The 288,358-nt window shown below is 43.8% G+C and overlaps 2 protein-coding genes across 12 annotated transcripts in view; both read left to right on the top strand.

The window, feature by feature from the left end:
- tdrd9 (tudor domain containing 9) overlaps nucleotides 1-66,644 on the top strand; it is a 173,002-nt gene extending 106,358 nt beyond the window's left edge. For 2 of the 10 annotated variants that reach the window (XM_070879277.1, XM_070879280.1), the window contains 23 exons: nucleotides 126-223; nucleotides 594-725; nucleotides 919-1,081; nucleotides 1,204-1,267; nucleotides 4,161-4,224; nucleotides 4,917-4,961; nucleotides 8,499-8,552; nucleotides 16,966-17,082; nucleotides 17,533-17,640; nucleotides 22,328-22,428; nucleotides 25,495-25,668; nucleotides 26,987-27,104; nucleotides 27,996-28,205; nucleotides 36,226-36,315; nucleotides 39,727-39,984; nucleotides 50,663-50,824; nucleotides 50,913-50,983; nucleotides 53,391-53,500; nucleotides 61,122-61,218; nucleotides 61,598-61,736; nucleotides 62,962-63,074; nucleotides 64,542-64,614; nucleotides 65,968-66,644. In XM_070879277.1, coding sequence (XP_070735378.1) covers nucleotides 126-223; nucleotides 594-725; nucleotides 919-1,081; nucleotides 1,204-1,267; nucleotides 4,161-4,224; nucleotides 4,917-4,961; nucleotides 8,499-8,552; nucleotides 16,966-17,082; nucleotides 17,533-17,640; nucleotides 22,328-22,428; nucleotides 25,495-25,668; nucleotides 26,987-27,104; nucleotides 27,996-28,205; nucleotides 36,226-36,315; nucleotides 39,727-39,984; nucleotides 50,663-50,824; nucleotides 50,913-50,983; nucleotides 53,391-53,500; nucleotides 61,122-61,218; nucleotides 61,598-61,736; nucleotides 62,962-63,074; nucleotides 64,542-64,614; nucleotides 65,968-66,057 — 2,651 coding nt within the window. In that variant the 3' untranslated portion in view covers nucleotides 66,058-66,644. The other 8 variants (XM_070879278.1, XM_070879281.1, XM_070879282.1 and 5 more) reach the window with 8 other exon arrangements.
- Nucleotides 66,645-132,620: 65,976 nt separating this feature from the next.
- On the top strand, nucleotides 132,621-258,748 carry aspg (asparaginase homolog (S. cerevisiae)). Of its 2 annotated transcripts, XM_070879275.1 has the most exons (16): nucleotides 132,621-132,907; nucleotides 145,137-145,266; nucleotides 147,008-147,116; nucleotides 148,897-149,022; nucleotides 178,783-178,866; nucleotides 178,978-179,104; nucleotides 203,609-203,721; nucleotides 205,714-205,899; nucleotides 207,660-207,773; nucleotides 219,738-219,857; nucleotides 220,144-220,239; nucleotides 228,748-228,911; nucleotides 237,466-237,552; nucleotides 248,929-249,028; nucleotides 249,258-249,323; nucleotides 255,885-258,748. In XM_070879275.1, exons 1-16 carry the CDS (start codon nucleotides 132,631-132,633, stop codon nucleotides 255,909-255,911), a joined length of 1,926 nt encoding a protein of 641 aa, XP_070735376.1. In that variant the 5' UTR covers nucleotides 132,621-132,630; the 3' UTR covers nucleotides 255,912-258,748. The 2 variants fall into 2 exon arrangements, with proteins under 2 accessions (XP_070735376.1, XP_070735377.1); XM_070879276.1 differs by lacking the exon at nucleotides 249,258-249,323.
- Nucleotides 258,749-288,358: the final 29,610 nt, after the last annotated feature.

Below are 288,358 nucleotides of genomic sequence, written 5' to 3'. Positions count from 1 at the left end.
TGTGCCTCGTGTTGATTTGCTGTAGTGTGTAAGGACACAACAGCTATAATGCAATATTAGATTTTGAAAAGAGAAATTGCTTCATTCTCATTTTTCAAGCAAGTTGTCATTTACACCTTAAATAGGACGTGCTGGTCGTGTTTCAAAAGGATACTGTTATCGATTAGTGACGTATGATTTCTGGACACACTGCATCCCTGATCATGCAGTACCAGAGATGCAGGTAAAAGCTTCTTTTCCAAGAAAAACACATTGTCCTGCATATCTGCTTTCACTTTAAAATGGGACTGACAAGTGTTCTTGCTTTATTCAGTTATTAAACACTAAGTAGTATTGGCTTATTTAACACATATTAAATGCTCATTTTTTAGAAAAAATATTTTGAAATTTTACATTATGACTCCAGTATTGTCGCATGAAATGCATTAGGTGCCTGTCAGAAGCAGTGTGTAAATTTCTGTAATTACACATCCATTACAAAAGGCTCTACAAATTTTTTTGCAGTTAGATGATTTTTCATTTAAGTTATAAGGTACATATAGGTAATGAGAAAAAAACCCATAAACATTTGTGTTTCTCTGTAAATTTCTTAGCGCTGCCCATTGGGCAATAGTGTACTGAAAGTCAAATTACTGGATATGGGAGAACCAAGAGCTTTGTTGGCTTCTGCCTTATCTCCACCAAATCTGCGAGACATTGAACGCACAGTCCTGCTACTGAAAGAGGCAAGTAGCTCATCAGTCCCTGAATACTGACCTATTATAGTGAATCTTTTCACTTAATGCCAAAAATCTAATATAAAGGATTTGTTTTGTGCAGTAGTTTTTTTAAAAATCAGAAAATAGTCACGATACTTACAGTGTTTCCTTCACTGGTGAAAAACACTAATATGGCTGTTTTGTCTTTTTATTTATAAAGGTGGGAGCACTTTCTATTGAAACGAAAGGAGTAGAAAACCCGTATGATGGAGATATGACATTCTTGGGAAAAGTATTGGCATGTTTGCCTGTGGATCTCCAATTAGGAAAACTTGTAGTTTTAGGACATGTGTTTGGGTGTTTAGAGGAGTGCCTAATTATCGGTAAGAATGTAGAAATACAGATGGAGTATTACATTTGCTAAACTATAATCTAAAATCCAAGGAACAAAACTTTGACCGACTTTCTGAAACTGATTTTAATAAACTGCAACTTTCCTTTCCAGCTGCTGCTCTTTCACTGAAAAACTTTTTTGCAATGCCTTTCAAGCAGCACCTTGAAGGATACCGGTAAATTTGAATTTCTTTTAGGGTGGGGGTTAGGAATGGAAGAGGAAAAGGGATCGGGAGAGAAAAGGGTGCTAAACTATTAGAATGTTCCTCCACCCTCGCCTCCAAGTGCGAGAAGCTCATGAACTTCTTTGTCTCTAAGACTGGGATGATCCGTTCAGTTGCCTCTGCTGCTTCCCCCTCTCTCTTCTCTTTCCCCCGCCCCCCCCCCCCAGCCCACCGGGCCAAACTTCCTCTAAAGTTCCCCCCTACCCTAGCCCTGAACTCACATCTTTCTCTAGTTTCTCTCCTATCTCCTGTGAGCTTATCTTGTCCACGGACCCAGCCCCTCTAAATTGCTGGCCACCCAACTTCCATTCTTGGCTGATATTGTTAATGGTTCTCTCTTCTAAGGTACTGTCCCTTTACTTTCAAACACCATCACCCCTCTCAAAAAAAAATACAGCCTTTGACCCCCCTCTGTTCTTGCAAACTACTCTCCCACCTCCAACCTCATTTGTTCTCATTTGTTTTGTCACCTCTCAAATTCAACCCTATCTTTCCCAGAACTCCATGTTTGAATCCCTCCAATCAAATTTCTACCCATGCCACAGTACTGAAACGGCTCTTACCAAAGTCAGAAATTACATCCTATGTGACTGTGACAAAGGTAAACTATCCCTTCTTGTCTTTTTCGACCTGTCCGCAGTCTTTGACATTGTTGACCACCCCATCCTCCTCGAACGCCTCTCCACCGTCGTCCAGCTGGGTGGGATTGCACGTGTCTGGTTCCGTCCTTATTTATCCAGTCGTAGTCAGAGAATCGCCTGCAATGGATTCTCTTCCCGCTCCCGCACTGTTATCCCAAGTGTCCCCCAAGGCTCTATCCTTGACCTTTCACCTATTTTTCATCTATATGCTGTCTCCCAGCGACATCATCCGAAAAGACAGTCCGGTTTCACATGTATGCTGATCTCTCTCGACCCCTACACTGTCTCCTCACTGCTTGCCCACCATCCAGCACTGGATGAGCAGAAATATCCTACCATCTAAATATTGGGAAGACTGAAGCCATTGTCTTTGGTCCCCACCACCGACTCCATCCCTCTCCCTGGCTGAGCCAGTCTGTTCACAATCTTAGTGTCGTATTCTGGCCACATATCCGTGCCATCACTAAGACCACCTATTTCTACCTCAGTACATCGCCCGGCTCCGCTCCTGCCTCAGCTCATCTGCTGAAACCCACAACCATGCCATTATTATCTCTAGACTTGACTATTCCAATGCACTCCTGGCCAGACTCTCATCTTTCACCCTCCATAAACTTAAGGTCATCCAAAACTCTGCTGCCTGTATCCTAACTTGCATCTGTTCACCCATCACCTCCTGTGTTCGTTGACCTACATTGGCTCCTACATTAAGCAACGCTCGATTTTAAAATACTCATTCGTGTTTTCCACCCTTCTCTATCTCTGCAACCTCCTCCAGCCTTACAACCCTGAGATATCTGCACTCAATTCTGGCCTCTTGCGCATCCCGATTTTAGTTGCTTCACCATTGCCGCCCGTGCCTTCAGCTGCCTCGGCCCTAAGCTCTGGAATTCCCTCTCTAAATCTCTCTGCCTCTGTACCTCTCTTTCCTCCTTTTAAGATGCTCCTTAAAACCTACCTCTTTGTCTGCCCTAATATCTCCTTACGTGGCTCGTCGTCAATTTTTGTTTGCTAATGCTCCTGTGAGGCTCTTTGGAACATTTTATTACATTAAAGGTGCTATATAAATGCAAATTGTTCATAAAGGAAGGATCACAAAAAAAATAGAAGCAAATTTGGAATGTAACTGCACTGTTGAACTAATGGGTAGCACAGAATCAGCCATGATCTTATTGAATGGCGGAGCAGGCTCGAGGGGCCAAATGGCCTTCTGCTCCTATTTCTTATGTTCTTATGTAGAATGGTGGGATACAGGTTTGCAGCAATAATTACCCACCCTGCACAATAAGTTACTAATGCTAGTTGAGAGGGGTGGGGAAAGATAAGAAAATAATAAGAATTAGAATCTCTCTGGCTTTTACAGGGGGTAATTAGATAAGACTGTACACCCTAGAATGAGTGAGGAGAGGATTTTTCTTTGTTCAAAAATATTTTGTGCAAAACAAGTTTTTTTTTTGTGAATTTTGTGCTCATCTCGGTTAAAGCTCTGTTCCAACAATGTACCTCAGTGAGAACTCCTTATTCCACTATTTTTTCCATTTCCATTAATTGGACCATGTCATTTTATATAATACTTTCTCTCTCTCGCTCTCTCTCGCTCTCTCTCGCTCTCTCTCGCTCTCTCCCCCTCCCTCCCTCCCTATCCCCTCTCTCCTCCCTCGTTGATAGAACAAAAACAAAAGTCGACAATAGGTGTGTATTCTCTCTCTGACACACACAGCTTCTTTATTTTAAAACAAAACTGTTAAATTTGCCTCAAGATTTTGAATTTGTTCTCTAGCATTTATTCTAATTATTTTGAAAAGATTTTGAGCAGAAACTGAAGAAAATAGATTCTGCAGTTTAGCTGGCTAATACTGATGGATCCTGGGAAATTAGGTACACTGCGCCTGTTCAGTCTGCACAATCCACATTCACCTCTGGGCAAAAATAATTAACTTCAAGCCCGGGCTTTTGGGATATTTTGAAGCCTTCAGGTAAAACTTTAACAAAGTTTAGGGTTAGGGTTATAAAATGTGGATCTAGGAATTTACAATTAGGGGGGAAAAAACACACACAATGTGACCAACACATGCTAACAGGAAGTCAAGTGGTGCAGACAGAATGCATACAGATGTAAATCTAATATGACTGTGTGTAAATGTGCATATCTGAATGTCTTAGATTAGATCATTGTGTTTTAATTGTAATTTGTGTTTGTGTAGGAATAAAATGGAGTATTCAGATGGAACATTAAGTGATTGCATTGCACTTGTGAATGCATTCAAGGTAATAAAATAACCACTCACAAAATTACGTCTGCAAACTTGCACTGTTTATTACATAAGTCATGTAATAAGATAAAACATTACTTCCCTGCCATATCAAATTTAGAAATTGCTTTCACCCACTCTAATACTTTCAACGGTCAATTAACCCCTTAAGATCTATACTTCATATTATCCATCTCAATGTAATAGTGAGCACAGCTGAATTGTTTGAGAAAAATACACCATGAAAAGTTAGGAACTTAATTTTGGTAGCCTTGTAACTCAGAATTTGAGGCATACAGATTAAGAAAATCCCAGGTTCGAGTTATCTGATTTCAGCTGGGGCACTTCCACTGGGCAGAAGGTTGGTTCAAGCTCACTCTCCTAATTGCTATTCAGATTTTCTGCAGGAAGTGCACATACGTAGATATAAAGAGAGAATAGCATTGGCCTCGATGGTTATTCCCTCCCCTTCTCCTGAAGTCGAATAGCCTGTTGACTCAACATCAAGGTTCAGACATAAATAATGACCACTTTGGTGAAGCAGCCACCCCTCGATCGTGCCATTCTCCCGTGCCTTCTAATGGTCTTGATTACTCAGCCAACTACGATCATTCCTTCTGAATCCAGCTTCTGTGTTCTATACCTTTTGAGTATCATAAGATTAAGTTGCAAATGATTTATTAACCTTTTTATGAATTTTTGTCATAGGCTTGGCGTACTTGCAGAGAACAAGGACAGCTGAGATTTCCCAGGGTTAGTGCACGTTGCAGTCTTTATTTTTTTAACTTAGCATTCCAGTATTTTGCAACCATTTATCATGTTGTTTCATTTTCAAAATCAGTTTTTCTTAGCAAGCTGAAACATATTCATGCATTACATTTAATCTTATGAATTATAATAAGACTGACACTACATTGATATTGTACTAGATTCACTGACTAATGAAATGGAGCACTTCAAAAATGAAATTATATTTGATCAAGATGGAAAACTTTTAAAGTTAGAATTAGGTTGGCACACTGTCCTTTTATTCAGGTTTTTAATCAAACACAGACTGATGGGATAAAGTGACAAATGCAGGTAACAGTTGTACCACATAAGCACCAGGCAATGATTATCTCCAGCAGTTAAAGTACCAACTACCTCCCCGTGACCTTCAATGCCATCACCACAGTCAAGTCCCTCACAATCAAGAGTTTGACCAAGAATATCAACACTGGGTATTCTGTGATAAGGGGCTTGCTCATCTGATCCCTGAAATCCTTCTACTATCTAAAAGGCTCAAGTCAAGATGGAATGTGATGGAATACTTGCCATTCACCTGGATGGATGCGGCTGCACTAAAATGCAAGAAACATAGAAAATAGGTGCAGGAGTAGGCCATTCGGCCCTTCAAGCCTGCACCACCATTCAATGAGTTCATGGCTGAACATGCAACTTCCGTACCCCATTCCTGCTTTCTTGCCATACCCCTTGATCCCCCTAGTAGTAAGGACTACATTTAACTCCTTTTTGAATATATTTAGTGAATTGGCCTCAACAACTTTCTGTGGTAGAGAATTCCACAAGTTCACCACTCTCTGGGTGAAGAAGTTTCTCCTCATCTCGGTCCTAAATGGCTTCCCCCTTATCCTTAGACTGTGTCCCCTGGTTCTGGACTTCCCCAACATTGGGAACATTCTTCCTGCATCTAACCTGTCCAAACCCGTCAGAATTTTAAACGTTTCTATGAGATCCCCTCTCATTCTTCTGCATTCCAGTGAATACAAGCCCAGTTGATCCAGTCTTTCTTGATATGTCAGTCCCACCATTCCGGGAATCAGTCTGGTGAACCTTCGCTGCACTCCCTCATTAGCAAGAATGCCCTTCCTCAAGTTAGGAGACCAAAACTGTACACAATACTCCAGGTGTGGCCTCACCAAGGCCCTGTACAACTGCAGTAACACCTCCCTGCCCCTGTACTCAAATCCCCTCGCTATGAAGGCCAACATGCCATTTGCTTTCTTAACCGCCTGCTGTACCTGCATGCCAACCTTCAATGACTGATGTACCATGACACCCAGGTCTCATTGCACCCCCCCTTTTCCTAATCTGTCACCATTCAGATGATAGTCTGTCTCTCTTTTTACCACCAAAGTGGATAACCTCACATTTATCCACATTATACTTCATCTGCCATGCATTTGCCCACTCACTTAACCTATCCAAGTCACTCTGCAGCCTCATAGCATCCTCCTCGCAGCTCACACTGCCATCCAACTTAATGTCATCTGCAAATTTGGAGATACTACATTTAATCCCCTCGTCTAAATCATTAATGTGCAATGTAAACAGCTGGGGCCCCAGCACAGAACCTTGCGGTACCCCACCAGTCACTGCCTGCCATTCTGAAAAGTACCCATTTACTCCTACTCTTTGCTTCCTGTCTGACAACCAGTTCTCAAACCACGTCAGCACACTGCCCCCAATCCCATGTGCTTTAACACTTTGCACATTAATCTCTTGCATGGGACCTTGTCGAAAGCCTTCTGAAAGTCCAAATACACCACATCAATTGGTTCTCCCTTGTCCACTCTACGAGAAACATTCTCAAAAAATTCCAGAAGATTTGTCAAGCATGATTTCCCTTTCACAAATCCATGCTGACTTGGACCTATCATATTACCTATTTCCAAATGCGCTGCTATGACATCCTTAATAATTGATTCCATCATTTTACCCACTATCGATGTCAGGCTGACCGGTCTATAATTCCCTGTTTTCTCTCGCTCCTTTTTTAAAAAGTGAGGTTACATTGGCTACTCTCCACTCCATAGGAACTGATCCAGAGTCTATGGAATGTTGGAAAATGACTTGTCAATGCATCTGCTATTTCCAAGTACTCTGGGATGCAGACCATCAGGCCCTGGGGATTTATCGGCCTTCAATCCCATCAATTTCCCCGACTAATAAGGATTTCCCTCAGTTCCTCCTTACTAGACCTTCTGACCCCTTTTATTTCCTTAGTGAATACTGAACCAAAGTACTTGTTCAATTGGTCTGCCATAGAAGCTCAACACCGACGAGGCTAGAGCATTCTGTTTTATCGGTGCATCTGCTACGAGACAAATATCGATCACTCCACCACCAGTATACGTTGACTGCAGTATGTGCTATCTACAGGATGCACTGCAGCAGCACACCAAGCTTTCATCCTCTACCCACAGCCCTGCGATCTTTCCCACAGACGGATGAGCAGAAAGATCATGGCATTACAGTCACCTCCAAGTTTCCCTCCAAGTCACAAACCATCCTGATTTGGACATCCTTCATCCATGTTCAACCAAAATTCTGGAATTTCCTATTTGACATTACGATGGGAGCACCATCAGTGCATGGACAACGGAGGTTGAAAAGGCCTACCATCAGAATTTTCATTCCTGCAAGCAATCCAAATCAGAGGAGATTTCTTTGTAGTCTACTAGTCATCTATCCACTCGCAATTGAAGGTGCATGGATGGGGAAGGGAGTCATGGAAAGCCAAATGGAGATTGGAGGAGTACAGAATTTTAACAAAACAGTAGCCTAAAAATAAGTATGTGTAAAACACAACTTGGAGTTGCACGGACTTAATTGCTCTTGTTCTGTTCTAATGTACATTGATGGCAACTGGTCAATTTCTGTTATATTTTAATATGTTTGTAAAATTTAAGCAGAGATATTGTTTTAAAGTGTACTTAATTCATTAATATTGACACTGCAGTGAATTTGTTTGTGATATTCAATACCACTTAGTCTTGTGGAAGTGGTTTAAAGGTAGACCAGGACATGCTGTTTTCATTGCTACATTGTGCACTTTGATTTGTGAGGAGAAAAAGAGCTATACAGTCAATGGCTATTGAAGGTAGGTTGATGGTCTTCTCCTTCAATCATATAGTTTGTCCCCAGCTTAATTAATAATGGTATACCCACATATCCATAATTGTAAGACTGTCTGATTTTCTTGGGCTGCATTTGTTATGTGGAGTCTGTGAAATCAGGATGACCCCATGAAATTTAGCAACATCTCTTAAAAGTAATTGTAGAACATTATAAAATTCCTTGAATTTCATAGGATCCGTCCAACTTTGCAGCTCCATACAACAGATGCAATTTATAAAAAAAGTGTATAGCCCTATTAACCTGACTTTAACTTTTGACATTTTTGATTCTTATTCATAATCCAATGTTTTGATGTTTTACGACTCACTATTAAATTATGACTTTATAAACTCATATGAACATATTCTAACTGTTGTTGATATGACGCAGGCTGAGTTAGAATGGGGAAAATCAAATTACATCCAGATAAAAAGAATAAAAGAGGTGAGTTTATTGTTATGGACTATTAAATTACAATAAACAGAGTTAATATGTAGTGGTTTACTAATTATTTGGTAGCTCTAATCTTCCATTCAGAGAGCCAGACTTGTTTCCAATATCAAAGGGCCATTCATACCTCTCCTCCTCAGTTGCCAATTTCCTTAACTCACTGAAAGGGTATTGGAGTGCTTTACAACAACAATATGCTCCTTTTCGGGAAGAAAATAGTAGCAGAACTAGCACTGAAGTTAATGTTGTGTCACCTTGTCTGTGGGCCATTTCTTTCTGCAATTCTGGTATTGCGGCGATGGGTGGAAGGAATGGATATCTAATTATGGGAATTAGAAAAAAGAAAAGGGATTTGTCTTGTCTTTCTGTGTAGTTGTCTGAATTGAGGAGAAGCAGGGGAAGGGTTGTGTGGCCCCAGTAAGGGGAGGAGAGGTGTTCTAACAAGAATGGAAGTGGTGTGACCCACAGGTGGAGTATCTTCACCCAGGTAGGCAAAGCACCTGGGCAGCAGAACACTCTTAATGCTGCAAAAGTCTTCTAGGGATCTCATCTGTCCTGGGAAAATTGCTTTATGGATAACTAACATCCTTACATTCAATTTCCTGATACAATGGTAACGTTTGTAGTATTAATAAAATAATACACACTCATCATTTAATTAAGAATTGATTGGAGAGTAACTATGTTCATAAGTGCAGTTTAAAACAAATCTTCCAACTTTTTCTCTCGTCTTGGATGGAGTACTTTGGGCCTATACACATTGAAGTTCAGAAGAATGAGAGGTAATCTTATGGAAACATATAAGATAATGAGGGGGCTCGACAAGGTGGATGCAGAGAGGATATTTCCACTCATGGGGAAACGAAAACGAGGGGACATAATCTCAGAATAAGGGGCTGCCCATTTAAAACTGAAATGAGGAATTTCTTCTGAGGGTTGTAAATCTATGGAATTCTCAGTCCCAGAGAGCTGTGGAGGCTGGGTCATTGAATATATTTTAAGGCGGAGATAGACAGATTTTTGAGCGAGAAGGGAATAAAGGGTTATGGGGAGCGGACAGGGAAGTGCAGCTGAGTCCATGATCAGATCAGCCGTGATCTTATTAAATGGCGGAGCAGGCTCAAGGGGCCAAATGGCCTACCCCTGCTCCTATTTCTTATGTTCTTATCTGTTGAAGGCAATGTATGTGGTAGTTTCATTTGCAATCCTTTGATGCCTTGTCAAGTGGCCAGTCTTCATAAATGAGCTTGGATAGCATCCCCCTATTCAAACATGGTGAGGGGCTCAATTTATCATCATCGTAAGTGGTCCCTCGAACGAGGATGACTTGCTTCCACATGGGTTCACAGATGTTTCAATGAAGGACCCGATATTCCAGTTCTGAGCTCCAATTGACGGGGTAGAAGATGCCTGTGCATGGATTTTTTTAACGTGTGGTGACCGTTACACATCAGCCACCACACATGCTTGACAGAGCGAGGCCTTTATCCAGTCGCAAGGATCAACCAGGACGACTGGAGACCTGCTCTGCTGCATGGACCTAGTGCGCACACACATCACAGTGTGGGCTGGGCCCTCGGTTCTTCTGGGCCCCGTGCCCTCATTTGCCACACCTCCGCCATGATCTCTCGCTGCTCCTTCGCCACAGACATTTGCCGCAATCTCTCACCACTGCTCCATCACGATCTCTTGATGCACCTCCACCACAAACATTCACTGCACTTCATATTCCTTATATACTGACCAATTGTCCACCCGCCAATCACAGCAGCAAACCCCGCACCCACTCACAGAGCCAGAGATTAATGGCCAAATTTAATTGCCTTTATTAACCAAGGCATAGAATACACGAGCAGGGAAGATATGCTTGAACTGTATAAAACACTGGTTAGGCCACAGCTGGAGTACTGCGTGCAGTTCTGGTCACTGCATTACAAAAGGACATAAGAACATAAGAAATAGGAACAGGAGTAGGCCATACGGCTCCTCGATCTTGCTCCGCCATTCAATAAGATCATGGCTGATCTGATCATGGACTCTGCTCCACTTCCCTGCCCACTCCCTATAACCCCTTATCCCCTTATCGTTTAAGAAACAGTCTATTTCTGTCTTAAATTTATTCAATGTCCCAGCTTCCACAGCTCTCTGATGTGATTGCACTGGAGAGGGTATAGAGGAGATTTACGAGGATATTGCCGGGAGTAGTGAATCTTAGCTATGAGGACAGATTGAAAAGGTTGGGTTTGTTTTCCTTGCAACAGAAGAGGCAGAGGGGAGAATTCATTGAGGTGTATAAAATTGAGGGCCTAGATACAGTGGATAGAAAGGGCCATTTCCCTTAGCAGAGTGGTCAACAACTAGGGGAATAAATTTAAAGTAATTGGTCGAAGGTTTAGAGGGGATTTGAGGGGAAATTTCTTCACGCAGGAGGTTGTGGGGGTCTGGAACTCACTGCCTGAAAGGGTGATGGAGGCAGAAACCCTCACCACATTTAAAAAGTACTTGGATATGCACTTAAAGTGCCGTAACCTACAGGGTTATGGACCGAGAGCTGGAAAGTGGGATTAGGCTGGCTAGCCTCTTGTTGGTCGCCACGGACATGATGGGCCGAAATGGCCTCCTTCCGTGCTGTAAACTTCTATGATTTTATGATTTCTAGTCCAGTAACATAACCACTGTACTACCGTCCACTGCTGAAGAGCCAGTCAGCACAATTACAGTCAAGCTAGATCTCATGCTCAGCCAATACCTGGATGATAAGAACCTCATTTACTAGTTTTTAGACCACACATTATTCATTTGATAATGCAATCCAAACTAAGTGGCACAGGGTGCTTACAAACACATTTTACACATTCCAGGTGAAGATCAAACAAGTATTTAGTGCAGTAAAGGAATATAATAATTGTAGTTGCTGCCAAAAAAAGTTTCTACTGTAAGTGAGGAGATTGTTGAGTATTGAGTTTGGCACTGATGTGTAAACCAGTGATGGAAATGAAAAAGAAATAAGTAAGCAAGGCAAGCTCGCATAAGCCTGCAGGGAATAAGGCGAAGAAAACGAAACAAAATCCTTTTTTTAAAAAAAACTTTGAGACAGAAATGGGCATCGCTGTCAAAGTGAAATTAGCAATAAAAAATTCTTCCAGTATTGTAATGAGGGTTGTCAAAGAATTGAGATCCTTTATGGATGCTAACAAGGTTTAAAGGGAGCATGAACTAAAACCAGTAACAGTACTAAATGATTACTTCCTAGTACTATTCACTAGAGAAGACTCTAGTAGGCAGTTCCACAAAACCTCTGCATGGACCTGCTAGATAGGTGGAAAGTGCTCAAAACCTCCAGGGATGGTGTGAAATCTACAATGTTCTGAATGTTCATAACAGAAGAATGATCTCGGGGTTTTAGTAGATAACAACAACAACTTATATGCATATAGCGCCTTTAATGCAGGCAGGCTACTAAAACCATCAGCACAATGTTTCCAAACTCTTATTTAAAAAATGCAAGTAACATAAAATGTAGCAAGGGGCATACCATATAAATATGGAGAGGCTGTTTTGAAACAGAATTTGCCCTTGATGAAACCATATCTGAAGTACTGAGTACAATTTTCGTCTTCCTATTACAAAAAGGATGTTCAATTATTTGAAGGGGTGCAGAGAATGGCTACATGGCTGATCTCAGAACATAAGCGAACGATATACGAGGAAATATTGACTACCCTAGGTCTTTCTCTCGAAAAGAGAAGACTGAGGGGGAATGTGATAGACGTGTTTAAGATAATGAAAGGTTTATTAGACAAATTAGATCCAAATTATCTTTTCTGCCATGTACAAAATTTAAGCACGAGGTCACATTTTACAAACTAAGAACAACAAAATAAAATAGGGAATACTGAGAGTGGCAAGTATATGGAACAGATTAGCGGCACGGGTGGTGGAACAAGAAACCATAATGGATTTCAAGAAGGAACTAAGACAGGTTCTTATTAACAATAGGATTCAGAGCTATTAGATATGCACGAAGGGAATTCTATGGATAGGTGGTCTCGATGGAACAGGGGCCTTCTGCTTGAAACTGTTACTAAGTTGTTATAATGAGTGAGAAAGTCAACAAATACAGAGAGATTCTACTGGATGGAAAGGCGAAAGTAGTAAAGGGTACCTATTTTCAAGAAAGGTGATGAGACAAATTCATTAGCTTTACACTGGTAGCTGATAAAATAATGGAATCGACCATTAGGAACAAAGTTACTGGAGGATCTATAGGAAAATAACTTAGTTAATGGCAGTGAAACCATAGATCCTGCCTCACTACTCTCCTTGACTTTTTTGAGGAAGTGACATCCCAGAAAGTCTTTGATAAAATTCTACGTGAAAGGCTGCTACATAAACTTAAAGCAGCAGGTATCCTACGTAAAACACAAAGATGGATAAGGAACCAGCTTAGAGAGAAGGGGCATTGGGTACCAGATAGGGAGTGATGACAGACTAGGAAGATGCTGAGTAGGGTTCATCAGGGATCAGTGCTGGGGCCCCTAATTTTTCTGATCTAGATAAATTATATGGATTCAGCATTGCACAATAGATTGGTCAAGTAACTAAAAGGTCTTGCACATTGGAAGAAGAAATGGAGGATGTATTTAATATTAGTATCGAACGAGCTAGTGGAGAAGCTGAAAGGGATCATGGAGTGATGGGGAACTTAAAATTAACCATGCTAAGAGTGGCAATTAATAACCAGAATGCTGGCCTATAAAATTAAATCGGTACATTTGTAATTTGGGTGCTCCAGTGAGGCTGTAACTTGGGACTGAACACAGAATTCATCACTGAGGCACAAGCAAAACATGGAGGCATGGAAACTGCATTAAAGGTCACAAGACTGCTCCCTCGTATCAGAAGACTGGGTTATAAAGAATGATTAGAAATACTTGGACTCCATAGTCACCTCCTTTCAAGACTGAATATGAAACATAGAAAGATAGAAACATAGAAAATAGGTGCAGGAGCAGGCCATTCAGCCCTTCTAGCCTGCACCGCCATTCAATGAGTTCATGGCTGAACATGAAACTTCAGTACCCCCTTCCTGCTTTCTCGCCATAACCCTTGATCCCCCGAGTAGTAAGGACTTCATCTAACTCCCTTTTGAATATATTTAGTGAATTGGCCTCAACTACTTTCTGTGGTAGAGAATTCCACAGGTTCACCACTCTCTGGGTGAAGAAGTTTCTCCTCATCTCGGTCCTAAATGGCTTACCCTTTATCCTCAGACTGTGACCCCTGGTTCTGGACTTCCCCAACATTGGGAACATTCTTCCTGCATCTAACCTGTCTAAACCCGTCAGAATTTTAAACGTTGCCATGAGGTCCCCTCTCATTCTTCTGAACTCCAGTGAATACAAGCCCAGTTGATCCAGTCTTTCTTGATAGGTCAGTCCCACCATCCCGGGAATCAGTCTGGTGAATCTTCGCTGCACTCCCTCAATAGCAAGAATGTCCTTCCTCAAGTTAGGAGACCAAAACTGTACATAATACTCCAGGTGTGGCCTCACCAATGCCCTGTACAACTGCAGCAACACCTCCCTGCCCCTGTACTCAAATCCCCTCGCTATGAAGGCCAACATTCCATTTGCTTTCTTAACCGCCTGCTGTACCTGCATGCCAACCTTCAATGACTGATGTATCATGACACCCAGGTCTCGTTGCACTTTCCCTTTTCCTAATCTGTCACCATTCAGATAATAGTCTGTGTCTCCGTTTTTACCACCAAAGTGGATAACCTCACATTTATCCACATTATACTTCATCTGCCATGCATTTGCCCACTCACCTAACCTATCCAAGTCACTCTGCAGCCTAATAGCATCCTCCTCGCAGCTCACACTGCCACCCAACTTAGTGTCATCCGCAAATTTGGAGATACTGCATTTAATCCCCTCGTCTAAATCATTAATGTACAATGTAAACAGCTGGGGCCCCAGCACAGAACCTTGCAGCACCCCACTAGTCACTGCCTGCCATTCTGAAAAGTACCCGTTTACTCCTATTCTTTGCTTCCTGTCTGACAACCAGTTCTCAATCCACGTCAGCACACTACCCCCAATCCCATGTGCTTTAACTTTGCACATTAATCTCTTGTGTGGGACCTTGTCGAAAGCCTTCTGAAAGTCCAAATATACCACATCAACTGGTTCTCCTTTGTCCACTTTACTGGAAACATCCTCAAAAAATTCCAGAAGATTTGTCAAGCATGATTTCCCTTTCACAAATCCATGCTGACTTGGACCTATCATGTCACCATTTTCCAAATGCGCTGCTATGACATCCTTAATAATTGATTCCATCATTTTACCCACTACTGAGGTCAGGCTGACCGGTCTATAATTCCCTGTTTTCTCTCTCCCTTTTTTAAAAAGTGGGGTTACATTGGCTACCCTCCACTCGATAGGAACTGATCCAGAGTCAATGGAATGTTGGAAAATGACTGTCAATGCATCCGCTATTTCCAAGGCCACCTCCTTAAGTACTCTGGGATGCAGTCCATCAGGCCCTGGGGATTTATCGGCCTTCAATCCCATCAATTTCCCCAACACAATTTCACGACTAATAAAGATTTCCCTCAGTTCCCCCTCCTTATTAGACCCTCTGACCCCTTTTATATCGGAAGGTTGTTTGTATCCTCCTTAGTGAATACCGAACCAAAGTACTTGTTCAATTTGTCTGCCATTTCTTTGTTCCCCGTTATGACTTCCCCTGATTCTGACTGCAGGGGACCTACGTTTGTCTTTACTAACCTTTTTCTCTTTAAATACCTATAGAAACTTTTGCAATCCGCCTTAATGTTCCCTGCAAGCTTCTTCTCGTACTCCATTTTCCCTGCCCTAATCAAACCCTTTGTCCTCCTCTGCTGAGTTCTAAATTTCTCCCAGTCCCTGGGTTCGATGCTATTTCTGGCCAATTTGTATGCCACTTCCTTGGCTTTAATACTATCCCTGATTTCCCTAGATAGCCACGGTTGAGCCAACTTCCCTTTTTTATTTTTACGCCAGACAGGAATGTACAATTGTTGTAATTCATCCATGCGGTCTCTAAATGTCTGCCATTGCCCATCCACAGTCAACCCCCTAAGTATCATTCGCCAATCTATCCTAGCCAATTCACGCCTCATACCTTCAAAGTTACCCTTCTTTAAGTTCTGGACCATGGTCTCTGAATTAACTGTTTCATTCTCCATCCTAATGCAGAATTCCACCATATTATGGTCACTCTTCCCCAAGGGGCCTCGCACAATGAGATTGCTAATTAATCCTCTCTCATTACACAACACCCAGTCTACAATGGCCTCCCCCCTAGTTGGTTCCTCGACATATTGGTCTAGAAAACCATCCCTTATGCACGCCAGGAAATCCTCCTCCACCGTATTGCTTCCAGTTTGGCTAGCCCAATCTATGTGCATATTAAAGTCACCCATTATAACTGCTACACCTTTATTGCATGCACCCCGAATTTCCTGTTTGATACCCTCCCCAACATCACTACTACTGTTTGGAGGTCTGTACACAACTCCCACTAACGTTTTTTGCCCTTTGGTGTTCTGCAGCTCTACCCATATAGATTCCACATCATCCAAGCTATTGTCTTTCCTAACTATTGCATTAATCTCCTCTTTAACCAGCAATGCTACCCAACCTCCTTTTCCTTTTATTCTATCCTTCCTGAATGTTGAATACCCCTGGATGTTGAGTTCCCAGCCCTGATCATCCTGGAGCCACGTCTCCGTAATCCCAATCACATCATATTTGTTAACATCTATTTGCACAGTTAATTCATCCACCTTATTGCGGATACTCCTTGCATTAAGACACAAAGCCTTCAGGCTTGTTTTTTTAACACCCTTTGTCCTTTTAGAATTTTGCTGTACAGTGGCCCTTTTTGTTCTTTGCCTTGGGTTTCTCTGCCCTCCACTTTTCCTCATCTCCTTTCTGTCTTTTGCTTTTGCCTCCTTTTTGTTTCCCTCTGTCTCCCTGCATTGGTTCCCATCCCCCTGCCATATTAGTTTAAATCCTCCCCAACAGCACTAGTAAACACTCCCCCTAGGACATTGATTCCGGTCCTGCCCAGGTGCAGACCGTCCGGTTTGTACTGGTCCCACCTCCCCCAGAACCGGTCCCAATATGGACCTAATAAGAGATATAAAACAGTGATTAATACTGGAAATGCTCTTTCAGATAAGGAAATAGAGGCAAAAACCTGTGGCAGTTAGATAGTTTGGGAAAGATGGGGTGCGGGGAAGAGAGAGGTCATGAGTTTCAATAGAAGAATTAACTACATGAGCTAAATGCCCCCCATATCTTTGTAACATGAATTCATCTAAGTGTTTTTGACTTTTTCATGTGCATTTTAGGTAGCACAGTTGTACGAGGAGCTGAAAGAACGCGTACAATATTTTAATATGTATATTGATCACCCCCATGGGTGTACAAATGAAGAGTATGTGCACAAGCAGAGGTTCATTCTGCAGGTACTGCTTATTTTGAGAATGTTTATGTACAAAATAGTTTTCAGTCGTCTACCTTACCTACCAATTAATAAATCTTAATCCCAGTTTCTATCACTAACTGTACAGCCTGATCTGCTGTGTGTACCTATGATCCAACTTAGGTGGCCCTGGCTCCTCCCTGCTTCTTTGCATTACTGGCCTTGTAAGGAGCGGACAGCAATTCTGCTCCTTACAAGACCCAGTGGGAACTTCCTGCATAGGCCGGATCCTGGCATATCTGGAGTGGAGAAGGGTCTCGAAATTTCAACTCCCTTTGTGTTTTAATGCACTGACGTGGCCTTTTGTGTCTCTGTTTTTGTACACTCAACATTTCTATTTCTATCTGCCCAAGTACATTTGACATGTTTAAAGAACTATAGGGTGAGCTGCAGCTTGTGCTGTGTTTATATTGTAATGTAACTCTTTCCACAGGTTGTGCTGGCTGGAGCCTTTTATCCCAATTATTTCACATTTGGTCCAGCCTCTGAAGAAGTTGCTGTGAAAGACCTGGCTCGGAAAGATTCCAAAACTACAGTAGTGGTATGCAGCTGTTGCTTTGGGATAATTTGCTTGTAATTCCACTTAAATCGATTTTTTTTATAACTTCACTGACATATTTTCTAGAGAATGCTGAGAAAAAGTTTTATTCGCAAGCTTTTAAATATAAATGCCTCTATGTGGAGGATACGCTTCAGTAATTATCCATTCAGTTTTTTTTTTAAAAAGAGTTTTGATTTCAGTGGTGACTAACTCCATATTGATTCAAGAAATATCCTGATTTGAAATAAAAATAGATCATCAACCTGATGTGTTAACTCTGTTTCTCTCTCCACAGATGCTGCCTGACCTACTGAGTATGTCCAGCATTTTCTGTTTTTATTTCAGATTTCCAGCATCCGTTTCGCTTTTGGAATATCCTGAATTGCTTGGACTGAACTCTAATCACTCATGTCTTATTTTTCTTAGTAGCATGGAAATACTTTTTTTTAAAAATCTGTTCCACATTTTGCAATGGAATGCAAAAACCTTTACTCAGTGTCAATATTTCACTCTGAATTGTGAAACTAATTTGGAAAGGATTAAAAATAATTGCTTCAACTAGAACCCTGTAATGAAATTTAGCATTTTCAGCAGCTTCACACTCCACTGTAAACATTGGATTTCATCCTAATTATGTTGTGTATTTTTGTTTCAAAAATGATTTGCGACAGTGGTGAGAAGGCACTTGACTATTGTCATGAATTTTGTAGTTTATGGATCAGTAATTCTAATAAGCTTTTATCTTTGTACTAATGAATTTGAACAGTTATTTATCTGTCTCCTGTCATAATTATATACATATATTGCGTGTAGGGGATATCAGAACTGGTATACTTCACAATTGCACAGTCCTGTGATGATCATGATGAAAATGGGATAAAAGGACCAGAATTAACGACATTTATTTTCTCTCTTGTAGGAATTGAAATTTATTGTATTGTAAGAGAAAAGACCAAAGGGATTATTTTGGTGAAAGGGTGAAAACAAGCGCTAAATGGGTGTTGTGCTAATAAGACACACCTGTTTTGAAAGACTGGTTTTAGCATGCAATTTTGGTCCTAATTGCTGATAACCATGATTTGAAATTGCCTAGAAGTGCTAAACTGACATCTGCAGGTTTAGCACTTAAATGCTCCTTAAAACATACCTCTTTGGTCACCTGTGCTAATTTCTACTTGTGCAGCTTGGTGTCAAATTTTTAATCTCATAATACTCTTGTGAAGCGCCTTGGGATGTTTCACTACGTTAAAGGTGCTACATAAATAGAATTTGTTGTTGATTGGACGCAATTTTTGAGGAGCAGTATATGTGGGCTCCACTCAACCATTTCCACTGAAAATGTGGAGTGTGCTGGCAGGTTTCCGGATGGCTCAGACCGAGTGAGAGGGCACACAGCCCTGATGGTGGAAATCCAGAGGAGGGGTGATGTCTGGTACCCGCAGGGTGAGGAGGAGTTCACCTCTCCCCTCCTGTACGCTTCTCCTGCAGCAGCTGATGCTGCTCTGCCTGGCCTCATGACCTCCTCCCATTTCTCTTACCGACCAAGGGGGACTCCTAGCAAGATCCCCATGACTAAGCACTTCCTTTCTCCTGGTGACTCCTATAAAGTTTCCAATAAGTACGTTCTTTTTAGGTGAAGTCTCTTTTATCACTACTGTGGCCAATACTAGCTCTGAGCTTTTCAATTCTGCTCTTCTTACGCAGAGATTAGACTATTCTATCTACTCTCTCCCACTGTGTTGAATTCAAAATGCATTTCATCATCTCTCATAGAATTTTACAGCACAGTAGGAGACCATTGGGCCCATTGCATATCTTGGCTTTCAGAGAGCTATCCACTTAGTCCCTTTCCCCGTACTTTAAAAAAAAAAGTATATACATTTTTATATATTTTTCGCACATTCATCCACTTCTTTATTTTCATAACTATTATGCATTCTTCTTCCACTACACCTCGTCTAACTCATTAGGTTGGAATTTACGGTCGGAGGCATACCTCCGGAGTACGCCTCCAATCCGATTTATTTTAAAAAAAATCCAAACCTACCTGCTGGTTCCTGGGCTTCAGAGACTCCGAAAATGTATTAGCATGGATAGAGAATTGGCTGCCGAACAGAAAGCAGAGAGTCGGGATAAATGGGTCCTTTTCGGGTTGGAAATCGGTGTGCCACAAGGATTGGTGCTGGGACCACAACTGTTTACAATATACATAGATGACCTGGAAGAGGGGACAGAGTGTAGTGTAACAAAATTTGCAGATGACACAAAGATTTGTGGGAAAGCGGGTTGTGTAGAGGACACAGAGAGGCTGCAAAGAGATTTGGATAGGTTAAGCGAATGGGCTAAGGTTTGGCAGATGGAATACAATGTCGGAAAGTGTGAGATCATCCACCTTGGAGAAAAAAAACAGTAAAAGGAATATTATTTGAATGGGGAGAAATTACAACATGCTGAGGTGCAGGGGGTCCTTGTGCATGAAACTCTTTTGAGTTTATCTGTGAAAACATAAAAAACATTAAACGGTGCCACCCGACCTGGGTGACACTCCAGACATTTACAAGGCCCATTTTTTTTTTCCCCTTTTTTGTGTTTTTTTTTGTGTTTTTTCTTTTTTTTTTGTTTTTTTTTTTGGGCACTAAAATCACAATTTTTCCCCAGTGCCCCCTATAAAAGGGAAGGGGACACTAAAAGCACCGGCAATTAAAACAAATTAACTTTAAAACGTAAAATCAAATTAAAATTTGGTTGCCGGGCGTGATGATGCACTCCAGTCCCTCCGGTGCCCACCTCTCGCGGAAGGCCGCGAGCGTACCGGTGGATCCTTGTGCATGAATCCCAAAAAGTTAGTTTGCAGGTGCAGCAGGTAATCAGGAAGGTGAATGGAATGTTGGCCTTCATTGCGAGAGGGATGGAGTACAAAAGCAGGGAGGTCCTGCTGCAACTGTACAGGGTATTGGTGAGGCCGCACCTGGAGTACTGCGTGCAGTTTTGGTCACTTTACTTAAGGAAGGAGGGGTACAGAGACGATTCACTAGGCTGATTCCGGAGATGAGGGGGTTACCTTATGATGATAAATTGAGTAGACTGGCTCTTTACTCGTTGGAGTTCAGAAGGATGAGGGGTGATCTTATAGAAACATTTAAAATAATGAAAGGGATAGACAAGATAGAGGCAGAGAGGTTGTTTCCACTGGTCGGGGAGACTAGAACTAGGGGGCACAGCCTCAAAATACGGGGGAGCCAATTTAAAACCGAGTTGAGAAGGAATTTCTTCTCCCAGAGGGTTGTGAATCTGTGGAATTCTCTGCCCAAGGAAGTAGTTGAGGCTAGCTCATTGAATGTATTCAAGTCACAGATATAGATTTTTAACCAATAAGGGAATTGAGGGTTACGGGAAGCAGGCGGGTAAGTGGAGCTGAGTCCATGGCCAGATCAGCCATGATCTTGTTGAATGGCGGAGCAGGCTCGAGGGGCTAGATGGCCTACTCCTGTTCCTAATTGTTATGTTCTTATGGGTCCTGGGCCTGCAGGTGTACGCCTGCGTAAAGGCCCAGGGATGCAGGCAGTTCGGAAGCGTCCCTGGAATCATGTGGGCCAGGTCCTCCTAACAGAATAAAAGATTTCTCATGCTTATGGGCATTCCATTTATCAACAGAATCCCCACAAGCATATGAGGAATCGCCAAATAATTAAGTAATGTACACACCTGGAATAAAAATAAATGTTCCCATTTTCAAATTTAATTAAAAGTCCCTTTAACATTTACAATAAAAATTACATTTTTTGAAAAATAATTTTAAGCTTTTTAAATCGGGCCAAAATTTACAGGAATTAATTAAAAAAAATTTAATTTTTAATTTTAAGGCTTTTTATTAACCCTTATGCTAGTGAAACAGACCCTATGCCTGCTTTTACCAGGCGTAAGGATTTTGTGGCATTTGCTGGGCAGTATTTGGGCAAATAGCCCAACTCTGCGCCAGCGTGATTTTTGGGTCAGTTCGTATGATCGGTCAAGGTGAACCACTTGACAGATCGCAAGTTCTGGGTTTATGCACATGCGCAGCGCAGGCGGAAACCCGGAATTTGCGGGGCCTTTTGTGCTGTCGTTACGCCATCATTGGCTCTGTACAATCTGTGCCATTCTTTCCTCGGATGTCAAAACTGCAGAACTCTTTACTTCTGTCTTTTTCCTTTCTCTCATAATCTTCAGGCTTTTAAAATCCAAGTTTGACCACACTTGTAACTTCCTGATTCACCTTGCCCCATCCTATGGGAATTGGCATTTACTCCTTTTCTTTGTAAAAGGAACATTGTGCTGTTAAGAAATGGAACCTCTCTGGCACAGCTGGTTAATTGAGATTAGATGTGTTTCCTAGTCTGCTGAGTTAGTTGATTTCAGCCAGGACTACGATAGGTTGCTGCAATCAACCTCATTGCTCTTGGGTTAGGGAGTGGTAAATTACCTGGGTTGCCTGTTCCTTATCTCTATCTCACAATCTCTCCTAGAAATGAGTAAAATGTACCAAAACTTTCCAAATTCCATTTACTATAAAGAGAAATAAGTGTGTGTTTAAAGTGTTTGCCTCAACTAAGAATTAAACCTCCTGTTGCATTCTAAAATGAGCACCATAGCCACCATGCTATCCATTCTGTTTGTTAAACCAAATTCTGATGTCCTTATGTTATAGGTGAGGAATGTCCCACCTTATGGATTTCTGTACTACAAACAGCTGCAGTCCCTGTTCAGGCAGTGTGGTCAAGTCAAAGCTATTTCATTTGACGGATCAAGGTAAGTTGCCTTAGGTCTGCTGATAACTTCATTAATGTGTTTAATATGAGCTTCATCTCAGCAATTTGAGTAGTTTCTAAGTTTCATTTCAATTATGTCAATGCATAGATTGTTTTCTCGCTTAACCAAAATCTTAGGAAGAATTTGTAAATAAACTTGTACCAAGAAAACTGTAAAATCAAATTACAGAAAGGGGTCCAGATGAAGGATAAACATACAAGGGACAGTGCGATGCAAGATAAAATTTACAATTTCACTTTTAATCTCAGCAAGAAAATGTCAGTGTTTGTTAAATATATAACTGCAATATTATTATAGAATTTGTTATTTGCCATATCTTAGTTTATATGGTACTGGAGGAGATCCTCACTCGTTAAAATAACCTGCCACTACGTTATCACCAGATGAAATCAGCAGCAAAGGTTTTTATCTCCATTTACCTCATACTGAATTGATGGAAAAAATTGAGCTGTTTATTGAGATCTGTTATTTGTATTGCTGTATTCTGAATGGACTCTTAATGGGATAGATATTCAGACTGTTATGTCTCAAATTCAATGTACCTGGCCATTTTGATCAAATATTATCTGATCCTTTAAGCAGAATGGTCCTGTCGATATCAAGAAATTCTGGTATTGATATTGAGAACTTGGCACCAGGGATGCTCTGGCACTGAGCTATTCCAGGAACATGCCAGCATCGATTGGTGTCCAGCTGAGACAAAATGCACTGTATCCCTTTGAGAATGAAACACTAATCAGCAGTGTGGAGTTGTCTTAGCACAGGAGTTCAATAAAAAAAATCTTTGGACACCTCCCGAAGCGTGTCGCTGAGGCCTCCGTGGTACTGGGTGCCTTTCAACCTTCACACCTATGGAATTACCACAAATAGAACGTGAAACTAAATGGAAATGCCTATTTAAGGAGGGGACTAAGATCCTCAAAATGAGGGAAAATAGCTCCAAAGAAAACACATTTTCTGAGGAGGTATTTCTTTTGACATCTTGGTATCTTCAAAATGTGCTCAATCAAATTTGCAACACTTTGGGATCCACAAGACCAGAAGAGAATGTAACGTTAATTTCTTTTGCTCTAGGATTCAAAATACTAAAGCTTATCAGGCAGCTGAAAAAAGTTTTCATGTCATATGTACAGTTCCCTCGGATCATAATGCATACCAAGAGATCAAAAGGGATAGGCATTAATTCTGGTAGCCTTCAAATGCCTTTAATATAGTTCTCTGAACTGCTTTCCTTACTGAAGAATGTTAGTTCTCCTTTGTCAAGGCAAGGATGACTTTACATTCAGAGCCCTTGCAGCATTAACCTGATTTGTATTTTGGATAGCACATATTAAAAACCAGGGGCTCACAAAAGTTGCTGCACATTATCCTTAGCAAGAGATGTTTGTTTACAAGTGAGAAATGCTTGTTTCATGATGTCAGGGCCATTGAGAAGGCTATAGTACTCAGGAAATCAGAGCTATGTTATTTGAAAAGCCTGGAAAATTTGAATGAAATACCAATTTAGACAGACTGCCCTTGATATCAAGGCAGCATTTGACCGAATGTGACATCAAAGAGCCCTAGTAAAATTAAAGTCAGTGGGAATTGGGCAAAACTCACTACTGGCTGGAGTCATAGCTAGCACAAAGGAAGATGGTTGTGGTTGTTGGATACCAATCATCTCAGCCCCAAGACATCGCTGCAAGAATTCCTCAGGGCAATGGTCCAGGCCCAACCATTTTCAACTGCTTCATTAACAACCTTCCTTCCATCATGAGGTCAGAAGTGGGGATGTTCGCTGATTGCACAGTTTTCAGTTCCATTCGCAACTCCTCAGATAATTAAGCAGTCTGTGTCCATATGCAGCAAGGCCTGGGCGATGCTTGGGCTGATAAATGGCAAGTAGCATTCACATCACACAAATGCCAGGCAATGACTGTCTCCAAAAAGTGAGAGTCTAACCACCACCCCATGACATTCAGTGGCATTACCATCGCCAAATCCCCCACCATCAACATCCCGGGGGGTCACCACTGACCAGAAACTGGACCAGTCACATAAATACTGTGGCAATAAGAGCAGGTCAGAGGTTGGGTATTCTGCGGCGAGTGTCTCACCTCCTGACTTCCCAAAACCTTTCCACCATCTACAAGGCATAAGTCAAGAGTGTGATGGAATACTCTCCACTTAGCTGGATGAGTGCAGCTCCAACAACACTCGAAGCTCAACATCATCCAGGACAAAGCAGTTTGCTTGATTGACACCCCATTCATCACCTGAAACATCCACTCCCCCCACCACTGCTGCACTGTGCCTGCAATATGTAGCATCTACAAGATGCACTGCAGCAACTCACCAAAGCTTCTTCGGCAGCATCTCCCAAACCCACGCCCTCTACCACCTAGAAGAACAAGGGCAGCAAGCACATGGGAATAACATCACCTGCAAATTCACCTCCAAGTTACAAACCATCCTGACTTGGAAATATATCACCGTTCCTTCATTGTCGTTGGACCAAAATCGTGGAACTCCTTCCTTAACAACACAGTTGGGAGTATCTTCACCACAAGGACTGCAGCGGTTCGTGAAGGTGGCTCATCACCACCTTCTCAAGGGAAGTTAGGGATGGGCAGTAAATGCTGGCTTTGCCAGCGACAACCACATCCCAGGAACTAATTTAAAAGAGATTACATGAAAGTGTGTTTAGATGCAGAGCAACAAGATGGCCCATGGTTTCAAAATTTAAGGAAGTGCATTGGAAATAGTCAAAATGCAGCATATTGGTATAACTGTAGCTGACTTGGAATGTGACACATATAGTGAGAATATATGTAATGTGACAAGAAATAACTTGCTATAGGCAAATACATTTTTTACTCGAACTGCTGGCTAAGGACAGACTATTTGAACTATGTTTGGAGATTGATCTCAAAACTAGATGAACAGTGCAGACTTTTCAAACAAAGGCTAGAGAAATTAAATATTTTTTTGAAAATGATCATTTGTCAATTTATAAATCCCTATTTTGGCATTTAACAAAATATTTTTCTTTATCAAAAATAGGGGCTTTGTTGAATTTGTGCAAAATCCAATAAAAAGAACAGGTATCCACCCTGCAGTGTTAATGGCACTGAAGATGGCCCAGCAACATATTCCCTTACAATTAAATGTTCATCCCGTGGAGGAGATTGAAGCTTTGATTCAAGGACAACCTAGTAGAAGCTTACGAAGCCCAAGGTAATATCTTATTTAGGTGGTATGATAATGAGTTGCGTACATTTCTGTCACAAGCTTTGCAAATAAAACTATTGGAGAATATGTACTGTACGTGGTAAAATGGAATTGGCAGCATTTGTGGGAAATTCTGACATCTTGCTTGAATAGAGGATGAACCTGTACACAGGTGCTCCTCTGTTATGTTATTGCAACATTTAGCCTCTTGTAAGTCTGTGTCATGATCAGGACATGCAACTGTGTGTGAATTTGCAGAGTACTGGACCACCTGTAGCATTATCTTGGCAGAGAACTCATTGTGTTCAAATGTCTTGACTGGGAATCGTGGTAGTTGGGACCACTGAGGGCAGGGCAGACATTTTATTTGGAGCAGAGGTCGCCATAACTAGTGAGTGGAAGACACTTTCTTTTTTGAAAAGGCAGAAGCACCATCAGGTAAGTAGTAACAGGAGAAGCCATAAACCAGATCACTGAGAATGATAAGATTTTTTTACAACTTTAGAGCTGCAAATGTCTGCTGTAAGGCATGAGAGGGCTATGCACAGCAGTCAGGATACTTGGGGGAGAAACAGCAATGGGACAAATCAGCAGCCAAGTGGAAGAGGCCTGGAACTCCGTGGCACGTTTGGAAAATTCCCATTTTTAATGTTTATATGGACAGTTTACATTAGAAATATTGACAAAAGTATTACTCAAAAACCATGACGACAGGAAACAAGATTTGTGGACAGCATTACCATTTGGAAGATTGTTAATCGTGTTCTACAAAAACAAAGTGGTCGTCGACTCAGAACACATGGGGTTCTGCCTGAAAATTTTCTTGAATGGGTGAATCTTCTGAAGTTGCCTTACATAGTGTGTGTGTATATGTATATTTATTCTTTATTGGGATATGGGCATTGCTTGCAAAGCTGGCATTTATTGCCCATACCTAGTTGCTTTTGAGAAGGTGGTGGGCCTCCTTGAATCACTGGTATTAGGTTTTGATGCAACTGAATGGCTTACTAGGCCACTTCAGGAGGCAGTAAAGAGTGAACCAAGTTGTTCTGGGACTGTAGTTAAACTTGGGCCAGACCGGTAAATACAGCAGGTTTCCTTCTCTGAAGCCATTACCGAATCAGTTGGGTTTTAGTCCAAATTGGAAGAACAATGACTTAGTATTGGAAATTAAGTGACCATGTTAACTAGTTTTGGCACCATTTTTATCGTTTGTTTTTGGAATGTGTGCACCAATAGCATTGCTGTATATATTGTACATATCGAGTTGCCCTGAAGACATTAAGAGCCCATCACAATGTAACTGGTTACCTCATCGATGCAGGTTGTGCGTGGACTATCAAAATTGGACTGTTCAGCTGATGCCTGAAGAAAAGTCAAGAGGTCCTTTGGAATTGCCTTGTGATCCTGTTCCACATTTTTTCACCATGAATGTCACTGAGGTAATGCAAAAATCTGAACATAAAAGGAATGGTTGAGGCAGAGATCATTGCTTCTCTCAAGGGAAAATTAATCATATTGAATCATAGAAATTTACAGATGTGAAGGAGGCCATTCGACCCATTGTGTCTGTGCCGACCGACAAAGAGCTATCCAGCCTAATCCCATTTTCCAGCTCTTAGTCCGTTGCCTTGTAGGTTACAGCGTTTCAGGTCCAAGTACTTTTTAAAGGCTATGTGGGTTTCTGCCTCTACCATCCTTTCAGGCAGAGTTCCAGACCCTTACCACCCTCTGCATGAAAAAACTTCTCCTCAAATCCCCTTTAAACCACCTCCACTTTGTTCAAATCTATGCCGTCTGGTTATTGACCCCTCTGTCAAGGGAAATAGATCCTGCCTATCCACTCTATCTAGGCCCCTCCTAATTTTATACATCTCCATTAGGCCTCCTCTATTCCAAAGGTTAAATATTTGAAGCAGATAAAGATAGAAGGCTATGGGGAGAATATGAGGCAGTAAGATTAATTTTGGATTGCTCTAGCAAAGAACTAACAGACATGATGGGCTGGCTGGCCTTCTGTGCTGTAAATGATTATGGTTCTAGCTTGCAACAGTATGGCATGATTTTACTATACAGTTCCAGCATGAAATGTGTACTGATCTTTTTTTGCAATAAAGCAGACTCCTTGATGACATTGCTTAGAAAAATTACAATTCACCAGCGTTTTGCCAACTAGTAGAAAGTTAAAACTCTGTCGCAATTTGCAAGTGTTAGGCTTGAATATAATGTCTTGTAATTGTAATTGCAAATACAATGTTTGACTTGATGTCAGTTGTCTGTTAATACTGTTTGTTAAGATATTAATGAATGATTCAAATATTTTTTACATTCAGGTTGTTGAAGTCGGACACTTTTGGGGTTACAGAACAGATGGGGAAAGCTTGCATACTCTAAGCAAACTGATGACTCAAATTAATGAGCTGAAATTGACACCACTCACTGTGGAACCATGTCCTGATTTTTGCCTTGCACCATTCACAGATTGTAGTGAAACCCATTATTACAGAGCTAAAGTTTTGCAAGTCTCTGGTGATTCTGCTGAGGTGAGAATTTAACTTTTGAAATCATCGTATCTTTCTCTCTTTCCCCATGAAATATTAATTTAATAGCATCAGTGGATATTAGCTTGGCTTGGGTGGTAGCACTCTCATGTCCAAGTCAGAAGGCTGTGGGTTCAGTCCCACTTTGAACTTGATACATAATCTATGCTGATACGGCTGAGCAATGTTGAGGAAGCACTGCATAACTGAAGGTGTCATTGATTGATTGACGATCACAAGTTAACAATACTCGATTGATCCCTTGGTGAGAGGGTTGTCCTATGAGAGATTGAGTAGATTGGGCCTATACTCTGGGGTTTAGAAGAATGAGCAGGGATCTCATTGAAACATGTAAGTTTCTGAGGGGAATTGACCAGGTAGATGCTAAGAGGTTGTTTCCCCTGGCTGCAGAGTCTAGAACTAGGGGTCATAGTCTCAGGATAAAGAGTTGGCCATTTAAGACTGAGATGTGGCGGAATTTCTTCACTCTGGGTTGTGAATCTTTGGAATTCTCTACCCCAAATGGCTGTGGATGCTGAGTCATTCAATATATTCAAGGCTGAGATTGATAGATTTTTGGACTCGTGGAGAATCAAGGGATTTGGGGATTGGGCAGGAAAGTGGAGTTGGGGTCGAAGATCAGCTATGATATTGCATGGCGAAGCAGGCTCGAAGTGACATATGGCCTACTCCTGCTCCTAATTCCTACGTGCTTATGTAAACATCTTGATTACTTTCCCAATGGAAAGGTGACCTCAATTGGAGGAGCCCCGCCCATTCTGTCTGGCAGGCTTTCCAAGCATCCAGTGTGTCATGGATGGTTCAATGTGTCAACCATAATATTCTAACTGCAGCCTAACTGGTTATTCATACAATGACCAAAGCGTGAGCGGCAGGAGAGAGTGCAGAAAAAGCGTAGCAGAGCCTGTGCATGGAGAGCAGCGTGCTGGAGCTGGAGCCGGGGGGTCTGGGGTACAGTGTCAGTATTCTATGGACAAATATGCAAGCTGCTCCAAGATCAATGCGCTACCTACACTGCGATCTCGGGGAGAGAGGGCCTGAGGGAGGGGATCAGTAGGAATATACGTGTGTGCTTGGCCCATGCAGCAGAGCCTGGTCTCCAATCGTCTTGGTTCCCCTTGCCATTGGACCAAGACCTTGCTTTGTCAAGTCCGTGTGGTAGCTGGTGTGCATCGGCCACCCCACGTTAAAAGAATTCACGCACTGGCATCTTCCACCGTTTAAAATGAAGTTCAGGACCTGGCCCGCATTGGTCTCATCAGTCACCTTAGAACTCATTTTAGTGTGGAAGCAAGTCATCTTCAACTTCGGGGGGCTGCCTAATAGAAGAATACATGTCACCTTTACGAATGTATATTTGGTAACTTCATGTATCATTTTTTTTGTGGTATGCCTGATGCTTTAAAATAATTGAGTGACATTTGTTGATTTTTTGCATAAAACGCAGGTCATTGCTGTAGTCCAAGCTTTCTTAGGCAATTTATATATTTTATTTTGGTTTGTTCTTTTTCATTTCCTCCCTATTTCTGGACTGATGACATTGCAGAATGGTTTCAGGCATTGGCAGTGAGAAAGTCACTGAATTCAGTGAATGTATCTAAAGGTGACAGCATACTCACAACTCTGAAAATAAATGAAATTGCTAGTGGCTTATGGAAGTCATTCTTGATTCCAAAGTGATGAATACTCATCCCACTTTCTTTCCCTTACCCGATTATTCTTCTTTTTGTCTTTTATTTTGCTGCAAGGCAGCCTCCTTCATATGGGGCAACAGGAGAGTTTGAGAAGTAGGCATTTCCATAGCTGCTTTGCGCTCTGATTTCCTGCTCGAGGTGTGCTTGTAGTGGAGCAAAGTCACATTTCATTATTTTGTTCTTAGCAGTGTCCAGGGTTCAGGGGCATGCTCATGTCTGCTACCTGCACGAAGCATTCGCAACAAAATAGATGAATTCGTAGCACAGCTAGAAATAAATGGGTTTGATTTCAAAGCCATTACAGAGAAATGGTTGCAGAGTGACCAAGGTTGGGAACTAAATATTCCAGGATATTTAACTTTTAGAAGCGACAGGCAGAATGGAAAGGAGGGGGAATAGCTTTGGTAATAAAGGAGGCGATAAAGACAGTAGATTGAAAGAATCTTGGTCGGAAAAAACAAATATAGAAACCGTTTGGGTGAAGCTAAGAAACCACAAGGGGCAAAAGACACTAGTTTTGGGCAGCGTAAAAATCAAGAAATTAGAGATGCATGTAACCGGGGTAATACAGTAATCATGGGGACTTTAACTTTCATATAGACTGGGCAAACCAAATTTGCAGTAATAAGAAGAACATAAGAACATAAATAGGAACAGGAGTAGGCCATACGGCCCCTTGAGCCTGCTCCGCCATTCAATAAGATCATGGCTGATCTGATCATGGACTCTGCTCCACTTCCCTCCCCGCTTCCCATAACCCCTTATCCCCTTATCGTTTAAGAAACTGTATTTCTGTCTTAAATTTATTCAATGTCCCAGCTTCCACAGATTTACAACCCTCAGAAGAAATTTCTCTTCATCTGTTTTAAATGGGCAGCCCCTTATTCTAAGATTATGCCCTCTAGTTCTAGTCTCCCCCATCAGTGGAAACATCCTCTCTACATCCACCTTGTCAAGCCCCCTCATAATCTTATACGTTTCTATGATCACCTCTCATTCTTCTAAATTCCAATGAGTAGAGGCCCAACCTACTCAACCTTTCCTCTTAAGTCAACCCCCTCATCTCTGGAATCAATCTAGTGAATCTTCTCTGAACTGCCTCCAAAGCAAGTATATCCTTTCGTAAATATGGAAACCAAAACTGCATGCAGTATTCCAGGTGTGGCCTCACCAATACCCTGTATAGCTGTAGCAAGACTTCCCTGCTCTTATATTCCATCCCCTTTACAATAAAGGCCAAGGGCTAGACTTTCCACTTCACATCGCCCATCTAAGGCCCATCTATGGCCCAAAATGGACCTCTATCGCCCATTTTGAGCAAAAAGTGGAAACTAGGCCCAAAATATCGCCGGAAAAATAGGCCCCCAAGTTTCCACTTTGATCGCTGAGATGATCGCCCACACAAGGCCCATCCCAAGTTTCAGCACAGCATGCACTTCGCTGGGCCAATGCAAGGCCCAAAAGAGTGCTCAAAATTAGTTGCTTTTTCAGGGCCTTAGAGAGGGAAATGGGCACTACGGACGCCATTTTTAGCCTCTGAGGAAGGGTGGAGAATTGTTCCGAGTTATTTAGAGAGTAAAATTGATGCAAATTGTACTCAGAAATTTGGGACAGGGAATATAAATAGGTATTATCACTTTATTTATGCATATATTGGAATTATTTATTAAATAGCTTTTACATAGTGAAGTTATTTACTATTCCTTGGGGAAACAGAATAAACAAACAAATCTGCATGAAGAATTGTACGTTGTAAAACTTATCTAAGTAAGAGAGAAGGTTCAAAAGTTGTAGAATTTTTTTTTTTAATTAACAAAGAACTAATGAACAACACCCTCCCTCCAACCCCCCCATCCCCCGCACCAACCTACCCTTCCCTCAAAATCCCCAAAACGTTACAAGAAGAAATGAACATTTTACAGAACGAGTGACCATTTCAGTCGTGCCAACGAGTGACCATTTCAGTCGTGCCAACGAGTGACCATTTCAGAAAGAATGGAAAGGGAACAGTTAAGTAATGATAAGTGAACAAGTGAACATTTAACTTTATGCTGGGTTGCGTAAAATTTAGTTATGTTTAAATGTAACCCAATAACATTGCAGATTCCAGTTACTATTTTAGATCATTAAATAATACATAAATATAAATTTTAACTACTCTCGCAGCTGCCAGTAGGCTGTTCCACCGTTTGCGGCACTGGTCCGGTATGCGCGTTTCATTGGAGGCTGATGTGACTACGTTGGCTATTTCGGACCATTTCCTTCGATATGCACGGGGTGGAGGTTTTCCCTGCCCACTACCCCGTGTCAGATCTTCCCACCTGGAGCTGACAGCATTTACGAGGGCCTCATTTGCCTCTTCGCTGAAGGGTTTGGTCCTTCTCTTTCCTGCACCTCCCTCCATTCTTTAAATTTATCTGTAATTTGGATAAGACTTTCTGACCTTCCTTTCTCCTCTCTCTCTCTCGCTCTCTCTCTCTCTCTCTCTCTCTCTCTCTCTCTCTCGCGCTCTCTCTCTCTCTCTCTCTCTCTCTCTCTCTCTCCTAGACCCACCCAGAGTTTCTGAGCCTGTGTGAAGACCCTTGACCTCTCAAAATGCGGGAAGAAGCATCAACCTGGAAAAAAAAATCAACCTGCACATGCGCAGTAATGCGTTGCTAGGGAAGCTTTTTTTTTTCATTCACTTCCGTTTTCTTTGGGCGATCAGGAGATCGCCAAGAAATGACATCGCCCATTTGACATCGTTGAGCTAAGGCCGAGTGGAAAATCACAACAACAAAAAAATGGGCTTTGAGCCGGCGATCAGCACGGGCGATAGGTCCCGCATCGCTGGAACAAGGCCCATTTTTTTCGGCCTTAGCCTGAAAGTGGAAAGTCTAGCCCCAAGATTCCATTGGCCTTCCTGATCACTTGTCGTACCTGCATACTATCCTTTTGTGTTCCACGCACAAGTACCCCCTGGTCCCGCTGTACTGCAGCACTTTGCAATCTTTCTCCATTTAAATAATAACTTTCTCTTTGATTTTTTTTCTGCCAAAGTGCATAACCTCACACTTTCCAACATTATACTCCATCTGCCAAATTTTTGCCCACTCACTTAGCCTGTCTATGTCCTTTTGCTGATTTTTTTTTTGTGTCCTCACACATTGCTTTTCCTCCCATCTTTGTATCATCAACAAACTTGGCTACGTTACACTCAGTCCCTTCTTCCAAGTCGTTAATATAGATTATAAATAGTTGCCGGTCCCAGCACTGATCCCTGCAGCACCCCACTAGTTACTGGTTGCCAACCAGAGAATGAACCATTTACACCGACTCTCTGTTTTCTGTTAGTTAGCCAGTCCTCTATCCATGCTAATATATTACCCCAACCCCGTGAACTTTTATCTTGTGCAGTAGCCTTAGGGGTTATAGAGAGTGGGCAGAGAAGTGGACCTCGAGTCCATGATCGGGTCAGCCCTGATCGTATTAAATGGTGGAGCAGGCTCGAAGGGCCGTATGGCCTTCTCCTGCTCCTATTTCTTACGCTTTTATGTGGCGCCCTGTCAAATGTCTTCTGGAAGTCCAAATACACCACATCCACTGGTTCCCCTTTATCCACCCTGTTCGTTACATCCTCAAAGAACTGCAGCAAATTTGTCAAACATGACTTCCCCTTCATAAATCCATGCTGACTCTGCCTAACCGAATTTTGCTTTTCCAAATGTCCTGCTACTGCTGCTTTAATAATGGACTTCAACATTTTCCCAATCACAGATGTTAGGCTAACTGGTCTATAGTTTCCTGCTTTTTGTCTGCCTCCTTTTTAAAATAGGAAATGCAGAGGAAGAGTTCATCGAATGCATTCGATAGCTTTCTAGCTCAGTATGTCAAGAAACCTACTAGGGAATTGTTTATTTTAGATCTAGTATTGTGCAATGAAACGGGGTTCATTAATAACCTTATAGTTAAGGAGCCTCTGGGGAGTAGTGATCATAATATGATAGAATTTTATTTTGATTTTTGCAGTGATTTAGTTAAGGCCAAAACTAGGGTCCTAAATCTGAACAATGTAAACTACGTAGGTGTGAGGTGCGAGTTGGCTAAGGTAGGTTGTGAAATATGACAGTAAAAAAGCAATGGTAAATATTTAAAGAAATAATTCATAATTCATAATTCATAACGAATATACGTTCCCTTAAGGAATAAACACACCACGGGGAAAAAAGATCCACCCATGGCTAACGAGAAATTAAAGATAGTATTGGATTAAAGGAAGAGGCCTATAATGTTATCAGAGTACTAAGCCTGAGGATTGAGGATTTTTGGAATTCAGCAAAGGACCAGGAAATTGATAAAGAAAGGGAAATTGGCAAATTAGAGCAAACTAGCGAGAGACATAAAAAACGACTGTAAATGCTTCTATAGGTATGTAAAAAGGAAATGATTAGCAAAAGTAAGAACCAACAACATCTTGTATTTATATAGTGCCTTTATCGCAGTGAAATGTCCCAAGGCGCTTTGCAGGAATATTATGAGACAAAAAATTTGATACCAAGCCACATAAGGAGAAATTAGGACGGGTGACCAAAAGTTTGGTCGAAGAGATAGGTTTTAAGGAGTGTCTTGAAAGAGAATAGCGAGGCGGAGATTTTTAGGCAGAGAACTCCAGAGTTTGGGGCCTAGGCAACAGAAGGCATGGCCACCAATGGTTGAGCGATTAGAATCAGGGATGCTCAAGAGGGCAGTATTAGAGGAGTGCAGACATCTCGGCGATTTCTGGGGCTGGAGGAGATTACAGGGATAGGGAGGAAGATGTCATGGAGGATTTGAAAACCAGGATATGTTGCTTAACCGGTCGTCCGTATAGGTCAGCGAGCACAGGGGTGATGGGTGAGTGGGACTTGGTGCAATTTAGGACACGGGCAGCCGAGTTTTTGATCACCAGTTTACGTAGGGTAGAATGTGGGAGGTAACAAAAGCGTGGATGAGGGCTTCAGCAGCGGATGAGCTGAGACAAGGGCGGAGACAGGCGATGTTACGGAGGTGGAAATAGACGGTCTTAGTTATGCTGCGGATATGTGATCGAAAGCTCATTTCAGGGTCAAATATGACACCAAGATTGCAAACAGACTTGATTCAGCCTCAGACAGAAGTTGGGGAGAAGGATTGAGTCAGTGGCTAGGGAATGTCGCCGAGAGCATGCAGAAACCAAGCGCAGGCAGCGGAAGGAGCATGCGGCAAACCAGTCCCGCCCACCATTTCCTTCAACGATTGTCTGTCTCACCTGTGACCGAGACTGTAATTCCCGTATTGGACTGTTCAGTCACCTAAGATCTCACTTTTAGAGTGGAAGTAAATCTTCCTCGATTTCGAGGGACTGCCTATGATGATGAGGGAATGGAGTTTGTGGCGGGGACCGAAAACAATGGCTTCGGTCTTTCCAATATTCAGTTGGAGAAGATGTCTGCTCATCCAGAACTGGACAAGCAGTCTGACAGTTTAGAGACCGAGGAGGAGCGAGAGAAGTTGTAGTAAATAAGATTGAGCTGGGTGTCATCAGTGTACATGTGGAAACTGATGCTGTGTTTTTGGATGATGTCGCTAAGGGGCAACATGTAAATTAGAAATGGGAGAGGTCCAAGGATAGATTAATAGATAGATGGACCAGGGGTTAAAGCCTCAGACTAAGGGGTCAGCCATTTGGACTGAGATTTGGAAAAATTTCTTCACTGAGGGTGGTAATTGTTTGGAATTCTCTCCCGTAGAGGGCTGTGGATACTCAGTCGTTGAGTATATTCAAGCAGAGCTGGATAGATTTTTGGATATCAAGGGATAGTGCAGGAAAGTGGAGTTGAGGTAGTAGATCAGCTTGATTTTATTGAATGGCGGAGCAGGCTTGAAGGGCCTACTCCTGCTGCTATTTCTTATGGTCTTATTGGTTTTGCATTTTAAAATAATTACTATAAATATTGTAGCATATTCTTTATAGATATAGAAAATGAAATGTACCTATTTCAGATGATTAGGTAAGAGCAATTCTCACTTTTTAACAACTTCTTAACCTAGCCTTCAGTAAACATTTACAGACCAAGAATTGTTTAATACGTTGATGAACATTGTTAGCTAATAAAACTCATTCATTCACAGCAAGTGGAATTGTGTGACAAATCGTTCTGGGACTCCAGCCCATCTCATTGGTTGGAAGGTGGATGTTCTGCTGCCTGATGCCCAACTGAGTCACTTTAAACCATTTTCCCAGTTAAGCAGTCACAATGTGTACTTTTTTGCAATACAGTATAACTCATGTTTTTATAAATATTTTACAGGTATTCTTTGTGGATTATGGAAATACAGCAAGAGTTACTCCAGATCTCTTACGGAATATTCCCCACAATCTTCTGGAGCTGCCTTTTCAGGTATAAGTGCCACAATAGGTTAATTTAATGTATTTTTTTGTTGAGAAAGTAATTGAAACTAAGCTAGGATTACAACTAAGCTATCTACTGTTCCTTTTATATAAATTTATGTTTCATCTTAATAAGTGGCTCATATTTAACTAAGATTGTTCAGTTATTTTGAAGAAGGTTTTAAATTTCATCCTAAATTCACAACAGAAAAGTATAGATGGAAGCTGAGTTTCCCTCCAAGTCACACACCATCCTGACATGGAACTTTATCGCTGATCTTTCATTGCTGGGTCAAAATCCTTAAACTCCCTACCTTACAGCACTGTGGGAGTACATGGACTGCAGCGATTCAAGAAAGTGGCTCACAAACACCTTCTCAAGGGCAGTTACGGATGGGCAATAAATGCTGGCTTTGCCAGCGACGTCACATCCTGTGAATGAATTTTTTTTAAATTGGAGAATGTGTGTCCAACGATGAACAACAACAACTTGCATTTATATAGTAACGTAGTGAAATGTCCCAAGGCGCTGCAGAGGAGTGACTATCAAGCAAAATTTGGCACCGAGCCATGTAGAGACACATTAGGACAAGAGACCAAAAGCTTGGTCAAAGAGGTAGGTTTTAAGGAGTGTGTAAAGGAGGAGCGAGAGGTTTAGGGAGGGAACTCCAGAGCTTGGGGCCTAGACAACTGAAGGCACAGCTGCCAATGATGGAGCGAAGAAAATCGAGGATGCACGAGAGGCCAGAATTGGAGGAGCACAGATATCCTGGGGGTTGGGGGGGATGGGGGATTAGAGATGGGGAGGGCAAGGCTATGGAGGGATTTGAAAACAAGGATGCGAATTTTAAATTCGAGGCAATGCAGTACCAGGAGTCAATGTAGATCAACAAGCACAAGGCTGATGTGTTAACGGAACTTGGTGCGAGTTAGGATACGGACAGCTGAGTTTTGGGTGAGCTCCAGTTAACAGGAGGGTGCAAAGTGGGAGACTGGCCTAGAAAGCATTGGACTCGTTGAGTCTGAAGGGAATAGGCATGGATGAGGGTTTAAGCAGCAGATGAACAGGATGCTGATTCTCATTTCAGTACAAACGTTTACCCACAGCCGTCATTAGTTAAATGTCTAATTGTTCGGGCATATGAATGTTGGGTAAATCCCCTTAATTGTGAAGTGGTTTATGTTTTATGTCGATCATAGACAACAGTGCTGAATTGGCAAATCCTTTTAAGAATAAACGCTGTGAATTAATGCTTAATTTCTCTTCACGTAATAAATGTGGAGATAAAACATTCAGAATTATTCTAAGCAAGCGTATAGGGAAGGCATGATCTGCTCATGGTAAACCAACACAAATGTAAATGTTTATCTGCAAAATTAGTTTGATACTGTTTGAGAAAAAGTTGCAATTTTTTTTAAAGCTGAGTGATCCCCAATGGCTCAATGGGTTTATCCAGTGAGCCGCTGATCAATACCAACCAAATTCAACCCTCAATCTGCTGATTTGGTTGTCATTTGCTGGGTGGTAAAGGGTGTTAAAGTTGGAAACGGGGGTTGGGCAAGTAAGCCAGGGTTCCTACATCATTTCCAGCATCCACTTCTGGACTTGCATATTTTGGAGAGAATTGTTTGGAAGGTGGTGGAGGAGGGCTAAAGGAGATGCTGGGGTCAAATAGGGCTGCGTCATCGCCCCAACCCTCTTAATCTTTCTCGCCGCCATGCTCCACTTCAGTCAACAAGCTTTCCGCTGGAGTGGAACTAAACTACAGAACCAGTGGGAACCTGTTCAACCTGCGCTGTCTCCAGGCCAGATCCAAGACCACCTAACCTCTGTCGTCGAGCTACAGTACGCGGACGACGCCTGTGTCTGCGCACATACTGAGGCTGCACTCCAGGACATAGTTGACGTATTTACTGAGGCGTACGAAAGCATGGGCCTTACACTAAACATCCGTAAGACAAAGGTCCTCCACCAGCCTATCCTCACCGCACAGCACTGCGCCCCAGTCATCAAGATCCACGGCGCGGCCCTGGACAACGTGGACCACTTCCCATATCTCAGGAACCTCCTATCAACAAGGGCAGGCATCGATGATGAGATCCAACACCACCTCCAGTACAGCCTTCGGCCGCCTGAGGAAAAGAGTGTTTGAAGACCAGGCCCTCAAAACTGCCACCAAGCTCATGATCTACAGGGCTGTAGTAATACCTGCCCTCCTGTATGGCTCAGAGATATGGACCATGTACAGTAGACACTTCAGGTTGCTGGAGAAATATCACCAACGATGTCTCCGCAAGATCCTACAAATCCCCTGGGAGGACAGATGCACCAACATCAGCGTCCTCATTCAGGCTAACATCCCCAGCATTGAAGCACTGACCACACTCTATCAGCTCTGCTGGACAGGCCACATCGTCCGCATGCCAGACACAAGACTCCCAAAGCTCGGAGATCCTTCACGGCAAACGAGCCAAAGGTGGGCAGCAGAAACACTACAAGGACACCCTCAAAGCCTCCCTGATATAAAGTGCAACATCCCCACTGACACCTGGGAGTCCCTGGTTCAAGACTGCCCTAAGTGGAGGAAGTGCATCCAAGAGGGCGCTGAGCACCTCCAGTCTCAACGCCGAGAGCATGCAGAAATCAAGCGCAGGCAGCAAAAAAAGCATGCGGCAAACCAGTCCCACCCACCCTTTCCCTCAATGACTTATCTGTCCCACCTGTGAGTCTGTGGCTCTCATATTGGACTGTTCAGCCATCAAAGAACTCACTTTAGAGTGGAAGCAAGTCTTCTTCGACTTCGAGGGACTGCCGATGATGATGACTGTTAGCTTTACTGTTTTTTCTAGTTTCCTTCTATACATAATATCAGTTTATGGTAACTTGTTTGGGGCTTGTTGTTACATGGCTTATTTTGTTTGTAATTAAATGGAGACAAAATAATGTTAAAATATTGCCAAAGCAACTGAAGGATGCTTCAATATGAGGCCCCGCAACGAATGTAACTGATTTTTAAAAAAAACTTTTTTTTTAAAGTCTCCACTTACAATTTCCCCGGTGACTGTTGGTTTCAGAAACCAACCTCAGTCATTTCCAGCCTCAGTCTCAGAAATCCCAGCTTCTTGATGTTTCCAAGCCAGGGATCCCTCTATTCAATCCTGATTATTTTTAACTTTGTTTGCGACCTTCTAATGGTTTTCTTTTCTTTTCAAAGGGAATTTTGTGACAGTTTCCTAACAGTTTTCTTAAATTAGAAACCAGCTTTCACGTATTTTGTGTAGTGATATGACTGATCAAGTTACTAACTTGTTCTGTCACATCACCTGTAAAATGATGCTAGGAGTTTATTATATTACAAATTATATTCTGTAGTGGTAGAGACCTTGTATTCTAATAACAGGAGACTGATTTTCTGTTCAGGCCCTTCAGTGCCAAATTTGCAACATGCGTCCTTCTGCATATTCTCTGATATCTGGAGATCAGTGGAGTGCCAAAGCAAGGAGAAGATTCAGCTTCCTGGTGAAAAACTGTGTGCTGCTTGTGAAAGTTTTCTCCATTGTGCACAACATGCTGCGTGTAGATCTTAGCATACAGACTTCAAAAGTCGACAGTAATGTGCGAGAAATCCTCATTAGTGAAGGTTTTGCTGAACCGGCTGAGGAGACGTATGAATCAAAGGTTTGGCGATTGCAAGTTGGCTATAAAGTAATGTACAAAGTGACACAATTCCAATTTAACAATAGGTGGGTTTGGGTTTAACTTCATGCCACTGGACTGAAAGCCTCATTTATTGACTTGTAAAGCGCTTATGTACAATTGGATTCTTAAATGTGGAATGGGGGAGAGAATGTCTGATGCAATAGAGGCACTCTGAGGTACATTGTTGGGGAAGAGGAGAGGCATCTATTATTTTTTATATTTATGTAAATATTTTTTTAATATAAATATAGTTTGGAAATGTTTAGTGGTTACTGGGGAGAAAGTTTATATTTGGGGCGGTAGCGACCACCGGTCATCTCAAAGCGCTTTACAGCCAATTAAGTACTTTTGGAGTGTCGTCACTGTCGTAATATGGTAAATGTAAGAAGGGTTGCGATTTGAAATAAATAGAAATGGAGAGAAATAAAAAATAGAAATACTAGAAATGCTCAGCAGGTCAGGCAGCATCTGGAAAGAGAAACAGAATTAAAGTTTCAGGTCGATGACCTTTCACGTAGACTTGGTATTAAATACAAAAGAATGGAAAAAAGAGTTCAGCCTAAACAGACAGCGAGCCAGGAGGAGTGAAAAGAGAGCAGGGCTGAAGTATAATGAGAATACAGAGCTAAAATGGAGCGGCAAACCAGACTCCCCACCCCCCTTTCCTTCAACCACTGTCTGCCCCACCTGTTACAAAGACTGTAATTCCTGCATTGGACTGTACAGCCACCTGAGAACTCACTTTTTAAAAAAAAGAGTGGGGCAAGTCTTCCTCGATTTCAAGGGACTGCCTATGATGATGATGATGATGATGATGCACTGCATTGTGTCACATTAATGCTGCTGCTGTACAGTTCATTCTCTGCAAATCAGTTTTCAGTCTAGGCAAATGTCTTTGATTTTATTAGCTTATTTACCCAACCGATTTGCTCTTTGAATTTCTTAATTTTAAACAGTGCCAAACAGTTATTGCATCTTTTTGTTCCTTTCCATCCTTTCTGTTCTATTACATATATTTCAGTCCCCTCTCATTTTAACAACTAATCCAATTTGTAGAGTTAACCCCACTGTGTTCTGGTCCCACTCTCTCTCCACTCTTGGCATATTCTCTCTCTGCTTCGGCCTCTGCTCTCTTCATTTCTCCGAGCACCCTCTGCCTCCTTAGGCCGTGCTCTTTCTTGCATTCCTCTTTGTCGGTCAACTGTAAATAGGTCACTGGCCAGGAGATCATTAAGATAGGTTGAGTAGATCATTAAGATAGGCTGGGTGCTGACTGACGAGTTGAAACCAGTTTGTGTCTGAACAGAGTAAAGACTTTTAAAATGGGAATTTGGAGAGAGTGGGAATTGGGTGCAGAGGAGGAAATAGGTGCTAAGTAAATTAACTTATTAACAAAAGCTAAGTGCCCGTTACTACGTCATATTTTAACAATTATATGCCAGATTCAGAGGCTACTAGATTTGTTTTTAAAACAAACATGGGAGCAGGAGCAGGCCATTCAGCTCCTAAACCTGTTCCGTCATTCAATTAAATCATGGGCGATCTGCCCTTAATTCCAATTTACTGCCTTTGCTCCATATCCCTTGATACTCTTGCCTAACAAAAATCTATCGGTCTCCGCTTTGGAAATTTCAGTTGACCCAGCATCCATAGCCTTTTGATGGAAAAAGTTCAGGATGAAGAGGAATTTCTTCTCTGAGGGTTGTAAATCTGTGGAATTCTCTGCCCAGAGAGCGGTGGAGGCTGGGTCATTGAACATATTTAAGGTGGAGATCGACAGATTTTTGAGCGATAAGGGTGTGGGGCATGGGCAGGGAAGTGGAGCTGAGCCCAAAATCAGGTAAGCCATGATCTATTGAATAGCGGAGCAGGCTCGAGGGGCCAAATGGCGTACTCCTGCTCCTATTTCTTATGTTATGATTTCCATCAGCCTTTGTACATAGGAACAGGAGTAGGCCATTCAGCCCCTCGAACCTGCTCTGCCATTCAGTGAGATAGAAACATAGAAAATAGGTGCAGGAGCAGGCCATTCGGCCCTTCGAGCCTGCACCGCCATGCAATATGATCATGGCTGATCATGCAACTTCAGTACCCCACTCCATCTTTCTCTCCTTACCCCCGATCCCTTTAGCCATAAGGGCCACATCTAATTCCTTCTTGAATATATCCAACGAACTGGACTCCACAACTTTTTGTGGTAGAGAATTCCACAGGTTCACCACTCTCTGTGAAAAAGTTTCTCCTCATCTCGGTCCTATATGGCTTACCCCTTATCTCTAGACTGTGACCCTTGGTTCTGGACTTCCCAAACATCGGGAACATTCTTCCTGCATCTAACCTGTCCAGTCCCGTCATAGTTTTATATGTTTCTATGAGATCCCCTCTCATTCTTCTAAATTCCAGTGAGTATAAGCCGAGCCGATCCAGTCTTTCTTCATACGCCAGTCCTGCCATCCCGGGAATCGGTCTAGTGAACCTTCGCTGCACTCCCTCAATAGCAAGAACGTCCTTCCTCAGATTTGGAGACCAAAACTGCACACAATACTCCAAGGTGTGGTCTCACCAAGGCCCTGTACAACTGCAGTAAGACCTCCCTGCTCCGATCCTCAAATCCTCTCGCTATGAAAGCCAGCATGCCATTTGTTTTCTTTACTGCCTGCTGTACCTGCATGCCTAATGGCTAATCTGCGACTTAACTCCATATAGCCGCTGTTGGCCTATATCCCTTAATATCTTTGGATAACAGAAAGCTATCAATCTCCGATTTAAAATTAACAATTGATCTAGCCTCAATTGACATTTGTGGAAGAAATTTCCAAACTTCTACAACCCTATGGGCTAGAAATTGACCAGTCTTGCACCCATTTTGTCAGTGATATTTTGCCTTTTTTGACAGTAAAAGGTACTCCCCATAATTGGCCAAAGTTGTGTGCCGGCGATTTTGAAATATCACTGAAAAGCGGACTGCTGTCATGCAACACCCCAAAAAAATGAACGCTTAAAATTAGCCGTTTGCGCACCCATAGTTAGGGGGGGGAAAACGTTCAAGAAAAGCCTGCATTGTAGCCCAAAAACAGCGGTAAGTATGAAGACCTGCAAAAAAAGTAAGTTAAAAATTTTTATTTTTAAATTATTTTTCAACGAGTTGCTAGATAAGTGTGAATATTTTGTGCGTTTTAAAAATTTTGTTTTTGGCAGTTTTTTTTTGTATTTTCCCTCCTCCCAGGGCCTATCTTTTAGTGGTAATTGGTCTCGGGCTAAAGTTGGCTCGGACTGCGGTTTCTACCGCGAAACCTCGTAACGCCGATTTTTGCCATCGGGCGCATTTTGTTGACCATTTTACCCCTTTATATAATAGCGGTATTTTTGGCAAAAAATAGCGGTATTTTTTGAAAAAAATGACGATATCGCCAAAAGTTCAATTTCTAGCCTTTGGTGTATAGAAGTGTTTCCTAGTTTCACTCATGACAGATCTGGCTCTAATTTTTAGATTACGTCCCCATGTCCTATAATCCCCAACCATTGGAAGTTGTTTCTCTCTATCTACCCTATCTGTTCCCCTTAATATCTTGAAAACTTCGTTAAGATCACCCTTTAACTTTCTAAATTCAAGGCAATACTACCCTAATTTGTGTAATCTCTCCTCGTAACTTAACCCTTGAAGTCTGGATATGATCCTGGTAAACCTACGCTGCACTCCCTCCCAAGGTCAATATATCCTACCTAAGGTGTGGTGTCCAGAACTGCTCACAGTACTCCAGGTGTGATCTAACCAGGGTTTTGTATAGCTGCAGCATAACTTCTATCCACTTGTATTCTAGACCTCTAAATATAAAGACCAGCATCCCATTAGCCCTTTTTGATTAATTTCTGTACTTGTTCATGTAATCTTAATCATTTATGTATTTTGGACCCCCAAGTCTCCTTGGACTGCCACTGTTTTTAGCCTTTCACCATTTAAAAATACATTGTTCTATCCTTTTTAGGTCCAAAGTGGATGACCGAACATTTACCTACATTGAAATCCATTTGCCACAGTTTTGCCCATTCACTTAATCTATCGATATCCCTTTATAATTTTATGCTTCTATCTACACTGCCTACAATGCCAACTATCTTTGTGCCATCGGCAAATTTGGATGTATGACTTTCTATGTCATCATCTAAGTTGTTAATAAATACTGTGAATAGTTGAGGCCCCAACACAGACTATTGCAGGACACCACTAGTCACCTCCTGCCAATTTGAATACAGGTGCAGCGCCCCAAATCCGGGACCGAGGCCGTTCCGGATTTTGCGTTTTGCCAGATTTTGGAACGTCTTTCTGACGTCACGAATCCGAAAATACCTGAGCGCAGGTTCGGGTATTTCTGGATTTCGGAACGTCAGCAGGGGGGTATTCGCTGGGCGATGAGGTGGTCGGCCAGAGCCCAGCCGCCGGAGACGTGTTTGGGCGGGCCCAGCCGTCGGGGAGGAGTTCGGACGGGGCCACCGCCGTCGGGGAGGAGTTCAGGCGGGCCCCGCCACCGGGGAGGGGTTCGGACGGGGTCCTGCCGCCACCGGGGAGGAGTTCAGGCGGGCCCCGCCACCGGGGAGGGGTTCGGACGGGGTCCCGCCGCCGCAGGGGAGGAGTGCAGGTGGGCCAGCGAGGCCCGAAGTCGGGCGGCGGCGAGGCGAGGGATGGTGAGGCGATGCCCAAGGTCGGTCGGTGGGTCCGGATTCAGGAACATTTTACGGATTCCGGACGACCCTGCCACCACTCGGTTCAGATTCCGGAACTCTGGATTTTGGACGCTCAACCTGTACCTACTCTTTGCCTCCTGCTGGTCAGCTAATTTCCTAACCAGGTCAATAATTTGCCCTCAATTCTGTGGGCTTCTGCCTTAGTTAGCAGTCTCTTATGTGGGACTTATCAAATGCCTTCTGGAAGTCCATATAAATAACATCCATTGACATTCCCCTGTACACTACTTGAATCACCTCTTCAAAAAATTTAATCAGGTTTGTCAGGCATGGCCTACCTTTCACAAATCGTTCCTTCTCTCTGATCAACTGAAAATTTGCAAGGTGTTCAGTCAGTCTATCCTTAATTATAGACTAGCAATTTCCCGACAACAGATGTTGGCTAACTGGTCTATAATTCTCCGGTTTCCTACTCTCCATTTTTAAACAGGGGACTGATGTGTGTAATTTTCCAATCTAAAGGAATGATTTCTGAATCTAGAGAACTTTGGAAGATTATAGTTTGCCCATCTGCAATGTGCTCACCTACTTCCTTTAACACCCTGGGACGGAAACCATCTGGTCCTGGGGATTTGTCACTCTTTAGTGCCATTGTTTTGTTCATTATGTTATTTTACTTTAATTTTATTGAGTCCCTGTCCCTGATTTAATAGTTTCCAGCATGCTATCCTCTTCCTCTAATATAAATACTGACGCAAAGTCATTATTCAACATGTCCGCCATTTCCTTATTATCGTTGATAATATCGCTGCTTTCAGTTTTTAAGGGGCGAACATTGCTCCTGACACTCTTTTATCCTAATATTGTTTAAAAAAAATTGTTGATTTTGATATCCCTTGCAAGTTTTTTTTCACACAGCCTTTTTGTTGCTCTGTTTTGTGACCCTTTGCTGTTTGTAGCTTTCCCATTCGCCAGGATCTGTGCTATTTTTTGCGTTTTGTATCTTTTTTATGCTGTCCCGTATCTCTCTTTTTGTCCATGGGTGTTTTTTTTTTTGGACAAGTAGAGCTCTTGCCCCTCAGGGGTATAAACTGGTTCTGTATCACCTTAAATTCTTTTTTGCACATCTTCCACTGATCTTCTGTCATTTTATGCATTAACAGATTTGCCCACTTAACTGTGGTCAGTCTCTGTCTTATCCCTTTGAAGTCAGCCTTACCCAAATCAAGAATCTTAGCTGTTTCGCGTTTTTCCCTTTCAAACGCTACATTGAACTTAATCATGTTATGATCGCTATTGGATAAATGTTCACACATAGTTAGGCTGTTAACTAAATCTGGCTCATTAGAAATAAAGAAAGACTTGCCTTTCATGAACACTGGATATCCCAGAGCGCTTTACAGCCAATGAAGTAATTTTGAAGAGTGTTGCCACTGTTGTAATGTAGGAAATTACTCATTACTAAATGTAATATGGTATGCCCCCTTGTTGCCTCAAGGACATATTGTTGTCAAAAATTATCCTGGACACACACAAGAAATTCATTACCTTTCTGACAGGTGCTAGTCTATCACAATCTATATGAAAGTTAAAATCCCCCATTAAAACCACTCTGTCTTTGCTACATGCTTGTCTAATCTCTATATTTATACAATCTAGCACTTCACAGCTGCTACCAGGGGGCCTATACACAACTCCCACTACAGTCTTAAATCCTTTCCTATTTCTTAATTCTACCCATAAAGTCTTCACTGCCTGCTTATCTCTATATCTTCTCATCTTTGAAGTGATTTCATCCTAAATCACTGAGGCTACTCCTCCCACTCTGCTATTTTTCCTATCTTTCCTCTAGATCTTATAACCCGTTATATTTAGTTCCCAGTCCTGACCGTCTTGCAGTCATGTCTCAGTAATGGCTGCCATGTCATACCCTCCAATTTGAATTTGCGGCTGCAGTTCATTCAATTTATTCCTTCTACTCCGTGCATTTGTATAAAGAACTCTATTTAGGCCACACACACTAGCCTGTCCTTCGGCTCCAATGTTTTTAATCACTTGTTTCTTATTTCTCTCTCCTGGTTTAATCACTTTACATCTTTTAGTTTTCCTTCTACATATAGTGACTAGAGCACAATTTCTGATTGTTACTCTACTTTTTTCCCTTTCATTTGTTTCTGAACTACTATTTGTACTACAAGTTCCACCTGGCACCCCCCCTCCCCCCCATTGACTAGTTTAAAGTCCATGTGACCGCCATATTTATTCTTTCTGCTAGAACCCTGGCTCCAGACTGGTTCAGGTGGAACCCATCCCAATGGTACAAATCCTTCCTGTCCCAATACTGGTGCCAGTGTCCCATGAAATGGAACCCCTCTTTTGCACGCCACTTCTTTAGCCACGTGTTCGCTTCCCTAATCAGCTTATCCCTACACCAATTTACACATGGCTCAGGTAATAATCCAGAGATTATATCCCTTGAGGTCCTGTTCTTTTATTTAGCTCCTAGTTCCTGGTACTGCCCAAACAGGACCTATTGCCCATTCTCCCCTATGTTATTGGTCCTAAGATGGACCATAACAACTGGATCCTCCCCCTCCCTCTCCAGTATCCTTTCAAGCCAGTTCAAGATGTTACCCTGGCAGCAGATAGGCAACATACCATGCGGTATGTTGTCTGAAAAAGTGCTTCTTAATTTTACTCCTGAATGACCCAGCTCTGATTTTAAGATTGTGTCCCTTGCTCTTGATTCCCTCATCCGAGAAATTCGTTTTTTCGTATCTACCCTATCAAATCCTTTTAACATTTTAAACACCTCGATCAGATCACCCTCGATCTCTTATACTCAAGGGAATACAACATTCCTGCTTTACAGCAGTGACTACATTTCAAAACAGGCAGGCTAAGAGAGTGGGCAAAAATTTGGCAGATGCAGTATAATGTGGGAAAGTGTGAGGTTATCCACATTGGCAGAAAAAATAAAAAAGAAAATTATTATTTAAATGGAGAAAAATGACAAAATGTTGCAGTACAGAGGGACCTGGGGGTCCTTGTGCATGAAACACAAAAAGTTAGTGTGTTGGTACAGCAAGTAATCAGGAAGGCAAATGGAATGTTGGCCTTTATTGCAAGGAGTATGGAGTATAAAAGCAGAGATGTCCTACTACAACTGTACAGGGTATTGGTGAGGCCACACCTCGAGTACTGCGTACAGTTTTGGTCTCCTTATTTAAGGAGGGATATTCTTGCATTGGAGGCAATTCAGAGAAGGTTCACTAGGTTGATTCCTGAGATGAGAGAGTTGACATGAAGAAAGGTTAAGCAGGTTGGGCCTATACTTGTTAAAGTTCAGAAGAATGAGAGGTGATCTTCTTGAAACATATAAGATTATGAGGGGGCTTGACAAGCTACATGCAGAGAGGATGTTTCCACTAATCGGGGAACTTAGAACTAGGGAGCATAGTTTCAGAATAAGGGGTCGCCCATTCAAAACTAAGATGAGAAGGAATTTCTTCTCTGAGGGTTGTAAATCTGGAATTCTCTGCCCTAGAGAGCTGTGAAGGCTGGGTCATTGAATATGTTCAAGGCGGCGATAGATCTTTGAGCGATAAGGGAGTAAAGGGTTATGGGGAGTGGGCAGGGAAGTGCAGCTGAGCACATGATCAGATCAGCCATGATTTTATTGGATGGTGGAGCAGGCTCGAGGGGGCAAATAGCCTACTCCTGCTCCAATTTTTTTATAAGTACTTCATTGGCTCTAAAGCGCTTTGAGACTTCCGGTGGTTGTGAAAGGCGCTATATAAATGTAAGTCTCTCGGGCTCTCTCTCGGTCGCTCGCTCGCTCTCTCTCTCTCTCTCTCTCTCTCGGTCGCTCGCTCTCTCTCTCTCTCTTTCTCGGTCGCTCGCTCTCTCTCTCTCTCTCTCTCTCTGTCGCTCGCTCGCTCTCTCTCTCTGTCGCTCTCTCTCTCTGTCGCTCGCTCGCTCTCTCTCTCGGTCGCTCGCTCGCTCTCTCTCTCGGTCGCTCGCTCGCTCTCTCTCTCGGTCGCTCGCTCTCTCTCTCTCTCTCTCTCTCTCGGCCCGCCCTCTCGCGCGCTCTCTCTCTCTCTCTCTCTCTCTCGGCCCGCCCTCTTTCTCTCGGCCCTCTCGCTCTCTCTCTCTCTCTCTCTCTCGGCCCGCTCTCTCTCTCTCTCTCTGGCTCTCTCTCTCTCTCTCTCTCTCTCTCTCTCTCTCTCGGCCCGCCCTCTCGCTCTCTGGCTCTCTCTCTCTCTCTCTCTCTCTCTCGGCCCGCCCTCTCGCTCTCTCTCTCTCTCTCTCTCTCGGCCCGCCCTCTCGCTCTCTCTCTCTCTCTCTCTCTCGGCCCGCCCTCTCGCTCTCTCTCTCTCTCTCTCTCGGCCCGCCCTCTCGCTCTCTCTCTCTCTCTCTCTCGGCCCGCCCTCTCGCTCTCTCTCTCTCTCTCTCGGCCCGCCCTCTCGCTCTCTCTCTCTCTCTCTCGGCCCGCCCTCTCGCTCTCTCTCTCTCTCTCTCGGCCCGCCCTCTCGCTCTCTCTCTCTCTCTCTCGGCCCGCCCTCTCGCTCTCGCTCTCTCTCTCTCGGCCCGCCCTCTCGCTCTCTCTCTCTCGGCCCGCCCTCTCGCTCTCTCTCTCTCGGCCCGCCCTCTCGCGCTCTCTCTCTCTCTCGGCCCGCCCTCTCCCTCTCCCTCGCTCTCGCTCTCGCTCTCGCTCTCGCTCTCGCTCTCGCTCTCGCTCTCGCTCTCGCTCTCTCTCTCTCGGCCCGCCCTCTCGCTCTCTCTCTCTCTCTCGGCGCTCTCTCTCGCTCTCTCGGCCCGCCCTCTCGCGCTCTCTCTCTCTCTCGGCCCGCCCTCTCCCTCTCTCTCTCTCTCCCTCCCTCCCTCCCTCCCTCCCTCTCTCTCTCTCTCTCTCTCTCTCTCTCTCTCGCTCTCTCTCGCGCTCTCTCTCTCTCTCTCTCTCGGCCCGCCCTCTCTCTCTCTCTCTCTCTCTCTCTCTCTCTCTCTCTCTCTCTCTCTCTCTCTCTCTCTCTCCCCCTCTCTCTCTCTCTTTCTCTCTCTCTCTCTCTCTTTCGGCCCGCCCTCTCTCTCTCCTCTCTCTCTCTGTCTCTGTCTCTCTCTCTCTCTCTCTCGGCTCTCTCTCTCTCTGCTCGCTCTCTCCCAGTGTGCCCAACTACCCGCAATCACTCATTTTTACCACCCTTCACTTACCATCACCAACACCACATTAGATCGATTCCTTTTATAAAATAACGTATCATTCAAATTTACTTAAACAATGAAACAGCAGATCCACTATTTTAACAACAATTAGATTTTCTGCCGTTAAATGGGCAAAGCTCCACCTTATAAAAGTAATCCATTATGTTACATGATAAATGGTATATTGCCCAATTTCTAAGCAGTGCCACAGGAGAGCTCCTGGTAGTACAAATACATTTTGCCCTTCATTATTCTGCTTAGAGTTGCTTTGTGTTCCTTTGAACTCTCAAACTATGCAATGATTTTCATCAGTTAGTTAAAAAATTGACTAACTGAATAATTTCCTCTTGGCTGTGCACATTTCCTTTGCTGCCAGTTTTCTCTTGTAAAGGCACTGATGCCTCTGATAGCTTGCCCAAGAGTTTTATGTGCTGGACAGGTGTGCAAGGAGCAGGCAGGCAGGGCACCACCCCAACAGCCAAGCCCCATTTTGTTTACACGCAAATACTTCCAGCTGGAGTTGCTTTTCCCTTCATTAATATAAGGGCGCTGAGGCTAGTTGTAGTGGCCCAACCGTCCGTCCTCTTGGCTGAGATCAGCTAACTTAGCACAGAATCAAGCGTGGGATATTCCTGGTTTGTACAGATCAGCATATAAACGAACAGATCGTTTAAGGTGAAAAATGCCTGCTGTGTAAGTGCAGCAGACCTCCACTGAGTGGAATAATGTAACTCTTTCCCTGCATTTTAACATCAATGTATTTTACAACTAGATAAGCCATGAGCACCTGAAGACCATGTTACAGTTTCCTCTCCAGAAAAAGTTGGACTTAAATCAGCAAACCATATGGTCCCAGAAGGAAGAAGACTGGAAGATGATTCAAACATTAGTTAAAAATTTCACCTCGTCGAAGCTGGGTTTTCCAAATTCTAAGGTAAAATAATTGCCACTTTATTGGAAGCAGTTATTTAAATTATAGAAAGTTCTAGTTAATAACTGGATTGTCTTTTAATGTCCCCCAGGTCCATTTGCATGGTCCCTTTAACCCATATGAGACCAAGTTTTATAGCATGACTACAATGTCTAGGTTCAGGTATGGAAAAAATAATAATTCCAGTGTATAAAATGTACTGCTATATAACTGAAATGTTAATGTTTTGCATTCAGGGAATATAATTTTTAAAGTAGATATTTTAATAAGCTATTTACATACTGAAGAATTTCACTTTATGCTCTGTGCAAATTAACCTCAAAGACATTGGCATTGACTATGCAGTCCCATCACTGCATTAGAAAGACCACTATTCAATGTGCACAAGTAGTGTGCGATTTTATGAGGTGAATTTATTTTAATAACAAAACAACTTGTATTTTATATAGTGCCTTTAACATAGTAAAACGTCCCAAGGTGCTTCACAGGAGTGTTATAAAACAAAATTTGACTGAGCCACATAAGGTGATTTTAGAGCAGATGACGAAAAGTTTGGTCAAAGGGATAGGTTTTAAGAAGTGTTTCGAAGAAGTATAGAGAGGCGGAGAGGTTTAGGAAGGGAATTCCAGAGCTTCGGGCCTTGGTAACTGGAGGCACGGCCATCAGTGGTAGAGCGATTGACATCAGGGATGCTCCAGAGGCCAGAATTAGAGGAGCACAGATATCTCGTAGGGTTGTGGGGCTGAAGGAGATTTGAGATAGGGAGGGGCGAGGCCATGGAGGGATTTAAAAACAAGGATGAGAATTTTAATATCAAGGCATTGCTTAACCAATGCAGGTCACCGAGCACTGGGGTGATGGGTGAACGGGACTTGATGCAAGTTAGGACACTGACAGCAGAGTTTTGGATGACCAAGTTTAGGGTAGAAAATGGGAGGCGTGCCAGGAGTGTGTTGGAAGAGTCCAATCTAGAGGCAACAAAGGCATGGATGAGGGTTTCAGCAGCAGATGAGAGCTGAGGCAGGGACGGAGTTGGGCAATGCTCCGGAGGTGGAAATAGGCGGTCTTAGTGATGGCACAGGTATGTGGTTGGAAGCTCATCTCGATATCAAATATGGCACCAAGGTTGCACACTGTGGTTCAGGCTCAGACATTTCCATATGCTCCTTGTGCAGAATGGCTGATGAGAAAAGAGCACACTTCGGGTTGTAGGGCAGAATACTTGGGGTGTCAGCGGCTGTTGCTTGTAAGTAAAGCTTAAGTATATTTTCCAATATTTTTCCTTAAAGCACTTGTGTAAAGCTGCAAAAAGGGGTGAAGCGGGAGTGCTTTTTTTGAGGAGGAGACCACTCTGGAAGTGCTACTCCAGGAGCTGCTGTAAAGAAGGGTTGCTCTCCCTATTTTTGAGGACCAATTTCTGATGAGGGCCCCAGCTGGAAATGCCTGTGTGGAGACAGCAGAGTGGGTCAGTGTGATCTTCCACATCAGATCATGGAAGGAGATGGCAAAGAAATTTTCTCAAATCATGAATTTTGCCATGGTTGACATTTTGCTGAACTGCTGGGAGATGTCCTGATGAATGTCAGCCGCGGCTCAGTGGGTAGCATTCTCCTCCGAGTCAGAAGATTGTGGTTTCAAGTCCCACTCCAGAGACCTGAGCACAAAATCTTGGCTGACACTCCAGTTCAATACTGAGGGAGTGCTGCACTGTTGGAGGTGCCAGCTTTTGGATGAGACATTAAACTGATGCACCGTGTGCTGACTCAAATTGATGTAAAAATCCCATGCACTATATTGAAGAGCAGGGGGGTTCTCCTCGGTATCCTGGCCAATATTTGTTTATCCCTTAACCAATACAGGTACAATGTCCCGAATCCGGAATTCCAAAAACCGGACATTTTTTTTTAGAAAAGCGTATTGCAGATGGAGTCATCTGATGTGCGATCGGTCCGAGCCTTGCCAAATGACCCTCGACCCCGACCCATGTGTGACCCGACCTGACTCGCGTGCTTCCCCCCCCCGACCCGATCTGCACTGTTTTAATGTCTGATCCAAAATCCATAAAAATACAAAAACCGGCACGGCCTCGGCCCCAGCCCCAAGTTTGCCGGATTCGGGATGTTTTACCTGTATCACCAAAACAGATTATCTGGTCATTATCACATTGCTATTTGTGGGAGGGACCTTGCTGTGCGCAAATTGGCTGCCGCGCATCCTACATTACAACAGTGACTGCACTTCAAGGTATTTGATTGACTATAAAGTGCTTTTTTGATGTCCTGAGGTTGTGAAGACGGTATATAAGATGCAAGTATTTTTCTTTATCTCTTTTTCTCTTTTTTGATAACAGCTAATGATAACATTCCCCTGTCTGAAATTGATAATGGGGTCTTTGAGCAGTGCCTGTTTTAAATGAAAGCTTTTAAATGAAGTGCATTCCCAGTGTTGCTTGAGAACTTGACTCTGGAGTTTGGGTATGCTTGTATGCACTTTTTAGGGAGAGAATGCATTTTTTTATACAACTAACTTAATTCTTCCAAACACGGTTTCATTTTTAATTTTGCTCCAGGAACGTTTGGATTGAGAAGGAAAGTATAAATTCAGTAGCTCTGAATAATGCTCCTGAAGATATTCACCAGAGGGTGTTGGTTGGTGCATCCGTGTCAGTAAATACATCAGGTACTTCAGACAAGGAATCATTTAATGGTTTTGAATGTAATCCAAACTAAATGCATTTTATTGTCCTGGCCCATATATTAAGTAACTCTCTATAATAAATAGATTGGAAAATTACTTCCTGCAAATGGAACCCCCCTCCTCCATATTGAGGATGTTTAAAAAATAGCTAAATGGCCCAAATTACAAATGATGTAAATCAAACTGACAGTGTATAAGAACATATAAATTTCAGCATGCAAGGAGACCATTCAGGCCATCATACCTGTGCTGCTGCTAGCTCCGTATCAGAGCTGTCAACTCTAATTATCGTAGAATGCCAATTAGCGGCTATGTTTTTTCTTACATTAACCAAATATTAATGGAACTTTTAAAAATGTAGATTGGAATTTTATTACACTCTTGATGTCGTTCGATAATGTTTGTGGCATATGAGAGAAAATTGCAGGTTGCTGCCACTGCATTCATAATAGAGCAGGATGCAATGCATATTAAGGTAGCACGTTAACTTTGTGCTCATGCCGTACTTGGTTCACTGCTGATGTGGCCAGTACTAAAAGTTACACCAGTGTATTACCATAACCAGTTCTGAGGAAAGGTGATCAACCTGAAACGTTAACTCTGTTTCTTTCTCCACAGATGCGGCCTGACCTGAGTATTTCCAGCATTTTCTGTTTTTATTTCAGATTTCCAGCATCGGCAGTATTTTGCTTTTGTATTACCATTTTTATTGGTTTGGTGAGGTTAACAGTCAATCTTCAGGATATTTTTCTAACTTGCCCATTTATAGCAACCTATTTAGTGTCAGCTGTGGCTCAGTGGATAGCACTCTCGCTTCTTGGTCAGAAGGTTATGTGTTCAAGTCCCACTCCAGGGACTTGAACACAAAAATCTAGGCTGACACTACACTAAGGGAGTGCTGCACTGTCAGAGGTGCTGTCTTTCGGATGAGATGTTAAACCAAGGCCCTGTCTGCTCTCTCGGGTGGATGTAAAAGATCCCATGGCACTATTTTGAAGAAGAGCAAGGTCGTTATACCTGGTGCCCTGGCTAATATATATCCCTCAATCAACATCATAAAAATAAATTATCTAGTCATTCACATTGCTGTTTGTGGGGGGTTGCTGGGCGCAAATTGGCTGCCGCATTTGGCTACATTTCAAAGTAGTTCATTGGCTGTAAAGCGCCTTGGGATAATCCGGTGGTCATGAAAGGCACTGTACAATTTACTAAAGAAAGACAGATTTGCATTTACAAAGAGCTGCAGTACAGAGAGACCTGGGGGTCCTTGTGCATGAAACACAAAAAGTTAGTATGCGGGTACAACAAGTTATCAGGAAGGCAAATGGAATGATTCACTAGGTTGATTCCGGAGATGAGGGAGTTGACTTATGAGGGTAGGTTGGGCCTATACTCATTGGACTTCAGAAGTATGAGAGGTGATCTTATTGAAACATATAAGATAACGAGGGGGCTCGACAAGGTGGATGCAGAGAGGATATTTCCACATAGGGGAAACTAAAACTAGGGGACATAGTCTTAGAATAAGGGGCTGCACATTTAAAACTGAGATGAGGAGAAATTTCTTCTGAGGGTTGTAAATCTTTGGAATTCTCTGCCCCAGAGAGCTGTGGAGGCTGGGTCATTCAATATATTTAAGGTGGAGCAGACAGGGAAGTGGAGCTGAATCCATAATCAGATAAGCCATGATCTTGTTGAATGGCAGAACAAGCTCGAGGGGTCAAATGGTCTACTCCTCCTATTTATTATGTTCGAAGACCTCTGCCAGTGCTGCTTTGAAGCCAGCCACCAGAGGGAGCAAAAGAGTTGCCTTGGCATGGTTCTTTTATCTCTCCTAAGATATTCTAAGTGAAATTAGTCCTTTTTAAAAAAAAAAACTATTGATTGCCCTTTTTATCACCTGATAGCTAAGGCTCTGCAGAAACTTACTTAAATGTTCATCTGTTAGCACACATTTTCATTGCTGAGTAAAATTAGTATTTAGCGCTATTCTCTGCTATGGCATTAAGCATCTGTACATTTGTGCTGTTAGCAATATTTTGGCTAGAATGTCAGCAAGTTCCTGTGACAGTGGGCCCTCTGGTGGTAAGACTTGTATTAATTTCAAACGGAAGTAAATTTATTAGCTACCAACCTTTTGGATAGAATCCTTTACTTTCAATTAAAAAAACACATTTTTGATCTTTCATTATCCACTTTATCATTAACATTGTTAATTTCACAAAGGCAGTTCTTCTTGGGATCCCTGCTGGTTATAGCAGTATTACCTAAAACTCTACTCCAACAACAACTTGCACTTTTGTATAAGCATCTTTTACCGTAGTAAAATGTCCTAATGTGCTTCACAGGAGCATTATCAAACAAAATTTGATGCCAAGCCACCTAAGGAGATATTGGGATAGGTGAGCAAAAGTTTGGTTAAAAGATAGATTTTAAGGAGTATCTTAAAGGAGGAGAGAGAGGCACAGAGGCTTAGGGAGAGAATTCCAGAAATTAGGGCCTCGGCAGCTGAAGGTACTGTAAGGGGTGGTGTCAATGGGGTCAGCTTGCCTTCCCTGACCCAGAGCGGTTGCGAGTCGCTCCCACTCCATGGTTCTCAAGCCTGGATTTATTAATCAGGGTGTGATAAAGTACAGCAGACAACTGTTTTGTACAAAGAAATGTATGGTTTTTATTCAAGAAGAATGAATACACCTTTTATTAATTTGAGAAAACTTATCACTTTAGATGAGAGAAAACTTATCACTCTAATGGGGAATCCTTTACTCAAACACAGCAGTACAACACCTCCCACCTCCCAATTCCCCCTATCTAACTAGGTTAGGCTCTGGGGCTTCAGGGACTATGCTCACCAATCCTTCCTTGACAGTCGGTAATGGGTCATGGTTTCGGGGTGCATTGGATTTTGTCGATTCTGCTAGCCATACCCCGAATGTAGGAGAGGACTTCTTGCTGAGTGTTCCTCAGTTGGGTGGTGTCCGCTGATGCGGTACGGTGCGTATTGGATTTATGGGGTAAGTATCCACTTTCTTCCTTCAGCAGTAGGTTTTAAAGTTCTTTTAGGTAATGTTGTACCCGTTGGGAGCTCGGGGATAACTTGTAGAGTGGAAACAGCTTGCGAATCTTCGGGTTTTCGTCGAGTTGACTTCGGTTTGGAAATCGTTGGTTGCGGTGGCTCAATATTACCAATTTAGTTACTGGTAATATCTTGGTGGTTGCTTCGTGAGCCTCTTGCTGCTGCGACGTGCTTGGTGTCCTGATCGTTTGCAATGCTGCCTTGGTTGATGTTCTGAAGAACCAGGTTAACGAAGCTGGTGTGCTGGTCTTGAAGTCTGCCAGGTCTGAAGCATACGAAGCTGGTGTAGAAGCCAAGTGCAGTCCTGGCTGTAAAAACAGGCCTTAATTATACTTTGAGACTTCCTTGTCTGTCCCCAAATTGACCTTGGTTCTTTGTTTAGGTTTTGCAGCCCAGCTAACTGAAACTTGATTAAGTTTTAATCTAGCATTGATAGACTTTTGAGTTGATGAGCTCTTGTCCATTGTGATAGCACTGTGTTTTGCTTCCGGAAGTCTGGCCTGAGCCAGATATTTCGATGCCTGTTGAAAAAGTGTTGGAATATGTACATGACATTTGGTTCCTCTGGGCGGGGTGGATAATGTTTCTTCCATGGTCGATTGTTTAAATGCTAATGTTTTCTCGGGGCAGGTTTCGGGGGTAAACAGTTCCCAGACAATTTGACTAGCTCCAATGTCCAAACTGGCCTTTTAGAGATTGACCCCACACCTTTTCTTGCAGATCCAATATTCACCTTTTAAAAAAAAAAAAAAATCCCAAACTTGGTTAAAACTCACACTGGGGGCGGGGCGGGGGGGGGGGGGGGGGGGTGGGGTGGTTGGTTCTCCCATGAATTTTGCAACTCGCTGCCAATAGTACAGCTGCCAATAGTATACCACTATATTAAAGTTTATACCAGATATCACAGCTAAGCCTTGTTATATATTAATCAAATATTTTTAGATTTACTCAGATTTGTGCAAGTTGAAATACTGCTTATAATCTACAAGCATGAATGGAATTCAAATCTGAGATAAAAGCCCACATGAGGAAGTACTTCTTAGCTATCCATTTTTAAATACTTAATGAGCTACCACAGGCAGATTGTCCCCTTCGTCCAATAATGTAATGATTTGACTTGTAAAACGCTGTGTTCTTTTGAATTGCCATTGGCAATGCATTCATTTCATGTGTTTTGCATCATTTATAATCACTTAAATGCGGTTAAGTAGAATTGATGAGTTTTAACCTATTTGATGCTGCTCATGGTTAGTTGGGTGGAGGAGAAAACGTAAGAAATAGGAACAGGAGTAGGCCATTTGGCCCCTTGATCCTGCTCCACCATTTATTAAGATCCTGGCTGATCTGATCTTGGGCTCAGCTCTACTTTCCTGCCTGCTCCCCATAACCCTTCAATCCCTTATCGTTCAAAAATCTGTCTACACCTTAAATATATTCAATGACCCAGCCTCCACACCTCTCTGGGCTAGAGAATTCCACAGACTTACGACCCTCAGAGAAGAAATTTCTCCATCTCCGTTCTAAATGGGCGACCACTTATTCTTAAACTATGTCCCCTAGTTCTAGATTCCCCCACGAATGGTAACATCCTCTCTGCATGTTTCAATAAGATCACCTCTCATTCTTCTAAACTCCAATGAGTATAGGCCCAACCTGCTCAACCTACCTTCATAAGTCAACCCCTTCATCTCAGGAATCAACCTAGCGAACCTTCTCTGAACTATCTCCAATGCAAGTATATCCCTCCTTAAATAAGGAGACCAAAATGGTATGCAGTAGTCTAGGTGTAGCCGCACCAAAACCCTGTACAGTTGTAGCAGGACTTCTCTGCTTTTATACTCCATCCCCTTGCAATAAAGGCCAACATTCCATTTGCCTTCCTGATTATTTGCTGTACCAGCATACTAACTCTTTGTGTTTCATGCACAAGGACCCCCAGGTCCCTCTGTACTCCAGCATTTTGTAATTTTTCTCCATTTAAATAATAATTTGCTTTTTTATTTTTCCTGCCAAAGTGGATAACCTCACACTTTCCCAAATTATATGCCATCTGCCAAATGTTTGCCCACTCACTTGGCCTGTCTATGTCCCTTTGTGGATTCTTTGTGTCCTCCTCACAACTTGCTTTCCCACCCATCTTTGTATCATCAGCAAACTTGGCTACATTATACTCTGTTCCTTCATCCTAGTTATTAATATAGATTGTAAATAGTTGAGGGCCCAGCACCGATCCCTGTGGCACCCCACTAGTTACCATTTGCCAACCGGAAAATGACCCATTTATCCCGACTCTGTTTTCTGTTAGTCCTCTCTGCTAATATATTACCCCCAACCCCGTGAGCTCTTAACTTGTGCCAGAACCTTTTATGTGGCACCTTATCAAATGCCTTCTGGAAATCCAAATACACCACATCCACTGGTTCCCCCTTATCCACCCTGCTCGTTACATCCTCAAAAAACTCCAGCAAATTTGTCAAACATGATTTCCCTTTCATAAAACCATGCTGACTCTGCTTGACTGTATTATGCTTTTCCAAATGTCCTGCTACTGCTTCCTTAATAATGGAATATTTTCCCAACGTTAGATGTTAGGCTAACTGGTCTATAGTTTCCTGCTTTCTGTCTGCCTGAATCTAATGGCCTGCATCCAGTGAATGTGACTGATACAAAATATTTGTTCAAAGTCTCTGCCATTTCCCTGAGGCCAGGGAACAAGTAAAGAGCAGGGCAGGTAGCAGCAATGGTTGAAGGAGAGACCAGGAATGGGTGAAGATTGAGACAGATGTTGTCATGTATTTCACCATCTTGCAATGACTATAAGTATGTAACTGTAACTCATGCATACTGTATCTGTACCCTTGTAATGCACAACCTGACCACAGGGAGTGAACTCCTCACCTGGGCTTCCAGGTATAAAAGGGGAGGTCCCACCCAGGATCAGCACTCTTCAGTCCTGGAAATAAAGTGAAGGTCACAGAGTGACCGTATCTGATATAGCCATGTCTCGTGTGAGTTTGTAACAAGGTGTAGAGACGCTACAGGTGTCAAGGAGGAAAGTTTGACAAATCAAGCTAGGATGTTACCGTGCTACCTCTGGATCAAGTAAGATAACAGGCAAATATCCTTAGGCAGTCTCTCTTAAGCAGTCCCTCGGAGTCGAGGATGACTTGCTTCCATACTTAAAAAATTAGTTCTCAGGTGACTGAAGAGTCCAATGCAGGACCTGCAGTCTCTGTCACAGGTGGGGCAGACGGTGGTTGAAGGAACGGATGGATGGGGTGCTTAGGTTGCCGCGCGCACCTTCTGCTGTCTGCACTTGGCTTCAGCTTGCTCTTGGCGAAGAGATTCGGTATTCAGCATCTTCCCGGGTGCTTTTTCTCCACTTTGAGCGGCCTTGGGCCAGGAATTCCCAGATGTTGGTGGGGATGTTGCACTTTTTCAAGGAGGCTTTGAGGGTGTACTTGAAGCGTTTCCCCCTGCCCACCTGGGGCTCGCTTGCCGTGTTGAAGCTCCGAGTGGAGCGCTTGTTTTGGGAGTCTCGTGTCAGGCATGCTACCTCTGGATCAAGCAAGATAACAGGCAATGCTATGGCAGCATTACCTATTGATTGATTTCAATGCAGTTGGGGGGGCAAGATAACATTACCAACTCAAGGATTTTAATATGTAGCATGACTCAGACTTCATGATACTCTTTAATGTTTTGCATATGACATGCACTCCCTGTCCACATAGCCTTACTTCGTATTTCATCATTTTTGAGTCAGCCTGCAGCCTTGGCTGATTGACTGCACAAGGTATCCTCCTCCCACCCACCGCCTGTTGGTCTGCAGCACTGGCTGAATCCTTTAAAGACCACTTGAAAATGCAGCCAGCAATGATCCATGGCTCCCTTCGTCACCCAACTCCGCACTCACCATGGAAAATGTGGACTGTGCCCTCGGCAGCCCTCAGCACCTTGCAAGCCACACCCTCCCATCTAAGGGACAACAAAGATTGAAGACAAACCAAAGTGTGACTAAAATAAAGCGGATGTTCCTCCCACCATGCTATTAAACTAAGGGGCTGCCTTTGTTATTGACCATTGTTGTCCGATTATTGATGTCACTTCTTTGGACCCAGTTTTTGCACCAAGTTAAGTTTGAGGTGAAAATTGCACCCACCACACCTCTTACCATTACCAGGGTAATATTCCCCCTTCCCACATTGTCCAAATGGACAAGTTGGCCAAAAATCTGTGCTGATGCTGATTTCTGTCTAACTTTTTACAGCAATCCAAGGAAAGAATTGAATTGTTTCAGTCAGCTAAATTGGAACTGGAGCCTGAAAAATGGTGTACTGTACCACCACCTTCTCAAGCCATTTTTGTTTGTATTTTTATAGCTGTCATTTTCTGTAATGTTTTATGAAGAAAAATGGTGTATTTACGTATTTGTAGTAATGGCAATGAAATAAAAAAAACACCAATATATTTCAGAATGCTAACATTTAACAAATTTGCCTATTTTATCAATATCTGATTTTGCAGGTTCAACTATAATTGTGAGGGAAACTACTTTGATGCCAAATATCCATGGACTTCCAGCTCTCATCTGTATGATATTTGCTCCAGTCATGGAACTGAGGTACATGTGAAAATGCGCAAGAGAATAACAATATTAAACCTCACTATTTCTCTCGAGTTTCTTTTCAGTCACCTGACATCATCCATTCTTCCTTCAACCAGAATAGTGAACTGGGCCACTTCTCTGATGCCACAATCAGTGGTTTTGATGACTGGCTAAGTGAAGATGTACTTTTTTTGGCATTATAAGTATTAAAGTTATACTCTTAAGATTACTGTTGTGCTCTTCAGCAGCCACAATGAAGTATGTGAGAGTAGCATAGTGGTTATAATTGGGGGGTGGGGGGGGGGGGGGGGGTTTGGCTGCAGTGTTTTGGAAATTAACTTTTTTGCTTTTCCTTGCCTATTTTGACCATTTAAGTCATGTTTTGTGTCTGTAGGACTGACAGACTGAGAAAATGTTACACTGGTGCTCTGTGTGGCTTAGGTTGGAATCCAATAACCAGTGCCCCTCTGTTGGAAGAGCATGATCTGGAAGTTGTATTTGATGTGCATTTTGATGTAGGTGACATTTTGGAGGTAATGTAGCATTACTTTCTGATCTGCTCAGAACGATGTTCTCCACCTGAATGTTGATTAAATTTTGTTAATTGGAGGCCAGACATTTGCCGACTGGATACACCCTCCATTTTAATTAACATTATATTAATAGCCAGTAGTGTAGTTAAACTGTAGATGGTGCAAATATTTGAAATTTCCATACATTTGTTTTAGGGCCTTGGTAGACATTTAGCAATTCAATTGTGCTGCTGGAACTATAGAGGATAATTGTAATTTAGTGATACAAACAACAGCCATATAGATATCAAAGATACTGGAGAGTTTGTTAGTGACACTTTACGATTCCAAAAATTAAGTGTTTAATTCACTCCATAGTATTTGATATATAAGTCACTTTTTTTTAAATAAAAAAAAAACCTCAAGTATGTTGGACATATCTACACAAGGGAGAAGTCCTATGTTTAGATGAAAAGCTACAGATGCTGATGATAGATGATCCAGAGGTGTAAATTGTAATTTTATCTTTTGGCAATGGTTCCATGTATCGTTTAATAAATTAATGCTGGCCATAGAAAAGGGAGAACTTATTTTTAATGCATATATAAGTAATGCGACGCACACAGTGCCTTGAGGTGCGTTTTTCATTAATTCCGTTCAGTAGTGTATAATGGTGCATTGTGGTGCTGAAAAAACTATTTGCTAATTTGCATTGATTTCTGGCATTCAAAAATTCTGGAGGGGCATTGAGAAGGAAATAGAATTTATGACCGCACAAACGCTAAGGCTATTTCTTCCTGTTGTAGAAAGGTGACTTTAAAAAAGCAAGTGTTTTCTTATTTAATTAAAGTACTATATGTCCTCCGACCTCATGAAAAATGTATAAGGATTGTTTGCTGCCAAGGCTGAACTCTACACTGAAGCCACAAGTGAACTGTGCTCCAAAAACCAGTTTGGAATGAGTCAGATAGGCACAGTCATCTTGATATGTGGCAGAGCTGTTGGGTTATTAAAGTAAACATTCTTGGGTTAAATACTTTACTTAAAATATTTTTTTTGTTCTTCAAAAGAAGCAGGCAGCTACTCCTTTAACAAGATTCATATCTCTTAGAGTTACTGATAAATATACTTGTCAAACTTCTTCGGTGTTTTTCTAAAGTTTGTATTTTGGAAGAATAGACTGAAATTTTATCCAACTTTTATTCTGAAAATGCTAAGAAGTGATGCTACAACTCGTGTCCTCTAGATAAATCTGCTGCGGAGCTCTATAAACAAGTTAGTTTGTGATGGACTACTGCATTCGGGAAACCTTGAGAAAATACGTAAACTACAAGATGAAGCTCGCCAGAGACTATTGGAGTAAGGGCGGTGGAAATGCTGTTATTTTATGTGCTGGTACAACCCAGGTAGCCTCTTGCTAATGCAGTGTGAAGACAAGAAGGTGACCTGTTTTAGGACTGAGCATTTGCAAACTGGATAAAATGTTTGAATCACATTGTTGAGAGAGTTCAAGTTTAACTCCTGTACATTATAACCAAAAATTCAAAAAACTGAAAATTTGTATCACAGATGAAATACTTTGAAAGCAGTCTACTAGTACAGCATGTAACCGAATTCTTAACAACATGCTCACTGTTTAGAAGTAACATCCAAGATTAAAGATGCATTTTACAGCTAATAACATACATTTTACCTTTTCTCTACATCAACTCAGTTGCACCACTTGCGAATCATCGGGGGAAGAGAAAGGGAACAGAGGGTGAGGAGAGGGGTAACGGGAGAAAACGGAATGGAATTTGGAGAGAGATGGGCTGGATTAGGTGAGGTGAGAGAAGGCAGGATGGGGTGTAGGAGAGGAGACTGTGAAAGGCAGGTGGAACAGAAGAATTGAATAAGAGGAAGGGCTAAATGAGGGAGGCAATAGGTGGAGGAGGAGGATTGATAATTGCTTTCTGTATTGGGTTGGGGGGAAGGTCGGGGGCAGGTTGATCGGTATGCAATTTCTCTTTTAGCGGGAAGGGGTGTGACACACTGTTCTGCTTTCAGTAAGAGTTGGTGCACTAGAATGCTTTCTCTCCCTAAGAGGTAACAGATTCAGTCACATTCATAACCTAGCTCTGGTGCAGTGTATATAATCCTTTGGTTGGTTGACTTTTTGAAATATGTTTCCTGATTCTTTGTTGAGGGCAACGATTTTCTTCTTGCGACATCACCGGTTGAGTTTTCTACTTTCCGGAGAAACATTTGCTTCAGTGTTTGATCACTGATCATTTTGGCTTCAGTGAATTCAGGAAGATTGCCTCGTACAGTTTTGCTTTGAGTTGTTAACCTGTGGAATTCTCCACCGCAGAGAGTAGTTGATGCCAGTTCATTGGATATATTCAAGAGGGAGTTACATATGGCCCTTACGGCTAAACGGATCAAAGAGTATGGAGAGAAAGCGGGAAAGGGGTACTGAGGTGAATGATCAGCCATCATCTTATTGAATGGTGGTGCAGGCTCGAAGGGCCGAATGGCCTACTCCTGCACCTATTTTCTATGTTTCTGAAAGTTATTTCTGCTGGTCAGTGTTTAAAGTTGGTGCTGCGCTTCCTTGCCAAAGACAACATTCTTTATGGGGGCTGGTTCTGTGGGGCCTGTGCCATAAATTTTGCAGTGAATGAATGGTTCTGCACTCCAGAGGACTTGCCATTTGCGCAGTCACTTTAGTGAAAGCAAGGTGTTGCCTAAACTTATGTTATGTTTACAGCGTCACCTACTGGTGCCGTACCAATGGATTGTGGAGAGTTAAATTCTGACAAGCTCTAAATTTTGGTCTGTTTACAGCATTTTTACTGGAAAGAAACCTAGAGAAACTGTTAAGTCACAAAACTTTGAAAGGCCATACCAGTGGAATCAGGTAGTTATGCATTTTCTTGCTTGCAACATAATCCTTAAAGGTCGCTGTATCACAACTGACATTTGCTGTTAACATTTTCCAAAACAAAGCTGTGAAGGTATTCCAATTTAAAACTTAACCGTGACTGATACTCGTTTTGCTTCCGTTCTAGATCCATAGTTGCCAATCTTGACTGGGTTGTCCGAGTCAGTGCTAAAAGAAATGAAAAACCCCTTCCGGTGGGGTGTGGGAAGAGATCAACTACAACAAAATTACCCTCCCAAAAATAACAGAAAAGGGTAGCCAGCCAGTTGTCTTACCCCAATTCTCAGCCTGTGCTTCAGCATAGCTCAGGCCACCTGGTCACAATGGTGCAGACCCACATTGGGCAAAGCATTTACCCATTCGAGGGAGTTTCATTCCATAGTTTGAAGTTCTTGTGTTGTAGTTCATTCATACTACACTAGGCTCCTTTACTGAAAAGATAGGGATGGGAAATAGCCTGGATGCTAACCTTTGATAATGTGTCACTCAAGTTATATAATTTGGTAGCTGTTGCAAATATTCTGAACCGGGTTAAGAATGGGATATCAAGGATAGTGACTGCTGTTATTTTTGAGAGGATGCATCTTGCACTTTAAATATCCCCCTGGTTCCACTCTCCACTTGAAGACATTGACGCATGTAAAAATAGAATACCATATTGTGAATATATCTCAAGAAATTTGTGTGGTGAAATACATTTTGGAATGCAATGAATTGTTGAGACTGATTTTCCTTGCGGCATGTGTGTGTCTATTTCCAGGGTAGTGGGCAGAGGCAATAGGGTCGGTGATCCATAATGTCAGGTCTTTGCCCCTTCTGCACATATCACATGTTTTCTGGGGCATCCCCCATGTGGACAGACAATTGTTCAATGCAAAGTACCCCCTACGTTATCTTGTGGTGATTCCATTGGGTGTTGGGGTGACGCAGCTGCCCTTTCAGGTTGGAAAAATCTGTAAAGGGGCCACCAGCAATTACCTGGAATATATATATTTAGAAAGTGTGTGAATTAGCCTGGAAGATGATAGATTTTAGGAAATTACAGAAGTTAATTTCCATGCAGTCTTTAAACTTGAGTTAAGTTGCTCTGAAAGGAGAAGATGTGATTGAATAAACTTGATGATGAAAGTCAGTGGCAGCTTCACTTTACAAAACAGTTTGCATTTTGTCAAGGCAGCATAAACATGGATCATCCTCCCATTAGTCTGAGTAGAAATAATACTGTACTGTTAGTACTATCAGGCTAGACTAGGAAGAATGTGGACAGGGAGAATAAGAGACAAGATGGATCAATAAATATGTAGCTTATATGTCTGCTTGTTTCTTTAGGTGGGCCCAGGACTCCTCTTGAACCAGTCCAGGGAAGAAAACAAAACGGTTCTGTACCAACTGCATTCCTTGATATTGCTGAATCCTTAGACCATCATATTAAAGATGTGGCAATGCTCAATATTACTGAGTTAGGAAGGAAAGGATGGAACCAGTTAAACACAAGGAAATGAATAGCATTTGTTGTTGGTGTCTGAGTGACTGTTTTGGAAGGTATTATTGTAGCTAATGGAACAAAAATGTCCATTTAAAAAAAGAATGATACTGCAATGCTTAAATTTGGGGTGTCAGATACTGAAAGACAAATTTTTTTTTAAACTAACAATGTATACCAAGTGCAAGCATATTTTCAGAAAGCAGCTAGCTTGGTTTTGTCTTCTATTTGACGTAAACTAATGCATGAAGATTTGGTTGTCTGCAAGTGGGTATTGAAAACAGTTGCCTGTTAATTAAGGATAAAAATTAGTACACTGGCAAAAAGCCCCAAAATAGTTTTGGTTTTATTGCTAAGCATTTGTAGCTTTTATTTGATTTCTTTGTTGAAGTGTACAACGAGTGGGCCTTATTCCATCAGATATAACATTTCTGCATGAAGTACATAAGAAATATCTTGTTCATTGTAACATTATTTTGTTTAAAGTTGTTAATAAAGAAAGCATATTTTCCAGCACCACAAATTATGTGCCTGAATTTAAATGTTTTTATAAAATGTGTTGTTAGAAATATTTGACTATAAACTGCAGTTCACAATGTAACTCCCTGTGCTCGGGAACCTGGCCAAGTGACATTGTGTGGTGCATTTCAGAGCACCTGCAGCAATAAAAGTATAACTGTACGCTTGCAAATCCTCCCTCATCTCAAATCATAACTGTTAGTTTCATTTTTTGGCTGCGGATTTGTCCAGCTTGCTAAGATATCGGGCCCAAGTTTCCACACGATAAAAAACGGGCGCCCCTCCGAGCTGGGCGCCAGTTTTTCGCGCCTAAAACGGCGGCGGAAAAAAAACATGCGATTCTGGAGAGCCCTGCAGCTCCTTGTCTGTTTGGCGCGGCGCCTAGGGGGGCGGAGCCTACACTTGCGCCTATTTTGTAAGTGGGAGGGGGCGGGTACTATTTAAATTAGTTTTTTTCCTGCTGGCAACCCTGCGCGTGCGCGTTGAAGCGTTCGCGCATGCGCAGTGTGAAGGAAACATTGGCACTCAGATATTTTTGTAGTTCTTTGTAGCTGTTTAATTTTTGAACATTTTTTAATAAAAGCACATTGCCATCAGCACTGAGGCTTCCTGCATCCCTTCTCACTGTCTCCTTCCCGCCCGCCGTCTGGAACGGCTTACTCCCCACCCCCCCACCCCCACTGCGTTCGGGCCCGCCCGCCGTCGGGAACGTCTTCCTCCCCCCGCCCGCCGTCGGGAACGTCTTCCTGACTAGAACTGCAGAAAAAAAAATTTGGAGAATTGTGATTTCTACGATAGTCCGTTCTCCACCAGTTGCTCCTAAAAATCAGGCGCAAATCATGTGGAAACTTGGGCCCATACAGTGGTAAGTTACAGATCGATCCCCAGAATTTCCACTGCAGTTGCCTTGGTAAGTTGGTGAACCAGAGGCCAGGTTTCCTCGCATAGGGTTCAAAACTGTAGACCTCGTAATGGTTGAACGAGTGACATTGGCAGAGGCCTCTACATCGCCATCCCCTTGGGCTCTGAAAGTACACAGTGTGAGAAAACAGGCAAAAAAATCAAGATACCAAGGTGTTTCTTCAATCATTTTCTTTTATTAAATTATTACTCTGTATCCTGTCGTTGACTACTTTCAAGAAGGCCTATTTTTTTTTTTAAAGAAACTTTCTGTTCTAACCAATTTCAAAGATGATCCAAGCTTTGCCCTCGAACGCGGACTGCCAGTGTATGGTAGCCTCCAACTGTGTTCGAATCCCACCATGGCAAATAGTGAAATTGGATTCAATAATAAATCTTTTTTTGATGTTTGCCTTCAAATTATCATGAACTTCTGGATTGGCAGAAAAACCCAGATAGGTCAGTAATGTTTTTCAGAGCCTGCCACTTGGTCCTACCTACACGTGAGTCTAGTCCCACATTATGTGGTTTACTCTTAATGTTCCTTGACGTGATCTAGAAAGCCACTCTATTGTAAATAATCACTACAAAGTTCAAAAATAAGAAGAAAATTGGACCATCCTGTTGACAATGACCCAGGTCAGACCCGGGCGGCAAGGACAACATGGACCTGCTACAAGTCAGAAGCACGAGAGGCAGTACAAATACGGGAAATTCAAAAACAACAAAAAAAATAAGGAGTGATGTCATAGGACACCAGGTAGGTAATTGGTTGGTGACTATTAATGTTTTTTTCTTTTTCTTTCCCACATGCAAATTGGCATAGGGATAAGCTGATTAGGGAAGTGGACATGTGGCTAAAAGAGTGGTGTGGGAAAGAGGGGTTCCATTTCATGGGGCACTGGCATCAATATTGGGATAGGAAGGACTGTAACATTGGGACAGGCTCCACGTGAACCAGTCTGGGACCAGGGCCCAAGTGGAATGGATAAGTAGACGAAGTGACTATTTGTAACTGCTTTTTCTGTCAAGTCCCTGTCCCCAATCTTCCCGCCCGAACCGGAAGTGCGGCCCTGAACCTGAATCATTCCGACCACGTTGCTGACGGACCAAGCTTGCTGATCCTCTGCAGGGCCCCCTGCGAAGCCCCGACCCAAGCGGGCCCCGTCCCAAGCAACTGCGAGCGCTGTGCACCCCCGATCCGGCGGGCAACCGAGAGTGAGTGAGGGGGGGGGGGGAAGAAAGAGAGCCAGTCGGTGGGGGGGAGCGGGGGGGCGGGGGGAGGTGAAGAGAGAGAGAGAGAGAGCCTGTGGGGGTGGTGGAAGAGGAGAGGGGCGAGTGTCTGGGGGAGGTGGGAGAGAGAGAGTGGGGTTGGAAGAGAGCTGGGGAGAGGGAACTTGGGGAAGATGGATCACATTCTCCCAACCCCCTACAAGGAACTTCGTTGGAGCGAATTAAATCCAGAAATCATGCCTTCGTCACTGTTCACTTCATATCCAATAAATCTGTTAACAATCCGTATACAATGCCCCATCAATGGGCGGGTGGAGGGGGAATGTGTAAGGTCATGCACTTGCGCTGGTGTGAGGAGGGACTTCAGTTGGGGGATGCAGCACTTGTGCTGGGAGGCAAGGGACTTTGGCTGGCACTTGGTGACTTCTGGGGAAATCTATCCTCTGGCTTCTGGAAGTCAAAGTGGATAGAGTTACAATTTGCGAAGTCAGTAACAACTTGGGATGTGCGGTTCCAATTACACATTCCAGAGAAACTTCAGGGTGTGGCTTATCCTCCAAGCGGACCAACTAGAGACAATGTAGCTATTTTAACTATAAATAAACACATTACGATGCCAATGAGTCTGGCCTTGTATATACTTCTCGTTCACGTGCTGGAAGGCTACAGAGCTTGGATACTTACCTGGCAGGGGAGTAACCATGATGAAGGTCATTTTCCCAGGCTGAGTGTTTCAAAGTGTTGCTGCTCTCCTGTATTGCTTCTTGGCCTTTTGGCTAAAATCAAAGTGTTGATTCATATACTAATTGATTAATTGCAGAAACTCGTCTTTCCAGTTTGGCTGGGTCTGGCCTTTTGGCTTGGGCCAAGCACCAATTGGAGAGAAGAAGAAATCTGCATGTTGACCAGCGAACGGGCGGACCAGGAGGTCCGCCAAGGTGCCGGACTGGCACCACAAAAGATTGAAGGCTTCGGCCAAAACACAAGCCGAAAGGAGGAATCTGCAAACCGGATGGTGGCCAACCGAGCGGCGAACCAGGGTGTTCGAAACACCAACCGAGTGACTGCAAAGAAAGTGGCAGGAAAGACGACGATGCACCGGGACATCTTCGTGAAGAAAATACTGCTTGAAACCTGTGGCATGAAAATCGCAGATGTCTTCGCCTTGCAGGACATCCCGAAGAGAGGTTACTTTGATGTAACCTTCAGAAACGTCACTAATGCCGAAAATTCCTGAAGGGATTGAAGGAGGCGAGTGAACCACTATGGTCAATGCTGACTTCGGAACCACTGTTCACCCTCCCATCGCAGAGGAAGCGCACTATCAGTGCACATGTACAACCTCCACATCCCGGTCATTGATGTGCTGACATTCCTCGCCAGGTATGTCGATGGGGCAGGAAACAGCATCGACCTGAAGGATTTCCATGGAATTTGGACCAGCAAGCGCCAGATCCAGGTGACCTTGAAAGTGGACGCCAGCAGAACCATCCTGCACCCCCCACCCTCCCCCCCCCCCCCCCCTCCAGCTTCGCCATCGGAGGAAGTCGGGGTTACATGGTGTACGCCGGACAACCCAATGTGTGCCGAACCTGCGGGAAAGCAGGCCACGTGGCAGCAAGCTGCAAAGCAATCATTTTCCGCAACTGCAAGGAGGAAGGACACCAGACAAAGGACTGCAAAGAGAGCAAGTGCTGCAACCCTTGTGGTCAGGCTGGACATCTGTATAAGGCCTGCCGCAAGCGCAATTTCAGCCATGCGCAGGTGGCAACGAACATGGTGACGTGAGTAGAAAGCTGAGGAGCGCAACGCTCCAGAGAAGACCTACACCTCCCTCCCCTCCAAGACACCGTGCGAACAAACCACTGCCCTAGTCGACACTGACCGAGAGGAGGAAGGGAAGGCTGCCACGGCAAGCCGCCAGTCACTAACACCCAGCAGTGAAACTCCCCTCCCGAGTCACCGAGTCCGTGGAAGAGGAGGGGGAGGAAGCAGAAGCGGAACAGGAATGGCATTGTGTCACCAGGAAGAAGGCGGCCCGCAAGTCAAAGGAAAATAGGCCTACTGCAGAAACAAGAGGCAAAAGCCCCCACTACCACCAGCAGAAGAGGCAAAATGCCAATGCGACCAGCGCAGTCCAGCTCCGGGACCCCGGGAGCAGTGATGTCACCGATGCACCCCTGCTCCGGATTTCCGGGAGCGACAAAGCAATGGATGAAACCCAGCTCCGGATTTCCGGGAGCGAAGAAGCAACCGATGCACACCTGCTCCGGATTTCCGGGAGCGACGAAGCCACCAATGCACCCCGGCTCCGGATCTCCAGGAGTGACGAAGCGACAGATGCACCCCAGCTCCAGAACACTGAGCGACGACACCACAGGGGATGCACACAAGGAACAACCAACACCAGGCGACAGCAGCCCAGTTGACATGGAGGACCCCCTGTCCACACTGCTGGCGTCCCCTGGTCGAAGCATCCCCAAGGCAGAGGACAACCCATATCTCAGTCAAGGTGCAGTAGAAGAGTTTAAAGCTAACCTATGTATATGGGAACAGGCCACAGGACCAAAGGACTGCGTGTTCGAAATGTAATGTTTGGATTGTAATCACCAATTTAAAAATGGGTTTAAAGATTGCAACCATTATCGTGCGTAGCATTAAGTCGACTAGGCGATGTGTTTCCACCTTGGGGTACCTCGGCAAGGTCAAGGCAGACCTGGTATTCTTGCAGGAGCACTCCAGCAGTTACTGGCAGTGGTTGCAATGGTGGTCCCACGGACCATCCGTTTGGTCAGGAGGCAACTTCACCATTCGCAAAGTTAAGGAGGTGGTGGGCGGCCGCCTCCTCGTAGCAGATGTATTGTATAAAAATGTTCCTCTAAGGCTAATCAACGTGTATGCCTCGCTTCTCAGAAGCGAGCGGCTGGCCATCCTCCAGCAGCTCCCACTGCTGCTGGTGACATCCAGACTGGTCGTTCTGGGCGGTGATTTCAACTGCAGCATCGATACAGCTGGACGATCCAGCAGAGCTGACAGCAAACTGGACACCACATCCAAACTGATGGACGTGGTAAAAGATGCCAAGCTGTGCGACATCTTCAGCAACCCTGCAGATGGAGCACCGCGCAGATACCTGGTCGAGACCAGACGGGTCCGTCCATTCCAGAATAGACTTCCTGTTTGTGTCCCACACGCTCAAGGTCAGATCCACCAACGTCACGCCGGTGTTATTCTTTGACCACTGCCTCCTACTGGCCGACTGCCTCCCACAGGAAGACCAGAAAGTTGGCAGGGGGATATGGAAGCTCAACGTGAAATTGTTGACCCCGGAAAATGTTGAGGAACTCGAGGGATTACAAAGGTTGGACAACTGTAAAACCCCTCTGTGATTCCCCGATGCACTGGTGGGAAACCATCAAGACAAACATCAAGAGGTTCTTCATCCTCAAAGGTGTTCAGGAGGCAAGAGGGAGACAGAGGGAATTGTCCCAACTCCAGAAGAGTATGCGAAACCTGCTCCTGCTGCAGTCGATGGGGGTCGATGTCGCGGAGGAACTCCAAGAGGTGAAGGGCCAGCAAGCCTCGCTTTTTGCCTCACAGTCCTCCAAAATCATCATCCGCTCCAGAATCCGCTCCGTCAAGCAGGATGAGATGTGTTCGCGTTTCTTCTTCCAAAAGGTACACTGGGAGCTCTGTGATCACTAGCCTAAAGGAAGAAGATGGTTCTGTGATGTCTTCGCAGCCCGACATGCTGAGGATCAGCAAATCCTTCCATGCTAGGCTGTACGACATCAAGCCCACAGACCCAGTCTTTCCTGTCGTCTATCTTAGAGGTCTTAGACGACAGCGAGCGGGAGAGTCTGGACCACCCGCTAACTCTGGACGAGCTGACAAAGGCCGCCAATCCCTCGCGACGAGTAAAACTCCTGGAAGTGACGGCTTACCGGTCGAGTTGTATTCGGCTCTGTGGGACTGGATGGGCCCGGACCTGCTGGAAGTGTACGGGGGTATGCTTCTGGCCGGCAGCATGTCAGAATCGATGCGGAAAGGCATCATCACCCTCATCTACAAGCAGAAGGGGGAGAGGGAGGAAATCAAAAACTGGCGGCCCTGCTCGCTGCTCAATGTGGACTACAAGATCCTGTCAGGTTATCGCAAACAGGGTCAAGTCTGCTCTGGAGCTGGTGATCCACCCGCACCAGACCTGTGCTGTCCCCGGCAGGAAGATCTCTGATAGCCTCACGCTATTCAGGGATGCGATCGCCTACGTGCGGGACAGGAGGGTGGACACCTGTTTAATCAGCTTGGAACAGGAGAAGGCCTTTGACAGGATATCGCACATGTACCTGATGGACGTGCTCTCCAAGATGGGGTTTGCGGAGGGTATCTGCAATTGGATCCAACTGCTCGACACAGACATCAGTAGCACAGTTCTAATCAACGAGTGGGAAACTGAAAGCTTTCCGATCAGGCCTGGAGTCAGGCAAGGTTGTCCCCTCTCCTTTGTCTTGTTTGTGTGCTGCATCGAACCCTTTGCCAAGTCCATCAGGAAGGATGCGGGCATTAGTGGGGTGATAATCCCAGGCAGCGGAGGCGCTCAGGTCAAGACCTCCCTGTACATGGATGACGTCACCGTCTTTTGCTCGGATTTGCAGTCGGCCCGTGGATTGCTCACAATCTGTGACCAGTTTGAACTGGCCTCTGGAGCGAAGGTAAATCGCAGCAAAAATGAAGCCATGTTCTTTGGAAGCTGGTCCGACCGATCCTTTATTCCTTTTACTGTGAAGTCAGATTACCTGAAGGTTTTGGGAATTATGGTTTGGAGCGGACGGGGCGTGCATCAAAAACTGGAAGGAGCATATCGCTAAAGCGAAACATAAACTGGGATGGTGGAAGCTGCGCTCACTCTCCATTGCAGGAAAGAACCTGGTCACCTGGAGTGAGATGCTCTCAGTATTGTTGTATGTGGCGTAGGTCTGGCCCATACCCCGCTCCTGTGCCGTGGTAGTCATCCGAGCCGTCTTCCATTTCATCTGGAGATCGAAAATGGACCGTGTCCGCAGAGACACGATCTACAAATCTCTGGACAAGGGGGGAAAGGACGTTCCAAACGTGGCCCTCATCCTGATGACCACCTTTGTGTGCGACTGCATCAAGCTGTGCATAGACCCTTAGTACACAAACACCAAGTGTCAGTACGTGCTGAGATTCTATCTGTCCCCAGTGTTGCGAAGGATGGGTCTGGCCAGGCTGCCGCAGAACGCTCCAACCAGTTGGACCATGCCTCAGCACCTGTCCTTCGTGGAAAAGTTTCTCAAGAAAAACACCTTTGACCACAAGGCCATAAAGCAGCGGTCGGCACGCAAGGTCCTGGACGCCCTACAAAAGGAGGAGATGATGGATCCTGTCGGACGGTTCCCCGAGCAGACTGTCAAACTCATTTGGCAGAATGTCTCATTGCCAGAGCTTTCACACAAACACCAAGACGTAGCTTGGTTGGCGGTGAGAAGGGCCCTACCCGTCAGATCTTCAATGCACAGCCAGGGTTTCAGAGACACTACATTCTGCCCCCGAGTTGGCTGTGGTGCGGACGACACTGTCATTCATCTCCTTTGGGACTGTCCCTTTGCAATGCAGGTCTGGAAGGAGATGCAGTGGTTGCTGTCGAGGTTCATCCCAAGCAGCTCTGTAACACAGGACTCTCTGCTCTGCGGACTGTTCCCAGGGATGCACACCGAGACAGACATCATCTGCTGCTGGAGAGCCATCAACTCAGTGAAAGACGCACTTTGGTCTTCCCGAAACTTGCTGGTCTTCCAGAGCAAGGAGATATCCACGGCCGAGTGTTGCAGACTAGCGCAATCCAAGGTCCAGGAGTATGTGCTGACGGACGCACTAAAGATTGGTGCAGTCACCGCAAAGGCATGATGGGGAAGAGCCACAGTTAAAGGCCCTTCCGCCACGGTAAACCCAGGGCATGGAATCAGACCCCCCCTCGGGCTGTACTTGTTAATCTGCTTGTATACATAGAGCACCATGTACTGTATAATGAAAGTCTCTGCACTGTTTAATAACTTGTAAAGAAATGTAAATGTATCCCCATCCGGTCCGTGTACTGCATTCATCTGCATAGTGCTACATGTAACATGATTCGTGATTGATATTCAAATGTATCCTGGAATCGAATGTAAAACTGTTCTCATCTGCTCCATGTAATACCCTCATTTGCACAGTATTACATGTAACGTGATTTACGGATTATATTAAACTGTACCTTGAAATGAAATGCACGCTAGTGCATTATATGGAACTGCTGTCAGCATCCAAATGAATTGTATGGAATTACTGACCGCGAGGTACTGAGCTATTTTCCAATGTATTGTGAAAATTTTATAAAGGATATTTTTGGGAAAAAAAAGAAAATTGAAGTACAAATAGTACTTCAAAAACAAATTAAAGGCAAGAGAGTTGAGTAGCAATCAGAAATTGTGCTTAAGGCACTTCACGTCGAGGGAAAACTCAGATGTAAAGTGATTAAACCATGAGAAACAAATAAGAAATGTGAGGAAAGCATTCGAACTGAAGGATAGACTAGAGCATGGGCCTAATAAGGGGTCTTTATACAAATGCTCAGAGCACAAGGAATAAATTGAATGAACTGTAGGTGCGAGTTCAAATTGGAGGGTATGACATGGCAGCCATGACTGAGACATGGCTGCAAGACGGCCAGGTCTGGGAACAAAATAAAACGGGTTATAAGGTCTATAGGGAAAATGGCAGAGGGGGAGGAGTAGCTTTAGTAATTAAAGGTGAAATCACTAGAATGATGAGAGGATATAAAAAGAGGTAAACAGGCAGTGGAGACTTTATGGATATAATTAATAGGAAAAGATTTAAGACTAGTGGGAGTTGTGTACAGGCCTCTGGTAGCAGCTGTGAAAGATAGAAAATAGGTGCAGGAGTAGGCCATTCGGCCCTTCAAGACTGCACCACCATACAATAAGATCATGGCTGATCATTCACCTCAGTATCCCTTTCCTGCTTTCTCTCCATAGCCCTTGATCCCTTTAGCCGTAAGGGCCCTATCTAATACCCTCTTGAATATATCCAATGAACTGGCATCAACAACTCTCTGCGGCAAGGAATTCCACAGGTCAACAACTGAGTGAAGAACTTTCTACTTGTCTCAGTCCTAAATGGCCTACCCCTTATCCGAAGACGATGTCCCCTGGTTCTGGACTTCCCCAACATCGAGAACATTCTTCCCGCATCTAACCTGTCCAGTCCCGTCAGAATCTGAAATGTTTCTATGAGATTCCCCTCTCATCCTTCTAAACGCCAGTGAATAAAGACCCAGTTGATCCAGTCTCTCCTCAAAAGACAGCCCAGCCATCCCTGGAATCAGTCTGGGGAACCTTCGCTGCACTCCCTCAACAGCAAGAACATCCTTCCTCAGACTAGGAAACCAAAACTGAACACAATATTCCAAGTGAGGCCTCACTAAGGCCCTGTACAACTGCAGTAAGACCTCCCTGCTGCTATATTCAAATCCCCTAGCTATGAAGGCCAACATACCATTTGCCTTCACCGCCTGCTGTACCTGCGTGCATACTTTCAGTGACTGATGAACCATGACACCCAGGTCTCGTTGCATCTCCCCTTTTTCTAGTCTGCCGCCATTCAGATAATATTCTGCCTTCGTGTTTTTGCCCCCAAAATGGATAACCTCATATTTATCCACATTATACTGCATCTGCCATGTATTTGCCCACTCACCTAATCTGTCCAAGTCACCCTGCAGCCTCTTGGCGTCCTCCTCACAGCTCACACCGCCACCAATTTAGTGCCATCTGCAAACTTGGAGATATTACACTCTATTCTTTCATCCAATTCATTAATGTATATTGTAAAGAGCTGGGGTCCCAGGACTGAGCCCTGCGGCACCCCAGTAGTAACTGCCTGCCATTCTGAAAAGGACCCGTTTATCCTGACTCCCTGCTTCCTGTCTGCCAACCAGTTCTCTATCCACGTCAGCACATTACCCCCAATACCATGCGCTTTGATTTTGTATACCAATCTCTTGTGCGGGACCTTGTCAAAAGCCTTTTGAAAGTCCAAATACACCACACCCACTGGTTCTCCCTTGTCCACTCTACTACTTACATTCTCAAAGAATTCCAGAAGATTCGTCAAGCATGATTTCCCTTTCACAAATCCATGCTGACTTGGACCGATCCTGTCACTGCTTTCTAAATGCGCTGCTATTTCATCTTTAATAATTGATTCCAACATTTTCCCCACTACTGATGTCAGGCGAACCGGTCTACAATTACCCATTTTCTCTCCCTCCTTTTTTAAAAAGTAATGTTACATTAGCTACCCTCCAGTCCATAGGAACTGATCCAGAGTCGATAGACTGTTGGAAGATGATCACCAATGCATCCACTGTTTCTAGGGTCACTTCCTTAAGTACTCTGGGATGCAGACTAGCAAGCCCCGGGGATTTATCGGCCTTCAATCCCATCAATTTCCCCAACACAATTTCCCGCCTAATGAGGATTTCCTTCAGTTGCTCCTTCTCACTAGACCCTCGGTCCCCTAGTATTTCCGGAAGGTCATTTGTGTCTTCCTTCGTGAAGACAGAACCAAAGTATTTATTCAACTGGTCTGCCATTTCTTTGTTCCCCATTATAAATTCACCTGAATCTGACTGCAAGGGACCTACGTTTGTCTTCACTAATCTTTTTCTCTTCACATATCTATCGAAGCTTTTGCAGTCAGTTTTTATGTTCCCAGCAAGCTTCCTCTCATACTCTCTTTTCCCCCTCCTAATTAAACCCTTTGTCCTCCTCTGCTGAATTCTAAATTTCTCCCAGTCCTCAGGTTTGCTGCTTTTTCTGGCCAATTTATATGCCTCTTCCTTGGATTTAACACTATCCCTAATTTTTCTTGTTAGCCACAGTTGAGTCACCTTCCCCGTTTTATTTTTACTCCAGACAGGGATGTACAATTGTTGAAGTTCATCCATGTGATCTTTAAATGTTTGCCATTCCTATCCACCGTCAACCCTTTATGTATCATTCACCAGTCTATACTAGCCAATTCACGTCCCATACCATCGAAGTTACCTTTCCTTAAGTTCAGGACCCTAGTCTCTCAATTAACTGTGTCACTCTCCATCTTAATAAAGAATTCTACCATATTATGGTCACTCTTCCCCAAGGGGCCTCGCACAACAAGATTGTTAATTAGTCCTTTCTTGTTACACATCACCCAGTCTAGGATGGCCAGCCCTCTAGTTGGTTCCTCGCCATATTGGTCTAGAAAATCATCCCTAATACACACCAGGAAATCCTCCTCCACCATACTGCTACCAGTTTGGTTAGCCCAATCAATATGTAGATTAAAGTCGCCCATGATAACTGCTGTACCTTTATTGCACACATCCCTACTTCTGTCATGCAATGACAATACAAATCAGAACAGTTCCAATATTTGTTTCTGATTTCTCTCATTTCGAATTGCCACTGCTAACCCCTGTGTGCATTCAGATCCACCAGTTTACCTTGCTCCCGTGTCAAACACTACACCAATTTTTTTTATCAAATAACTCCACTCATTCTGTGCTATGATTTTCTATGGGAAGTCACTGCCTCATTAACATTTACTGATAATTATAAAAAGATTGGACTTTGAATCACAGTATTATCTAAAATATTTGCAAGCTTTTGCAATCAACAGAATTTATATTGTACAGCAACCAAACAACAGAACAAAGTGACATTTTAATCTTAAGTAACCACTAGGTAATCCCAGTTCCTGGGCCCTTTTACTTCCTGTGTCCCAGCCCAAGTGTTCCCTGCCACGAGCCAAGTATTTTTGCAGTAGTCAGACTCTTAGTAATCAGAGTAGAGGTGAGGTGCTATCAGAAGCTACAAGCCGTGAATCTGGTTTCAGGTGAGACGAAAATGAGTGAGTGAGCAGGAGAGTCAGGGAAAGAGAGGTTTGTGGGAGATAGCAAAAGACATGCAGAAACAGAGAATGGGTGATAGAAAAAAGACAAAGCAAATGAGACTTAAATTTACAGAAGGGAGAGAGAAAAAGGGAGTCAAATTACAACAAAATGAGACAAAGTAAAAAAGACAAAAATAGATTAAGGAACAAGTAGTTATAGGAAGAGAAACAATTAAACAAAAATGTCTTTAAGCATTCACTGATTGTGAAGAGATATGCAACATGAAATAAAAATGCAAAATAATCATGAAGGTAAGGTTCAGGCGCAAGAAGGGAAGAGTTTATTTTTATTTTTTCTCGGATGTAGGCGGTGATGTCCTGGAGCTGTAATGACTGATCTCTGACAAACACAACCATCTTCTTTTGCGTCAGGTATCACTAGTTGCTGAAGGATTTTCCCTTTGTCCTGGTTTTGCTCGGGCTCCTTGGTGCCGTACTTGGTCAAATCTGTTGCCTTCATGTCACGGGCAGCTATTCTCACATCTCCTCTGTCATTCAGCTCTTGCTTCCATATCTGGATCAAGGCTGCAATGAGATCTGGAGCCAAGTGGTTCTGACCAGAGTACGTTCTTGCCCTTCCAAGTGATTTCCAACATGGAGGAGTACTCATTCATTAGTTGGAGGCAGGGATGCAGTAATATTTTCCTTGACCTTGTTTGACCTGAAGCCACGAGACTTACAGGGGTCCGGAATCAATGTTGAGGACTCCCAGGGCCACTCCACCCAACTGTACATCACTGTGCCTCTACCTCTGGTGAGTTTATCTGCCAGTGGGACAGGGTATACCCATGGATGATGATGAGTCAGGGATGTTGACTGATGGATATAATTCTGTGAGTAGAAACTAGTCGATGGAACAACGCTCCCAACCAGCCCACATGTATTAGTGCAAGTGGGTTATGAGTGCCTTAGTCTTATTTTGATTCAATATAAAAGGTTTTTGATAAGATGCCACATAAAAGGTGGGCTTGTGGATTGGAGGTGGGATTAGCATGGATAGAGGATTGGTTAATGGACAGAAATGAGAAAGTAGGAATAAACGGGTCTCTTTCAGGTTGGCAGGCTGCAACTAGTGGGGAGCCACAAGGATTTACAATCTATATTAATGACCTAGATGAAAGGACTGAGTCCAATGTATCCAAGTTTGCTGAAGATACACAGCTAGGTGGGACAGTAAGCTGTGAGGAGAACACAGAGAGTCTGCAAAGGGACATAGATAGACTAAGTGAGAGGACAGTAAGGTGGCAGATGGAGTATAATGTCGGGAAATGTGAGGTTATTCACTTTGGTAGGTAGAATAGAAAAACAGAATATTTTTTAAATGGTGAGAAACTTTGAAATGTTGGTGCTCAGAGTTTTGGGTGTCCTTGTGCAAGAAACACAAAGCTACCATGCAGGTACAGCGAGCAATATAGAAGGCAAATAGCATGTTGTCCTTTATTGCAAGAGGATTGGAGTACAAGAGTAAGGAAGTCGTGCTACAATTTTACAGGGCCTTGGTGAGACCACAGCTGGAGTACTATGCACAGTTTTGGTCTCCTTATCTAAGGAGGCAGTGCAACGAAGGTTCACTTGATTGATTCCTGGGATGAGAGGGCTGTCTGAGAGATTGTGTAGAATGGGCCTAATACTCTTGAGAGCAGGGGTGTCAAACATACGGGCAGCGGGCCGGACTCGGCCACCCAAGCCTCTTCCTCCGGCCCCGCGTTGTGCGCTGAAAACCAGCTTTTTCGAGGCCTTTTGGGTCCGTATTCCGTACGAACATGGCGAGGCCAGTCTACGAACAGTCTATCGACTCTGGATCAGTTCCTATGGACTGGAGGGTAGCTAATGTAACACCACTTTTTAAAAAGGGAGAGAGAGAGAGAGAAAGCGGGTAATTATAGACCGATTAGCCTGACATCAGTAGTGGGGAAAAAGTTGGAATCAATTATTAAGGATGAAATCGCAGCGCATTTGGAAAGCAGTGACAGGATCGGTCCAAGTCAGCATGGATTTGTGAAAGGGAAATCATGCTTGACAAATCTTCTGAAATTTTTTGAGGATGTAACTAGCAGAGTGGACAAGGGAGAACCAGTGGATGTGGTGTATTTGGACTTTCAAAAGGCTTTTGACAAGGTCCCACACAAGAGATTGGTGTGCAATATTAAAGCACATGGTATTGGGGTAATGTATTGACGTGGATAGAGAACTGGTTGGCAGACAGGAAGCAGAGAGTCGGGATAAACAGGTCCTTTTCAGAATGGCAGTCAGTGACTAGTGGGGTTCCGCAGGGCTCAGTGCTGGGAGCTCAGCTATTTACAATATATATCAATGATTTAGATGAAGGAATTGAAAGTAATATCTCCAAGTTTGCAGATGACACTAAACTGGGTGGCGGTGTGAGCTGTGAGGGCGACGCTAAGAGACTGCCATTGTGACTTGAACAGGTTAGGTGAGTGGGCAAATGCATGGCAGGTGCAGTATAATGTGGATAAATGTGAGGTTATCCACTTTGGGGACAAAAACGCGAAGACAGAATATTATCTGGATGGCGGCAGATTAGGAAAAGGGAAGATGCAACGAGACCTGGGTGTCATGGTTCATCAGTCATTGAAAGTTGGCATACAGGTACAGTAGGCGGTAAAGAAGGCAAATGGTATGTTGGTCTTCATAGCTCGGGGATTTGAGTGTAGGAGCAGGGAGGTCTTACTGCAGTTGTACAGGGCCTTGGTGAGGCCTCACCTGGAAAATTGTGTTCAGTTTTGGTCTCCTAATCTGAGGAAGGACGTTCTTGCTATTGAGGGAGTGCAGCGAAGGTTCACCAGATTCCCGGGATGGCTGGACTGACATATAAGGAGAGACTGGATCAACTGGGCCTTTATACATTGGAGTTTAGAAGGATGAGAGGGTATCCCATAGAAACATATAAGATTCTGACGGGACGGGACAGGTTAGATGCGGGTAGGATGTTCCCGATGTTGGGGAAGTCCAGAACCAGGGGACACAGTCTTCGGATAAGGGGTAGGCCATTTAGTACTGAAATGAGGAGAATCTTCTTCACACAGAGAGTTGTTAAACTGTGGAATTCCCTGCTGCAGAGAGTTGCTGATGCCAGTTCATTGGATGTATTCAAGAGGGAGTTAGATATGGCCCTTACAGCTAAGGGGATCATCGGGTATGGAGAGAAAGCAGGAAAGGGATACTGAGGGAATGATCAGCCATGAACTTATTGAATCGTGGTGCAGGCTCGAAGAGCTGAATGGCCTACTCCTGCACCTATTTTCTATGTTTCTATGTTTCTATTTTAGCCCCAGTATAATGGAGCCCTAACAAGCTGCAGCATGGAATGCTGGCTCATTGGCACCTGCCTGCGATCGGCACATGTTGGAATGGAAAATCGGGTGGGTTGCATAATGGCCGTGATCTTATTGAATGACTGTGCAGGCTTGAGGGTCTGGATGGCCTACTCCTGCTCCCATTTCTTATGTCTTTATATTCTTAAAAGGGAAGATGATTTTTTTTCATGCAAAGAGTTATTGAAATATGGAATACATTGTGATAAGTGGCAATTGGAGCTGAATGAAATCAAAATATTATATGGTGCAGAGAGAGAGAATTGCTTACAGTTTAAATAAACTAACATTTTAGGAAGGAATTATCATTGCTTAAGAATGTTATCTTTGTTCTTTGAAACAGATAGAATCTAGTCATTCTGCAATGTTAAACAGTTTTCACTGAATATGTTGAGCAACCCGAATACAAGGACATTTCTGTAAAATAACTTATGCTCTTATGAACAGGAGTAGGCCATTTAGCCCCTCGAGCATATTCCGCTATTCAATGAGATCATGGCTGATCTGCAACTCAACTCCATATACCCGCCTTTAGCCCATATCCCTTAATACCTTTGGTTAACAAAAAGCTATCAATCTCAGATTTAAAATTAACCATTGATCTAGCATCAATTGATGTTTGCGGAAGAGATTTCCAAACTCTTACCACCTTTTCTGTGTAGAAGTGTTTCCTACTTTCCCTCCTGAAAGGTGTCTCTAACTTTTAGACTCTACCCCCCTGCACCCGCGCACCCCCACACCCCCCCCCCTCCCGCCCTAGAGTCCTAGTGGAAATGGTTTCTCTTTATCTACCCTATCTGTTCCCCTTAATATCTTGAAAACTTCGATCAGGTCACCCCTTAACCTTCTAAATTCTAGGGAATAAAACCCTAATTTGTGTAATCTCGGCTCGTAATTTAAGCCCTTGAAGTCCGGGTATCATTCTGGTAAACCTACGTTGCACTCCCTCCAAGGCTAATACATCCTTCCTAAAGTGTGGTGCCCAGAACTGCTCACAGTACTGTAGGTGTGGTGTAACCAGGGTATTGTATCGCTGCAGCATAACTTCTACTCCCTTGTATGCTAGTCCTCTAGATATAAAGGCCAGCATCCCATTAGTCTTTTGGATTATTTTCTGAACCTGTTCATGGCATCTTAATGATCTAAGTATCTGGACCCCCAAGTCTCTTTGAAACTCCACTGTTTGTAGCTTTTCACCATTTTGAAAATACCCTGTTCTATCCTTTTTAGGTCCAAAGTGGATGACCTCACATTTGCTTACTTTGAAATCCGTTTGCCGGTTTTGCCCACTTAGTTGATCAATAACCCTTTGTAATATTATGCTTTCATCTACACTGCCTACAATGCCACCTATCTGTGTAATCAGCAAATTTGGATGTATGACTTTCTGTCATCATCTAAGTCGTTAATAACGACTACGAATAGTTGAGGCCCCAACACAGATCCTTGCAGGACACCACTAGTCACCTCCTGCCAATTTGAGTACCTACTCTTTGTCTCCTGCCGTTCAGCTAATTTCCTAACCAGTTCAATAATTTGCCCTCAATTCTGTGGGCTTCTGCCTTAGTTAACAGTCTCTTATGTGGGACTTTATCAAATGCCTTCTGGAAGTCCATATAAATAACATCCATTGACATTCCCCTGTCCACTACTTGAATCACCTCTTCAAAAAATTCAATCAGGTTTGTCAGGCATGACCTACCTTTCACAAATCGTTCCTCCTTCTCTCTGATCAACTGAAAATTTGCAAGGTGTTCAGTCAAACAGTGGATACATTAGTGATCATTTTCCAACAGTCTATCGACTCTGGATCAGTTCCTATGGACTGGAGGGTAGCTAATGAAACACTACTTTTTAAAAAAGGAGGGAGAGAGAAAACGGGGAATTATAGACCGGTTAGCCTGACATCAGTAGTGGGGAAAATGTTAAAGATGAAATCGCAGCGCATTTGGAAAGCAGTGACAGGATCGGTCCAAGTCAGCATGGATTTGTGAAAGGGAAATCATGCTTGACAAATCTTCTGAAATTTTTTGAGGATGTAACTAGCAGAGTGGACAAGGGAGAACCAGTGGATGTGGTGTATTTGGACTTTCAAAAGGCTTTTGACAAGGTCCCACACAAGAGATTGGTGTGCAATATTAAAGCACATGGTATTGGGGTAATGTATTGACGTGGATAGAGAACTGGTTGGCAGTTGGCAGACAGGAAGCAGAGAGTCGGGATAAACAGGTCCTTTTCAGAATGGCAGTCAGTGACTAGTGGGGTTCCGCAGGGCTCAGTGCTGGGAGCTCAGCTATTTACAATATATATCAATGATTTAGATGAAGGAATTGAAAGTAATATCTCCAAGTTTGCAGATGACACTAAACTGGGTGGCGGTGTGAGCTGTGAGGGCGACGCTAAGAGACTGCCATTGTGACTTGAACAGGTTAGGTGAGTGGGCAAATGCATGGCAGGTGCAGTATAATGTGGATAAATGTGAGGTTATCCACTTTGGGGACAAAAACGCGAAGACAGAATATTATCTGGATGGCGGCAGATTAGGAAAAGGGAAGATGCAACGAGACCTGGGTGTCATGGTTCATCAGTCATTGAAAGTTGGCATACAGGTACAGTAGGCGGTAAAGAAGGCAAATGGTATGTTGGTCTTCATAGCTCGGGGATTTGAGTGTAGGAGCAGGGAGGTCTTACTGCAGTTGTACAGGGCCTTGGTGAGGCCTCAGTTGGAATATTGTGTTCAGTTTTGGTCTCCTAATCTGAGGAAGGATGTTCTTGCTATTGAAGGAGTGCAGCGAAGGTTCACCAGACTGATTCCCGGGATGAGGAGAGACTGGATCGTCTGGGCCTGTATTCACTGGAGTTTAGAAGGATGAGAGGGGATCTCATCGAAACATATAAAATTCTGACGGGACTGGATAGGATAGATGTAGGAAGAATGTTCCCGATGTTGGGGAAGTCCAGAACCAGGGGAGACAGTCTAAGGATAAGGGGTAAGCCATTTAGGACTGAGATGAGGAGAAACTTCTTCACTCAGAGGGTTATTAACCTGTGGAATTCCCTACCATTGAGAATTGTTGATGCCAGTTCATTGGATATATTCAAGAGGGAGTTAGATGTCCTTACGGCTAAAGTGATCAAGGGGTATGGGGTACTGAGGTGAATGAGCAGCCATGATCTCATTGAATGGTGGTGCAGGCTCGAAGGGCCGAATGGCCTACTCCTGCACCTATATTCTATGTTTCTATGTTAATCCAAGGGAAGAATTGAATTGCTTCAGTCAGCTAGATTGGAACCAGAGCCTGAATGCTTAAACAATGGTGTACTGCACCACCACCTTCTCAAGCCATCTTTGCTTTTATTTTTATAGCTGTCATTTTCTGTAATGTTTTATGAAGAAAAATTATGTATTAACATATTTGTAGTAATGGCAATGATATAAAATAAACACCAATATATTTCATAATGCTAACATTTAACAAATTTGCCTGCTTTATCAATATCTGATTTTGCAGGTTCAACTATAATTGTGAGGGAAACTGCTTTGATGCCAAATATCCATGGACTTCCAGCTCTCATCTGTATGATATTTACTCCAGTCATGGAACTGAGGTACATGTGAAAATGCGTAAGAGAATAACAATATTAAATCTCGCTATTTCCCTCGAGTTTCTTTTCAGTCACCTGACATCATCTATTCTTCCTTCAACCAGAATAGTGAACTGGGCCACTTCTCTGATGCCACAATCAGTGGTTTTGATGACTGGCTAAGTGAAGATGTACTTTTTTTGGCATTATAAGTATTAAAGTTATACTCTTAAGATTACTGTTGTGCTCTTCAGCAGCCACAATGAAGTATGTGAGAGTAGCATAGTGGTTATAATTGGGGTGTGGGGGGGTGGTTTTGGCTGCAGTGTTTTGAAAATTAACTTGTTTGCTTTTCCTTGCCTATTTTGACCATTTAAGTCATGTTTTGTGTCTGTAGGACTGACGGACTGAGAAAATGTTACACTGGTGCTCTGTGTGGCTTAGGTTGCAATCCAATAACCAGTGCCCCTCTGTTGGAAGAGCATGATCTGGAAGTTGTATTTGACGTGCATTTTGATGTAGATGACATTTCGAAGAATAGACTGAAATTTTACCCAACTTTTTTCATTTTGAAAATGCTGATAAGTGATGTTACAACTCGTGTCCTCTAGATAAATCTGCTGTGGAGCACTATAAACAAGTTAGTTCGTGATGGACTACTGCATTCGGGAAGCCTTGAGAAAATACGTAAACTGCAAAATGAAGCTCGTCAGAGACTATTGGAGTAAGGGCGGTGGAAATGCTATTATTTTATGTGCTGGTACAACCCAGGTAGCCTCTTGCTAATGCAGTGTGAAGACAAGAAGGTGACCTGTTTTAGGACTGAGCATTTGCAAACTGGATAAAATGTTTGAATCACATTGTTGAGAGAGTTCAAGTTTAACTCCTGTACATTATAACCAAATTCAAAAAACTGAAAATTTGTATCACAGATGAAGTACTTTGAAAGCAGTCTACTAGTACAGCATGTAACCGAATTCTTAACAACATGCTCACTGTTTAGAAGTAACATCCAAGATTAAAGATGCATTTTACAGCTAATAACATACATTTTACCTTTTCTCATTACATCAACTCAGTTGCACCACTTGCAAATCATCGGGGGAAGAGAAAGGGAACAGAGGGTGAGGAGAGGGGTAACGGGAGAAAACGGAATGGAATTTGGAGAGAGATGGGCTGGATTAGGTGAGGTGAGAGAAGGCAGGATGGGGTGTAGGAGAGGAGACCGTGAAAGGCAGGTGGAACAGAAGAATTGAATAAGAGGAAGGGCTAAATGAGGGAGGCAATAGGTGGAGGAGGAGGATTGATAATTGCTTTCTGTATTGGGTTGGGGGGAAGGTCGGGGGCAGGTTGATCGGTATGCAATTTCTCTTTTAGCGGGAAGGGGTGTGACACACTGTTCTGCTTTCAGTAAGAGTTGGTGCACTAGAATGCTTTCTCTCCCTAAGAGGTAACAGATTCAGTCACTTTCATAACCTAGCTCTGGTGCAGTGTATATAATCCTTTGGTTGGTTGACTTTTTGAAATATGTTTCCTGATTCTTTGTTGAGGGCAACGATTTTCTTCTTGCGGCATCACCGGTTGAGTTTTCTACTTTCCGGAGAAACATTTGCTTCAGTGTTTGATCACTGATCATTTTGGCTCCAGTGAATTCGGGAAGATTGCCTCGTACAGTTTTGCTTTGAGTTGTTAACCTGTGGAATTCTCCACCGCAGAGAGTAGTTGATGCCAGTTCATTGGATATATTCAAGAGGGAGTTAGATATGGCCCTTACGGCTAAAGGGATCAAAGGATATGGAGAGAAAGCGGTGAATGATCAGCCATCATCTTATTGAATGGTGCTACAGGCTCGAAGGGCCGAATGGCCTACTCCTGCACCTATTTTCTATGTTTCTATGTTTCTATGTTTCTGAAAGTTATTTCTGCTGGTCAGTGTTTAAAGTTGGTGCTGCGCTTCCTTGCCAAAGATAAGGGGCTGGTTCTGTGGGGTCTGTGCCATAAATTTTGCAGTGAATGAATGGTTCTGCACTCCAGAGTACTTGCCATTGGAGCAGTCACTTAAGTTTAGGCAACACCTTGCTTTCACTAATGTTATGTTTACAGCGTCACCTACTGGTGCCGTACCAATGGAATGTGGAGAGTTTAATTCTGACAAGCTCTAAACCTTGGTCTGTTTACAGCATTTTTATTGGAAAGAAACCTAGAGAAACTGTTAAGTCACAAAACTTTGAAAGGCCATACCAGTGGAATCAGGCAGTTATGCATTTTCTTGCTTGCAACATAATCCTTAAAGGTCGCTGTATCACAACTGACATATGCTGTTAACATTTTCCAAATCAAAGCTGTGAAGGTATATCAATTTAAAACTTAACTTTGATTGATACACGTGTTGCTTCCATTCCAGATCCCTAGTTGCCAACCTTGGCTGGGTTGTCCGAGTGTCCGAGTCAGTGCTAAAAGAAATGAAAAACCCCTTCCGCTGGGGGTGTGGGAAGAGATCAACTACAACAAAATTACCCTCCCAAAAATAACAGAAAAGGGTAGCCAGCCAGTCGTCTTACCCCAATTCTCAGCCTGTGCTTTAGCATAGCTCAGGCCACCTGGTCACAATGGTGCAGACCCACACTGGGCAAAGCATTTACCCATTCGAGGGAGTTTCATTCCATAGTTTGAAGTTCTTGTGTTGTCGTTCATTCATACTACACTAGCCTCCTTTACTGAAAAGATAGGGATGGGAAATAGCCTGGATGCTAACCTTCGATAATGTGTCACTCAAGTTATATAATTTGGTAGCTGTTGCAGATATTCTAAACTGGGTTAATAATGGGATACCAAGGATACTGACTGCTGTTATTTTTGAAAGGATGCAACTTGCAATTTAAATATCCCCCTGGTCCCACTCTCCACTTGAAGACATCGACACATGTAAAAATAGAATACCATATTGTGAATATATCTGAAGACATTTGTGTGGTGAAATATATTTTGGATTGCAATGAATTGATGAGACTGATTTTACTTATGCCATGTGTGTATCTATTTCCAGGGTAGTGGGCAGAGGCAATAGGGTGGATGATCAGTAATGTCAGGTCGTTGCCCCTTCTGCACATATCAACTGTTTTCTGGGACATCCCCCATGTGGATAAGCAATTGTTCAATGCAAAGTACCCCCTACGTTATCTTGTGGTGATTCCATTGGGTGTTGGGGTGGTGCAGCTGCCCTTTCAGGTTGGAAAAATCTGTAAAGGGGCCACCAGCAACTACCTGGAATATGTATATTAAGAAATTGTGTATTTTAACCTGGAAGATGATAGATTTTAGGAAATTACAGAAGTTAATTTCCATGCAGTCTTTAAACTTGAGTTAAGTTGCTCTAAAAGGAGAAGATGTGATTGAATAAACTTGATGAAAGTCAGTGGCAGCTTCACTTCACAAAACAGTTTGTATTTTGTCAAGGCAGCATAAACATGGATCATCCTCCCATTAGTCTGAGTAGAAATAATACTATACTGTAAGTACTATCAGAACAGACTATGAAGAATGTGGAGAGGGAGAATAAGAGACAAGATGGATCAATAAATATGTAGCTTATATGTCTTTGCTTGTTTCTTTAGGTCGATCCAGGACTCCTCTTGAACCAGTCCAGGGAACAAAACAAAAAGGTTCTGTACCAACTGCATTCCTTGATATTGCTGAATCCTTAGACCATCATAGAAACTTAAAAACATAGAAAATAGGTGCAGGAGTAGGCCATTCGGTCCTTCGAGCCTGCACCACCATTCAATAAGATCAAGGCTGATCATTCCCTCAGTACCCCTTTCCAGCTTTCCCTCCATACCCCTTGATCCCTTTAGCCGCAAGGGCCATATCTAACTCCCACTTGAATATATCCAATGAACTAGCATCAACAGCTCTCTGCGGTAGGGAATTCCACAGGTTAACAACTCTCTGAGTGAAGAACTTTCTCCTCATCTCAGTCCTAAATGGCCTGCCCCTTATCATAAGACTGTGTCCCCTGGTTCTGGACTTCCCCATCATCGGGAACATTCTTCCCGCATCTAACCTGTCCAGTCCCGTCAGAATCTTGTAAGTTTCTATGAGATCCCCTCTCATCCTTCTAAACTCCAGTGTATAAAGGCCCAGTTGATCCAGTCTCTCATCATGTCAGTCCCGCCATCCCAGGAATCAGTCTGGTGAACCTTCGCTGCACTCACTCAATAGCAAGAACGTCCTTCCTCAGGTTAGGAGAGCAAAACTGAACACAATATTCCAGCTGAGGCCTCACCAAGACCCTGTACAACTGCAGTAAGACCTCCCTGCTCCTATACTCAAATCCCCTAGCTATGAAGGCCAACATACCATTTGCCTTCTTCACCGCCTGCTGTACCTGCATGCCAACTTTCAATGACTGATGAACCATAACACCCAGCTCTCGTCGAACCTCCACCTTTCCATATTCTGCCTTCGTGTTTTTGCCCCCAAAGTGCATAACCTCACATTTATCCACATTATACTGCATCTGCCATGCATTTGCCCACTCACCTAACCTGTCCAAGTCACCCTGCAGCCTTTTAACGTCCTCCTCACAGCTTACACCGCCACCCAGCTTAGTATCGTCTGCAAACTTGGAGATTTAAACACTCAATTCCTTCATCTAAATCATTAATATATATTGTAAAGAGCTGGGGTCCCAGCAGTGAACCCTGCCATACTCCACTAGTCACTGCCTGCCATTCTGAAAAGGACCCGTTTATCCCGACTCTCTGCTTCCTGTCTGCCAACCAGTTCTCTATCCACGTCAGTACATTACCCTCAATACCATGTGCTTTGATTTTGTACGCCAATCTCTTGTGTGGGACCTTGTCAAAAGTCTTTTGAAAGTCCAAAGACACCATATCCACTGGTTCTCCCTTGTCCACTCTACTAGTTACATCCCCCAAAAATCCCAGAAGATTTGTCAAGCATGATTTCCTTTTCATAAATCCATGCTGACTTGGACCGATCCTGTCAATGCTTTCCAAATGCGCTGCTATTTCATCTTTAATAATTGATTCCAACATTTTCCCCACTACTGATGTCAGGCTAACCGGTCTATAATTACCCGTTTTCTCTCTCCCTCCTTTTTTAAACAGTGCTGTTACATTAGCTACCCTCCAGTCCCTCGGAACTGATCCAGAGTCGATAGACTGTTGGAAAATGATCACCAATGGATCCATTATTTCTATGGCCACTTCCTTAAATACTCTGGGATGCAGACTATCAGGCCCCGGGGATTCATCGGCCTTCAATCCCATCAATTTCCCTAACACAATTTCCCGCTTTATAAGGATATCCTTCAGTTCCTCCTTCTCACTCGACCCTCGGTCTCCTAGTATTTCTGGAACGTTATTTGTGTCTTTCTTCGCGAAAACAGAACCAAAGTATTTCTTTAACTAGTCTGCCATTTCTTTGTTCCCCATTATAAATTCACCTGAATCTGACTGCAAGGGACCTATGTTTGTTTTCACTAATCTTTTTCTCTTCACATATCTATAGAAGCTTTTGCAGTCAGTTTTTATGTTCCCAGCAAGCTTCCTCTATTTTTCCACCTCCCAATTAAATCCTTTGTCCTCCTCTGCTGTATTACAAAATTCTCCCAGTCTTCAGGTTTGCTGCTTTTTCTGGACAATTTATATGCCTCTTCCTTGGATTTAACACTATCCTTAATTTCCTTTGTTAGCCATGGTTGAGCCACCTTCCCCGTTTTATTTTTATTTCAGACAGGAATGTACAATTGTTGAAGTTCATCCATGTGATCTTTAAATGTTTGCCATTGCCTATCCACCATCAACCCTTTATGTATCATTCACCAGTCTATTCTAGCCACATCACATCACATACCATTGAAGTTACCTTTCCCCAAGTTCAGGAGCCTATTCTCTGAATTAACTGTGTCACTCTCCATCTTAATAAAGAATTCTATCATACTATGGTCACTCTTCCCCAAGGGGCCTCGCACAACAAGATTGTTAATTAGTCCTTTCTCATTGCATATCACCCAGTCAAGGATGGCCAGCCCTCTAGTTGGTTCCTCGACATATTGGTTTAGAAAACCATCCCTAATACACTCCAGGAAATCCTCCTCCACCGCATTGCTACCAGTTTGGTTAGCCCAATCTATATGTAGATTAAAGTCACCCATGATAACTGCTGTACCTTTATTGCACGTATCCCTAATTTCTTGTTTGATGCTGTCCCCATCCTCATTACTGCTGTTTGCTGGTCTATACACAACTCCCAGTAGCGTTTTCTGCCCTTTGGTATTCCGTAGCTCCACCCATACAGATTCCACATCATCCAAGCTAATGTCCTTCCTAACTATTGCATTAATTTCCTCTTTAACCAGCAACGCCACCCCACCTCCTTTTCCTTTCTGTCTATCCTTCCTAAATGTTGAATAATCCTGGATGTTGAGTTCCTAGCCTTCGTCACACTGGAGCCATGTCTCCGTGATGCCAATTACGTTATCTCCGATAACTGCTCTCTGTGCAGTTAATTCGTCCACCTTACTCCGAATACTCCTCGCATTGAGGCACAGAGCCTCCAGGCTTGTCTTTTGAACACCCTTTGCCCCTTTAGTATTTTGCAGTAATGTGGCCCTTTTTGCTTTTTGCTTTGGGTTTCTCTGCCTTCTACTTTTACTTTTCTTCTTTCTATCTTTTGCTGCCCCCATTCTACTTCCCTCTGTCTTCCTGCATAGGTTCCCATCCCCCTGCCATATTAGTTTAACCCTTCCTGAACAGCACTAGCAAACACTCCCCCTAGAACATTGGTTCCGGTCCTGCCCAGGTGCAGACCGTCCAGTTTGTACTTGTCTCACCTCCCCCAGAACCTGTTCCAATGTCCCAGGAATTTGAATCCCTCCCTTCTGCAGCACTCCTCAAGCCACGTATTCATCTGAGCTATCCTGCGATTCCTACTCTGACATGCACATGGCACTGGTAGCAATCCTGAGATTACTACTTTTGATGTCCTACTTTTTAATTTAGCTCCTAGCTCCCTAAATTCGTCTTGTAGGACCTTATCCCATTTTTTATCTATATCGTTGATACCTATATGTACCACGACAACTAGCTGTTTACCCTCCCCCTTCAAAATGTCCTGCTCCCGCTCCGAGACATCCTTGACCCTTGCACCAGGGAGGCAACATACCATCCTGGAGTCTTGGTTGCGGCCGCATAAACGTCTATCTATTCCCCTTACAATAGAGTCCCCTATTACTACAGCTCTCCCACTCTTTTTCCTGCCCTCCTGTGCAGCAGAGCCATCCATGGTGCCATGGACTTGGCTGCTGCTGCTCTCCCCTGATGAGTCATTCTCCCTCAACAGTACCCAAAGCGGTGTATCTGTTTTGCAGGGGGATGACCGCAGGGGACCCCCCTGCACTATCTTCCTTCCACTGCTCTTTCTGTTGGTCACCCATCCCCTATCTGGCTGTGTAACCTTAACCTTTACCTGCGGTAAGATCATATTAAAGATGTGGCAATGCTCAGTATTACTGAGTTAGGAAGGAAAGGATGGAACCAGTTAAACACAAGGAAATGAATAGCATTTGTTGTTGGTGTCTGAGTGACTGTTTTGGAAGGTATTATTGTAGCTAATGGAACAAAAATGCCCATTTAAAAAAAGAATGATACTGCAGTGCTTAAATTCGAGGTTGTCAGATATTTAAAGACAAATTTAAAAAAAAAAACTAGCAATGTATACCAAGCGCAAGCATATTTTCAGAAAGCAGCTAGCTTGGTTTTGTCTTCTATTTTTGATGTAAACTAATGCATGAAGATTTGGTTGTCTGCAAGTGGGTATTGAAAACAATTGCATGTTAATTAAGGATAAAAATTAGTACACTGGCAAAAAGCCCCAAAATAGTTTTGGTTTTATTGCTAAGCATTTGTAGCTTTTATTTGATTTCTGTGTTGAAGTGTACAACGAGTGGGCCTTATTCCATCAGATATAACATTTCTGCATGAAGTACATAAGAAATATCTTGTTCATTGTAACATTATTTTGTTTAAAGTTGTTAATAAAGAAAGCATATTTTCCAGCACCACAAATTATGTGCCTGAATTTAAATGTTTTTATAAAATGTGTTGTTAGAAATATTTGACTATAAACTGCAGTTCACAATGTAACTCCCTGTGCTCGGGAACCTGGCCAAGTGACATTGTGTGGTGCATTTCAGAGCACCTGCAGCAATAAAAGTATAACTGTGTAGGCTTGCAAATCCTCCCTCATCTCAAATCATAATTGTTAGTTTCATTTTCTGGCTGCGGATTTGTACAGCTTGCTGAGATATACACTGGTAAGTTACAGATCGATCCCCAGAATTTCCACTGCAGTTGCCTTGGTAAGTTGGTGAACCAGAGGCCAGGTTTCCTCGCATAGAGCTGAATGGTTGAATGAGTGACATTGGCAGAAGCCTCTCCATCGCCATCCCTTGGGCTCTGAAAGTACACAGTGTGAGAAAACAGGCAAAAAAATCAAGATACCAAGGTGTTTCTTCAATCATTTTCTTTCTTTTATTAAATTATTACTCTGTATCCTGTCGTTGACTACATTCAAGAAAGCCTATTTTTTTAAAGAAACTTTCTGTTCTAACCAATTTCGAAGATGATCCAAGCTTTGCCCTCGAACGCGGACTGCCAGTGTATGGTAGCCTCCAACTGTGTTCGAATCCCACCATGGCAAATAGTGAAATTTAATTCAATAATAAATCTCTTTGTTTGATGTTCGCCCTTAAATTATCATGAACTTCTGGATTGGCAGAAAAACCCAGATAGTTCAGTAATGTTTTTCAGGGCCTGCCACTTGGTCTGGCCTACACGTGAGTCTAGTCCCACATTATGTGGTTTACTCTTAATGTTCCTTGAAGTGATCTAGAAAGCCACTCTATTGTAAATAATCACTACAAAGTTCAAAAATAAGAAGACAATTGGACCATCCTGTTGACAATGACCCAGGTCAGACCCGGGCGGCAAGGACAACATGGACCTGCTACAAGTCGGAAGCACGAGAGGCAGTACAAATACGGGAAATTCAAAAACAAAAAAAAACAAGGAGTGATGTCATAGGACAGCAGGTAGGTGATTGGTTGGTGAGTATTAATTGTTTTTCTTTTTTTCTTTCCCACATGCAATTTGGCATAGGGATAAGCTGATTAGGGAAGTGGACATGTGGCTAAAGGAGTGGTGGGGGAAAGAGGGGTTCCATTTCATGGGGCACTGGCATCAATATTAGGATAGGAAGGACGGCTCCACGTGAACCGGTCTGGGACCAGGGCCCTGGTGGAAAGGATAAATAGGTGAAGTGAGTATTTGTAACTGCTTTTTCTGTCGTGTCCCCGGCCCCGATCCTCCTGCTCGAACCGGAAGTGCAGCCCTGAACCTGAATCATTCCGACCATGTTGCTGACAGACCAAGCTTGCTGATCCTCTGCAGGGCCCCCTGAGAAGCCCCGACCTAAACGGCCCCGTTCCGAGCAACCCCAGCACTGAGCACCTCCGACCCGGCGGGTGACCGAGAATGAGGGGCGGAAAGAAAGAGAGAGCCTGTGGCGGAGTGTGGGGTGGGTGGGGGGGGGAGGGTCAGAGAGCCTGTGGGGGGGTGAGGGGAGGGAGAGAGAGAGTCGGGCGGGGGAAGTTGAGAGGGAGAGTGTCTGGGGGATTGGGAGGGAGGGAGAGTCTGGGATTGGAAGAGTGAGCTTGGGGGAGGGGAGGCGAGAGGGGTCTTGGGTAAGATGGATCACTGTCTTCCAACTCCCTACAAGGAACTTCGTTGGAGTGCATGAAATCCAGAAGTCACGACTTTGTCACTATTCACTTCATATCCAATAAACCTGTTAACAATCCGTACACAATGCCCTATCTACGGGCGGGTGAAGGGGAGGTGTGAGGAGGGACTTCAGCTGGGGGATGCAGCACTTGCGCTGGGGTACGGGACTTCGGCTAGGGGAGGGATGCACTTGCACTGGGGGGCAAGGGACTTTGGCTGGCACTTGGTGGCTTCTAGGGAGATCTATCCTCTAGCTTCTGGAAGTCAAAGTGGATCGAGTTACAATTTGCGAAGTCAGCAAGAACTTGGGATGGGCGGTTCCAGTTACACATTCCAGAGAAACTTCAGGGTGTGGCTTATCCTCCAAGCGGACCATCTGGAGACAAAGAGTGGCCATTTTAACAGTATAAATAAACACATCCATAAATAGGGCAGTCACAAGGAATTTAAACTAGTAAATGTGTGTGGGGGGGGGGGGGGGTGGTGGAGAGCTCGGGTGGAAATTGAAGTACATATAGTACTTCAAAAACAAATTAAAGGCAAGGGAGTTGAGTAACAATCAGAAATTGTGCTTAAGGCACTACATGTACAGAGAAAACTAAGAAATAAAGTGATTAAACCATGAGAGAGAAATAAGAAATGCGAGGTAAACATTAGAAACATAGAGACATAGAAAATAGGTGCAGGAGTAAGCCATTCGGCCGTTCGAGCCTGCACCACCATTCAATAAGATCATGGCTGATCATTCACCTCAGTACCCCTTTCCTGCTTTCTCTCCATACCTCTCGATCCCTTTCGCTGTAAGGGCCATATATAACTCCCTCTTGAATATATCCAATGAACTGGCATCAACAAGTCTCTGCGGTAGGGAATCCCACAGGTTAACAACTCTCTGAGTGAAGAGGTTTCTCCTCATCTTTGTCCTAAATGGCTCACCCCTTATTCTTGGACGATGTCCCCTGGTTCTGGACTACCCCAACATCGGGAACATTCTTCCTGCATCTAACCTGTCCTGTCCCGTCAGAATTTTATATGTTTCTATGAGATCCCCTCTCATCCGTCTAAACTCCAGTGAATACAGGCCCAGTCGATCCAGTCTCTCCTCATATGTCAATCCTGCCATCCCAGGAATCAGTCTGGAGAACCTTCGCTGCACTCCCTCAATAGCAAGAATGTCCTTCCTCAGATTAGGAGACCAAAACTGAACACAATATTCCAGGTGAGGCATCATTAAGACCCTGTACAATTGCAGTAAGACCTCCCTGCTCCTATACTCAAATCCCCGAGCTATGAAAGACAACATACCATTTTCGTTCTTCACCGCCTGCTGTATCTGCATGCCAACTTTCAATGACTGATGTACAATGACACCCAGGTCTCGTTGCAGCTCCCCTTTTCCTAATCTGCTGCCATTCAGGTAATATTTCGCCTTCGTGTTTTTGCCACCAAAATGGATAACCTCACATTTATCCACATTATACTGCATCTGCCAGGCTTTTTGCCCACTCACCTAACCTGTCCAAGTCAGCCTGCAGCCTTTTAACGTCCTCCTCACAGCTCACACCGCTACCCAGTTTAGTGTCATCTGTAAACTTGGAGATATTACACTCAATTCCTTCATGTAAATCATTAATGTATATTGTCAAGAGCTGGGGTCCCAGCACTGAACCTGCGGCACTCCACTAGTCACTGCCTGCCATTCTGAAAAGGACCCGTTTATCCCTACTCTCTGCTACCTGTCTGCCAACCAGTTCTCTATCCACATCATTTCATTACCCCCATTACCATGTGCTTTAATTTTGCTCACCAATCTTTTGTGTGGGATCTTGTCAAAAGCCTTTTGAAAGTCCAAATACACCACATCCACTGGTTCTCCCTTGTTCACTCTACCAGTTAAATCCTCAAAAAATTCCAGAAGATTTTTCAAGCATAATTTCTTTCATAAATCTATGCTGACTTGGACCAATCCTGACACTGCTTTCCAAATGCGCCACTATTTCATCTTTACCAATTGATTCCAACATTTTCCCCACTATTGATGTCAGGCTAACCGGTCGATAATTATCCGTTTTCTCTCTTCCTCCTTTCTTAAAACGTGGTGTTACATTAGCTACCCTCCAGTCCATAGGAACTGATCCAGAGTCGATAGACTGTTGGAAAATGATCACTAATGCATCCATTGTTTGAAGGGCCACTTCCTTAAGTACTCTAGGATGCAGACTATCAGGCCCCGGGGATTTATTGGCCTTCAATCCCATCAATTTCCCTAACACAATTTCCCGCCTAGTAAGGATTTCCTTCAGTTCCTCCTTCTCGCTAGACCCTCAGTCCCCTAGTATTTCCGGAAGGTTATTTGTGCCTTCCTTCGTGAAGACAGAACCAAAGTATTTGGTGAATTGGTCTGCCATTTCTTTGTTCCCCATTATAAATTCCCCTGAATCTGACTGCAAGGGACCTACGTTTCTCTTCACTTGATAGAGAATTCAAGCTCTGCAGCCTGGCTGCAATTTTTGAGAAAACACAGACCACATTGCATTAAGTCATCAATCAACTTGACATTTTAGGACCTTGGGTAGCGAGCCAATTAAAGGTTAAAAGACTATCAATTGAGCCAACAAGGTCAAAGAAGGCGAGTTCTTTTCTGTAAATTGAACCAGGTATAAGTACAGCCATTTTGGCCATGTGGTCTCAGAAGGACAAAGGCCTGGCTTAAAGCCAGAAGCTTGTTGCTGCTGCCAGAATAAAGTTACATTAAAACTACAACCGGAGTTCGTATTTCATTGGGAATTAAGAGATCTAACAATTTTGGCATTACGAATACGATCGCTGAGGGAAGAAACTGAATTTTGGACATCGGACCTACATACTGAGGTAAGGACTCCTCTTTATAAAAGTCCTCGGTCAAAAGTCTAAATTCGCCTCTCCTTCTACGCGATTTCGAAAGCCTCCGGTTTGCGAACCCTCCGGTTGGTAGTCGGCTCGAGGTCCCATTGACGTCTAACATCGGCGGTGTGTTAGTTAATTAATCACCGACCTACTGATCGGCTGGAAAGCCTACGACTCGAGACCCCAGTAAAGAAATCAGTATTATGGCAGCAGGAGATAAGAGCAAAGAATTGCCTACAACTGTTAAAGGTGGGCAGGCACCACCTGAGGTTTCGATAGATGAAATCCTCCAACAGTTGAAAGAATACATAGAGCAACAATTCAACTTATCTAAAACCTGTATTAAGATCGAACAAAAATACGGTATCTCTAAAGGACAATGGTCCTTGGACGAGATTAAAAGGGTCTGGGGAAAAACGACCCGTATGAACAATAAAGAGTGAACTAGATGGCCCCTAGCCATTATGGGACAGATCCGAAAGCGGAATGAAATTATAATGCGTTCCCAACATGATCAAGAACTGACCAGTACAAAGGATCAATTGCAAACTGTTTGTACACAGCTGCGACAGAAAAAGCTTGAACTTGAAAAATCGGAAGCAGAAGTTAAAGATCTTAAAGGTGAAATTAAACAATGGAAAAAATCAGTAGGTCAAGAGACAGTAATAGGAAAAGGAAAATGTATCCGGCAATTCCCAGGGTACCCATGTTTGGATAAATTAAAAGCGCAAACCCGAAGACACGACCAATGAATAGATACGGATTCTGAATCCTCTGACGATACAGGGTTGGAGGATGAAGAATTAGGGGTGCGCTTTGCCCCGTTTAAAAAAAAAGACGAGTTGTAGTCAAATCAGAAGAGACTGCGGATGAGGGCAGAACCAAAAAAACGAAGAAAAGGGTGTATGCAGAATATTTAGTTCATGATCCGGCAGATCCAGAGAAAATTGATAAATGGTCCAAGGAGTTGCCCAATCGAAAGAAAGGGGGAGTGAAAACGTGGGAACAATTGGACCGCTTAAGAAATATATATCAACTTCATCCCTGGGACAGAGTGCAAATTTTGACCATAATGGTGCCAAAAACACAGGGAAGAAAATTGCACGACAAGGTAGAAGAAGCTTTGGAGCAGGATGAGCAACAATTAAACGCAGGATGGGAGGCGATTAAACACTGGCTGCAAGCCTTCAGTCCAACGAAGACAGATTGGGGAAAAATTGCAGCCTGCCAACAGAAAGGAACAGAGGAGGTCCTGGAGTATGACGAGCGGTTTAGATGCATGTAGCTAGAACATTCGGGTATGAATAATACGGATGAGGAAATGGATGAACAAGTGTTTGGACCCCTGAAAGCAGCTTTCGTGACAGGTCTAAAGCCAGATGCTTAAGATAGTGTTACCGGACTGGGAAGGTAGAGGAACTACCTTTGCAGCATTGGTGGATCGATGTAACCAATTAGATCGGGATATGGGAGCTAAAGTCCGAGCTGTACAGGCTATGGGATGGAAATCCCAGGATTCCGATAAACAGTTATTAGGAAAATTACCCGGAAAATGTCATTATTGTGGGAAAGAAGGTCACTGGGCCAAGATGTGCAGGGCAAAACAGCAAGGTCACGGCCAGGGAAGAGGACACAGCCAGGGATACAATTCAGCCAACAAACCAGGCTTGTCACAAGATACCGACTTCATAGAAGCATTTAAGCGACTGACAATACAACAACAGAAGGAGTTACTTGGGATAGCAAAAAACGATTAGAGCCCACCCTGGTCCACCTCCTCGCACTAATACATCAGAGGGGAGATGGGCTATATATAACTCTGAGGGTGGGCGATAAGGATGTGGACTGTCTTTTAGACACGGGCGGAATTAACATGCTTACCCCTACAATATGGACACTTTTTGTCGTTGGATGGTAGGGCACGTACAGCCTATGGAGTTGGGGGCCATAAAATGGAAATTAAAAGGACAACACCGGTACTGATAGGGCTGGGTCCACATGAACTAACTATGCCAGTCTGGATAGACCCAGTAGATCAACCCCTTTTGGGAATGGACGTTCTAATCCAAGTAGATTCATCGTTGCATTTCGAGGATGGTCGGGTGACATGGTCAATTAGAACTTTGAAGAAAGAAGAATTGAAGGAACACCCGATATGGGCTAAAGATAAGAACGATTGTGGCCTACTCCAGGTGGAGCCTGTGTCATTTACCGGGACCAAGCCTCCATGCACTAAACACTATTCCATCAGTCCAACTGCCATCATGGGAATCTTACCGGTTATTCAGCAATTGGAGAAACAAGGGGTGCTTATTAAAGCGCATAGCTCCTCCAATAGCCCCGTGTGGCCGGTACAGAAATCTAATGAGACTTGGCGTTTGACTGTCGATTATAGGAAAGCTAACCAGTGTATTGATCAAAAAGCTCCTTTGGTCGCAGATCCCTCCACCATTTGTAATGCCCTCAAACCCGGAACATAAATATTTCTCGGTTATAGATATGGCCAACGGATTTTGGTCGGTGCCTCTGGCACTGGAGGTTCGACAGTGGTTTGCTTTCACTGTCCAAGGACAACAGTTTACTTGGACCCGGTTACCGCAGAGTTTCCACAACAGCCCTACGGTATTCCACATGGCATTACAAAGCCATTTGCGAGAATTACCTCCCCTGTCATCCACAGTCATCCAATATGTAGACGATATCCTGCTAGCTTCAAACACGGAAGAACAGCATGAACAAGATTTACGAGCTTTGCTGGACCACCTTTGGCTGAAAGGACATAAAGCCAGCCTCGACAAAGCACAAATATCCCAAGAGGAGGTTGTATACCTGGGACAAAAGATTTCACAAGGAAAGAGAGAACTTACCCAGGATAGACTGTAGCCATTCGGGCTGCTAAAAAACCCACCACTATTCAGGAACTAAGGTCTTTTTTGGGATTGTGTAACTTTAACAGAAATTGGATTGACTCCTTCACACAGCTTGCTCAGCCATTGAATGATATCTTAAAGGGGAAACGTGCCTCTAAAGAAGCCATCACCCTCACTCAGGAACAGCAAGAGGCCTTCCTGAGTTTGAAAAAGGCTTTGTGTTCGGCACCAGCTCTGGGAATCCCTGACAGTGGTCAGCCATTTACCCTGTTTGTCCATGAGAAAGAAGGATATATAACAGCTATACTGACACAAGAACATGGGGATCAGCAAAAACCTATTGGCTATTATTCGGCAAAACTGGATGCGGTAGCCCTTGGATGGGGAAGTTGCCTAAGTGCAATGGAAGCTACATGTCGAGCGGTAATGATCACTGCGGATCTAGTCCTCGACCAAAAGCTGATTGTCAAGTGTCCCCACAATGTACACGCTTTGCTGTCTATGATTAGAATGTCTCAGGTGACGGCAGCTAGATGGACCCGCTGGACAGCAGTTTTGGAAGCTCCTAATCTCCACATCGTCCGGGCCAGCCCGGTTAATCCCGCAACTATGCTCCCGATGTCAGAATTGAGGGAGCAAGAGGGGGGAGAATGTGAAGAGCATGACTGCATGGAGATTTTAAAAGAAACAGAAGAAGCAGCCTAAGCAGCAGAGGAGCCTCTGCACAACCCAGACCTCATCCTGTTTACAGATGGTTCCTCCTTTGTTGACAATGGTACCAGAAAAGCAGGATGGGCGGTTACAAACTTATATGAGGTAGTGGCAAAAGGATGTTTACCCTCAGGAACGTCAGCACAACAGGCCACGTTACGGGCCCTGTCAGAAGCATGTCGAATAGCAGAAGGACAGACAGCTAATGTCTACACAGATTCGCATTATGCTTTTGGAGTCGCTCACGACTTTGGTCTGTTATGGCAGAAAAGAGGATTCCTCACTGCTGCTGGTACACCTATCCGAAATGGAAAAGAAGTCCGAGACTTACTGGAGGCCATACAATTACCTCAGGAAGTGTCCATCCTGAAGTGTAAGGCCCATACCAAGGAAAATACCACGGAAGCACAGGGAAATGCCCTAGCCAACCAGGCAGCTAAAGATGCCGCCTCACAGGGCGTTCCCCCAAAAGAACCTACACAGATGTGCAGATTGAAAGCACTCAGGACTCTGACACGAGACCTTCAAACAATGCACGGCGAGTGCTCCTGAGAGGAAAAATGGACATGGATTGAGGCAAGAATTAAGCTATGTGAAGATGATGTCTGGAGACAAAGAGATACCGACAAGCCAGTCGTGCCACAAGCGCTTTTGCCTTTTTTAACCCAACAAATCCACTCGTGGGAACACTTGGCCTCACAACAGATGACAACATGGTTCCAGAAAAGCTGGTGTGGTCGTGAATTTAAAAAACATGCCCAGCTGGTAGTAGACCGCTGTGTGGTCTGCCAGAAAAATAATTCTGGACCTATCACGGTAATGCCCCAATTGAGGCCCCCTGCCCCTGTTGGACCATTCCAGCATCTGCAGTTTTATTATATAAGAACATAAGAACATAAGAATTAGGAACAGGAATAGGCCATCTAGCTCCTCGAGCCTGCTCCGCCATTCAATAAGATCATGGCTGATCTGGCCGTGGACTCAATTCCACTTACCCGCCCTCTCCCCGTAACCCTTAATTCCCTTATTGGTTAAAAATCTATCTATCTGTGACCTGAACACATTCAATGAGCTAGCCTCAACTGCTTCCTTGGGCAGAGAATTCCACAGATTCACAACCCTCTGGGAGAAGAAATTCCTTCTCAACTCGGTTTTAAATTGGCTCCTCCGTATTTTGAGGCTGTGCCCCCTAGTTCTAGTCTCCCCTAGTTCTAGTCTCCCCTACCAGTGGAAACAACCTCTCTGCCTCTATCTTGTCTATCCCTTTCATGATTTTAAATGTTTCTATAAGATCACCCCTCATCCTTTTGAACTCCAACGAGTAAAGACCCAGTCTACTCAATCTATCATCATAAGGTAACCCCCTCATTTCTCGAATCAGCCTAGTGAATCGTCTCTGTACCCCTTCCAAAGCTAGTATATCCTTCCTTAAGTAAGGTGACCAAAACTGCACGCAGTACTCCAGGTGCGGCCTTACCAATACCCTATACAGTTGCAGCAGGACCTCCCTGCTTTTGTACTCCATCCCTCTCGCAATGAAGGCCAACATTCCATTCGCCTTCCTGATTATCTGCTGCACCTGCAAACTAACCTTTTGGGATTCATGCACAAGGACCCCCAGGTCCCTCTGCACCTCAGCATGTTGTAATTTCTCCCCATTCAAATAATATTCCCTTTTACTATTTTTTTCCCAAGGTGGATGACCTCACACTTTCCGACATTGTATTCCATCTGCCAAACCTTAGCCCATTCGCTTAACCTATCTAAATCTCCTTGCAGCCTCTCTGAGTCCTCTACACAACCCGCTTTCCCACTAATCTTAGTGTCATCTGCAAATTTTGTTGGACTACACTCTGACCCCTCTTCCAGGTCATCTATGTATATTGTAAACAGTTGTGGTCCCAGCACCGATCCCTGTGGCACACCACTAACCACCGATTTCCAACCCGAAAAGGACCCATTTATCCTGACTCTCTGCTTTCTGTTCGCCAGCCAATTCTCTATCCATGCTAATACATTTCCTCTGACTCCGCGTACCTTTATCTTCTGCAGTAACCTTTTGTGTGGCACCTTATCGAATGCCTTTTGGAAATCTAAATACATCACATCCATCGGTACACCTCTATCCACCATGCTCGTTAGATCCTCAAAGAATTCTAGTAAATTAGTTAAACATGATTTCCCCTTCATGAATCCATGCTGCGTCTGCTTGATTGCACTATTCCTATCTAGATGTCCCGCTATTTCTTCCTTAATAGTTTCAAGCATTTTCCCCACTACAGATGTTATACTAACCGGCCTATAGTTACCTGCCTTTTGCCTGCCCCCTTTTTTAAACAGAGGCGTTACATTAGCTGCTTTCCAATCTGCTGGTACCTCCCCAGAGACCAGAGAAGTTTGGTAGATTATAACGAATGCATCTGCTATAACTTCCGCCATCTCTTTTAATACCCTGGGATGCATTTCATCAGGACCAGGGGACTTGTCTACCTTGAGTCCCATTAGCCTGTCCAGCACTACCCCCCTAGTGATAGTGATTGTCTCAAGGTCCTCCCTTCCCACATTCCTGTGGCCTGCAATTTTTGGCATGGTTTTTGTGTCTTCCACTGTGAAGACCGAAGCAAAATAATTGTTTAAGGTCTCAGCCATTTCCACATTTCCCATTATTAAATCCCCCTTCTCATCTTCCAAGGGACCAACATTTACTTTAGTCACTCTTTTCCGTTTTCTATATCTGTAAAAGCTTTTACTATCTGTTTTTATGTTTTGCGCAAGTTTACCTTCGTAATCTATCTTCCCTTTTTTTATTGCTTTTTTATTCATTCTTTGCTGTTGCTTAAAATTTTCCCAATCCTCTAGTCTCCCACTAACCTTGGCCACCTTATACGCATTGGTCTTTGATTTGATACTCTCTTTTATTTCCTTGGTTATCCACGGCTGGTAATCCCTTCTCTTGCCGCCCTTCTTTTTCACTGGAATATATTTTTGTTGCGCACTATGAAAGAGCTCCTTAAAAGTCCTCCACTGTTCTTCAATTGTGCCACCGTTTAGTCTTTGTTTCCAGTCTACTTTAGCCAACTCTGCCCTCATCCCACTGTAGTCCCCTTTGTTTAAGCATAGTACGCTCGTTTCTGACACAACTTCCTCACCCTCAATCTGTATTACAAATTCAACCATACTGTGATCACTCATTCCGAGAGAATCTTTTACTCGGAGATCGTTTATTTTTCCTGTCTGATTACACAGGACCAGATCTAAGATGGCTTGCTCCCTTGTAGGTTCTGTTACATACTGTTCTAAGAAACAATCCCGTATGCATTCTATGAATTCCTCCTCCAGGCTATCCCGTGCAATTTGATTTGACCAATCGATATGTAGGTTAAAATCCCCCATGACTACTGCCGTTCCTTTTTCACATGCCTCCATTATTCCCTTGATTATTGCCCGCCCCACCGTGAAGTTATTATTTGGGGGCCTATAAACTACGCCAACCATGATTTTTAGTTTTGACCCCTCCTGCAGTCCCTTTTTGTTTTTTGCCTTGGGTTTCTCTGCCCTCTACTTTTACTCATCTCCTTTCTCTCTTTTGCTTTTGTCTCCTTTTTGTTTCCCTCTGTCTCCCTGCATTGGTTCCCATCCCCCTGCCATATTAGTTTAACTCCTCCCCAACAGCACTAGCAAACACTTCCCCTAGGACATTGGTTCCGGTCCTGCCCAGGTGCAGACCATCCGGTTTGTACTGGTCCCACCTCCCCCAGAACCTGTTCCAATGCCCCAGGAATTTGAATCCCTCCCTGCTGCACCACTGCTCAAGCCACGTATTCATCTGTGCTATCCTGCGATTTCTACTCTGACTAACACGTGGCACTGTTGCAATCCTGAGATTACTACTTTTGAGGTCCTACTTTTTAAGTTAGCTCCTAGCTCCTTAAATTAGTCTCGTAGGACCTCATCCCTTTTTTTTACCTATGTCATTGGTACCAATGTGCACCACAACAACTGGCTGTTCTCCCTCCCTTTTTAGAATGTCCTGCACCCGCTCGGAAACATCCTTGACCCTTGCACCAGGGAGGCAACATACCATCCTGGAGTCTCGGTTGCGGCCGCAGAAACGCCTAACTATTCCCCTTATGATTGAATCCCCTATCACTATCGCTCTCCCACTCTTTTTCCTGCCCTCCTGTGCAACAGAGCCAGCCACGGTGCCATGAACTTGGCTGCTGTTGCCCTCCCCTTATGAGTCATCCCCCTCAACAGCACTCAAAGCAGTGTATCTGTTTTGCAGGGGGATGACCACAGGGGACCCCTGCACTACCTTCCTAATGATAATGTGGATTCTTTTTCCTCAATCTGGTTCAGCGAAATTACTGAGTCGAATACCGTTTCTGCCTTAAACAAAGCAAGCTTTTATTTCAAAGCAAATCCCGATCGGGGACTTTATCAGACAGAAGGAATGCACTCTGATAGATCGCACCCACTTCCTACGGACAAAGTGACGTTACATTGTAAAGGGACGACGGTTATACATTTTCGGTAAAAGATAACAAGATACAATTAGAGTGACATCCTAGTTCAGCCTATCCTCTTTGATCCCTCTTTCCCTTTGTCCACTCATAAGCTGATCTAAGAATGGTCTGATTTTACACAAAGGCCCATTATTCCCTTACTGTTAATGTTTCAGGTTAGCAGTGTGAGTTAATACGACCTTGAGGTTTTTTGCAAGCTGTGTTTTTTTTTTAAAACTGTGTTAGTATTGTAACATTTTGCAGTCTCGAGTCTGAGATGTCATGGCTATTCCTCCATGAATTCTTTGTTAGCTTATACTGTCCATATATAATTCCCACGTTCTCAACTTCAATGTCTCTATACATTTTCAAACATTCATATTCCCCCCTTTTATCATTCCATGATAACACTTAGGATCATTCTAGGAGTATCGCATTCATCTGTTCACACTCTATTTCCTGAATCATATTGTTGTTATTGTCGAGTAGTTCTTTAGTTTGTTGGATCATAACTCGGGAGCCCTTTACCACAAGAGGGTTTGCTAACCTTGCCATCATTACTTTACAACAAAGGTTAAGGCAACCAACAATAAAACAAGTAATTATTACTACGATGAGAATAATTGCCCCATACATTAGATAGGATCTCCAAGATCCATCTGATAGCCAATCAAACCAGCTAGATCCTTCTGTTGGTGTGGATAACTTCTTCACCTCCCTTCTTATGTGATCAGTGAGGATCTGAATGTTGCACTATCAGGGCACAAGTTCCCCCTTTCTCAGCTAACAGGTAATCGAGGGCCATTCGGTTTTGTAATGCTACGGTCCTTATTGCTACCATTTCAGCTGTGATGCCCTCCAGAGCTTCAGCAGTATTGTTAGCTATCTGTTCCAATATCGTCTCTAGGTTCTGTACTTCATCCATGAGACGTCCTATCCCGATTGGGAACATCATGACCCCAAAGAACTTGGCGGGGGTGATGGCTCGCTTGTATCAGCTGGAGGCATGTGCTTCCGCCAGGGTACGTACTTGCTGCACAAATGGCACCACATATCCCAGATAACAGGACCCTGTCCATCGCCTTATGACCGCACACGAAATACGTGCCGTTAAAAGCTGCTTTCTGATATATTACTTCCGGGTCCCAGGACTGGGCCCACAAACCTCCACCTGTTTTATTCGGAAGGTGAGAGAGGATGCTGACTCGTGCACCTGTGGTGATGTTGAGACTGTTTGGGCATTTGCTGTACCCCATGATATGTCCCTTGTTACTGGTGTCATTTCGGGTTAGACATATGTCCCCGGTTGGCCTCCCAATCCCCGAGGTATTGGTCAGGGCTAAGAATGGGGGTTCCTTTCCACGGTCGTAGGTTGGTTGGTACCATCCCTGGAACGTCTGACTAATGGGGTCTCCAGCACTCTCCCACTTGGTGACCTCCCCGTGGTCGTTCATGTGGTAATGGCATGATACTCCTCCTGATCTCCGTGATCCCTCTTTTGACCCGCCTTTCCTCTCTCGTATTTGTATTGGCCCCCCCTCCTCTCGTGATAGTTTGGCTCTGAATCCATCTGACAGTCTCAGTTAGGGTTAGTGGAACGGGGCACAAAGGAATTCCCCCTTTGGAATGTATAGGGATATGTGAACACACCCAACATCTAGAAAAGTTCCCATTTTGCGCATAAACATAAGACATGTACAAAAAGGTGTTTACATGGAGCTCTCATCTCTGTCTCCCCTCCCATGCGCCGAAACTGTCATATATCAACACTATTATACAGACTGTGGCATACAGACATAGTTTCATCTTATGGCTCAGGATTCAGATAAATAGTCCAATTATTTTGCTGATTAAAAGAGTTCAGTTTTCCTGTCTCTCTTCTCAGGTCACCGTCGGTGTAGCTGGCTGTCTATCACTACGGGTAAAAGTTCAAACTGGTCCACGTTCCAATTAGGATGCCAACGGCCTTGTTCAGCTATGGAGAAGAGGAAATCTGGAACAGAAACAGGAATTAGAATAACCAGTAAAATAGGTTCGTTAGAGGGTGGTGAGCTTGCAGTGGTGCAGGTGAACCCAGGCACTTTTACCCTCGACCTTGGCTGCAGTGGGGGTAGTGAGTAACACCTGAAAAGGCCCCTCCCATCGTGGCTCTAATCCCTTCCGAATCCATTTCTTAATCAGGACATACTTCCCTGGTGCCACGAGGGACAATTCGGGTAAAACTGGGAGGTCGAGGTGAGCATCTTGAACCTGGTTGTGGGCTATTCGCAGAGCCTGAGTCAGAGAAAGAACATAGGTGGTCATCAGTCGAGCTGGGATACCGTATCTAGGAACAATTTCCCTCATTAACACCTTAACAACAGTTTGAGCCTTATTGTCCAGAGTAGGGTAGGCTTCATTCCATCTGCTAAACACATCTACTATTACTAACACATATTTGTAACACTGAACTTTTTGCAACTCAATGTAGTCCAACTGCAATGTCTCAAAGGGACCTTCGGGTAGGGGCGTCTTACCCCAATCACAGGGGCCTCCCTTCCCTGGATTATGCTGCTGGCAAACCAGGCAACGACTACTGATGTTCTGGGCGAGCGCCTGGAGTCTAGGGTGCCATCAAGTAGCCAAAAGTGTGTCACTTGTGGTCCTTGCTCCACAATGAGTAGCAAAATACATACATTCAATAACCCATAGAGCAAACTCGTCAGACATGCAAGTCTGTTCCGCGGGAGTGGTCCAGAGTTCAGAAACATTGTCATAAGTACATCCATAATTTTTCCACAACAGTTTTTCTTTTTCAGGAGCGTCCTCCTGTGCTTTTATAACATCTTGGATGGTTGGCATTGGTTTTTCCGAGGCTAACTTATCCTTTGCAGGACTTTTAGTCTAACTCATCATTCTGGGCACTACCATTTGTTGTCCACGAGAGGCCTGTTTGGCCTCTTCGTCAGCACACTGGTTCCCTATATCAACTGGGGATTTTCCGGTGGTGTGGGCGGTACATTTAACAATGGCAATGCGCTTGGGGAGCATGAGGGCTTGCAACAAGTCAGATACTAGTTGCATATGGGATATCTCATTCCCCTGTGGGGATAGTTCAGCTTGTTTGGCGGAATAGGCGGTTTCAAAGGCGGCAGATTCCAAGACCTGATTCTCCTGGTTTACTATGGCGTATCCTGAAATTCGTGCACCTTCTGGATCAACAGAAGAGCTTCCGTCAACATACATAATACAGTCTGGGTCTTCCATTGGTACATCAACTAAATCTTCCCTGACTGATGAGGCCTCTTGAATTAAAGATAAACAATCATGACTGGGTTCTTCCTCATCTTGGGGTGGCTCAGTAATAAAACAGGCCGGATTAATGGCAGTACAGTGCCAAAAGGTCAGCTTAGAATTATTTAGTAGGTAGATCTCATATCTGCTTTGCCTGGCCATGGTAAGGTGTTGAGTCTACAGTTGGCCCAGGAGGACAGCTACGGAGTGAGAGGTGTATACAACAATATCCTGCTGGAGGGTGATGTTGGCTGCGGATTGGAGGCTATTGTAGATGGCGGTTAATACAGGGTGCCCCAAGGCAACGGGGTCTATTTTGGAAGAGTAGTAGGCAACAGGCCTATGCTTATCCCTGTGTTTGAGTTAAGACAGCAGTAGCACAGTCTTTCAGGATTGTACAGTACAGTTGAAAGGGCCGGTCATAGAGGGGCCGGCCCAAAGCCGGAGCTTGCAGCAGGGCTGTCTTTAGTTCCTTAAAGGCTTGGACGTCTGCGGTTTTTATTTCAAAGCTGCCTTCCTTATTTGTATACGGTGTGAGGTGCTTAGTCATCAGGGCAACATTAGGGATCCAGGATCTGCAGTAATTGATCATTCCCAACCACTGTCGCATTTGTTTAGCCGTGCTAGGGACTGGAAACTGACAAATCGGTTCGTCATCCGGGGAGGTTCTCTGTACAATCAAGCTACGTAGTCAATACGAATAATCGGGGGACGGTTGGCCAAAGGGGTTGTTCTGGGAGAAGTTAGTGTAAGTTCCCCGTCCTCTCCCCCCTTGCCCCCCTCCTCTTCCTCCTCTTCCTCTTTCGTGCCGATGGGAGGGACACTTCCTACTCCAATGTCCTTCTTGCCCACAATTAAAGCATCCATCTCATCTTTCCCAGCCCCGACCTCTTCCCATACCAGGCCGGGGACAATAGGGCGGTCCGTAATTAGCAGGGCCTGGGCCATTTGGGTGTTTAGTATAACCGTATCCCTGTTTATCCACCCAACCCTGCACGCAATACTGCGGTTCCATCTGGTATCCCCTTGGGTCGGGTTTTGGTCCTTCCACCCGAGGCGGCTCTTCCTTTCTAGTCACGTATTCAGTCTTGACCCGAGTTGGGGGCGCACCTCCCCCCTCTCCTTTCTTTTCGTGCCAATAATATTTAACTGCCCTTTCCATCTGGGCTTTACCATTATCTGCCCAATTCATATTATTTGTCCGGATAGCGTGAAGCAGGATAGCGCAGAATTGAGGAGAATCCTCTCCTGCCCTGAAGGCATTATCTAATTCGTCGGCAGTTTCATCTCGTTTGGGTTTAGTTTCTAATACTGCTGCCATACTGATGGGCTTCTGAAGGGTCGTGCTGAGAGCATTAAAGACAGCGTTTAGGCGGTCCTGGGCATTGTTAGGGTGAGCAGCCACCAATGCATCATGGGTTGCACGTCCTAGGTGAGTTAGAAATCGGGCATGCTCAGTTGGTCTCAGGGTCTGCTGTACCAGGGCCCACAGGTCCCTTGATTCTGCATTATAAACTGAAATAGTAATTCGAAGATGATCTATAAACTTGACAGGTTCTCTCTTTCGATCTGGTATGGTGGCCAGAAGTGCCATAATTTTGTTCGGTTTCCAGGGCACATAGACATCTATGGTGGGGTAGTTCGGAGCTATCTGACTGCGCAGCATCTCGATCGGCGGGAATGTTTGCTATGCCTTTCACGACTGGGACTGGAAGTCTGACTCATCTTTTATCCATGCATATCGAGGTCACTCCGTGAAATCGGAGGTCAGGGTTAAGTTGGGTTTGTGGATCTCTTTCAGCTTATTTATCTTAGCCTTTTAACTCTTCAATTTGTTTTGTTTGAGTATCTATTTCATTATTGTATCAGGCAAGTATTATTACATAAGCTAGTTCTGTTTTTATTTTCATTCTGACTATCGCACCATTTCCTCTGTTAGGTGAGTCTTTTTTCTATTAAGAAATCCAAATTGATAATGTTCAGTGTGAAACGGCTGTCAATGGAAAGGGTTAACTCCTTTACAGGTTTGTAAGAAGACCTGATGTCATTACGTGACTTCACATAACCATCTGAAAAAAAATCTTCTCATCAGGAAAGGCAGCATTTGATTAAACTCCAATATTTTTTAACTTCTTATTCAAGTATTTGCCAAAGATATTTTTTTTAATTGATTTAAAACGAGACCACACATTTTTAATAGCTATTTGTTTACTGAAATTCAATTTCGTCATCAGCCTCGGTCAATGCAAAGCCAACCATTTAACTACGTAGTCTATCAATACCTTGCTCAGAGGTCCCAGTGGAACTCTTAGTACGTTTCTCGTGCGCGCACTCTTTCTTTAAGACGTCTACGGTTTTTAATATGTCCTCCTTCTGTCAATGAAAGCCTTAATTTAATGGAGTTTTTCTGCCAACTCGACAGAAGTGATGCATTTTTTTCAGACTGCAGTGGAACTTTTCTCATAATTTAAAATCTCAGAACATTTTTTTTTCTTTCAGCACCTATTTAGTACGTTACGTCTTTTTTTTCGTCTTTTCCATAACGAGAGGGAAGTCTGGCACGTAGACTGAGGGCTGCTTTTCGTTATCTCAATTGTTCCAGCCTCAAGGTCGTGTTATACTGTCTCTTCTAAACTGCAGATTTAATATAATAATAATTTTTTTGAATCCTTTTGAATCCATCTCAGTATTTTGCTGTGCCTTCTCTGAATATCTCAAAATCCCAATTCAAACTTTGTAATTTCAATCTTTATTTAAAACTTTTTTGAGCTTAGAAGCGTTTTTTTTTAAAGCATTCTTTATCTCATTCCGAGACTAAATTTATGTCTTTCAACCCAATGTAATCAATTTTTTTCTTTTACTCAACAAACCTATCCTTTGTGCATTTCCTGGCTCCGTAACTTATCCTCCGAATATACGTAATTCAATAAGGTTCACACTCTTAAACTTCCCACATACAGGACAACACTACGAACGGTTAAAAAAACTTTCACTCTGTTTGAAAAAGTGGGTGGAGCTAAAACAAACCACAACTCCCCTGTTTCCCACACAGGCTTTCTTATCCACAGTAAAAATCACACAAGCATTTCTCATTTAAAACAGACCTTCACAAGAGTCTCTCTTCTTTCCTATTCTTTGTTTTGACCGGCTCTATTTTTGGATCCATGACCTTTCAGGGAATTCGTAGTTTTATCTAAATTACCTATCCTCGTGTTGACGCACGTTGGATCAGGGTCCTAATTAGTCCTGATTGTCCCCACGTCGCCCCGTGGTGGTTTCAGTTATCTTACCCAGAGCCTAGGCGGACCAAGTGATATACAAGATCGACGCCGTACCTGGCATAAGTACAATTTAAAATTTACGTAGTCCCGCACCTTAATTTTACGTAATTCCCTAACCTCCGCGTTTCCCTACGCGGTTCGTGCGATTCTCTCTCTCTCTCTCCGCGTTGCCGCGCGGTTTTACTTGGGCCTCGAACCCAGGCAGGCTCTGGGCCTCGAACCCAGGCAGGCTCTGGGCCTCGAACCCAGGCAGACTTACCTATTCTAACCTATCTTTCCGAGTCGCCGCTCGGTTTGCGTCACCGTGCAATTTCCCTGTCTCTATCCCTATTCTAAGTTTGAATGGTATTCACCAGATTGTCCTGGATCTCGTTCAGACACTACCTGAGAACCAGCGAGTGGCTAAACTTTCCTCAGACTTTTGAAACCGGGGGAAACTGGAGCAGTATTGAAAGTATACTTACTCCAGTGGCCACTTTCCCCTCGTCTCGTCCAAGGCTAGTCTGGCTCTTAATTCGCAAGTTTTCGGCAGTCGTCCGTTGAGATCCCACTTCTGACACCAAATGATAATGTGGATTCTTTTTCCTCAATCTGGTTCAGCGAAATTACTGAGTCGAATACCGTTTCTGCCTTAAACAAAGCAAGCTTTTATTTCAAAGCAAATCCCGATCGGGGACTTTATCAGACAGAAGGAATGCACTCTGATAGATCGCACCCACTTCCTACGGACAAAGTGACTAGGGGGGAGGCCATCTTAGACTGAGTGTTGTGAAATGAGAGAGGACTAATTAGCAATCTCATTGTGCGAGGCCCCTTGGGGAAGAGTGACCATAATATGGTGGAATTCTGCATTAGGATGGAGAATGATACAGTTAATTCAGAGACCATGGTCCAGAACTTAAAGATGGGTAACTTTGAAGGTATGAGGCGTGAATTGGCTAGGATAGATTGGCGAATGATACTTAAGGGGTTGACTGTGGATGGGCAATGGCAGACATTTAGAGACCGCATGGATGAATTACAACAATTGTACATTCCTGTCTGGTGTAAAAATAAAAAAGGGAAAGTGGCTCAACCGTGGCTATCTAGGGAAATCAGGGATAGTATTAAAGCCAAGGAAGTGGCATACAAATTGGCCAGAAATAGCAGCGAACCCGGGGACTGGGAGAAATTTAGAACTCAGCAGAGGAAGACAAAGGGTTTGATTAGGGCAGGGAAAATGGAGTACAAGAAGAAGCTTGCAGGGAACATTAAGGCGGATTGCAAAAGTTTCTATCGGTATGTAAGGAGAAAAAGGTTAGTAAAGACAAACGTGGGTCCCCTGCAGTCAGAATCAGGGGACGTCATAATGGGGAACAAAGAAATGGCAGACCAATTGAACAAGTACTTTGGTTCAGTATTCACTAAGGAGGACACAAACAACCTTCCGGATATAAAAGGGGTCAGAGGGTCTAGTAAGGAGGAGGAACTGAGGGAAATCTTTATTCGTCGGGAAATTGTGTTGGGGAAATTGATGGGATTGAAGGCCGATAAATCCCCAGGGACTGATGGACTGCATCCCAGAGTACTTAAGGAGGTGGCCTTGGAAATAGCGGATGCATTGACAGTCATTTTCCAACATTCCATTGACTCTGGATCAGTTCCTATCGAGTGGAGGGTAGCCAATGTAACCCCACTTTTTAAAAAAGGAGGGAGAGAGAAAACAGGGAATTATAGACCGGTCAGCCTGACCTCAGTAGTGGGTAAAATGATGGAATCAATTATTAAGGATGTCATAGCAGCGCATTTGGAAAATGGTGACATGATAGGTCCAAGTCAGCATGATTTGTGAAAGGGAAATCATGCTTGACAAATCTTCTGGAATTTTTTGAGGATGTTTCCAGTAAAGTGGACAAAGGAGAACCAGTTGATGTGGTATATTTGGACTTTCAGAAGGCGTTCGACAAGGTCCCACGCAAGAGATTAATGTGCAAAGTTAAAGCACATGGGATTGGGGGAGTGTGCTGACGTGGATTGAGAACTTGGTTGTCAGACAGGAAGCAAAGAGTAGGAGTAAATGGGTACTTTTCAGAATGGCAGGCAGTGGCTAGTGGGGTACCGCAAGGTTCTGTGCTGGGGCCCCAGCTGTTTACATTGTACATTAATGATTTAGACGAGGGGATTAAATGTAGTATCTCCAAATTTGCGGATGACACTAAGTTGGGTGGCAGTGTGAGCTGCGAGGAGGATGCTATGAGGCTGCAGAGTGACTTGGATAGGTTAGGTGAGTGGGCAAATGCATGGCAGATGAAGTATAATGTGGATAAATGTGAGGTTATCCACTTTGGTGGTAAAAACAGAGAGACAGACTATTATCTGAATGGTGACAGATTAGGAAAAGGGAAGGTGCAACGAGACCTGGGTGTCATGGTACATCAGTCATTGAAGGTTGGCATGCAGGTACAGCAGGCGGTTAAGAAAGCAAATGGCATGTTGGCCTTCATAGCGAGGGGATTTGAGTACAGGGGCAGGGAGGTGTTGCTGCAGTTGTACAGGGCCTTGGTGAGGCCGCACCTGGAGTATTGTGTGCAGTTTTGGTCTCCTAACTTGAGGAAGGACGTTCTTGCTATTGAGGGAGTGCAGCGAAGATTCACCAGACTGATTCCCGGGATGGTGGGACTGACTTATCAAGAAAGACTGGATCAACTGGGCTTGTATTCACTGGAGTTCAGAAGAATGAGAGGGGACCTCATAGAAACATTTAAAATTCTGACGGGTTTAGACAGGTTGGATGCAGGAAGAATGTTCCCGATGTTGGGGAAGTCCAGAACCAGGGGTCACAGTCTAAGGATAAGGGGTAAGCCATTTAGGACCGAGATGAGGAGAGACTTCTTCATCCAGAGAGTGGTGAACTTGTGGAATTCTCTACCACAGAGAGTAGTTGAGGCCAATTCACTAAATATATTCAAAAGGGAGTTAGATGAAGTCCTTACTACTCGGGGGATCAAGGGGTATGGCGAGAAAGCAGGAAGGGGGTACTGAAGTTTCATGTTCAGCCATGGTGCAGCAGGGAGGGATTCAAATTCCTGGGGCATTGGAACCGGTTCTGGGGGAGGTGGGACCAGTACAATCCGGACGGTCTGCACCTGGGCAGAATCGGAACCAATGTCCTCGGGGGAGTGTTTGCTAGTGCTGTTGGGGAGGAGTTAAACTAATATGGCAGGGGGATGGGAACCAATGCAGGGAGATAGAGGGAAACAAAAAGGAGGCAAAAACAAAAGACAGAAAGGAGATGAGGAAAAGTGGAGGGCAGAGAAACCCAAGGCAAAGAACAAAAAGGGCCATTGTACAGCAAAATTCTAAAAGGACAGAGGGTGTTAAAAAAACAAGCCTAAAGGCTTTGTGTCTTAATGCAAGGAGTATCCGCAATAAGGTGGATGAATTAACTGTGCAAATAGATGTTAACAAATATGATGTGATTGGGATTACGGAGACGTGGCTCCAGGATGAGCAGGGCTGGGAACTCAACATCCAGGGGTATTCAACATTCAGGAAGGATAGAATAAAAGGAAAAGGAGGTGGGGTAGCATTGCTGGTTAAGGAGGAGATTAAGGCAATAGTTAGGAAGGACATTAGCTTGGATGATGTGGAATCTATATGGGTAGAGCTGCAGAACACCAAAGGGCAAAAAACGTTAGTGGGAGTTGTGTACAGACCTCCAAACAGTAGTAGTGATGTTGGGGAGGGCATCAAACAGGAAATTAGGGGTGCGTGCAATAAAGGTGCAGCAGTTATAATGGGTGACTTTAATATGCACATAGATTGGGCTAACCAAACTGGAAGCAATACGGTGGAGGAGGATTTTCTGGAGTGCATAAGGGATGGTTTTTTAGACCAATATGTCGAGGAACCAACTAGGGGGGAGGCCATCTTAGACTGGGTGTTATGTAATGAGAAAGGATTAATTAGCAATCTCGTTGTGCGAGGCCCCTTGGGGAAGAGTGACCATAATATGGTGGAATTCTGCATTAGGATGGAGAATGAAACAGTTAATTCAGAGACCATGGTCCAGAACTTAAAGAAGGCTAACTTTGAAGGTATGAGGCGTGAATTGGCTGAGATGGATTGGCGAATGATACTTAAGGGGTTGACTGTGGATGGGCAATGGCAGACATTTAGAGACCGCATGGATGAACTACAACAATTGTACATTCCTGTCTGGCATAGAAATAAAAAAGGGAAGGTGGCTCAACCGTGGCTATCAAGGGAAATCAGGGATAGTGTTAAAGCCAAGGAAGTGGCATTCAAATTGGCCAGAAATAGCAGCGAACCTGGGGACTGGGAGAAATTTAGAACTCAGCAGAGGAGGACAAAGGGTTTGATTAGGGCAGGGAAAATGGAGTATGAGAAGAAGCTTGCAGGGAACATTAAGACGGATTGCAAAAGTTTCTATAGATATGTAAAGAGAAAAAGGTTAGTAAAGACAAATGTAGGTCCCCTGCAGTCAGAATCAGGGGAAGTCATAACGGGGAACAAAGAAATGGCGGACCAATTGAACAAGTACTTTGGTTCGCTATTCACGAAGGAGGACACGAACAACCTTCCGGTTATAAAAGGGGTCGGGGGGTCTAGTAAGGAGGAGGAACTGAGGGAAATCCTTATTAGCCGGGAAATTGTGTTGGGGAAATTGATGGGATTGAAGGCCGATAAATCCCCAGGGCCTGATGGACTGCATCCCAGAGTACTTAAGGAGGTGGCCTTGGGAATAGTGGATGCGTTGACAGTCATTTTCCAACATTCCATTGACTCTGGATCAGTTCCTATGGAGTGGAGGGTAGCCAATGTAACCCCACTTTTTAAAAAAGGAGGGAGAGAGAAAACAGGGAATTATAGACCGGTCAGCCTGACATCGGTAGTGGGTAAAATGATGGAATCAATTATTAAGGATGTCATAGCAGTGCATTTGGAAAGAGGTGACATGATAGGTCCAAGTCAGCATGGATTTGTGAAAGGGAAATCATGCTTGACAAATCTTCTGGAATTTTTTGAGGATGTTTCCAGTAGAGTGGATAAGGGAGAACCAGTTGATGTGGTATATTTGGACTTTCAGAAGGCGTTCGACAAGGTCCCACACAAGAGATTGATGTGCAAAGTTAGAGCACATGGGATTGGGGGTAGTGTACTGACATGGATTGAGAACTGGTTGTCAGACAGGAAGCAAAGAGTAGGAGTAAATGGGTACTTTTCAGAATGGCAGGCAGTGACTAGTGGGGTACCGCAAGGTTCTGTGCTGGGGCCCCAGCTGTTTACACTGTACATTAATGATTTAGATGAGGGGATTAAATGTAGTATCTCCAAATTTGCGGATGACACTAAGTTGGGTGGCAGTGTGAGCTGCGAGGAGGATGCTGTGAGGCTGCAGAGCGACTTGGATAGGTTAGGTGAGTGGGCAAATGCATGGCAGATGAAGTATAATGTGGATAAATGTGAGGTTATCCACTTTGGTGGTAAAAACAGAGAGACAGACTATTATCTGAATGGTGACAGATTAGGAAAAGGGGAGGTGCAAAGAGACCTGGGTGTCATGGTACATCAGTCATTGAAGGTTGGCATGCAGGTGCAGCAGGCGGTTAAGAAAGCAAATGGCATGTTGGCCTTCATAGCAAGGGGATTTGAGTACAGGGGCAGGGAGGTGTTGCTACAGTTGTACAGGGCATTGGTGAGGCCACACCTGGAGTATTGTGTACAGTTTTGGTCTCCTAACCTGAGGAAGGACATTCTTGCTATTGAGGGAGTGCAGCGAAGGTTCACCAGACTGATTCCCGGGATGGCGGGACTGACCTATCAAGAAAGACTGGATCAACTGGGCTTGTATTCACTGGAGTTCAGAAGAATGAGAGGGGACCTCATAGAAACATATAAAATTCTGACGGGGTTAGACAGGTTAGATGCAGGAAGAATGTTCCCAATGTTGGGGAAGTCCAGAACCAGGGGTCACAGTCTAAGGATAAGGGGTAAGCCATTTAGGACCGAGATGCGGAGGAACTTCTTCACCCAGAGAGTGGTGAACCTGTGGAATTCTCTACCACAGAAAGTTGTTGAGGCCAATTCACTAAATATATTCAAAAAGGAGTTAGATGAGGTCCTTACTGCTAGGGGGATCAAGGGGTATGGTGAGAAAGCAGGAATGGGGTACTGAAGTTGAATGTTCAGCCATGAACTCATTGAATGGCGGTGCAGGCTAGAAGGGCCGAATGGCCTACTCCTGCACCTATTTTCTATGTTTCTATGAACTCATTAAATGGCGGTGCAGGCTAGAAGGGCTGAATGGCCTGCTCCTGCACCTATTTTCTATGTTTCTATGTTACATTGTAAAGGGACGACGGTTATACATTTTCGGTAAAAGATAACAAGATACAATTAGAGTGACATCCTAGTTCAGCCTATCCTCTTTGATCCCTCTTTCCCTTTGTCCACTCATAAGCCGATCTAAGAATGGTCTGATTTTACACAAAGGCCCATTATTCCCTTACTGTTAATGTTTCAGGTTAGCAGTGTGAGTTAATACGACCTTGAGGTTTTTTGCAAGCTGTGGGTTTTTTTTTAAACTGTGTTAGTATTGTAACATTTTGCAGTCTCGAGTCTGAGATGTCATGGCTATTCCTCCATGAATTCTTTGTTAGCTTATACTGTCCATATATAATTCCCACATTCTCAACTTCAATGTCTCTATACATTTTCAAACATTCACACTTGCACTACTCTTCCTGCTGGTCTTACATTCCCTATCTGGCTGTGGATTCTTCTCCTGCGGTAAGACCAACTCGCTACACGTGCTACTCACGTCATACTCAGCATCGTGGATGCTCTAGAGTGAATCCACCCTCAGGTGGATATATCTCTTCCTTCATGCCAAGGATACACTAACATTATTGTCATGGTCGACAGATTCTCTAGATGGGTAGAAGCTGTCCCAACTAAAAGAGCCACAGCCAATCACACTGCAAAGGTCTTGTGTAAGGATTACATTCCCCGATGGGGAGTCCCGAGTAGCATTGACTCAGATCAGGGAACACACTTCACAGGTGCTGTCTGTCAAGAAGTCTGTAGGTTACTGAACATAACGTGGGATTTACACTGTCCTTATCATCCACAATCATCAGGACAAGTAGAGCGAATGAATCGAACTCTGAAACAACAGCTTGCCAAATATCACCAAGAAGGAACACCATGGCCCCAGGCACTACCAATAGTGCTATGTAGCATTAGGGCAACCGCGAACAGAACTACAGGTCAAAGCCCATTTGAAATTATAACAGGAAGACCCATGTCGTTGCCAGGAACTATCGATTTACGGAAAGCTGATCACTTAATGAGTGACACTTTGTTATCATACTGTCAGAACCTAACCAATGCTATTAGTTCTGTTTCCCGACAGGTATCAGCACCTTGGGGTAATCCACCCGAAGGAGGACACGACATCATCCCGGGAGTCTGGGTGTATGTGAAAAAGTTGCATAAAGAACCTTTGGGTGCCAAGTGGGAGGGACCTTATCAAGTGTTATTGACCACCCAGGCAGCTGTTAAAGTCCAAGGAAAGAAAGCCTGGATCCTCGCTTCACACGTTAAACGAGCACCCGTAACTGAAGCTGAAATCTAATAAGGACAATTACTTTTTGCAAAATGTATAAATTTACTGTATTACTGATTGTAGGTATTCTAGGCATTTGCCTACTTCTTACTAGCCGACCCTCTGCACCAAAGGGAAACAGTAGGGTAGCAAGGGAATTACATGTAAATACCTTTTTATATATGTCATACATTTATGCCAAACAAGGTAACATTTCTAGTTGTTGGGTATGTGCGCATATTCCTATTCCTATTCACTCAAAGCGGGGGATTCCCTTGAGGCCAGTTCCCTTGAATATCTTGGAAATGGCTGAGTGGATAATTAATCAAAACTAAACAGGCAATGCGTTTCAGGATACGGAAAACTGGGCACGTAAATGGAAGTCAACAGGTTACAATCTGACTACCTTTGAAGGGGGATACCAACCGTGCTACAATAATTCCAAACGGCCCCCATTTTTTGTTATCACTAATACAACGGAATAGGAAGACCGGGGGAATCGGTCTGTCTGATTAGAAACATCAAAGGAGGCCAAAATATGGGGTATAGTAACTGCTTCTGGAATTATAATGTAATCAAGCCACGGAACCGTCCAAACTGGGCCGATGTGGGAATTCTTAGCGTAACAGGGATTCTGAATAAAACAGATGGAAAAGCCTGGACAGGCCCCGGAGTGTTGCTGACAAAGAAACAGCTAACCTTCATTGCCTATAGTGGCACCTATTGGGTGTGTGGCCACAATGCCTACCCTTGGCTGCCCCAGAATTGGACAGGATCCTGCTATTTAGCCTACATTGTGCGATATATGTATCATATAGAGTCACTGTCGGAACATTTACATCGTCCTAAGAGAGCTATCACAGAAACAGAGAGGTTCTTTGCCATTCTGATCCCCAGGTATGGGACCGCCAGATTGGCAAGGGAATCCATTAACATGGCATCCGTTATGGAACGGGTAGCCAATGATACCTCAGAGGCCCTAATTAAAATCAATGCAGAAATGGTAGCAATCCGCACAGTAGCCCTACAGAATAGACTGGCCCTTGATTACATCCTGGCTGAAAAGGGAGGTACTTGCGCCATACTCAGAACTGAATGTTACACATATATCCCAGATAGCTCCGAAGAAATTACCCATTTAGCGGAGCATATCCAAAAGGAGGTAGAAAAACTTAAGCAACCCCCATCATTCACTTTGTGGAGCGGAGCCACTGAATGGCTAGGTTCAATAGGAACTTCATTGGTGGAAGTTTAATTCTATTCATTGTAATTATTTTACTTTTATATTGTTTGTTTATGTTGATTAAATGTTGTTGCAACCAGGCGGCTGTAGCTGCTGTCCCGCATGTGAGACGCCTTGCAGGTCCCAGCAGACCGTCTGTACGTGGCACAGGGGTATGTTATGCTTAAGGGAAGGTTGTTTACTGGTTGAATTAAGATATTGATTTGGATTAAATTAACCTACTAAAACCAGACTTCCATTGTGGCCACGATGGAACTCGGGTTGGTGTAAATTTGTGTGGAATCTACTTGGCTGGACATGTGGCGAAACACATCAACAAATTTTAGAAGGAAACTCTATTAACATGTATGAAATTATTTTGTAGAATGTTTAACCAGTGATACCTGATGTTTTATGATTCAGTTTGTGAAAGAATCAAAGGGGGGATTGATAGAGAATTCAAGCTCTGCAGCCTGGCTGCAGTTTTTGAGAAAACACAGACCACATTGCATTAAGTCATCAATCAACTTGACATTTTAGGACCTTGGGTGGCTAGCCAATTAAAGGTTAAAAGACTATCAATTGAGCCAATAAGGTCAAAGAAGGCGAGTTATTTTCTGTAAATTGAACCAGGTATAAATACAGCCATTTTGGCCATGTGGTCTCAGAAGGACAAAGGCCTAGCTTAAAGCCAGAAGCTTGTTGCTGCTGCCAGAATAAAGTTACATTAAAACTACAACCGGAGTTCGTATTTCATTGGGAATTAAGAGATCTAACATCACTAATCTTTTTCTCTTCACATATCTATAGAAGCTTTTGCAGTCAGTTTTTATGTTCCCAGCAAGCTTCCTCTCATACTCTATTTTCCCCCTTCTGATTAAACCCTTTATCCCCCTCTGCTGAATTATAAAATACTCCCAGTGTTCAGGTTTGCTGCTTTTTCAGGCCAATTTATATGCCTCTTCCTTGGATTTAGTAGCCAATGACATTTGCTAAACACAGATGATATGAGAATAGTAATTAGTGAGAGACAGGATAGTGAAGTTTTGGATGAGTTGCAACTTCTAAATGGCAGAGCTTATGAAGTCAACAAGAGGAGCAATGAACACTCAAATGTGGGAGTGAAAAAGGCACACAAACATTTCTGCAGTAGTTGGGAGGAGGCTGATGATGATGTGGAAATGGGTGGTCTTGGTGATTGCTAGGATGTAGGGTTTGAAACTCAGCTCTGGTTCAAACAGTATACCACGATTGAGCATTATCGAATTCAGTTTGACAGAAGTGCCAAACAGAAAGTGGGAGTTGGGTGCTAAGATGCTAAGTGTTAGACTGGACCCAAAAAAGGTAGTTTCTTTCTTGCCTATGTTGAATAAAGAAGTTCTTGCTCACTTCAGACTTGATATCAGCTCTGCAGTCAATGGTGATTAAGGAGTCACGCATAAAGGTAGAGATACCAGAGTAACATTACAAATTTAGACTCACTGCGAAGCAGAAATGCTTCACAGTGACACTAAAACTGGATATTATCAACATACAGGTGAAACCGACTCCATGCTAAATTATGTCACCAAGAGGCAGCATGTAGACAAGGTGAAGAAGGGAGCCAAGGATGGAGGCACATCAGATGCAACCCTGTAGGCATGGGAGGAGAAACCACAGCAAAAAATGTGCTGACTGCATTAGGACAGGTAAGAGGCGGAACCACACTACATTAGCATCATTGTGAAGCAGGAATCACTTTGCAGCAACACAAACCATAGAGTAAAGACATCCATAAGTACTCTAAATAGTTTCAAAAGCGCAAGTGAGGTTGAAATATCACAACTACAACTTCGATAAACTCGTATTAGTAAAATAAATGAGCTGATATTTTGTGATTACTTGGTGTCATATTTGACCCTGAAATGACCACATATCCGCAGCATAACTAAGACCGCCTATTTCCACCTCTGTAACACTGCCCGTCTCCGCCTTTGCCTCAGCTTATCTGCTGCTGAAATCCTCATCCATGTCTTTGTTACCTCTAGACTTGACTATTCCAATGCACTCCTGGCTGGCCTCCCACATTCTACCCTACGTAAACTAGAGGTGATCCAAAACTCAGCTGCCCATGTCATAACTCGCACTATGTCCCGTTCACCCATAACCACTGTGCTCGCTGACCTATATTGGCTTCCGGTTAAGCAATGCGTCGATTTCAAAATACTCATTCTTATTTTCGAATCCCTCCATGACCTCGTCCCCTCCCTATCTCTGTAATCTCCTCCAGCCCCACAACCCCACCCCTGAGATGTCTGCGCCCCTTTAATACGGCTCTTTTGAACATCCCTGATTATAATCGCTCAACCATTGGTGGCCGTGCATTCTGTTGCCTAGGCTTCAAGCTCTGGAACTCGCTGCCTAAACCTCTCTACCTCTATTTCCTCCTCCAAGACACCCCTTAAAACCTGCCTCTTTGACCAATCTTTTGGTCACCTGTGCTAATTTCTATTTATGCGTCTCGGTGTCAAATGTTTTATCTCATAATACTCCTGTGAAGCGCCTTGGAACGTTTCACTACGTTAAAGGCGCTATAGAAATACAAGTTGTTGTTGATATTGTGATAGATCCACCATAAACTGTTGAATGCATTGCCATAAGAACATAAGAAATAGGAGCAGGAGTAGGCCATACGGCCCCTCGAGCCTGCTCCGCCATTTAATACGATCATGGCTGATCCGATCATGGACTCGGGTCCACTTCCCTGCCCGCTCTCCATAACCCCTTATTCCCTTATTGTTTAAGAAACTCTCTATTTCTGTCTTAAATTTATTCAATGTCTCAGCTTCCACAGCTCTCTGAGGCAGCGAATTCCACAGATCCACAACCCTCAGAGAAGAAATTTCTCCTCGTCTCAGTTTTAAATGGGTGGCCCCTTATTCTAAGATTATGTCCTCTAGTTCTAGTCTCCTCCATCAGTGGAAACATCCTCTCTGCATCCACCTTGTCAAGCCCCCTCATAATCTTATACTTATTGAGAAGATCACCCTCTCATTCTTCTGAATTCCAATGAGTAGAGGGCCAACCTACTCAACCTTTCCTCATAAGTCAACCCCTTCATCTCTGGAATCAACCTAGTGAACCTTCTCTGAACTGCCTCCAAAGCAAGTATATACTTTCGTAAATATGGAAACCAAAACTGCATGCAGCATTCAAGGTGTGGCCTCATCAATACTCTGTACAACTGTAGCAAGACTTCCCTGCTTTTATACTCCATCCCCTTTGCAATAAAGGCCAAGATTCCATTGGCCTTCCTGATCACTTGCTGTACCTGCATACTAATCTTTTGTGTTTTATGCACAAGTACCCCCAGGTCCCGCTGTACTGCAGCACTTTGCAATCTTTCTCCATTTAAATAATAACTTGCTCTTTGATTTTTTCTGCCAAAGTGCATGACCTCACACTTTCCAACATTATACTCCTTCTGCCAAATGTTTGCCCACTCACTTAGCCTGTCTATGTCTTTTTGCAGATCGTTTCTGTCCTCCTCACACATTGCTTTTCCTCCCACCTTTGTACAGTCAGCAAACTTGGCTACGTTACACTCGGTCCCTTCTTCCAAGTTGTTAATATTGATTGCAAATAGTTGGGGTCCTAGCACTGATCCCTGCAGCACCCCACTGGTTACTGATTGCCAACCCGAGAATGAACCATTTATCCTGACACTCTGTTTTCTGTTCGTTAGCCAATCCTCTATCCATGCTAATATATTATCCCCCAACCCTGTGAACTTTTATCTTGTGAAGTAACCTTTTATGTGGCACCTTGTCAAATACCTTTTGGAAGTCATTGTCAAATGTCATTGATTCAAAGGCTTAATGTTAACCTCAGAGCTCCACTTTTACAGTTTCTTTAATATTGCCTCTGGAACACCAATGAAAAACCAACAGCAGAAGACCTTAAAAAAATCCAAAACTTTCACAGCTCTCCACAAGTACAGGTCACCCATAAAGTTTACTCACCTGAAATAGAAATCCAACATGACCTGCCCCTGTTATTTGATCAGCGAATATTGAATACAAGGTTGTTATTTTACACCCTGCTAAGTAAATACAGTTTAATCACCATTCTATTACTGCAGTTCAATGCAGTTTCCCAGGTTCATAAGGTAAAAAGTGAGCAGTTATATGTAATTATGGTGGTAACATTAGTCCTCTGATCTTTCAGTGCTTTGGAAATTTTCTTTTACCTCTATCTACACATCCTTCGTGTTTCAACGCAAAACACATTTAACTGAAGGATAGGCTAAAGTGTGGGCCCAATAAGGAGTCTTTATACAAACGCTCAGAGCACAAGGAATAAATTGAATGAACTGTAGGCGCGAGTTCAAATTGGAGGGTATGACATGGCAGCCATTACTGAGACATGGCTGCAAGACGGTCAGGACTGAGAACTAAATAAAACAGGTTATAAGGTTTATAGGGAAAATGGCAGAGGGGGAGGAGTAGCTTTAGTAATTAAGGATGAAATCACTAGAATGATGAGAGGATATAAAAAGAAGTAAACAGGCAGTGGAGACTTTATGGATATAATTTAGAAATAGGAAAAGATTTAAGACTAGTGGGAGTTGTGTACAGGCCCCCTGGTAGCAGCTGTGAAGTGGCAAATTGTATAAATGCGGAGATTAGACAAGCGTGTAGCAAACACAGAATAGTTTTAATGGAGGATTTTAACTTTCATACAAATTGGGATAAGCAGACTAGCACCTGTCAGAAACGTAGTGAATTTCCTAGTGAATGGCCATGGGCAGCATGGAGGCATGCTACTACAAGGTACAGCGCAAGCTGGTGCAGGAGGGCGACGACTGTGAAAAGTGATGTCATCAAGATCCAGGTTGGTGATTGGAGCGTAGGCAGATACAGCAGGAGCAGCGAGGTCGGGGCGAAGGAGTGGCAAGAGACTGTGGAGGGACGGGATCAGGGCCCAGGGGAGGTGCGAGTTCGGGGCCAGGGGCCCAGGGGCAGCACGGACCAGCCCACACTGCGATACGTATGCGCACTAGGTCCATGCAGCAGAGCTGGTCTCCAGTTGTCTTGTGTAATCCTTGCCACTAGACGAAGACTTAGCTCTGTCAAGCCCGTGTGGTGGCTGGTGTGCAACGGCAAACCCACGTGAAAAAAATGCCGCACAGGCATCTTCCACCCTTCAGGATGTAGTTCAGGTCCTTCATTGAAACACGTGTGAACTCGTCCTTTTTTTTTGGCATGGAAGCAAGTCATCCTCATTTCGAGGGACCGCCTATGATGATGATGATGATGATGATGAATTTCTTGTGTGTGTCAGGGATAGTCTTCTACAACAATATGTCCCAGAGCAACTAGGGGGAAAGCCATATTAGATTTAGCAATGAGCCAGATTTAGTCTAACTGCACATGAACATTTTGTTATATATGTAAACTTGTATTTACTCTGTACAGCCACCAGAGGGCTCATCCCCTGGAGTCCCAAGGAATCCCATAATCCCTTGGGAGCACAGGTATTTAAGGAGGCTTCACAGGTTGGAGAGGCACTCTGGAGACCTGCAATAAAATACTACGGTCACATTTTACTTTGAGCTCACAGTGTTCAGTCTGACTCTTTCTCCATACAGAACACATTTATCCAATAATGATCATAACACGATCAAGTTAAACATAGCATAGGGGCTTTATGGTCTATTCCTGCTCCTATTTCTTATGTTCTTATGTTTGAAAGGGAAAAACGCGAAACAGCTATGAAGATTCTAGATTTAGATAAGGTGTTATTTAACGGGATGAGGCAGAGACAGTACAGTAAACTGTGCAAATCTGTTAATGGGTAAAACAACAGCAGATCAGTGGGAGATGTTCAAAAAAGAATTTAATGTGAACCAGTTTATACCCCTGACGGCCAAGAGCTCTACTTGCCAAAAATACAGCCATGGACAACTAAAGAGGTCATGGACAACATAAAACGAAAAGAAAAAGCATACAAAAATGCAAAAAATAGCACAGATCTTGGCGGATGGGAAGGATTCTTGCTATTGAGGGAGTGCAGCGAAGGTTCACCAGACTGATTCCCGGGATGGCGGGACTGACCTATCAAGAAAGACTGGATCAACTGGGCTTGTATTCACTGGAGTTCAGAAGAATGAGAGGGGACCTCATAGAAACGTTTAAAATTCTGACGGGGTTAGACAGGTTAGATGCAGGAAGAATGTTCCCAATGTTGGGGAAGTCCAGAACCAGGGGACACAGTCTAAGGATAAGGGGGAAGCCATTTAGGACCGAGATGAGGAGGAATTTCTTCACCCAGAGAGTGGTGAACCTGTGGAATTCTCTACCACAGAAAGTTGTTGAGGCCAATTCACTAAATATATTCAAAAAGGAGTTAGTTTCTCACCATACCCCTTACTACTAGGGGAATCAAGGGGTATGGTGAGAAAGCAGGAATGGGGTACTGAAGTTGCATGTTCAGCCATGAACTCATTGAATGGCGGTGCAGGCTAGAAGGGCCGAATGGCCTACTCCTGCACCTATTTTCTATGTTTCTATGATACAAAGAACAGCAAAGGGTCGCAAAACAGACAGGAAGAGCTAAAAAAAGGAGTATAAAAAGAAACTTGCAAGGGATATCGAAATTAATACAAAGAATTGTTACAATTACATTAGGAAAAAGAGGGTGGTCAGGAGCAATGTTGGCCCCTTTAAAACTGGAAGTGGTGATATTGTTAATGATAATAAGGAAATGATGGACATGTTGAATAATTACTTTGTGTCAGTATTTATAGTAGAGGAAGAGGATAGTATGCTGGAAATCCCAAGGAAATTAATATTGAATCGGGGACAGCTATTCAATAGAATTAATGTAAGTAAAATAACAGTAATGAAGAAAATAATGGCACTAAAGAGTGACAAATTCGCAGGACAAGGTGGTTTCCATCCCAGGTTTTAAGGGAAGTAGGTGAGCACATTGCAGATGGCCAAACTATATTCTTCCAAAGTTCTCTCGATTCAGGAACCGTTCCGTCATGTTGGAAAATTGCCCATGTCACTCTGCTATTTAAGAATGGCGAAAGAGGGAATCCAGGGAATTATAGACCAGTTCACCTAACATCTGTTGTCGGGAAATTGCTCGAGTATATAATTAAGGATAGACTGACTGAACACCTTGCAAATTTTCAGTTGATCAGAGAGAAGGAGGAACGATTTGTGAAAGGTAGGTCATGTCTGACAAACCTGATTGAATTTTTTGAAGTGGTGATTCAAGTAGTGGACAGGGGAATGTCTATGGATGTTATTTATATGGACTTCTAGAAGGCATTTGATAAAGTCCCACATAAGAGACTGTTAACTAAGACAGAAGCCCACAGAATTGAGGGCAAATTATTGACATGGTTAGAAAATGAGCTGAACGGCAGGAGACAAAGAGTAGGTACTCAAATTGGCAGGAGGTGACTAGTGGTGTCCTGCAAGGATCTGTGTTGGGGCCTCAACTATTCACAGTATTTATTAACAACTTAGATGATGACATAGAAAGTCATACATCCAAATTTTCCGATGGAACAAATATAGTTGGCATTGTAGGCAGTGTAGATGGAAGCATAAAATTACAAAGGGATATCGACAGATTAAGGGCAAATTATTGACTTGGTTAGGAAATTGACTAAGTAGCAGGACACAGAGAGTAGGGATAATGGGCGAGTACTCAAATTGACAGGATGTGACTGGTGGTGACCTGTAAGGATCTGTGTTGGGTCCTCAGCTATTCCTAGTCTTTATTAACGACTTAGATGATGACAGAAAGTCATACATCCAAATTTGCTGATTACACAGATAGGTGGCATTGTAGGCAGTGTAGATGGAAGCATAATATTACAAAGGGATATTGATCAACTAAGTGAATGGGCAAAACCGGCAAATGGATTTCAAAGTAAGCAAATGTGAGGTCATCCACTTTGGACCTAAAAAGGATAGAACAGGGTATTTTCAAAATGGTGAAAGCTACAAACAGTGGAGTTTCAAAGAGACTTGGGGGCCAGATACATAGATCATTAAGATGTCATGAACAGGTTCAGAAAATAATCTAAAAGGCTAATGGGATGCTGGCCTTTATATCTAGAGGACTAGCATACAAGGGAGTAGAAGTTATGCTGCAGCTATATAAAACCCTGGTTACACCACACCTGGAGTACTGTGAGCAGTTCTGGGCACCACACCTTAGGAAGGATGTATTAGCCTTGGAGGGAGTACAACGTAGGTTTACCAGGATGATACCCAGACTTCAAGGGCTTAAATTACGAGCTGAGATTTCACAAATTAGGGTTTTATTCCCTAGAATTTAGAAGGTTAAGGGGTGATCTGATCGAAGTTTTCAAGATATTAAGGGGAACAGATAGGGTAAATAAAGAGAAACCATTTCCTCCAGGACGGGAGGGGGTGGGAGGGTGTGGGAGGAGACGGTGGGCTGGGGGGGCGGCGGGCTCAGGGGGGCAGAGTCTGAAAGTTAGAGACACCTTTCAGGAGTGAAATTAGGAAACACTTCTACACACAAAGTATAATAGGAGTTTGGAAATCTCTTCCGCAAACATCAATTGATGCTAGATCAATGGTTTATTTTAAATCTGAGATTGATAGCTTTTTGTTAACCAAAGGTATTAAGGGATATGGGCTAAAGGCGGGTATGTGGAGTTGGGTTGCAGATCAGCCATGATCTCATTGAATAGCGGAACAGGCTCGAGGGGCTAAATGGCCTACTCCTGTTCATAAGAGCATAAGTCATTTTACAGAAATGTCCTTGTATTCGGGTTGTTCAACAAGTTCAGTGAAAACTGTTTAACATTGCAGAATGTCTAGATTCTATCTGTTTCAAAGAGGAAAGATAACATTCTTAAGCAATGATAATTCCTTCCTAAAATTTTATTTTATTTAAACTGGAAACAATTCTCTCTCTCTGCACCATATATTTTGATTTCATTCAGCTCCAGTTGCCACTTATCACAATATATTCCATATTTCAATAACCCTTTGCATGAAAAAAATCATCTTCCCTTTTAAGAATATAAGGACATAAGAAATGGGAGCAGGAGTAGGCCATCCGGACCCTCAAGCCTGCTCCGCCATTCAATAAGATCACGGCCATTATGCAACCCACCCGATTTTCCATTCCAACATGTGCCGATCGCAGGCAGGTGCCAATGAGCCAGCATTCCATGCTGCAGCTTGTTAGGGCTCCATTATACTGGGGCTAAAATTCTGGCCTCGCCGGGTCCGTACGGAATACAGACCCAGCAAGGCCTCGCAAAAGCCGGTTTTCAGCGTGCAATGCGCATTAAAAAAACGTGGTGGGCCAGAGGAAGGGGCTTGGGGGGGTCGTGTCCGGCCCGCTGGCCGTATGTTTGACACCCCTGCTCTAGAGCATATTAGGCCCATTCTACACAATCTCTCAGACAGCCCTCTGATCCCAGGAATCAATCAAGTGAACCTTTGTTGCACTGCCTCCTTAGATAAGGAGACCAAAACTGCGCATAGTAATCCAGCTGTGGTCTCACCAGGGCCCTGTAAAATTGTAGCACGATTTCCTTACTCTTGTACTCCAATCTTCTTGCAATAAAGGACAACTGAGGCGAATGATCCGCCATGATCTTGTTGAATGGTGGTGCAGGCTCGAAGAGCTGAATGGCCTACTCTTGCACCTATTTTCTATGTTTCTATGTATGGACATATCACAAATATTGTCTGTGGATAATTAGTACAAGGGGGAACAGAAACATTCTTCTGGGCTACATAACTCAATGCCCCTGGGTTGCAGAGCACTTGTCCACTGGCCGAGAAGTGGCTGGCTCTCCTTGTGCACACACAGGACCGCCACTAAAATATAGGAGTTTTATTGTAGATTTGTGGTGTTGCTCATGGAGAACAGTAATAAAATTGACTGCATGCAACTGTCCACTCTATCTTACTTCTTAATTCTTTCTATGTTGCTCTCGATGTCTTTCTGTTTGTTTTGCTCGCTATATTTTCCCCTCTGTCTTTCCACTGTGGTGTTCATCTTTCGACTGTCCTTATTCACAATTTTTTCTCGATCGATGTGCTCCAATCTACTCCAGTTCGACCTCGTGTTTTTTTTAAAGCTCAGGGACAGCAACCAACATGTACTAGGATAAGATAGAGAGAGCTTGGAAGTTGCTGGAACATGCGTTGAGAGGAAAAAATGGGCGGTGAGACCTCATAAGTCAACCCCCTGCATGGTATATAATGTGGAATTGAATGCACGGTGTATATAAAAGAAATACCTGCATTTATATGGTGGCTTTCACAACCACCTGACGTCTCAAAACGCTTTACAGTCAACTGTGACTACACGTACTTTTGGCGTGTAGTCACAGTTGTAATAATGACGAATTCAAGGCACGGTTTATATAATGGAGACTAGTATGCACTGTGTATATAATGGGAAATTGAATGCATGGTATATATTGAGTTGGTTATATATAATGGAGAATTGATGGTACGGTTTATATAACGGAGAATTGAATGCATGGTATATATTGAGTTGGTTCTATATAACGGGGAATTAAATGCACGGTGCACACTGAGTTGGCTGTATATAATGAAGATTTGAAGGCACGGTGTATATTGAGAGGGGGTGTTGACTACCTCCTGACGTCAGGCTCTGGTTTGATTGGCTCTGCCCACACCGCCTCCTTTGGTTTCTCCTCCTGGTTTTGACGCCTGGTTCCTCAGTCTGCTCTTGCTCTGATGGCGGAGAAGTTCAATTTACCGAGTTCCGGTTCCAGTTCCAGCATTTCGTCGCTCTCCAGCGCGCTGTCCAACACCCGGCTCGACCTGCTAGACCCGGAGAGCTCCGCTGTCCGCAATGGGTCGCGAGTGTCCCGGCCGGCCGCCAGCGCCCAGGCACTGAGACGCCGGCGCCGCTCAAGCAGCTACAGCGTGGAGTCTGCGAAGAGCCCAAGCGAGGTTCCAGTGCTGGTGATAAACACCGGAGGGACGATCGGCATGGTGTACCGAGATAATGGTGAGTGAGAAACCTCCAGTCAGCGATCGTGCACACGATCGGCAAACATAATATGCCATAGCCACCCTTCATGGGATGATTCCCATTATAAAGGGCCAGAGCCATCCTTCCTGATCGGCTGATTTCCATATTCAATTCTAAAAGGGCTGCAGGAACAGAGAGACCTGTGGGTACATGTACACAAATCGTTGAAGGTGGTAGGACAGCCATTGACAAAGCATATGGGATCCTGGGCTTTTATCAATAGAGGCATAGAATACAAGAGCAAGGAAGTTATGATGAATCTTTATTTAAAAAACTGGTTCGGTTCCAACTGGAGTATTGTGTCTAATTCCGGGCACTGCACATTTTAGGAAGGGTGTGAAGGCTTTAGAGAGAATGCAGAAAAGATTTTCAAGAATGGTCCCAAGGATGAGGGACTTCAGCTACATGGATAGACTGGAGAGGTTGGGGTTGTTCTTCTTGGAACAGAAAATTGAGAGCAGATTTGATAGAAGTGCTCAAAATCATGAGGTCCAGACAGAGTAGATAGAGAGAAATGGTCCCCATTGGCGGGAGGGTCGAAAACCAGAGGGGACAGATTTAAGGTGATTAGCAGAAGATCCAAAGGCGACACGAGGAAGAACTTTTTTACGCAGCGAGTGGTTCGGATCTGGAATGCACTGCCTGAAAAGGTGGTGGAGGCAGATAAATTGTGGCTTTCAAAAGGGAATTAGATAAGTACCTGAAGGAAAAACAAATGCAGGGCTACAGAGAAAAGACAGGGGATTGGGACTAGCTGAGGTGCTCTTGCAGAGAGCCGGCACAGGCTCGACGAGCCAAATTTCCTCCGACCTGAGCTGTAACCATTCTATGATTCGAAAGGGCCAGTGCCACCCTTCAAGGACTGAATTACATAATCTCTGCCTTGAGATGTGTTGTATCCCTAAAATGTCCAGAATCCTGTATTTGATATGAAATCCAAAAGTCGACCTGGGATAATGGCACTTAAAAAAGGAGGCAGACAAAAAGCAGGAAACTATAGACCAGTTAGCCTAACATCTGTCGTTGGGAAAATGCTGGGGTCCATTATTAAGGAAGTAGTAGCGGGACATTTGGAAAAGCATGATTCAATCAAGCAGAGTCAGCATGGTTTTATGAAAGGGAAATCATGTTTAACAAATTTGCTAGAGTTCTTTGAGGATGTAACGAGCAGTGTGGATAAGGGGGAACCAGTGGATGTGGTGTATTTGGATTTCCAGAAGGCATTTGATAAGATGCCATATAAAAGGTTACTACACAAGATAGAAGCTCATGGGGTTGGGGGTAATATATTAGCATGGATAGAGGATTGGCTAACTAACAGAAAACAGAGTCGGGATAAATGGGTCATTTTCCGGTTGGCAAACAGTGACTAATGGGGTGCCACAGGGATCGGTGCTGGGTCCTCAACTATTTACAATCTATATTAATGACTTGGATGAAAGGACCAAGTGTAATGTAGCCAAGTTTGCTGATGATACAAAGATGGGTGGGAAAGCAAATTGTGAGGAGGACACAAAAAATCTGCAAAGGGATATAGACAGGCTAAGTGAATGGGCAAAAAATTGACAGGTGGATTATAATATGGGAAAATGAGGTTATCCACTTTGGCAGAAATAATAGAAAAGCAAATTATAATTTAAAATATGAGAAAAAGTGCTGCAGTACAGAGAGACCTGGGGGTCCTTGTGCATGAAACACAAAGTTAGTATGCAGGTGCAGCAAGTAATCAGGAAGGCAAATGGATGTTGGCCTTTATTGCAAGGGGGATAGAGTATAAAAGCAGAGAAGTCCTGCTACAACTGTACAGGGTATTGGTGAGGCCACACCTAGTTTTGGTCTCCGTATTTAAGGAAGGATATACTTGCATTGGTGGCTGTCAGAGAAGGTTCACTAGGTTGATTTCGGAGATGAGGGAGTTGACTTATGAGGATGGGTTGAGTAGATTGGGCCTATACACATGAGTAGATTGGGCCTATACACATTGGAGTTCAGAAGAATAAGATAATGAGGGGGCTCGACAAGGTGGATGCAGAGAGGATATTTCCACTCATAGGGAAAATTAAAACTAGGGGACATAGTCTTAGAATAAGGGGCTGCCCATTTAAAACTAAGATGAGGAGAAATTTCTTCTCTGAGGGTTGTAAATGTGTGGAATTCTCTGTCCCAGAGAGCTGTGGCAGCTGGGTCATTGAATATATTTAAAGCGGAGATAGACAGATTTTACGAGCGATAAGGGAGTAAAGGGTTATGGGGAGCGGGCAGGGAAGTGGAGCTGAATGCATGATCAGATCAGCCGTGATCTTATTGAATGGCGGAGCAGACTCGAGGCTCCTGCTCCTATTTCTTGTGTTCTTAGTAAATATTTAATGGCGCCAGTCAGGTGTCATTACAGACAGATGTAAACGGTAGCCACCTGTTAGCTCAGTGGGTAGCACTCTTGCCTCTGAGTCAGAAGGTTGTGGATTCAAGTCCCACTCTAGAGACTTGAGTACAAAAATCTAGGCTGGCACTCCAGTGCAATAATGAGGAGGGAGCACTGCACTGTTGGAGGTGTCAGGTTTCGGATGAGACATTAAACCGAGGCCCCGTCCGCCCCCTCGTGGACGTAAATGATCCTATGGCACTATTTCAAAGAAGAGCAGAGGAGTTATCCACGGTGTCCAGTCTCAATCAACATCATAAAAACAAATTATTTGGTCATCATTACATTGCTGTTTGTGGGAGCTTGCTGTGCGCAAATTGGCTGCAATGTTTCCTACATTGTAACAGTGACCACACTTCAAAAAGTACTTCATTGGCTGTAAATTGCTTTGGGACACCCGGTCATTAAAGGCTCTTTATAATGTTATATAAAGTCCTTTTTTTCTTTTTGAGTGCCCTGGAGCCGAGTGTTGCTGTTCCACATGAAAAAGTGCTGTACTAGCCTTTATTTCACTCACTGCTGCCTTGCTGTAAGGCAGTAATGTGTGGTGGGCCAATTAAATTCACTCATCATGAGCCAAGATTGAGTAAATAAAAGCCATAGCTACTAGAGCAGGCCGGAGATTTATGCCAATGGAATCTTGGCCTTTATTGCAAAGGGGATGGAGTATAAAAGCAGGGAAGTCTTGTTACAGCTGTACAGGGTATTGGTGAGGCCACACCTGGAATACTGCGTGCAGTTTTGGTTTCATATTTACAAAAGGATATACTTGCTTTGGAGGCAATCAGAGAAGGTTCACTAGGTTAATCCCGGGGATGAGGGGGCTTACTTATGAGGAAAGGTTGAGTAGGTTGGGCCTCTACTCATTGGACTTCAGAAGAATGAGAGATGATCTTGTAGAAACATATAAGATTATGAGGGGGCTTGACAAGGTGAATGCAGAGAGGATGTTTCCTTTGATGGGGCGGACTAGAACTAGAGGGCATGATCTTAGAATAAGGGGCTGCCCATTTAGAACTGAGATGAGGAGAAATTTCTTCTGAGGGTTGTGAATTTGTGGAATTTGCTGCCTCAGAGAACTGTGGCAGCTGGGACATTAAATAAATTTAAGACAGAAATAGACAGTTTCTTAAACGATAAGGGGTTATGGGGCGCGGGTGGGGAAGTGGAGCTGAGTCCATGATCAGATCAGCCATGATCTTATTGAATGGCGGAGGAGGCTCGAGGAGCCTTATGGCTTACGCCTGCTCCTATTTCTTACGTTCTTATGTTCATTGTTGCTGTGTCAAAATCCTGGAACTCCCTCCTTAACAGCATTGTGGGAGTACCTTCACCACACAGACTGCAGTGTGTCAAATAGAAGTCCCATCACCACCTTCTCAAAGGAAAGTAGGAATGATCAATAAATGCTGTCCAATAAATACTCTGCTTTGCTATTTTTCCTACCAAAGTGGCTAACTTCACAATTGACATTATATTCCAATTGCCATGTTCTTGTCCACTCCCTGTCTATATCCCCTTGAAGCCTCACTGCATCTTCCTCACAACTTACATTCCCACCTAGCTTTGTATCATCAGCAAACTTGGGACATATTACATTTGGTCCCCTCATCCAAGTTATTGATATAGATTGTGAATAGCTGAGGCCCAAGCACGGATCCTTGCGGAACCCCATTAGTTACAGTGTGCCAACCCGAAAAAGACCGGTTTATTCCTACTCTCTGTTTTCAGTCTGTCAACCAATCCTCAATCCATATCATATATGGTGCACTGGAACTGTAAAAAGCAGCTGCCTGTGATTATCCTTATGTGACCCATTTTCCTGGCCCAGTTGTATTCCAAGCGTAGTCCTACCCGTGCCCATTGCATGCGTTTAAAAATTGGTGAGGAAATGCAATTACAGCAGCCAGAAGATCCTGAATGTTTCAATTAACTCGAAGGGTGTCTCTGTCCATTTTCCTCTTTAATGTCCCTGGGGAAGAGCTAATTTCCTAGGAGCTAGGACGAGGAAAATCTGACCGACTTTAAGCCTCTCTTGCATTCTCTAACAATGTATGCTGATTTTACGGCACAGGTGTGACTTTCGCTTCTCCTGACAGACTGATGATGATAGGTGCAGACACATATTGTGGGAGCATTGATGCATAATACCCTCTAGGGAGAAGCGATGTAATAAATTGCACAAAAAAGCATAAATAGTAGCATCTCTCAGCTTTTTAAAAGAGTTCCAAAAGATATAGGGCTAGACTTTCCCTAAAGCCCCTCACCTGCCCAATTGCCGCCCAGAAACACCGCTAATGTTCTGCAACTAACGCTGGTGAAAATTTCCATAATAAAGGTAAAAAATATCGCCCGGCGAGAAAATGGATCTTGCACCAAGATTCTCGATGGTTAAAGATGAAACTAGGTGAAACAGGCGGTTCTTACCAGAATGGACGGTAAGTACTTAAAATTTAGTCATAGGCTGCGGTTGGGCCTAGGGAGGGGGGGAAACTCAAAAGATATTTTTCCACTTAAACAAAAAATAAAAACTTATTAAAAATTCTCGACACTTTTTAACGTAATCGCCGTTTTAGAATTTTAAAAGTAATTATAAAAAACCTTTAACTTGCCTTTCTTTGCAGGGTACTCGCCTACCACCCTGTTTCAGGCAGCTTTTCGTGGGCGGTTTCCATTGAGGCAAAACTTAGATCCTGGCGGTTTTCTCGGTGGTTCACGCAGATGCATGTGGGCGGTTTGTTCCCCGACGGTCTTTTCAAAATGTGGGCGGAACTCTTTAAAAAATAAAGAGGAAACTTTCGCCGGGCGATTTTTCACCAAAAAACAGCTGTATTGCCAAAAATGAAGGCGAAAGTCTAGCCATGTATAGAAACTAGGAAAAGCTCAGACCTTAAACAATAGTAATCAAGTATGTGGCTCTTCTCTACATTTTCAAGTGCCACTGCTCTGCCCACTTACATTTTTTGGCCAGCTTATTGTATAATTTCTGAGCTGCCACTTCGGAATTTCGTGCCCCTCCTAGTTTAGTATCATCTGCCAATTTGACCAATTTATATTGATAAGGACAGAAGCGTTATATGGTATAATAGACAATGTGTTATTGTGGTGTGCTATATAGAAATTGTATTTAAAGTGAATGCAAGTAATTGGAAATTGCGATAAAATTGTACAATTGAAGAGTTTTAAAGCGGTTTAGGGAAAATGGGAAATCTGAGTAATATTAATCTGAAATATATAAAATTGCATTGTAATGTGTATTTATATATGTAACATTGTATACATGTATGTATATAAAGTTTTGTATAATATGTACAAAATGTTGAAAATGATTTGAAATAAATATATATCATACAATAAGTAGCTTATGTGAGTGTTGGTTTATCTAAAGGCTCGAATCTAAGTGTGAAGCTGGATATGTGAGCGATGAAGGATGGGTAGTTTGGTCTGTGTAGTGATAAAGGGCTCATATCTCGGCCTGAGTTGCTCCTATTTTTTTGGAACAACTAGTTTAGAATGGAGCATCGTAGAAATTGCAATTCTCGGCATTTAGTTTGCTCCAGTTCTAGTGAGTTAGAATAGTTTCATTTTAGAACAGTTTTTTTTCAAAAGGGGGCGCTACCAGCCACTTACGCTTGTTTTGCAAGTTTAGGCAGCGAAAACTTCTCCAAACTAACTTAGAATGGAGTAAGTGTAGATTTTTGTACGCTCAGAAAAACCTTGCCTACACTGAGAAATCAGGTGTAGGGAATGAGCGATGGGGGGGAGAGAGAAGGAAGTTTACAAACATTAAACACTTCACTTTTACAAATAAAGAGCCATCATCAAAAATAAATGATAAATAAATCAATAAATCAACCAATAAAATTAAAAAAAATTAAAAATAAAAAAATCCATCAAGAAATAAAACATTATTTCTACTCACTTACTGCAGCACCGGGAGCCCTTCAACAGCGTGCTGGGACGGGGCCCTCCCCCAGTGTCTTCTCTCTGGGCCCAAGTTTCGGCATCTGGTGAAAACGGCGTACCTCCAAGACTTACGTGACCTGCCTGGGCTCGAAGTTGCGCCGGAATATTCTGCAGCAATTCTCCGGTCCTCCTGGACCGTGGCGTGGCGCAGCGTAGTCTCCCTGGGGAGGAGCCTGCCTGCAGGGGGGCGGGGCTAGGGATCATGCCGCCTTGTCAGTGCCGGCAGCATTGCGCAGGCGCGTTGGAGCATGTGCGCCTGCGCAATGGCTTGGGGGTGCGTGGGTACCGGGAGGACGGGGAGTGGGTACTGGGAGGAGGGGGGGAGGAGGAGGGGCGGGGGAGGAGGAGAAGGAGAAGGGAGGAGGGGGAAGGCGGGGGGAGGGTGCGTGGGTACCGGGGTGGGGGGGGAGCGTGGTAACCGGGGTGGGGAGTGGGGGAGCGAGGCAACAGGGATGGAGGAGCGTGGGTTGGGGGGCACTCAATGATCGAACGGCCGGAGGAGAGAGCAGGGGTGCCTTCTTCCAGCCTCTTCCCCCACCCCACAGACACACACCCCCCCCCCGCACGCACCACCCCCCCCACACGCACCACCCCCCCACACGCACGCACCCACCCCCCCACACGCACCCACCCCTCTCCCACCCCCCCCACACACACACATACCCCCACTCCCACACATACACACACACACAGACACACACCACCCCGCACCCCTCACTGCCTGATACAGAGAGAGAGAGAGAGAGACACTGACCGAGACACCTTCCCTTCACATAAAGGTAGGACTTCTATTTTCTATTGATCTAAACTAACTCACTAGAACTGGAGCAAACTAATATCCGAGAATTGCAATTTCTAACATACTCCAAACTAAACTAGTTGCTCCAAAAAACAAGGAGCAACTTCACCCAAAACTTGGGCCCTCTGTCTCTGTCAGTGTCTCTCACTGACTCTGTCAGTGTGTCTCATTCTGTCTCTGTCAGTGTCTCTCTGTGTTTCTGACAGCGAGGGGGGAGGGGAGGGGAAGAGAAGAGAGAGAGAGAGAGAGCGAGAGTGGAGCTGAACGTCCCCGCCGAGGACTTTGGGCGGGGCCCGCACGCAGAAGACGCCGACGACACTACAGGCGGGGCCCGCCCCCAGCGAGATGCCGGGTGGGCAGGCCCCGCTGACGAGGTAAGATGTATCAGGCCACTCGGCCCGGGATAGGGTCATTGCCCGGAGACAGGACGCGCTGGGAGGGCCGGGAGCTACTGCGCACGCGCACAGCTGACGGCACTGTTTTTGGCGCAAGCCTGTAGCTCCGCCCCCAGCAGCTCCTGCTGCACCGCGCCGAGCTGGAAATGGGCCTACAAGTATCTGAGAATTGCGAGGTAAGTATTCGGCGCAATTTTTGTTCTACAAATTAGGCGGGCCTCTCTGATCTGCGCCGTTCTAGCTGGGGTCTGAAACTTGAGCCCAATGAAACAGTGTCGATGTCGAGAGATTGAGTGGAAAAGTGATTGTGGTGGTAAGTGTTAAGTGAGAAACGTATTGGGAAGTTAGGGATACCAAAGAATTTGGTGGTGGTGATCACAAAAGAGATAAATGGGATGAGCAGGAAAGGGAGTTAGGGTGGTTATGATAAAGAGAATGATGAGGGAAACAGTAGGGAGGAAAGCTAAAAATTAATATATTTGTAACACTAGGATGGAGAGTCTTGGGAGATTTAAAGGCATGTAGACTTGGATAGAAAAGAAGAATAAAATTGGGATCTGGACCAAAAAGAGCAAAAAATGCTCCAATTAAAAAGGAACAAACACATAGGGCTGGAGGCGGAGTGTGAAATTTACCGGCCAATTAACGTTGGCGATTAATTACTTAACTTTCATCATTTGGGGTCTGCGCCGCAGCGCAAAGGGAGGCACTGAACTATTTTCGTGGTGCAAAAATGTGAATCTCGACAACTTTAGTGCGGGGCTGAGAGCACTCCGAGAGAGGCCTTGGGAGGATGGGGTGTGAAAATTCCAAAAACATTGCCAACACCCTTACCTCACAAATCGCTGCAAAAATATAAAAAAATAAAAACTTTAACTTACCTCTTTTACAGTTTATCCAACTCACTGCGGCCGGCGGGGCTGGACCGCGGGCGGGTTTCACAGCCTACGGTTCGGGTGTTTGTCGAACGTCACAGCGGTGTCGCAATGTGAGCCGTCGCACACCTGCCGCCGCTCTCCGTGCTTCTAACGCCGCCGCAAAGACCGAGCCGAGGATCGCGACCGGGCGAAAAACAGCTGACCACCCCATTTTTTGCCGTGGAGGGTCACAAGTGACCTGAAATTCCAGCCCCAGGAGGTGGTGTAAAAAACCCGCTAGAGCAGGATCAAGACAAAAACAAATAGAAGCACTGGGTGAAGGGACTTAAACGAAAGTAGCTCAGCTGGACTTAAAAACACAAGCACTGGAGTAACACGAAGAAAAATACAAATACCTGGACTAACACTTAAGGAAAACCCACAAACACTTAGAGAGCTAAAATTGAACAGACCACCTGAAGTAGGAGTTAAAAAGAAACAGTAGAGCTCTACTTAAAAACAAATGTTGGGCTCCACACTAAAAAAAATACCAAATACTAGGAGGGAGCAGGGCTAGGAGAGAGAGGGTGGCATCGCTCACGGTGAGTCACAGGTGTATTTCTCTTGGCTGTCATATTTGGATTGAGGACAAGAGTTCTATCACTGAGCCAAGACTGACACTAAGAATGGGTTTTGGCATGTGACATTAGTGGCTTCAGATATAAAAATTTCTTCTGCCAGTTGTCGCATGGACAAGGAAAGTACTATGCTTTAAGACCTTGATATTCACGCGTGATATTAGACTGCAGAAAACAACATCTAACCTGAAGAATGTTTTTAAAGCTATAGCAAAGACCAATTATGTCCTCAAGGTGATAAAGTGATGTTGTAGAATTTCAGAAAATGCTGACATATTCTTCACAAGTCTTGAATAAATTAATCATTTAATGAAAATCTAAATACAGAACCAATCATTTCGGTTCAAGACTTTGGACCCAAATGTGCAACATATGTTTGGAAGATACTCATGAAATTAAGGCAGTGAAGTTCTTCTAGTCAATAACTTTCCATTTTGTACTCAAATTGAATATTTTGTAAATTTATCAACAGGAGAAATTTGGTCCCCTACATGTCTTTATAGACCATATAGACTAATATGAAAGTTGCTTTTAAACATTTGAAGAATGGTGCATTTGCTTATCTAAAGAACACAGAGCATAGTTAGCTTGGATTTAGAATCAAAAGTCCATATCCCACTAATATGCTGAAATTCTTTGAAAAGGTAGCTATCATAGTCGGCGAAGTCCATATCGTAGATTTAATTTGTCCGCATTTTTAAAAGGTTACTTGATAAAATTTCACATTTGCAACTTTTAAGGAAGGTTGAGGCTTATGGAATTAAAGACAGAGTCATTATTTGGATTGAAAATAGCTTGGCAATAAAAAAGAAAGAATGAGCGTGTATTTATATAGTACCTGTCTTCCTCAGGGCTTCCTGTAGCACTTTACCGTTAATGACGACTGGAGACCAGCTCTGCTGCACGGACCTAGTGCGCGCACACATCGCAGTGTGGGCTGGCCCGTTTGCCCCTGGCCACGAACTCACGCCTCCCTTGGGCCCCGATCGTGTCCCTCTACAGTCTCTCGCCGTTCCTTCGCCCTGATCTCACCGCTCCTGCTGTATCTGTCCACGCTCCAATCACCGACCTGGACCTTGATGACATCACTCTTCGCTGCCGTTGCCCTCCTGCACCAGCTCGCGCTGCTCCCTGAAGTGGTATGCCTCCACACTGCTCCCGGGCCGCTGCACCTCCGCTCCTTTTATGGCTCCGTCCTGCTGCTGGTGTTCTCACGCAGGTCAGGGCCTCCACGCTTACCACTGGACCAAGACGTAGCTCTGTCAAGCCCGTGTGGTGGGTGGTGTGCAACGGCCACCACACGTTAAAAAAATCCATGCACATGCATCTCCCACCCTTGAAGATGTAGTTCGGGTCCTTCATTGAAACACCTGTGAATTCATCCTTTCTTGGCGTGGAAGCAAGTCATCCTCGTTTCGAGGGACCGTCTAAGACTGACTATGACCGTTAATGAATTACTTTTAAAGTGCAGTTATTGTTGTTTTGTAGGGAAACACGGCAGTTAATTTGGTCATAGCAAGGTCCCGCAAACAGCAGTGAGAGAAATGACCAGTTAACCAGCTTTTGGTGCTGTTGCTGGTAGAGCTTCCCTGCAGATGTATATGTCCATTTTAAAATTTCAGTCCTCACTGGGGGAGTTAAAGCTGGCATCTCTGGGTAGATGGGAAAGTTATCTCTCGTAAATGAATTGAGAGTACTAAAATGTTTCTATCCTTATTCCCTGTTAATTTAAAAATAAGTAACAGTAAAAAAGTAATGTGTGGTTATAAATTGAGAGTTATGGTCAGATATAAAATATGAATTATACTTAATTATTGCATTAAATCATGTTGTTATATTCATACAATCTGGTCATGGAGCATAAATGTCTCCCAGATATTTTTATAATAAATTTCCAATATATAAATTTCAGCTGCTTAATTGAAGTTTTTCATCATATGGTGAACAATGTTACTACTTTGGATTGGAATTTTAGAAGGTGTAAAATAGGCTGAGATCCATCATCAGCTAACTTAATTTCTGCTAGTTGCAGTACCGGGATATAAAGTGTACTAAGATCTTGTATGAACTGACTTTCCAATGATAAAAGCTGACCAGTTGTCCCCTAGTCCCGATGTCAGAAACACAGCTGTGGCCATTTTGAACAAAAATGAATACGAAATTACTTGGTAGAGTAGCTCAGATTGCAGGTTGTCCAATTTTGGGGTTGGAAAGCACAACTGCCACGTTCTGTGTAATCCAGCTAGTTGGCAAGGGAACAAATGAGGATGGAACAGAGATATTGGGGACAATTTCACTAACCTGCTCGTCGGGGAACTGATGCTGGTTTTGAGCCATGCCCAATTTTGTAAATTGGGGTGTAAAACCGGTATACCATCTGATCCTGTGGGTTTCCCACCCGATGAGTTAGATTAGAATTACCCCCATGGAAACTTAGCTGGTATTAGCGAATAGAGGAGTCACCTTGTTATTGATCCACTTGCATGCACCTGTTTTATTGTGCCATCCATGACTTTTGCACTAACTAGCAAACAATATTTTGTTCCAGTGCATAAAGGTATGATATCTATACACTGTTTTACAATAATTGATGTAATTAAAGTTCAAGTTGTGAGTTAGGTGAGCCGCTGTACTTTCACCTCTGGTGCTTGGCTTCAATGACTGCTCCAAATAGCTGGGAATAAAGCGTGTCAGTCTCTTCCTCATTCTAATGTTGCATGTGTACTGTACCTGTATGATTTCTCTCTTGCTGATTTTGATGTGCATATCCACAAAAGGCCCGAAGAACAAGAGATTGAGTGACAAGCTGGTGAAACAGAACACTAAAGTTAATGTGTGGGAAAACAGCAAAAAGGTGCACTTAACATGCTCGTTAAGGGAATTTTACTGGATTTTAATACTATTTCAATTGAAAGCTGCTCGAGACATGACTGCTTGTTATTGGCACTTTATTTTATTATCTTGTATATATTCCATAGAAAATAACCCATAAATGTGGCAGTTCCAAAACTAAACACATCTGTGTGGATAGATAAGTAGAACAACCATTAAATGCTTTGTAAAGGAAGCAAGTATGACCATTGCTTTTGGTTACAAATTTATATTTGCTTTATTTTCTTTGCCTTTAGTACTTGCACCACAACAGAATGCCTTTGTCAATGCCCTTCGAAAACTGCCAGGCCTACATGATGAAGATTATGCTCAACAAACTAAGCTTTATGACTCTTATGACTCGCCAGAAAATATTTTGGTTCTTCCGTAAGTAATTGTTATTTCCTTTCTGCTGTCAAACTCAGGAAATACTGAACTTTAGCAATCCAAATTCTAGGCAGGATAATGTTGAACTGGTTTATATCCAGATCTGACTCATTTAGGGCAATTTGGTACAGATTCGACATTCAGCTTGGCTCGGTTCATAGAACTCTTGCTTCTCAATCTGAAGGTGATGGGTTTAAGCCCCACACCAGGACTTGAATGCATAATCAAGGCTATCACTTCAATGCAGTATTGAGGGAGTACTGCATTGTTGGAGTTGGCTTCCTTTGAATGAAACTTTACATTTTTAAGGTGGTTAAAGATCCATTTCACTATTAAAAGGAGAGCAGAGAATTATTTTGGTGTCCTGGCCAATATTCTTCCAAAATAGAATGTATCATTTGTTCCTCACTTCAGTGTCGCCACAGCTAATTTTGTTGCAACAGGGTACATGGCAAAACAAATCCCCTGCATTTAGAGGATGCTTTCCACACTATTTTCTAATTTTATAAAGTATAAATTATTCCTAGTTTGAAGCTGACATTTGATGTCACCAGAGTTAGGTGCATTGAAAGGGATGTATGTATTCGTATGCAACCTTCAACCTCAACCAACTTCGTAAACCCCATATGTTTGAAAGTGAGGTGATAGATGGAAGTTACCCAGAGAGATGGTTGTATTGTTCTTTTGGTTGATGGTCCTATATCAAGGTTTTTTTTTCCACTGAAGGGCTTGATCAAGGGAATTGTTGATCCTGTCAACAACTTTATAAACAATGAAGTGCTTGATTATACTCATCGTGAGGGATTATCACACATTCACCAATGTTATTCAAACAGGAATTAAGACAGCAGTTTTACATTAAGTACATAAGAAATAGGAGCAAGAGTAGGCCATTTGGCCCTTCAAGCTTCCTCCGTCGTTCAATAAGATCATACCTGATCTTCTACATTACAACAGTGACTACACTCCAAAAAGTACGTAATTAGCTTTGAGACATCCGGTGGTCATGAAAGGCGCTATATAAATCCAAGTCTTTCTTTCTACCTCACCTCCACCTTCCTGCACTACCCCCATATCTGCTGAGTCCCATAGTATCCAAAAATCTATTGATCTCTGTCTTGAATATACTCAATGTCTGAGCATCCACAGCTCTCTAGGGTAGATCAGTCCAAAGATTCACAACCCTTTGAGTGAAGAAATTTCGCCTCATCTCAATCATAAATGACCGACCCCTTATTCTGAGACTGTGACCCCTGCTTCTGAAGCCCCTTAAGAATTTTATATGTTTCAATGAGATCATCTCTCATTCTTCTAAACTCTGGGGAATATAGGCCTAGTCTACTCAACCTCTTCTCCTAGGAGAATCCCCTTATCCCAGGAATCAGTCTAGTGAACCTTCATTGCACGCCCTCTAAGGCAAGTATATCCTTCCTTAGGTAAGGAGACTAAAAATGTACACCGTACACCTACCACTTGCTTAATACTATTGACACAGTTAAATATTTAATATTGACGAAATATTCAAAGGTGACTGCTAATTAAGAGACAATAGATGGCTAAAAAGAATTACATGGTGTGTTAGTGAAGGGGGGAGCACACCAGGATTTCAGTGACACTTATTGTCAAGATTGATATGCTGCATACACGAGACTTAGTTAATGACCTATTAATTGACATTGAGTAGGTTTTAAACATTATCCCATGTTACAAATGAAAATCTCGCTTTTTATTCTGTTTACAGTTGTTGGTCGCACAAAAGGATTGTATATTCGGTAATTGAATATTCACCTTTGCTGGACTCTTGCAACATGACCACAGTTGATTGGGCTAAAATTGCTGTTGATATACAGGTAATTTGAGACTTGGGTCAAGTATCTCAGATTAGAGGATTTTGCAGATGAGCTAAATAGTCATGTAAGCAAAACGGTAAAGGCCTGATATTCTTGAAGTGAGGGAATGTGTACCTCAGGCAAATCTCTTGCTATCGGAAAGGAATTTTAGGCAAAACCTGGATGCGCTAGGTCTCTGTCCCAGTTGAACTCTCTCTGTAAACCTGATGTGGTGGGGGAGAGGGGACTTCTGCATCTTCAATCCCAGCAGTAGCTTGGGGATGTGGCGGGGAATTCCATTCCAGCATACCACTCTTGGGTCCAGTGGATCCCATTACGGGAGACATGAGTTCTGTACTGAGCCTTCCAAAGGCCCCAAAGACATTGCAGCACAAAGCTAATCCATCCCAGAGAGACTAATAGCCTTCGCGGTCAACAGGAAAGCAGCAATTTTGAGCCCTAGGTTTTTATCTGGTCTACCCCAACAAAGCTGCTGGGCCATCATGTCATGAAAGATTTTAAAACTCGAACACTGCAGTTTTATCTTTGTATCCTGAAAATTCTGTTCCATCTTTAACTTCAAATGAACAAGTACAGTATGCAATGATTCTGTATCAATAGGGTCAGAAAAGATCTCGGTGTGGTTATTGATTGAATCTCTTGCATAATTTTCTGGTTAGACAAAGAGCTTCCCTTGTGTACAAGATCTTGGTGAAATATCTACTTTTCAGACAATACCAGTTTTACTGATCTAAACGTAGTGATAACAGTTTAGCATCATATTATCTGCATAGTGATTTTACTGAATAAACATTTTTAATTGGATTTTATTTTACATTTTTAAAACATTGTAAGATGACATTTAGCAATATAAAAACAGATATTAGCAACATCTCTGAATAAATATAAAGAAGCCAAAAATCCACAACCCTTGTATCGCACATCTGTTGTAACTCGAGCAAGTGTGCACCAATAGAACGACAAATGGGACAGGACCCAGATATGCATGTTTGCAATGGAGATTCCATGTGGCTTTGTAATGGATGGAGACTCCATCTTCCCCTTCACAGGCCAATGGTGTAGGAAGGAACAGGGCTTGGGTGGGGTGTGGGGGTGGGGAGGTGCAGTGATGTCCAATGCCAGGTACTCTCACGTTTCTCAGTTGGAAAGCTCCTGGTCCCCCAAATGGAGCACGTGGGCCTCACCTGGAGCTCCAGGCTGGGATTGTGGTCTGGACCCCCAATTGAAAAAGTATTTAAAATTATTTAACTGCGATCCCTCTACAAAGTGGGCCAATGCAGGCACTGTTGCTTTCTTTCTGAGAGGATCCTGACAATCCCCCCAACTCCCCAGTCAGCCACTTTTCTACATGTTGCGCCATCTTGTGGCAGGCGGGTATACCCAGTAGTGCTGTGTATATTAAGCAGGCAGATTTTGGCTGGGTCAGCACCAGAGGTCCCAGGTGAGTGCATCCTAGCACTTGCATTAGATGTGGTCACTGCAGATTTCGGGTCCAAAAAGTGTTGTATTGTTTAAGAAAAAAAACAGTACCCTAGGCCTCAAACGGTCAACATGAAGTACTATATTATCATTGTGCTGGTTTTGTCCGCTCTCTTTTATCAGCACTATTAGAATGTATAACATGAAGGATGAAATGGGGATTTACTCAATGCTGGAGTAAAATTTGACATCTATTCTATTCCCAACAAACCAATCTGCTGCTGCCCGATTCCTTGAGTAGATTAGATACCATTCTGACAGAACTACTGCTCTCTAAGCTTTATGTTATTCTCACCCTCAGACTCACTACCAACAGTACAATGGTTTTGTGATCCTTCATGGCACAGATACTATGGCTTACACTGCTTCAGCCCTTTCATTCATGTGTGAGAACCAAGGAAAGACCATCATCTTGACTGGCTCTCAGGTAAGTTGCGATGCTTTAGACTGAGACTTTACTGACTGTCCGACATTTGCAAGGAAAAGGATGCGGTGATTTAGATTTCACACATTGCATGTATAATATTGTGCAACCGTAGAATTTGTAAATGGATTTAACCCTTATAAATCATCAGTAAGACAAACAGTATCGATTTTGTTTATGGTATTTCCTATATGCTTATGATTTTTGCTGAGCTTAATTTTCAAGAGATCTCTTTATTGCTTCTACCCAACTGGAATGGCAGTAGTGTTATCGGAAATAACGCTCGCATTGTGCACTTGTTATATATTAACATTTTCTTAACAGCACTCGATGCATAGGCCAGATGTCAGAGGTTGGTCTTCGTAGAATGGAAATATTTTACCCATTGGCAAGAATCAGTTTAGAATAACGAATTAAATTATTAACAGTATTCTTGTCTCACAGGTACAAACCACTGATGTTACCTGTTTATTTCTAGTGTTAGTTACTGATTTAACATTTATCTTCAGCGCTAATATTTAAAACCTGCCCTATGACCATCTTGAGATGTTAGAACTTAGAAGCACTGAAACATATTTTGGTATCATTAAAATAGTTAGTGCTGCATCAAAGATTTATTGTTAAATTACAACTATTGCACTGGTCGTTTAAAAAAAGAAATTAAAAAAACATTTTCCAGGGATGTGGGCATCGATGGCAGGGCCAGTATTTATTGCCCATTCCTAATTGCCCTTGTGAAGGTCGTGGAGGTGAGCTGCCACCTTTTGAACTGCAGAAATCCGTGTGATGAAGGTACTCCTACAGTGCTGTTGGGGAGGGAGTTCCAAGATTTTGACCCAGCGATGATGAAGGAACGGCGATAAATTTTCAAGTCAGAATGGTGTTTAACTTGGAGGAGAACTTGCAGGTGGTGGTTTTCCCTGCTGGTCTTGTTCTTATAGGTAGCAGAGGTCGTGGGTTTGGGAGGTGCTGTCGACGAAGCCTTGGCAAGTTATTACAGTGCATCTTGTAGATGGTACACACTGCAGCCGCAATGTTTAAGGTGGAGGATGGGGTGCCAATCAAATGGGCTGCTTTGTCCTGAATGGTGTTGAGCTGCTTGAGTGTTGTTGGAGCTGCACTCATCCAGACAAGTGGAGAGTATTCCATCACACTCCTGACTTGTGCCTTATAGATTGTGGAAAGGCTTTGGGAAGTCGGGAGGTGAGACACTCGTTGCAGAATACCTAACCTCTGACCTGCTTTTGTAGCCGCAGCATTTATGTGGACTTCATTTTAAAAGTTGGCAAAAAGTAGATAACTGTTCTTTGGGCTAGAGAAATTAAACTCTGTGAGGCACAAATGACCAAACTCTACTATGTGTGTGCTTAGCAGGAGAATTTGGGTGGGGGGGAATTTCTATGGAGTTGTCCCCCCTTTCGTATGGTAGTAGCTATTGTGTTCCTAACACAGATGAGGCTGCACACAGGGAGGTTAAAGCAACAGTGACCTCAGTCTTTATTAAGACACTCCAGAGTGAGTAACATGCCTTAGGGGCCAGCTTATATACAGTGCTCCCAAGGGATGCTGGGATCCCTTGGGACTTCAGGAGATGCACTCCCTGGTGGCGGAACATGGGAGTGCATGCTTTACAGATACACAACAGTAGCAAAGCTAATTAAACGTCAATATCCAAGTTGGATATCCAGGCCACAGCTTCCGGTGTAACAGTGTGGATATCCCACAGGCTGCCTGCAAACTTCCTCCGAGGGCACTGCTCAATGATGTGCTCCAGGAGCTTCACAGTCTCATGATGGGGATGCTTTAATCTTCCACCTATGGAAAAGGTGGCAGCACCTACCATGACCAGTTCTGAGGCGGTTGATGGTTGTCCACTGTTTGCGAAGAAGGTCTGATCCTGCAAGTTGTATTGTGGGGTTCTCTATAAGGAATCCATTCCGTATGTTGCAGTTCTTCGAGGCATTTCGCTGTCGGTCATCAAGGCTACGGGGAAATCGCTGAAGGGCTTCGGCGACGGTCCAAAATGGCTTCCTAGATTTGAGACGGGTTGGTGGTAGCTTGTTCAAGTCGGCCTGGATCAGCATGTCTTTGTTGGTGTAGCGGTTGTATTCTTTGGAGACTGCATATTTGTGGTGTGGCGGTGTGATGTTTGCAAGCACGGGGAGCCAAAGTGTTGGTGTCAATAAAAGCGTACCGGTGATAATTCTCATAGTAGAATTCAGCTGGACATCAACGGATTTTACAGGTGGACTTGATAGCTGTGCCGGAGAGCAGTACTCCGCTGTAGAGTACACTAGGGCGAGTGCTGCCATACGGCGGGTTTGAGCATTTGCTCCCCATGTGGATCCGGCGAGTTTCTGGATCAAGTTGACCCTATTTAGTTTCTTCCCAAGGTTCTGGGGATGTTGTCTATATGACAGGGTGTGATCAAGCGTGACTCTTAAATAGGAGGGTTTTTGGCATGGTTTACCTCTGTGCCTCAAAAGGAGACTTTCAAAGCTTGGTTTGCTTGATGGGTGTTGAGATGGAATGTCGAGGTGACGGTCTTTTGCGGGTTTGGCTGGAGTCGCCATTAGCAGAAGGAGGCCTCCATCCTCTGTAAATCACTGGTCAAGGTCTCATTGGTGATGGATAGATTCGTGTTTTGCGTGGCCAAGGCAATGTCATCAGCATATACAGACTTATGGGACTCTGTTTTGGGCAGATCACTAGTGTAAATATTGAATAACATGGGTGCCAGGAGAGAACCCTGTGGGAGTCCGTTGTTCAGTGTCCTATATCTGCTCTTCTGGGTGCCAGAGTGTACACGGAAGCATCGGTTGCCTAAGCATGGAGTTGAGAAGATGGATCATTGTTCTGCAGGGTAAAATGGTGGAGAGCTTGAAAAGCAGTCCATGTTTCCATACTGTGCCATAGGCCGCTGACAGGTCCATGAGTGCTACAGCGGTCTTGAGCTGACGCTGGAAGCATGCTTCGATGTGCGTTGTTAAAGCTACCACTTGCTCGCAGTAGTTATGGCCGCTCCGGAAGCCCTCTTGCTCCTTAGGGATGGTTGGCTTGATAATGGGGGACTAGTCTGTGGAGTAGTAGCCTCTCCAGCACTTTATAACAAATGCAAAGTAAAGAGATCGGGTGGTAGCCGGAGGCTTCACAAGCATTCTTCCCCTGCTTCAGGAGGGCCATTATTTTAGTCTCCCTCCAAATAGGTGGAATCTTACTAGTTGCCAGTACCTCAGAGATTGAAGGGCGGGAAGGTGCGGGGGGAGGGGGGGGGGCGTGGAATTTCAGCAGAAGATTGGAGGAAACTTTATTCTGCCATTTCTTCATGGTTTTCACCGAAGTTATAGTGGGAGATCGGGAGACCTCGCAGAAATTCGAGGCGTTTGTCGTCCAGTGCTCTTAGTTTGAATAGGTGTGGTAGGGGAACTGTATTTTCCAGTCATCATCATAGGCAGTCCTTCGAAACGAGGATGTCTTTCTTCCACGCTGAAAAGGGATGAGTTCATAGGTGTTTCAATGAAGGATCTAATATTCCGGATCCCGAACTACATCTTGAAGGGTGGAAGATGCCTGTGCGAGGATTTTTTTAACGTGTGGTGACCGTTGCACACCAGCCACCACACGGGCTTGACAGAGCTAGGTCTTGGCTCAATGATGAGGATTAACCAAGACGACTGGAGACCAGCTCTGCTGCACGAATCTAGTGCGCACACATATCGCAGTGTGGGCTGGCCCGTGCTGCCCCTGGGCCCTCGCCTCTCCTGGGCCCCAAACTCTCGCCTCTCCTGGGCCCCTCTACGAACTCTTGCTGCTGTAGTAGGCACCTGCTAGAACCTGGAACCAGGTTGCACTTGAATCAAACCATTCTTTTGCTCAGCTTCCATCCAAGTATTTGCTGTTGTTTAGCAGAGACTAGAATAAAACCAAAGGTCAAATGATTGATCTGTAAACAGGTTGATCCTGTTGATGCTCATGTTATGTAGCAGATATGCTGCATGTGTACAATTACACACTGCGTTCTTGCCCTATGTCCTCACTGTATTGAAAACAAATGAATTCTTCTCACCCACCAAGGAGCTCTCTGAATAGGTTTGTTTTAATATTGAGTAGATCCAAACATACACTTTAGTTGCAATGTGCGTTACACAGCAGTAAGTATGCAATCTATGCATGTTTCCCACAACACCTAAAATTCTTTGTTGAATATAACAAATAGTAACACTTGGTAAAATAGTTAATTAACTAAAGTAACCTCTTTTAACGTGATGCAGATTGTGAAGCCTTGGACATTGCATTGATAAGTAAAAGATGTTGACATTTTTGGGGAGGGAGAAATTCAATGCACAAATTGTAATCAGATGTTACATCAAAGTTTCTTGGAATAATTTATGATGGGAATATAAACCAGAGCATGCACTAAGTATTTTCTGAATTGGATAAACCTGAATTGCACAGGCTCGACACTAACAAACACAAGGCACTGAAACACCACACACTGACAGAGCTGAGTCCTTTTCAACATGCAGAATTGGTATTTTCTAAGGAATTTGGGAAGGAAAGAGTTAAAAATATTACAGTTCCAGCATTTCTGAAAGTGATCAGCTGTTGGGTCTAAGGAACAATCAGAGATGCTGTGGACTAATGGGGATGTAAAATTGATGTTGACTACAAAATTAGCAATCAAGATAAAAGCGGCTTGGGACATTTTACTATATTAAAGGCACTATAGAAATGCAAGTTATTTAATTGAAGGGATGTAATCTCTCATGTGAATATTACAGGGGCTGAATTGATGTTGCGGACTCCAAGCCAACTTACTGCAGGCTGCAATTATCAGCTTTTGCTGATAATTTGTACTCTGGTTTCCCCAGTGGGGCACATTTCACCAGTATGTCTGTCTATGTTGGAGGACGAGGGTAGTCAGAATCGTGCCTCTTCTGAGATCAGCTGAGAAGATGCATTATATTTAGATGGAACGAAGTCTTAAAGACCTGCAAAGAAGGGAAATTGGGTTACCTTATAAGCTGAAGGATCACCAGCTGTGCAAAGCATTGCTTCTTGTGTTACTCACAGTGAATAAAATTCTTCTTCTATGGAAGGGGCCACTTACCAGCCTGGTTTTGTTTCAGCAGACAATGTGCATGCTAGGAATGTAACTGTTCCTGTCATATACAGTTTAACTCGAGATGTTCTACTCCTGATTTTTTGTTCCCCTAGCCCCCTCCTGACAGCTTTGTCTCCTTATTGTGGTGCATAGCTACTGGCACCAATCACCAAATGGCCATTCTTCATATGTGTGCCTTGAAAGTGAGTATAAACTGGCTACACAACCATGGGCAGCATTGTGGTCATTGAGAGAAGCTAAGAAAACCAGAAGGTATGCAGAGGAAGGGGCGAGAGGTCACTGATAAACTAGGAATAAACATTGATTTTTTAAAAAGCGAGAAATTTAAATTGAGAAGTTGAGCCAGAAAGCTTGTTATAGCAAAAACATGATTTTAATAAACAATTAATTTATTTCACATAGGGAAAACAGCACTCCAATTATCTTGCCCAAATGCACCTTCCTGTGTGAGTTTTGTAGTACATTTTGTGCACACAGCAAGCTAAATTGGGAAACTACATTAAAAGATATGGTGGGAGACGAGCAATGGCTAGCATTTAAAGAATTAATGCACAATTTACAACAAATATACATTTCTTTAAGGCACAAAAACCCCACAGGAAAAGTGGTCCAACCGTGGCTAACGAGAAGTTAAAGATAGTATTAGATCAAAGGAAGAGTCTTCCAAATGTTGCCAAAAAGAGCAGTAAGCTGGAGGATTGGGAGGATTTTACAATTCAGCAATGGAGGACCAAGAAATTGATGAAGAAAGGGAAAATAGAATGAGAGTAAACTAGCGAGAGACATAAAAACGTACTGTAAAACCTTCCATAGGTATGTAAAAAGGAAAAGATTAGCGAAAGTAAATGTGGGTCCCTTGCAGGCTGAGACAGGAGAAATTATAATGGGGAATAAAGAAATGGCAGAGAAGTTAGATGTAGTCCTTACTACTAGGGGGATCAAGGGGTATGGTGAGAAAGCAGGAATGGGGTACTGAAATTGCATGTTCAGCCATGAACTCATTGAATGGCGTTGCAGGCTCGAAGGGCCGAATGGCCTACTCCTGCACCTATTTTCTATGTTTCTAAGTACTTTGTGTCTGTCTTCACGGAAGAAGATGTAAAAAACCTCCTGGAATAGTGGAGAACCAAGGATCAAGCGGGAATGAGGAACTGAAAGAAATTAATATTGGTAAAAAAGTAGTACTGGAGAAATTAATGGGACTGAAAGCTGATAAATCCCTTGGACCTGATTGCCTACATCTTAGGGTTTTGAAAGAAGTGGCTATAGATTTATGAAGGGGACCGAATGTAATATATCCAACACGGATTTATGAAAGGGAAATCAGGTTTGACAAATCTGTTAAGAGTTTTTTGAGGTTGTAACTAGCAGAGTAGATAAGTAGGAACCAGCGGATGTTGTGTATTTGGATTTTCAGAAGGCATTCGATAAGGTGCCATACAAGAGGTTATAAAACAAAAGGAGGGTTCGTGGGATTGGGAGTAATATACTAGCATGGATTGAGGATTGGTTAATGGATAGAAAACAGAGAGTAGGAATAAACGGGTCATTTTCGGGTTGGCAGACTAACTAGTGGGATACCGCAAGGATCAGTGCTTGGGCCTCAGCCATTCACAATCTATATCAATGATTTGGATGAGGGGACCAAATATAATATGTCCCAAGTTTGCTAATGATACAAAGCTAGGTGGGAATGTAAGTTGTGAGGAAGATGCAGTGAGATTTCAAGGGGATATAAACAGTGAGTGGACAAGAACATGGCAGTTGGAATATAATGTCAATTGTGAAGTTATCCACTTTGGTCGGAAAAATATCAAAGCAGAGTATTTTTTAAATGGTGAGAGATTGGGAAATATTGGTGTTCAGAGGGACCTGGGTGTCCTTGTACACAATTCACTGAAAGTTAACATGCAGGTACAGCAAGCAACTAAGAAAGCAAATGGTATGTTGGCCTTTATTACAAGAGGTTCACAGTCTAATTCCTGGGATGGGGGGATTGTCCTATGAGGAGAGGTTGAGTAGACTAGGCCTATACTCTCTAGAGTTTAGAAGATTGAGAGGTGATCTCATTGAAATTTACAAAATTCTTACATGGCTTGACAGGATAGATGCAGGGAGGATGTTTCCCTTGCTGGGGAGACTAGAACCAGGGGTCACAATCACAGAATAAGGGGTCGGCCATTTAGGACTGAGATGAGGAGAAATTTCTTCACTCCGAGGGTGGTGAATCTTTGGCTGTGGAGGAGGCTCAATCGTTGAGTATATTCAAAACAGAGACCGATATATTTTTGGATATCAAGGGAATCAAGGGATATAGGGATACTGCAGGAAAGTGGAGTTGAGATAGAAGATCAGCCATGATCTTAGAAACATAGAAAATAGGTGCAGGAGTAGGCCATTCGGCCCTTCGAGCCTGCACCACCATTCAATAAGATCATGGCTGATCATTCCCTCAGTACCTTTCCTGCTTTCTCTCCATACACTTGATCCCTTTAGCCGCAAGGAAAATATCTAACTCCCTCTTGAATATATCCAATGAACTGGCATCAACAACTCTCTGTGGCAGGGAATTCCACAGGTTAATAACCCTGTGTGAAGAAGTTTCTCCTCATCTCAGTCCTAAATGGCCTACCCCTTATCCTAAGACTGTGTCCCCTGGTTCTGGACTTCCCCAACATCGGGAACAATCTACCCGCATCAAACCCGTCCCATCCCGTCAGAATCTTGTATGTTTCTATGAGATCCCCTCTCATCCTTCTAAACTCAAATGTATAAAGGCCCAGTTGATCCAGTCTCTCCTCATATGTCAGTCCGGCCATCCCAGGAATCAGTCTGGTGAACCTTCGCTGCACTCCCTCAATAGCAAGAACGTCCTTCCTCAGATTAGGAGACCAAAATTGAACACAATATTCCAGGCGAGGCCTCACCAAGGCCCTGTACAACTGCAGTAAGACCTCCCTGCTCCTATACTCAAATCCCCGAGCTATGAAGGCCAACATATCATTTTCCGCCTTCACCGCCTGCTGTACCTGTATGCCAACTTTCAATGACTGATGAACCATGACACCCAGGTCTCGTTGCACCTCCCCTTTTCCTAGTACCCCATTCCTGCTTTCTCGCCATACCCCTTGATCCCCCTAGTAGTAAGGACTTCATCTAACTCCTTTTTTCTATATATTTAGTGAATTGGCCTCAACAACTTTCTGTGGTAGAGAATTCCACAGCTTCACCACTCTCTGGGTGAAGAAGTTTCTCCTCATCTCGGTCCTAAATGGCTTACCCCTTATCCTTAGACTGTGACCCCTGGTTCTGGACTTCCCCAACATTGGGAACATTCTTCATGCATCTAACCTGTCAAAACCCATCAGAATTTTAAACGTTTCTATGAGGTCCCCTCTCATTCTTCTGAACTCCAGTGAATACAAGCCCAGTTGATCCAGTGTTTCTTGATAGGTCAGTCCCGCCATCCCGGGAATCAGTCTGGTGAACCTTCGCTGCACTCCCTCAATAGCAAGAATGTCCTTCCTCAGGTTAGGAGACCAAAACTGTACACAATACTCCAGGTGTGGCCTCACCAAGGCCCTGTACAACTGTAGCAACACCTCCCTGCCCCTGTACTCAAATCCCCTCGCTATGAAGGCCAACATGCCATTTGCTTTCTTAACCTGCTGTACCTGCATGCCAACCTTCAATGACTGATATACCATGACACCCAGGTCTCGTTGCACCTCCCCTTTTCCTAATCTGTCACCATTCAGATAATAGTCTGTCTCTCTGTTTTTACCACCAAAGTGGATAACCTCACATTTATCCACATTATACTTCATCTGCCATGCATTTGCCCACTCACCTAACCTATCCAAGTCGCTCTGCAGCCTCATAGCATCCTCCTCGCAGCTCACACTGCCACCCAACTTAGTGTCATCCGCAAATTTGGAGATACTGCATTTAATCCCCTCGTCTAAATCATTGATGTACAGTGTAAACAGCTGGAGCCCCAGCACAGAACCTTGTGGTACCCCACTAGTCACTGCCTGTCATTCTGAAAAGTTCCCATTTACTCCTACTCTTTGCTTCCTGTCTGACAACCAGTTCTCAATCCATGTCAGCACACTACCCCCAATCCCATGTGCTTTAACTTTGCACATTAATCTCTTGTGTGGGACCTTGTCGAAAGTCTTCTGAAAGTCCAAATATACCACATCAACTGGTTCTCCCTTGTCCACTCTACTGGAAACATCCTCAAAAAATTCCAGAAGATTTGTCAAGCATGATTTCCCTTTCACAAATCCATGCTGACTTGGACCTATCATGTCACCTCTTTCCAAATGCGCTGCTATGACATCCTTAATAATTGATTCCATCATTTTACCCACTACTGAGGTCAGGCTGACCGGTCTATAATACCCTGTTTTCTCTCTCCCTCCTTTTTTAAAAAGTGGGGTTACATTGGCTACCCTCCACTCGATAGGAACTGATCCAGAGTCAATGGAATGTTGGAAAATGACTGTCAATGCATCTGCTATTTCTAAGGCCACCTCCTTAAGTACTCTGGGATGCAGTCCATCAGGCCCTGGGGATTTATTGGCCTTCAATCCCATCAATTTCCCCAACACAATTTCCTGACTAATAAGGATTTCCCTTAGTTCCTCCTCCTTACTAGACCCTCTGACCCCTTTTATATCCGGAAGGTTGTTTGTGTCCTCCTTAGTGAATACCGAACCAAAGTACTTGTTCAATTGGTCCGCCATTTCTTTGTTCCCCGTTATGACTTCCCCTGATTCTGACTGCAGGGGATTTACGTTTGTCTTTACTAACCTTTTTCTCTTTACATATCTATAGAAACTTTTGCAATCCGTCTTAATGTTCCCTGCAAGCTTCTTCTCGTACTCCATTTTCCCTGCCCTAATCAAACCCTTTGTCCTCCTCTGCTGAGTTCTAAATTTCTCCCAGTCCCCAGGTTCGCTGCTATTTCTGGCCAATTTGTATGCCACTTCCTTGGCTTTAATACTACCCCTGATTTCCCTAGATAGCCACGGTTGAGCCACCTTCCCTTTTTTATTTTTACACCAGACAGGAATGTACAATTGTTGTAATTCATCCATGCGGTCTCTAAATGTCTGCCATTGCCCATCCACAGTCAACCCCTTAAGTATCATTCGCCAATCTATCCTAGCCAATTCACGCCTCATACCTTCAAAGTTAGCCTTCTTTAAGTTCTGGACCATGGTCTCTGAATTAACTGTTTCATTCTCCATCCTAATGCAGAATTCCACCATATTATGGTCACTCTTCCCCAAGGGGCCTCACACAACGAGATTGCTAATTAATTCTCTCTCATTACACAACACCCAGTCTAAGATGGCCTCCCCCTAGTTGGTTCCTCGACATATTGGTCTAGAAAACCATCCCTTATGCACTCCAGGAAATCCTCCTCCACCGTATTGCTTCCAGTTTGGTTAGCCCAATCTTTGTGCATATTAAAGTCACCTATTATAACTGCTGCACCCTTATTGCATGCACCCCTAATTTCCTGTTTGATGCCCTCCCCAACATCACTACTACTGTTTGGAGGTCTGTACACAACTCCCACTAACGTTTTTTGCCCTTTGGTGTTCTGCAGCTCTACCCATATAGGCCCCAAGTTTCCACACGCGGCAAAACAGGCGCCCCTCCGAGCTGGGCGCCCGTTTTTCGCGCTGAAAACGGCGCCATAAAAAAAACATGGTATTCTCGAGCGCCTTGCAGCTCGATGTCTGCTTGACGCGGCACACAGGGGGCGGAGCCTACCACTCGCGCCGATTTTGTAAGTAGGAGGGGGCGGGTACAATTTAAATGAGTTTTTTTGGTGCCGGCAACCCTGCGCGTGCGCGTTGGAGCGTTCGCGCACGCGCAGTCTGAAGTAAACATTGGCACTCGGCCATTTTAAAAAATGCTGCAGAAAAAGTGAAAATTTGTTTATTAAACCCTTGCAAAGGCTTACATTTTAATTTTCTTGATATTTCTGTGTGTGAGGGAGTGCATTCTGTAATTAAAGATAGACTGTGATAAACGGGACACATGCACTTGTTTGAGACTATTCAAATTCTTTGTAGCTGTTCAATTTTTAACATTTTTTAATAAAACCACATTGCCCTTCCAAGATCAGCACTGAAGCTTCTTCCAGCTTTCTCCCCCTGCCGTCCGTCGGTCCCGACGGCAAACGGCTGCCTCAAGCACTGAGGCTTCTTCCAACTTTCTCCCCCTGCCGTCGGTCGGTCCAGACGGCAAACCGCTGCCTGAAAGGCCTGCCTGAAGCACTTTCACACAGGTAGGAACATGGTTTATTTAATCTTTTCTTTGCTTATAAATTTTTATTCAGGTTGGATTTATTTGTATAATATTTGTATAAGTATAACTAAGGATTTATTGTAGAATTTAATGACTTCCCTTCCCCCCTCCCCCCCCCCCACCTCGTTCCCGATGCCTAATTTGTAACCTGCGCCTGATTTTTTAATGTGTAGACAAGGTTTTTTCAAGCCTACAAAAATCTTCACTTGCTCCATTCTAAGTTAGTTTGGAGTACGTTTTCACTGTGGAAACTTTCAAATCAGGCATCAGTGGCCAGACACGCCCCCTTTTGAAAAAAAAATTCTGTTCAAAAATGAAACTGTTCTACCTGACTAGAACTGCAGAAAACTTAAATGTGGAGAATTCCAATTTCTAAGATACTCCGTTCTCCACCAGTTGCTCCTAAAAATCAGGAGCAAATCATGTGGAAACTTGGGGCCATAGATTCCACATCATCCAAGCTAATGTCCTTCCTAACGATTGCATTAATCTCCTCCTTAACCAGCAATGCTACGCCACCTCCTTTTCCTTTTATTCTATCCTTCCTGAATGTTGAATACCCCTGGACGTTGAGTTCCCAGCCCTGATCATCCTGGAGCCACGTCTCTGTAATCCCAATCACATCATATTTGTTAACATCTATTTGCACAGTTAATTCATCCACCTTATCACGGATACTTCTTGCATTAAGACACAAAGCCTTCAGGCTTGTTTTTTTAACACCCTTTGTCCTTTTAGAATTTTGCTGTACAGTGGCCCTTTTTGTTCTTTGCCTTGGGTTTCTCTGCCCTCCACTTTTCCTCATCTCCTTTCTGTCTTTTGCTTTTGTCTCCTTTTTGTTTCCCTCTGTCTCCCTGCATTGGTTCCCATCCCCCTGCCATATTAGTTTAACTCCTCCCCAACAGCACTAGCAAACACTTCCCCCTAGGACATTGGTTCCGGTCCTGCACAGGTGTAGACCGTCCGGTTTGTACTGGTCCCACCTCCCCCAGAACTGGTTCCAATGCCCCAGGAATTTGAATCCCTCCCTGCTGCACCACTGCTCAAGCCACGTATTCATCTGCGCTATCCTGCGATTCCTACTCTGACTAGCACGTGGCATTGGTAGCAATCCCGAGATTACTACTTTTGAAGTCCTACTTTTTAATTTAGCTCCTAGCTCCTTAAATTCGTTTCGTAGGACCTCATCCCTTTTTTTACCTATGTCGTTGGTACCAATGTGCACCACAACAACTGGCTGGCCTCCCTCCCTTTTTAGAATGTCCTGCACCCGCTCCGAGACATCCTTGACCCTTGCACCAGGGAGGCAACATACCATCCTGGAGTCTCGGTTGCGGCCACAGAAACGCCTATCTATTCCCCTTACAATTGAATCCCCTATCACTATCGCTCTCCCACTCTTTTTCCTGCCCTCCTGTGCAACAGAGCCAGCCACGGTGCCATGAACTTGGCTGCTGCTGCCCTCCCCTGATGAGTCATCCCCCCAACAGTACTCAAAGCAGTGTATCTGTTTTGCAGGGGGATGACCACAGGGGACCCCTGCACTACCTTCCTTGCACTGCTCTTCCTGCTGGTCTTCCATTCCCTATCTGGCTGTGGACCCTTTACCTGCGGTACAACCAACTCGCTACACGTGCTACTCACGTCATTCTCAGCATCGTGGATGCTCCAGAGTGCATCCACCCTCACCTCCAACTCCGCAACGCGGTCCGTCAGGAGCTGGAGGCGGATACACTTCCCGCACACGTAGTCGTCAGGAACACTGGAGTCGTCCCTGAGTTCCCACATGGTACAGGAGGAGCATAACACGTGACCGAGCTGTCCTGCCATGACTTAACCCTTAGATAAGCAACAACAATGCTAAAGTTTACTCACTGTTATAGAAGAGAAAAAAGAAAAACTACTCACCAATCACCAGTCAATCACTTACCCCCTCGGCTGTGCCGTCACCTTCCTGTTTCTTTCTACTTTTTTTTTGCCTTCTCCCTGTAGCTGCACCGGCTCGCCTTTTATAGGCCTCTCCACGCACCTCTGACGCTGCTCCCGACTGCTGCCGACACTGGGCCCCGGACTCCCTGCTGTGCCTTTTATAGGCCTCACCACGCAGCTCCGACGCTGCTCCCGTTCTTATCTTTAGCCCATATCGAGTGTTCCTTCAATTCTTCTTTCTTCAAAGTTCTAATTGACCATGTCACCCGACCATCCTCGAAATGCAACGATGAATCTACTTGGATTAGAACGTCCATTCCCAAAAGGGGTTGATCTACTGGGCCTATCCAGACCGGCGTGGTTAGTTCATGTGGACCCGCCCTATAAATACCGGTGTTGTCCTTTTAATTTCCATTTTATGGCCCCCAACTCCATAGGCTGTACGTGCCCTACCATCCAACGACAAAAAGTCTCCATATTGTAGGGGTAAGCATGTTAACTCCGCCCCTGTGTCTAAAAGACAGTCCACACCCTCACAGTTACATATAGCCCATCTCCCCTTTGTTGTATTAGTGCGCGGAGGTGGACCAGGATGGGCTCTAATCGTTTTTTGCTATCCCAAGTAACTCCTTCTGTTGTTGTACTGTCAGTCGCTTAAATGCTTCTATGAGGTCGGTATCTTGTGACAAGCCTGGTTTGTTGGCTGAATTGTATCCCTGGCTGCGTCCTCTTCCCCGGCCGCGACCTTGCTGTTTTGCCCTGCACATCTTGGCCCTGTGACCTTCTTTCCCACAATAATGACGGGTAATTTTCCTAATAACTGTTTATCGGAATCCTGGGATTTCCATTTCATAGCCTGTGCAGCTCGGACTTTAGCTCCCATATCCCAATCTAATTGGTTACATCGATCCACCAATGCTGCAAAGGTAGTTCCACTACCTTCCCAGTCCGGTAACACTACTTTAAGCATTTTGGACAGTTCTGGCTTTAGACCTGCCACGAAAGCTGCTTTCAGAGGTCCAAACACTTGTTCATCCATTTCCTCATCCGTATTATTCATACCCGAATGTTCTAGCCATGTGCATCTAAACCGCTCGTCATACTCCAGTACCTTCTCTGTTCCTTTCTGTTGACAGGCTGCAATTTTTCCCCAGTCTGTCTTAGCTGGACTGAAGGCTAGCAGCCAGTGTTTAATCGCCTCCCATCCTGTGTTTAATTCTTGCTCATCCTGCCCCAAAGCTTCTTCTACCTTGTCGTGCAATTTTCTTCCTTGTGCTTTTGGCACTATTATGGTCAAAATCTGCACTCCGTCCCAGAGATGAAGTTGATATATATTTCTTAAGCGGTCCAATTGGTCCCACGTTTTTACTCCCCCTTTCTTTGGATTGGGCAACTCCTTGGACCATTTATCAATTTTCTCTGGGTCTGCCGGATCATGAAATAAGTATTCTACATCCACCCTTTTCTTCGTTTTTTTGGTTCCGCCCTCATCCGCAGTCTCTTCTGATTTGACTACAACTTGTCTTTTTTTAAACGGGGCAAAGCGCACCCCTAATTCTTCATCCTCCGACCCTGTATCGTCAGAGGATTCAGAATCCGTATCTATTCCTCGGTCATGTTTTTAGGTTTGCGTTTTTAATTTATCCAAACATGGGTACCCTGGGAATTGATCGATACATTTTCCTTTTCCTATTACTGTCTCTTGACCTAATGATTTTTTCCATTGTTTAATTTCACCTTTAAGATCTTTAACTTCCCGTTCCGACTTTTCAAGTTCAAATCTTTTCTGTCGCAGCTGTGCACAAACAGCTTGCAATTGGTCCTTTGTACTGGTCAGTTCTCGATCATGTTGGCAACGCATTATAATTTCAATCCGCTTTCGGATCTGTCCCATAACTGCTCGGGACCATCTAGTTCGCTCTTTATTTTTCATATGGGCCGTTTTTCCCCAGACCCTTTTAATCTCGTCCAAGGACCATTGTCCTTTGGAGGTTCCGTACTTTTGTTCGATCTTAATACAGTTTTAGATAAGTTGAATTGTTGCTCTATGTATTCTTTCAACTGTTCGAGGATTTCATCTGTCGAAACCTCAGGTGATGCCTGCCCACCTTTAACAGTTGTAGGCAATTCTTTGCTCTTATCTCCTGCTGCCATAATACTGATTTCTTTACTGGGGTCTCGAGTCGTAGGCTTTCCAGCCGATCAGTAGGACGGTGATTAATTAACTAACACACCGCCGATGTTAGACGTCTATGGGACCTCGAGCCGACTACCAACCGGAGGCTTTCGGAATCGCGTAGAAGAAGAGGCGAATTTAGACTTTTGACCGAGGACTTTTATAAAGTAGGTCCGATGACCAAAATTCAGTTTCTTCCCTCAGCGATCGTGTTCGTGACGCCAAAATTGTTAGATCTCTTAATTTCCAATGAAATACGAACTCCGGTTGTAGTTTTAATGTAATTTTATTCTGGCAGCAGCAACAAGCTTCTGGCTTTAAGCCAGGCCTTTGTCCTTCTGAGACCACATGGCCAAATGGCTGTACTTATACCTGGTTCAATTTACAGAAAAGAACTCGCCTTCTTTGACCTTATTGGCTCAATTGATAGTCTTTTAACCTTTAATTGGCTCGCTACCCAAGGTCCTAAAATGTCAAGTTGATTGATGACTTAATGCAATGCGGTCTGTGTTCTTTCAAAACTGCAGCAAGGCTGCAGAGCTTGAATTCTCTATCAAAGGATATCCTTCAGTTCCTCCTTCTCGCTAGACCCTCGGTCCCCTAGCGTTTCCAGAAGGTATTTGTGTCTTCCTTTATGAAGACAGAACCAAAGTATTTGTTCAATTGGTCTGCCATTTCTTTGTTCCTCATTATAAATTCACCCAATTCTGACTGCAAAGGACGGCAAACCAGGAAACTTAAAAAAAACAAAGGTAGAAAATTCTGTGCCACAGGTCCAACATGGATGTAGTATGAATCCAAGATAATTTGCCTCAATTATAGGAGAACATATGAACACTGCAATTATATGTATTTTATGTAGAAAAATGTCACAAGACACTTCACAGAGGCATAACGAAAAAATAGACACCAAGCCAAAGGAGGAGGTATGAGGACAGGTCAAAGAGGTGAGTTGTGAGGAGTCATTGAGGAGATAGATTTAAACAAAGGATGAGAATTTGAAATTTGAAGCATTGGTGGACTGGGAGTCAATTTAGGTCAGCAAGCACAGAAGTGATGGGTGAGTGAAACCTGGTACAGAATAGGATGTGAACAGCAGAGTTTTGGATGAGCTGAAGTTTGCAGAGGGCAGACAATGGGAGGCTGGCTAGGAGAGCATTGGAAATAGAAACATAGAAATTTACAGCGCAGAAGGAGGCCATTTTGACCCATCGTGTCCGCGCCAGCCGACAAAGAGCCGCACTGTCCTTGGTCAGCAGCCCTAAAGGTTACATATAAACCAATGAACAATGACGGAAAGGCAAAGAGCACCCAGCCCAACCAGTCCACCCCACACAACTGTGACACCCCTTATACTGAAACATTCTACACTCCACCCCAACCGGAGCCACATGATCTCCTGAGAGAGACAAAAAACAGATAAAAACCCAGGGCAATTTAGGGAGAAAAAAATCTGGGAAAATTCCTCTCCGAACCATCCAGGCGATCGAAACTAGTCCAGGAGATCACCCTGGCGATATTCTAAACCTGCAGTACTTATCATTATATCTGCGCCATCCAAAAGGTCACCCAGTCTAATCCCAATTACCAGCTCTAGGTCTGTAACCCTGCAGGTTACTGCACTTTAAGTGCCCATCCAACCATCTCTTAAAAGTGGTGAGGGTTTCTGCATCCACACTCTTCCAGGCAGCGAGTTCCAAATCCCCACAACCCTATGCGTAAAGAAGCCCCCCCTCAAATCCCCTCTAAACCTTCCACCAACCACCTTAAAACTATGCCCCCTCGTTATAAACCGCTCCACCAATGGAAATAGGCCCTTACTTTCCACTATGTCCAGATCTCTCAATCGAGGATGACTTGCTTCCATGTCAAGAAGTTCACAGGTGTTTCAATGAAGGTCCGAACTAAATCTTGAAGGATGGAAGATGCCCGTGCGTGGATTTTTTTAATGTGTGGTGGCCGTTGCACACCAGCCACCACACATAAGAATATAAGAAATAGGAACAGGAGTAGGCCATACGGCCCCTCGAGCCTGCTCCGCCATTCAATAAGATCATAGCTGATCTAATCATAGACTCAGCTCCACTTCCCTGCCCGCTCCCCATAACCCCTTATCCCCTTATCGTTTATTCAATATCCCAGCTTCCACAGCTCTCTGAGGCAGCGAATTCCACAGATTTACAACCCTCTGAGACAAGAAATTTCTCCTCATCTCTGTTTTAAATGGGCGGCCCCTTATTCTAATATCATGCCCTCTAGTTCTAGTCTCCCCCATCAGTGGAAACATCCTCTCTGCATCCTCCTTGTCAAGCCCCCTTTATAATCTTATATGTTTCGATAAGATCGCCTTTCATTCTTCTGAACTCCAATGAGTAGAGGTCCAACCTACTCAACCTTTCCTCATAAGTCAACCCCCTCATCCCCGGAATCAACCTAGTGAACCTTCTCTGAACTGCCTCCAAAGCAAGTATATCCTTTCGTAAATATGGAAACCAAAACTGCACACAGTATTCCAGGTGTGGCCTCACCAATACCTTAGATACCTTATATACCTTAATACTCTGTACAACTGTAGCAAGACTTCCCTGCTTTTATACTCCATCCCCTTTGCAGTAAAGGCCAAGATACCATTGGCCTTCCTGATCACTTGCTGTACCTGCATACTATCCCTTTGTGTTTCATGTACAAGTACCCCCAGGTCCCGCTGTACTGCGGCACTTTGCAATCTTTCTCCATTTAAATAATAACTTGCTCTTTGATTTTTTTTCTGCCAAAGTGCATGACCTCACACTTTCCAACATTATATTCCATCTGCCAAATTTTTGCCCACTCACTTAGCCTGTCTATGTCCTTCTGCAGATTTTTTGTGTCCTCCTCACACATTGCTTTTCCTCCCATCTTTGTATCGTCAGCAAACTTGGCTACGTTACACTCAGTCCCTTCTTCCATGTCGTTAATATAGATTGTAAATAGTTGGGGTCCCAGCACTGATCCCTGCAGCATCCCACTAGTTACTGGTTGCCAACCAGAGAATGAACCATTTATCCCGACTCTATGTCCTCTGTTAGTTAGCCAATCCTCTATCCATGCTAATATATTACCCCCAACTCCGTGAACTTTTATCTTGTGCAGTAACCTTTTATGTGGCGCCTTGTCAAATGCCTTCTGGAAGTCCAAATACACCACATCCACTGGTTCCCCTTTATCCACCCTGTTCGTTACATCCTCAAAGAATTCCAGCTAATTTGTCAAAACATGACTTCTCCTTCATAAATCCATGCTGACTCTGCCTGACCGAATTTTGCTTATCCAAATGTCCTGCTACTGCATCTTTAATAATGGACTCCAACATTTTCCCAACTACAGATGTTAGGCTAACTGGTCTATAGTTTCCTGCTTTTTGTCTGCCACCTTTTTTTAAATAGGTGTGTTACATTTACAGTTTTCCAATCTGCGGGCTTGACAGAGCTATGTCTTGGTCCAGTAGCGAGGATTAACCAAGACAAGTGGAGACCAGCTCTGCTGCATGGACCTAGTGCGCACATATATCGCAGTGTGGGCTGGCCCGTGTTGCCCTTGGCCCCTCGCCATTCCTGGGCCCCGAACGTGCGCCTCTCCTGGGCCCCGATCATGTCTCTCTACAATCTCTCACCGCTCCTTCACCCCGACCTCACCGCTCCTGCTGTATCTGCCCACGCTCCAATCACCGACCTGGACCTTGGTGATGTCCCTCTTCCCTGCCGTTGCTTTCCTGCTCCCTGGTACGCTTCCACACTGCTCCTTCCGTTCCCCGGCCTACTCCGATGGTGCTCACAGACCGGGGGCCGCTCAGCCTGCTATATGTCTGCCTTGCTGCAACACATTGTTCAATCACACTCTCCTCTCCCTCTAACTTATTTATACAGGGCTTTGGTGAGACCACACTTGGAGCACTGTACACAGTTTTGCCTCCTTATCTAAGCAAGGATATACTTGCCTTGGAGGCAGTACAACGGAGTTTCACTAGATTGAGTCCTGGGATGAGAGGGCTGTCTTATGATGAGAGATTCTGTAGAATGGGCCTATACTCTCTGGAGTTTAGAAGAATGAGTGGTGATCTCATTGAAACACACAAGATTAAGAACATAAGAAATAAGAGCAGGATTAGGCATTTCGGCCCATCGAGTCTGCTCCGCCATTCAATAAGATCTTGGCTGATCTGATCATGGACATAGTTCCATTTCCCTGCCCGCTCCCCATAACCCTTTGCTCCCTTATCGCTCAAAAATCTGTCTATCTCCGCCTTTAAATATACTCAAAGACCCAGCCTTCACAGCTCTCTGGGGCAGACAATGCCATAGATTTACAACCCTCTGAGAGAAGAAATTCCTCTGCATCTCAATTTTAAATGGGTGCCCCCTTATTCTAAGACTATGTCCCCTCGTTTTAGTTTCCTCCATGAGTGGAAATATCCTTTCTGCATCCACCTTGTCGAGACCCCTCATTATCTTGCATGTTTTGATAAGATCACCTCTCATTCTTCTGAACTTCAATGAGTATAGTCCCAACCTACTCAACCTATCTTCATAAGTCAACCCCCTCATCTCCGGAATCAACCTAGTGAACCTTCTCTGAACAGCCTCCAATGCAAGTATATCCTTATATACGAAGACCAAAACTGCACGCAGTACTCTAGGCGTGGCCTCACCAATACCCTGTACAGTTGTAGCAGGACTTCTCTGCTTTTATAATCTATCCCCCTTGCAATAAAGGCCAACATTCCATTTGCCTTCCTGATTACTTGCTGTACCTGCATACTAACTTTTTGTGTTTCATGCACAAGGACCCCCAGGTCCCTCTGTACTGCAGCACTTTGCAATTTTTCCCCATTTAAATTATCATTTTCTATTTTTTCTGCCAAAGTGGATAATCTCACATTTTTCTGCATTATACTCCATCTGCCAAACTTTTGCCCACTCACTTATAGGCTGTCTATATCCCTTCGCATATTTTTTGTGTCCTACTCACAATTTGCTTTCCCACCCATTTTTGTATCATCAGCGAACTTGGCTACATTATTCTCGGTCCCTTCATCCAAGTCATTAATATAGATTATAAGTAGTTGCGGCCCCAGCATCGATCCCTACGGCACCTCACTAGTTACTGTTTGCCAACCGAAAAATTACCCATTTATCCCCACTCTATTTTCTGTTAGTTAGCCAATCCTCTATCCATGCTAATATATTACCCCCAACCCCATGAACTTTTATCTTGTGCAGTAACCTTTTATGTGGCACCTTATCGACTGCCTTCAGAAAATCCAAATACACCACATCCACTGGTTCCCCCTTATCCACCCTGCTCATTACATCCTCAAAGAACTTCAGCAAATTTGTCAAACATAATTTCCCTTTCATAAAACTATGCTGACTCTGCTTGATTGAAAAATGCTTTTCCAAATGTCCTGCTACTGCTTCCTTAATAATGGACTCCAGCATTTTCCCAACGACAGATGTTAGGCTAACCAGTCTATAGTTTCCTGCTTTCTGTTTTCCAATCTGCTGAGACTGCCCCAGAATCCAGGGAATTTTGGTAAATTACAACCAATGCATCCACTATCTCTGAAGCCACTTCTTTTAGGACTCTAGGATGCAACCATCAGGTCCAGGGGACTTGTCCGCCTTTAGTCCCATTATTTTATCAGTACTACTTCTTTAGTGTTAGTGATTGTAGTAAGTTCCTCCCTCCATATAGCCCCTGATTATCCACTATTGGGATGTTTTTAGTGTCTTCTACCGTGAAGACTGATACAAAATATTTGTTCAACGTCTCTGCCATTTCCCTGTTCTCCATTATTAATTCCTCAGTCTCATCCTCAAGGGGACCAACATTTACTTTAGCCTTTTTATGTACCTGTTGAAACTCTTACTATCTCTTTTTATATTTCGTGCTAGTTTACTCTCATAATCTATCTTCCTCCCCTTTATCATTTTTTTTAGTCACTCTTTGCTGGCTTTTAAAAGTTTCCCAATCCTCTAGCCTCCCACTAGTCTTGGCCACATTGTATGTCCTTGTTTTCAATTTGATACCCTCTCTTATTTCCTTAGTTAGCCACGGATGGTTATCCCTTCTCTTACAGTCTTTCCTTCTCATTGGGATATATTTATGTTACGAGTTATGGAATATCTCCTTAAATGTCTGCCACTGCTCATCAACCGTCGCATACTTTAATCTATTTTCCCAGTCCACTTTAGCCAACTCTGCCCTCATAGCTTTGTAGTCTCCTTTATTTAAGCTTAGGATCCTGGTTTGAGAACAAACTTTCTCACCCTCCAACGGAATTCTGAAGGGGATTGACAGGGTAAATGCTGAGAGGTTGTCTTCTCTGTCTAGGAGTGTCTAGAACTAGGGGCACAGTCTCAGGATAAGGGGTTGGCCATTTAAGACCAAGATGAGGAGGAATTTCTTCACTCAGATGGTTGTGAATCTTTGGAATTCTCTTCCTCAGAGGGCTGTGAATGCAGAGTCTCTGAATATATTCAAGGCTGAGGTAGATAGATTTTTGGACTCTAGGGGAAGTGGGAGTTGAGGTCGATGATCAGCCATGATCTTATTGAATGGCGGAGCTGGTTTGAAAGGCCGTATGGCCTATTCCTGCTCCAATTTCTTATGTTCTTATATTCTTAAAGGGAAAGATGATTTTTTTTCATGCAAAGGGTTATTGAAACATTATCATAAGTGGCAATTGGAGCTGAATCAAATGAAAATATTATATGGTGCCGAGAGAGAGAATTGCTTACAATTTAAATAAAATAAAATTTTAGGAAGGAATTATCATTGCTTAAGAATGTTATCTTTCCTCTTTGAAACAGATAGAATCTAGTCATTCTGCAATGTTAAACCATTTTCATTGAACTTGTTGAGCAACCTGAATACAAGGACATTTCTGTAAAATGAGTAGTTATTTATTCACTTCATTAGTTTTGTAATCGCATTTATACTACATAGCATTACCACAAGAATTTTATTAAAGCATAACGGCCATTTCAAACTTTCATATGCCCATTTCATCTGTGAACCATTAACTAAAGTAACATTTTCAGCCCTAGATTTTATTTCCCCAAACTTGTGTGTGTATGAAGATATATTGTAAATGCAAAATAAGTAATTCTAATGACGATAGTGGAGTAGGAAAGGTGTAAATCATTTGAATAAATCTAAGATACTGCACTGGTAAATGCATCGCAGGAGTTCCTTCATGAGTGTTAAGCATCCGTAAGTCAGAGTTGGCATAGATCCAAGTGATCCGTTTCCCATATGTAAAGCAATTTTGGTTCCATTTATTATACAGATGTGTTTTGAATCAAGTAACTGACTGCAGATAGTTCTTCACTTGCCACACACTTCAAGTGCATTAGTTTCCAGCTTCTGAAATAACAGGATTCTATATCTAAATAATTTGTAAAATTCACATTCTAACTAGTACACTAATGGACGTTTCACCATCTCCCAATAACCTCTCAGGTGCTCAGCAGCTTCTCTAAAGCATCTTAAAGCAGCGGTATTGCCTTCAATGCTTAAACATATCAAAATAAAACTAGGCTTCATAAATAACTTGGAAAGTAGTCATAAGATCACAAGATAATTATAGATAAATAATTTTATTTGGCCCATCTTCGCTCATCCATTCAGAAGGACCCTACAGGACCCCCCTACCCCTGGTGTCAACATCCAACTGTAATCCCTTTATTTTACCAAGTACTACTTCTTTAGTGATGATAATTGTATTAAATTCCTCTCTCCCTATAGCCCCTTGATTGTCTCCTATTGGGATGTTATTAGTGTTTCCTACCGTGAAGACCGATACAAAATATTTGACATCCAGCTCTACCTCACCACCACTTCCCTCAATCCCTCCACTGTCTCTAAATTGTCAGACTGCTTGTCCGATACCCAGTTCTGGATGAGCAGAAATCTTCTCCAATTCAATATTGGGAAGACCAAAGCCATTGTTTTCAGTCCCCACCCCAAACACTGACCCCATCCGACTCCCCAACTTCGGTCTGAGGCCGAACCAGACTGTTCACCACCTTGGTGTCATATTTGACCCTGAAATGTGCTTCTGACCACACATGCACGGCATAGCTAAGACCGCCTATTTCCACCGCCTATTTCCACCTCCATAACATCGCCTGCTTCCGCCCTTGTCTCAGCTCATCTGCTACTGAAACCCTTTGCTACCTCTAGACTTGATTATTCCAATGCTCTCCTGGCTGGCCCCGCACATTCTACCCTACGTAAACTTGAGGTCATCCAAAACTCTGCTGCCCGTGTCCAAACTCGCACCAAGTCCCGCTCACCCATCACCCCTGTACTCACTGACCTACATTGGCTCCCGGTTAAGCAATGCCTTGATGTTCAAAGATAGCTAGAACATCGAGCTGATATGTGGGGGATTTTGTACATCACGTTTCCAACATTGCAAGGCAGTAAATCTGTTTTTTTAATATTCAGATTTATATGAATTAGATGATGGAAGCTCCAGCTTCTAGCTACTCGTTTAATAACTCTAATAAATCATAAAGGAGCTAGCCCCTAGATTTTCTCCCATCCACTAATTTCAGTGAAAAAGTAGACGGAAGTATGCTGTGTTATCTGCTTTACACTCATTCACTGTTCCATTAAAATCAGGCAACAGAATAAAATATTGGCATTAGTGGGGAAAATGACAATGACAGAAATACAAACATGGAAAGCAAAATGTTACTTGTTAACCTTTTGAGTTCAATCTACTCCTGATAATACAAAGTTATTTTTTATGCTTAAAATGTTCAATTATCCAATAATTCAAATTAGCAAATAATTCAAATAACACAGCAAAGTGGGAATTTAGCACTTGAAAAAAATTCAAATTGTTAGATTATTTGAATTAAGTGACTTTGAGTAAAGAGTAGATTGTAATGTAGTCATGCTTTATATAGGAATATTGCTGACATGATATTTTTAAACCTAAGAAATAGGAGCAGGAGTAGGCCATACGTTCCCTCGAGTCTGCAACGTCATTCAATAAGATCATGGCTCATCATCGACCTCAACTCCACTTTCCTGTCCGATCTCCATATCCCTTGATTCCCTTCGACTCCAAAAATCTATCTAGCTCAGCCTTGAATATATTCAGAGACTCTGCATCCACAGTTCTCTGGGGCAGAGAATTCCAAAGATTCACAACCCTCTGAGTGAAGAAATTCCTTCTCATCTCTGTCTTAAATGGCCTACCCCTTATCCTGAGACTGTGGCCCCTAGTTCTAGACACTCCAGCCATGGAAAATGTGGATGAATGTGAGGTTATCCACTTTGGTGGTAAAAACAGGAGGGCTGATTATTATCTGAATGGTGACAGATTGGTAAAGGGGAGGTGCAACGAGACCTGGGTGTCATGGTACATCAGACATTGAAGGTTGGCATACAGATGCAGCAGGTGGTGAAGAAGGCAAATGGCATGTTGGCCTTCATAGCGAGAGGGTTCGAGTATAGGAGCAGGGAGGTCTTACTAGAGTTTTACAGGGCCTTGGTAAGGCCACATCTTGAATATTGTGTACAGTTTTGATCTCCTAATCTGAGGAAGGATATTCTTGCTATTGAGGGAGTGCAGCGAAGGTTCACCAGACTGATTCCCGGGATGACAGGACTTGCATTTGAAGAAAGATTGGATCGATTAGGCTTATATTCAATGGAATTTAGAAGAATGAGAGGGGATCTCATAGAAACATATAAAATTCTGACAGGATTGGATAGGTTAGGTGCAGGAAGAATGTTCCCGATGTTGGGGAAGTCCAGAACCAGCGGACACAGTCTAAGGATAAGAGGTAAGCCATTTAGGACCGAGATGAGGAGAAACTTCTTCACTTAGAGAGTTGTGGGCATGTGAAATTTTCTACCACAGAAAGTTGTTGGGGCCAGTTCGTTAGATATATTCAAAAGGGAGTTAGATGTGGCCCTCACGGCTAAAGGGATCAAGGGGTTCTGGAGAGAAAGCAGGAATGGAGTACTGAAATGCATGATCAGCCATGATCATATTAAATGGTGGTGCAGACTCGAAGGGCCGAATAGCCTACTCCTGCACCTATTTTCTATGTCTCTCAGCATCTACCCTGTCAATAAACATCAAGGAATATGCAGCCCAGTTTTTGTTTTAATTTTCTCCAGTTGCAAAGGTACGCTAGAGCATCTTATATATTGTTATGTTTTTCAATGTGGCAAATTACTCTAGCTGTCCGGCTGGGAATCACTGCGAACCACCTTGCCTCCCCATTCAGAATGAGGAAGTGCCAATATGATGCCTTACCTCCACTGCACGCAATGTTACCAAAGGTGAAGTTACCACCAGGATTGTTATTTAGTTAGATGGGTCAATACTGTGCATGCACGGAATTCACCAACCTGCAAGCTAACAAGACCCCGTCTGTAAAATGCCCATGAGGCTTGTGGTACAAACAGATGACTTACTGAAACTAAAATCTGTGCTGCCATATTTGATCGGGCAGAGCAAATTGAACAGTCTTGATAGTTTTAATTTCACAGTGGTGACACCCTCAAATATATAAAAGGTTCGGATTTCCTCAGGAGTTGACCCATTTTTTTTTTTGGAGTAAGTAGCTTTTTTTTTGAGTAACTTAAAAATCGCAAATTTCCCCATTTAACTTGCTCCAGTGTAAGTCAGTTAGTTAGGTTTTTTTCTAGTTTAGTTTTTTCTCTCCAAAAGGGGGCGTGACCAGCCACTTATGCCTCTTTTGGTCATAGAAGCAAATTTGGCCAGCTAAAAGTTACTCCAAACTAAGTTAGGCCAGTGTATGTGGCCATTTTTGTAGGCATAGAAAAACCTTACCTACATTTAAGAAATCAGCGCAGGTAGCTAGAGATAAGGTGTGGAGGGGGGTGGGGGGGCGCGGTGGAAGGTGAGTTAGAGGATTCTAAAGCACTAAACACCTTCACAACATCAGCACAACATCTTCAACACAACAGCTGCACAACAACATCACACATAAATGAAAGATAAATCAGCTACTGAAAATAGAGCAGTCCCACCTTGCCGACTGCAGAATGCACCGGCTAGCCCTCCTGACAGGGATAGGGGTGGCAGGCATGCATGACTGTAAGGGTGAAGGATTTTTACTTTTTACAGTTGTTCCTAAATGTTTTGTGGTCCTAATGGAACATGATTCAGTTTTAATGCAAAATATCTTTTACTGGATATTTTACAATGCACTTCAACAGCAAAGAAAGGCTGCACCCATCCCTCACCCACATCTTGGGGAAAGTGCACTTCCTCATAGGGTCGGTGATGGTAGGTGGGGAGGGGGTTGGGGGCCCGGCTTGGATCTCACCGGTAGCTGTTGTGTGGAGTGGAGGGCTTTTGAGTATCTGGCCTTTGTGCCCTTATTGCAGCAGCTAGCTCCCTCATGGTATCTGCCATCGTTTGCACACTCTCTGAAATGTCCAACCTCAGTTCCCGTCTCAGTGCTGATATTTCTCCTGACAGTGTCATTGCCTCATCACGCACCCCACTGACGGCCACCACGAGTGATCTTGTGAGGGCATTGGTCTCCTCACCCAATGACATAACCTGATTAACAACTGATGAAGGCTGCATCTCAGGAGAGACTGGTCGGCTTCTCCTTCCCCTCGCCGTGGGTCTGCCTAGTGGCACACCTCCGGTGCGAGGCGCAGGCTGGGACAGTGGGGCACTGGGTGTTCCATCATGCATTTCACCACCGCCATTGGGACCTGTAACCTCGGAAGGTGTGAAACCATGGAGTGTCGCCGCAGAGCTCATGGAGGTTTCTGGCAGTGTGATGCCCTGTACCATGGACTGATCCATATCACGATCAGCATTCTCCCGTGAACACATTTCCATGGAGCCCTCCTCTCCCCACCCGCCTTGGTCTGGAGTGCACGCATCTGGATCTTTTGGTGGATCTTCAGGATGTTCAGGTTTGTCGTCGTCTTCTGCATAATACAACAGAACAGTCAAATGGTTAGCAGCACAGGAAGGGGCAGGATGGGTGGCATGAGTAGTCTCACGTGTAGCAGGCCAGTCAGCAGTTTGATTTGAAGGGCGACGATGCATTTTAATGACTCACCCTCACCCTTGCGTGTGGGTCCAGCTTTTGTAGAGCTGATTCTTTTTCTGCAGGTGCGACTCAGCAAGGCAGCAACCCTCTGTTCCAGGGGTGATAGTTGGTGCAGATTTGGTGGCCCCCCTCCTGTTCTAAGTTTTTCCCTTATGTTGTGGGCCAATTTCTTCTGCAAAGATGAAAATATAACTTTTCACACATGGTGCACTTCTGATGGGTGGGACATATACAGATGGTCATATTTACAATTGCAATTCCATTTAAAGATGAAGCTATTATTTACACTCACTACTTGACTAAAGTCTTGCCATTTCTTTTTACACTGGCTTCCAGATCTTGCGGTATTCCCCCCTGCGGAGTATTCTTCTGCAACTATGCTCCATCGTCTTCTCATTTCTTTAGGTGGAACTTTTGTGGGACTGCTCTTACTGATATCCAGCTCCAGCCATTTGTCCTCCATGACAGTGACTAGTTTCTCCACTTCCTCATGGAGGAAATTCTTTATTCTTGTTGCACGCTCTTGCATCATTGGTGTATTGGACTTACACTCAGGTTATCTTGAAATATCACAGTTCTCACCTTTCTTCCACCTATGCAGCACTGCTTTCCACTCCCTCAGCCACCCAAAAATCACTATTCACACCTTACCTTTATATATGGTCCATTGCCAATGCTGCTGAGGCACTGAGGACGCTTTCCTTTAATTGACCGATTGCCAAGCTTCCTGCTCCATTGCTGAAACGTGCATTGCGCAGGCACGCTGAAACAGACACGTGTCCCCCTGCCGGCACTCGAGGAGACGCGGGGCCCAAGCCCCGCCTCCCTGCCGGCTGCGCTGAGCGAGTGTGGCCCAAGTTCCGCCTCCCTGCCGGCTGCGCTGAGCGAGTGAGGCCCAAGTTCCGCCTCCCTGCCGACTGCGCTGAGCGAGTGTGGCCCAAGTTCCGCCTCCCTGCCGGCTGCGCTGAGCGAGTGTGGCCCAAGTTCCGCCTCCCTGCCGGCTGCGCTGAGCGAGTGAGGCCCAAGTTCCGCCTCCCTGCCGGCTGCGCTGAGCGAGTGTGGCCCAAGTTCCGCCTCCCTGCCGGCTGCGCTGAGCGAGTGTGGCCCAAGTTCCGCCTCCCTGCCGGCTGCGCTGAGTGAGTGTGGCCCAAGTTCCGCCTCCCTGCCGGCTGCGCTGAGCGAGTGTGACCCAAGTCCCGCCCCCCCGCAGGTTTTGCAGCGCCACGCCACAGGACCACAGGGATCCAGGAACGGCCACATTATCCTGGTAAGTTTTCGATGCGTTTTTTCCCCCACGAAGTCGGCGTACCACGGCTAACTCCACCGCTCTTAAGCGCTGGGGAAATTTGGGCCCAAAGAATGGAAAGAAGGAAATTTTATTTCAATTTAAATACAAATGAGTAGGTTTGGAAACACGTATCTCACTTTTATTTATAATTCCCATTAATGACTTCTATCTCCAGTAACTTTGAAGCAGAAAGGTTTTGCATTCCATCAAATGCTTCCTTCTAGCTTCATCTGTGAGGATGTACTTTACTGCTCGCTTTCAGCTTTGGAATCCTGAATAAAAACATTAGAATAATGACAACAATAATTTTCATTTATAGAGTGCCTTTAATCTAAAAAAAGCAATGTCCTAATATGTTTCACAGAGGTGGAATGGAAAAAAGAGAATATAGGAGCAGGGATCCTGTGCTGTCCGAGTGTAGAGCTGTGGGATATGGGATCACATCTCTGGGCCCTCATACTGTCCAGCTGTGCCTTTGTGAAATAGTTCAAAGCAAAAGCCAATCATTTTCCCAGCGGGAGTTGGAAAAATTGGGAGTCCCTTCACTGGGAGTAGGTCATTCATCTATTACCTTGGCCACAGGCATTGTCTGGTTTGGTGCAAACAGAAAACACAGGAAAAAAATAACTTTTTTTTGGGTGTGTGGGAAGGAAATAGAGTGTTATGTAGGATAACAAAAAAGGAATGCAAAACAGCCTTCAGTTTACTCCATAATTACTAACCAATAAATCTGATACTGTACTGTCTCTCTTACATACTTTCTGCCTTGCCAAATCGGATTTTACAACTGCATCTGTTCTTGCAGGTTCCCATCTATGAGATGAGAAATGATGGCCATGATAACTTGCTTGGGGCACTGCTAATCGCCGGCCACTTTGTAATACCAGAGGTACGTTTATAGCCTCCGTTGAGTTCAGATGTCTGATCTTGTTTGATAGGGTAATTCAGCCTATTTATTACCATTTTATTTGCGTTACTGACTTTTTGTTTAATTTTTCAGGTTGGTCTGTATTTTCAACATAAATTATACAGAGGAAATCGGGTGACGAAAATAGACGCTGGAAGCTTTACTGCATTTTCTTCACCTAACCTGCACCCACTTGTCGATGCTGAAGTGGAAATTAAAGGTAAGTTACAGTAATAGTTTGATCATATCTTGGCTTTTATTGCAAAGGGGATGGAGTATAAAAGCAGGGAAGTCTTGCTACAGCTATATAAGGTATTGGTGAGGCCACACCTGGAATACTGCGTGCAGTTTTGGTTTCCATATTTACGAAAGGATATACTTGCTTTGGAGGCAGTTCAGAGAAGGTTCATAAGGTTGATTACGAGGATGAGGGGGTTGACATGAGGACAGGTTGAGTAGCTTGGGCCTCTACTCATTGGAATTCAGAAGAATGAGAGGTGATCATAGAAATGTATAAGATTATGAGGGGGCTTGACAAGGTGGATGCAGAGAGGACGTTTCCACTGATGGGGGCGACAAGAACTAGAGGGCATGATCTTAGAATAAGGGGCCACCCATTTAAAACTGAGATGAGGAGAAATTTCTTCTCTGATGGTTGTAAATCTGTGGAATTCACTGCCTCAGAGAGCTGTGGAAGATGGGACATTGAATAAATTTAAGACAGAAATCGACAGTTTCTGAAATGATAAGGGGTTATGGGGAACGGGCGGGGAAGTGGAGCTGAATTGATGATCAGATCAGCCATGATCTTATTGAATGGCAGAGCAAGCTCGAGGGGCCGTATGGTCTACTCCTGTTCCTATTTCTTATGTTCTTATTTTCCAATTTTGAGTACTTGCTTCCTTCTCTCGCTACATAATGAGGAGGAAGAGGTAAAAAGGAATTAGTAAACAGAGAGGTGTGATTTGGTGACTGATGTGGTATAATAAATACACCACGAGAAGTCTGAAAAGTCAGAGTCGTTTATTTACTTGCAAGGAAGATATGGATATTTCTTATCAGCAATTCACTGAGCTCTAAAATCCGATCTCAAAAAATTCACTGAGGTGAGTAGCAGTTATACAGAAAACAAGTAGGCGTGTACATTCATTGTCCATCTACATGACCTTTTTCGGTCAAAGATACAGTCATTGGTCAAATCATACAGTTTGGACAAATTAGGGACTTTACATTTTCTGTTAAGAAGCAACAGCCTAGGCTTCCTGTTATTTAGCCTGGCTTTCCTGTTATTCAACGCCTCGCCTAACCGCAAGTCTTAACATAGACCTGGTGACATGTATTGCCATGGCCAATTTTAAAACTACTAATGCAGGCTGTTGGCTAAAGCAGACCCAATTCCTACTTCAATTCCCCCTTTTGGTCCTTGACTACCCAGCTCAAGGTAACCAACCCGTCTAAATTCTACACTGCCTTGGGCCCCCCGCCCCGGTTGCGGTGATCAGCCGCTAGGTTCGGGAGGCCTCGTGCACATGGAGCTATATGGCTCCCTCATCTAAATTCTGTCACAATAGCTTACTCTGCTCCTTTACTATAGCTTTAGCTTTCTTTTATTATTTCGTTTCGAGCAAGCAGCGCATGTCGATCCCAATCAGCATGGAGCCAGAACCAGTTGTACTGCCACCACTATATGTGAGATAATGCGAATCCAAGGGTGGATGTCCACATTCAAGCCCCAATTCCAGGCCTGTACATACCAGGGGATTTTACAGGATTCGGTCTTGATCTCCTTGTCTAGCTTGTTTAGTTTCTGTTTCAGGATTGTTTTTCGTGCGTGAATGTACGTCATTCGTGCACATCCGATGGTTACGGGTAAGCTGGGGGTGAAGCAAAAATTGGGATTAGTGATATTGCATACCAGTGTGCCATAGTTATACATCCATTGGGTGGTCACCACACAATATTCACCTCTCCCCGGTATGCTGACTGGGTTGGTTCTGACTCAACAGAGCTTATTTCCAGCACGCATCCGATAGTCTGATAAATACACACTCATCGTGTTTCCTTGTCCCACCGGGTGAGGGAAAATTGTCAGGCTTCCTACCCTGCGGCACCCACTCAATGAGATCCCTCTCATCGTTCTATTATCCATTGGATAGTCCCGCAGGTAGTCCCTTTCTCTGATCAACCCGAGATTCTCCACTTCATATTGTGGGTATGGTTTTGTGTTTCCGGTCATCACTGGGATTATTATTACCATCCCTACTAATGAGGTGTGGTTATTGGTGCACCCACCAGTCACATGGTAGACCCTTGTCATGCCCTTTAATATGCAGGGGTCCTGGGTGCTGTGCCAGCTGGAGTAGGTGGGTGCTGTCCTATCCAGTCTGGAACCCTCCCAGCCTGATTTTTTTTTTAAATGTTGGAAATTTGAAAGAAAAAGAAAAATCCTGGTGACGTAAAACATGTTTTGAATAGAGACCCTTCATCAAAGTTATTAAAATCAATAAATTTTCTGTAATCTAAAAACATTTGGAATGTCAGGCAACACAGTGTCAGTTTCCACATGTACCCAACTCTACCTCACCATCACCTCTCTCAACCCCTCCACTGTCTTGAAATTATCAGACTGCTTGTCTGACATCCAATACTGGGTGACCAGAAATTTCCTCCAACTAAATATCGGAAAGACCGAAGCCATTGTCTTCGGTCCACGCCACAAACCCCGTTCCCTCGCCACCGACTCCTTCCCTCTCCCTGGCAACTATTTGAGCTGAACCAGACTGTTCGCAACCTTGGTGTCATATTTGACCTGGAAATGAGCTTCCGACCACATATCCCCGCCATCACTAAGAGCGCCTATTTCCAGCTCCAGAACCATACCTAACTTCGCTTCTGCCTCAGCTCATCTGCTGCTGAAACTCTCATCCATGTCTTTGTTACCTCTAGATTTGACTATTCCAATGCACTCCTGGCCGGCCTCCCACGTTCTACCCTCAGTAAAATTTGAGCTCATCCAAAACTCTGCTGCCCGTGTCCTCACCTGCATCAAGTCCCATTCACCATCACCCCTGTGCTCGCTGACTTACATTGGTTCCTGGTTAAGCAACGCCTCAATTTTTAAATTCTCATCCCTGTTTTCAAATCCCTCTATGGTCTCCCTATCTCTGTAATCTCCTCTAGCCCAACAACCCTCCAAGATATCTGCGCTCCTCTAATTCTGGCCTTGAGCATCCCTTATTTTAACCGCTCCACCATTGCTAGCCATGCCTTCAGCTGTCAAGGCTCTCAGCTCTGGAATTCCCTTTCAACCTCTCCTCCTTTAAGATGCTCCTTAAAACCAGCCTATTTCAACAAGCTTTTGATCATCTGTCCTAATATCTCCTTATGCGGCTGGGTGTCAAATTTTGTTTTATAATGCTATTGAGAAGCGCCTTGGGATGTTTTACTACATTAAAGGCGCTATACAAATACAAATTGTTGTTGTCATGTAAATCTATGCAATGAATTAGTAATTTCCTTTCAATTCTGTAGCCCTGTCTAACCATATAGCCCTGTAAAGATCATTTCTCTGACTTACTGGAAATACAGTTTGAGCCCCAGGAGTAGAGTAAAAGAAATAGTGATGGGAGGGCGGTGGGGGGTGCCAGATTGATGACCAAATGTGGATGTTTTTTTCCCCAGAAGGAGAGACTATTTGTTTTTTATGGTTGTGGACAGACTTAGTGCATGTCTCGTCTCTGTTGGGGAAGGAAGGCTTATGGGTGAGCTAGAATGAAAGGGGTAAGGAAAGTGATAGGTCATAAAAAGTGGGGAGGTGAGGGGAATATAAGGTGGCGTGGAAATTTGAAGGAATTGCAAATACGAAAGAGAAGTTTTAAAGTAAATTCAGAGCTTAAAATAACTTGCAAATAGGCAATTTACTTTCCAAATACTTATATGAAGATTAAAAGTAGGAATCCAAGCACCGATGTAACTGGACAGTAACACAGGGCTTCTAATTGCTATAGAATGGTCACTAATGCACATTTTGTCCCTTTTCCGGCCAAGAAATGCTGAGAATATTTAGATGGCAAAGCTTTGCAGCGTGTCTTTTTTGATAGGGAGAAGAATGTGAAATTGGCTTAATTGTCATAATATGGGGGTGGGGAAGAGAACATCCCATGCAGCAGAGGCTGAAGGTACAGTGTTACTGTGTCCAAGTTGCAGAGATCCAGCAGAAGATGCGTTATTTTTGTTGGCACCTTCAGAGGCAGTGCCCCCAGTGACAAATGTGGATGTTTTTTTCCCCAGAAGGAGAGACTATTTGTTTTTTTATGGTTGTGGACAGACTTAGTGCATGTCTCGTCTCTGTTGGCCAGCAATGTAGTTCCTAGCCTGCTGTCTGGCAGCCACAATTAAGATGACAAGTCGTGGTTTTTAAGCACCTGCGTGTGACTGCTTATCGTTACAGTAGAAAATACCCTGCAATAAAAAAGGATTGAGTGTCATTTGCAGCTTTGGGCTATATCAGTGTTGTCAATTAGAAATTGCTGATAAGACACAGGTGTGGCTATTGCAACACTGTTTTAGCATACTCATTTTAGTAGAAAAAGCCTTACATACACTCTCACAATACTTTATATCTGTATATTTACTTCACAAACATCTTCACCATTCAGTGACCAACAAAGTAAAGCACTCACAAGGATCACAAACACATGTGCTTTTCGTCTCGCTATTCAACCAACAAACGCACAAAAAGATTAAAGTACACATGCAAAGTGTGAATGAGTATTCAGGCCAAACAACGGTGTCTATTACTCATTTTTAATGTATGAATCAAAAATGAATCAGCCACACCTGGATTTCCAATTATCCACGTGTGGCTAGTGGCTCATGTGCTGGACAGCCTAGGTTATATGCAGTACAAACCTGCTAACATTAATGAGAGTTTAGTAATACAAAAACATTCCAGTTCCATTCTGCTTCCCAGGGCTGCACACCTCTCGGACAGCAGCTCTGCTGTTTACAATCCTCCATTGATCCTCCTCCTCACGGGAGATTTACACCATATTTATTTCTGTGTTATTTTACAACATATATTTGGGGGCATTTATCTGGCTGTGGTGTACACCTGGATGTAGGGTGCAGGGGAAGCATTTGTATGGTGCATAGGATTTTTCTCGATGTAGAGTACATAGGCGTGTTTATTTGTCGGGTCTGAGGCGTGCATTGGATTTAACGTGCTGTAAGGTACACGTGGTGTATTTGTAGGGCACACAGGTTGCATTTTTTACTGGAGTTATTGGAGTTTTTTTAATTCGGTGAATAGGGATTGTGGTTTCTGTATTAATCGGACTGTTAGTGTATTGCAGTATTTTTAATGTATTTGTGTTTTTAAGGTTTAATATTGGTTACTCGTGTTATACTTGTTGACAGCACCATTAGGGGGATGGTGCAACCTGTCCATTATTTGCACCTAACCATTATCTGCACTTTAACAATCCATGCTTCTTTTTGTCTGCTCTTGATACGGATGTATCTATATTGTAATGTTTTAAGAGTTTAGAATACTTTCGTTCTTGACTAACGAGGGTGGTGCAAAAAAAAATCATTAAAATTGTTTGTCTGCCCTCTTATATACCAGTTGGTGTCCAGTGCAATGCTGATTCATTTATACACTTTGCTGTTTAAAAGCTTTCAACCTGAAAGCAGCATAAAAATACACTACAAAAAGGAGTGAAGCAGCAAGCCATTATCTCATGATTTTTGTACTTTGGAAATTGCCAATATGGTAGGAGGGGGAAAGCATGTCCCACACAGTAGAAGCTGCAAGACTGAGGAGGGTGACCTGTGCAGTAGAGGTTAGGGGCACAGAAGATAACTCTCTGTTGCAATGATTAACAGCAAACATTAAGGCCACATTGCGAAAGTGAGGGATTTTTTTTGTTGATATAATGGGAGACTGCCTCCCTAGAAAGAAGACACTGTGCTTACATGCATGCTATCCCAGTGGATCCAAGTGAAAGCTAGAGGAAACAAAGAAAAAACAAGAATGTTGGATATCTGAAATAAAAGCAAAAAAAAAAATGCTGGAAATGGACAACAGGTTGCTCAACATCTGGAAGAGAAAGACCGGTTTAAGTTTTGGATGTGATCCTTCATCACAATCCAACATTCTGATGGAAGAGCATCAGACCCAAATTGTTCTGCCCTAAGTTCACAAGGTTTAGTCTAAAATTAAATATTTCTGAATTTATTTTTAAAAATGTATTTGTTGAATCTCATTAAATTGCACATCTTGATGATTTTTATGGCTGTTAGTGTCCATGCCTCCATTTATGAAGCCCAGGATCCCATAAGCTTTTTTAACCGCTTTCTCAACTTGGCCTCCCACCTTCAACGATTTGTGCATGTATACCCCCAAGTCTCTGTTCCTGCACCCCCTTTACAATTAGTTTATATTGCCTCTCCTCGTTCTTCCTACCAAATTGTATCACTTCGCACTTTTCTGTGTTAAACCTCACCTGCCATGTGTCCGCCCATTCCACCAGCCTGTTTATGTCCTTTTGAAGTCTACTCCTATTCTCCTCACTATTCACTTTACTTCCAAGTTTTGTGTCATTCTCAAATTTTGAAAGAGTGCCCTAAGTCCAAATCATTAATATATGGATGCAGTTATTTGTACTGCCAAAATGGCTGCCTTGTCTCTGATTGGCTCTCCATTATCACATGACCTATTGCCGATTGGTCCCCTTGGAGAATAAGCCACACCCTGAAGTTTCTCTGGAATGTGTAACTGGAACCGCCCAGCCCAAGTTCTGACTGACTTTGCAAATTGTAATTCGATCCATTTTGACTTCAGAAGCCAGAGAGGATCCTTACCCCAGCCAAAATCCCTTGCATCAGCACAAGTGCTGCCTCCCCCAGCCGAAGTCCCTTACCCCAGCGCAAGTGCATGACCTTACTCTCACCGCCCGCCTGGTCGCCCGCCATAGATGGGGCATTGTGTGTGGATCATGGATTGTTAACAGGTTTATTGGGTATGAAGTGAATAGTGATAGTGTCGTGACTTCTGGATTTCATCCACTCCAACGATGTCCCTTGTCAAACACGCACCGAGCTTTCCGTAGAAATTGGATGTAGGTGTAAAGGGGGCTGGAAGCACCTGATACATCTTAAATGAGTTCCCTCTCTCCCCTCCGATCCACCCCCGCCCCCCGTGTGTCTCTCTCTCCCAACCACCTCTTTCCCCCCCTCCCCGCCCCATGTCTCTCTCTTCCCCCCCCCTCCACCCCCGTCTATTTCTCTTTCCACCCCCCCATCTCTCCTCCTCCTCCTCCTCCTCCTCCCCCCCCCCCCCATGTGTCTCTCCCTGCCGCCCGCAGGCTCTGAGGAACAACGTGGTCGGACTGATTGTGGGGCCCCACTTCTGGTTCTGAATGGGAAGCATCGGGCGGAGTTGAGAGAACACAGGTGCAGAAGGGCAGTACAAATAGTTACTCCATTAATATATATCAAGAAAAGCAGTGGTGCATGTACCGAGCCCTGGGGAACACCACTGTATACCTTCCTGCAGTCCAAAAAACAACCATTCACCACTACTCTGTTTACTGTCACTTAGCCAATTTCGTATCCATGCTGCCACTGTCCCTTTTATTCCATGGGCTTCAACTTTGCTGGCAAACCTATTATGTGGCACTTTGTCAAGCGCCTTTTGGGAGTCCATATACACCACATCAACTGCATTGCCCTCATCAACCTTCACTGTTACCTCATCAAAAAATTCAGTCAAGTTAATTAAACATGATTTGCCTTTAACAAATACTTGCTGGCTTTCCTTAATTAATCCACACTTGTCCAAGTGACTGTTAATTTTAGCGTTTCTCCACTACCGAGGTTAAACTGACCAGCCTATAGTTGCTGGGTTTATCCATTACGCTTTTTTGAACAAGGGTGTAATAATTACAATTCTCCAGTCCTCTGGCACCACCCCTGTATCTAAGAAGGGTTGGAAGATTATGGCCAGTGCCGCTCTCTGCCTCTCATTTCTTTTTTCACTTCCCCTCTGAACTTCCTGTATTCAGCATGGTTCTCTCTTGTATTCTCAAACTGACATCTGTCATACGCCCCCTTTTTCTGCTTCATCCTACTCTCTATCTCTTTCATCATCCAGGGAGCTCTGGCTTTGGTTGCCCTACCTTTCCCCCTCATGAGAATGTACCTCAATTGTACCCAAACCATCTCCTCTTTAAAGGCAGCCCATTGTTCGATTACAGTTTTGCCTGCTAATCTTTGATTCCAATTGACCCAGGCCAGGTCTGTTCTCAATGCACTGAAATTGGCCCTCCTCCAATTAAGTTTTTGGCTCTTATTGCTCTTTGTCCTTTTCCATAGCTAACCTAAACCTTATGATACTGTGATCACTGTTCGCTAAATGTCCCTACTGACACTTGATCCACCTCACCCACCTCTTTCCCCAGAACCAGATCCAGCATGGCCTCCTTCCTCGTTGGGCCGGAAATGTACTGATCAAGAAAGTTCTCCGAAACACATTTCAGAAATTCTTTCCTCTCTCTGCCCTTTACCCTATAACTATCCCAGTCTATATTAGGATAGTTGAAGTCCCCCATTCTCACTACTCTATAGTTCTTACACCTCTCTGTAATTTCTCTGCACATTTGCTCCTCTATATCCTTCCTTCTAGTTGGTGGCCTATAGAATAGTAGTGTAATGCAACCTCAATTGTTTCTTAACTCTAACTAAATAGATTCTATCCTTGACCCCTCCAGGACACCTAGCACTGTAATATTCTTCATCAATACTGCCACCCTACTTTCTTTCTTTCCTTCCCTATCTTTCCTGAACACCTTATAATCAGGAATATTTAGTACCCAATCCAGCCCTTTATTGAGTCAGGTCTCTGTTATCGCCACAACTTCTTATTTCCGTGTGGCTATATGCGCCTGCAGCTCACCAACCTTATTTACCATGCTTCGTGTGTTTATGAACATGCACCGTTAGCCTTTCTTAGAACTACTTGTATTTTCTCTTGGTCTGACCCCACCTAATACCATACTATCTCTTACTCTAGTGCTATTTGTATGTCCCTCTCTTTTGTGCCCATCCCCCTGCCAAATTAGTTTAATCCCTCCCCAACAACACTAGCAAACCCCACCCCACCCCACCCGCGAAGATATTGGTCCCGGCTCTGTTAAGGTGCAACCTGTCTGGCCTGTACAGGTCCCACCTCCTCCAGCACCGGTCCCAATGTCCCTTCTGCACCATATCTCCAGCCACGCATTCACCTGCTCTGTCCTCCTATTTCTATACTCACTCGCACGTGGCACCGGGAGTAATCCGGAGATTAACAGCTTTGAGGTCCTGCTTTTTAATCTCCTTCCTAGCTTGCTAAAATCTGCCTGCAGGACCTCATCTCTTTTTCTACCTATGAGGTTGATACAGATGTAGATCATGACCTCTGGCTGTTCACCCCCCCCTCCCCCCCACCCCTTCAGAGTGTTCTGCAACTGCACCATGACATCCTTGACCCTGGCACTAGGGAGATAACGTACCATCCTGGAATCACGTCTGCGGCCACAGAAACGCCTGTCTGTTCCCCTAACTATTGAATCCCCCATCACTATTGCTTTCCCAATCTCCCCCCTTCCCCGTACAGCTGAGCCACCTGTGGTGCCATGGACTTGGCTCTGGCTGTACTCCCCAAAGGAATGATCGCCCTCACCAGTATTCAGGATTGAATATCAGTCGGAGAGCGAGATGCGCTCTGGACACCTGCACTACCTGCCTGGTCCTCCTTTTCTGTCTGATGGTCACCCGTTCCCTATCTGCCTGAGCAATCGAGCCTGCGGGGTGACCACCTCCTGAAACGTGCTATCCACGTAGCTCTCAGCCTCACGGATGCAATGCAGTGACGCCAGCTGCTGCTCAAGCTTCAAAATCCAGAGCTTGAGCTCCTCCAGCTGATGACACTTCCTGCACATGTGTTTTTCCAGGACACTAGAAGCGTCCTGGATTTCCCACATGGTGCAGGATGTACATTCCATATGGGACTGAGGTGCCCTGCCATGCCTCTATTTAATAGACTATTAACTAACTTACCAAAAATAAACTTAAAACTTTGCAAAACACTCACCAGCTACTCACGAATCAGCTCCTTTCCTTGTGCTGACGACATTTTTGTTTTTTTACTCTGACGTCGCTCTTTCAAATTCTGCCTGTGTTGAGTTGCTCAGCTCTGACTCCGCTCCTGCTCAGGTCCCCTGCCTCTGGTCTTGGGCCTGCTCTCGCCGCACTCTTTTATCTCCGCTCAGGTCTGCCACCTCCGGTTTATATGAACTTCCAAAGGCATTCGACAAGTTTCCATATAAGTGGCTGTTGGATGAAATTAAAACTCATGGAATTGAAAGCAAATTATTGACCTGGTTAGGAGATAGGAGAAGACAGAGAGTAGGGGTAATGGGTATGTACCCAAATTGGAAGGAAGTGACTCGTGGTGTCCCACAAGGATCTGTGCTGGGGACTCAACTATCAACTATATTTTTTTAATGACTATGATAACACAATAGAGAGTCATATGTCCAAGTTTGCTGATGACACAAAGATTGGTGGCATAGAACATAAGAAATAGAAACAGGAGAAGGCCATACGGCCCCTCGAGCCTGCTCCGCCATTCAATAAGATCGTGGCTGATCTGATCATGGACTCATAGAAACATAGAAAATAGGTGCAGGAGTAGGCCATCCAGCCCTTCGAGCTGCACCACCATTCAATAAGATCATGGCTGATCAGTCCTTCAGTACCCCTTTCCTGCTTTCTCTCCATACCGCTTGATCCCTTTAGCCGCAAGGGCCATATCTAACTCCCTTTTGAATATATCCAATGAACTGGCATCAACAACTCTGCGGCAGGGAATTCCACAGGTTAACAAGTCTCTGAGTGAAGAAGTTCCTTCTCATCTCAGTCCTAAATGGCTTACCCCTTATCCTAAGACTATGTCCTCTGGTTCTGGACTCCCCCAACATCGGGAATATTCTTCCCGCATCTAACCTGTCCAGTCCCATCAGAATTTTATATGTTTCTATGAGATCCCCTCTCATCCTTCTAAACTCCAGTGAATACAGGCCCAGTCGATCCAATCTCTCCTCATATGTCAGTCCTGCCATCCCAGGAATCAGTCTGGTGAACCTTCGCTGCACTCCCTCAATAGCAAGAACATCCTTCCTCAGATTAGGAGACCAAAACTGAACACAATATTCCAGGTGGGGCCTCACCAAGGCCCTGTACAACTGCAGTAAGACTTCCCTGCTCCTATACTCAAATCCTCTTGCGATGAAGGCCAACATACCATTTGCCTTCTTCACCACCTGCTGTACTTGCATGCCAACCTTCAATGACTGATGAATCATGACACCAGGTCTCGCTGCACCTCCCCTTTTCCTAATCTGCCGCAATTCAGATAATATTCTGCCTTTGTGTTTTTGCCCCCAAAGTGGATAACCTCACATTTATCCACATTATACTGCATCTGCCATGTATTTGCCCACCGACCGAACCTGTCCAAATCATCCTGCAGCCTCTTAGCGTCCTCCTCACAGCTCACACCACCACCCAGTTTAGTGTCATCTGCAAACTTGGAGATATTACACTCAATTCCATCATCCAAATCATTAATATATATTGTAAAGAGCTGGGGTCCCAGCACCGAGCCCTGCGGCAATCCACTAGTCACTGCCTGCCATTCTGAAAAGGACCCGTTAATCCCGACTCTCTGCTTCCTGTCTGCCAACCAGTTCTCTATCCACGTCAGTACATTACCCCCAATACCATCTGCTTTGATTTTGCACACCAATCTCTTATGTGGGACCTTGTCAAAAGCCTTTGAAAGTCCATATACACCACAACCACTGGTTCTCCTCTGTCCACTCTACTAGTTACATCCTCAAAAAATTCCAGAAGATTTGTCAAGCATGATTTCCTCTTCATAAATCCATGCTGATTCGATCAATCCTATCACTGCTTTCCAAATGTGCTGCTATTTCATCCTTAATGATTGATTCCAACATTTACCCCACTACTGATGTCAGGCTAACTGGTCTATAATTACCTGTTTTCTCTCCCTTTTTTAAAAAGTGGTGTTACATTAGCAACCCTCCAGTCCATAGGAACTGATCCAGAGTCGATGGACTGTTGGAAAATTATCACCAATGCATCCACTATTTCTAGGGCCACTTCCTTGAGTACTCTGGGATGTAGACTATCAGGCCCTGGGGATTTATCGGCCTTTAATCCCATCAATTTCCCTAACACAATTTCCAAATAAGGATATCCTTCAGTTCCTCCTTCTCACTAGACCTTCGGACCCCTAGTACATCCGGAAGATTATTTGTGTCTTCCTTTGTGAAGACAGAACCAAAGTACTTGTTCAATTGGTCTGCCATTTCTTTGTTCCCCATTATAAATTCACCCGAATCCGACTGCAAGGGACCTATGTTTGTCTTCACTAATCTTTTTCTCTTTACATATCGATAGAAGCTTTTGCAGTCATTTTTTAAGTTTCCGGCAAGCTTCCTCTCGTATTCTATTTTCCCCTTCTTAATTAATCCCTTTATCCTCCTCTGCTGTATTCTAAATTTCTCCCAGTCCTCTGGCTTACTACTTTTTCTGCCTAATTTGTATGCCTCTTCCTTGGATTTAACACGATCCTTAATTTCCCTTGTTAGCCATGGTTGAGCCACCTTCCCCATTTTATTTTTACTCCAGACAGGGATGTATAATTGTTGAAGTTCATCCATATGATCTTTAAAGGTTTGCCATTGCCTATCCACCGTCAACCCTTTAAGTATCATTTGCCAGTCTAATCTAGCCAATTCGCGCCTCATACCATCAAAGTTACCTTTCCTTAAGTTCAGGACCCTAGTTTCTGAATTAACTCAGCTCTACTTCCCCGCCACTCCCTATAACCCCTTATCCCCTTATCGTTTAAGAAACTGTCTATTTCTGTCTTAAATTTATTCAATGTCCCAGCTTCCACAGCTCTCTGAGGCAGCAAATTCCACAGATTTACCACCCTCTGAGAGAAGAAATTTCTCCTCATCTCTGTTTTAAATGGGCGGCCCCCTATTCTAAGATCATGCCCTCTAGTTCTAGTCTTCCCCATCAGTGGAAACATCCTCTCTGCATCCACCTTGTCAAGCCCCCTCATAATCTTATATGTTTCAACAAGATTACCTTTCATTCTTCTGAATTCCAATGAGTAGAGGCCCAACCTACTCAATCTTTCCTCATAAGTCAACCCCTCATCCCCGGAATCAACTTAGTGAACCTTCTCTGAATTGCCTCCAAAGCAAGTATATCTTTTCATAAACATGGAAACCAAAACTGCATGCAGTATTTCAGGTGTGGCCTCACCAATACCTGTAGCAAGACTTCCCTGCTTTTATACTCCATCCCCTTTGCAATAAAGACCAAAATTCCATTGGTCTTCCTGATCACTTGCTGTATCTTTTGTGTTTCATGCATAAGTACCCCTAGGTCCCGCTGTACTGCGGCACTTTGCAATCTTTCTCCATTCAAATAATAACTTGTTCTTTGATTTTTTTCTGCCAAAGTGCATGACCTCACACTTTCCGACATTATACTCCATCTGCCAAATTTTTGCCCACTCACTTCGCCTGTCTATGTCCTTTTGAAGATTTTTTGTGTCCTCCTCACACATTGCTTTTCCTCCCATTTTTGTATCGTCAGCAAACTTGGCTACGTTACACTCAGTCCTTCCAGTCGTTAATATAGATTGTAAATAGTTGGGGTCCCAGCACTGATCCCTGCGGCATCTCACTAGTTACTGGTTGCCAACCAGAGAATGAACCATTTATCCCGACTCTCTGTTCTCTGCATTGAGAGATGCAGCAGCCCTTCAAATGACCCTGTTTAATACCACCTTCATCATGTCAACCTGAAAGTGATCCATTTATCCCGACTCTGTTTTCTGTTAGTTAGCCAATCCTCTAGCCATGCTACTATATTACCCCCAACCCTGTGAACTTTTATGTGGCACCTTGTCAAATGCCTTGTGGAAGTCCAAATACACCACATCCACTGGTTCCCCTTTATCTACTCTGTTCGTTACATCCTCAAAGAACTCCAGCAAATTTGTCAAACATGACTTCCCCTTCATAAATCCATGCTGACTCTGCCTGATCGAATTTTGCTTTTCCAAATGTCCTGCTACTGCTTCTTTAATAATGGACTCCAACTTTTTCCCAACCACAGATGTTAGGCTAACTGGTCTATAGTTTCCTGCTTTTTGTCTGCCTCCTTTTTTAAATAGAGGCGTTACATTTGCAGTTTTCCAAAGGAAGTAGTATAGTCAGAAGCATAATATTACAAAGAGACATGAATAGATTGGAGTGGACAAAACTGTGGCAGATGGATTCAAACACAGGTAAGTGTGAGGTCATCCATTTTGGACCAAACAAAGATAGATCCGGGCATTTTTTTAAATGGTGAAAAGCTAGGAACAGTGCAGGTTCAAAGAGATCCGTGTACATAGATCACTGAATGTAGTAATCAGGTACACAAAATAATCAGAAAGGCTAATGGAATGCTAATCTTTATAACTAGAGGGCTAGAATATAAAGGGGAGGAAGTTTTGCTCCAGTTCTACACAGCCCTGGTTAGACCACATATATACAGCACTGTGTACAGTTCTGGGCAACATGCCTTAGAAAGGATATATTGGCCTTGGAAGAAGCGCAGCGCAGATTCACCAGAATGTTACCAGAGCTTCAAGGATTAGATTATGAGGAGAGATTACAGAAACTAGTTTGTATTTCCTGAAATATAGACGGTTACAGTTTGATTTGATTGTGGAGTTAAGGATTTGAAAGATAGGGTAGATAGAGATAAATCTTTTCCGCTCAGGGTGAGGGTATGTGTGGGGGAAGGTCTAAGACAAGGAGATCTAACCTTAAAATCAGAGCCAGGATATTCAGGAGAGACGTTAGGAAACACTGCTTCACGCAAAGGGTGGTAGAAGTGTGGAACTCACTCCCACAAAAAGATGCTAGCTCAATTAATAATTTTAAATCTAAAATTGATAGTATTTTGCTAGCCAAGGGTATTAAGGGCTATGGAGCCAAGGCGGGTGGTTGGAGTTTGGATACAGATCAGCCATGATTTCACTGAATGGCAGAACAGGCTCAAGGGGCTGAATGGCCTACTCCTGTTCCTATGTTCTGGTTCTGGTGAAGGAATCTAAATCTGACTTCTCTTTTGCTGTTGCTGGCGGGATGTTGTACTTTTCCGGCATTCTTTGTTTTAATTTCCAACATTTGAAGCTTTTTTTTAATATCCCTGTATTTGATCATTTGCCCAAATATTACGTGTTGTATTGTAACAGTTTAAAAAAAAAAACAGCAGCTTACCTGGTTTTTGCCACCTGAGAGGGATTTTTTGAAGCATTGTTTTGGTAACGTGGCTACTGAGGCACTGCCAATTTGAACTTTACTGGCTTTACTGCGATCCAGAATTTAAGTCCAAGCTTGCTGTATTGTGTCATGTGAACAGATTAATGAAACAAGCCCACTTATAATGGATGGTCTCAGTGGGCACTAAAAATTAGGATTTTTGTTTGCTTCTTTTTTTCCTCTGTGCTATCGATGTTCACGTATCCAGACAGGGCGAAATATGACAGCAGGCTGAGCACAGGCCTTCAATCACAGGCCTGCAATGGTCTGGATTAAATTGGCCAGATTCAGAGTCCGGAAGTCAGTCAGTATCTGAGCATTCTAGAAGTTGGTTTCTAGCAATATCATACCTCATCACATTTCTGAAGGACATTATCATAACATTTATGAATTAGAATGTTGGGAACAAAATGAACAAGTTATATTATCTATTTGACATTAATATTTACTGCTGAAATACGCAGAAAAAGTACAGAAAGTGGGAGTGATAAAAGTATCATCTTTATGTGAAGAAATGGACATTAAGAAAAAAAGACTCGACCACCGGACATCTCAAAGCACTTTACAACCAGTGAACTACTTTTTGGAGTGTTGCCACTGTTGTAATATAGGCAGGCAATTTGCACACAAGCAAGCTCTCATAAACAGCAATGTGATAATGACCAGATAACCTGTTTTTTTTTTAATGTTATTAGGAACAGCATACATAATGCTAAAAATCATGCAAGTTGATTGGAAGATCATGTAGAAGCACTTTTAAAGTGTTGCTTCAAGGTTTTATTTTCATCACATTATGTGTCAGAAATAAAAGCAATAGCCCCGATTTTAACTCTGAGCGTGTGGGTGAGGACCAAGTTGGGCAACAAGTCATCTCCAACTTGGCAGCATGACGCTCTGCGAACCACAGCTGCAATACTGATCATATTCTGGGTTTTTTGCAGTGGGCTCTATACTATCTGTCTAAAACCAGTTAATGAAGTTGAAATTTCATTATAATATATTTAATATATTTGAAAAATTACTGATCTGTTAGGTGGAATAAATTATTTTGAAAATTGTAAGTTAATTTGGCAGAATGGAATATTTTGGCCAGTCAATATAACAACAAAAGTAATTCTGAAACTTGATTCATTGTCCTTAACACATCCCAGACTCTCCCTCTCCTATGGGATGGGTTACAACTACCTACTGCTTAAATGCACTTATGCCATGTTGGCTTTGCAGGTACAGTCAATCACAGGACTCATGAAGGCCCTGAAAAGACTGCAGAGTTGCAAATTATGTGACTCCTCGGGTTATATACTTCTTGCAAAATCCATTTTAGTTGGGCTCGGATTTTCCATTTTTTAATTTTTAACCCCTCACCTGTTCTCTCCCCCTCCCCATCCCCCCCACCCCCCACCCCCTCCCCCCAGGGGGTAAAAATTCTCCTCAAAGTGTTTGCCCCTTTGGGGAAGTGAGGAGAGAAGAATTCTGATGAATCTCTGAACAGGGTGGGGACATTTTATAAATATGATGTGATCGTCAGCGGTGAAACAGAAAATAAAGGAGCTGAAGTCTTTGTTCATTTTGTCCTCTAGATGGCTTCCTGGGCTCAAAGATTCTGCTCACTTGTGCTGATGTGTGCTTACCAATTTGCATCTGGCAGGGCTTCTGTGTGTGTTTTGTTAGTGTGATTTTGGGCTGTGGAGATGTATAAAAGTTCATCAATTGAATTAATTTCCGTAAAAATAACAGTCATCATAGGCAGTCCCTCGAAACGAGAATGACTTGCTTCCATGCCGAGAACGGATGAGTTCACAGGTGTTTCAATGATATTCCAGATCCCGAACTACATCCTGAAGGGTGGAAGACAAGACGCCTGTGAGTGGATTTTTTTTAATGTGTGGTGGCCGTTGCACACCAGCCACCACACAGGCTTGACAGAGCTAGGTCTTGGTCCAGTGGTAAGGATTAACCAAGACGACTGGAGACCAGCTCTGCTGCATGGACCTAGTGCGCACACATATCGCAGTGTAGGCTGCCCCTGGGCCCTCGCCTCTTCTGGGCCCCGAACTTTCGCCTCTCCTGGACCCCAATCACATCCCTCTACGAACTCCTGCCGCTCCTTCGCCCCAACCTCGCTGCTCCCGCTGTACCTGCCCGCTCTGCAATCAGCCGTCGCCCTCCTGCAGCAGCATGCACTGCTCCCTGGAGTGGCATGCCGCTGCACGCTGCTCCCTCTAATGATCACGGCCCGATGATGGTCTTGCAGGCCGGGACCATGCCGATTTCTGGGCCGGGTCACTGCACGCAATAATAGTGAGGCTATCATCACTCACCATTATTAAAGAGCAAATTGGACAGCAACATCTGGTGACTGGACATGCACAGTTAACTGCAGAAATCAGAAAGTTGCTGTCCAGGTTACCCAGGTCCTCCAGAAGCTGCGTTATAACAACATCTCGCTGAGAGACTCGGCATTGAAACACATGGAAGGGCATGAAGTTGTGGTTCTGACATAAGAGATACCCATTAAACAGGCAGAATATGTTCGGGCTTGTCCATTCCAGTGTAAGTACATCTTTAATGGTGTGATAGGTCTTGATTATAGCCAAATAACCTCACTGAAAATTAACTTTTACAAGTGTGAAGCCTCATTCCTTCACATTTTAATAATTGTTGGAGTTTTAAAAAATATAGTTTTTTATTTAAAATATTTTCTGTCTCTTATCCCTTTCACTTAATCCCATCTTTCTTTCCTTCTCTTTATTTCGCTTTCTGTACATGATTTCGCATTGATTTAACTTTTCTAACTTAAACTTGCTGGTTCAGAATCTGCATGCCTCCGTAAGGATTAATGAATCTGATTGGTTAAGGAGATATGCTGTTGCTTGCTCTGTTCACACAGGTCCTAGATCCCCTGTAGAAGGCGCTGTGCTAAAATGGCTGAGGGATGAGCTAATAGAGGACTTTAAAATTATGAAAGGTTTTGATAGAATAGACCCAGAGAGAATGTTTTCACTTGTGGGGAAGAGCAATCCTCCACTTGTGGGGGAGGCTATCAATATAAGATAGTCAGCAAGAAATTGAATGGGGAATTCAGAAGAAACTTCTTTACCCAGAGAGTGGTGAGAATGTGGAACTCACTACCACAGAGATTGGTTGAAGTGAATAATATTAATGCATTTAAGGGGCGGTTAGATAAGTATCTGAGAGAGTGTTATGCTGATAGTTAGATGAGGAAAGACAGTAGGAAGCTTGAGTGGAACAGGGGCTGGTTGGGCCAAATGGCCTGTTTCTGTGCTGTATATCCTATGTAATAATACCCCCTCATAACCCAGAGAAGGATTTTTTTAATCATTGTTTTGGTAACGTGGCTACTGAGGCACTGCCAATTTGAACTTTACTGGCTTTACTGCGATCCAGAATTTAAGTCCAAGCTTGCTGTATTGTGTCATGTGAACAGATTAATGAAACAAGCCCACTTATAATGGATGGTCTCAGTGGGCACTAAAAATTAGGATTTTTGTTTGCTTCTTTTTTTCCTCTGTGCTGTCTTTGTTCATGTAGCCAGACAGGGCGAAATATGACAGCAGGCTGAGCACAGGCCTGCAATCACAGGCCTGCAATGGTCTGGATTAAATTGGCCAGATTCAGAGTCCGGAAGTCAGTCAGTATCTGAGCATTCTAGAAGTTGGTTTCTAGCAATATCATACCTCATCACATTTCTGAAGGACATTATCATAACATTTATGAATTAGAATGTTGGGAACAAAATGAACAAGTTATATTATCTATTTGACATTAATATTTACTGCTGAAATACGTAGAAAAAGTACAGAAAGTGGGAGTGATAAAAATATCATCTTTATGTGAAGAAATAGACATTAAGGAAAAAAGGCTCGACCACCGGACATCTCAAAGCGCTTTACAACCAATGAACTACTTTTTGGAGTGTTGCCACTGTTGTAATATAGGCAGGCAATTTGCACACAAGCAAGCTCCCACAAACAGCAATGTGATAATGACCAGATAACCTGTTTTTTTTAATGTTATTAAGAACAGCATACATAATGCTAAAAATCATGCAAGTTGATTGGAAGATCATGTAGAAGCACTTTTAAAGTGTTGCTACAGGGTTTTATTTTCATCACATTATGTGTCAGAAATAAAAGCAATAGCCCCGATTTTAACTCTGAGCGTGTGGGTGAGGACCAAGTCGGGCAACAAGCCATCTCCAACTTGGCAGCATGATGCTCTGTGAACCACAGCTGCAATACTGATCATATTCTGGGTTTTTTGCAGTGTGCTCTACACTATCTGTCTGAAACCAGTTAATGAAGTTGAAACTTCATTATAATATATTTAATATATTTGAAAAATTACTGATCTCAGTTAGGTGGAATAAATTATTTTGAAAATTGTAAGTTAATTTGGCAGAATGGAAATATTTTGGCCAGTCAATATGACAACAAAAGTAATTCTGGAGCCTTTGTTCATTGTCCTTAACATAAAGCCAGACTCTCCCTCTCCTATGGGATGGGTTACAACTACCTACTGCTTAAATGCACTTATGCCATGTTGGCTTTGCAGGTACAGTCAATCACAGGACTCATGAAGGCCCTGAAAAGACTGCAGAGTTGCAAATTATGTGACTCCTCGGGTTATATACTTCTTGCAAAATCCATTTTAGTTGGGCTCGGATTTTCCATTTTTTAATTTTTAACCCCTCACCTGTTCTCTCCCCCTCCCCATCCCCCCCACCCCCCACCCCCTCCCCCCAGGGGGTAAAAATTCTCCTCAAAGTGTTTGCCCCTTTGGGGAAGTGAGGAGAGAAGAATTCTGATGAATCTCTGAACAGGGTGGGGACATTTTATAAATATGATGTGATCGTCAGCGGTGAAACAGAAAATAAAGGAGCTGAAGTCTTTGTTCATTTTGTCCTCTAGATGGCTTCCTGGGCTCAAAGATTCTGCTCACTTGTGCTGATGTGTGCTTACCAATTTGCATCTGGCAGGGCTTCTGTGTGTGTTTTGTTAGTGTGATTTTGGGCTGTGGAGATGTATAAAAGTTCATCAATTGAATTAATTTCCGTAAAAATAACAGTCATCATAGGCAGTCCCTCGAAACGAGAATGACTTGCTTCCACGCCGAGAACGGATGAGTTCACAGGTGTTTCAATGATATTCCAGATCCCGAACTACATCCTGAAGGGTGGAAGACAAGACGCCTGTGAGTGGATTTTTTTTAACGTGTGGTGGCCGTTGCACACCAGCCACCACACAGGCTTGACAGAGCTAGGTCTTGGTCCAGTGGTAAGGATTAACCAAGACGACTGGAGACCAGCTCTGCTGCATGGACCTAGTGCGCACACAATCGCAGTGTAGACTGGCTCATGCTGCCCCTGGGCCCTCGCCTCTTCTGGGCCCCGAACTTTCGCCTCTCCTGGGCCCCGATCACATCCCTCTACAAACTCCTGCCGCTCCTTCGCCCCAACCTCGCTGCTCCCGCTGTACCTGCCCGCTCTGCAATCAGCCGTCGCCCTCCTGCAGCAGCGTGCACTGCTCCCTGAAGTGGCATGCCGCTGCACGCTGCTCCCTCTAATGATCACGGCCCGATGATGATCTTGCAGGCCGGGACCATGCCGATTTCTGGGCCGGGTCACCGCACGCAATAATAGTGAGGCTATTATCACTCACCATTATTAAAGAGCAAATTGGACAGCAACATCCGGTGACCGGACATGTACAGTTAACTGCAGAAATCAGAAAGTTGCTGTCCAGGTTACCCCATTCCTCCAGAAGCTGCGTTATAACAACATCTCGCTGAGAGACTCGGCATTGAAACACATGGAAGGGCATGAAGTTGTGGTCCTGACATAAGAGATACCCATTAAACAGGCAGAATAAGTTCGGGCTTGTCCATTCCAGTGTAAGTACATCTTTAATGGTGTGATAGGTCTTGATTATAGCCAAATAACCTCACTGAAAATTAACTTTTACAAGTGTGAAGCCTCATTCCTTCACATTTTAATAATTGTTGGAGTTTTAAAAAAAATATAGTTTTTTATTTAAAACATTTTCTGACTCTTATCTCTTTCACTTAATCCCATCTTTCTTTCCTTCTCTTTATTTCGCTTTCTGTACATGATTTCGCATTGATTTAACTTTTCTAACTTAAACTTGCTGGTTCAGAATCTGCATGCCTCCGTAAGGATTAATGAATCTGATTGGTTAAGGAGATATGCTGTTGCTTGCTCTGTTCACACAGGTCCTAGATCCCCTGTAGAAGGCGCTGTGCTAAAATGGCTGAGGGATGAGCTAATAGAGGTCTTTAAAATTATGAAAGGTTTTGATAGAATAGACCCAGAGAGAATGTTTTCTCTTGTGGGGAAGAGCAATCCTCCACTTGTGGGGGAGGCCATCAATATAAGATAGTCAGCAAGAAATTGAATGGGGAATTCAGATGAAACTTCTTTACCCAGAGAGTGATGAGAATGTGGAACTCACTACCACAGAGATTGGTTGAAGTGAATAATATTAATGCATTTAAGGGGCGGTTAGATAAGTATCTGAGAGAGTGTTATGCTGATAGTTAGATGAGGAAAGACAGTAGGAAGCTCGAGTGGAGCATGGGCTGGTTGGGCCAAATGGCCTGTTTCTGTGCTGTATATCCTATGTAATAATACCCCCTCGTAACCCAGAGCAGATATTGGGGTCTTTCACAGGTGCACTTCTCCAATCTCTCTCAGAAGGTGGACCAAGCAAATACTTGGTCAGATGAGGCCAGATACAAATCATTGAGCTGCTTTATTACAGTAAGATGAACATGTACAACAGCCATTAAGATTGGATCCATACAACTTATCTTTACTTAATACAAAGTAAAAAACACTCCACATTACCAATATCAGTGAGTTATCTAACTCGGCTTCAATAAGGTGGCTTCTAACAAACTCCAGCATTTCTAACACCCTCGCCTCAGTGAAAATCTCACAGCATTCTCTTTCACAATCCTGACTGCCTTCACACCACCATCATCATCAACCATCATCATCATAGGCAGTCCCTCGAAATCGAGGAAGACTTGCTTCCACTCTCAAAGTGAGTTCTCAGGTGGCTGTACAGTTCAATATGGGAATTACTGTCTGTCGCAGGTGGGACGGACAGTCGTTGAAGGAAAGGGTAGGTGGGGAGTCTGGTTTGCCGCACGCTTCTTCCGCTGCCTGCGCTTGTTTCTGCATGCTCTTGGCGACGAGACTCGAGGTGCTCTGCGCCCTCCTGGATGCTCTTCCTCCACTTAGGGCGGACTTTGACCAGGTGTCGGTGGAGGATGTTGCACTTTATCAACGAGGCTTTGAGGGTGTCCTTGAAACGTTTCCTCTGCCCACCTGGGACTTGCTTGCCGTGTAGGAGTTCCGAGTAGAGCGCTTGCTTTGGGAGTCTCGTGTCGGGCATGCGAACAATGTGGCCCGCCCAACAGAGCTGGTTGAGTGTGGTCAGTGCTTCGATGCTGGGGATGTTGGCCTGATCGAGAACACTGATGTTGGTGCATCTGTGCTCCCAGGGGATTTGCAGGATCTTGCGGAGACATCGTTGGTGGTATTTCTCCATCGATTTGAGGTGTCTACTGTATGTGGTCCACATCTCTGGGCCATACAGGAGGGCGGGTATCACTACAGCCCTGTGGATCATACCATTCCTGTTTCAAGAAATCTTTGCTTGTTTGTCTGTGTGTGCTTTATCTCTCACTGTTCACACTAGAAAGGGGATCAAAGACTTTTCAAGACAATGGATTATGATGTGTTTAGTGATAGCTGAAACAGTCTAACAAATTGCCTATTATTTACAGCCTTAAGGGGAAACAACATCAACACTAGTTCATGAGCATCTGAGCTAACTATTGTAGCAGAATGCACATTGTCTGAATGCACTATGCTTAAAAACAAAACATTTACAGTAACTTTTCTCTCCAAATCCTTTCTATTGAAAAATGGACAAATAATCCAACACATGACAACCTTCCCATTGGAGGTGTCAACATCAACTACTTCTAGGTCAGGTGCAGAGAAAGCTTCCTCCACTGTACCCTAACAATGTGCCTTAACTCCAACCTCAGAAGAGTACCCCAACTAAGCCAGTATCAGATTTTCCATTTCGCACACCACCCATCCTTGTTACCTCTCTGATTCAGATGAGCGGTTTTGTGTTCACTAGAAATTGGATTGACACTGTCCAAACTCATGTCACATCGTTGGGCTCAATATTCCCCAGTATTTGTGTCGTTTTTTTTGGAGTAGGCTGCTTTTTCTGGCCTAACTTAAAAATCCCCAGTTTTCCCAAATCAATTTGTACCAGCGTAAGTCACTTAGCTACGGGTTTTTTAGGTTAGTTTTTTTTCCTCAAAAGGGGACGTTACCAGCCACCGACACCAATTCTGGCCATTTAGTCAACTTTGGCCAGCTAATAGTTACTCCATTTCTACTTAGGCCAGCGTATGTGGCCTCTCAAGAAAACCCTCACGGAGAGTTAAAGAAATCAGTGCAGGTAAGTACATCGGAGGCCATTCGGCCTGGGCTCGGGGTGGGAAGCGGAGCGGACCTGGACCGGCACGAAATCGGGGGCCACAGAGCAGCGGGAAGGCACCGGTGAAGCTTGGGGTGAAGGGAGCAAGCTGGCCAGCACGAAATCGGGGTGGGGGGGTGGTCACAGAGCAGTGGGAAGGCACCGGAGAGGCTTGGCGGGGGAGGGTACTCACCGCAGCGGACCAGGAAAGCACCTCACTCGGAGCTCTACTGCACATGCGCGGCCATTTCAGCAACGTCAAGAACGTCAGTTTTTCCCCCCGCGTATGCGCAGAAGGCCCGGCTCCTTTTTCCAGCGCAGACCACAGGTTCCACCCCCCGAGGCGACTGGCCACACTGCACGGCTGCAGATTAGAGGCTAAACATCGGGAAAACGGCAGAGATTTTTTTCTGGAGCATCTATTTACCTAATTAAGTGGCGCAACTCAGACAATACGCCAGAAAACGGGCTTAGGTAAAATTGAGCCCTTTGTAACTCTCAGACTTTTATCCTATTATTTTTGCCTGAACTGAAAGCTAAGTCCTTAAGCTGAAATAACTAGCCTGCTGAACCACCCGATTTTTTAATGTAATTAGATTTTTTGCAAATTGCTTTTTATTTCTGTACTTAGTGTGCTTTATTCACAGAATAGAATTGCTTCAATTTTGTTAAACTGCAGGACGAGTGAAATTGTGTTTGTTTTCTATACAGTCAACTGGGACACTGTTTGGAGACCAACTACAACTAAGAAGTTTATGGTACACACCAATATGAATCGGAATGTGGGATTGATAAGGTTATTCCCAGGAATCACCAGTGCCACGGTAACTTTCCTTTTTCAAACTAATTAGCTAAAGATTTTCGAATGGTCAAAATGAAATTGAGACTGCAAATCAGAAATATAATGTGATATATTAGTATTTCCAAAACGATGATGATAGGGACAATTGCAAAATGTCTGGTGTTGGTAATACCAGCAAGAGATGTGGAATCTGATATAAAAAGTGACAGAAAATTATTTGAAAATAAGCAGGATTGCTCTGCATTAAAAGGATAGGAAGAAACATGTATCCAAGTGGGATGGGCTGGGCCAGGATTTTCAAAATCTGAAGTCCAGAATGCAAAATCTTAAGAATTCAGGTCAGCACCCTTGAGTCGTTAACTTTTTAAAATTTTATTTTCAGACCGTTGTAGAATTATGTCAGTTATCTTATTGGTTGGTCTTAAAAAATATTTAAATTAATTATTATGTTTTCTATATTCATTTTTGATTACACCAAGTGAACTTGGAAAAGTATGTTACATAAACTTATTTCTTGGATTTGGAAACGCAGCTGATGTTTTGGACACAGGCTTCAGGAGAAAGATGAATTTTGGCTCTGAGCCCCTCATCATGGTGAAACTACAGAACTATTGTTACAACAAAGCAAACAACATTTAAGGTGCTTCCTCCTGAGGAGGGAATGTTATTGAACAAGACTACCTCCTGCACCTAATGGCAGGTTACTTAATCCCATTGGTAGAGGCCTGGGAAGAGGACACTAAATGGGGAATAGTGCATGATATTGCATGCAACAAGTACAGATGCAATTAATTTAAAGTAGAAGTAAAAATCACACCAATTAAGTCCAGTTGATAGGTGGACAACTTCTAAGGAGCAGAGAAAGTCTTTGGCCTGAAATTCTGGTCGAGTAGGAGGGTACATTCTTGGCAAATCATCGAGGAAGGAAGACAGGACAGTACCTGGATCTGCCAGTCTTCCATCCCATGTAAACATCCCATGTAAATTTCAATCGGAGGGTTGGGCTGATGTGGGTGGCAGGGAGCTTTTCCACCTGACCCTCCCCAAGTCCACTGTTAGCTTTGGGGTGTGGAGATGCGTGGGGGACATTCTTGGGCTACTCGGGAATTCCAGTCCGTTTGTCCATTCGGTTCCAAACATTAGTGGGAGGAAAGCTAACTGAGCCTAGAAGGGATCAGTTACCTACTAATGGCCAGTATTGTTCCCCTGCAGGAATAAATAATTTGTCACTCTTTAATATTTGACCCATTGCTGAGATGATGTTTTGCACCTCACTGGGGCAGGTGCCTCTGTTGCACTTCTACGACCACCCAGTCCAATTATTTAAATGATCCTGGGATCTCAAATGACATCAGTGCAAGTGGCCTGCGGTTCCGCTCCACCACAATTATGACAGTGAAGCAGGGACCCTAAAGTTTTGAGGTCTTCAAGTCCATGGTTGTCATTCAATTTCCAATTACACAGGAGACATTGAAGATAGTTGGATGGCTCTGCATTGCTCTGACTGATACCTTAGTTACTGGAAAGAAAATTGTGAGTGATTGATGTAAGGTTTATTACTTTTCACAAAAATGAAACCGTGCACAGGATAATTGAAGTTGCCAGGGCATTGCCATTTTTACTGCATTTGGCATCTAATCCACACCTTGATCAATGTGACCTACGTGAGAGGGTATTCTTTCAGTCCTGCTGCATCTTAAGGATCATACTGCGCATGATGTTGTGGGAATCTTTTCAGAAAAACTTCTGAAGTGTAACCCACTACCATGAGTGTGTTGTGTGGGGCGAAAGCGGTTGACTGAACTTAATCTGCTGCCTTCCTCTTAATTGGTGGATTTAAAAAATCTAATTTTGCTTTCAAAGAATTAATTTGTGGTTAAAAGTGAAAAATTTATTCAGGATTTTAAAACTGCTTCGATGCTGTCGAGTTCAGTGTTGCTGTAAGACTTAAGAAAGACTGCTGTTATATTAAGTTTGTGTGCACTACGCCTTTGTGGCTGCAATCTCTTTACAGATAAAAGCATTTCTGCAAGCACCAATGGAAGGAATTGTGCTGGAGACGTATGGAACGGGTAATGCTCCAGATAACCGTCCAGATATGTTGGAGGAGTTTCAGAAAGCCACTGAGCGTGGAGTGTTGATAATAAACTGCACTCAGTGTTTGAAAGGCTCTGTTACCCAATCATACGCAACAGGAAAGGTGAGTAGTCACTGATCTATTTAAGGATTATGCCTGGGATTTCCCACTGCTGCACTCTCCAGCTCAGGATTTTCCATCTATTCATTTTAATGGGTGGAGCATCATTGGCTGGGGTGCTCAGGAGTGGATAATCTTCTCCATCGATCAACTTATATAATTATTTCCTTCCTGAAAGATTGGTTGAATGAGAAAATGGTTCTCAGATTATTCGATAAAGGATGGATAATTCTGCAACATGGTTCTTTAAATAACTGAACATTATGACCTGGCCTTGTCTCTGGGCCATTGCGTCAGAGAGAGTGATGCGGGCTGCCTTCCTCTGAGATACTACCCCTGACCGCATTGGTTTTCCAGTCCTGGGGTCATCACTATACTGGACGCAGTTCCCCATCGGGGAATCATACCTGTCTGAGAAAGGTGCCAGTTGCAGCACCCGGTGGGGGGGGGGGGCGGCGGGTGGGGTAAGCCGACTGCTGTGGCAAAAAGAGGTGGCCAGCATGTTGCCTGTCGGTAATTTTAAAATTAATTAACAGGGAATCTCCCTCTTAACTGGTGAGGCCTGTGCGTGGCTCATGGGGACAGTAGGTCAGAAGTTAACTACAGGTGGAGAACGGGCAGGCATCTGGGTCAGAGAACATCTGCTGCCTGCCTGGAGTTGTCGGTGTGAACTCTCAGCCATTTTGAGGCCCAGGCCTCATTGACATGCTGCTGGCCAGCTGCAGGTGCCCTGCCAGTGCTCCATTGCATCGCGCAGGATTGTGGGAGGATAGGAAATTGGCCGGCTCCATGCTGAGCCAATGGGGGGAGAGGAGCTGTCCAGTGGGGGCCTCAAGACAGGCTGGCGACGGCATGGAGTTTTTTCTGGGTCCAGGAGGAGTACCCTCTGCTCCTGTGCATGCCAAAAAACAAATGTATCATTTCCTGGGCCATTTAGTGAGAGGCCTCCAGTGATCCCTTTAAGGACCGCTGTTTAAGCTTCTCACCACCTGGTACAAATGTGTGGCACATGTGTGGCACATGCTCCACCCACTTGTACCGTGAAATAGCAATTGGGGTTCTATGCACCCCACTTTCCATTCCAAGTGACCAGGTACATGCAGGTGCTTTGGCCACCCATCTAAAGACCCTACCCAAGATACCCAGAACGTTGGTATAAACGTGATAGTAAGTGACTCAACTCTATTTTTGAGCCACTGCCGCTCCGTTTACGCTTGGTGAAGGGAATTAAAATAAGCCCTCGTATGTTTTAATCAAAATTGTTGATCATAGAATTGCACATACCATGATTTTTGCTTTCAACAATCTGCCAATTAATTAAAAAAGTAGAATTATTACCAGTTGAAGAATGCTTCTGCTGCTCTGCCAAGGTGACTGAGCTGAGAAGACTTCATTTCCGCCTTCCTGTTCCTATTTTGCCAGCGGTTTGATGACCGATGCGCAAGGCACACCATTGAATCTGTCACCACAGCTGATTTCAGGACAGGATGCAGTCGAGTACTGGTTCCAAAATTATCCGAAGTTCAGCAGCTCTGTGGAACTTGTGCAGCATTTGTAATCTATTATCCAAAGAGGGAAGTCGATAAGTTGGATTTCTACCTATTTAGTCCATTGACCATTAAAGCTAGTATTAATTCTAAGGAATTATACTTACATGTCTATGTTCCGCTCTCTTTCAGAATATTTTTATCATCTGGTATGAGTTCCTCTTATTTCAACTGAATACTTTCCGAGTGTTTAGCCCTGTGAATTTTTGATTTCAGGCTCTCACTGATGTAGGTATCATTCCTGGCCTTGATATGACACCTGAGGCTGCTTTGGCCAAATTGTCCTATGTACTGGGCAAGACCGAACTGAGTATAAAGGACAAGAGTAAGGTAATGTGTTTCAGTCACGAAATAATGCTCCGGTGCTGTGTACACTAATGTTTTCTAGAAGCTTACGTTGTAGCTCCATTGAACAATGACAAGGTATCTTCCTCAAAAGATTTGCACCATATTTTTCTTGAGCTTTTCACTGCAAGAATGATCCAATATCTCACTGGCTAATATCTTTGACCCTATCATATGGAGTCAGCCGCTTCGCCTCTGAGTAAGAATGTTGTCGGTTCAAAAATCTGGGCAGACACTGCAGTGCAGTACTGAGGGAGTGCTGCATTGTTGGAATGTTGTCTTCCAGGTAAGATGTTAAACCAGGCCCCTTCTGCCCTCTCAGAAGAAGAGCAGGAGAATTATCCCTGGTGTCCTGGCTAATATTTATTCCTCAATCAACATCACATTGCTGTTTGTGGGACATTGCTGCGTGCAAGTTGGTTGCTGCATTTCCCACATTACCACAGTAACCATATTTCAAAAAGTACTTCATTGGCTGTAAAGCGCTTTGGGACATACGGTGGTCATGGAAGGCGCTATATAAATGCAAGTCTTTCAAGTCCCCTGCGATTAAGTGCATAGACTATTATTGACATATTCTCAACAGCCCAACAAGATGGGAACATATGATGTATCACGGGACATGTTCACACTCCATATTATAGAGCACTGTGTCTGTCTCATGAACAAGAGATTTCTGTGAGGAGAAAAGCTTTCATGTAGAATGAGTGCTCCGGAATTTCTTAGGCCAGATTTCGCTGCAATCTTCTCTTGATAAGTAACGCTAACATTTCTGAGAATCTCATTAGCACGTGCTGGAACATAAAAATACAGCGTAAAACCAGCGGAAATTGGCATAAACAATCTGAACACAAGGAAACGAGGCACGGGACTTGTGTTATATTCCTTCTTTGAGTCCATTTAAGTTTGGTACAACATAATTAAGAAAATGTACTCCTGAAAATTTTTTCAATTTTTAATGCAAGTGATTCTGGTGCCATAAAGATGCAGCCAAAGATACAGAAAATACATTGCAAGTCTGAGTGAGGGGCAATCAAAGGAATCGTTTCAAAAATTGCCATAAAACACCAGAAATGTGACTTTGGATCCTGTTGCGCCTAAATTCAGGAAATTTGCATGAACTGCAATTTTGCAGGCGTGAGGTGAAGTGGCCTTAATTAGCGGTAGAGGGTTTTGGTGGTGGTTTTGTGAAATCTGGGTAACAAATTAAGAAAATTAGGGCTTAGTGCCGAAAATCACCATTACGCCATTGGTTTGGTGCAAGTTTACAGAGATTTAAGCCAGTAATATATTTATTTATCATCAAATAACAATATAAAATTATAATATAAAAGTCTCTGTCGATGTGATAAATAATCTTGATCGTTGGTATGGAAAATTCCGTTAGTTTTATTTTAGCATAAACCTTCCTGTGTTAGCATATTGTATATTGTATTGTATCATATAATGGCATATTCTCAGAGTGAAAATAAACTTTTACTCGAGTGAAATACCAGAATTCCAAAGGAATCCAGTCTGTAGCCCCTTGTGTCTTGTACATGACACTTCAGCTGCTTTCCTTTGAAGGAACATTTTCCACAAAACCTCAATTTAAAAAAGAGAAACCAGTGTCAGAAATTCCTTTCACATGAAGAGAACACTACTATTAATTAAATCAAAGGAACAATCCCCTTTGATCTTTTGATCCAAAGGCACAATCTGATCTTTAAGTAAATGAAATGAGCAATTTAAGCTTTGTTATAGCAATCTGCTTTTGGACTATTTAGGGCAAATTATTGCACTTGGGCGTAAAGGATCACCTGAACGCATCACAGAGGAAAATCAAATGGAAGAAGTGCACGGATAATAGGACCGGACATTTTTTAGTCAATATAAATTTGTGGATGGAAAATTGGATGGGCTTTGTTAAACATGTACAGTCCTCCTCGCCTGATTTTCTTTGGCGGCTGTGCACAGGTGATCCTTTGCATCTAAGTACATCGCACCCAAGAGGAAGATCTGCCTTTTTATGCGTGTGGAAGTTCCGCTGCTAGTTAGGCAGCTAAAGAAACGGAACCACTAGTTGGAGCATGCATATCACAAGCACTGACTAGGGCACACACATTTAGGAGTTCAGATCTGAAATAAGCACAGGAGCCTCAATTCAATATTGAAATAAGGCCTGCGCTCATTTCAGGCGATGGTCAGGGCCACCTTAAAAAGAGCCCTGATCAATTTAGCAGTGGCCCAAATTCCCATGCAGATCGGCCCATAAAATGGGTGCAACAATTTAAAATTTATACACCAATGACTCCAGATACAATTCTCCTGTGAAAGGGATGTTACGTATAGTGAATTCATCATCATAAGCAGTCCCTCAGAATCGAGGAAGACTTGCTTCCACTCTTAAAATGAGTCCTCAGGTGGCTGAACAGTCCAAGACGGAAACCACAGTCCCTGTCACAGGTGGGACAGATTGTCATTGAGAGAAAGGGTGGGTGGGACAGGTTTGCCGCACATGCTGAGAATGACGTGAATAGCACGTTTAGTGAGTTGGTCTTACTGCAGGTAAAGGGTACACAGCCAGATAGGGAATGGATGACCAACAGGAAGAGCAGTGCAAGGAAGGTAGTGCAGGACTCCCCTGCGGTCATCCCGTTGCAAAACAGATACACCGCTTTGGGTACTGTTGAGGGGGATGACTCATCAGGGGAGGGCAACAGCAGCCAAGTTCATGGTACTGTCGGTGGCTCTGCTGCACATGAGGGCAGGAAAAAGAGTGGGACAGCTATAGTGATAGGGGATTCAATTGTAAGGGGAATAGATAGGCATTTCTGCAGCTGCAACCGAGACTCCAGGATGGTATGTTGCCTCCCTGCAGCAAGGGTCAAGGATGTCTCGGAGCAGGTGCAGGGCATTCTGAAAAGGGAGGGTGAACAGCCAGTTGTCATGGTGAATACAGGTACCAATGATATAGGTAAAAAACGGGATGAGGTCCTACAAGACGAATTTAAGGAGCGAGGAGCTAAATTAAAAAGGAGGACCTCAAAAGTAGGATTCGCAGGATAGCTCAGATGAATACATGGCTTGAGGAGTGGTGCACAAGGGAGGGATTCAAATTCCTGGGACATTGGAACCGGTTCTGGGGGAGGTTGGACCAGTACAAACCGGATGGTCTGCACCTGGGCAGGACCGGAACCAATGTCCTAGGGGGAGTGTTTGCTAGTGCTGTTGGGGAGGGGTTAAACTAATATGGCGGGGGATGGGAACCTATGCAGGGAGACAGAGGGAAGTAGAATGGGGGTAGAAGCAAAAGATAGAAAGAAGAAAAGTAAAAGTTGAGGGCAGAGAACCCAAGGCAAAAAGCAAAAAGGGCCACATTATACCAAAATTCTAAAGGGGCAAAGAGTGTTAGAAAGACAAGCCTGAAGGCTCTGTGCCTCAATGCCAGGAGTATTTGGAATAAGGTGGATGCATTAACTGCGCAGATAGCAGTTAACGGGTATGATGTAATTGGCATCACGGAGACATGGCTCCAGGGTGACCAAGGCTGGGAACTCAACATCCAGGGGTATTCAACATTTAGGAAGGATAGACAGAAAGGAAAAGGAGGCAGGGTGGCATTGCTGGTTAAAAAGGAAATTAATGCAATAGTAATGCAATAGTTAGCTTGGATGATGTGGAATTGGTATGGGTGGAGCTACGGAATACCAATGGACAGAAAATGATAGTGGGCGTCGTGTACAGACCACCAAACAGTAGTAGAAAGATTGGGGACAGCATCAAACAAGAAATTAGGGATGAATGCAATGAAGGTATAGCAGCTATCATGGGTGACTTCAATCTACATATTGATTGGGCTAACCAAACTGTAGCAATGCGGTGGAGGAGGATTTCCTGGAGTGTATTAGGGATGGTTTTCTAGACCAATATGTCGAGGAACCAACTAGGGAGCTGGCCATCCTTGACTGGGTGATGTGTAATGAGAAAGGACTAATTAGCAATCTTGTTGTGCGAGGCCCCTAACATGGTAGAATTCTTTATTACGATGAAGAGTGACACAGTTAATTCAGAAACTAGGGTCCTGAACTTAAGGAAAGGTAATTTCGATGGTTTGAGGCATGAATTGGCTAGAATAGACTGGCAAAAGATACTTAAAGGGTTGTCGGTGATTATGCTCCTCCTGTACTATGTGGGAAGTCAGGGACGTTTCCGGCGTCCCTGACAACTACGTGTGCGGGAAGTGTATCCGCCTGCAGATCCTAACAGACCGCATTGCGGCACTGGAGCTGTGGGTGGATTCACTCTGGAGCGTCCACGATGCTGAGAATGACGTGAATAGCACGTTTAGCGAGTTGGTCTCACCGCAGGTAAAGGGTACACAGCCAGATAGTAAATGGGTGACCAGCAGGAAGAGCAGTGCAAGGAAGGTAGTGCAGTGGTCCCCTGCGGTCAGCCCCCTGCAAAACAGATACACCGCTTTGGGTACTGTTGGGGGGTTGACTCATCAGGGGGGGAGCAGCAGCAGCCAAGTTCATGGCATCGTGGGTGGCTCTGCTGCACAGGAGGGCAGGAAAAAGAGTGGGAGAGCTATAGTGATAGCAGATTCGATTGTAAGGGGAATAGATGGCCGTTGCTGCGGCCGCAACCGAGACTCCAGGATGGTATGTTGCCTCCCTGGTGCAAGGGTCAAGGATGTCTCGGAGCGGGTGCAGGTCATTCTGAAAAGGGAGGGTGAACAGCCAGTTGTCGTGCTGCATATAGGTACCAACGATATAGGTAAAAAAACGGGATGAGGTCCTACGAGACGAGTTTAGGGAGCTAGGAGCTAAATTAAAAAGTAGGACCTCAAAGGTAGTAATCTCAGGATTGCTACCAGTGCCACGTGCTAGTCAGAGTAGGAATCGCAGGATAGCTCAGATGAATACGTAGCTTGAGGAGTGGCGCAAAACGGAGGGATTCAAATTCCTGCGACATTGGAACCGGTTCTGGGGGAGGTGGGACCAGTACAAACCGGACGGTCTGCACCTGGGCAGTACCGGATCCAATGTCCTAGTGGGAGTGTTTGCTAGTGCTGTTGGGGAGGAGTTAAACTAACATGGCAGGGGGATGGGAACCTGCGCAGGGAGACGGAGGGAAATAAAATGGAGGCAGTAGCTAAAGATAGAAAGGAAAATAGTAAAAGTGGAGGGCGGAGAAACCCAAGGCAAAAAACAAAAAAAGGGCCACATTACAGAAAAATTCTAAAGGGGCAAAGTGTGTTAAAAAGACAAGCCTGAAGGCTCTGTGCCTTGATGCGAGGAGTATTCGGAATAAGGTAGATGAATTAACTGCGCAGACAGCAGTTAACGGTTATGATGTAATTGGTATCATGGAGACATGGCTCCAGGGTGACCAAGGCTGGAAACTCAACATCCAGGGGTATTCAACATTTAGAAAGGATAGGCAGAGAGGAAAAGGAGGCAGGATGGCTTTGCTGGTTAAAGAGGAAATTAATGCAATAGTAAGAAGGGACATTAGCCTGGATGATGTGGAATCGGTATGGGTGGAGCTGTGGAACTCCAAAGGGCCAAAAACGCTAGTGGGAGTTGTGTACAGATCACCGAACAGTAGTAGTGAGGTTGGGGACTGCATCAAACAAGAAATAAGGGATGTGTGCAATAAAGTTACAGCAGTTATCATGGGTGACTTTAATCTACATATTGATTGGGCTAACCAAACTGGTAGCAATGCGGTGGAGGAGGATTTCCTGGAGTGTATTAGGGATGGTTTTCTAGACCAATATGTCGAGGAAGCAACTAGGGAGCTGGTCATCCTAGACTGGGTGATGTGTAATGAGAAGGGACTAATTAGCAATCTTGGGGAAGAGTGACCGTAATATGGTAGAATTCTTTATTAAGATGGAGAGTGACACAGTTAATTCGGAAACTAGGGTCCTGAACTTAAGGAAAGGCAACTTCGACGGTATGAGGCGTAAATTAGCTAGAATAGACTGGCAAAGGATACTTAAAGAGTTGACGGTGGATAAGCAATGGCAAACATTTAAAGATCACATGGATGAATTTCAGCAATTGTACATCCCTGTCTGGAGTAAAAATAAAATGGGGAAGGTGGTTCAACCGTGGCTAACAAGGGAAATTAAGGATAGTGTTGAAGCCAAGGAAGAGGCATATAAATTGGCTAGAAAAAGCAACAAACCTGAGGACTGGGAGAAATTTAGAATTCAACAGAGGAGGACAAAGGGTTTAATTAAAAGGAGGAAAATAGAGTACGAGAAGAAGCTTGCTGGGAACATAAAAACTGACTGCAAAAGCTTCTATAGATATGTGAAGAGAAAAAGATTAGTGAAGACAAACGTAGGTTCCTTGCAGTCTGATTCAGGTGAATTTATAATGGGGAACAAAGAAATGGCAGACCAATTGAACAAATACTTTGATTCTGTCTTTGAAGTACTTTGAAGGAGGAACTGAAGGATATCCTTATTAGGCGGGAAATTGTGTTAGGGAAATTGATGGGATTGAAGGCCGATAAATCCACGGGGCCTGATAGTCTGCATTCCAGAGTAGTTGAGGAAGTGGCCCTAGAAATAGTGGATGCATTGGTGATCGTTTTCCAACTGTCTATTGACTCTGGATCGGTTCCTATGGACTGGAGGGTAGTTAATATAACACCACTTTTTAAGAAAGGAGGGAGAGAGAAAACAGGTAAATATAGACCGGTTAGCCTGACATCAGTGGTGGGGAAAATGTTGGAATCAGTCATTAAGGATGAAATAGCGCATTTGGAAAGCAGTGATCGGATCGGTCCAAGTCAGTATGGATATATGAAAGGGAAATCATGCTTCACGAATTTTCTGGAATTTTTTGAGGATATAACTAGCAGAGTGGACAAGGGAGAACCAGTGGATGTGGTGTATTTGGACTTTCAAAAGGCCTTTGACAAGGTCCCGCACAAGAGATTGGAGTGCAAAATCAAAGCGCGTGGTATTGGGGGTAATGTACTGTCGTGGATAGAGAGCTGGTTGGCAGACAGGAAGCAGAGAGTCGGGATAAACGGGTCCTTTTCGGAATGGCAGGCAGTGACTAGTGAAGTGCCGCAGGGCTCAGTGCTGGGACCCCAGCTCTTTAAATATATATTAACGATTAGATGAAGGAATTGAGTGTAATATCTCCAAGTTTGCGGATGACACTAAACTGGGTGGCGTTGTGAGCTGTGAGGAGGACGCTAAGAGGCTGCAGTGTGACTTGGACAGGTTAGGTGAGTGGGCAAATGCATGGCAGATGCAGTATAATGTGGATAAATGTGAGGTTATCCATTTTGGGGGCAAAAACACGAAGGCAGAATATTATTTGTATGGCGGCAGATTAGGAAAAGGGGAGGTGCAACGAGACCTGGGTGTCATGGTTCATCAGTCATTGAAAGTGGGCATGCAGGTACAGCAGGCGGTGAAGAAGGGAAATGGTATGTTGGCATTCATAGCTAGGGGATTTGAGTATCGGAGCAGGGAAGCCTTACTGTTGTACAGGGCCTTAGTGAGGCCTCACCTGGAATATTGTGTTCAGTTTTGGTTTCCTAATCTGAGGAAGGACGTTCTTGCTATTGAGGGAGTGCAGCGAAGGTTCACCAGACTGATTCCAGGGATGGCTGGACTGTCATATGAGGAGAGACTGGATCAACTGGGCCTTTATACATTGGTGTTTAGAAGGATGAGAGGTGATCTCATAGAAACGTATACGATTCTGGCGGGACTGGACAGGTTAGATGTGGGAAGAATGTTCCCGATGTTGGGGAGGTCCAGAACCGGGGGACATAGTCTTAGGATAAGGGGTAGTCCATTTCGGACTGAGATGAGGACAAACTTCTTCACTCAGAGAGTTGTTAACCGATGGAATTCCCTCCCGCAGAGAGTTGTTGATGCGAGTTCATTGGATATATTCAAGAGGGAGTTCGATATGGCACTTACAGCTAAGAGGATCAGTGGGTATGGAGAGAAAGCAGGAAAGGGGTACTGAGGGAATGATCAGCCATGATCTTATTGAATGGCGGTGCAGGCTCGAAGGGCCGAATGGCCTACTCCTGCACCTATTTTCTATGTTTCTGTGTTTCACTCTTTCCGCTGTCTGCGCTTGATTTCTGCACGCTCTCGGCGATGAGACACGAGGTGCTCAGCGCCCTTCCAGATGCACTTCCTCCACTTAGGGCGGTCTTTGGCCAGGGACTCCCAGGTGTTAGTGGGGATGTTGCACTTTATCAGGAAGGCTTTGAGGGTGTCCTTGAAGTGTTCCCTCTGCCCACCTTTGGCTCGTTTGCCATGAAGGAGTTCTGAGTAGAGCGCTTGCTTTGGGAGTCTCATGTCTGGCATGCGGACAATGTGGGCTGCCCAGCGGAGCTGATCAAGTGTGGTCAGTGCTTCAATGCTGGGGATGTTGGCCTGGTCGAGGATGCTAATGTTGGTGCATCTGTCCTCCCAGGGGATTTGTAGGATCTTGCGGAGATATCGTTGGTGGTATTTCTCCAGTGACTTGAGGTGTCTACTGTACATGGTGCATGTCTCTGAGCCATACAAGAGGGTGGGTATTACTACAACCCTATAGACCATGAGCTTGGTGGCAGATTTGAGGGCCTGGTCTTCAAACACTCTTTTCCTCAGGCAGCCGAAGGCTGCACTGGCGCACTGGAGGCGGTGTTGAATCTTGTCGTCAATGTTTGCTCTTGTTGATAAGAGGCTCCCGAGGTATGGGAAATGGTCCACTTTGTCCAGGGCCGCACCGTGGATCTTGATGACTAGGGGGCAGTGCTGTGCGGGGAGGACAGGCTGGTGGAGGACCTTTGTCTTTCGGATGTTTAGCGTAAGGCCCATGCTTTCGTACGCCTCAATAAATACGTCGACTATGTCCTGGAGTGCAGCCTCTGTATGAGCGCAGACGCAGGCGTCGTCCGTGTACTATAGCTCTATGACAGAGTTTGGGGTGGTCTTGGACCTGGTTTGGAGACGACGAAGATTGAACAGGTTCCCACTGGTTCTGTAGTTTAGTTCCACTCCAGCGGGGAGCTTGTTGAGCGTGAGGTGGAGTATGGCAGCGAGGAAGATTGAGAAGAGAGTTGAGACGATGACGCAGCCCTGTTTGACCCCGGTCCGGACATGGATTGGGTCTGTAATGGATCCGTTGGTAAAGATCATGGCCTGCATGTCGTCATGGAGCAGGCGGAGGATGGTGACGAACTTTTGGGGGCATCCGAAACGGAGGAGGACGCTCCATAGACACACACACGGTTGACAGTGTCAAAGGCCTTTGTAAGGTCGAAGAAGGCCATGTATAAGGGTTGGCACTGTTCCCTGCATTTTCCTGCAGCTGTCGTGCTGCAAAAATCATGTCCGTTGTGCCCCGTAGGGGTTGAAATCCGCACTGTGACTCCGGGAGGAGCTCCTCGGCCACAGGGAGAAGATGGCCGCCGGGGTGTCAGCCTCCTAGGGAGCTCCTCTGCTAAACAACTCCCATCTTCTATGATCTGGCAACTTTCCACTCTCAACCTACCCCCTCCCACTGTCTAAACTTCCCCTCGCCCTAATAGACCCTAATAGGGTGCGCATTCACTTAAACCCTTACTTTAAACCCAACCTTGCGAATCCCACAAGTTCTGGCCTACCTCAGGCTTCCCACCACACCACCCATCGGCGACGACGACCGGGCCTCCTGCGGCGGCGACCTGGACCTCTTCCTTCAGCGGCCTCCTCCTCGGCGTCGACTCACCGACCTCACCCAATCCTTGATCCCTGACGACGCCCGGTGAGCCAGGTGAGCCTCCGACCAGGCGATTGGGCCTCCAGCCCTCCATTTAATGCATAATCCTGTGATGGCATTTCTCACTGAGCATGGCTTACAGGTCCTAGCAGTTCTGATGTTTCACATTAGTAAAGGATTGGTTCTTCTGTGCTATGTTAGATGTTTCATCATCATCATCATAGGCAGTCCCTTGAAATCAAGGAAGACTTGCTTCCACTCTAAAAGTGAGTTCTCAGGTGGCTGTACAGTCCAATGTGGGAATTACAGTCTCTGTCACAGGTGGGACAGTCAGTGGTTGAAGGAAAGGTTGGGTGGGGAGTCTGGTTTGCTGCAGGCTCCTTCCGCTGCCTGCACTTGTTTTCTGCATGCTCTCGGCAACGAGACTCGAGGTGCTCGGCACCCTCCTGAATGCTCTTCCTCCACCTAGGGCAGTCTTAGGCCAGGGGTTCCCAGGTGCCAGTGGGGATGTTCCACTTTATCAAGGAGGCTTTGAGGGTGTCCTTGAAAGGTTTCCTCTGCTCACCTGGAGCTCGCTTGCCATGTAGGAGTTCCGAGTAGAGAGATTGCATTGAGAGTCTCATGTCGGACATGCGGACAATGTGGCCCGTCCAATGGAGCTGGACGAGTGTGGTCAGTGCTTCGATGCTGGGGATGTTTGCCTGATTGAGAGAACTGATGTTGGTGCGTCTATCCTCCCAGTGGATTTGCAGGATCTTGCGGAGGCAGCGCTGGTGGTACTTCTCCAGTGCTTTGAGGTGTCTACTGTATTTGATCCACGTCTCTGAGCCATACAGGAGGGCGGGCATCACTACAGCCCTGTAGACCATAAACCTGGTGACAGTTTTAGAAACATAGAAACATAGAAACATAGAAAATAGGTGCAGGAGTAGGCCATTCGGCCCTTCTAGCCTGCACCGCCATTCAATGAGTTCATGGCTGAACATTCAACTTCAGTACCCCATTCCTGCTTTCTCGCCATACCCCTTGATCTCCCTAGTAGTAAGGACCTCATCTAACTCCTTTTTGAATATATTTAGTGAATTGGCCTCAACAACTTTCTGTGGTAGAGAATTCCACAGGTTCACCACTCTCTGGGTGAAGAAGTTCCTCCGCATCTCGGTCCTAAATGGCTTACCCCTTATCCTTAGACTGTGACCTCTGGTTCTGGACTTCCCCAACATTGGGAACATTCTTCCTGCATCTAACCTGTCTAACCTCATCTAACCTGTCTAACCTGAGGTCCTGGTCTTTAAAAACTCTCTTTCTCAGGCGACCGAAGGCTGCGCTGACAGATTGGAGGTGGTGTTGGACCTCGTCGTCGATGTCTGCCCTTGCTGATAGTAGGCTCCTGATGTATGAAAAATGGTCCACGTTGTCCAAGGCGGCGGCCTCAATGTGCACAGACGCAAGTGTCGTCCGCGTACTGTAGTTCAATGATTGAGGATGGGACTATCTTGGATTTAGCCTGGAGGCGACGAAGGTTGAACAGGTTCCCACTGGTTCTATAGTTTAATTCCACTCCAGCGGGGAGCTTGTTGAGCGTGAGATGGAGCATTGCAGCGAGGAAGATCGAGGAGAGGGTTGGCACAATGACTCAGCCCTGATTGACCCCGGTCCGGACGTGGATTGGGTCTGTGGTGGATCCGTTGGTCAGGATCACGGCTTGCATGTCATCGTGGGGCAGGCAGAAGATGGTGACAAACTTTTAGGGGCAGCCGAAACGGAGGAGGACGCTCCATAGTCCCTCACGGTTGACAGTGTCAAAGAAGGCCATGTACAAGGGTTGGTGCTGTTCACTACATTGCTCTTGTAGTTGTCGCGCGGTGAAGATCTCAGAGATGCTGTAATCGTGACCATCTTCAAAAAAGGGGACAAGTCCGACTGCGGCAACTCCAGAGGAATCTCCCTGCAGTCGGCCACTGGGAAAGTCATCGCTAGAATCCTCCTCAACCGCCTTCTCTCTGTGGTTAAAGAGCTCCTCCCAGAGTCGCAATGCAGATTCTGTCCACTGAGGGGTCCAACCTAACCATATTTTATTGCTATTGATGAAATGTAATTTAATTATATTTATCACCATTTTAATTGATGTTAGAAAAAATTGAGTGTTCTCGAAGTGAGATTTTGCTTTGCATAATTGTGATTTTTCCAACATTGAACTAATGGGGTTTGTTTTGCTTTCTCCCAGATGCTGTCTGAAAACCTGAGGGGAGAAATGTGTGCAACATTGAGGGAGACAAAGATCTCTCTTCGAAACAGTCGATTTATTCAAGTCATTGCCAGGTCTCTCAGTGTCAGCTGCAAAGAGGTAAGCTTTCTAGACCAGATGCTGTAATGTACCATGGTTATAAAACGGTTCTTTTATTTTATATTCTGGTAAATGTTTTTCAACCGCTTTAAAAGACTGCAGAACTGTTTTTGTGCCAAAAAGATAAGAGGAACTTAAAGTGTGAGAAATAGGGATAGTACATATGCATACCAACCTGTTGTGCTGCTCTGTAAAAGGTTATTTAATGTTTGAAATGTGTTTTTTAATCAAAGTATATTGAATGATTTTATATCTAACAAGCTTCTGTTATCTTTCAAAACAATAGGAACTGGAGGCTATCCGAGATGCCCTGACTCCTTCGTTGGCTTGTGCGGCTGCAAAGACCGGGGATATCGATGCATTGGAAGCTATACAGGATATGGTAATGAACGATAAACAAAAATAACAACAAAACCTGCAGTTGCTGAAAATCTGAAACAAAACACACAGTGCTGGAAACACTTGGCAGATCAGACAGCATCTGTGGAGAAAACAGGAGACAATGATTCCGCCAGGAACCTTTGTGAAAATGGTTTTGATGAAGGGTCCACACCTGAAACTTTAACTCCTCCGTTTTCACCAGACACGCTGTCTGACTCGCTGAGTATTTTCAGCACTTTATGTTTTTGTTTTATGGCAAAGAAAGGTCTCACTTGGTGATTTTGTAATGCCTGAAGTTTCCAGCAGGTTTTGTAGTTAAAGCTATCGTCATCACCTAACATCCGTAAGACTCAAACTATTTAAGTGATATGACAAGGTTTAATATATTGTACAAATGTTGATCTAAACTCAGTTCCCCCAACGTCCCCACATCCCAATAAAATAAAGTCTCAGATTCGAATTGACCAGACCGGTGTTTCGAAGCCCCTTTCGGGACTGACGTCTTAGTTGACCCAAATAGATTCCTTCCCCCTTAGGCAGCTAATTGTGTGTTGAATTGCTAATCAGCAGTCATCCTGTGGAAAATCCATGTGTGTTAAAGATCAACCAAGAAACCAATTAGAAACACGAGCTCGAAATGCCTTAAAATAATGGTTTAGGCCAGAGCATCTACTGATCGATGGCATTGCTTATAGTGAGTCTGAGGTTTTATAACGGGTGTTGTCCCAAGTAGTATTACCTAGAATACTGACTTATTAGCTATAATACACACACACATATATATATATATATGTGTGTGTGTATATATATATATATATATATATAGATATATATATATAAAATCTAAATTTGGGTATGGGAATGCAATTTCAACATTTGCAGATGAAATGTAAAATGGAGGAATGCTCGATCTAGGATAAAACTCTGGGAGGAAGACTGAGGAGGGGGCACACACACTAAATGGTAAAACTTTAAAAGAGATTTATGGGTTCAGATGCACAAATCTTTAAAAGTGGTGGACAAGCTAATGAAGCTGTAATAATAGATATGGGATCCTTGGTTTTATTAATAGCAGTATTACAAATTTGGGGTCTTTATTAGATATTCTGTCAGGCTCAGTGTCACCAATCACTCCCGTAAGCAGACTCCACATTTCTTATGATCTGGAGAGTACATTTAATGCCCAATATCTAGTTACAATATAGTATAACCCGAGGGTTGTAACAATACGACCTCTCACTGTGTGTACTGGATTCTGTAAATTCTACTTTCTTAAAATTAGAGTGCTAAGCACTCTTGTGAGACGAGGCCAATTGTAACCCAAAGCTCTGATTTATTTTATATGAAATATGACCAAACAGAATGTACATATAACATATACCTGTTGGTCCTTTTAAAATCAAAAATAATAAATTATCAAACTGTGAGATCACTTAGAAAATAATTACATAGATATCACATCACAGAAACAGGTCATTTACATAAGAACATAAGAAATAGAAGCAGGATTAGGCCAATTGGCCCCTCGAGCCTGCTCCGCCATTCAATAAGATCATGGCTGATCTGATCATGAACTCAGCTCCACTTCCCTGCTCGCTCCCCATAACCCTTTACTCCCTTATCGCTTAAAAATCTGACTATTTCTGCTTTAAATATATTCAATGACCCAACCACCACAGCTCTCTGGGGCAGAGAATTCACAACCCTCAGTTTTAAATGGGCGGCCCTTTATTCTGAGATTATGTTCCCTAGTTTTAGTTTCCCCTATGAGTGAAAATATCCTCTCTGAATCCATCTTGTCGAGCCCCCTCGTTATCTTATAAGTTCCAATAAGATCACCTCTCATTCTTCTGAACTCCAATGTATATAGGCCCAACCTACTCAACCTATTTTCATAAATCAACCCCCTCATCTCCAGAATCAACCTAGTGAACTTCTCTGACAGCCTCCAATGCAAGTATATCCTTCCTTAAATACAGAGACCAAAACTGTACGCAGTACTCCAGGTGTGGCCTCACCAATACCCTGTATAGTTGTGGCAGGACTTCTCTGCTTTTATACTCTATCCCCCTTGCAATAAAGGCCAACATTCCATTTGCCTTCCTGATTGCTTGCTGTACCTGCATACTAACTTTTTGTGTTTCATGCACAAGGACCCCCAGGTCTTTCTGTACTGCAGCACTTTTCAATTTTTCTCCATTTAAATTATAATTTGTTTTTCTATTATTTCTGCCAAAGTGGATAACTTCACATTTTCCCACATTATACTCCATCTGCCAAATTTTTGCCCATTCACTTAGCCTGTCTATATCCCTTTGCAGATTTTTTGTTTCCTCCTCACAATTTGCTTTCCCACCCATCTTTGTACCATCAGCAAACGTGGCTATATTACACTCGGTCCCTTCATCCAAGTAATTAATATAGATTGTAAATATATTGTTTGGCCCAACCTGTCCGAGTTGGTGTTTATCTTCCAGACAGGCAGTAGTCCTAATCACATTTTGACACATTTTACTCCATCAGTAGGTAACCTTTGGCATTGTTACCAACTTAAGTTAATTTAAGGGTTAAGTCATGGCAGAAGAGTCCAGTCCCGTGCCATGTTCCTCCTGTGCTATGTGGGAACTTAGGGATGCTTCCAGTGTCCCTGACAACTACATGTGCAGGAAATGTATCCTGCTGCAGCACCTGACAGACTGCATTGCGATAATGGAGCTGCGCATGGATTCACTCTGGAGCATCGCGGTGCTGAGGATATCATGAATAGCACATTTAGTGAGTTGGTCACACCGCAGCTAAAGGTTACTCACGTAGATAGGGAATGGGTGACCATCAGGAAGAGCAGTGGAAGGAAGGTAGTACAAGGGTCCCCTGCAGTCATTCCCCTCCAAAACAGATACACCGCCTTGGGTGCTGTTGCGGGGGATGACTCACCAGGGGAGGGCAGCAGCAGCCAAGTTCATGGCACCATGAGTGGAGAGCTTTGGTGGTAGGAGATTCTATTGTAAGGGGAATAGGTAGATGTTTCTGTGGCCGCAATCGAGACTCCAGGATGGTATGTTGCCTCCCTGGTGCAAGGGTCAAGGATGTCTCGGAGCGGCTGCAGGACATTTTGGAGGGGGAGGGTGAACAGCCAGTTGTCGTGGTACATATAGGTACCAACGATATAGGTAAAAAACCGAGATGTGGTCCTACAAGCTGAATTTAGGGAGCTAGGAGTTAAATTAAAAAGTAGGACCTCAAAGGTAGTAATCTCAGGATTGCTACCAGTGCCATGTGCTAGTCAGAGTAGGAATTGCAGGATAGCTCAGATGAATACGTGGCTTGAGGAATGATGCAAGATGGAGGGATTCAAATTCCTGGGACATTGGAGCCGGTTCTGGGGGAGGTGGGACCAGTACAAACCGGACGCTCTGCACCTGGGCAGGACCGGAACCAATGTCCAAGGGCGATTGTTTGCTAGTGCTGTTGGGGAGGGGTTAAACGAATATGGCAAGGGGATGGGAACCTATGCAGGGAGACAGAGGGAAGTAGAATGGGGGCAGAAGCAAAAGATGGAAAGAAGAAAAGTAAAAGTGGAGGGCAGAGAAACCCAAGGCAAAAATCAAAAAAGGCCACATTACAGCAAAATTCTAAAGGGCAAAGTCTGTTAAAAAGACAAGCCTGAAGGCTCTGTGCCTCAATGCGAGGAGTATTCGTACTAAGGTGGCCGAATTAACTGCACAGGCAGCTATTAACGAATACGATATAATTGGCTTTACAGAGACATGGCTCCAGGGTGACCAAGGCTGGGAACTCAACATCCAGGGGTATTCAACATTCAGGAAGGATAGACAGAAAGGAAAAGGAGGTGGGGTGGCGTTGCTGGTTAAAGAGGAAATTAACGCAATAGTAAGGAAGGATATTAGCTTGGATGATGTGGAATCAGTTTGGGTAGAGCTGCGGAATACCAAAAGGCAGAAAACGCGAGTGGGAGTTGTGTACAGACCACCAAACAGTAGTAGTGAGGTTGGGGACAGCATCAAACAAGAAATTAGGGATGCATGCAATAAGGGTACATGCAATAAGGGTATCATGGGCGATTTTAATCTACATATAGATTGGGCTAACTAAACTGGTAGCAATACGGTGGAGGAGGATTTCCTGGAGTGTATTAAGGATGGTTTTCTAGACCAATATGTTGAGGAACCAACTAAAGGGCTGGTCATCCTAGACTGGGTGATGTGTAATGAGAAAGGACTAATTAGAAATCTTGTTGTGAGAGGCCCCTCGGGAAAGAGTGACCACAATATGGTAGAATTCTTTATTAAGATGGAGAGTGACACAGTTAATTCAGAGACTAGGGTCCTGAACTTAGGGAAAGGTAACTTCGATGGTATGAGACGTGAATTAGCTAGAATAGACTGGCGAATTATACTTAAAGAGTTGATGGTGGATGGGCAATGGCAAACATTTAAAGATCACATGGATGAACTTCAACAATTGTACATCCCTGTCTGGAGTAAAAATAAAACGGGGAAGGTGGCTCAACCGTGGCTAACAAGGGAAATTAAAGATGGTGTTAAATCCAAGGAAGAGGCATATAAATTGGCCAGAAAAAGCAGCAAACCTGAGGATTGGGAGAAATTTAGAATTCAGCGGAGGAGGACAAAGGGTTTAATTAGGAGGGGATAATAGAGTATGAGAGGAAGCTTGCTGCGCACATAAAAACTGACTGCAAAAGCTTCTATAGATATGTGAAGAGAAAAAGATTAGTGAAGACAAACGTAGGTCCCTTGCAGTCAGAATCAGGTGAATTTATAATGGGGAACAAAGAAATGGCAGACCAATTAAACAAATACTTTGGTTCTGTCTTCACAAAGGAAGACACAAATAAACTTCCGGAAATACGAGGGGACAGAGGGTCGAGGGAAAAGGAGGAACTGAAGGAAATTCGTATTAGTCAGGAAATAGTGTTAGGGAAATTGATGGGATTGAAGGCCGATAAATCCCCAGGGCCTGATAATCTGCATCCCAGAGTACTTAAGGAAGTGACCCTAGAAATAGTGGATGCATTGGTGATCATTTTCCAGCAGTCTATCGACTCTGGATCAGTTCCTATGGACTGGAGGATAGCTAATGTAACACCACTTTTTAAGAAAGGAGGGAGAGAGAAAACGGGGAATTATAGACCAGTTAGCCTGACATCAGTAGTGGGGAAAATGTTGGAATCAATTATTAAAGATGAAATAACAGCGCATTTGGAAAGCAGTGACAGGATCGGTCCAAGTCAGCATGGATTTATGAAAGGGAAATCATGCTTGACAAATCTTCTGGAATTTTTTGAGGATGTAACTAATAGAGTGGACAGTGGATGTGGTGCATTTGAACTTTCAAAAGGCTTCAAACAAGAGATTGGTGCGCAAAATTAAAGCACATGGAATTGGGTGTAATGTATTGACGTGGATAGAGAACTGGTTGGCAGACAGGCAGCAGAGAGTCCGGATGAACGGGTCCTTTTCAAAATGGCAGGCAGTGACTAGTGGGGTGCCACAGGGCTCAGTGCTGGGACCCCAGCTATTTACAATATACATCAATGATTTAGATGAAGGAATTGAGTGTAATATCTCCAAGTTTGCAGATGACACTAAGCTGGGTGGCGTTGTGAGCTGCGAGGAGGATGCTAAGAGGCTGCATTGTGACTTGGACAGGTAAGGTGAGTGGGCAAATGCATGGCAGATGCAGTATAATGTGGATAAATGAGTGGTTATCCACTTTGGTGGCAGAAATTATCTGAATGGCGGCAGATTAGGAAAAGGGACGGTGCAATGAGACCTGGATGTCATAGTACATCATTCGTTGAAAGTTAACATGCAGGTACAGCAGGCGGTGAAGGAGGCAAATGGCATTTTGACCTTCATAGCTAGGGGATTTGAGTATAGGAGCAGGGAGGTCTTACTGCAGTCGTACAGGGCCTTGGTGAGGCCTCTCCTGGAATATTGTGTTCAGTTTTGGTCTCCTAATCTGAGGAAGGACGTTCTTGCTATTGAGGGAGTGCAGCAAAGGTTCACCAGACTGTTTTCTGGGATGGCAGGACTGACATATGAGGAGAGACTGGATCGACTGGGTCTGTATTCACTGGAGTTTAGAAGAATGAGAGGGGATCTCATAGAACCATAGAAAATACTGACTGGATTGGACAGGTTAGATGCGGGAAGAATGTTCCCGATGTTTGGGAAGTCCAGAACCAGGGGACACAGTCTAAGGATAAGGGGTAAGCCATTTAGGACCGATTGATGAGAAACTTCTTCACTCAGAGAGTTGTTAACCTGTGGAATTCTCTGCGCAGAGAGTTGTTGATGATAGTACGTTTAGACATATTCAAGAGGGAGTTAGATATGGCCCTTACGGCGAAAGGGATCAAGGGGTATGGAGAGAAAGCAGGAAAGGGGTACTGAGGTGATGATCAGCCATGATCTTATTGAATGGTGGTGCAGGCTCGAAGGGCAGAATGGCCTACTCCTGCACCTATTTTCTATGTTTCTATGTTTACATTGGGCTTTTCTGTTGTGGCATGTTGACATGTATGTTTTTGACTAAAAGGACGACATAGAAAGTGAGGTTAATATGTACAGGAACTGTGCGTCATATGCAAGATGTTTAATAGCGACACTACAGTGTTTTTTTATTTTGGTTAATCTTGGAATTCTGTTCAGGAGCACCTATACACTTATGGAGTGATTTGGGTAATACTGAATCAAATCTCCTGTTCAATATCGGCAGCGATAAGTCAAAAATACCAAACTATAAGTGAACAAAAAGGCATATTATACAATCCTTTAATCCCTTGTCTTAGATGAGCATCCTCATTTCAGCGAAAACAATTGATTTTAGCACCCCTGAGTTCAGGAGCAAGAAAAGATAATCAGGCCATGTTCCCACTCCTTCTTGGTATATATCACAATTTCCTGAACATTGGAAAGAGTAAAGACATCGTTTTTGGCCCGGCTAAAATCTCTACTTTCCCCATCGCCGTCCCTATCCAGTGTCTCAGGCTGAATCCGACTAATGAGAATGAGAGGTGATCTTATTGAAACGTATAAGATTCTGAGGAGCTTGACAAGAGAGGATGTTTCCCCTCGTGAGGGAATCTACAACTAGGGGCATAGTTTCAGAATAAGGGGTTGCCCATTTAAAACGGAGATGAAGAGGAATTTCTTCTGAGTGTCATGATTCTTTGGAATTCTCTACCCCAGAGAGCTGTGGAGGCTGGGTCATTGACTATATTTAAGGTGGAGATAGACAGATTTTTGAATGATAAGGGAGTCGAGGGTTATGGGGAGTGGGCAGGAAAGTGGAGTTGAGGCCAAAATCAGATCAGCCAAGATCTTATTGAATGGCGAAGCAGGCTCGAGGGGACAATGGCCTGCTCCTGCTCCTATTTCTTATGTTCTTATAAACCCTTCCTCATCTTTGAAGGCAATCAGGGAATTGCAGAATATTCAGTTATCATCACATCCTTGCTATTTAACCCTCGTCTGTTGCTCCCAAGACAACTTTTTCCCCAACCCCAGTGGCAGTAGATTGTCCAACATGGAATTTGTGATCATCTTGGACAATACCCATCCCTATAACGTCCAGTCCTGTTCCCAGATAGATATTTATCCAGCTCTTAAAGGGGTCAAATAGCACAATTCTGCTTTTGTTGGGAATTTGTTTTCACTATTTTCTTGGAATAAAGTTTCTTTTGATCTCTGGTCTCGCATGAGGCTTATTTATTTTAAACCAATGTTTAAAAATTCTGTATACAATTATGAGTCAACATTTGAAAGAGAAAGATATTTTGCAATGATCAGTTCCACCCAAAATGTTAACCAATCTTTCTCATCCATACACTTCACCTAAAATGCATTTTATGCGTTTACTGTTATTTCAGATTTACAGCACTGAAGTTTCTTTTTATATAGTTTCCATCCTTTTCTCCCTACCTCTCTCAAAGGCATGTTGGGATGCACATTGTCCAACTCTTCATTTATCATACGAGAGTTTATACAGTGAGTACCAACAGGCTATTCAACCATTGAATGCATCACAGTTGAGCTTAATTCAGTACTCACCAGACATTCACACTTGCCGCTAAAGAGCAGGAATCATGGGTGAGCAATCAAAAGCAGATAAGGTTAGAAGTAGGGAGGGAGGAGGCTTGTGTAGAGCATAAACACCAACTGAATGGCCTGTTTCTGTGCTGTAAATCTGTGCTGTAAGCCTTGATTAATTTTTCCACTCCTCATTTCAGGAATAATGAGGCCAATTTGGTATCCCAACTGATTCATAGTATGAGATCAGACAGGGAGTCGAACCTGGGACCTCTGGTCTGTGGAGCTAGTTTTAATACCACTTATCTTTTCCCAAATCTAGTTAGACTTAAGACTATATAAAAGTGTAAGGCCTAAAATAATAACACACAGGTTCTAAGAGGGCAAACCTACAATTCACTTTATTTCTGATGCTTACACTTTATGCTTTTCAGGGCGGGAACTTGTGCAGTGACGATTATGACGGACGAACCCCACTGCATGTGGCAGCTTCTGAGGGACATCTACAAGTTGTGCAGTATCTGCTCAGGCATGGAGCCACTGTTTATGCCAAAGACCGGTATGGCGATACACCACTGAAAAATGCAGTGAGATTCAGGTACACGAAACGTTTGGGGAAACTAAATCTACTATAAGTCACAGCCTTTGCAATGTAGTAATTCATTGCATGGCAGAAGTTTGTGCGTTTGATCCCGTTTCATAAATCTCAGGAAGTCAGCACGGTGAGACCTTTACTGAATATTTGCTGAAACTGATCTCGAAGATCATGGGCAGGATTCTCCTCCACGAGATCACGGCCGATAATAACCTAAAAATCAGGCAATGAAGCTTATAGCTGCCTCACTGCCCCAACTGAGATATCCTGCCCTCTACTGATCTCTCCATCCCTCCTGTCCACTGCTCCCCATGGCCACCATGGGAATAGTATATCTCAAGAAGCCACAGTAAAGACTGATCTTCGGAGTGCGTTTGTCTCTTTAACTGCCCGGTCACGTCTTCTGGCGCTGCAGTGGAACTGCCACAGTGGTGGAGTTTGTCTTGGTGGCAGGAATCCCACAGTGACCCACCATGCACAAGTGTTGAACCCAGTTTCCTGGGTATTGTTGGAAGGGCTTTGTTTTTGTGAAAATTCATGAAATTACATTCAAAGTTTGAAGAATTTAAAAAGTACCTGGATATGCACTTGAAATGCTGTAATCTACAAGGCAGATCAAAAGCTGGAAAGTGGGATTAGGCTGGGTAGCTCTTTTTCCACTGGCACAGACACGATGGGCCGAATGGCGGCCTCCTATGCCGTAAATTTCTATGAATCAATGAATTTAAACTTAAAAATGTAAACTATCTTCTCAAATTTTACCTTTAGTTTCTGTTAGTATGACTACGCCATAATACAAGATATTAAAAAATGGCAATTTCCATGATATTTATTTAAGGGGTGCCTGATTTAATATAGTTTATAAGTAGAATGAAGTTAGACCATCTAGTGGTGTGTGCACTGGAGAAGCAGGGGAATGGAGGGAAAGAGATTGTGTTGAGGTAGGAGGTGGAACCATAATCAGAGAAGAAAGAGAGAGTTTTTGTTAAGGGGGAGGAAAATGAGAGTATGGTGTTCTAGAGTGAGGACAGAAAGAGAATGACCCTGTGGCTGAGATGGGATAGGATGGAAGAGAGAGAGAGCCCTTCCTCAAGTGTCATAACCTGGCAATTTATCCCCAGGCTAGCGCCCAGCTCAAGCCTATTTTCACTCTTTCCCACAGATGTTGCAACAGCACCCAAATGCCCTCTGCCTGCCCCTGGTCTTTCCTTGATACCCACTAACTATTATCTTGCTGTTTATTCTGGTTATTAAAGAAGGTAAAAAATACAAATTGAATAAATTCGTTTTGGGAATGTTTGTGAAAGGCGTAAGACACAGTGGGCAACAAATAGAAGAGAGGAGAGATTTATAAAATAAAAGTGGGAGGAAAAGTGAGTGTGTTGATAACAGAAAGTGAAGACGAGAAGAGAAAGTGTTTGAAAGGGAGGGAGATATTGTTACAGAAAGAGAGGGAGAGAGCTTTTAAAATGTTGTTCCTGAGAAATGCCAAGGGACGAGGAATCTAACAAAAATGATTTAATTAAATTGCTGTAAAATAATTATCACTTGTAAATTGCTTTTCATCCTGATAAATATCCTATGTGAGATGATTAACAAGGCAACGGCACATTTGGAGCATTTCAGAGGCACGGGATCAAAATTCCGATCGGTTCATTCTGCTGGTGGAAGTCCGTTGATCCTCAATGCAATAGATCCCATCCCAAATTGCAGGGATAGCGTCATTAGCATAGTTGGGGCTGGTCACCGGCACCTGAAAGGGTGTTTCAACGGCATCTGCCCAATGAAATGTGGAACAGCTATTCGCCTCCCCACCGAGGCCCTTCCCAAGCCAAAGAACTAGCCATCTTAAAAAAAAAAACGTGTGACTCCGAAAGGCGACATTTGCAAGCATGGACATGGGAATAAATCTTCATGATTGATCAGCCTCATCTCAGAGCCTATGGGGCCTTTCCACGGCCTTCAACGGAACTCACCAGCTGTCAGCTGGCGAGAATAGTGTTGAGGCCTTATGACGGTGGAATAGGTTAGGGTTAGGTTAGCCCAGGAACTTTCCCAGACACCCCCTATGGAAGTTAGCAACATATTAACAGGAGTAGGCCATTCAGACCCTCGAGCCTGTTCCGCCATTCAATTAGATCATTAATGATCTCTATCTTAACTCCGTCTACCCGCCTTGGGTCCGCAACCTTAATACCCTTGCCTTAACAAAAAAAACACCAATCTCAGTTTTGAAATTTTCAATTGACCTAGCCTCAACAACTTTTTGGGGGCAGGAGTTCCAACTTTCCAACCATTCCCCTGCCCTCCCCACACCCACACCACCATCACCACACTTATTGGAAAATGGTGGGATCTCAACAGAACCGGGTTATGTCTCATTTTTTAGTCCTGATCCAGAGATCTGCCCGGTTTTCACCTTTGGCCCAACTGGAATTTTAGGGCCATTGAGATAGAATTTCTGCAGGAGATCAGGGACAACGCCAGAGACATGTTCTAAACACTGTTTCTCAGGGATTTCTGTTGAAGTTATAATGGAATATGGAGAATCCAAATTGTATTTAATTTTTTTCTTTGCCAAAGTTATTGATGAAAACATTGAAAAAGTCCTTGTATGTCAAGTCACTCAACCTTCCAGGAGCTGTACACAAGAGTAAAGCACACAATACACTATTAGATAAGGTCTTTTTTTTTAAAGAAGCCGACTGCCTGTAATTTTACTGGAAAAGTCAGCCTATGCAAAGCATGGATTTCCTGTTTTGTATTGATGCTAATTTTTTTTGGCAATATTATTGACAGAAGGAATTCGCTCTCCGCTAAGTTGTTAACATTGGCTGAGTGGTAGCACTCTGAGTCAGTAGGTCGTATGTTCAAGCCCCACTCCAGAAATTTGAGCATGTAATTTAGGTTGATATGCCAATGCACAACTGAGTGAGTGCTACACTTAGAGGTGCCGTCTTTCAGTTGAGATGTTAAACCACCACTCATCTGTCCTCTCAGATGGATGCGAAGGATCCTATGGCACTTTTCAAAGACTAGTGCAAAGGATTTCTTTCAGTATCCTGGCCAACATTCATCCCTCTACCAACATCACTAAAGCAGTTTAATTAGTCATTTATCTCATTGCAGTTTGTGGAATCTTGCTCTGCACAAATTGGCTACTGTATTTCCCTACATTGTAACAGTAACTACACTTCAAAGTAATTCATTGGTTGTGAAGCACTTTGAGACATCCTGAGTTCATGAAAGGCGCTATATGAATGCAAGTTCTTTCATTCTTTCCCAAATAGTGAGAACATAAGAAATAGGAGCAGAAGTAGGCCATTTGGTCCCTCGAGCCTGCTCCGCTATTTAATAAGATCATGGCTGATCTGATCATGGACTCAGCTCCACTTCTCTACCCGCCCCCCCATAACCCTTTATTCCCCTATCGCTCAAAAATCTGACTACCTCCACCTTACATATATTCAATGACCCAGCCTCCACAGCACTCTGGGGCAGAGAATTCCACAGAGTTACAACCCTCTGAGAGAAGAAATTCCTCCTCATCTCAGTTTTAAATGGGCAGCCCCTTATTCTGAGACTATGCCCCTAGTTTTAATTTCCCCTATGAGTGGAAATATCCTCTCTGCATCCACCTTGTTGAGACCCCTCATTATCTTACATATTTCGATAAGATCATCTCTCATCCTTTTGAACCCCAATGAGTACAGGCCCAACCTACTCAACCTTTCTTCATAAGTCAACCCCCCTCATCTCCAGAATCAACCTAGTGAACCTTCTCTGAACTGCCTCCAATGCAAATATATCCTTCCTTAAATACGGAGACCAAAACTGTACGCAATACACCAATACCTTGTACAGTTGTAGCAGAACTTCTCTGCTTTTATACTCCATCCCCTTTGTAATAAAGGCCAACATTCCATTTGCCTTCCTGATTACTTGCTGTACCTGCATACTAATTTTTTGTGTTGCATAAGTACCCTCAGGTCTTTCTGTACTGTAGCACTTTGCAATTTTTCTCCATTTAAATTATAATTTGTTTTTCTATTATTTCTGCCAAAGTGGATAACTTCACATTTTCCCACATTATATTCCATCTGCCAAATTGTTGCCCACTCATTTAGCCTGTCTATATCCCTTTGCAGATTTTTTGTGTCCTCACAATTTGTTTTCCCCCCATCTTTGTATCATCAGCAAACTTGGCTACATTACACTCAGTCCCTTCATCCAAGTCATTAATATAGATTGTAAATAGTTGAGGCCCCAGCACCGATCCCTGCGGCACCCCACTAGCTACTGTTTACCAACCAGAAAATGACGCATTTATCCCGACTCTCTGTTTTCTGTTAGTTAACCAATCCTCTATCCATGCTAATATATTACCCCCAACCCGTGAGCTTTTATCTTATGCAGTAACCTTTTATGTGGCACTTTATCGAATGCCTTCTGGAAATCCAAATACATCACATCCACTGGTTCCCCCTTATCCACTCTGCTCGTTACATCCTCAAAGAACTCCAGCAAATGTGTCAAACATGATTTCCCTTTCATAAAACCATGCTGACTCTGCTTGACTGAATTATGCTTTTCCAAATGTCCTGCTACTGCTTCCTTAATAATGGACTCCAGCATTTTCCCAACAACAGATGCTAGGCTAACTGGTCTATAGTTTCCTGCTTTCTGTCTGCCTCCTTTTTTAAATAGAGGCTTTACCTTTGCGGTTTTCCAATCCGCTGGGACCTCCCCAGAATCCAGGGAATTTTGGTAGACTACAACCAATGCATCCACTATCTCTGCAGCCAATTCTTTTAAGACCCTAGGATGCAAGCCATCAGGCCCAGGGGACTTGTCCACCTTTAGTCCTATTATTTTACTGAGTACTACTTCTTTAGTGATTGTTTTTAGTTCCTCCCTCCCTATAGCCCCTTGATTATCCACTATTGGGATGTTTTTAGTGTCTTCTACCGTGAAGACCGATACAAAATATTTGTTCAAAATCTCTGCCATTTCCCTGTTCTCCATTATTAATTCTCCAATCTCATCCTCTAGGGGACCAACATTTGCTTTAGCCACTCTCTTCCTTTTTATGTACCTGTAGAAACTCTTATTATTTGTTTTTATATTTCGTGCTAGTTTACTTTCATAATCTATCTATGGAGGTCATCATCATCATAGACAGTCCTTCGAAACGAGCATGACTTGCTTCCATGCCAAAAAAGGATGAGTTCACAGGTGTTTCAATGAAGGACCTAATATTCCAGGTCCTGAATTACATCCTGAATGGTGGAAGATGCCTGTGCGTGGATTTTTTTAACGTGTGGTGATCGTTGCACACCAGCCACCACACGGGCTTGACAGAGCTAGGTCTTGGTCCAGTGGCAAGGGTTATCCAAGACGACTGAATACATCCATATCCGCATTGTCAACTTTGTGAATGTTATTCTCCTAACTGCCTGTCAGCTGGAGTCCAGCTAGTTTAAACATTATACTCTAATCTCTTTAAGCAATCCTCAATTTTATATTATTGTGAATATAGATTTGTTTTTGTCCAAACAGCCCAATTTGTCCAGTGAAAAGTCCTAGTGAGTGTATACAAGATTGTGGTAAAACAGTTATGCACTAGTATATTGTGTGCTTTACTCTTGTGGACAGCTACAGGAAAGCTGAGTGACTTGACATACAAGGACTTTTTTAATGTTTTTAGCAATATCTTTGGCAAAGAAAATAATTAAATACAATTTGTGATTGGAGGACAATTGTGAGGAAAGCCACCCTGAAACCCAAACTAATGAATGGTCCAGTAGATACACCTGTGTAATGTTTGAGAAGGATTTTTGTTTTCTGACAAATAACTACAACACTGAACAAGTCTGGGCAAGTGTTCTGTGTAATTATCTGCATTGACGAAAGCAAATCTTTCATTATTTCCATGAAAGTAAATTCAGCATACAATCGCAAATATTTGTAGTGCATCATTGAACGAGGAATAAAAATGACCTGCCATTTGGCAATAATTGATTCTACTCTAATTATGGGAGTATAGCTCTACATAAAACCTCTTTACCTGTCATTAACTGTAGAGAAAAAGCTCAAAATCACACACCATTAAAAAAAAACTATTGTCTGGCAGTGCGGCATGTTGCAACGATGGCATACTGTGCCGTGAGGTAATAGATTGCAGCCTTGGGCCTTCATTTCCCCACATGGGGCACTGTCAATCTCAACTGTGCTTCTATGGGAGATACTGAATGAAGGTCAGGCATTTTTCACTGGGAGGGAGGGAGAGGAAAGCAGGGAGGGAACACTTGTGAGCGCCCCCCCCCCATGCTGCCCCATGTTTACCGAACATCACTCAGTTGCAAAGTGGCATGGAAGCAGTTTCCAGCCCACTGTCATGGTCAGAGAAGGTATATCCTGCAAAGGAGGCCTCGTGAATGGAAACCAACAGAGAGTAAAAATAAATACACAAGAATATAAAAAATAAACAATATTGCTCAGAATTATTGGGAGATGGTTTGTACTTACTAAATGATTGTATGTCTAATTGCAATTAGAATTACAGTACATCTTTAAAAAACATGACCAGACAGATGAGGCATAAATATTGAGGTTGTTAAAAATATAGTCGGATGCTGTCTTGGAAGTGTAAAGGTGCAACATTACAACAATGACTATACTTCAAAAAAGTATTTCATTGGCTGTAAAGCACTTTGGGTCATCCTGAGGTCGTGAAAGAGGCTACATATAAACCCATGAACAATGAACAATGACGGAAAGGTAAAGAGCACCCACCCAACCCACACAACTGCGACACCCCCTGAACCGCAACATTCGACACTTTACCCCAACCGGAGCCATGTGATATAATGGTTTTTAAATTCAGGCATTAATCAGCTTGTTCTAGCTGTTTTGGGTAGGGAAGGAATGCTTGTGACTCCTTTCCCTCCCGGAGCAGCAGATGTGGGATCTTGCCATTCCACATCTGGAAGAAAGAAAAGTAAACAGGTTAGAGACATGGCAACTTCACCCAAGGGTGGGTTTTGGGCTACGTGACATGCTGAGCTAGTGTGAGGACCCTCTTTCACACCCCCCCCCCCTCCCCTTATTTCCAGTCCAGTCAGGTCAGGTCTTACAATGTTTATTAAATTCAGGCATCAATTGGCTTGTTCTAGCTGATCTGGGAAGGGAAGGAATGCTTGTGGTCCTTTCCCTACCGGAGCAACAGATGTGGGATCTTGTCATTCCACACCTGGAAGAAACAGAAGTAAACAGGTTAGAGACATGGCGACTTCACCCAGGGTACAAGTTTACACATACATCTTGCAAATATTTTGGAAAATGTAATTGTTGTAAGCTATTTTCATACAATTTTATGGTAAGTGTGTTTGTGGAGTATGGGGAAAGAAGGGAAACAAAACTAGTATCTATGAACTTGCAGAAATAAAGAGTACCCCAAATCAGCCCTGAGTCCATCGGCGCATAGTGACAGCATGGAGAAGCCTAAGGACTGAAGTAAATTCATCCTCGCGCCTCATCAGAATAAATCAGGTAAGCTTCGAGCGCCAAGTAGGTGTCCTGGTGCAGCTTGCCTGTTGGAGCCTTAGAGTCATTTGGGTTCATATCGAGGCTCACAAGTAACTCTGGAAGGGAGGGGGAGAAGCGATCAGGAGAGGTTCAGTGGGCCAGTAGCAACCCGCAGTATTTACTGGATGCAGGAGGAGCTCCCATTTCTTCCGACTCTAAACACAAAAAAAATACAGGTTTTGCTGTCTATTTTGAGCAGCAACCAGGGGCTGCTAGTTAGGCAGCTAAAGAAACAGAACCACTAGTTGGAGCATGCGTCTCATAAGCACTGACTGGGGCCTTAATTCAATATTGAAATAAGGCCTGCACTCATTTCAGGCGATGGCCAGGGCCACCTTAAAAAGAACCCTGATCAATTTAGCAGTGGCCCAAAGTCCCATGCAGATCAGGCACGGGTGCACCTGTTTTAGGCCCATAAAATGGGTGCAACAATTTAAAATTTATACACCAAAGACTCCAGATACAATTTTCCTGTGAAAGGGATGTTACGTATAGTGAATTCATAATCCTGTGATGACAATTCTCACTGAGAATGGCTTACTGTTCCTAGCAGTTCTGATGTTTCACATTGGTAAAGGATCGGTTCTGCTGCTATGTTAGATGTATCATCATCATCATCATCGTAGGCAGTCCCTCAAAATCGAGGAAGACTTGCTTCCACTCTAAAGGTGAGTTCTCAGGTGGCTGTACAATCCAATGCGGGACCTAGTCTCTGTCACAGGTGGGGCAGACAGTGGTTGAAGGAAAGGGTGGGTGGGGAGTCTGGTTTGCCGCACGCTCCTTCCACTGTCTGTGCTTGTTTTCTGCATGCTCTCGGCGATGAGACTTGAGATGCTCAGCGCCCTCTCAGATGTTCCTCCTCCACTTTGGGCGGTCTTGGGCCAGGGATTCCCTGGTGCCGGTGGGGATATTAAACTTTATCAATGGCTTTTCGATGGTGATGGCTACACTGACTCTTTTTCTTCTGCAGGCACACTGAGGTCATCAATTTATTGCGGCAGACTGGTGCCCATTTCTCAAAAGACGAGGTTGAAGATGTGGGAAATGAATTGTGCAAGTAAGATTTCTAATTTGTCGTACCTGAGGAGCCTAATTCACATAGAATCATAGAAATTTACAGCACGGTAGGAGACCATTTCGGCCCATCGTGTCCATGCCGGCCGACAAAGAGCTATCCAGTCTAATCCCATTTTTCAGCTCTTGGTCCGTAGCCTTGTAGGTTATGGGACTTCAACTGCACATCCAAGTACTTTTAAAATGTGGTGAAGGTTTCTGCCTCTACCATCCTTTCAGGCAGTGAGTTCCAGACCCCCACCACCCTGTGGGTGAAAAGATTTCCCCTCAAATCCCCTCTAAACCTCCAATTACTTTAAATCTATGCCCCCTGGTTGTTGACCATTCAGCTAAGGGAAACTGGTCCTTCCTATCCACTATCTAGGCCCCTCATAATTTAATACACCTCAATAAGGTCTCCCCTTAGCCACCTCTGTTCCAAAGAAAACAAACCCAGCCTATCCAGTCTTTCCTCATAGCTAAAATTCTCCAGTCCACACAACATCCTCGTTAAATCTCCTTTGTATTCTCTCTAGTGCAATCACATCTTACATTGTTCATCGCATACGGTGTCCGCCAGTATGCTTGAGGCCTTCCCCGATCAGTGGGCACTACAGGGACTGGAGGGCGTGGCAGATAGTGTCAATAATATTATTATTTAAATTATAAGTTTTCTTTGTTTTTGTTTAAGTTTTCTATTAGTTGTGGCTCTCTAAAAAGGGGGCACTTTCGTTAGTTTTATTTCCCGTTTGATGACACTGGGGCAACCCAGTGTCATCAAACACTCGGGTAACCCAGTGTCTCCTTATAGTTTAAAAAAGGAATACATTGTTAAACTAACTCGTAAAATATTTAAGTGGAAATTAATCTTTATAATTCCTATCAGGCGATGAATTATTTGCTCTCCTCCCCCACCACCAGACCAGAATTTAAAGGCGAAATTGCTGGCGGTTCAGTAATTTCAATGATTGTCAGGTACAGGTATAATTGACATTCCATACACATTTGTAATCATTTTTCTTCTGTATTGCTTTCATAACCGTGGTTATACTAGAACAGTACTGAGCTGCTTTTACTCTGTTCAGTTCCTCACGAGTTCTCAATCTCGGCCTTGACCTCAGCAGGGGATGTAGAATGCTGGCCTTTACCACAGCAGAAGAGTTTGTAGCCTGTCTATTACTCTCACATCAAGTTACTAAGTGTTATTTTAACAGTCAAAAAGCAGCTGGTCTGCCCATATTTTGTGGGAATATGGGAGATGGGGAATTTCCAACTGTTGGCTGCCCGTTTCTCACCTGAAAATTGAGAGGCTGCCGTTGAGAATTAGGGGTGGGGGCACCTCGGCCGACTCATAGGTTCCCAAACCACGCCTGATGCAGCTTACAGGAAGGCCTGTAAGTGGGAAGCAGCACAGAAGTAAGGATCCTTAAATATGCAAATCAAGGCCATGCTCTGGCGATTGTAATTTTCAAGTACAGATGGACGGAGCGTGCACTGTGCACATACCACCAATTTGTACCAGGTGGTGAGCAGCCTGACCAGCAGTCTTTGAAGACAACGCAGGTGATGAATCTGGAAACGGCCCAGAAATATTTTTGAGGGACCAGGAGGAGCAAGAGTGCCCCTGCTGGCGCCACGAAAATACTGTGCCCTACTGCCGGCCCGTGCTCGACGTCACCCCCCTCTAGGATGGGCTACCAGGGATCAGATATAGGAGTTTCCTATATCCAGTGTCAGCTGTGGCTCAGTGGTAACACACTTGCCTCTGAGTCAGAAGGTTGTGAGTTCAAGTCCCACTCCAAGGACTTGAACACACAAAATCTAGGCTGACACTCCAGTGCTGTGCTGAGGGAGTGCTCTACTGTTGGAGGAGCCGTCCTTCAGGTGAGATGTTAAACCGTCTGCCCTCTCAGCTGGACGTAAATGATCCCATAGCACTATTTGGAAGAAGAGCAGGGGAGTTATCCTCTGTGTTCTAGCCAATATTTATTTCTCAATCAACATAACAAAAAACGATTATCTGGTCATTATCACATTGCTGTTTGTGGAAGCTTGCTGTGCACAAATTGGTTGCCGCGTTTCCCACATTACAACAGTGGCTACACTCCAAAAGTACTTCATTGGCTGTAAAGCGTTTTTGAGACATTCAGTGGTTGTGAAAGGTGCTATATAAATGCAAGTCTTTCTTTTCTTTCTTCCTGGTCAATACAGTTCAATTACTCACTGCTTTAACCAGCAGAGTCATTGGTGGTGTCTGAAAAGGGTGCTTTGACTTGGTTTGAGAAAGGTTAATGATTAGCTAACTTCAGAATAAGATTTGGGCAGGTAGGAGGTGGGACTTTCTCTTGCCAGAAAGTGATCTCTGATCCCAGCCAATTTTCCAACCTCGATATCACTTGCATCATTTTGGCGGTCTCTCTGGCCTCCACTGAGAGTTCTGTCTGAAACAGGGGCAGAGAACAGCTGCAACTGGCATCAGGGGCCTGCTGAAGTGTAGCATAGCTAGCCACCTCCAAACTGCTGTGAATTGTATGTATTTTTCTCATTTAGAATCTAGTACCACAGCCTTTGCAGTCAGTTGCTCTGCGGGCGTTTGCATAAACTTTTCAGTTTCAGCCAATGAAATTCCCCTCTGTTGCCGCAACAACGCTAGATTTGTAATGATCTCGTGTTGCTGCGTGCAAATGATGGAAATGCATTGATGGACTCATTTGCCTCATTTGCATATGCTTAAAATAAGCCTGATGTATTTTATGCCACTGGTCATTTCCTATGAGAAATCGGGGGGATGTAAAAATAGCGGCCATGTGGTAAAGGATGTCCATGATGTTGCCCCCACCCACAATGGTTCCACTGAAAAATTGACTGAGGGAGGATGGGAAATCTATCATTTTGCATGGGTTCCGGGGAAGGGGAGTCGAAGAACAACTTTGCCTGTTGAGCCAAGTAGTAAGAAGTCTTGACACATCGGACATTAGTTAAAATTGTGTGTCAGAAAAGTTCTATGCTGTTTGACTAACATGGTTCCTGAGTTGAAATCTATGAATTCAGAATCAAGTCTTAATTTTGACTTTTAAAATGGAACTGTCTGTCCTAAGCTCCAAAGGAGTGTCTCTTTGAGTTGTTGCTTAGCACGCACAGTCATAAAACCCCTCCCTCCTCGACCACTCTGCTGTAATTTCTAATTCTTCTTCAACCTGCTTTCTTCGTGACAGCCTATAGCATTGGGTGGAGCTACCGTGTACCAAACTGGCATGAGGCTCCAGGTGCCCCTTCTGAAACTTTGATTTGCGTTTGACTGAATTGCAGAAACTTTTAAGCAGGGATCTCGGGCTGTTTAACAAACTCTATATTCAAGTGGGATACTCAAAAATAATCTTTCACCTGCATTTCTGCTTGTTTTTTTTAGAAAATAATCTTGTAATTTTAAGATTGGTGCCCTAAAAATGGTGGCATTTCTTACAATTCAGGAAGACATTGATTCCTCGTGAAAAATTATACATGAGACAGGATAACAATACCAAACTTGATCCATTCAACACTGTTCACTATGACAAACAGGCCACCCACCATTTCCCCCCCCAAAGCTGTTGACAGAATCAAATAGGAACCCAATATGGTCCCAGCTGCAGCCACCTAATCCCCATCAACATAAAGAGAAGAGCTGGATCGCAGTGACCTCAGCCCCTGAGCAGTTGAAGAGAAATAAAAGTGCTGAGAACTAGTTCAGGCAGTCTAAAGCTCTACAAAACCAACAAAAGAGCATGATCACTGGACCAGCACCCTCAGGACAAATAAATCCCGAAACCCCCAACAAATGTGCACCAGAATGGACTTTGCTACTAAAATAAAAAGCAGAACACTGCAAATACTAGAAACCCTAAATAAAGTGTCTATTATGTAACCAACATTTTCATATATCATCTTTCCTCTTAAGTTGCAAAATGTTAAAGTGTTCTTTACAGATTTAGGGAATTCATCTTCCTAATCTGGCGGGGCCCATGTACCCGCTTGTGTATCTGGGTTGCAAATAATTAATCTATGCATTTTTAAAGCGATTTCAAATATGTATTTTTAATTTAGTGGATTGCCAATAAGAACATAAGAAATAGGAGCAGGAGAAGGCCATACGGCCCCTCGAGCTTACTCCGCCATTTAATACGATCATGGCTGATCCGATCATGGACTCAGGTCCACTTCCCTGCCCGCTCCCCATTACCCCTTAATCCCTTATCGGTTAAGAAGCTTCTATTTCTGTCTTAAATTTATTCAATGTCCCGGCTTCCACAGCTCTTTAGAGACAGCGAATTCCGCAGATTTACACCCCTCTGAGAGAAGAAATTCCTCCTCATCTTAGTTTTAAATGGGCGGCCCCTTATTCTAAGATTATGCCCCCTAGTTGTAGTCTCCCCTATCAGTGGAAACATCCTCTCTGCATCCACCCTGTCAAACCTCCTCATAATCTTATATGTTTCGATAAGATCACCTCTCATTCTTCTGAATTCCAATGAGTAGAGGCCCAACCTCCTCAACCTTTCCTCATAAGTCAACCCCCTCATCTCCGGAATCGACCATTAAAAATCCTAATATTGGTGATTCTATTACCAGAGACCTGGGAGTTAAAATCATCCGGTCCTTATGTTCCTGAAGCCAGGGGGTTTAGCTGCTCACCCATACGCCCACACCACGTCCACCTGATTACCACTCTGAGTTAACATTGGGGCTGTAATTTAGACAGATGTGAGTTCCAGTTTGAGTCCTACCTCACTGTGTCACAGCTAGTTTTCATTGTACATCGAGTTACTGAAAATTGTATCCAAAAACAACAACAACAACTTGCATTTATATAGCATTGTTAACGTAGTGAAACGTCCCAAGGTGCTTCACAGGAGTATTATGAGATAAAAAATTTGACACCAAGCCGCATAAGTAGAAATTACCAAAAGCTTGGTCAAAGAGGTATGTTTTAAGGAGCATCTTGAAGGAGGAAAGAGAGGTGGAGAGGTTTAGGCAGGGAGTTCCAGAGCTTGGAACCTAGGCAACAGAAGGCACAGCCACCAATGCTTGAGCGATTATAATCAGAGATGCTCGAGAAGGCAGAGTTAAAGGAGCGCAGACATCTCGGGGTTGTGGGGCTGGAGGAGATTACAGAGATAGGGAGGAGCGAGGCCATGGTGGGATTTGAAAATAAGGATGAGAATTTTGAAATCGAGGCGCTGCTTAACTAGAAGCCAATGTAGGTCAGCGAACACAGGGGTGATGGGTGAGCGGGACTTGGTGCGAATTAGGACATGGGCAGCCGAGTTTTGAATCACCTCTAGTTTACATAGGGTAGAATGTGGGAGGCCAGTCAGGAATGTGTTGGAATAGTCAAGTCTAGAGGTAAGAAAGGCGTGGATGCGGGCTTCAGCAGCAGATGAGCTGAGGCACGGGTGGAGACGGGCAATGTTACAGGTGGAAATAAGTGGTCATAGTTACGCTGTGGATATGTGGTCAAAAGCTCTTTTCAGGGTCAAATATGACACCAAGGTTGGAACAGTGTGGTTCAGCCTCAGACAGAAGTTGGGGAGAGGGATGGAGTCAGTGGCTAGGGAACACTTTATGCAGTTTTCCTGCGCTCCATTGGTACTAAACATTTGGTGTCCATGTGGTGTAATATCTTGCAGTAACATTGCACGTACAGTATAACACTGCTGATTTCACAGAATTCCTCAGTTTGGCATCAGTAGTGAGACCACCTGAGAAAGGTGCTTTTGCACTATTGGTGTTGCACATCATCTGCACTATAACTGTAGCTCACGTACAACTGCCCTTTTAAATGTTGAGCTTAAATTTTACAAACGATTCTGGAGACTTGTTATCTCACCTTATATTGCAATTGTTCTTGCTCATTTCCATAAACCAGTATACATGAACAGTGTGACGACACACGAGCTATTATAAGCATCGGCTCCCCAAGGATTGATGGGCATTATCTGGACATTACGTTTTTAATATTTCTCACTCAGAAAGAGCTGGTAGCCTGTTGTGGGAGGGGCCCAGGTAGTTTTCCATGTTGTACATAAAATCCACATCTGAGGGCGGGGGTGGTCTGCGACAAGCTACAATGGCCAGGAGAAGGCAACTCATCACAGGTAAAGGGCAAAGATGGAGCGTCCATTGTTAAGCAATGTGAACTCGTCAGAGATAGATCAGATGTAAACTGATCAGTGATCAAGCCATTACCTGGATGAGATAACCCCAAGAGGCAGGAAACCAGACCAATAGAAAGCCATAAGCTCAGACCGATTGGAAGCGAAAACCCATCATCAGCCATCACTGGAATACACATGGGCCGCTCAGACAGAAGCCTCAAAACAAGGAAAAACTTTATTTGGCCAGAAGAAGTAACAGACTTTGGATATAAAAGGTGGCCGCGTGGCCATCGCTCTCTCTCTTTTGCTTTCACTTGCTTCACCTTTACAAGGACCGAGCGCTCCGTCTGGGACGGAGAGAAGAAACCACCAACGAGCAACCAGAGCCTCGCTATTCAACTGTGAAGCTAATCTCGAGACTGGGACTTGGATACTGTAGACAGTACAGAACCAGAAGAGACACGTTTTCACCAGGAGAAGCAGCGAGTAAGCCAACGAATCGGTGAGCATCATCCCTGCCCATGCATCTTTAAGATCACAGCCACTGTGTGAGGAGGTGTCGTGTGTTCTCCCAACCAAGCCTTAGAAGGGTTTTAGTGGGGAGGTTTTGCTGTGAGGACCATAGGGGTGCACCCAGCCAGTCGGTACAGATTCAGGGGTACATTGTGGATCCGAGCAGTGGGTTTAGACATTGGGTATTTCGCAATAGGGGCGGTTTAGACACGCCAGGGTATTGGACTGTACTGCATCATCACTATTTACTTTTAGTTTTGCTGTGTTGTCAATAAAGCATTGATGGTTGAGACCGAGGTATTTGTCCATGACTCATTCATCTTTTCAGTACAGTAATCACTCCCAGGTCTAGAACTAGTGTAATGTGGGGGTGTGTCGAAAACACCCAAGGGAAACCATTTACACCATACAACGTGAGTTGCTGATGGCCCTGGAGACTAATTCTGGGGAATGGTAGCAGTGTTGAGGTGCACTGCTGCATGTGGTTGCTGAATCAGTGTCTGGTGGCTTTTGGCTGTGCTGCCATGGATTATGGGTGACCATAGTTGGTGTTAAGTTTCTCTCTCTGACTTTCATTGTTTGAGCACTTTTGCACACAGCTCTGTTTTCTCCCACCCCACACTGTGTCAGTGAACAGTACAACAGTGGCTGTCTGATCACAGCAATTTAAAAAATGGAGTTGATACTCCATCACTGGGGAACCCATTGCACCAACTATTGATCCTTTCACAGCTGGAAAACTCCACAAATTGTTCCAACTTTTTATCATTTATGAACTGTATTCTGAATCAATCCCAGTCATTAATGGGTTCATTCTTGCATTACAAATATCTATATGTGGTATGTTTAATGTTGAGATCTGACCCTGCCATAATTCTAGAATTTGCTTCTGATATTGGGTAGATTAACTTTAACCTACCATGTTTACTTTACAAATCACAGCCCGACAGCATTCAGTGAATCTCAATTGGATAATGCCAGAAATGTGCAAGATATTACAAAATTAAGAAGAGCTCATTATTTTTATCTATATCTTCTGTTGCAGTTTCTATTTGGTTGAAATAATTCAGAGAACAGCTGTAGCTATCATAAAAGCTTGTTTGCATGAGCCAGTCACCATGACAACAGCTGTGTGCAGTGATTAAAAGTACAAATGTCTTATTCAGCTGACTTAATTGATTTTAAGTGCACTTTATTAAGCTCTGTCGATAGCTTAGTGGGTAAATGCACCACCTTGTTTGTTACTGACCTTTACAGACCAAGAAAGCCCCAGGTTGGATCCCTGAACTGTGCTGAGCTGGGGTAGCTTTAGGAGCTCTTCAGTTGGCCTCATGGCCTCAGCCAGGGAGAGAAAGTCACTCAGGATTCCCCACTCCTGATTAGTTTTCAGTGCCCTCCTGCTGGAGAGTGAGTATATGTGAATGTGAGGACAGAATCGTGTTGATTGTGATGCCACCTCATGGGTCAACTAGCTTGCTAACATTCAATATTTGTCCAGGCTTACACAGGAAGAACAGCCATGTAGGCAACATTTAAAAAGGTGGCCAATTCAAGTTCTTTACAGCAATAATTCTGATTGCATGGAATGCAGCAGGTACAGAATTTTTGTCACCTTAATGTGATTGACATTGTATCAATTCAAAGCTGGTTTGTGCCAAGGATTCTCAAGGTTATTATCTTTGAATAAACTGTGTTTACATCAGAAGCTGGAAAATTGCACACATTTTTATTAGTACCCTGTATAACTTTTCCATTATAACTGGTGTCCGTGTCTTTTAAGCAGTTATCACAAAATGCATTTCCAACTCACTTGCTGTTTTAATTGCTGAATCACTCCATTTTGCTTGCAAGTGTTTCCTTGACTTTGAAAATATGACCTAGAAAATGATAGGTCGATTTTAAGTCCTGGGTGGGAACACAGCCTAGGAAAGCAGCTCTTCATATGCAGCTCTGTGCTCTAAAAGTAATACAGGTACTACACCTTGTGAATGGAGATGTGTGCTGAGGCAGTGGCTGATCTGCTCTCAGGCCTTTTCCTAGGACACTTGTGAACCAGCCACTAGGAAGTAGATGGGAGCAGCCCATTTTGACATATCTTCCAATTTTGCCGCCTGTGGGGAAACGTTGCGTAGAATTTGCCGTTCATCTGATGGGATTTGGTGGCCACCCATTTCCTATCACTGTGTGGTGCAATGGCACGGATTTTGAGGTTGTAATGATGGCAAAACTGTCAGCATTCGGTGTCGTTACTCTGCGAAACTGACAGCAACTTCTGGCATCTGCACATGCGCAGTTAAATGCAGAAATCCAGAAATTACTGTCAGTGATTCCCTGCTGCTCCATAGTGTTGCAGACCCTGCAGACTTTAGCAATCATTGAACTGATGCGAACTTTCCCTTTTACACTGGGATATCACTGTTTAAAAACCCCAGAAAACGTTATACTTTTTGAATGATGCGAAACTGGGTTTTTAATGGCATACTAAGTCATAACTACTGTTGAACAACCTCACTGGCCCTGAAAAACTAATATATTTGTGGAATATCAATTTTTTCCATTATGGTAAAAATTCCATAGGTTTCTAATATAATAAAGGTTACTTTTTTAAAGTTTGTTCATGATATTTCAGCTTCTACGTTAATCCCATCTTTATTTTGATCTCTGTAAAAATGTGAAGGATAATCAGTGCATTTTACTTCCTCGTTTGCTGTTTGCGGGAAATTAATCAATGTGATTGGCTGTTTAGCCTGCTTGATAAAATCACTTGTTGGACACGAGATCCCTTAGAGTTGGCACCAGAATCAAACTAACATCGGGAAGGGCAAAATCTATGCCACGGAGATCGCTAGATCTTTGTGGGAACCTTTCTTCGAGGTCAGCCGCAAACACCGTCACTTCGCCGCTGACGACAAAATCCAGCCCAATGTGTTCCTACATAAAATGCACTGTGCCACGAGATTTCCATGGACATTGCCATTTTCAGGGCCTTCAGTTTTAAACTTTTTGCCAAGTTACGAAAGGTTGCACTGTAGTGATTGCTTATTAAAATAATCATCATCATAGGCAGTCCCTCAAAACAAGGATGACTTGCTTCCATGCCAAAAAAGGATGAGTTCATAAGAACATAAGAAATAGGAACAGGAGTAGGCTATGTGGTCCCTCGCGCCTGCTCCGCCATTCAATAAGATCATGGCTGATCTGATCATGGACTCAGCTCCACTTCCCCGCTCCCCATAACCCTTTATCCTCTTATCGTTTAAGAAACTGTCTATTTCTGTCTTAAATTTATTCAATGTCCCAGCTTCCACAACTCTCCGAGGCAGTGAATTCCACAGATTTACAACCTTCTGAGAGAAGAAATTTCTCCTTATCTCTGTTTTAAATGGGCGGCCCCTTATTCTAAGGTCATGCCCTCTAGTTCTAGTCTTCCCCCATCAGTGGAAACATCCTCTCTGCATCCACCTTGTCAAGCCCCCTCATAATCTTACACGTTTTGATATGATCACCTTTCATTCTTCTGAATTCCAATGAGTAGAGGCCCAACCTACTCAACCTTTTCTCATAAGTCAACTCCCTCATCCCTGGAATCAACCTAGTGAACCTTCTCTGAACTGTCTCCAAAGCAAATGTTTCAATGAAGGACCTAACATTCCAGGTCCTGAACTGCATCCTGTGCGTGGATTTGTTTAACGTGTGGTGGCCGTTGCAAACCAGCCATTACACGGGCTTGACAGAGCTAGGTTTTGGTCCAGTAGAAAGGATTATCCCAAGACGACTGGAGACCTGCTCTGCTGCATGGACCTAGTGCGCACACATATTGCAGTGTGGGCTGGCCCATGCTGCTCCATGGTCCCGAACTCACGCCTTTCCTGGGCCCTGATCACATCCCTCCACAGACTCTCGCCGTTCCTGCTGTGTCTACCCACGCTCCAATCACCAACTTGGACCTTGATGATGTCACTCTTCGCTGACGCCACCCTCCTGCACTAGCTCGCGCTGCTCCCTGAAGGGTCCTCCACGCTGCTCCCGAGGCCTCCGCGCCTTTCCTTTTATGGCCCCAACCTGCCGCTTGTCTTCTCATGCTCAAGTAAGCAACATGCTCATCTCCCATTGGGCACATTTTGAGAAGGGAAGAATATGGACAATTTGAACATTCCTGTGTAGAAATGAAAATGTTACGAAGAATACTGGGACTTATTGCTGTATCTACACATTATGCTCACAGTACAGCATGGGCACACGACCATGAATCCCCCACGCACACAAACGTCAGCAGATGGGGGTTGGAGGAAAATAGTGGTGAGTCACTGCAGACAGTGTGGCATTGGCAGAGAAGTGGGACCAGACCACTTGCCAATCCTGTTGGCAAGGAAAAGATGCATGATAAAGAGAGAATCTCCAACCTGGAGGAAAATTAATTTAAAATGGGTGATAAAGGAGAAAAGAATACTGTGAGGTAAAATGTTACCGTTTCTGGGTTTTAAAAAAAAAGAAAAATTGCAAACTTTAAATAATTCTTAAAAGGGATTGATTTTTTTTCCGCCCTTTAACGTGGATCAGTGCTGTAAAATTGAATAGGTTAGAAATTGACAGATGATGACACGTAATTTTGCAGTATATTTGCAAACAGGTTGTTTTTTTACAAAAAATAAGCCCAGCCTCTTTTTCTATATTTGGTGCTCCTGTCACTGTATCTATGAGAGAAAAACATAACAGTTGTTTATTGTACACAGCCTGGCGGCAACTGGTGACGTGGAAGGACTGAAGGTTTGGCAGTTGGCAGGGGTAGAGTTGGACCAATGCAGCTACGATGGACAAATTCCTCTGAAAGTTGTAAGCAAAACTTTTGAACTGTATTTGGAAAGGGTCTCGGGGAAAGCCACATTAAAAATCCTACAGCTGACATTCCTCCCAAATGAGGCATACATGGTACTTTGACATTCTTAGCTGAATTGCTCATTAACTGGCGTTTAAAAATAGCTGTTGGCACTTTCATGATGTGAATCACATTTTTCAGCTGGGTGAAGCCAAGTTGTTTGAATGTTTCTGCCTTTGCCTCCAGGCTTTGGCTGCTGGGAATGAAGAGGTGGTTGCATTCCTTCAATTAGGACTCAAGCAAAACAGTCTGGTAAGAGTTGCATGAAGTCAGTGGTTGTTCACTGTAACAACAACAATCCCACATTGAAACGAAATTCCAAATCAAACATTCTGGTAACATTTCCTTTTTAATTCATGCAGCCAATAAATGTGTTGATTTTCGCTTTGCAGTGTATACAGCATAATTCTATAATTGATCCACAGGGACACTGAGTTATACCAGTGCACCTTGTATTGCATATTTGCAGGTTCGAGGTTCATGCACCTTATTCCTCATGGAATGAGGTTCTAAATCGTGGCCACATCTTCGAGGGGAAACAGGTAGATGAGCTTCACTAGGCCGACCATACGTGACTTTTAACAGCTTGTAACTGAATGGCGTTTGGAGGGGTCTTAAGGCGGCAGAAAAATAACTTTACAGAAAGGAAAAATATAAAGAATAGTGCATGTGCAAGTGGTGTTGGACAGACACCAAAATAATTCTCAAAAAGACATATACCGGGTCCTTTGCCTTCTGTTTCTCTTCAGTGCTTTGTTCTCTCCTGTCGAAAGTTTACTTTTTCCCTTTTTTCTTCACTCTCTTGTCCTACATTATCTTTCACACTTTCCTTTTTAGTGCGATCTGAAAGATACCTTTGTTAAATTGCTTCTCTCTTTCTTCCTGTGTTACTCTTTATAATTCAATCTAATAATGCGAATATTAAATTGAAGTTGTTAGCGGGTCTCAAAATTTTTTGAGTCGAAAGATACAAAATCATAATTTATGAATTCTGTCTTTGAAAAGAAATTTGCTAAACCCATTTAGCCATGCTAAATATTAACCTTCAAATTTGGGAGCAGCAGTGGGTTTCAGTACAATTCTCATCTTCAGGGCCTAGAAATCAATCCATTAAAGAATATAGGTCTTTTCTCAAATGACTACTTCAGAGAAAACAAATTTTGTTGGTCTTGCCGAAAATTTTTAATTCATAGCATAAAACATCTCATAATTAGTACTAGTCCCTTACGCCTGCAGATAAACCTGTGCTCGCAGAAATAGAGAGTGCTTGATGCTGGTACACTAAATTCTCACAGAACATTAAACTCAGCATTGGTTTAAGAATAGACAGCTAACCATTTTGCCTGTAAATGATTCTATCCAAAAGGGGTTCACCTTTGTGTAAGTGAGTTGCATGAGAAACACACACAGTTGGGATTTGACCACCATCGGTGCGATGCCAAGCTAAACAAATGTATCTAAGCCGAGGATACATTCTTGTTTTTTGGTTTAAAAATGTGAACATTCATTTAATTCTTGATTGTAATCTGATGCATCAGTAGTTATGGATGGTACCTGATTGATATCATCCACTTTCTATTTAGTTAAGTAGCAACAGCTTTTGTGCCATTCAGGAGCTACCATTACAAAGTCAGGAGGAGCATGTTTTGTATTGTTGGTATTGGTTTCAGGATTTGTGGTATGAGTTGCAGGTCAGGACAAACCTGATGAGCATGATGCTTTCCAAATCCAAGTATAGCCCAACCCAATTGAGGAATGGCTTAAAAGTGCCCAAACCAGGCCATCACATTCGTCATGGTCTTGGGAGCCGGAGGGGGGCGGTCTGTAAATCTGGAACAAACAAGTCAGACCACAGCAATTACCACATTCTGAGTCCTACTTTCCTGTTACAACAGTGTGTGCTTTTGCAGGGGAGGAACTGCATTTAAATTCAATTAAAAAGGAGCAGTAGTCTATAATGTTGGCCTACATCAAAGGCATTAGCAAATATAAAGAGTTGAGGAGGATATAAGGAAAATTTGGAGTGAGGGACATGGACTTCTTCATCTGTAATTTTCTTGTGACATAGCCTGTACCAAAGAAATCTAGGGTAGATCTACCCCCTCCCCCACCCCCCCCGCCATATCCACAGTGATTGCACCTATGCACCTATCACAAAAGATACGCTTTAATAAGGGTAGCTTACATTTAAATGCCAATTGTTATCTGCTTAAACTGCACTTTATCACGGTCAGAAATGTCCCTTTTATAAATATATCAACTTGTTTTATTATTAGAAAAACTTAAAGAACAAAAATGTAACCTAAATGATGTGCAAATAACTTTTCTATTGCGATCAACAAAATGATTGTTTAATCGAATCATTAGAAACATAGAAAATAGGTGCAGGAGTAGGCCATTCGGCCCTTTGAGCCTGCACCGCCATTCAATAAGATCATGGCTGATCATTCCCTCACTACCCCTTTCCTGCTTCTCTCCATACCCCTTGATCTCTTTAGCCGTAAGGGCCATATCTAACTCCCTCTTGTATATATACAATGACCTGGTATCAACAACTCTCTGCGGCCGGGAATTCCACAGGTTAACAACTCTGATTGAAGAAGTTTCTCCTCATCTCAGTCCTAAATGGCCTATCCACTATCCTAAGACTATGTCCCCTGGTTCTGGACTTCCCCAACATCGGGAACATTCTTCCTGCATCTAACCTGTCCATTCCCGTCAGAATCTTATCTATGAGAACAACGGGTGGCATTAACAATGGCGGCGCTCACCGAGCGACAGCACCACACATATGCTGCAACTCTGGCGCCACTCCTGAACTGGGATTTTTCTCTTTTCCCCCTTCCTCTTGATTATTATTTTTTTAATCTAATGAAATTTTTAAAAATCCCATCGTTTCTATGAGATCCCCTCTCATCCTTCTAAACTCCAGTGAATAAAGACCCAGTTGACCCAATCTCTCCTCACATGTCAGTCCAGCCATCCCTGGAATCAGTCTGGTGAACCTTCGCTGCACTCCCTCAATAGCAAGAACGTCCTTCCTCAGATTGGGAGACCAAAACTGAACACAATAGTCCAGGTGAGGCCTCACCAAGGCCCTGAAAACTGCAGCAAGACCTCCCTGCTCCTGTACTCAAATCCCCTAGCTATGAAGGCCAACATACCATTTGCCTTCTTCACCGCCTGCTGTACCTGCATGCCAACTTTCAATGACTGATGAACCATGACACCCAGGTCTCGTTGCACATCCCCTTTTCCTAATCTGCCGCCACTCAGATAATATTTTGCCTTCGTGTTTTTGCCCCCAAAGTGGATAACCTCACATTTATCCACATTATACTGCATCTGCCATGCATTTGCCCACTCATCTAACCTGTCCAAGTCACCCTGCAGCCTCTTAGCGTCCTCCTCACAGCTCACACCGCCACCCAGTTTAGTGTCATCTGCAAACTTGGAGATATTACACTCAATTCCTTCATCTAAATTGTTAATGTATACTGTAAAGAGCTGGGGTCCCAGCACTGAGCCCTGCGGCACTCCACTAGTCACTGCCTGCCATTCTGAAAAGGACCCGTTTATCCCGACTCTCTGCTTCCTGTCTGCCAACCAGTTCTCTATCCACGTCAGTACATTACCCCCAATACCATGTGCTCTGATTTTGCACACCAATCTCTTCTGCGGGACCTTGTCAAAAGCCTTTTGAAAGTCCAAATGCACCACGTCTATTGGTTCTCCCTTGTCCACTCTGCTAGTTACATCCTCAAAAAATTCCAGAAGATTCGTCAAGCATGATTTCGCTTTCATAAATCCATGCTGACTTGGACCGATCCTGTCACTGCTTTCCAAATGCGCTGCTATTTCATCCTTAATGATTGATGCCAACATTTCCCCCACTACTGATGTCAGGCTAACCGGTCTATAATTCCCCATTTTCTCTCTCCCTCCTTTTTTAAAAAGTGGTGTTACATTAGCTACCCTCCAGTTCATAGGAATTGATCCAGAGTCGATAGACTGTTGGAAAATGGTCACCAATGCATCCACTATTTCTAGTGCCACTTCCTTAAGTACTCTGGGATGCAGACTATCAGGCCCTGGGGATTTATCGTCCTTCAATCCCATCAATTTCCCTAACACAATTTCCCGCCTAATAAGGATATCCTTCAGTTCCCCCTTCTCACTAAACCCACTATCCCCTAGTACATTCGGATGGTTATTTGTGACTTCCTTCGTCAAGACAGAACCAAAATATTTGTTCAATTGGTCTGCAATTTCTTTGTTCCCCATTATAAATTCACCTGAATCCGACTGCAAGGGACCTACGTTTGTCTTCACTAATCTTTTTCTCTTCACCTATTTATAGAAGCTTTTGCAGTCAGTTTTTATGTTCCCTGCAAGCTTCCTCTTGTACTCTATTTTCCCCCTCTTAATTAAACCCTTAGTCTTCCTCTGTTGAGTTCTAAATTTCTCCCAGTCCTCAGGTTTGTTGCTTTTTCTAGCCAATTTATATGCCTTTTCCTTGGTTTTAACACTATCCTTAATTTCCCTTGTTATGTAGTTGTTAGTAATTATTTGAAATGTTTAGGATAAAATGGGAAGGAAGATCCTTAAACAGATGAACAAAGCAATAACAGATTATGCCAGCTGGCTTGAATCTATTTCTATGTGGCTTTTTATGGCCTTATCTGCTTGTGCTACCAGCTTTAATGATGCATAGGCCATTTAAGGTAGTACATGTAAATAAGGTAATTGAGAAGGCAAATTGAATCTTGGTTTTGTTTTTAGATGTGTAAAATACAAAAACAATGAAATTATGTTGAACTTGTACAGTACTTTAGGCCATAGTTGGAGAATTGTGTGCAGTTTTCGGCACCAAGTTCTAGGCAGGATATAAAAGCAATGGAAGAGATATGGTGCAGATCGATTAGGATATTGCCAGGATTGAAAGGTTACAGTTATGAAAAGAGACTTGGGAGACTAGGACTTTTTCCCGCAAAGGAACCAAAAAGATTAAGGGGAGATCTAATAGAGGTCTTCAAATTATGAATCGTTATGATGAGTAAATAGTGATGGATTGTTTCCATTGGTCAGAGAAATAGCCGTGAAAAGATAAATTTAAGATAATCACAAAGAATTAAAGGGAGGTTAGAAACAATTTATTTACATAGAGGATGGTTGTAATATGACATTCTCTTCTACTGTGTTGATGCGTAGACTGTAAATTAATTGAAATGGGAATTAGATAGTTGCTTGAGAAAGAAGAATATTAAAGGGTATGGAGAAGTGAGCAGGAAATTGGAATTAGACTGGGTGGCTCATGTGGGGATAAACACTACCGCACATGATGGGCTGAATGACCTATTTCTGTGCTGTAACATTCTATCATTCTACCTAGCTCTCGCTTTTTTAAACATGTAGAAATAGTGGACTAATTGTGTTCAATTTGCAATATGTTCTACCTGTTCTCCCAGCTGCTACCATTTAAAGGCAGATACTTTGGTCCTGAAAATCAGTGGGCCATGATCCTGGTGGTTACATTAAGATCATTCCCTCCGGTGTTAACACTTGCCAGAGTTTGCAGGTTGGGTGGGATGGAACCTCATTTACATGGGATCAGCAAGTGCCTGTACCTCTATGGATGCATCTCCGGCAGTTGCCCCATCAAGAGGGGTTACCCTTAACCCAGCCACACGAGGCTCCAAAGAGATCCTCCTCGGCCTTGTATGTTTAGGGCCCAATTTGTTTCTTTAAATGTTTAAACTGGTTTTCAGGATCCAGGTCACTACCCTTAGCTGGATAACCCTGGATGAGGCCTACTTGTGCCCATCTGGAGTCCAGTACACCTCACTTCATCATTCTTCAGAGCTGGAGAAACAGGACTTTCAGTTTAGTGAGTTCTCTCCCCACCCCTCCCTTGGCATTGTTAGCTTTGTCAGAGGTGAGGAGGTTCTATCCCTTGCAAGACTGACCATGAACTCCTGGAGTTGGTGGGGAACCAGTGTAACCCCGGTCCCTGCCTTTTCCTGTGGGTTGTGCTGGACTCCCGCTGGAGTTATGTTAGGAGTCCAACAGAACCCTTGATTAAATTCAGAATAATTTAATTTTAATTGAAAAGCAAACTAAAACTTGACATGTGAAATTACATGATCTAATACCCAGTAATCTTACTTGTGGGCTCATACTTTAATAACCAGTTACATATTGACACTAAACACCTATTGAAAAAGTAATTCAAACTATCAACTATTGGTCTCAGAAGCTCATTGAAGTGACTTGAGAGAAAATCTGGCTCGGGATTTGATAACTTATAGCATCCCCATTGTTTGATGTGGTATTATTTTTCATAAGTGAAAGTCATAATGTTAACTGTATACTTGCCGGCCTTAATACAGAGATATCTAGGATTGAGACCAGTGTTGAAGATGGAAGTGCCACTTGATGCAGCAAAGGTTTGGGTTGTTTAGTGCTGTCTGGTCACTGTTCTCAATGAATTGAAGTATTTCACTGCACAATATTAAAGTGCTATACGTGACTGCCAACAGATTGAGGGAGAGAATGATTCTCCATTAATGATTCTCCATTGCTGGCTGGCTATGCTTTATCCTTTTGCAAGATCAGTGAGCATGATAAGTGCTTTGGTGTGGTGTTAAAGGGCAAATCATTTTGTCTAAGCTAATTTAATGTGAATAAGAAGCAAATTGTGTGCATTAATTATTGTAACTGAAGATTTGCGGCAGCTTATTACTTTTCTCTCATTTGTATTGTACTTTTATAACCAAGAACTTGACATTTTGTTGAATTTGTTTTTTTTTTCAGCTTTGCATCCACCGTCAAGACAAATGATGATGTAGATTTGCATTCTGGAGTGTTAGTACAATCAAAAGGCAATAATGTTAAATTATGTTCTTCAACCTGCTACAAGATAATCATTTTTTTTAAACTAGATATTATGCTACAGATTTGTGCTAATGTAACAGCAGCCATATTTTGAATGAGTTGTAAAGTTAACAAAACCAAGTAATTTGGACCAGTAACATCAAAGGATGGTCTGTACCAGGGAATGAAAAGGTTCCTACCTTAGAGTCACATCACCATGAATATCTGATGTCATTTGGAGCAGTGTATGGAAGATGTAAGGTAAGGCAGCAATGTGTACGGAGTGGCATTGGCAACACCTTGGTGTTTGTCACTGTTTGCCCTCAGTTGGACATGCGCATGTGAAATAGTGGACACTGCACTGCGAGAAAAAAATAGGTTTTACAACTTTTTCCCCTACGTAGCACTGGAAAATAAAATGCAATATGCAATTGTCTACCCAGTTGTCCCTGTGGTGCCGTGGCCATTTCCTTTGTCGTTTCTAGAACAATCTATCCACACTGATTAGACCGGTACCGGTTCTGCTTTTTGCTTTGTGCAGAAATGCCCTGCTGGACTTGTATTCGGTGGCTAGCAGAGGTGGAAAGGGATTTTGTTATGATAACAGGGTAAAAGTCATCTTATCTCTGCCAACTATGGCAGTAGCCAATACCGAAGGATAAAACTGGGTGGCAGGTTGCATTGCTGCTACTTTCATTACTATTGTCAGCTTGAACAAAGTGGCACCACTGGGGATTGCACTGTTACAGATTACATTCAGACCGCTGATTTCCCAGGTTCATAATTTACATTCATATACTCATGCTAGATTTTATTTGTCTGTCATTTCATCCATTTGTGCATGTGTGGCCTATTTCCATAACATCAGACTGATTACGAGGCAAAACATGCCTCGACAGGTTCAGTCAGACAAAAGTCTCTCCCCAACCCCCCCGGGAACAAGTGACAATTGTGGAAATTTGGGAGTTATTCTGGGAGCAGTTATGAATGCTCGACGTACCAGCATATAATGAGAAACGGGAGAGCTAAAATAACCTTTGTAATAGATGATGGAGAAAAAGTAGAGTTTTAAAGTACGTGAAAGAAGTTTAAAAGAATTAACTACTCGAACCCTAAAATAGTGCCTGGGGATGCTAACCATTTGTTTAAATTTGTTAACATCTGGACTGAAAAAGCAGAGAAGAATTTCAGACAAATGCATTAAGCAGACTAGTATCGCATGGTGCAATATCATAAGAACATAAGAAATAGGAACAGGAGTAGGCCATACGCCCCTCGAGCCTGCTCCGCCATTCAATAAGATCATGGCTGATCTGATCATGGACTTAGCTCCACTTCCCCGCCTGCCCCATGGCCTTAATTTAATGAAATGTGTCAAGTTCTGTAATCCGCTAGTGAAAAAATGTAAACCTTATATGGTTTGTAAAATTATTAATGTATACAGTTCATTTTTCTTCGATGTCTTAGAATTCCAAACAAAATAACCTGTTACAATGTCAACAAATTGCATTTATGCAGCACCTTTAATGTAATGAAATATCCCAAGACACATCACAATTAGGTACAAGATAATTAAGCATCGAGCCAGAAGGGAGAGATTAGAAGGGTAGCTGAAAGTTTGGTCAAGGGGTGAGTGAAAGCCAGCTCCAGGATTCAAATTCAACTTGCCTAATTTATTGGTTCGAATTGTGGATGTTGTCCATAAGCTCGCTGTTGGGCCATCGAGTGAAGATTTCCTTGGAAGAGGCATATTAGTGATCTGCTATATGCTGCACAATGGTGCATCCCAATCATAGGACTCCAGGCAGAGTTTCCATTGCAATCAGCCTGGATATAGATGTATGGGATAATTATCCATGTGGCAAAATATGTGCTCTCTCCATCTCCATTACAAGTAGTTCTTCCAGAAAACATTATTCCTTTCAAAAGTACTGTGAGCAGTGTGTGTAAGTAAGGCCTTGTTAATTTGGGGTTTTCTCAGATGCCCTGTGGAGAGCATAGAACTGAGAGCAGAGGGCTCTTTTTTTTTAGTCCCTCAGCCCTCTTCTTGCACAATTCCTCTGGCTGGCGCCTCGTACTTTATCACGCTGGTGTGGAGGATTTCTTTCTTTCCTTAGAGCTTAATTGATCGATAATATCCACACCGTTGCCTTGTTAAGTCTTGGATTGATGATCGCCAGTGGCCTGCAATGTAATAACTCTTCATTCATCCTGTTATCCCTCTCTTGCCCACTTTTCAGTAAACAGTGAAGGGCCGGGACTCATCTGTGATACAAAACCCATCAGGGTTGCATTATGTAATATCTCTTAGCTAGAAATATAAATGTGCTTATTGGTTTGAGAATGTCACCAAGCTCTTTTAGTTTACCAGCATTGTTGGACATTCTTCATGCATCTGTACCTCATCTTTTGCTGATTTATTTTTCTTGTTTGCTTGGAAAAACTCAAAAATAAAATGTTATTTTTTAAAGATTATTGTTTATCCCTATGATGTAGTGTACAATCTATATTACTGCCACCAAGAATGTTTAAGGCTTAGTTTCTTCTCAAGACCTATTTGTTTATCCTCTAACTAATACGCTTTGAATTAGATAAGGCTAGTCCAAATATTGTACAATTTGTTTTGAATTCATACAGCACAGGTTTATATTATGCTCCATACATTTCTGTATTAACATGTAACTATAAGAACCCACTGTTTTGTGTTTTGTATATGTAATTATAAAGTACAATGCCGGGTTCTGTTTTCTGTAAGGTACAGTATTTGAGGGACATGTTATATATTAAATCTGTTTGGAACACCATTCATTAAAATCGCCAAGTATTTATTGGCTGCGTTCATTTGTATTGTTTGGCTCTGTGATGCAGACCTGCTTTCTGTGTTACTTCAACGCATTGATTTTAACTGCTGGCAGAGAACAAGCGAGCAGCAGGTGGAAAGTGCCCGCCACCTGCCCATTCTTGTTAGCAGGAGGCCCGAGCCATTTAGAGGCGTGGGTTACATTTGCCTTCTGCCGGTGAGCTGCCTGCCCTGAATGGGCGTCCTGCTGCAGCTGTCCAGCTCCGGGCCAGTGCAACATTGAGCAGCTTGGACACCGAGCAGGCCTGCAGTGAGATCCTGGAGGAAAGGTATACATGGAAGAAGGCAAGCCTAGGCTGGGAGCGATTGGCAGTATTTATGTGGATATCTGCTCCTCCTAGCTCCACAAAAATATAACCCAGAAACCTTTCTGGGCTGTTTTTGGAGCAGCCAGCAGAGTTCCTTATATGGACCGTTGCTTGGGCCGCTTCCCACTCAGGGTCCTACGTACATCATGGGACCCCTGCTTTAATAAGGCTCCTGCCTGGTCCATACTCGCAAGGGCCTCAAGCAAAATGGCAGGAGTGGGAACAGGGCAGCAAGTGAAGTGCTCTGATTTCAGGGCCATTACCACCCCATTTCTATCTGGCGGACTAAGTTAAAATCGGCACCCTACATTCTCCAAGCTTTTTACAGTCTTTTCTGTTAATTCAGTCATATTTTGCTCAAAAAAAAAGAAATTGCCTTGTAGTTCAAATTAAGCAATTTAACTAAAACAGCCAAGGAGACTGCTGTTGGATGATTTCAATTCATATTAACAGATAATTAAAATTAAGTAATTTTGAGTTAAGAGGAGTAGACCGTGGTCAGTAATACCCTGTAAGCCGTAATATTCATTACCCTCTGCAATTCCTGTAAGTTAATTGCAAAGAAAAATGCCTCTTATTTCAAATCTTGATTCTGGATGCTGCTAAAATCAAACGAATTAATTCTCCACTGTGATACTGAATCGTACATAAATGTAGACTTTATAGATATTAAAAGCAGTGTTCCATTTTCCGAATGCTATTCCTTGGGCAATGAGCGCACAAACAAAATAACTGACATTTGGCCTGATTTTTGTTTTAGCAGAAGTACATCTCTGTTTTGTAAGAGCCAGTTTCTTGGAACAAAATTTCAGCTGATCCGCAATCAATCAATATGTTATGAATGTGACTCAAACAAGATGTGAATAGAAAATTAAGATTTTGAAAATTGCAGCACGAAGTGCCAAAAAAGAAAAAAACTGCTGTATTATTAGTAACAAAATCATTTATCTTTAACCTTGCCTTTTGTTTCTCTGCCCTGTCCCACCTCAATAATAGGTGACTCATTCTTAAATGTATGGTTATTAAGAAGTGCACAAGCATTCCAAATGACTCGCTCATTGTGGGGCAGCGACTCTGAGGTTGAGTGCTGCTCTAGTTAATGATAGTGTGGAAGACTAGAGATTTGGGGCCATGTTTACCAAAATCTGATTTTCTGTTGCCCTCAATACTTAGTCTGGTTTTTAAAAAAGTAAATCAATCTGTCTTTGCACATAATTGGTATCATAAAAACAACACGTTTACAAAAACATATGCTTGATGCACAGATAATTTCCTAATGATTTTATTACAGGAAATTTATTCAAAAATAAATTATTGTAAAACATTTTTTAAAGTGCAAGTTGGGCTCACTTAGTAGAGCCAGAAGATAGTGGTTTCAAGCCCCACTACAGTCTTGAGCACATAATCTTGGCTAACAATAAAATCTTAAGAAAACCTCAGTTAGAGTGCTCAGTTGCAGTGTTGGGCTCAGCAGCAACTTGTATTTCTATAGCACCTTTAACATAGTAGAACATTCCAAGGCGCTTCACAGGAGTGTCATAAAACAAGATTTGACACGAGCCACCTAAGGCGACATTGAGGCATAAAGCTTGGTCAAAGAGGTTGGTTTTAATGAGCGTCTTAAAGGAGGAAAGAGAGACGGAGAGGTTTAGGGAGGGAATTCCAAAGCTTAGGGCTTAGGCAGCTGAAGGCGTGGCCATAAATGGTTGAGCAAATAAAATCAGGGATGCTCAAGAGGCCAGAATTAAAGGAACGCAGATATCTAGGGGAGGTTTGTGGGGCTGGAAGAGATTACAGAGATAGGGAGGGATGAGGCCATGGAGGGATTTGAAAACCAGGATGAGAATTTTAAAATTATCACACACCATAGGAAGGATATTGAGGCTTTAGAGAAGGTACAACACAGATTCACTAAGATGCTGCCTGGTGTGGCCTCACCAATACCCTGTATAGCTGTAACAAGACTTCCCTGCTTTTATACTCCATCCCCTTTGCAATAAAGGCCAAGATTCCATTGGCTTTCCTGATCACTTGCTGTACCTGCATACTAACCTTTTGTGTTTCATGCACAAGTAGCCCCCAGGTCCCGCTGCACTGCAGCACTTTGCAATTTTTCTCCATTTAAATAATAACCTGTCCTTTGATTTTTTTTTCTGCCAAAGAGCATGACCTCACACTTTCCAACATTATACTCCATCTGCCAAATTTTTGCCCACTCACTTAGCCTGTCTATATCCTTTTGCAGATTTTTTGTGTCCTCCTCACACATTGCTTTGCCTCCCATTTTTGTATCGTCAGCAAACTTGGCTACATTGCACTCGGTCCTTCCTTCCAAGTCGTTAATATGGATTGTAAATAGTTGGGGTCCCAGTACTGATCTCTGCGGCACTTCACTAATTACTGATTGCCAACCCGAGAATGAGCCATTTATCCCGCCACTCTGTTTTCTGTTAGTTAGCCAATCCTCTATCCATGCTAATATATTACCCCCAACCCCGTGAACTTTTATCTTGTGCAGGGATATCCAGGGAAAGCATCCATGATGCTTTCATCATGCATGAGAGCAGTGTCTCATGCTTGTTCGAGCATCAGCCACATGGCCAGAGCTGGATGCTGGGGGATAAAGGTTAAGGCCTCACCATCTGGCTCATGACTCCTATCCGGAACCCCCAGACAGAAGCTGAGCATCACCATATAGCCACTCGCAACATTGTTGAACAGACAATTGGAGTGCTCAAGCAGCGCTTTCGATGCCTGAACCGTTCTGGAGGCTGCCAGTAACACTCCCCTCAGCAGATCTCTGAGTTTATTGTGGTGTGCCGCATGCTACACAACTTAGCCATCAAGCGGGAACAGGATTTGCCACTGGGGACTGAAGGACCACCTCAGGAGAGACGGGAAGAGGAGCCAGGCGAGGAACCCATGCCACCACCACCACCACTGCGGAGGCCTTGTGGAACTTCCATCACTGCAAAGCCTTACATCAGCAGCTCATAATTCAACCCTTTGCTTGAAGAGTGAACGGCACGTTTGACCGTTGCCTGGCCACTCTATCCCACCATGTTAACTATTCCCCCTCTTATTCTGTAAATGAGACACTATACAGGAATGGTTAAGGTGAACAAAATTTATTAAACATTGTAAACATTTTGAACTTTCTAAATGTAATTGTGAAACGTTAATAACATTTATTAAACATTATTGTGAACTTTTATAACTTAACAGAATTTGGAAACTTTTAAACGTTTATAAAATAGCAACAAAACAACAACCCCTGCACCGAATATCTTTTACCTCCGGCTCCTCCGTCCCCCTCCCCTCACCCTAACCCTCTTCACTCTCATCCCCCTCCCTCGTGTCATGACCCTACCCAAATTGGCACCAAGAGTTCGTGCAGCAAGGCGGCCAGAGTCCTGCTGTATTAACAGGGAGACAATGGAGACACCATGTGTGGATCACTGGAGAAGCTCGGGATATGGAAGGCCTGGCTTCTGAGTGGCGAGCCTCTTGCTCGGCCTCGCCACTCACTGGTGATGTAGGCCTGGGTGTGACACTGGGGACTGCAGTGTCAAACATGGAGGCCATCAATTGTGCGTGGGCATTGACAGCCTGGCTGGTTTCACGGCTCGCACGGGCAATCTGTGACCCGACCTCTGTCACGTTCGCAGATAGTGCCGCGATGCTTGCGGGAATCTTACCCAATACTTCGAGGAGCTGTCGGGTGAGCTGGACGCTCTCCCAGGACAGTCCCACCATGTCCAGATGTGCGTCTGACAGTCTGTCAGCAGACCAGCATTGCCGACTTGCTCTCTGGAGAGACGGCATACGGGATTCAACCCCGGTAATGCATCGCTGCACGCCACTTGTATTCGGGGCCTCGGATGGCTCATAACCTGAGAATGTTTCTTCCTCGGATGAGGTGCTATCTGAAGGAGAAAAGAGGTGTCTAGTGCATCAGCCCACCCCCGTAATAGGCTGCTCGGTCTAGTCCTCTCCTTGAAGTTCTTCGCCCTCGTTCCCCTCCTCCTGACGGCCTGAGGTGGAGGCTTCCATTGGAGCATGTGACTCCTCATCTGGAAGTAGAAAACAGCAGACGAGTGGTTAGCAGCAGGGGAGGGGGCAGGATGATATGAGTAAGGTCACATAGCACAGGTTAATTTGAGGACCGCCGCTACTCCATTATATGTAATCCAAAGTCATTGCATCACATTGCCCCAACCCTAGGCCACAGACACTGCATCACATTGCCCCAACCCAGCCTGTGGATTTTGCAGGACTTACCATCACTTTCGAACAGGAACTCAACACCCAATGGGCAGTTGCTGTAGGGGAGGACGAAAACCCCCTCATTTTACCCAGAAGGAAAAGGGCTGTGGGATCAGTCTGTGCTGTGAATTGAAACCGATGGAAGGAAAATTTTGGGACACAAATGGAGACCCCCCCCCCCAGTGTTTGGACTCATAGGAAAGGGAATTTAATTTGGAACTATCTACCAGAAAGTTTGAAATCCTAAAGTGCACATGGAAGAAACTACGAACTTTAATCGAATTTGGGATTTTTTTAAAGGTCTGCAAGAAAAGGGGTGGAGTCAATATCAAAAGGGCCAGTTTGGACAGTGGAACTAATCAAATTGTCTGGGAACTGTATACCCTCGAAACTTGCCCCTTGAAAACATTAGCATTTAAACAATGCCACATACATATTCCAACACCTTTTTCATCAGGCATAGAAATATCTGGCTCAGGCCAGACTGAAGTCCACCAATGAGAAGAATCGACTTCAGCAGGAGAGGCGGACTGGATAATCTGGCTATAAAAAAGGGGTTTCTGACGTAGTGAAGAAGAGGAGTGATGATTTTCCCTGCCCTCGTGATTCAACAACCACAACCACAGGCCTCTCGACACGGAAGGAAAACCAGTGTCCGAAGACACCGAAGATAGAAGAAACAAACCACCAGACTGCAGAAGGCACAGTAGTGAGTATAACCTCTGGTCCCCAGAACTCCCAACTCAGTTAGGCCAGGAAAGGTGGGAGGTTGGGCATTGTACTGCTAAACTGGTGTAAAGATTTTCGTTGTGTCCGTTTAGTGGGATTTAGGGGGATTGTTTTGTTGGTGTATTGCTGTTTGTTGAGTTACACCTTGCCAAATAAATTGGAAGCCTAAAGTTCCTCTTGGAATCACCTTGTCTCAGTTCTATTGTATTACATCTCCTGATCGTGAGTCTTATGTCAGAACCGTGTAAGGGAAGCTAGGAGCGCCTCGAAAACGCTCAACTGTGTGTCACAGGCTAGGGAAGAAGGGGTTAGGAGTGTTTGACACTCACAGGTGCCTCACAGGCTAGGCATAAGCTGTGGGGACGCACGAGTCTCAAAACCCCCTTCATAAGCTGTGGACACAGTCTCTCCAGGGGTGCTCTTGCAGCACTCAGGGTACCTCACAGGCCAGGCATAAGCTGTGAGGGCAGAAGCCCAGAGAGAGACACCCAAGGCACAACAACAACCCTGTGAAAACCCCTTACATTGCCCTCCCTGAGGCAGCGATCAGACCTGCCACTTGTTCCTCCAGGTCTGTCAAAGGCCAGGTTCTGGGTGGACCACCGCCTGACGGGCATTGCTCCTGGCGGTTGTGGGACATCTTTGCCTGCAAAGATGGCAATGGGAATGGTTACCAGAGGGCCCTTCTGCTCTTGTGGCACACACAGATAGCCATCAAAGCACTTATACTATACTGTGTGCATTTAATACAGTCCTCTGTTTAATAGCCCTGGAAGTTGCACGTGATTCATGAGGAAGACATCAAAGTGCAGAAACATCTTTTAAGATCTCATAAAGCAATCTTAATAATGTGTAAAGATCGTTCATGGCAAATAAGGTGCAACACTAAGCCTACCTATACCAACATGTGTCAGATTTATAATTTAAGTAATGAAGGAGTGCATCAATAAAAATATTACTGTAAGGACCATGCAATGGTCATTAAACCTCTTGCGGCCCTGGGTGTGGGTCCTCCAGATGTTGTCAATATAAGACATCTCCTCAGCGATGCTGGTTCAAATGCGACGAAAAATCACTGGGAGGGTTTACTTGAACCCCTCCTGTTTAATTCCGCCCACCTCCTCTCCACAGCAGTGACAAGGGCCTCGTTGGCCTCATTACTAAACTTTCTGGCTCGCTGCCTGCTCCCATCTTCTTCCATCGTGAATGCAATCTAAAAATGGTTGGTTCAGCCCTGGGTGTACTGCGCATGAGCAGGTGCTCCCTGATAGCTGACCAGAAACCCGAGAAGAAGAAAAAGCTGGCAAAAAACAATTCCCCTCAAAAATTAGCATATGTGCAGAAGGTCCGATTTTTTTCTTTTGGTCACGGCTCCGGTGCACAAATTCACTTGTGCAACGCCGGATTTATTGCTATCGCTCGTTACCATTTGGCAAATTTTGAGATCTCTGGTGGTAACGGTACCCCAACGCTAAAAAAAAAATTTGCGGGGGTTATCTCCCAAAAGTGGCCGAAATCGCTAAAACACTAAATTCTAGCCCTATGTCTCCTTAATTAATGAATACTTGTTTTGGAGGTGGTGCAACAAAGGTTCCCTAGATTGATTCCTGGGATGAGAGGGTCGTTATTTGAGGAGAGATTGAGTAGAATGAGCCTATATTATCTGGGAGTTAGAAGAATGAGAGGTGATCTCATTGAAATATATGAAATTATTAGAGGGCTTGACAGGGCAGATGCTGAGAGACTGTTTCCACTGGCAGGAGAGTCTAGAACTAGGGATCATAGTCTCAGGATAAGCGTTCAGCTATTTAGTACTGAAATGAGGAGAAATCTCTTCATTGAGGGTCAGGAATTTTTGGAATTTTCTACCTCAGATGGCTATGGATGCTCAGTCGTTGAGTATGTTCAAGAATGAGATTGATAGATTTTTGGACACTAAGGGAATCAAGGGATTTGGGGATAGGGCAGGAAAGTGGAAGATCAGCCATGATCCAATTGAATGGCGGGGAGCAGGCTTGAAGGGCCATATGACCTATTGCTCCTATTTCTTGTGTTCTTAATCAAGCCACCAAAAACAGATAATCTCGTCAACTCGTTATTCAACTTGTTTACTGTTTGTGAAACTGCATTTACCTACATAACAATGAATTCACTTCAGAAATAATTAATTGCTTGTAAAGCACTTTGCAAAATTCTCGTGGATGTGATAAGGCAATATGTAAATACAAATTCTTTATTTCTTAAAACTTCTATTTTTTGAATCAAGTAAGATGATTTGTTTTCAGGAACACTGTGAGTGTGTGTTGGTATATCGGGTTTGATGTTACTGTTTATAAACCACTCGGTCGAAGGGAATATGTAGTTATGTAAAATGGAATAAAAAGAATGACAAGCCTGTATCAATCAAGAATGTAAAAGCAACTTGATCTTGTAGCTAGGTGAGCAAGTCATTTCTCTGAGGATGTCACCAACATACTGTAATTATAGCTTAGTAATCTTTCCTGGTTGGGGAGTGATTCTGCCTTTCAAATAATTCTAACATAGATGTTATCATTAATACCTTATTTTTTCAAAACTACCCCTTTCCCCCTTTGCACAAACCATATATATGGAGTGGGGGTGTCGACGTCAGGAAACAACTTCCCTCACCACCAGATCTGTATATTGGAACTATGCTAGTACATTCCCATCTCCTTCCCATTCAGGTTTCTTGACAGCATGTGACTTAGGAGTAGATACAATTGGCCTAACATGTAGCAGTGTATCTGATTAAGAACAAACAGTCAAGCTGGTCCAACCTGTTAAGGGTGTAGTCACTGAGGAAGTTGTTAAAAAAATATTTTTTTCAGAAAAAACCCAAATATTGCAGGTAAACAGCCTGTAAAAAGTATATACTGAAAGACAAATCTATTTGCTTTAATTACTGCAGGGCGAGATTCATATAACTGCACCTATGTCCTAGTAATAGCAGAGCAGAATACAAATATCAATTCAACAAATGAAGGTAATGTTGATTCTTTCCTCAATGCCTTGAAGGTCATCTAGAGTTGAAGACTTCTCAAGAATTGACCCTTTGTGTAAATTATATTGATTGTACAGAATGCTTCACTAGTATAAAGAGCAGAGATTAATGTTACTGCCATCCTCCATACCTACAAGTTTACTGATGATTTCCAATCTGAGTGCCGGGATTGTTCCACAGGGGACTGCACACTGGAATTCATATCAAGTTCTATGCTCATTTACATGCTTTTCAAAATGCTTGGTGTTTTGCTTTTAATATAGAATTATTTTTGATATAGGATGAGTTTCTGTGTTATTCTGAAGGAGAATATTGTCTTTTTTGTTTTAAAAACACTTTTATAAGTAAGGAAAGAATAGTGACCACTTATTTACTCTTGGGGCAGGAGTTCTGTCTTTGTAAAGTGCTAAATTTTAAGTAGTTATGCTTAGCACATGGTGCACAATAATATGACACTGCCAAGGTATTTCAGGGTTTGCTTGACTAATCCGAATGTCAATCATACACAACAAATCTTAGACCTAACCAAAATCTGGATGTTAATTTGCTTTCCAATTTCTAATAATATTATTTGTTTGGTGGTCGGGGGACTTAAGTATAATCCAGATATACTTATATTGAAATAAAAACAGAAAATGCTGTAAACACTCAGCAGGTCAGGCAGCATCTGTGGAGACAGAAACAGAGTTAACGTTTCTGGACGATTACCATTCATCAGAACTGGAAGAAGTTAGAGATTTAACATAACCACTTGCTTTTATACTTGTATTGCATTGAGCTGAATTCTCTTGATTCCCAACTGTATCTTCAGCTTTAGTGTCACTATGAAGTGATAGACATAGTATAATTGTATCCAAAGATTCAAGGACTGGAAAAAAAATAGATACTAACCAAACAGAATTGCCCTTTTTAAGCATTGTGGCATGGATTACACTTTATAACCTTGATCCACTGAATGGTAATCTTGCCGCAGAACCTGAATTGAATAATGGGTTATCATTTCTTCACTTTATGAAAAACTTTGTCTGCATCAAGAGATGTAACACGATCAAGGCCTTTAATGAAAATATCAAAGAATTTACTTCAGTTATCAGAGCTGTATCTTCTTCACAGAATCCATTTAATCTTGCTCAAATAAGCTGGCATACTATTTATTTCTCTCTCAGTTGGTTTCAGTCTCTATTGATAAGTGAAACAGATTAATTGTTATTGCACAGGATTCAATCAATCCTCTTGCAAGAGTCATCTAGAGATCATTTATCAGAATCCTCACTGAAGTCGAATTTCACCCCTGCTGTCTCTAAAGCCTAATTTTGTGATGGATAAAATTGGATTCAAGTCCCTTGATAATACAAGTAGGTTGGTGCTGGCAGCAGAGAATGTTGACAACAAGTTTTGCAAGGCTAGCCCTCCTCCTAAATGTAAAGGCTTCTTGCACTTAAACATTGGGTATGGCAGTAGCTCGTAAAGAGCTGCTGCTTAAAGGCTAGGGTTTTTTGATCTGACAAAACAAATTACCAATGTGAGAATTAATGATTGCTTATTCAAAAATTTGTACAAGTCTGCATTGACAAAATGTGTGCATACAGGAATGTTGGAAACACCCCCCCTCTCCTCCACCCCATTTACTGCAAATCCTACCACAGGGGCCACAGCAAACAGAAAGGCATCTCTTAAAACAGAGGTCCAAGCTGCCTGGATCAAGAGAGTGACTACACCCTCTCAATCTGTAGGACTTGGAGCTAAATAAAGTAGTAGTTTTCTGATAGCAAGAGAACTGCCAAGGTAAGTGTACCCATTTTTGCAAATATGAGTGCACAGAAACACAAATTATGACCTGCTACACCCTTCCTCTTTTATTATACTAATTTATCATACAAAAGCAATAGGGCACATTTTGTGTGGGGCACACAAGTAGTTTGCACCAGAAGACATAAATATTGAAAGATATAATGAGAACCAACATTGCCAACAGAAACTAATGCAAGTTGCATTGGGAATGCACTCACACAGGGAACGATGTAGTGGGGACACATAAACGCCTATCCGAGTATTCTGGCAATTTTATATCTGGATATCTTGTCTGTGCTTCTAGGACAAAACAACTCACAACCACACAAAGTGCACATGTTGGAAGGAGCTGCTTCCAGAGGCATTTTTGGACTAGTTTGTGGAAAGAGTAAGGCGAGCAAGTATCAGCAAGTATCCCCCTTTTACTAGTTGTGTTGTTACCCTTGATTACTTTCTCAATCAGTAGCATGGAGGCATACATTGTGCAACAGCAGCATAACCCACAGTCATCGGGGGTTGTGGAGCGACTTAATCACACCATCAAAGAACGGCTGTGGAAGGAAACAGGACAGTCCCCGAAAAAGTAGGTTGAGGTCCTGCCGTTTGTCCTGATGGGGGCCCGAGCCAGCCTCTCCAGAAGCACAGGGTATTCCCCGCATGAGCTCAGGGTCACTGGTAGGGTCATGCAAACGCCCATCCATGTTCTGGCGCCGGTTCGCACAGCGGGGCAGATGAGAGAGGTAAACCAGGACAAGTTTGTCAAGAATCTGTTCGAGCACTTGAAACAGATTCAGTGGCAAGCTGCCAGCAACATGGGGAAGCAGCACTGGAGCAATCGATTGCTGCTTGAGCCCCGGAGAACCCACGAGTGGAAGGTAGGGGATCATGTCATGGTCCTCAATTACGCTCGGGTGGGCACGTTTAGCCTTTGTACATGGGACCCTACAGCATTGTAGATAAGGCCAGTCCCATGGTGTACGCGGTTAAGCCTCCGAAGCGCACAAAGTGGTTCCATGTGAACCAGTGCAAGTTGTTTAATCCGGGGGAAAGAGCGAGAAACAGAAAGAAACACCAAGGCACTGTAAACAGCATGGTGGACACGGATCTTCCTCCCATAGTTTGGGACAGCGAGGAGCCCATGATAGTGGTGGTTAGGAGGGTAGCAGGATTCCATGGCCGAGAACGCCTTGGTCGCCTCCTTACACATCACCGAGGAGCCGGAAAAGGCCCAGGGTCATAGAGATCTAGCGGTGCCACCCAGAGACAGGTGGCGGTGTATATAGTTTCCTTCTCAGTTTCGTGTTTTACAGAGTGTGTTTTTGATGAAGCCAGACCTGTGGAGGTATACCCTCTCACAGAAAGCTGTTGTTTCTTTGTATCTTCACAGGGAGCCAAGTGAGAGATGGAGATAACCCTGGTAATCGTTCTTTGGAGCTTGGCCGGAATAGGATACAGCAGGAGGGGGGACACCGAGTTGTCCTTCCTTTACAGATGTAATGGGGGGAATGGACCCACCATGACACAGGGGGTTAGGACAGGGGACACGGACGGAATGGCAGCCTAATTCCACGAGGGAAGGTGGCCAGGGTGGCTGGGGACGAATTTGACGAAATACTCCAGCCACGCTGGATTCACATATGGGGAGGCTTCCATACCATGTCCCAGACTGAAGGTCACAGCCACATGGATTGGGATGACCGAGGGCAAGCGCGTATGCTTGAAGTGCAAGGGACACATTCTCCTGGACGGTGGTGGTGGCTCAGGAAATTGAGTCAGGACACGGGGAACCAGACAGCGGACTGGGGAACGATACATACCGACAGATCACGGGATCAAAGGAGGGAGTGGAAGTGTGCTAGGACAAGTGGTGGAAGGAGGAACAGGGAATTTATGTGTGTATGTGGGGGTCAGAGTGGATCTGCCCAGCAGGTGTGTCGATTGCCTTCTTGAGGCAATGGCAGGACGCCGGGGCTGGGATCAGATGGGATCGGAGTATGGGCTCCTGCGTGATCCCAGACTCTCCCAACACAATAAATGCCACAGCCCCATCGGTACAGACGACAGAAGTTAGGTGTCCAGCCACCACACCAGGCCCAGGGAATGGTTTAGTTTTAGTTCCGACTGTAAAGATTTTATTCCAGGGGGTGCATTACACGGTCGCGTCAGTCATTTTAAACCTAACCAAGGTACATCTGCCCGAGTGGTGTCCAAAAGAAACTGAGCAGCTGTAGGAGGCACTCATTAAAGAAATGTTCCGCCAGTTCTTTGAACTCAGTTACGGGGATGTGAGTCGGGAAAGATTGTACGATATGGGGGTGAGGGATAACATTGGTCTGGGGAGGCAGAGGCAAGGGGTACTCAATGATGTCACGATGGCATTTAGCGCGGATACATAAAAGCCATTGAGCTCTCGCAGAAACATTATTTCACACTGGAACAGACAAACCGGGACACGGGAAAGCATTAAAGGGATAAATTCCCCACCCTGGTGGGACCTTGGTATAAGTGTGGAGGTTTCTCTGTGGATCCGGATATGCTCACATGCTCTCGTCATTGTACAGTTTTTGATTGTGATATACCTGTTGTGTATTTCTTGTGCTCCGGAGTCAATAGGAGGCCATAGTTAACTAACCTTGAATGTAACTTTCTGTAGCTATATGGTAACAGTGCGATGCACGGTTGTATTTCAGGGACGTATATTCGGGGTGTTAAAAATAAAATATATAGGGTTGGTTGGACCACGACGTGTTTTCACCAGTGGATGTTTGATATTCCAGAAGGATTCTTGAAATATCATAGGGGTGACTGTAAGATTCGGCGAAATCATCGGCGTAAACTTTTGGACTAAGTTTTTAACTTTACTGGGACACATTCACTGTATAGCAGAAGAGCTAACCTGGGCAAGTCCAACCATGTTTTAACTTGAATACACGTCAGCTGGGGGGGCAAACATATTAGTTAAGTGGACACCTTTTGTCATGGAATAGGAACTCATCAGTGAGACATTAAGTAAAGTGGCCGGTGTTTCAGGCCATCGGAAGACAAAGGAAAGCTATTTTGACCAAAGACTCATCGGAGCCACCCATCAAGGGACAGCCCCAGTAACAAAGAGACAGGTTGGAGATATGACTTGCTTTTCAGTTGGATAGCCTCAGGTGGGAAGGACAGTTGGACTTTAAGCAGTCTTGCAGGTATAAGAGAACTGCAGTTGGAAGCCATCTCTCTCTCTTCCCTCTTCTATGACCGCTTGCAACGCACAAGGACCGAGCACGCCATCTGGAACGGAGAGAAGAAACCACCATCTACGAGCCAAGAGGGCCTTGCTACTTCGACTGAGAGGCTGATCTTGAGACTGGACTTGAATACCACAGTTTGGTACGGACCCAGAAGATACACCTCATCGGGAGAAGCAGCAAGTAAGCCAGAGAGGTAATTGATGAGCATTTATCCCAGCCCACGGATCTTTAAGACCACCGCATAGTGTGAAAGGATGTCGTGTCCCATCCAAGCTTTAGAGGTTTTAGTGGGGAGGTTTTCACAAGGGTCATAAGCGTACACACATTTCTGTGGACAGATTTAGTGGTGCAATTTTGAATCCAAGCAGGGGCGTTTTAGATGTGGGTACTTAGCGTTAGGGCCTGTTTAGATGGGCCAGACTGTGTATTGTACTGCATTTGTTTGTTTTACACACCAGGGTGTGTGTGTTTTAACTTTAATAAAAGCATTGTCATACTCGGACCAAGGTACTGGTCACTGACTCATTCATCTGTTCAGTACAGTAATCACTCCCAGTGTTAGAACTATTGTAAAGTGGGGGTGCTTCGAAAACGCGTAAGGGAAAACACTTACACTCCACCACCACATTTACTGCAAATCCTACCGCAGGGGCCACAGCAAACAGAAAGGCATCTCTTAAAACAGAGGTCCAAGCTGCCTGGATCAAGATAGTCCAGAGAGTGAATACACCCTCTCAATCTGTGGGACTTGAAGCTAAATAAAGTAGTAGTTTTCTGATCGCAAGAGAACTGCCAAGGTAAGTGTACCCATTTTTGCAAATATGAGTGCACAGAAACACAAATTATGACCTGCTACACCCTTCCTCTTTTATTATACTATTTTATCATACAAAAGCAATAGGGCACATTTTGTGTGGGGCACACAAGTAGTTTGCACCACAAGACATAAATATTGAAAGATATAATGAGAACCAACATTGCCAACAGAAACTAATGCAAGTTGCATTGGGAATGCACTCACACAGGGAACGATGTAGTGGGGACACATAAACGCCTATCCGAGTATTCTGGCAATTTTATATCTGGATAGTTTGTCTGTGCTTCTAGGACAAAACAACTCACAACCACACAAAGTGCACATGTTGGAAGGAGCTGCTTCCAGAGGCATTTTTGGACTAGTTTGTGGAAAGAGTAAGACGAGCAAGTATCAGCAAGTATCCCCCTTTTACTAGTTGCGTTGTTACCCTTGATTACTTTCTCAGTCAGTAGCATGGAGGCATACATTGTGCAACAGCAGCATAGCACACAATAAATTATTGCAGCACTGAAAATCCATGTACCCTAGGGCATATAGATAGTGAGTTTGAGGAGGAGCAAGTGGAGGTGGTAGTCATGAAAAGAAAGGAGAACTTCCATTTATAAAGTGCTTTTCATGTCCCCACAACATGAAAGTTCTTTGTAACCAATTAATTACTTTTGAAATGCAATCCTTGTTGTTATACAGGCAAAAGCAGCAGCCAATGTGTGTACAGCAAGGTCTCACAAATAATAAATGAATGAATAACCACATAATCTATTTCTATTGTTGTTGGTTGAGGGATGAATGTTGGTCAGGACACCAGGCAAAATCACCTTCTCATCTTCAAGTAGCGCCACAGGACCTTTACCATCCAGCTGAGCAGGCAGGTTGGGCCTCAATTTGATATTTCACCTGAAAGCTGGTATCCCCGGCACTACAGCACTCCCTTAATCCTGCACCAAAGCGTCAGCATAGACTGTGTGCTCAACTCTGTAGTGGGGCTTGAAACCAAACTTGTCTAACTCAGAGATGAGAGTATCACAAACTAGACCAAGCTGAGATAGGAACAGAAAGCAGCTGACCAGAATTCCATCCTGAGTCAATTTTCTACATAATCCACTGATTGGTTTCCAACTGAGCCTGCCTTCATAAGGGAGTTGATTGATGACATAAGCTTTCATGCTATCTTCTGAGACAATGAAACAGCTCGAGACTGCCACAATATCGGGCTTCCTCCTGCTCAGTGGCAACATGCAGTCCACTGTCATACAGGTCACTGGTTATCCTGCTGGAAAGCCCAGCACCAGTGGCATGGCAACAGTGGCGTAGATGAGATATCTTGCTCTCGTAGAAACCAAAGCATCCATCCAATCCAGCATGCATCTTCAAAGGATTGAAGAACTGTCAGTCAGTGGGCCAGCACTGGGAGTCTCTGCTTTATTAGACATGGCTTCAGCTGTAGCAGGGCTATCTCCACCCAGAGGTACAAGGCCATCTCCATCCCTTGAGGCCCACAATGAGCAACAGTAGTCTGTCATTACACTTACTTCTCCTGTTAGGTAAAAGAAGCACAGTTTATAGCATCACTAAGAGGAAGCATGATGATAGGCACTAGAAGCACCTCCATAAATAAATATCATAGAATATATTTTTTGACATTTATTTCTCTTCAGTCAAGAGAGTTTCTGTTGGAAAGTGCTTGTAGAGGAGGATGTAAGATAAGCTACAGTAGATGGAATGTATAACGTAGTTTATGGGGACATTGTGTCGTGCATAACTTATCAAGAATATTTATGGAGTGACCAGATCTAGGAATTATGGGTGGCCATTATACATTAGTACCTGCCACACCAATCTTCTTGGCTGCAGCACTGCTTCCTGCAAAATTTCCTCACCGCCGTCTGCTATTGCAGCACCATGAACCTCTTCATCCTGTGGGCTTATTCCCTTTGTATTGTGAAATGTTACAACAGCTTTAGTTTAGACACCTTTGCTGGATTATGGAGCAACAGAACTAATGCAGGGAGCAAATGACAATTGAGTATCAATGTTTATTGAAAAAAAAAGTTTTGTAGTAACTTTTAAAAGTCAATCTCAGTTTTAAAAATCCAAGTTCTGCAAGCCAAGCCAATGTCCAGTTTTCATGGTGAGCAGACCTCACCAGGAGAACATGGGATTCAACGTAGGATCTGTTTTACATAATTTAGATACGGAAACTAGGCTAATGCTGACCACTAACACAGCCTCCATTTGCCAGACTATTTTAGAATCATAGAATCATAGAATGGTTACAGCAAGGAAGAAGGCCATTCGGCCCGTCGAGCCCGTGCTGACTCTCAGCTAGTCCCACTCCCCTGCCCTTTCTCCGTAGTCCTGCAAATGTTTTTCCTTCAGATACTTATCCAACTCCCTATTGAAAGACAAAATTGAGTCTGCCTTCACCACCCTTTCAGACAGTGCATTCCAGATCTTAACCACTCGCTGCGTAAAAAAGATTTTTCTTACGTTGCCTTTGGTTCTTTTGCTAATCACCTTAAATCTGTGTCCTCTGGTTCTCAATCCTTCCGCCAACAGTTTCTCTCTATCTACTCTGTACAGACATATGATTTTGAGCACATCAATCAAATCTCTCAATTTCCTTTGTGCTGGGAATTGGGTGTGCGGAACTTCGCATCCAATTTCGTGTCTTGCATTCATCCTTAACGAAGTTCCATGTTGCTAGCAGAGCATCTCAAAATTGGGGCTTTAATATTTGATTCACAGAATGATGAGGTAGCTGCATGTGTCTTGCGGAAAGCTGAATTGAAGTTCAAGTATAGATGAAACCTGCATGACAAAAATAAATCTATTGTTTCTCTTTTAAAATGTCAAGTTAACTTTTCTGACGAAGGGTATTGTTTATTCTTAGACAGGACGAGCTGTAACAAACATCTATTCACAGAATGCCAATGTACAGGCGTGCATAGGTGTGGCTGGTATTTCAGTGATGTAATGACTTCTGCTTTGTTCAGAAGTTTGGGGAAAACACTGCCGTAGAAGCAGTGTCCAGTTGGTGTGCAATAAATAGCTGTTATATTAGGAATATTTGAATTTGCCTATTGATTTTAAGGTACAACCAGTACACTATTTGAGAATGCTGTGTAGCCATATTTTTTACATTTTCGAAAGGAGAGAGCAGAGACAGAGGAGCGGACACCTGCTCAGGAAAAGGTGGAGATGAGGAAACTCCATTCTACCCAGGAAAGGGCAGAGATGGGGAGGAATATACTGCTCAGGTGAAGACAGGGACAGGGGTAGGATAAAGTCCTTGCTTGAAAAGGACAGAGCCATGCTCTGAGATACAAGTGTTTATGAGCATGGATGGGGTTAAAGTATAGAATACATTTTGTCTTTCATATGTAGAGTATAAAACATGTTGACTTTATTATTCATGCATGGTCCGAATGCATTTAAGATGCAGCTGCCTATTCTCCCCTTTAAAATGAAAACTCTAGCTGTTAGAATAGAAAACAACCAACCCACCTATTGCAACGAATAGCTAAACAATCTTCTTATAATTTCATATATGTAGGAGGTGTAGAATTTCCTAGTAATTATTTAGTAATTCATTGCTGACAAATAATTTGCTTAAGAAGCAAAAGAGGAGTTGTTACATTGCTGGGTGTATACTATAGACCACCAAATAGTGGGAAGACAGTGGAGGTGCAGATCTACAAGCGGATTTCAGATAGATGTAAAAACAATAGAGTAATGATAATGGGCGACTTCAATTACTCTAATACAGACTGGGGGAGAAAAGTGAACAGGGCAAGGAGGTGGAGGCAGTCCCGAAATCTGTACAGGAGAACTTTTTTGATCAGTATGTTTCCAGCCCAACTAGGAAAGTAATAGTGCTAGAATTGTTCTCGGGAATGAAGTGGGGCAGATGTTAGTGGGAGACCATCTGGGATATAGTAACCACAATGTCATTAGGTTTAGAGTAGTTATGGAAAGGGACAAGGAACAATTAAAGGTGAAGATACTCAACTGGAAGAGGGATCATTTCAGTGAGTTGAAAAGGGGTCCAGCTCAGGTGGATTGTAAAAAATGATTGGCATAATAGGTAAAATGGTAATTGAGCAATGGGAGACACTCAACTAAACACATTCCCACGAGGGGGAAAGAAGGTCATAAAAAGGCTAGAGCGCCCAGGATGACTAAAAAAATTGAGATAAAATGAAACAGAAAATGGAGGCTTATGATGAATGTTAGACAACTTAATCCAGTTCTGACAAAAGGTCATCGACCCCGTGCTCGCTGACCTACATTGACTCCTGGTTAAGATACGCCTCGATTTTAAAATTCTCATCCTGGTTTACAAATCCCTCCATGGCCTCGCCCCTCTTGATGTCTGTAACCTCTTCCACGTCCAAACCCCCCCTGCACTCCTCTAATTCTGCCCTCTTGGTGGCCATGCCTTCAGCTACCTAGGCCCTAAGCTCTGGAATTCCCTCCCTAAACCTCTCCGCCTCACGACCTTGCCGTCCTCCTTTAAGACATTCCTTAAAACCCACCCCTTTGATCAAGCTTTTGGTCATCTGCCCTAATTTCTCCTTATGTGTCTCGGTGTCAAATTTTCTGTCTTATAATACTCCTATGAAACGCCTTGGGACGTTTTGCTACATTAAAAGGCGCTATATAAATCCAAGTTGTTGTTGAAAAGTTAACTCTGTTTCTCTTTCTACAGTTGCTGCCTGACCTGCTGAGTATTGCCAGCATTTTTTGTTTTTATTTCAGATTTTCAGCATTCACAGTATTTTGCTTTTGGCTTATAAGGAGAACTGAAAAAGGAAATGAGAGGAGCAAAGAGAGTATATGTGAAAAGATTAACTGGTAATATAAAAGGGATCACTAAAGTCTTTTATAAACATATAAATACTTAAAGGATAGTCAACGAAAGGGTGGGGCTGATTAAGGACCAAAAAGGAAACCTTCATATAGAGGCCATGGCGGAGGCACTAAATGAGTATTTTACATCTGTCTTCATAAATCAAGAGGATGCTGCCAATATGACAGTAGGATAGAGAAATTGGATAGAATAAAAATAGATAAAGAGAGAGTATTTAAAAGGTTGGCAGCACTCAAAGAAGAAGTCACCCGATCCAGATGGGATGTATCCTTGGTTGCTGAGGGAAATAAGGGTGGAAATAATGGAGGCTCTGGCGACAATCTTTCAATCCTCATTGGATATGGAAGTGGTGCTACAGGACCTTAGAACAGAGAAGGTTATGGGCAGATTTAATAGAAGTGTTTAAAATTATGAGGGGTTTTGATAGAGTAAATAAGGAGAAGCAGTTTCCAATTGGCAGGAGGATCAGTAAACAGAGGACACAAATTAAGATAATTGGCAAAAAGTAGTGGGATGACGAGAATTTGTTTATGTAGTGAATTGCAATGATCTGGAATGCACTACCTGAAAGGGTGGTTGAAGCAGATTCAATAGTAACTTTCAAAAGGGAATTGGATATAAACTTGAAAATAAACAATTTGCAGGACTATGGGGAAGAACCGGGACTTCTGTGCTGTAAAATTCTATGAAACATGCAGGAATCATGTCACAATTGTTAATCTTGCTGACTTGAAGAGCATACCTGCACAAAAATGAACCCAGACCAAAATAAAACACTCATAGAAAATAGAAATGATGTATGTTAAAGTGTAACAAATTGAAGGTGGCAATCACATGACTTAAATCTTTATCTCAGGTTGCAGATGATGTTTAGAAACCACTGAAGCTTCACTGTCACAATTCTTGATGCCAGCTGAGCCTTCTAATTCAACTATTGGGTAGTGTTTACCCAGAGCCTCCATAGAATAATACAGCACAGAACGATGTCATTTGGCCCATCGTATCTGCGCCGGCTCTCTGAAAGAGCTACTAATTAGTCCCACTTCTCTGCTCTTTCCCCATAGCCTTCAAATTTTCCTTTTTAAGTGTATATCCTATTGCCTTTTGAAAGTTACTATTGGATCTGCTTCCGCCACCCTTTCAGGCAATGCATTCCAGATTATAATGACTCGCTGAGTAAAATGTTTTGTCCTCATCTCCCCACTGTACTGCCCCCCTGCCTTTGCCCCTGCCACTCTTCTGGGCAATCTGACAGTTTATTTTCTATGTTGGCACTTCCTTCTTCACGGAACCACTTCTCATTGCAGACCCACCCTAAATACTCCCACTGATACCACTTCTCTTTCGAGGGCTGCCCTAAAAACGCCACTTCTCTTTCCAGGCCTTCCTTTCTTGCTGCTGGGTTTCTTCCAAGCCTGCGTATTATGGTTCTGTCGGGTTCCAGCTGCACATACAATAAATTCATGAGAAATTATTGTCAAAACAACTTGTACCGAATTACAAACGTATTCATCTGCAGGTTGTTCAACCCAGATAGAAATATCAATATGGGCAATGAGCTGAGCTCCTCCTTTCTTTATCAATTTGATCCATTCTAACTCATTCTTTGAGGATGCAATATAATATATGATGACTATCTTGCTTGAGTTTATATTGCACAATGTTCCTGTTTTGCCAATGTCATGAAAAATCCATTACATTTTTTTCAAGTTGTTTATTTTTGCCTTTTGCTCAGATTACCTCTGATACTTCCTGATTTCTTTGTCATTTCAGAAAGTAAACAATACAGCTCAGGGGCAGTCCTTAGCGTTTAATGGGGAATGGAAAAGGAACAATTTGCATGAACCCGAACTTAAAAGCAAGGAATATTCGCAGCACTGTTCCTGGATTTAAGTTGGGTGGGGATCCAAGTCTAAAATTAGCCTATTAGGTTTATTGGCCTCTGTTGCTTTGGGTAGCAGATATTTCCCCTCAAACCTAATTTCTAAGCTATTTAACTTGCTGAGTACCAGCTGCAGTAATCTGTATTTTTCCTATGTGCCGTCCTGCTGTTGCCTTTTAGTTTTCAATGCTGAAGATGTGCTGTTTAGTCTCCTGCATATAATTTATTGCTGTGGTGAGATATTCGTTCATGTTACTGACGGCATACAGCACCTCATCCATTGCACTATTTATGGTGCATAGCAAGTTTTCAATAAGCGCTTCCTCTTGTAATCTCATACTCCTGAATCTCACCACCATCAAACTTGACAGTTTATCACATTTCTTGCAGATACAGCTCCAACCCCAGCAAGGTTAGAGGCCAGAACAACCAGCTCTAAATTATGAAAAAACAATATTTTAGTTGAAATATTTAGTGTGATCTAACTGAAAGAGCAAGAAGCCAGAGTCAAATTAACTCACTGCTATCAATCCTCCAGGTACTGCTGCTTGACCTTGTGAATCTCCTGAACATGGTCAATTTTGTAAATATTTCTGTTTTGTTACATTTCTACAAATATATTTCCTATTTATTTCACATCCACACAGTCAATTTGTAATTTTCTTTGATTTCTAAGCTTATTTAATTTTTTACACAATGAATATTGGATAGTATGGTTGTAAGACTATTAGGGTTAATCTATTAAGAATAACTCCACAAGACTGTATATTGTAAGCTCAAACTGTTGTGACCTTGGTCTCTTTAATGTAACTCCAGAGTGAGGAAGCTGCATGGTAGACTGCCTTTTATACCTGCTTGCCCAGGGTGTGCAGGTGAACCTTGGGTCTCCCACAGGTCCGCCCCCTGGTGGTAAGTCTTACACATTGGTAATGTTTGCATACATAACATCATCCCCCCCCCCCCCCCCCCACAACGTCTTAGATACAAGTTATTTACAAGTTGAGGTGATCGGGGCTCTGCGTTCCCGGGTTGATCACCTGAGTTGAAGTCCTGGCATGGGTGAGTCGGTCGGATCATTGTTGCACTGCGGTGTGGCTGGTCTGATCGGACTGTTGGGCATTGTGGGTTCATCCTCGTGGTTGACCGCGAGGTCGATTGCTGGTTGGGTGTGTGTGGGTGGATCATTGATGGTAATGTCCTCTTTACACTGTTCTTGGTTGTCAGTGAACCGCACTTTGATCTGATCCAAGTGCTTTCTGCACGTTTGTCCATTCAAAAGTTTGACAACAAACACTCTATTCCCCTCCTTGGCTAACACAGTGCCAGCAACGTATTTGGGACCATGACCATAATTAAGAACAAACACAGGGTCATTAACCTCAATGTCACGCGATACAGCTGCGCGATCGTGGTACACGTTATGCTGGTGACGCCGGGTTTCTACATGATCATTGAGATCCGGGTGGACTAAGGAGAGCCTGGTTTTGAGTGCTCTCTTCATTAGCAATTTTGCAGGTGGAACCCCGGTAAGCGAGTGGGGTCGCGTGCGGTAGCTGAGCAGGATCCGAGATAATCGGGTCTGCATAAAACCGTCCGTCACGCGTTTCAAGCTCTGCTTGATGGTTTGGACTGCTCATTCCGCTTGACCATTGGATGCGATCTTAAACGGCGCAGACCTGACATGCTTGATGCCATTGCGGGTCATGAACTCGTTCAATTGCGAGCTGGTGAAACATGGTCCATTGTCACTAACAAGGTCGTCAGGCAAACCGTGGGTTGCAAACATGGCCGGAGGCTTTCAATGGTGGCAGTGGACGTACATGACGACAGTATTATACATTCAATCCATTTAGAGTAAGCGTCCACTGCTACTAGAACATCTTTCCTAGAAAGGGGCCAGCGAAATCTACATGGACCCTGGACCATGGTTTGGAGGGCCATGACCACAGACTCAGTGAGGCCTCCCTTGATGCTTTGCTCAACTGTGAGCAAATGTTACATTGGTGTATGCATGACTCCAATTCTGAGTCAATGCCGGGCCACCAAACGTGCAACCTGGCGATAGCCTTCATCATGACTATGCCTGGGTGCGTACTGTGAAGGTTGCATATAAACTACATGATTCCCCCATAGGAGACAGTCCGAATGGATGGACATTTCATTCTTGCGTCGGTGGAACGGCTTAATTTCGTCTTGCATTTTCCCGGGAACCGCCGACCAGCTCCCATTAAGGATGCAGGGTCCTGGCTAATCCAGGTCCTGATCTGGCGAGCCATGATGGGTGACCCTCATTCTCAAAAGCATCCATTACAAGAAGCAAGTCTGCGGGTTGCGCCATTTCCACCCCGGTGGTGGGCAATGGTAGCCAACTGAGGGCATCAGCACAGTTCTCAGTGCCTGGTCTGTGGCAGATTACATAGTCATACGCAGATAATGTTAGTGCCCATCTTTGGATGCGGGATGAAACATTGGTGTTAATACCTTTGCTTTCTGAGAACAGCAAAATGAGTGGCTTGTGGTCAGTTTCGAGCTCGAACCAGAGCCCAAATAGGTATTGATGCATTTTCTTAACCCCGTAAGCGCATGCTAATGTTTCTTTCTCAACCATACTGTAGGCTCTTTCAGCCTTAGATAAGCTTCTGGACGAATATGCAACCGGTTGCAGTTTGCCTGGCACATTGGCTTGCTGCACACACAACCGACCCCGTACGAAGATGCATCACAAGCTAGTACTAAACGCTTACACGGGTCAAAAATACAAGTAACTTGTTAGAACATAGCAGGTTTCTGGCCTTGTTAAAGGCTGTCGCTTGAGATTTACTCCAAACCCAGTCGTCACCCTTGCGTAGCAATAAATGCAAAGGCTCCAGCAAAAAGTTACCGGTAGAAAGTTACCAAAATAGTTGAGGAATCCCAGGAACGAATGCAGCTCCGTCACATTCTGTGGTCTGGGTGCATTCTTGATGGGTGCATTCTTGATGGCCTCCATCTTGGAATCCGTGGGTCTGATGCCATCCGCCGCAATCTTTCTCCCCTGAAATTTGACCTCTGGCGCCAGGAAAACATACTTGGAGCGTTTCAGCCTGAGTTCCACTCTGTCCAGTTGCTTTAGAACCTCTTCCAGGTTGTGCAAGTGTTCGGTGGTGTTGCAGCCAGTGATCAAGATGTCGTCTTGAAACATCGATTTCAGCAGACTCTCCATGTTCCTCTGCAAGATGGCCGTAGCCGAGCGAATCCCAAAGGGGCATCTGTGGTATATGAACAGTCCTTTGTGCGTGTTGATGCACGTCAATTTTTTCGAAGGTTCAGCCAGCTCCTGTTTCATGTAAGCAGAGGTTAGATCCAGCTTGGTGAACGACTTCTCCCCTGCTAGCACTGCCAGCAGGTCATCTGCTTTGGGTAGTAGGTACTGGTCCTGTAACGAGACTCTGTTGATCGTTACCTTGTAGTCCCTGCAGATTCTGACCGTCCCATTGCTTTTCAACACCGGAACAATTGGACTGGCCCAGTTGTTGAACTCAACTGGCGATATGATCCCCTCTCGTTGAAGTCTGTCCAGCTCGACCTCGACTTTCTCTCGCATCATGTATGGAACCGCTTGGGCCTTCTGATGTATGGGTTGTGCATCAGTGACTAGATGGATCTGCACTTTGGCGCCTGTGAAGTTGCCGATGCCTGGCTCGAATAACGACGGGAATTTGTTTCGCACTTGGGCGCACGAGGCATCATCCACCGAAGACAGCGGGATGTCGTCCCAGTTCCATCGGATCTTTTCTAGCCAGCTTCTGCCGAACAGTGTTGGGCCATCGCCTGGTACAATCCATAGTGGTAAATCATGCACAGCTTCATCGTATGATACCTTTACCGTTGCACTGCCAATGATTGGTATGAGCTCTTTGGTGTAAGTGCGCAGCTTGGTTTGGATCGGACTTAGTTTTGGCCTTTGTGCCTTGTTGCCCCACAGTTTCTCAAAAGCCTTCATGCTCATAATTGACTGACTCACCCCCGTGTCCAATTCCATGGAAACTGGAATGCCATTTAATTTGACTTTTAACATTATTGGAGAGCTTTTGGTGGTGAAGGTGTGTACCCATACACTTCCTCTTCAGCCTCGGGTTGAGTTGCCTCTCTTACTCGTTCAGCGTGATCCGCGCTGGATCGGTCATCTTCTGCTGACTCTGCCACATGGTGAGTCGCAGCATGTCTGCACATTCGCTGGAGGTGCCCCATTGTTCCACAGCCCTTGCACACGTAGTGTTTGAATCAACATTGATGGGCTCGATGATTAACCCCGCAGCGCCAACATGGTGCTAACGGATTCGCATTCACGCCCCACGTCGGACTCTGAGTCATCCTAGGTCTGGCCTCTGTGGGCGTGTAGGCCCTGCCATGTACAGTTCTGCCTGCTGAAGGCATTATTTTATGCACAGTACTTGCCGGTGAGCTTCGATGCTGCAATGATATCTGTTTAGTGTTATCGTTCGTGGACATAAAAGCCTGGGCTTTCATGCTGGCCTTGCTCAGATCGAGGAATTCGGCAGACAGCAGTTTACGAAGAATGACCTCGTGGCCGATTCCAAGCATGAAAAAGTCCCACAAAACTTGCCCCAAAAATCCAGCAAATATGCACGGTCCTGCAAGGCGTCTTAGGTCGGCAACATAGCTCGCCACATCGTGGCCCTCGGAGCGGTGGTGCGTATAAAAGCAATACCTGGCCACTAAGATGCTCTCCTTCGGCTTGAGGTGTTCTCGAACTAGTATGCACATCGTTTCATATGTCTTCTCCATTGATTTCGTCGGTGCTAGAAGATTTGTGATGAGGCCATATCATGGACCCGCAAACGGTGAGGCGAATCACCCTGCGCTTGACCACGGTTTCTTCCTTATCCAGATCGTTGGCCACGAAGTACTGGTCAAGACGCTCAACAAATCTCTCAAGAATACCAATGGCAGCCATAACCATGTGAAAGTTCGTGATCTGTTACTCGTCGCCAATTGTTATGTTCAGAATAACTCCACAAGACTGTATATTGTAAGCTCAAACTGTTGTGACCTTGGTCCCTTTATTGTAACTCCAGAGTGAGGAAGCAGCATGGTAGACTGCCTTTTATACCTGCTTGCCCAGGGTGTGCAGGTGACCCTTGGGTCTCCCACAGGTGCGCCCCCTGGTGGCAAGTCTTACACATTGGTAATGTTTGCATACATAACAATTTCCATGTACAAACAACTTTAATTAGCAAATAAGTCTCAATGGAGTTGATTCTGACTTCTGGGAGATTGGTCCAGCGGCGAAGAGGCTACCCCCCCCCCCCCCACTCCTCTGGTGCGATTGTAAGGCTCCACCTCATTTCAATTTGGCCAGCAGGCTGCAGGGCGCCAAACAGGCGGATTGAGGCCTCAAGATCAGGCTGGGGTAGTCACCAACATGGTAAGGTACGGGGGGAGTGGGGTTGTGACCACGGAGAGTGGGGGTTCCCAGGCAGCAGCAGCCCAGATTATTTTTGTAGGCCCTGGAGTAGCATATCTGCTCCTCAGAGGGCCCTCAAAAATAATTTGACATTTACTTTTGGTGGGCCTCCGTGATGCCACTGCCCATCAATCTGGTGGACAAGTTCCAACCTAAAATAGCAATTGGGGACATATTTATGTCCTAGAATCACGATTTAATATTAAAATGAGTTTATCACCTGAAACAGGTTGGCACTTTACACACTCGTGGTAGGTCCCTTTCAAAATGGAGTCGGCTGCATTGTCAGTGTTAATGGGACCGACCCTATTTTAAGGTTGTTACTGTCCCTTAACACCAGATGAAGGTTGTCATGTTTGTAACCTTCACATAACTGTAACCAATATGTAACAATACTGTACACTGTATACAACTGTGAAATACACACCTTGACCACGGGGGATGAACTTGTGGGAGACACTCCTTACCTGGTCATCCAGGTATTTAAAGGGAGGTTCCTTGCAGGCTCAGCGCTCCTTGGTCCGGGGAATAAAGGTGCAGGTCATGAGTGACCTTGTCTGCAGTATATGCCTCGTGTGAATATGTTCTAGAGTTGAGAACTCTACATCTGGCGACAAGAAACGGGAATCACTGAACCACAAGGATGGCCACCAGTAGCACAGAGGAACGTTACTGTGTGGGTGAAGACTGGGATGATTTTGTGGAGCGACTCCAGTAGACCTTGGTCACAAAGGACTGGCTGGGAGTGGAAGCGGCTGACAAGCGGAGGGCGCATCTACTGACAAGCTGCGGGACAAAAACGTACGCGCTGATGAAAGACCTGCTTGCACCTCTCAAGCCGGCCGACAAGTCCTTCGAAGAGCTCAGCCAGCTGATCAGCGAACATCTGAATTCGGCGAGCAGCGTACACATGGCCCGGCACCGGTTCTACACACACCGGCGTCGGGAAGGGCAAAACATCTTGGACTTCGTTGCAGATCTGAGGCGCTTGGCCAGCTTCTGTAAGTTCACAGACGCCTGCAGGGGGGAGATGTTAAGGGATTTTTTCATTGAGGGCATTAGTCATGCCGGTATTTTCAGGAAGCTTATTGAGGACAAGGACTTGACTTTGGAAAGGGCAGCTTTGATAGCTCAGACCTTCTTGGCGGAGGAAGAGGAGACCAAGATAATTTACGCAAGCAGCCCTGGTTTTACCGTTGCGATGAACCAGGGAGTTAATGTTGTAAAAGTGATACAGAACCTCGCAGGCAGGCAAGGGCAATTGGACACCGCCCAGGCAGGCAGGCAAGGGCAATTCGACACCGCCCAGGCAGCAACAGGCTCTAGGGTGGGACAGCAACAGAGACAATGGCAGGAGGATCGGCAGTTCACGCCATCAAGAGGAACAATGCGTCCCATGATGGGACAATTGACACCCACCACCAGAGTGCTTAGAAACAACCAAGGGGACAATCAGAGAGGAATGCCTGGCAACAGCCCCTTTGTGAACAACAATCTCAGCCAATGCTGGAGATGCCGGGGTAGACATACAGCTAAAAGCTGCAAGTTCCAGCAGTTCACCTGCAGGAATTGTAATGTCAGTGGACATTTGGCTAGAATGTGCAAAAAGGCTGCAGCGAGGCTAATCTATGAAACAGAAGAATCAGACGAGGCGTCTGCAATGCAGGTTGATGCCTCGGGCCAAGCCATGGATGCTGAGGTTCAGAGGGTTCATGGGGCTGACATCCGCAGCTCATACACTAAAATGCCACCCATGATGATGAAAGTTTTATTGAATGGCATCCCGGTGCGCATGGAGCTGGATACGGGAGCCAGCCAGTCCCTTATGAGCGTCCAACAATTTGAGAGACTATGACCACACAGAGCTAGCAGGCCCAAACTGGAACGCATTGATACGCAGCTACACACGTACACCAAAGAAATCATCCCAGTGCTGGGCAGTGCAAACCTGGTGGTAACACACAATGGATCACAGAACCGCCTGCCACTCTGGATTGTTCCGGGAAATGGCCCTGCGCTTTTGGGAAGGAGCTGGCTAGCCGAGATGAACTGGAAATGGGGAGATGTGCACGCCATTTCGTCTGTGGAGCGAAGTTCATGCTTGCAGGTCCTACAAAAATTCGGGTCACTGTTTCAACCTGGTGTCGGAACATTCAAGGGCACCAAAGTAGTGATACACATCACCCCGGATGCCAGACCAGTGCACCACAAAGCCAGAGCAGTGCCGCATGTGATGCATGAGAAAATTGAGAGTGAATTGGCTCAGAGAGGGCATAATTTCGTCCGTTGAATTCAGTGACTGGGCAAGTCCCATCGTTCCTGTCCTTAAAGCGGATGGCTCGGTCAGGATCTGCAGCGACTACAAAGCCACCATCAACCGAGTGTCGCTGCAGGACCAATACCGAGAGCAGAGGACCTTTTTGCCACGTTGGCAGGTGGCAAGCTGTTCACGAAGTTGGATCTCACTTCGGCCTACATGACTCAGGAACTGGCTGAAGAATCCAAGCTTCTGACCACCATCACGACGCACAAGGGACTATTCATCTACAACAGGTGTCCGTTTGGCATTCGTTCAGTGGCCGCAATCTTCCAGAGGAACATGGAAAGCTTGCTCAAATCCATTTCCGGTACAATCGTATTCCAAGACGACATCCTAATAACGGGTCGAGACACCGAGGAACACCTCCACAACCTGGAAGAGGTGCTACGCCGACTGGACCGGGTAGGCCTGCGGCTGAAAAAGGCCAAGTGTGTGTTTTTGGCCCCAGAGGTCGAGTTTTTGGGCAGGAGGGTTGCCGCAGACGGGATCTGGCTTACCGAATCCAAAATGGAGGCGATCCGTCGTGCCCCCCGGCCTGGCAACATGTCGGAGTTGCGATCGTTCCTGGGACTTTTGAACTATTTCGGGAACTTGCTGCCTAACTTAAGCACATTGTTGGAGCCGTTACATGTGCTCCTACGTAAGGGTTGTGACTGGTTCTGGGGGGGACTGTCAGGAACGGGCTTTCAACAGGGCGTGGAACCTGTTTTGTTCTAACAAACTGTTGACTTTGTATGAAAGCTAGTTTTAACATGCGATGCATCATCATACAGAGTTGGGTGTGTGTTGCAGCAGGGAAATGACGATGGCCGACTACAACTGGTGGCTCATGCCTCCAGGTCGCTC

Source organism: Pristiophorus japonicus, chromosome 4 (assembly GCF_044704955.1).
Source record: "Pristiophorus japonicus isolate sPriJap1 chromosome 4, sPriJap1.hap1, whole genome shotgun sequence".
In the NCBI taxonomy this organism is placed as follows: domain Eukaryota; kingdom Metazoa; phylum Chordata; class Chondrichthyes; family Pristiophoridae; genus Pristiophorus; species Pristiophorus japonicus.
The sequence above is the reverse complement of the archived record's forward strand: the minus strand, read 5'-3'. Positions and strand labels throughout refer to the sequence as shown.

Excerpts from the sequence above, each read along its gene's own strand:
- aspg (XM_070879275.1), top strand. The coding sequence starts at position 132,631 with ATGGCGGAGAAGTTCAATTTACCGAGTTCCGGTTCCAGTTCCAGCATT. Across the intron at positions 145,267-147,007 it reads GAAAATATTTTGGTTCTTCC|TTGTTGGTCGCACAAAAGGA; the intron begins GTAAGTAATTGT and ends TTCTGTTTACAG. Across the intron at positions 203,722-205,713 it reads CAGGAATCACCAGTGCCACG|ATAAAAGCATTTCTGCAAGC; the intron begins GTAACTTTCCTT and ends ATCTCTTTACAG.